This window comes from Colletes gigas, unplaced genomic scaffold, assembly GCF_013123115.1.
Source record: "Colletes gigas isolate AHSC1104 unplaced genomic scaffold, ASM1312311v1 Colletes_gigas_Sc00021, whole genome shotgun sequence".
NCBI classification, from domain to species: domain Eukaryota; kingdom Metazoa; phylum Arthropoda; class Insecta; order Hymenoptera; family Colletidae; genus Colletes; species Colletes gigas.
Genome location: NW_025106650.1, coordinates 2,727,238 through 3,015,595, shown reverse-complemented (window position 1 = coordinate 3,015,595; position 288,358 = coordinate 2,727,238). Strand labels below are relative to the sequence as shown.

At 40.1% G+C, this 288,358-nt stretch overlaps 14 protein-coding genes, 1 long non-coding RNA gene and 1 other non-coding gene across 23 annotated transcripts; 8 read left to right on the top strand and 8 right to left on the bottom strand.

Annotated features, from left to right (window-relative positions):
• Window positions 1–50,217: 50,217 nt before the first annotated feature.
• Window positions 50,218–54,152, bottom strand: LOC122400978 (dual serine/threonine and tyrosine protein kinase-like). Its single transcript, XM_043402794.1, has 5 exons — window positions 54,102–54,152; window positions 53,665–53,802; window positions 53,237–53,402; window positions 50,737–53,166; window positions 50,218–50,655 (listed from the first exon to the last, which is right to left on the bottom strand). The coding sequence occupies exons 3-5, from the start codon at window positions 53,358–53,360 to the stop codon at window positions 50,282–50,284; spliced, it is 2,928 nt and encodes a 975-aa protein (XP_043258729.1). The 5' UTR covers window positions 53,361–53,402; window positions 53,665–53,802; window positions 54,102–54,152; the 3' UTR covers window positions 50,218–50,281.
• Window positions 54,153–54,322: 170 nt separating this feature from the next.
• On the top strand, window positions 54,323–56,266 carry LOC122400977. 2 transcript variants are annotated; one of them, XM_043402793.1, is made up of 5 exons: window positions 54,323–54,456; window positions 55,303–55,701; window positions 55,776–55,911; window positions 55,986–56,042; window positions 56,111–56,266. In XM_043402793.1, exons 2-5 carry the CDS (start codon window positions 55,364–55,366, stop codon window positions 56,264–56,266), a joined length of 687 nt encoding a protein of 228 aa, XP_043258728.1. In that variant the 5' UTR covers window positions 54,323–54,456; window positions 55,303–55,363. The 2 variants fall into 2 exon arrangements, with proteins under 2 accessions (XP_043258728.1, XP_043258727.1); XM_043402792.1 differs by having other exon boundaries at window positions 54,420–54,550.
• A 55-nt stretch (window positions 56,267–56,321) lies between these two features.
• LOC122401115 (actin-related protein 8) lies at window positions 56,322–59,082 on the bottom strand. Of its 2 annotated transcripts, XM_043403062.1 has the most exons (8): window positions 58,699–59,082; window positions 58,457–58,624; window positions 57,904–58,395; window positions 57,485–57,829; window positions 57,255–57,401; window positions 56,974–57,193; window positions 56,690–56,818; window positions 56,322–56,617 (listed from the first exon to the last, which is right to left on the bottom strand). In XM_043403062.1, the coding sequence occupies exons 1-8, from the start codon at window positions 58,726–58,728 to the stop codon at window positions 56,445–56,447; spliced, it is 1,704 nt and encodes a 567-aa protein (XP_043258997.1). In that variant the 5' UTR covers window positions 58,729–59,082; the 3' UTR covers window positions 56,322–56,444. The 2 variants fall into 2 exon arrangements, with proteins under 2 accessions (XP_043258997.1, XP_043258998.1); XM_043403063.1 differs by lacking the exon at window positions 58,699–59,082 and having other exon boundaries at window positions 57,904–58,398; window positions 58,457–58,596.
• LOC122401116 (GTP-binding protein 128up) lies at window positions 58,995–61,353 on the top strand. Of its 3 annotated transcripts, none has more exons than XM_043403065.1 (9): window positions 58,995–59,035; window positions 59,496–59,720; window positions 59,818–59,983; window positions 60,061–60,191; window positions 60,266–60,505; window positions 60,581–60,749; window positions 60,824–60,953; window positions 61,020–61,142; window positions 61,219–61,353. In XM_043403065.1, the coding sequence occupies exons 2-9, from the start codon at window positions 59,679–59,681 to the stop codon at window positions 61,319–61,321; spliced, it is 1,104 nt and encodes a 367-aa protein (XP_043259000.1). In that variant the 5' UTR covers window positions 58,995–59,035; window positions 59,496–59,678; the 3' UTR covers window positions 61,322–61,353. The 3 variants fall into 3 exon arrangements, with proteins under 3 accessions (XP_043259000.1, XP_043259002.1, XP_043259001.1); XM_043403067.1 differs by lacking the exon at window positions 58,995–59,035 and having other exon boundaries at window positions 59,423–59,559; window positions 59,642–59,720; XM_043403066.1 differs by lacking the exon at window positions 58,995–59,035 and having other exon boundaries at window positions 59,424–59,720.
• Window positions 61,354–61,489: 136 nt separating this feature from the next.
• On the bottom strand, window positions 61,490–64,655 carry LOC122401114 (centrosomal protein of 131 kDa). The gene is given in 10 exon segments (XM_043403061.1): window positions 61,490–61,865; window positions 61,943–62,106; window positions 62,162–62,333; window positions 62,397–62,653; window positions 62,719–62,878; window positions 62,965–63,182; window positions 63,394–63,864; window positions 63,975–64,063; window positions 64,150–64,240; window positions 64,357–64,655. Coding segments are annotated over 10 exon segments (2,040 nt in total). The 5' UTR covers window positions 64,636–64,655; the 3' UTR covers window positions 61,490–61,726.
• Window positions 64,656–65,889: 1,234 nt separating this feature from the next.
• LOC122400983 (hybrid signal transduction histidine kinase B) lies at window positions 65,890–74,513 on the top strand. Its single transcript, XM_043402803.1, has 5 exons — window positions 65,890–66,608; window positions 68,704–68,800; window positions 69,334–69,507; window positions 72,913–73,271; window positions 73,523–74,513. The coding sequence occupies exons 1-5, from the start codon at window positions 66,597–66,599 to the stop codon at window positions 74,417–74,419; spliced, it is 1,539 nt and encodes a 512-aa protein (XP_043258738.1). The 5' UTR covers window positions 65,890–66,596; the 3' UTR covers window positions 74,420–74,513.
• A 38,210-nt stretch (window positions 74,514–112,723) lies between these two features.
• Window positions 112,724–238,252, top strand: LOC122401093 (disintegrin and metalloproteinase domain-containing protein unc-71). Its single transcript, XM_043403031.1, has 26 exons — window positions 112,724–113,578; window positions 185,422–185,472; window positions 196,667–196,815; window positions 197,696–197,752; window positions 197,847–197,926; window positions 198,334–198,403; window positions 198,481–198,627; window positions 201,344–201,547; window positions 202,091–202,165; window positions 202,258–202,430; window positions 202,680–202,849; window positions 202,938–203,101; window positions 204,492–204,659; window positions 205,099–205,403; window positions 205,637–205,750; window positions 205,820–205,901; window positions 206,193–206,288; window positions 206,388–206,550; window positions 211,616–211,754; window positions 213,986–214,141; window positions 218,676–218,747; window positions 224,466–224,619; window position 225,186; window positions 225,532–225,970; window positions 228,674–228,862; window positions 237,415–238,252. Exons 1-26 carry the CDS (start codon window positions 113,494–113,496, stop codon window positions 238,046–238,048), a joined length of 4,137 nt encoding a protein of 1,378 aa, XP_043258966.1. The 5' UTR covers window positions 112,724–113,493; the 3' UTR covers window positions 238,049–238,252.
• Window positions 238,253–244,170: 5,918 nt separating this feature from the next.
• On the top strand, window positions 244,171–246,715 carry LOC122401095. Its single transcript, XR_006259418.1, has 3 exons — window positions 244,171–244,815; window positions 244,980–245,173; window positions 246,529–246,715. It is a non-coding gene; the product is annotated as an uncharacterized LOC122401095 (long non-coding RNA).
• A 2,293-nt stretch (window positions 246,716–249,008) lies between these two features.
• Window positions 249,009–252,678, top strand: LOC122401096 (protein phosphatase PTC7 homolog). Its single transcript, XM_043403032.1, has 5 exons — window positions 249,009–249,522; window positions 249,814–249,993; window positions 250,078–250,276; window positions 251,661–251,917; window positions 252,400–252,678. Exons 1-5 carry the CDS (start codon window positions 249,297–249,299, stop codon window positions 252,447–252,449), a joined length of 912 nt encoding a protein of 303 aa, XP_043258967.1. The 5' UTR covers window positions 249,009–249,296; the 3' UTR covers window positions 252,450–252,678.
• LOC122401097 (derlin-2) lies at window positions 250,579–256,528 on the bottom strand. 3 transcript variants are annotated; one of them, XR_006259420.1, is made up of 7 exons: window positions 256,267–256,528; window positions 256,104–256,169; window positions 255,848–256,015; window positions 255,270–255,392; window positions 255,026–255,189; window positions 254,794–254,949; window positions 250,579–251,080 (listed from the first exon to the last, which is right to left on the bottom strand). XR_006259420.1 is itself a non-coding variant. In XM_043403033.1 (6 exons), the coding sequence occupies exons 1-6, from the start codon at window positions 256,357–256,359 to the stop codon at window positions 254,847–254,849; spliced, it is 717 nt and encodes a 238-aa protein (XP_043258968.1). In that variant the 5' UTR covers window positions 256,360–256,528; the 3' UTR covers window positions 254,491–254,846. The 3 variants fall into 3 exon arrangements, 1 of the variants encoding a protein (XP_043258968.1); XR_006259419.1 differs by lacking the exon at window positions 250,579–251,080 and adding an exon at window positions 252,802–253,698; XM_043403033.1 differs by lacking the exon at window positions 250,579–251,080 and having other exon boundaries at window positions 254,491–254,949.
• A 4,257-nt stretch (window positions 256,529–260,785) lies between these two features.
• On the top strand, window positions 260,786–260,970 carry LOC122401121. The gene has a single exon (XR_006259423.1). It is a non-coding gene; the product is annotated as a U2 spliceosomal RNA (small nuclear RNA).
• A 1,330-nt stretch (window positions 260,971–262,300) lies between these two features.
• Window positions 262,301–265,535, top strand: LOC122400997 (caspase-6-like). 2 transcript variants are annotated; one of them, XM_043402834.1, is made up of 6 exons: window positions 262,301–262,652; window positions 262,723–262,961; window positions 263,050–263,329; window positions 263,403–263,662; window positions 263,781–264,045; window positions 264,127–265,535. In XM_043402834.1, exons 1-6 carry the CDS (start codon window positions 262,515–262,517, stop codon window positions 264,244–264,246), a joined length of 1,302 nt encoding a protein of 433 aa, XP_043258769.1. In that variant the 5' UTR covers window positions 262,301–262,514; the 3' UTR covers window positions 264,247–265,535. The 2 variants fall into 2 exon arrangements, with proteins under 2 accessions (XP_043258769.1, XP_043258768.1); XM_043402833.1 differs by having other exon boundaries at window positions 262,720–262,961.
• A 122-nt stretch (window positions 265,536–265,657) lies between these two features.
• Window positions 265,658–268,053, bottom strand: LOC122400998 (proteasome activator complex subunit 3). The gene is made up of 5 exons (XM_043402836.1): window positions 267,930–268,053; window positions 267,317–267,349; window positions 266,907–267,227; window positions 266,626–266,762; window positions 265,658–266,541 (listed from the first exon to the last, which is right to left on the bottom strand). The coding sequence occupies exons 1-5, from the start codon at window positions 267,963–267,965 to the stop codon at window positions 266,319–266,321; spliced, it is 750 nt and encodes a 249-aa protein (XP_043258771.1). The 5' UTR covers window positions 267,966–268,053; the 3' UTR covers window positions 265,658–266,318.
• Window positions 268,054–268,789: 736 nt separating this feature from the next.
• Window positions 268,790–270,888, bottom strand: LOC122400996 (26S proteasome non-ATPase regulatory subunit 11). Its single transcript, XM_043402832.1, has 4 exons — window positions 270,285–270,888; window positions 269,817–270,211; window positions 269,406–269,730; window positions 268,790–269,303 (listed from the first exon to the last, which is right to left on the bottom strand). Exons 1-4 carry the CDS (start codon window positions 270,603–270,605, stop codon window positions 269,073–269,075), a joined length of 1,272 nt encoding a protein of 423 aa, XP_043258767.1. The 5' UTR covers window positions 270,606–270,888; the 3' UTR covers window positions 268,790–269,072.
• Window positions 270,889–273,135: 2,247 nt separating this feature from the next.
• On the bottom strand, window positions 273,136–274,726 carry LOC122401001 (glycolipid transfer protein A). The gene is made up of 6 exons (XM_043402847.1): window positions 274,427–274,726; window positions 274,195–274,349; window positions 274,045–274,100; window positions 273,861–273,982; window positions 273,650–273,800; window positions 273,136–273,572 (listed from the first exon to the last, which is right to left on the bottom strand). The coding sequence occupies exons 2-6, from the start codon at window positions 274,334–274,336 to the stop codon at window positions 273,396–273,398; spliced, it is 648 nt and encodes a 215-aa protein (XP_043258782.1). The 5' UTR covers window positions 274,337–274,349; window positions 274,427–274,726; the 3' UTR covers window positions 273,136–273,395.
• A 2,467-nt stretch (window positions 274,727–277,193) lies between these two features.
• Window positions 277,194–284,696, bottom strand: LOC122401026 (putative zinc metalloproteinase YIL108W). Its single transcript, XM_043402884.1, has 3 exons — window positions 284,588–284,696; window positions 280,646–282,147; window positions 277,194–280,246 (listed from the first exon to the last, which is right to left on the bottom strand). Exons 1-3 carry the CDS (start codon window positions 284,588–284,590, stop codon window positions 280,033–280,035), a joined length of 1,719 nt encoding a protein of 572 aa, XP_043258819.1. The 5' UTR covers window positions 284,591–284,696; the 3' UTR covers window positions 277,194–280,032.
• Window positions 284,697–288,358: the final 3,662 nt, after the last annotated feature.

The following is a 288,358-nucleotide window of genomic DNA, read 5'->3' as shown; positions in this document are numbered from 1 at the left end:
GAAGCGTTCGCCGCAGCCGCATGGCAGCAGGACGATTTACAAAGCTGGACGCGTGTCTTTTCGTGGAGAAGCCGACCGTGGATTCGGTCGCAGCCCATTGGGCAGACTGGAACGACGGTGCCCACGCAATGGGCATCCATCAAGGGCCCAAACGGCAAAGGACTTTGTCGAGTAATGGCGACTCTACAAAAAGTTCGAACGCGCTGGTCCGACCGGAGGGCGAAGGGAACACGTGGACGGTCACGATGGAAAGAGCGAGCAAGACCGACCGGCGGGGAGAAAGAGAGAGACGAACGGGGCTCTGGGACCATTCTTAAGGGCCTCATAAAACCAGCAAAGTGCCATGCCGCCACCCACGTGCCTTCTCGAGAAGCGAGAAAATACGTCCGAGGTACGGTAAAGACGAGGCAGCTGGTGTATCGACCGTACCAGTCTATTTGACTTTTTTAATTCCGCCGATCCGTATGCGGCTCTGGACGTACTGCCTGTCAAGGGGAGAAAGAAAGATTGTTCGTCAAGAGACGCGCCACACTGTGGCACAATGTACGACAGAGGGGTTGCACCGAGCAACGAGTGTTCTTGGACCCGAGGACAGCGAAATTAGCGGTTATCATGTTCAAAGATTCTTGGATCTTTAGCTTGATTAAATATCGTTGAAAATTTTGACACCAACGACCTGTTTGTTTGCGAGCTCTACCCTCTCTTGCAGACAGGATGCAACACTCGCTACGAAAATTATACACCACCGGACAAAATGATAGTGACTTGAGTTTATTTCTGAAAAATAATACGGAAACGCCACGATGCAGCAAAAAGAAATTTTTTGAAAAATTTGTAAACCTTCATGTATATTGATGTGCTTTTTCCTGTCTGCAGGAAGAAATAAAATACGTAAGCGAAGGTTAAAGGTTAAGAAATTTCGAATAAATGGGAGACATCCCCGAAGCCAAAATCTTTCTACTTCTCGTAAAACGGCGCTCCGTTGCTTCAGCCTCGAGAAATTTATTGTTTGCTGTTTTCTATTTGTCACTTAAAAGGGATCGTCCGAGTGCACCTACCGTCCAACTCTCTTAGGCAAGTGATCCTCGAGAAGCTGGCAAAGGAGCACCGGGGCGCGTCGAATCTTCAGAAAATAGTGAATGAATTGCCACTACAAAATCACTTGACAGAACCTCCAGGGTTTCACTCACGGCTCCCTTCAAAGTATCCCTCGCAAGGCCCATTGACATTTACCTATTTCAGGGTTTTTGAATGAATTTCGCGTTTTGCGGAGCTCAAAGTGGCACACTTTGTGCCCGCGCGAGAAAAGATGCTCGCGATCAGAATACAGAAGTTTCTACAATTTTACCCCGTGCAGAAAACTGGAAGTTTATTGAGAAGATTGCAAAGTAACTGGGGAAATTTATAAAATTCGAAACAAATTTTTATCGAATCTGCCACTGTCATAAATTTAAAGCAAAGTTAGAAACAAATAATTCTATTGAACGTTAATTCCAACAGAAAAATAGTACGAATAGAAAGGTTCCTATGGAATACAGTAACATTATACAAAAAAACGCAGCGAAAGAATTTGCGATCGTTCTCCTGGACGATTTCTAAGATCGCCAGTAGAACGCAGAAGTGGCTTTAGAAAAGAGGAACTCGACTTCCCAATAGCATTTTCAAAGGATGTCAATGAAAACAGCAATAACCTTTGCCCATTTCCCAAAAAGCCGCAAAATAGAAGGGGCCAATTCCCCGGGCACTAGGTTCGACAATTACTTAGCCAATAAAAGAACGATGGGAGTCGAATTCACTTCGAGTCGTCGTACAATGTGCCCGTCACGGATAAACGTTCTACTGGTTGCGACGAGAACGTAACAAAGTGACTCGGTGCAGATGGACCATCCGTCAGAAATGAACTTCGAGCATCAATGAACTTGAAAACCGGAGGCAGGTTCTATCCTGAACGACTTTCATTCAGAACGTTTCGCCTATTCGAACGAAAGCGATTCTCAATCGTTTCCCTGTTCGCTAAAAACGAAGTTTACTAGAATACGACACAAATTTCTCGTAACTAAATACATCGGTATCGAAATTAACGACGTTAGAAGATAATAATTTAATTACGAGGATAATTAATGAAAATTTATAGCAGGGGATCGGTTAATTTAATTTTAAAAAAGAGTAAAGGCTGATATTTTAAATGCTTTTAGTCATTGAAACGAATGTTTGGATTAAATTGTTGGATACGTAAATTAAAGAGAATGTGTTACAGAGTTTCTCGAAAGATTAGGGAGAGGCACCACTGCTTCCAAAAGACGCAGGGGGAAGATCGAGAACCATAATGTCGCTCGGAGCGGCGAGCAATTTGAAAGTACGACAATGGGAGGAACCGGAACGCCTTCGCGACTTCGCTGAAATTCGAGTGCACTCAACTTCGAGTTTCGTGACAATGCAAAGGCTATATGACCCTGTTGAAATCGTCATTTACCAAGCATACTGCACAGGATGCTACAGACCTATGGAGGCAAACGCTCGGAGCGGAATTTTCAATTTTTATTCTGCTTTTCAAATTCACTGTGCATTGTATGCGTATACAAACAAGTTTTGAATGAATTTCGAAACAAAATTCTGATCACCACTTTCTAGCGTTTGATATTTCTAATTTCGATCATCCTTTCGATCTTTTCGATTTCTAGAACAGATGGAAACGGAAAGTACGTACAGAGTGAGTCACCTAACGTTTGCACCTCAAATATCTTTGTTGTTTTTAAGGATATGTCAAATGTCTTGAGGACAAAATTGAATGGTACAGTGGGACTCACACGATGCCAAAAAAATTTTTATTTCTTTCATTTTTTTTAAAGAAATCAAGATCACCTTCATTTTTTAAAATGAGATCACCCTTTTTGAAACACCTATAATGATAGTTTATTTCATTAGGAATTCAGTGACTATAATTATTCAAGGTAATTGAAGGTCACGGTCGGAGAAAATGGTATAAAATGTCAAATGTGAAAGCAGAATAGGTTTATCCCAAGTGAGACTTATAGTAAACGTACTAAGATCCTGTGTGGTGTGGTATTTTAAACGATAAAGTAATCGGACCATACTTCATTACCGGAACAATGATAGGGCAAAAATATTTTCAATTTTTGCAAAAAGATCTGCCAATTTTGTTGGAAGATATCCCTCTACTGAACCGTTATGATATGTGGTACTAACATGATGGCTGTCCGGCCCATTATGCACGAGTAACAAGAGGAACATTGGATTCTAGATTTCCAAACCGATGGATTGAACGAGGTGGTACTGTTTCATGGCTAGCACATTCGCCTGACTTAAATCCACTGGATTTCTTTTTATCGGGTCTAAAAGAGACCGTATACGCGAATGCACCAACAACAGTTGAAGATATGCATCAGTGGATCATCACAGTATGTGCGAATATCACCTCGTATGTACTTGTCAGAGTTCAACATTCCTTCAGAGCCCGTTTACAGCAATGTATCGACGTAAATAACCATCATTTTGAACATTTATGAAATACAGGTATTCTGATTCCATATTTTAAATTTTATACCATTTTCAATAATTATAATCACTGAATTCCTAATGAAAGGGACTATCATTATAGGTGTTTCAAAAAGGGTGATCCCGTTTAAAAAAATGAAGGTGACCTCGATTTCTTTAAAAAAAAATAACATAGAAATAAAAATATTTTTGGCATCGTGTGAGTCCCATTGTACCATTCAATCTTGTCCTCAAGACATTTGACGTATCTTTAAAAAAAACAAAGATATTTCAGGTGCAAACGTTAGGTGGCTCACCCTGTATATTGAACTAGGCACCGACACGTCCCAGCGAAACTATAAAATTTCTAACTGCGTCCGTAAACCTTCCAGGGCAGACAAAAGCGATCGAAAGAGGTGGTTCGTGGCGAAGACAATGGCTCGATTTCTGCGAGCGGCATTCGGCGAGAAAAGGGAAAGAAAAAAAATTGTATTCTCTTGTACGGGTCTCCCCTAGCGAAGATGTTTGGCATATTTGTCACATTCGAGTAATTCCACGGTGGTGTGCACCTGCCGTGGCACAAAAACAAGAGGACACCGAGAGGATTCATGGTGAACGTAGAGAATAGTAGGTAGCCGGCCGCGCTTGTTCTTATTTGTTTGTTTCGGCCCCGTATCTTCGGGCCTAATCGCTCGGAACCAAAAACTTGCTGAATCTCGGTGGAATTTTTGGGGCAGAAGCGAATCCTGATAAAAATCATCCCACCGTGTCGGCCTCCCTCGCTCCGGCCACGTAGAAACGAAACGGGAACTGATGAAACCGCTCGTGGGAGATGAATGTTCACGATGCGATCGTCTGTTGAAAGCATTTAAGGGACACGCGAGTGAGTAATGGTCTGTCCCGTGAAGATACTCGAGTTCAATCGAACTAATTAGCGCATGGTCCGATTAGTAAAAGGTCTACGGTAACAAAATATCGAACGATCGTACTCGACGGTAACCGATAACGTTAATACCTCCTCGTGAAAGATGATTTTTGGTCTACGAGCTATGAAACGACCCGCTGATTCTCTCCTTCGCCGAGTCCATAAATTCGTCGCGTCTCCAACTTGAAAATTGCTCTCTCGGGAAAACCTTAAACGGCTCTCGCATAGTGAGCGACGAAAAAGAAGGTCTCCAAAATATTCAGCGACCATTTGGCCCCGGTCTCGACGCCGTTTCTTATCACAATTCACGCTCCACGGGTCGGAGACATTTTGCCTCGGTTTCTTTCGCGCGCGGCAGGAATTCGCAGGCACGCCATTTAAGGACGGCGATTAGTCTCGTTGTCCTAATAGGTCCTGACGTGCCCAGAAGTAAAATAATTGCCGGCTGATGAATGTGAGGCGAGCGCTCGGAATCCTTCGCCGCCAACCCCCTTTCCCGCGTCAATCCCGAGATTACTTCGGTTTTATCGCGACAAATGCCCCCGTGAAATTTCAACGGCCGGCTGCGGAGTCACCCGGTATTATAGGGCCTAAATCCTTGGCAACAACCGAAGCAAATTATTCGGAATTCCCCAAGCGGAGATGCCCGCGAAGATATGCGCCGCGACTCGCCGCGCTTCGGCGCTGCATTCGACCGGGCCGATAAATGCATTTGCAGTCGCATTGTGCGATAACATACTACGCATACGTGATGCGGCAGCTTTGGTAAAAAGAGCTCGTGATTCAACGCGAGGGGAGTCGACACGACCGAAGGAGAAAGTTTCGTGCATGACAACGCGATACAGCCTCCGGTGCCGCCGCGCGAGAAGCAAATTTTCGTGTTACACGAGGGAGCGAAATTTTGGTGTCACCGCGTGCCAAACGTTACAGGGGGTCGTAAAACACTGGGAAACGAAACGTCCCGGCGGTTAAACGTCGATTATCGGGGACGATATTAATCCTTTGCACTCGTATTCGTGTTTGAGAAGGCTACCAATCGACTCGGAATTTTTTTTCATATGCGACCGAAATGAAAACATTTTTATGGGAAAATATTGCAATTTATCGGTTTAGTAGGAAAAATTAGAAAAATATGCATTTAATCTGCATCTCACCCCCTCTGAAACAGTGAAAATTTATATAATATATGTATGTAGACTTTGATTTTCTAACTTCTAAATTGAAAGGAACACTAGGCTGAATGCTATACTACATAAAATATGAGGCTTCAGTATATTTTTTATTATCAACCTTTATGAATGTATGAAATATAGTTCCAATATTCCCCTCGAAAACACAATCTTGTATTACAATTGTATTTTTTATTTTTTTTTTAATTTTTTTTTATAAACAAAGACCTCGGAAACGAAACCAATTAGCCAAGACAAAAAAGGAAAAATCTTTTCACATTTAAGCAGATACTAACAGAAAATATTGTAACACGGGTCCCTAGAATGAAATACTAATGTAAATATATGTAATAATAAAATGTAGGATGGCGACTATATGGCGACATATAGAGAATTCAAAAGAGAATTTTTGCTAATAAAAAGCTCTAGTTGCGGGAAGTAAACAATTAACAAATATTGATTAACAGTATGTAACAAAATATACATTGTACGATAAATCAGATATGATTTGTATTAGCTACAAAACAGTATGGCATTTGTATTAGCCATCCGCGGAAAGTATGTTGCCAATAAGTAATTTTATAAAAAAATAAAATTTGAAATAACTGAAAGTATGGACTTAATATGAAGTTTGATATCCTCGATTGTTTATGACTTCCTGAAGTCTTCTTGGCATAGTTTCTATTAATTTATCAATTGTATGTTGGTCTATTTCAAACCACGCTGTTGATAATGCCCTCTGGAACAAGATTTTATCTGTCAACTTACTTTCCGCAAAGCACTAAAGAACGTTTTAATAATAAATACTTGTATTCCAAGTTAAGGACGAATATCAACTGTTTATACCATTTCACGAAACACTGGCAAAGCATTCTGAGGAATAGAAACCTTACATGTTTTGTTTACAACTGGGGAAAGTCCAAAACAAAAGATTTTGAAACGTGTCAACATACTTTCCGCGGCGAGTGTATGAGTGCAAAGGGTTAACTCTGTAAGACACTGGCCAAAGAATAAGAGCTACACTAATGATTCTCAAAATTAACGCTTTGGGGTTGGTACGTTCATCTTTCGTACAGCGGAGGCGAAATTTGTCACCAGCAGATAGATTTAAATGTCTTTCGCGTTTCACTGATTCCAAAGGAAAGCATTTAACTTACGAATCATTACTGTATTCGCCTATTGCGCTCGAAAAATGTGGAAACCCCCATAAAAATGTATCAATTTGTAAAAGAGAAAGCTGAATATCTTTGAAAGTCTTAAATACCTATGAAACTATTAGTTTATTCGCACCATGTATAGATTTACAGAGCTCAATTTAAAAGTCTGCATTCCTCGACATTCGAAAGTGTTGTTTCATCCCTTTCTCACAGGAGGGATTCTTTCCATTCTAAATCAAAAACGCACTGCTCACCTCCTACGGAGCCTCCTCTGAATCTCAAGTGTCAAAGGGAGCAAAACGACAGCGAGAGGATTCCCGAGGGCCGTTCGATCTCGTCGTCTACCCCGGTAGGTCCTTAATGACTTGTACAAATGAAGTTTCGGTAAAAAGGAAGACGAACAGTCCTGGCGCCCACAGTGCAAACGGCAGCCACTTATCACGGCCATGATGGAGCCTCGGGGGAGCCAAGAATGGAAGAGGACTGAAATCCAACATCGTTTTCATCTACGAGACTCCATTTCACGGTATAACGCCGTGCATCCTCGGTAAGATAAAAGCTTCCAACTGGCTAACGAGATGGCTTTGTTTATTTTTCCACTTATACCTTCGGTCAGTATAACCTGTCCGTATTGATACGGAAAAAATTGGACGAGCTCGCGATAAAGACCTTAACGTTCACCGGAGAGTAGATCTTTCGGATTCGATGAGGCCACGAACATAACGTTGGGAAAACCACGCGATGAAAATTTTTAATTTTATATAATCCAAGGAATAACAACAGAATTAATATCGAGAGTAAAAGCTTCGCTAAAATCTGAGCGATTATTGCGAATAGCGTTCGATCGTGTGATCCTCGCCGAATCCTGAAACCTGGACAGCCAGAATTCCATGAAAGTGTACAGAGACGAGGGAAGATTTTCGAACGAAAGAGCAAGAATCGACGCACCGTGACATGTGTCTACGAGTATCAGACGTCTTCATAAACTTCAATCTCTTCTTCGCGACTGGCCTCGTTTGCCGAAAAACTTACGGTCTCCCTGTCCGCGTTAATCCAATACTAGTTTTTACGAGGGCCAGCTTCCCAGCGACTTGGACGATCCGCTCATTGTAAATCGATAGGTTCCTTGCCGATGAATCGCGGCTGGGCGCAAAAACTGTATCAGGATCCGTTTGCCAAAGAAGCGGACCGACGGACGAATAAATATTTCCCAGGGTCCTCTGATATTACGGAATTCGGGAGGACATCATCATTCGAGCAGGTGCTCGATCTCCGAATCGAAACTAAGAACAAATTTTGCTTCGTGCGCAAGTAGCGATGGGATCGAGATCCCTGTGCACTCGCAAAAATCGAACAATCTCGCGTCTAACGACTTACTACGATCCATTGACGATGCATCAGCTAGTTTCATTCACAGAGAATATTTTGTCCTGTAATTATCGGTAACTGCGATCAAATTTTAATAAACGTTTCTACCGCGATAGGATCGATTTCACTTGTTACATTCTCGTATACGATTGAGAAATGTTGCACAAAGTTTGGACAGGACTCGCGACGGTCTCGATCCCATCGCTGTAGACGAGCGATCCGACTTTACCGTCTCGATTTATAGACGTTCCGCCAAATTTAACGACTGCCATGATGGATACAGCAGTGAGCCTCGATTATTATTGCTAACGATTACAGCCGAAGAGTATCCTCCGCTTTCTTTCGCGACTCCGTCATACGATCTCTGAGAAATTGGAACGATCTGTTTTGCGGCTCGGCCTCCCCTTTCTTTCGTTTCCGTTTCTGGTTAAAAACGACGTTCCTCGCTACTCGGTGTATCCCCCTTAGGCATGTCAAACTAAACGACGACATAATGTACTTCGAGCTTGAAAGATGGAGGGGGAGAGTCTCGATCCAGAACCGCAAGCGAGCAATTCGTATACAAATGCGATACTTAAGTGGCGACACTTCATTACAAGGCGATCCGAAAACTGGTCCGGACGCGAGCTCCCCTTCGTTATTCCGCCCCAAGTGCTGCACCGAGTGACAACGAGGGGACGTGGTGTCTTTTTGTTACCACCAGCAAGTGTAACGGACTCGAACTCCTAGGGGTTGGAAATCGGATTATTATCGAGTGAAATATATCCCTGTTCCAAAAGAAGAACCTGCAAATTCGAATCACAATTTCTAGTATTCTAATTCTCGTAAGCAGAAGATTCCTGAACAGAGGGTGATATGGTATAACATTACGAAAGAATAAACAAAGAAAAAAATTCTTGCATTCTTACAGTACTCGAGCGATAAAGAATATTTAAAATTACACGCCTTGACTCCCTCGTGTCAAAATTTAATTTCAAACCTTAATAAAAGATTAATGAAGAAAAATCAAAAAAGCATAAAATACTCGAACAAAATTATGAAGCACCTCCTTCGAAGGGACCAAACTCTGAATCCTGTATTTAATTATGCGCTGGTTGCGACACGTTTGCCGTGGTGTGAGAATTGTCACGTGCTCGGTGAAAGAAGAGTACCCCACTCGAAGAACAAGTTTCGTCCAGGTAATTTCACGTGTGATAAATGATTCGTGTATTCAAATAATTTCAACCCCAATTGAACCAGCTGGCTGCTGTTTACAGCCACTTCCTTTTCAGATTTTTTTTTTATAAATGTAACGGATGCGAATTCATTGACCGAGGCACTTTCTTTCGTAAAGGATATTGCGTACGCGCGAAGAAGTATCATTTCGAACGAACATTACTAATAATTAGTTCTGCTGAAATAATTATACAAGCCAGATTCGACGTTATACAAGAAGATTTCTCTGAATGCATTGGTTGTTTTGAAACTATCTATTTTCAATTTGTACCGTAGCCTGTCTAAACTATGATACTCGAAGAACTTTCACGATCCTATAGCTCTATATAAAAGAAATTCAGAGCTTTGTAAGTAGTTATTACAAATACCTCGGTGTCGAACGATAATTAAGCACACACATACAGATAAAAAAAAAAAGAAATATATCGTTTATTGGGACGCAATATTTTTTCAGTGCAGTCGAACAGTACAATTATAGAGATCGTTAAAAATATCGAATCGAACTGCAGCTGAAAAATGTGACGCGACCGCGTTTACGAGGCAGGCAGGCCGGAATATTAAATAAATAAACCCATCCCGTATATTAATCGTGACAGCGAAGCGAGCTCATTTGGTTGAGGACACCTTCCCTTCCTTTATGGCGAAACGCTGAAAAATGATCTTGCGGCGTCGGCGTCATTAAGCTTCATTTACAATCCACACCTCATTATAATACAGCCGCACGAACACTGGTGGGGATACCCCTTCGAGATTAGTTAGGAAAAAGCAGCTAACGACTGGCGGCGTCGACGACACCGAGAAAAAATTGCTTTGCAGCCAACAGCGGCGAAAGGAGCGAAGAGATGCGTGCTGCCGCTCAAGCTCTGAGCAATCGCTCATGATTTCGTTGGTTTTTGCTCATCAATTCAAGCCACGCCGCTCCTTTTCCAACCCATCTACCGTGTCCTCGAACGATAGTCGGTAACAACAGTCACGACGATTCGAAACTCGACTTTTTGCGAGCCGACAGGCCGCAACCGGCGTACGCAATCAATACCGCGTTTGCACAACGTCCCTCAAAACTCAACTGTGCCCGGCCAATTCGAACTTTGTCACCGTCGCGACGCACGAGTCCTTCGAGTCGACGATATCGTTCCCGAAAGATGAAGAATATTATTAATTCAGCCACGAACGTCGATCCCCATGGTCTTGGACTTTGAAGCGTGCCGAAACTTAAGTTTCGCCCATGGTCGATAAGATTTTATTCGAATAAATTTTTAGCGGAACGAATTCGTTTTGACATCCGTTTTGTTCGTTGCTTTGGAAAGATTTATTCGAATAATGTTCAACCCGACGCTCAATGCGCGTTTAGCCTAAAGGTGATTCGGCACTCGACGTTATTAACGTTATAATTACACGATATATGTCCCTGCCCGATGCCGAGCGACGAATATGAAGAGATTTATTGTATCGTATAGCGGGCTATTCTTTGTCGGTAACCTTTACGACGCGTCTGTTTAAAAATATTTATAAAATGATTTTGCATATATCCTGTCAGATAAACAACCCTCGAAGAGTTAACGTAATAGTAATATATGTATATTACATACACGTATACCGTTTAAGAAGAATATATTTTAAATTATTTAGAGATGCTATTATACATAAAATTCCGAGAAAGTCACTGTCTAATTACTGGAACATGATGCCCGCAGAGCCTCTTAATTCTTCTTAAAATCGAGTCTACATATTTTTTGAACGTGATCGACGAACGTATACCAAGCCAAGATCGATCGTATCGCGTAACAAATTTAATTTCGATTAAGAAGATGTTTTATCGCGCCAAACAGCTTTCTTCTCCAACACTTTCTCGAGCATCGAGAACATCGAAGATACATATATGGCAGAGTTTAAATGAATGGATCACTCTTTAAGGCACGTCAAGGATCAACATTTTGTATACCTACTGTTCCCCTATCTTAATATCAAAAGATCGTAATACTCGAGTCTCGATCAAAATTTGACAACCTTTCGCTTCGCGATCATCTGTCAGCGTTCACGAACACCTGATCGCGCGATCGCGCAGCCTTTTTACCGCAAAGAATGATGCGAATGCATTACGTAACAAGGAACGGACAGCAACCCCTCGTAGCCGACGATCCACCGAACTTGGGTGGCTGAAACGATTGTGGGACAGGGTATTCACACCCCAAAGGAACCTCCGAGGATATTCATAAGTCCTCTGGACACATGTCCTTTCTCACGACACCGTGAAGCAATCACCCTTCTTTCGTATCCTGATTTCTTATTCAGATATACTGTTGTCCCTGCATGCACCGGTTAAGGCCCCCCGTCGATTCGGATAAACCCGTTTAATTGAGATCATCCTTACGCGTCAAAGAGTCGATCCTGAGTCGAACTGAAAACCGGGAAAAGGGGGATGAAAAACGAACAAAACGTCAAACTCCTAACTCGATGCGTCAAGATGGCAACGAAGAATTTTTCTATACGTAAACTCGTTATTCCTTCGCTACTTCCAATTAACTTTTACAAAGGAATGTTACTTATAAGTGAAACCAACGCGTGCAGAAACCTCCGCATTTTCCTTTCTTTCCTTTTTGCGTTTCGTCGACTAGTCTCAAGTGCCAACTGTTTTCTTTTGCAATCCAGTAATGAGCATCGAAGCCTGTATCGATTTGCATAGCCTGCATTATTTTGAATAATGCCACAGAGCCTTCATTGAATAAGCAAGCGGCGATTCGGTCTGCAATTTCATCTATAACGAAACCGGAGCGAATTGCCCTGGGCTCCCATATCAAATTATGCGGACTGTCATTATTACTTCTAGTGTATCTTCCAATCGAGATCTTCATAAGCGGGTCTCATTGCCTCCAGAATCTCCGGTCGAAACGATTTATAATCGTGTTTACGTCCATGCTTGCCATTTCCCTTTGGCTTCTGCTAAGAACATCAAGAACCATGAGCCTGGAGAACATTTCTCATGTTGTGTGGTTGCTCGTCGTTTGAAAGATGGTGGTAGAACGTGGCCTAAATTGCATCTCCCATCTTTTCTACAGAATCACAATTCCTGCGATTCGCTAATCCATAATAAATGCTCGAGTTACGAACCTACGAAGCAACTCTATCGATTAAATTCGACGTACTTAGTAAGCAAAAACTGTAGGGGAAGGATACAATTACTTTAAGAGCTCGTTTCCCCGTACTTTGACGCGTCACTGAACACGAGACGAGGAATATTGCAGGCTCGAGTACGCATTGATACGTTGCGAGTTAATTCGCGAAATCGCACTCGCGCGATCATCCATATCGATCTTCCTCCTTTCACGAACCTGACAAGATGCGCACACAGGCATAAGCCGAAATAAACATATCGGAGCGTATGAACGGCACGTCACGTAGGATCGTATCATCCTTAAACGACGTAGTGAAAGAGCAAGCGAAATTGAAGATGTCAGCCACGTCTAGACGCTGTCTCGTCAAACTACCCGCGTCGACACTTTATCCAATTGGCAATAATAAGTGTCATTGCCGCTGTCAGCGACGGAAATGCATATTATCCTACAACAAACCCTTATATATTTAACGCGCAGAGGAAGCCACAGACTTGTCCGACTGTCGATGAATTTTTTCAATCTCTCGGTCCAATTGGAATATACGACGCTCCGAACAACGAGATTACTCGAATGAAACATTCGCGATAGGTGACACCGATGGCAGATGCAAGGGCTGCCATCGATATAAGTATATTTTGCACCAATAACGAGACGCACGAAGCATTTTATCGTCAACGAAGATCGTTCTAGAGACGATAAAACACAACGGGATAGCAAGAAGAAATAAAATACAAAAGTCGTCAACAACCTTAAACCGTTAAAACGCTGTACACGAGCACTGGGCAATAAAGGGATAAACACGACCGTGTGAATTTCGTTTAATTACGGTCCTCGAATCTCGCCGATTTTATTGACCTTAAACAAACTCTGGAATCCCGATGCTATATGATCTCGAAGAAGCTTTCGTCGAATCAGGTGGGCCGGAGCTCGTCCCTTGGAAGAATAATCAACGTTTGCTATAAAAATCCTCGTGTGATTCGTCAAGAAGCGAATAGCTTGTGTTTTATGTAAATTTAAATATGCGACGCTCGATTTTGATGGCCCTCTATATACAGTTTCTATTTTAATCGAATAAAAATGAACTCCTCGCACCGTTCGACTGTTCGTATACACGTGCTTCTTGGGGGAAAAAGGGAAGTTGCGGGAGACACCTCCCGGCTTGAATTACAGGGTTCTAAAGACGTAGGCACCTGTCGTGATTTACAGTCACGAAATTATGGTTACACGATCGGCAACGATACCGCTCGAACCCGCTCGCAGAGTCATTATCTGCTACGGTCCCCCACGAAACCGCGAGATATACGATCAGCGTGAGCTCGATCACGAGTTACCAACATGAATCTCGTGGTCGCGGAAGGGGATTTAAAGCGTGTCACGTCGCCGCTAGTAAGAGGAGAATTTGACAAACTCTGGTATAAAATAAACGATCGCAACACGCTCACCACCATCCGTGTTATAATCGTTTCCATTGCCACGCCTAGCGTTACCGTCTCGATTTATTATGGGTCTACGATCTGTCTAGCGAGAGCGTGACCCTCGTTATTTAATAACTACTCGTTGCAGCAACATGTAAAAATAATTGCTCAAATTTAATATTCATGGTTTCCGTCAGTCGAAAGAAAACTTTAAAGATTTCGTCCAAAAAAATTGCATCCCCCGTTTTCGCTGACTAGTCGACCATCAATTCTCGACGCGCGGAAAACCGTGTGATTACAAAATCATGTAACATTCTCCGACGAAACGATCAGCGTTCCCAAGACTTTTTCGATGGAGACATAATGGAAAAATAACGATTCCCTTCTATACTCGGACTCGCGCGTCGCGTAATTCCAGGTTTAATAAATAATGCTCGTAACAGGTTGCGCGGCGATCTTCCGCACGCGAGCCGGAATTTAACGCACCGCGAAACAACGTGTAACCCATGAAAAAAGAAGGAACCGAGAGGGGGGCGAAAGAGGAAGGAACCAAAACGCGGGGAACAAGAACGAAAACAAAAAAAAAAAGAAGGAAAAAGAGAAAAAGACCAACGATTTTATCGACGGTGTTTGGACCGCCGTGCGGTACGAATACTGACATTTTTTCAATGATATCTTCTTACTCCTCCCAATTTGTAATGCAAGTCTTAATAAATAAAGTCCTCCGACTTGGTCCTCCGACTTGTAAGCCGAGAAGATACGCGGAGTAAGATTAACAGAAGCAGAAGAGGGGCGCGCTGAAAGAGGAGAAGATATCCTGGTTCGAGGCAAGCGTGCAAGCCAAGAGGACCCCGCGAGACGAAGACGAAGATGGCAACGAGGAAGAGAAGAGTAAGGAGAACGGCCGCGTAATCTATGTTTCCATCTCGTGGCGCGCGCGTGTCCGTCGAGATTCTCATCCTCGCCAGGCCCACGGATGGGGGCCTCGTGAGACGAGGCCACCTGCCGGCTAAGGCCCCGTCACCCTTCTTGCTCTTCCCCACCCCCTACACCCCTTTTTTCCCTTCGCCATCTACCGCTCGCTCCTTTACCCGTGGTGGGGACAGTCGAGAGAGCCTCTCCGGGGAACCGCCTCAACCCCTTTTCGAGCCAACGAAACGCTACAGCATTCTCGCGTTATGCTTCTCGACCCTAGTGATCCTCGCAAATGATTACGCAGTCTGAATTTTTGCTAAACCGAGAGAGAATCTCGAAACGTCGCGGAGCCCGTGACTTCTGCAATCGTTTGCCCGTCGAACCCCGACGGGCACCATGAATCCCCACAATCGCGTCATCTTTCTTTCTTTATCCGTTTATGTATCGAACATTTGACCCATTATTTACTATTATACGACGAGAATAACACTGTCGACGCGAGTAATTTTATCTTTTCCTCCGATAGTTAATCAGCGTTAACCCTAAGCACACCGAGACGGAAGGTTGCACAGAGGTTATTCTAAGATTAATTTTATTAAAATAATTCGATTTGTCATTGAATGAAAAATCACCCGCTTCCCGATTGTACTGGTACATACTGCTTTATATGTAAGATCAGCGATAAGCCCCTATTCCAGACCACCGTGACAGGACGAATGTCGAGAGACAAGTTAGAAATATCATACAAGACACGTTCAACATAAATCAGACACCGAGTAGTGGTTATCAAAATCAAGATAAAAGTACTTAATATGCGAAGCAAGAGGAGGTGGAAGAATTTCTAGCTGCGATAGATAGTAAAATATAATGAACAACTCTTGAATAAGATGTTAAAGTCACCGTTCAAGCCCGATACCGAAAGACGAAATAAAAGACCATCGACAACGACTATCTCCTGTTTCGTTATTCCAATTTCCCGCCTATCAAGCGCGATGGGTTGGCTCTTCGTTCCGCCATTCAAGGTTTCGCGATCGCCCATCGTGCAGACAGTTCGAGGAAAACGAAGAAACCCCTTACAAATAAAGAGGTCTACGATCACGTTCGGTAGCGAGATTTCGCAGGAGTATCCCATCGAAATGCCAGCGAGTATCCTTTGGCAGATCGGCTCGGGAGTAACGATCAATTTACTAATACCGATGCACGGAAGACAGGCTCGGTAGACGGAGTCGAGGCAGTCGTTTCAGACCATCGATTATACCCCTCGGTAATACCCCGATAATTTGTGCCAGTAATTTCTTGGCACAGGTGATAATCTCCCACGGCGATAATCCGCGAACGTGACACGGCTTACACCGTCGCCCGTTTTATTCCACCGTTCCTCATCTTGGAAGCCGTTCGACTCGTTGGACTCTCGGTTTCGAAGGCTCGTTGAAAATAAGGGTAGAGGAAGGGAACCGAGCGGTTTGTGGCAGGGGAACCCCCGCTAGGATGACCTCGGGCACCCAACGCAGTAAATCCCTGTGGTGGTTCAAGAAACGCGAGACCCGTAAATTACGTACTTTTCTCATGCAGAAAGGATCGCGTTCAGGTGCAGAGGTCAGGAGAAATAATGACGGCATGCCCGTGGAGATGATCTATCCCGTAATATCTTCTGGCATAGCTTGCGGTCATCGCGTGGCGCGCTAGTGGCCATCCCGCGAGCTCCTTTAAATGAGCTTCCTGTCTTTGCTGGAACTCGGCTCGAACGAAGCCTCTTCCCCGAGGAATTTGTCAACTGACCAAACGATGAGACATTAAGTTTCTTAATCTTGGAAGATTAAGAAACCCTACGATGGAGGCTTGCCATTTCGACCATTTCCTGCAAGACCTTCCTATAAAGTTTATAACCACAAACAAACGCTGTCTTAGCCTGTGTACCAAAGTACCATGTCGAAAGTGGACTCTAAATAAACATCCGCTCGGCGATAGCCATCTATCGGTAGTACGCTTCCGTGATCCGCCACGGAGTATGAAACTTTTCTGCCTTAGGGCGTTTAGACGTTTATGGTCCAACGCACCCGTCAACCACCGAGAGCGAAGGTTTTCGTGACTCGAATGCGAAATCCGTCTATTTCTCCAGTTTTTCTCGACGAGACCAAGCGACCGGCACACGACGCTTACAAAACGACATTACTTCCCGTCGCGTGGGTCTGCAGCCGCTGCGATGCACCGCGGGAACCGAGTGCATTCACACGCGTGTCCCTCTTCGACGCGGCACGAATGAATGAAATCGCGTAAATATTTATAGAACGTCGAGACACGTCGAGAGCCGGTACGAGCGGATGCCGTACGAATAGCTCGTTTTGTCGTGTGTTTACAATTCGATTACGACCGTGTCGACGAGCCCTGCCGGGGCGCCATGAATTTGGCAACGGGTTTCCAAAGATTTTCGAGAGATTGGTAAATTTACACAGCAACTCTGCAAGCAACTCGTTCTACCCTATCCTATGCCGGCCTTCCTTGACTACGCTTTCAACTTACACATCCAATACACTTGGAATTCTAAGAATTTTCATTTAATTTAAGAAAAAATTACTGTCAATATACAGTATCGGCAGTATAAATAAATATTTTAAAGTTTGTCTATTAGTTACGATATTTCTATGTATAACACTCGTGTATATTAGTTAAACAAGAAGAAACTATTAATTTCGTAAGAAACTTTAAAATCTTTTACGAAAGGAATGAACGTTGCATTTTAGACGCATAACACGCAAGTATTAGTTTTTCGAAAATCTAGACTCGAATAAACTGTCCCCGATTCGTGCCACCTTAACCCGAAATGTCCTAATTAGGACTTCTCTGATAGAAAGTTATTACTTTCGAACTACAGCCGCGATAAAAAAGAATTAAATTACGGTCGTGCGCGAAAAAAAGGAAGAACGTAGCCTGTCGAGAGGTTTTTGCGGCAAAGGTATCGTCGCTCAACGCGTGACAATCACGCTTTCCACAGTTATGAAACTGGACGTTTAATAATGAGGCAAAAGTGAACTGGCAGTTTGAGGCCAGTTTCTTTCAACGCGTATCTTTCTGGTTACCGTACCGGCTAAGAGTTCGCTCGCGTGAACATTTTTTCCCTTCGCAGTGCCTCGTGCCTCATCCGATGACGTGACATCGCGATTACATGGGAAGAAGGGCACCGTAGGTGATCACGAAGGCTATTTCTCATGAAACGTGCACAACTATAAGTGAACCTCGGCATCGCGCGAACCGTAGAAAAATCGAGCTTTCGCATGACTAACACAGGCATCCAGCTGTTCGAAATCTGAATTCAGTGCAGCTCGTTTCCTCGAAACGAACCAGGACTCGATCGTTTTAGAAAATTCAAATTCTCGAATCGATTGATGAATTTAATTTGAGACTAGATAGTTGACCATTTTTAAAATTAACAATTGTACAATAATTTCGTGTAGTTGCAATCTGATCAACGAACGTTCATATATTCTGAACGATAACATTGCTGGATGTGTGTCTCTCGACTTAAAGAGATTCGCCAACCGATTCGAATCGATTAGAAGATACAAATAAAGGAGTTATCCCCATATCTTCTTCCCACGGTTCGTATAATATTGATAGATGAGCCGCAGCCTCCTCAGCGCTACGAAAAAGGGGGATCTAACGTTCGAATTTATCAAAATCATTTTGATACCTACGCGGCGCAGCATGACGTCACACGTCTCAGCGGCATTCCGGCTGATCCGTCATTAAGAAATTTGCATACGCCAATCAGTCAGTGGCGGAAGGATTAGGACGGCTGTCGTCTTTTTTTTCTGAAAAAGGATTTACATACATCCTTGCTATCCGGTCTTCCTTTACGAACAGCTTTTCATACGAAGTGTCAGGGGGTAAATATTTAAATGCAGAATCCTTTTCAACGCCAATACAAATATTGTTTTTTCGCCCCTCGCTAATGTAACGAGTTCTTGCCATCGTGCAGTTACTTTTTTTCCATTCTAAACCGCATCTTGCACAATTTCATTCCTGGTTAGCACCAACGTTCGTCGAATAATATTCCAATTGTTAAAATTCTTTTTGTACGTATTCTTCCATACTTCCATCCTTTTTAGAAAATCATGTATACTTTTGAAACAACGAAAAATAAAAGCCTCGTATAAGAGAAACTACAATCCGGACATCGTAAAAATCGAATCGAGGACGCTCTACGGTAGAATAAGCCGAGTATACGCGTCGGGGGCCACGGCGGGAGTGTCGGCAATTAATTCTCGAATTCTTACATTCCCCGATATCAGCGATCTCGCAACGACACCTAAATCGATCAAAGACAAATTCGTGCAACGCAGGGTCGGAGAACAGGATTAACAAGATCTACGGATCGACGGAGGAATCGGATCCGCTGAGAGGTCGGACAAACGGCAGGAATGTCGGGCGTCGAGCGTAGCCACGTGGACGGACGATTCGTCTCCCATTTTTATCCCCCGTAAAGAGTATAAATACCGCTCTCCTTTGCACGTGGAGCGTCGATCGTGAAAGATCGACGCGATATTCTAGGGACCCTCGTAGGTGACAGTGATTTACATTTGAATGAGACACGGTCGGTCTGCAGCCGATGTTGAAGGGCGCTCATAGAAGGAAAACGAGTAGAATGTAACAGGGAAATAAAGGGGTGGCAGAGGAGGGCGAAAGAGGAACGGAGAAGAACTAACCCACTGGTCGTTCGAAGTCATCGCAAACTAATAGACGTCTGATTGCGGTTACCGCAAGTTTTGACTCGTCAGTACAAATATTTATCTTCATCCCTGCGCGCATTCACGCACAGCGTGCAACGCTCTAAGGCGCCGATCGCGCTATCGATGCATATAAATGCATTAATCTTGATCGGTGAACCTTCGAGCGTGCGTTCTCTTGCATACGTGCGCATTCGTGCCTCGTAGTCTCGTACGCGGGGGGTTGAGTCAATATTTAAATCATTGGTATTGATCAGCGGTGATTAATGGACCAGCGTCGTCTCGGAAAAATCTACAACTTTCTACGAATAATAAACCGTCGATTTTCAAATTCAACGTAATTGTACGAACCCATGGAATTCGAAAGAGTCGGGTAATTCGAGACTTGCGAGCGAGCTTAGTATTCGTGTATCGAAAATCGCTAAAAGCAACGCCTCTGGCTTCGATCGTTTATCACTATCGCAATCATTCATCGAGCGCTTCGAATCTCGTTCGTTTAAACTGCGACGAATGCAAACTGCCGATTGAAACGTCTTTCGAGATAAAATTGTAGCGCCTGTATCTGGAAAAGGAAGAGTTTCCGGCGAAGAAGAATTCAATACCGAAGTTTCGCCACCTATTTCCGAAGCACCTTGTGTATCCATATACAGGGTGTTACCTCTAACTCGACACACGATTCTTCCACCCCTTTACATTTAAAATACTTTATTCGATTTATAGAACTGAAATTTTCGAAAACAGACGTTCGCGACACGCAAAAATGACCCAGAAACATCGATGCTGAAGAAAGAGGCGGGGAACATCGATTCTGAAAAACTGTCCTCGATTTTTGTTAACGTCCTCCGCGTCGTTCTCTACCTTTCTCCCTGCCGGCCAATAAAACGCCCGGTAATCAAAGTGCGCGTTTCAGATTACGGGTGCCAGTTACCGGGTCAGACCGAGGAAATATTTTCTATAAATGCGCCCACGCGGAATATTTCTCGCGAGTCGAGTATCACACGGGGCCTTAATGCGATCAGAGACAATCGTCGACGCGATATTCGATGTAATATTCCGGGAGAGAAGGTACGGTGACAAGGCTCGGAGCATTTCGTGCTCGTATATCTGCAACCGTTCCAGACGAAGCTCCACCGTTGAACACGGAACTTTATCGTGCCCGTGCAGGACCGCCCTCGCCAGTATGCTTATAGATGTATAGCAGGCAACTTTTTATTTTTTAACGGACCAGCACGAGCGTATTCGAGCCCACGTATGCATGCACGAACCATGTTACGCGGTAGCTACCAAGGGCCATGTCCGGGTCACTGTTGCATACGTGTAGGATGCACATCGATGCACATGTATGCACCGCCGCTTTGCCCTTGCATCTTGTTGCCTAGGAGAGAATCGCCTAGTCGCACGAACCACGGAAATTTGCCTGTTTATACGCTGGAAACCGCGATTATTACCTCTTGGATATCACCATTTTGCCTATCAGGGCGACGAATATATTCGTGAGTGTATTTCCTACGCGTGAGAAAGTTATTTGTTTCGAAAAAGCAAATATCACCATTAACATTTTGCCTATGAGGGAGGGAAATATATTCATTTGCAATGTATTTACGTAATTACGTTGCACCAGTTTGAGCAATCGATTTTCCAAGTTTTCTTCGAGCTTTGAGAATTCAGAATCTATCCCAGGCGCGAGGAAGTGATTTGTTTTGTATATCGCGATTAACAACTTTCCGATAATGAGATATTTGTATAATCGTATTGTTGCAGGCGATACAGCGATTCGTTTCCCTCGTTATGTATAGCGGTGGTCCCGGAGTGAAAGGTTTTCGGTGGCCGAGGTATTTCCCCGTGGAATAATTCGCAATTCCGAGCGCTGAGGGAGGCTACGGCCGTGCCGCTTATCGGGCACCGACATCGCGGAAATTCGCATTTCAAGCGAAAATTATGCGCTCTCGAAAATCCGGCGTCGACGCTGTCGGGCGTGTGTCGCCGTGGCGCGTTTGATCCGGGCGGCCCATTTGAAAGTTAAATTCCCGGCTGGAACGGGAATTTCTCGTCCGGTGTACATGGACTCGCGGCGCTTCGTACACGTACGCGGCCCGATCGCGCGTTGCATTCAAACACATCCGTTCGCATCGTCGCTACCTTTCGAACGTTTCCATCAATCCCGCCTTGACATGCAAATAATTCGTGGAAAAAATCGACCGTCCATGCCGGCCACGACGTTACAATTAATCACGTGACCGTGCCGCGGCCGCAACACCGCGTCCGGCTACCGAAGTCACAATTTGTTATGGCTGACAGGGTCCACGGTCCCGAGCGCATCGACAATGCACGCTTTTTCTGCGCCCCCGGCCGTTCGACGCTCTTCTTCGTTCCAAGCTGCGCCGCCGCGCCGTGTCGTCCTCGCGAGCTGATTTTCAAAGATCCCGTTCGATCCTCAAGGGACGCCGATCCACCGTCGTACACGCGCGCTCCTTGACTCTGCGGATAATCGTACGGACGCGGTCTCTTCCCTTTGATACGGCGCATAAATGTTTTCTGTTGCGTCGAGGACCTGTCCTTGTTAAGATACAATTCTCAGTGTATCGGAATACTGTTACTCGCGAGGGTTGTTCCGAAAGATTCCCGAACGACGACGCCGTTGGCGCGTTGACGCAATGTCCCTACACGGGAATATAAAGTATAATTCCTTTCGTTCGCCGAGATCAAAGGATAAATGCCAAGAGAACTGATCGAAAATGCGCTTCCATCGATTCGCGACACGATACGTCCGGTAGTACAAGAAGCAATTAACTCTCTATATACAAAATATCAATTTATAAATACAGACGAACAATGAATTCAGCAGTTTCAACAATTTTATTGCTACGAATACGTTCTGTAACTTTCAAGTAACAACAACCATTATAGTTCGTGCAACTTGAAAGTCACAAAGCTATATAGTATGAGAATAATAACAAAATGATTGTTGAAAGACACCAATGGAAGAATAAATAATAACAATTGCACAAGATGGTTCTTATGGCTTTTATCTACAGACAACTTGCCAAAGTATTTACTTTGATATTTCAGATTAGTAGCGATAACCGTTACCAAAAATGTTATTGGTTACTAAAAGGGCGTTATGTAAAAAGACATACACATCACCTTCTGTAGAAAAGATTAAACTACTTAATAAAATATCGATACATTAGTATATGACTTAAAAATTACACGAGCCCATAGAGAACTGAATGTTTTACCTAAGTTTAATTTTATATATAAAATACAAAAGAATTATGGTAATTTAACACGACGCGAAGTGAGACAACAGAAACAGAAACTCGCAGTTTAATAATAAGTATGCTAAGTGTCCCCTCGGTCGTATAAATATCGATAGTTTCCCTTCGCACGTATTCAAACTCACGTGCCAAGAGTCATCAGTGGGTGGCCCTCTCTACATCCGTTTCATCCGACATAGCACAATCATATTTCCTTTTGTACATACACGCGGTACATAGCCTATGTCGCAACAATATACGTGCAATTGTCTACGAAAAGCTGTATTCCATGATCCTGTGCTCAATACACGCACAATTATCTTCAACCCCTAACCGCAATTATGGATTTTCATCTTTTCTTGTACGAACGTGGATGTTTGCTCTATCGAAGGAAAAATTTAACGTATGCTTAATTTTTTTCTATGAGATTATTGTTGAAAAATCGATAAAGCAAGCCTAGCTCGTGAAAAAAAGAAACTACTAAACACATTGAACCAACGTTCCTCTTCAATTCTGACGAAACAAGATTTTACTTCAAAATAGAACTTATAAGGGAAAAATTAGTTGGCTTTCCTGTCAATGAGATAATAATCGTAATCGAGATCTCAGTGAAAGCGAAAAGTGTATAGGAAATGAAGAGTTATCGGAGCAGACGTCGAGGCAGGTCTGCGCGACTCCAAATAGAGAAAGAAGCACGCTGCCCTTCGATTTCTTGCGCTATTGGCGCACAGCCGAAGATTCGGGGCCCATAAAGAACGGCCGGAAGACAATGCAACGACACAACTCACAAAGAGACAAAGCCCCCAACTGGCGGTCGGCCACGAAGATGATATCACATGCTTTACGATCGTTCCACGGATACTTTATACCCCACTCCGCCCTCGAATGCTTCGACGTGTGTGCGTTTTCTTTGGTTTTCGAGTCGCCAGCACTTGATATAGGAATATGCAGATGTCGCGTGATGAAATATCTTCGCCGTTGGCCTTTCTTTCTTCCATCGCTGCCCTTGCCCTTACTTCGGGACCCGGTGTGTCCCTCTTGTTTTTCCTTCTCATCGAAGATCGAGAAGTTACGCGCCCCTATACTTACTTCGACTGTTCCAGCGCTCCCAACAGCCCTGACATTTCTATTTATAAAGGACGCTCGCAACCATTCAGCCTGCCGCGTACGAAACAATTCACGAATATGGTTATGCATTATGCAATTACATGTTTCAACGACGTCACGTCAGTTGAAAATGCAAGAGGAAGAAACTGAACAGCGTCCGGGCATCAAATTTATGAACATCTTGTAATGGCCTATGTCGGAGGTTGTCCGAACATGTTTGATCGAACACCGAAGATTACATCCATAGTAAGAGTAATTTTCTTTTCAGAAAGCTACGATTATAAAGCCCGACTGATTTATTCTCCCATGGTCGGCTTTAAAAACCGCTATCTTATTGCCGAACCACGCCCAGTACTCTATATAAAATTTCTTCGTGCCTGTAAAATTCCTGTATTTCCGTTCTAAGCCATCAATTAAATACAGTGACTAAATTTAATCTCAAATTGGTACGAATCTCACAATTTTTCCACTAAAATCTTAAACAAAAGTTGTTTAACAATTTTGGTCCAACGATACTTTGATTCTTTAAGCATGAATTGAAATTTCCCGTGTTTATACTCTTCATAAAATTAACAATTACAAGGTAGTATCGAAATCTAATTGACAACACACAATTTGCCCATTGATATTTGATTGCACCCAAACTATTTAGCTTTGAATACTCAAATGTTCAATAGATTCGATTAATTCAATTTTAAATTACCATAATGGTATAAGTGACAACTGTTTCTTTTGAATCGCTACGTAAACGGACTCCGTCAACTTTATTTACTCGATGAGTCTTTGAAAGATTTTGGACCGACAGTACTAACGAGTGAAATAAAATATGAATTACGACACAAGAAATTTCAAGTAGCATGAAATAAGAGAACCACTGGTCGCATGGATCCCATACATCCTTCCATCATTGTCTTCCCGATCAAACGTTTCGAACAATGACAGTCGCGATGAATTCCATCACGAAACTTATTCCCAGCGCTCCGTGTCTGGACAGCTTACAATAGACAGCAGCAGCAGCAGCAGCAGCAGCAGCAACCTCGAAAGGACGTTCGACATCTCGCCATAGTACTCGAGACGTATGACAATCACGTAACTCATTTCCTACACGATAACGTCACCGTGGAATTTCATTATTGAAGAATCGATTGAGGGATCGCGGAGCCGCGAATCTTTCTGTCGGAGAACGTGAACGGCGGCCATCAAAGAACCGATGATTCACATCGTACGTACGGTAGCGTGCAAATTAATGTGAATAAACCCGCTATAGCTACGTCAGTAGGTACTTTTTATTCTTTTATACTCGGCGCAAGGATACTCGCTTCCATTCAACGTATACACTCTGCTAATCGTAAACTGGAAACCACCCCCTCTGCAAATCGAAAACGGATGACAAGTTTTCTAAGATTCACTTTACAGGCTGTTCCATCTAAATATCTCCAACTGTATTGATATAATGACTACTCTATATTTATAATAATCGACGCTAAAATCTGTCGAAGTTGCGTCAAGAAAACATACTTTAACTCCTTTCTAAATTAGTTCAAATCAACAGCTGAGCACTGCCTGCGTCGATCCACACTACTCCGAAATAACTCACAGCCAGGCTGTCTACCAGTATCAAGCAGAATGTTCCGTTTAACCCTAATTACCACCCAGACATCTGCTCTAGCATAGCTTCTTCTTCGTCCATTAATTTAACATTGCACAGACGCGTTCCTAGTTGTACCACCCAAAAGGCATACGTTGAAAAGATCCGAGATATCGATCCATTTTTTGATTCTATACCGCTTTCATCCACGAAGTTATTAAAAGAAAGTGCATTCAACGTCGCTGTGTTGCATTTCGGTTTCGCTTCCGCGCAGATAACAAACATTCTCGTTTTGGCCAAAGCAACATCCACTTCAAAGGATCCATTTAACGTATAATCGAGACGACGCTTCTTTCTCTCAAGTGCAACGAAAGAGAGGCCTCACAAAAGTCTGACAACAATGGATCCTCATCGACCTCCCTTGTGCGGTTCGATATGCGTTTGATGGACGTGAAGATGGCCAGCCTTTCTTTAACCTTGGCCCCTCGCATCGAGAGCCCTTTTTTACGAACTATCAATAAGATATCACCTGCTGGTTGAAGAGCCAAGCTCGAAATATCGAGGCAGTGTGTCCGTTGGTGGTTCGTCGCGTATTCCGTGTCAAGGCTAGTGACTCCGAAAATACAATTTGGTAGACGATGTACAAAAACTGTAATTTAAATGCCTTAGACGATACTCTTCGATTCTGTGGATTCATCGAAACTAGCGTGTCGCTAAATAATTGATGTCTTAACATATTCCTCCCATAAATAGAAAGCGATATCCCGGGGACAAATAGTCGAGTACCTCCCTAACCGACACACCAATCAAAGATATTAAACCCGACAAACGCGATACTTTATTCGCCGTCCTCGGAACCGCGCGTGAAATCGTTTTACCGGCGTTCGATTAAGCCATAGTCGTTTCTCAAGTAGCGAGCTTCCGGTTAGAGAAACGAACCGAAATACGCTCGTAATTCACCCGAAGAGCACGGCCTGTCCCACGTCGTCCACTCGTGAATTTATTAAACTACTCTTAATGCAGTGCGCCTAGTAACGCGGAATAAACGACCGTGACCAGCTCCTCGATACTCGTTCGTACGCCCACGCGACTTCGACGCTGCTTACTCGACGAACGAACAAACGAACGAACGTTGGGTCAGCATCCTCGGCACCGTGACAAGGCGCGGCGAAGTGAGATATCTAAGATAGCTTGAACAAGATCGGGACGATCGGGCAGAATCATTATTCTTTATACCGTAAAAGGTGGGATGGAAGCTCGCCAGGAAATACAGAAGCTGTTGCCGCTAAGTACTCCGCCCACGCATCGCGAGCCTTAATTCAAATCTGTCCTCTATCCCGTCTAACGATCTCGCGAAGCCTCGATCAATTTCTTACGATATAACGAAGTCATTCAGATAGGAGAAACCGTGGGACTATCGTCTCGGGCGGAATCGATATCGTCTGAAGTAACATTATTTAACAAATAATATTGAAAGATGTAACCAAATCGATGCTACGTATACTGACTTCGAAGGCATTTCGAAATACCGTTCGGTTCAAATTAGTTGTAATCTGTGTTTTCGCTAGATAACGAAGAACCAGTTTAAAAATAAAAAAAACCTCGGACAAATACGCGAGCAATCGAGTAAGGAGTCGAAATGAAGCACAGGTGCAAAGCAGACCGTACTTTTTACAGCAAAAACGAGCATTCACTTTCCAGTCGGTTGGGAAATAATTATATGTAATTCCTCAAAATGACTTCCCAGTAACGCGTCCCCGGGAGGGAGAAATAAATTATAGATGCTTGTCCCCGCGATAGAAAGCATGATAAGACTGCGAGAATCCGAGTCCATTGTCACTGGCTCTGTACCCAAATACGATCTGGAAGCGAGAGAATCGAGACACGAGGCCCCAAATGTGAGGCCGATCGATAAGACCGCGTCAATATGCGAAGCGGAAGATCGAAAGTGTCCCTTTGTCCGGGCTCCGGTCGACTAAAAGGACTCGAATCGAGGACCGGGGCCGAAAGCGACTCGAAATATCGGTGAAAACGCCCGGAGGCCATTAAATCCAAAAGATATTATCTGCCTTACTGTTTCTTACGAGAAGTATTCTTTCACTGACCATTTCATCGATTCGTTCCGTTAGTTCTCCGGACAATGGACATCGAAACGAACAGAAATAACTGTAAGTTGTGAAACTACCCTCCACGATTTCTTTGTGGTCGGCGATATTAACCCTTAAGTGGATTATTAGGGCCTCCGCAAGTTTAAAAAAACTAATAATTGCTTAATATATGCCTCCATTAAGTAATCAACATCAAGTAAAATTCTTCAGTTGAGATGGGGAGCCCACTTAAAGGTTAAAAAACTCAACGCAAACTTTAAAATGTTCGAAAGTACAAACCACGCAACTTTCGTGCAAAGAGTTCCCTGCAACGCGTACTTTAGAATTCGTGGTGTGCAAAGTTGGATCACCCTGTACGTGTACAGAAGGGGCTGTTGGTTAGGAAATAATTACACATTGCTCGTTGAAGGAACAAACGAGCTTGGAAGTTCTTTGCAAGGTGCCCATCGCGACCGAGCTTTCACTCCGACTTGTCGGATGAACGAGAAACGAGCAAAACAGTGGGCGAGAAGGAAGCGCGTAAAAGAGAGCCTCGAGTGTCGCCGAAAGGGCATAAATCCCCGTTTACAATGCCGACCAGCAGTGCACACGTGTCCGGGCGAGTGAAGTTTGCCGCGCAGATGAATGAAACTCTTTGACGAACACGTTCTCTGGGCCGGTCGGCAGGAACCGATGCTCACAGCTTCCCGTTCTCTGTTATCGTCTCGTGCTGCCAGTTGTCGTGGTTGGTGTTCCCTCCCGTAGCGTCAGAAACAGCGGTACCGTCGTTGGACTTGCCACTAGATCCGATGGGTCCGGTTATTATGGCGGTCTATGCCGAGAAACACAACCGGCACCTTCGCGTCCCCCCCTTTTTTCATCCGGAGTAACCGGACCCCTGTCGGCGTTCAACTTTTCAACTTCGCTAGGCCATGTTTCACTGCCTGTCGCTGTACTCGTTAAAGCTAAACTTTATGTCATCCAAATGTTTCACTCCAAATTCCACGTCTCTAATCCAGCATCATATTCCGAAATAAATACCACAGAGAGATGACCTGCCCTCAAATGCATTGTTACTATTGGCTGAGTCGATCGCAACTACAATTCTATCGAGGCAGAGTAGGATGGAACCATATTAGAATAGAACAAAAGGCCAGTGAAGCTACTAAGAAGCTAGGAGTGAGTTTATCAGTGGTGTGAATTGTGCTGTTCAGTTTGCATATGCCTAGCTAACAAGTAACATTCGTGGAACGTTTACCATTTGCAAACGAACGAAGCGACTTTCCCGAATATGTAACGGCGAGTGAAACTAGAGCTTTCATTAGACTACGACTGCGTTAAAAGTGGTTGGTTCTAGGGGCCATGTTTGCCGGGGCAGGACACGATGAAATTATGCATTCGTATTATGTGCCGAAGCATCGAGTCGCCCACGCGTCTCCCCCTATTCGAGGTCTCTCACGTTACCGCTTAAATTCCAGCCCCTGCGAGGCCAGTGCAGCACGAACGTTAATGAGTAAGCGATGCTGCCGGCGCAGCATCTTTTATTCATTTCACGAGGAGAAGCGAAACATTGGCCGCCGCTTTTACGCTACGCCTGCTGCTGCTGTTGCTTCTGCCGCTGTTCCTGCGGTTGGTATCCACCGTATACGCGCCGCGTCTGCCCACGTGCGCCGGCCATATTGCATTTCCGGTTCGTGAAATGTTATAAAGTTGGCTGCTCGCTGGAATCCCCGCGGTCGCTATCGCGATTTCCTGTCTGTGATCTGTTGCTCATAGCCGGTGCTCCCTTCCAGAGGCAAAGTGAGCCGCTTCCCCTATCGCCTTCTAGTATCGTAAATTTTTACGAATCCCCCCATCGAGTAGCGATATAAGATCGAGTCGGCGACGCCGAAGCCACGCCGATACAGAACGCCGCGAGGAATTTCAATCACGGGATACCTCAAATACCGTAAATATTGGAATTTGATACCGCCCCGAGCTAAATTAGGAATCGCGGGACCGTCGAATAAACGTGTCGTCGCGTTACGAGCCAAGCATACTTGTTCTTTTCGGAAAGAAGTCATTTTTACCCCCTTCGATGAGAGTAGGTAGACCTCAATCCTCGGTAGTACGAACGTTAAAGGCGCTATTACAAGGGGTTAAATTTTACACTGAGCGAGAAAACGACGATGTCTTATGCGAACCTCCTTCATTTCCATCGCTTGAAATTAAATGATCCGATAGATTCGATTGCTCGAATCATACACCAATGCTTCCATCGAGTAGACCGACGGCATCCATTAGCCCAACTTATGCGGGATCATCGGTTTCTCCGCCTACTTATGCTTTCGCTTAGCTTTCGCTTAGTGCACATGGTCTTGGAAATTTTTGTCACGGGCTGCAAATCATTTCGAGTAACTTCCAAAGTGTTTAAAATGTAGTGAAGGGCCTAATCAAATATTATCTATGGACAGGATAATAACTTTACAAACAGCTCTTGAAAATAATTCTGGAACCATTGACCCACGTTATCGTTCATAAACATAAAAATCAAGCGTGTTGTTTATAATTATATGGAGCAGTATGTAATCGAAAGTTCTACGGTACCTACAATGATATTCCAATACTTTTCCCTGCATCAAACTTCGAGTACCCCTGATTTCGAGTTCCATAACACGCCTACACGATGTTTACGAATACGGTTACACCCCTAGCATTCATCTCGCGGGGAGTGATATTCAACGCAAACGCTGCTATAAAATCTAACCCCTTATAAAGTAACGCGCACGGGTAATAATAGCAGAAAGTATCCGATCTCCATTCGCGATCAACGTCTTTAGTCGAGTCGGTATCGTAAAACGGGGTACGTAGAAAAGGTGGAAAAAGATTTCGTTGAATGGCTCGCACGATGATTCTCTCGCACAAAAGGTTTAACCTCTTCACGAGTGTGTCCGATTTTCGGACGTTTTACGAGAAATCGGCGCACCGTATACTATATGGGGTCGTCGAGGAAAGAAAAAATTGTCCGGTTCAATCGAACGGATGGGATAAGTCCGGGCACAAAAGCCTCATTGTATCTCGAATTTTTATAAGGATCCTCGAGACGCTCCATTGTGCGAAAATTGGGGGTTTACGTTAGATGGGAATTGCGGAGGCGGAAAGGGATAGCGAAACGAGTCTCTTGTTCGTAAAAATGTAAAAAAAAGTCGATCTTTCGTCGATGTCGGATCATCGTCGATGAACTACGTGAAAATTCATTTTATGCAACATCAGAAAAAATTAAAATTTAAAGCGTAGCACCGTACTTTCGCAACGAACGAATAAATATCGTACGTTTTCAAATTAAAAGTTTGCCATAGAAAGAATAAAACGTTAAATGAGTAGTTTAACATTTTTCTTTGCAACTGTATTTTTTAACGCGGTAGAGAAATCTGACAAAATGAAAACTAAACAAAATTGTACGAAGCTTCGTTACGAACGCAGCTAATTACAGTGTGGACCAAAAATCCGATCAAAGACGATCAATATTTGGACCGGTAGGGATCAACCGGCGGATCAATATTTCCAAATAATCGGTTAACCGAGAAGGAAGCTCAACTTTCAACCCCGTTTCCCGGTGAACCGACTCAAGGAAGGGAGAAATCCTTTCGAGACTCGACAAAAGCTTGCCTGCAACCACGCGTGTCACTCCACGGCCGACAAAGCGGCATTGACGAGTCGGATAATATAGAATTTCCAGAAATCTGGATTCGCAGCGAGAAAGGAGGATCGAGATTGAGGTTTTTTAAGGGTTCACTGCTTTTCTCAATGAAATAAAGGGTCGGTTAGCTAGAGTTCACCCTACGCACCACCTGCGAGGAAGACGTTTCCCGTCAAGAAGACGGACGTTAACGTTCAACTTTCTCACGCGCCTGCGGGGAACCACCACCTGCTCTCCGAATCAACCCATATCAAAAATTAGGCGATCAAGGAAAATTCATGATCTCGTAAAACCAAAGAATAACATTACACAAGCATTATAAGCCTTTAATCGCGTATCGAAACCTTCCTACGAAGTTTGCGAAACGACGTCCCACGCGTCTGATTAAAAACCACCAGCACACCTTTGCATCTCGAAGCGGAAACAATAAAACGGAAGGTGAAGTTACAAATTATACTTTACGACCCTTCTGTTCATCGACGAGAGAGACAGCGCGTATATAATTTTAATTGTCGATCTTTATTTCGAGGAACGCTCGGACATTAACACACGTGGACCAATTACTTCCTTGATTCCGCGTTGCTGCTCGCTGTGAACGGGATCGTTACTGTGTCGTGGACGTTTATGCTTTCTTCATTCATTAGTCGATGCAAGGAAGACGTTTTATCGACACATTCTATGCCCTACCCGATCCAAAGCTGGTAGTAATTGTTTTACTGGGTTCCGTGTCGTGGAAGGATTTCACTCAACCGGTATACAGAGCCGTATATTTTGACAGTTACGGGCTGTTCTTAACGATCGAATTAATTTTTATCGCGCAGTCGCGAAATTAAACTCCCCAGCCTGTTCGCAGAAAGCGATTCAACCGGCTTTATGGTTCCCTCAAAGTGTCGTTCGCGTTTCAACTTTTTCTCCTCAGCCTCTGGTTTCGATTAACTACCCAACATACAGGACATACAGGATTATCTATCGGGCACACAGGATGTATCTGATTAAACTTTGTTTAAAGACAGAAACACAGGAAATGTCTATTTTTATGCTGCTTTAAAAAATGGGCATATTCTTTATTATCTAAGAATTGATGGTAAAAATAATCGTAGTTAGATTCTATTCACCACCATCTAAAATACAAAATTTGCCAAAATTTCTATAAAATAGAAAGCAGGGAAGAGTTCGTATAAGCATCGTAGGGATGAAAAAGATTCGCGCCATAAACTGAAGATATTTAGAGACATACTTGGACCACGCACAAAAGGTAGAAACTCAAAGAAATTGTATCCGGTTCGAAGCTACATATTTAACGATCTTCGAATTAAAAGAACATTTTACGACCAAAAGTTTCAATTAGACACGCGCAACCCTGTAGTCCTCGACATAAATCAGCCATTATCTTCCGCTACATAAACCTAAATCGACGAAGGACTTAACAAATTTAAACCATTCTTGCTACAAAATTGATACTTTGAAAGCCACCAGTTCCAAAAGACACTTCGAACGAGGACCTATAACTTTATGATTTATCGCAACCCCTCGACAAAAGGAGAACTTTTTGCCACGGCGCGTTTTAAGCTTCCATGGATCCGACGTCTCGTAAACCGGAGCCCGGTGACCTGACGTGAATCTCAATTCAGCCAGCTTGGATTAAATCGACTTAACTTCGACTGTTGGCATTGCACGACTCAAGGACAGAGCCATAAGAGCCGGGGACCACAAAGCCGTGGAATAATAATCCCCGCGTTTCGCGTTTGAACCCCGCGCGAGACGGTGGGTCCGATGAAGGCCTCACACGCGCCATAAACTACCCTCCGTGCAACGAATTTGTAACATTTTATTAGCGGAGTCGACATCAATGTCCGCGGAGAAAGAAGGTCTCCCGAGCCGAGCGGAGCTACTTTGCAAAGGAGAGAACGTTTTAATGACCGGACTTTGTTCTCGTGGGGGCCCTGTTAGGCGGTTATGCCCTACCAGTTGTATTCATCCACGGAGATTTATACCCTGTGCCCATACGAGAGGAACGATGCACGAGGACCGGCACTTTTATGATCGGTTCTGTTACAAAGTTGACTCTTTATGCCGACTCGGGGAGCCGCGACTCGCAAACACACGGTAAGAAAGAAGAGGATGCCTTTAAAGGAGCGACGATCTCGCGTTAACTAAATCCTTCTACGTACTTTCTCCATAAATTGTGTAGAAATTGAAGTAGAAAACTTGAAAGCGACCCGTGATCTGCGAGAAGAAACTGAAACGTTGTTGGTTATCTAAAGATAAATGATTCTTGATTATTCGAAAAAAGAAAATACTTTCGAAACAACATTATCTTCTCCTTCTATCGAATCTCCTCGTATCTTCGCCATTAAGCAAGTAGTCGGTTGAACGTATAGTTTCTGGCGGACCACCCTGCGTACTATATTAATTGACATTTCAGGAACTTGGATACGCGCTAATGAACCCCGATTAACGTCAAAACTCCTCGATTCCGCGTAGTTAGTGAAATTCATTTCCTACATAATACTTAAATTGCGCGATTCCAACCTTTAACGACGCACTGGAAAACCATCCAGACCCTCCGCGATTCCTCTTGGATCGACGCGTGCGCTAACTAGCACGATTCTACGATCGGTTACGCGCCATTGCTGATAATCTCGATTCCGGTGCGCCGTATATACTCATCGTTAAAAGTTACACGAGGGCGTGGAGCAGAGTTGTAAGGTAACGGCCGATTTACGTGCGATAAAGTCGTGCGGCGGAGAGTGCAACTCAATATATATTAATGCGCGATCCGTTTAGAGGCAATTACGGACTAATTCGCACCTTCGTAAATCAGACCGTGATTCGCGGGCCCTTACCGTCCCGAGACCAGCCCCGTTTTTAGTAACAATATACGATGACCGGCTTGATAGACTATTACGAAGGTACACTCTTGCTGTTTCCAGATCCTTATCTGATTAATGACGCGTTTTCATTCGCCGCTATGATGCTCGAGAGGTCGCCGCGATCCTTTGTAGCGATCGCAAAATTGTTTATCCTCTACTTCCTTTTTGCATCGACAAAATTGTAAATTCGTCCGCGATTTTTTAGGCGATTTCTACTTAAGTTCCACTTAACCCTTAAGTGGACTCTCAATCTTAGTTTGGTTGTTGAGCCGCGGCCTCACATGTGAATTCATAAAGCCATATTTCTCTTCCACTTACCATGCAACCACTTTCTAAGCATAAGTTTAGAAATATATGAAGATATTAAAAATTTGAAAACTAAAGTAGGTCAGATTATTTTATGACTAATGTTAACCACAGAGTATACAATGATTCTTTGGAGGATTACAGAAATTTTCAAGTAATGATGGCCTATCCCAGACCCTAATAATCCACTCAAGGGTTAGCTTATGCATTTTAAGAATTTTTATCCGTCTGTTCTCAAACTCAAACTATATTGAATACGTGTTCGTTAACGTCAAGAGTTACGTTGCTTTTGATAAATCTTCTAATACTTTATCTCTTACAACATCTAAAAGAACACTACGATCAGGTATTTTCGTTGATTGGGGAAACACCGGAGGTGGAGCCTTACTTTCGTTTCATCGCGCCCTCGATTCGTATCCGCGGTCTTAACTGCTCGCCAGAGGTCGAGCCAACGAACCTCCGAGGCACCTTATTAACTCCGGCTAACTTTCGACCGTCATAAATTAATATTTTATCCCGGTGCTTAATGCGCATCGGGTTTCAGCGCGAGAAACAAGCGTGAGATTATTTTAATGCCCGCTCGATTGAAATATACGTCGATACTTAATAACGTTTCGCCGGGAGGCTCGTAATGAAAGGAGGAACCTAATTAATCCGCCGTATCGCGAATATTCGGTCCTACGAGAGGTATAACCCCGGCATCTTCACCATTTACCAGCGAATACGTCCCGATTGTGGAAGCTCGGGCCGCGTTAACGCTTCGTACGTAATTACAATGGGCCGGTTAATCTGATGGAATTAATTTTTTCTCGAAGCCGACTCGAGCCAAGCCCTCGGACCTCTCGATTATCAGGCGCCCGGTGCTCACACCTGGTTAACGCGCTAATGAATTCCCAGCATCGCGTAATTATGGGGTAAAGCGCGCGAAATCTCGCGCGAGCGTGATCCTCTCGCCCTCGGTGCCTTCGCGTTCTCGCCTCGTTCATCCGTATTTTTTTCTTCCGTCTCGCTTCTTTGCGTTCACGTTGAAAAATAATTACACTGCACGGCAAGCCGATATCCGGTTACGACTTGACACGAGCTCGTTCCTCTCGCGAGCGGCCGGGTTATCATAAATTATTGCCCACGAAAAAGAATTCCCTTTCTGCGATCGAACTTTACGATCGCGAACGGACCGCGCGCGCTTATTGAGACGCTGCTTTGGCAAACGTTAACAAGGACGATGGCCGCGAGGTTGTAAAATACTTTTTTGTTCGATCTCGCGGGGCTAAAAACTGCGGTTAATTAAGGGTTTTTTCTCCAAACGGACCTTGGCAAATAATAAAGAGACGAGTCGCGGGGATGGGCGTTCTGCTATTGATTGCACCAGATACCCGAATCAACGGACCGATTATTCCCTATAATAATCAATACGAATTGTAAACACCATCGACGAGTCGTAAAAAATTTTTATTATCGCGAGACGCGTCCGGCTGGATCGTCTCGGGGGAATAATTATCTGGACGATTTCAAATAAAAATACGTCGTCGATGATACCGGGGACCACACGTTAATGGCCCTCGCGATGGCCCGACAGAGACCCTTCATCTCGCTGGCAGTCGGAACTCGGTTATTTAATAGAATCGACATATCAAACGACATCGATCGAGGGCCGGCAGCGACCGGACGCTGCCAGTAAGAAACTTTATATCGCAATACATATCTGGCCCGACGTGGCCGCGGCGAACAGCACCGACTCGTAAATTCGTATCTCCGTCGTTCGCGGTCGATCGTCTCTCCTCCTTCCGTCCCCGTTGAGCTTTCAGCGGCGGAATAAAGAGTTTAGCGATCGATTGGCTTTTTATCGTACGATTGGGAGAACGCGGCTGCGCCGCTCGTGCGAGCAGCGCGAGTCGCCCGGACCCGGCACGGAACGATTTATGCCCGGCGACTTATTTGGCAGCATTGTTTACGGGCCAGGAAGCAGTTTGTCCCGGACACTCGGCTCCTTTTTTGCGATATAATTGCAGATTCTGCGCGTCCGCGCAGCCGGGGCGGTCCTTTTTTGCGGCGGATCTTTCTGTCCCAACCGCGCCATAAGAAACTCGCACCGGCGCGACCGTGCTCGCCCGCCCCCTGTCCCCCGCTTCATCGCCCCCTTATGCGCCCTTTCTCCGTCGATCGTCTTGCCGCACTTTATCACAACGCCCTCCTTTTTCTACCCGACCACGATATTCCATCCCCACCCACCCACCCAACCCGCCAATCCTTCCTTCCGCGCTCGCTTTTACAGTAGCCCGATCCAACGTGTCCCGAATTTTTTTTTTTTTCCTTCCACTCCCTCTCCCGCCTAAGCCCTCTTTTACCTTGGCCAGAGATCTGCTCGCCGAGCGGTCCCGGGACAATGGTGGAGAAAGTATATATGGACGAAATCGCGGACGTTTTCGATCCTTAATAGCTGTTTCCCAAGGACGCGGTAATAAAGAAGCTGCCTCCTCCGACCGGTGATTGCGGGATTTAAAGGTTCGAATCTCTGTACCGACCCCTTCTACGATTCATTAAGTTCTCAATTCTGTGAATCAAGCCGTTCCCTTTTTGCTACCAGCCGCATGCGGCTCGAGAACGAGGATTGCTTGGCGTTGCTGAATTTCTCTATCGTTCGCGATCAGATTTTCTCTGTGGCAGGAGGAAAGAAAAGAAAAGGAGAGTACAGCAACCCTAGCAACCCTGGTTGGTCGAGTACTTGCGAGAGAGATGCAAGTTGAGCGTGTCCCTCTGCTGGCGAGTGCAGGAACCGTCTCCACATATGAGGGTTCGAGATACAGTAGTGACTCGCTACAATTCGCGGAATCATCCCCATCGATTCCTAAAGGGAGAGTTCTCTTAACGTACGAACGAATTATTTATATACCAGTGAGTAGTACGGTGTTAGAAGAGTGCAAAATAAATGTATTAAAACAGACTTCCTCGAAAATGTGAGAAACCAAGTTCAAGAATGAGAAAAAAGAAAAGAACCGGACTTGAACGCATCGAAAAGTATCAAACGAGTATAATACGACTTAAACTGTTATTATTTCATTCCTATATTTCGTTCTGATATCCTTCACGGTATTATAAAAAGAAACCCATACGATATCGCTTGAAAAATCTCAAAGTACCTATCTTTTTTAGAGGAAAGTGTCTTCGAAATTTCACTAGGCGCTATTTTAACTAGGCGCACGTTTTCTTGAAAATCGCGAACATTGGACTTTTGTACGATTGATTGCCGATATATGCATTGGTAAACTGAACTTCAAGCAAGAGATCATCGCGACGAAACAAATTTATGTGACCAGTTGTCAATGCGCTAACGAGGGTATCGTCGTTACAAAGCATGCCAAAATGACGTTATCTGATGTACACCTGGGATTCAAATCACGGCGGTCTAATATTACGTTAATTAAGGTCCGTATTCTGCGAAGATGACATATCTTCGCCGTGTAATTGGAGCAAGATGTATTTACATGACGGAGCCTATCATCTTCTCGCCGTTCACGAGGCCTGATCGAGTCGATGATAATTGATGTGCACTTAATAACGAACGACGCCCAAGGTAATTAAGAAGAAGCCCGCGAATTTATCAAGATCTTGTGGGACATGCTATTAACGTCAAGACGTCTGAAGTCGAGACATGTAAACTAGCTGTTTGCAACGATTATGAATACACAAGATCGACGATTAATGTCGAATTTAATTATATTAAATTGAAGATAGATTAAATCAGATCGAGTTGAATTACCGGTTTAAAAATGAAATACACGGTCTTAAAAAGTAGAGGAATGTCTCCTGAATATGGCATTATATGCGGCTATTAAGATTTTTGATTTTGGATCAAAGTTTGAAAAAGGAACATGTGTAATTATACATACAAAGGCAATATGTGACCTCTTCTTTAACGTTCACATTAAATAAATATAAGTTATGTTATTATATCCGTAATAAGTGATAAAAATGACTCTCTCAACCGACCCAGCTTCCTACCTTATTATTTAGTACCGAACAGATTAATCATCGGTTTCGTTACATTTCCAGATCCACATATACTAACATAAACCTGTGGACACTCGTCCAAATTAGGGAGCACCGTGTGCCTTCAAATTGTTTAACGTCGTTAATCGACCATCCTGTACGAGAAGCCAGAACTCGAACAACAGTTTGACTGGCAAGATAAAAAGAATCCCGGAGGTTTTCTCCGCGCGTACGGGTTAGTGGCCTCAAGAGGTGTTCTGGCTGCATGGGTACCACGAGGGAGGACAGATAATCGATGAGGGGAACCAAGTGTCTTGACCATAGCGAGGAATTGACAGACAAGGCGCTATCCTAAAGGGAATTCTCCTGGAGAGATCGTGCACTCCCGCCTCTGCGGAGAAGCGAGGCAATAAATTCGCAGATACGTCGCCGACAGAAGAATCTGATAGCGGCGAAACTTGCTCGCACAAAACCCTTTTTTTCGCCATTCGCCAAGTATGGAAACGCAAGATCCTTCGTTAAAGCGATTCGAATATTCGTACCCGCGGCAAGAATTTTATCGAACGGTGAAAACTAATGAAAAATCGGATATTCTGACAAATTTATTACTACCCTAAACGCGCGATCAACGGCATTGTGTCTGAATAACTTAGGTAACGATGTAAGTTGCGATCCATGCATTCGATATTTAGTAGGGAGTTAAGCAAAAAGAAAACTAATAACATTATTAGTGGTTCCGAAAAATACAACGCGTGATTTTAAAATATTGAACTGGTTTGATTTAAGACATTCTATTGCATTATCAACAATCGATAACTAAACTCAAACTATTCTGACATCTATTGCAACCGGTTTAAAAATACTAGTGAGTTTGATGACTCGATGATGTACCTCTCACCTTCAGTAGGTAAAGTTTTCTACTTTACCAGCCATGGTAACCATTACTGTCCCACATAAGAAGTTAAAATCACATACGAGGTATGTAAGCTCAGACGAGGTATATGAATAGACCTTTCACCAAATGTATTTTTCGGCCCGTTTCTCTGGGGTCCCGGGACCCCATTACCATTTTCGTGTCACTCGCAACGTTATCAACAGATTTAGAAATTAACACAAGAGGAAGTGAGACAGAAAATAAAATTACATAAATTTTATTATTTTTTAACGGAATGAAAGCTGTATGGTCCAGAATTGAGCATCGATCGATTAATTTCATTGAAATAACCAATCGATTGAGATTATTTAAAGATTTCAAAATTATTAAAATACGTAAGGATCTCATTGATAAATACACCGCAAATCCTCTATTTTTTATTTTAAATTGTAATATACTATTTATTTGAAAACTAACTCGGCAAAAACGTATTTGCGACTCGAAATCAGTGTTATTAGACCGCACACCAGGACGAAGAAGGTATATGGAACTATAAGAAGAACGCAGCCATTAGCTCATATTATTTGCTATGTAATTAATAATTATATTAATTACATAGTAAATAATAATCCCCAGGTCTCACCGCGTGGAGGTTGCTGCGAATGGAGACCCGCCCTAGCCTCGCCCCAACCACCCTTCCTTTGGCGAGGAATTCGAATACCTATCTAAGGGAGAAGCTATCGAAAAGTTAGAAACGAGCTAGAAAAGGAGCGTTCTTAAAAGAACTGCCCAATCAATAGATGAAGAACCTAACAAAATGTCAATATATGTGAGATGATACACATGTTTTCTAAAAACGAAATTGAAATGTACAACTGCATGCACGAACTCTGACCAATGAAGAGATCAAAAACCTAACAAAATATTGATACATGTGAAATAATCCATCACATGTTTTCTAGAAACGAAATTGGAATGTGCAACTGCACGTACGAATCCTGATTACTAAAGTACCAATATGTACTTTATTATTAATTGTTCCTTCTTAAATAACAAGACACTCGTACAAAACGAAGAAAGGATCCTGAAGATCCAACCAGAAATGTGCAACTGCACGTATGGACCTTGCATATTAGAATACCAATATGTATCTTAATATTAATCATTCCCACTTAAATTTACGCACACGTTTCGGTAATATTTAATAAACGGCAGGAGAACGCTTTTTTATCTTATAATCTATATACATTTGTACTTATATTCTAACGCAATCTGTAGAAACATGAAGAAATATGAGGAAATATTTTCTTCTTGGTGTCTTCATCGATCCCACGATGTTTTTCTAAAACATACACTCATATACAATAAATATAACCGACATGAAACAAAGAAATATGAGAAGATATTTTCTTCTTGGTGTCTTCGTCACTCCCACGATGTTTTCCTGAAACAAAAACTCATATCCAATAAAATATATAACTCATATAAAACAAATAAATATGAAAAAATATTTCTTCTTGGTGTCTTGATTAATCCCACGATGTTTCCCTGAAACATAAATCAGACAATAAATAAAATTGTATGAAATATTTCTCTAAGAGCGATCAAGATGGAATCCGTGTACCGTTTCCAATTCCAATCTTCAATGATTATACATATATTCTGTAACAAGAACTTGTTCAAAGGATTAAAAGCTGAAATGAAAGTGTATTAATGAACACAGAAAAAAATAATTATATACCGTCAAGATAGACTAATGGTAATCGATCATAGAAAAAGTGATATTATGAAATTAATATTTGAGCTTCCACGAGTAAAAATTGATATTAAAAAGTTTAACAACATAAATATTACGTGAAATTGAATGAAAATTCGCCTCAGTGTTAAGATAAATACGAAATGGATTGAAAATTTTATTCATTTGTTACCCGTAGATTTTATTTTTCGTTTCCTTTATGAAATAAACAATTTTTCAAGACGTATACATTGCAATAATTATATTTTACTGTATTCAAAACTAAATTAGGTTCATACAGAAAAAGCAATAGCGAACGAAAATGTCGATTCTACGCGGCAATTAACTCTCAATATGAAATATCGAATTGCAATTTGCATACCCTTTTGATGCAAGCATTCTATTTTCCATCAATTAAAACAATGACCGCGAACAAACTTTGATTAATGCAAAGAATACAGAATAGTTATAAAAAATTCGCTATTTATAAATAACAATTGGATCGCAAACGTTATTATATCCCGTAAAAATTACCAACTCTAAGAATGAATAATTAGTGATATAGATATCTATATAGCAATCATAAATTCAATCTACAATAAAATTAATCATAATATAGAATTTTTAAATGCAACACAAATCTGTGATTAAAATACATTCCCATATATTACAGATTTTAACACGTTATGAAGAATAAAACAATTGGTCTATTCACAACAGTACTTTCAAGCAGTATTTCTTTTGAGAATAAACTCATAATTGGAATAAACGTCCACTCGTCTTAAATTCAAACAACCCGTGAGTGGACCATTCTTTCTTTCGCAACGCTAATTTATAAAATAAAAAACTATACGCGAATGGTGCTTGTTATTCGTAAAATGAACCACGCAGGGTTCCTTTGTTAATTAAATCGCGTGCACCCATATTTAATCATGCGCAACACTAATTTTAATAATGATGTTGAGCCATTCGAGGCTTTGCAGAATCCCAGTTTGCTTCTTGATGATCCTGGTGCAGTGGCCAGCGTTTTGGCCAGCTTTTGGGCATTGAATCGCAACTCGTATTAATAAAAAACGCGACAAGATCGCAACACTAGTTTATAATAGAAAAATTCCAAACGCGATTTATAACAATCAAAGCAACCGCGAATGGTAATTATTCGCAACACTACCCTGAAAAGTAAACGCGAAAAATAGTAATTTGCAACGCTAAGAGCAAACCGATCAGTTAATTCGCAATGCTATTCTTAAATAACGATAAAAGCAATCGCGTATGGAATTCGCCACGCTACCCTGAAAAGGAAACGCGAAAAATAGGAATTCGCAACTCTACGAGTCAAACGCGATTATTGTATATTCGCAACTCTATCTTTAATGGAAATATATTTATGTTTCGCAACACTAATGCAAATCGCGTTTTGCCCAAAAACGCTGGATCAGGTGCTGGCGTCTTCGGTTGTAGCTATAAACATACATGCACAAAATAAACTAACTACATCAAGCTACTTCAAACTACAATAGAGTGGCACATATGGGAATGAAGTTAGACGTTTTAAATATCGCAACACTACGGGGCAACAACGCGATAAATCAACAATCGCAACGCTAATTTATAATAGGAAAAATTCCAAACGCGACTTGTAACAATAAAAGCAACCGCGAATGGTAATTATTCGCAACACTACCCTGAAAAGCAAACGTGAAAAATAGTGATTCGCAACTCTAACAGCAATCGCGTTTACTAATAATTCGCGACGCTATTTTTAAAGCAAACACCCGGTTCCTAGGTTTGCATAAAAACAATCGCGAATCGTGTTTATAAGCAACACTAACGCATCAACGCGATAAATATTTGTTCGCAACTCTACGAGCAAACGCGAACATTGTATATTATTCGCAACTCTAACTTTAATCAGGGGCTATTGGTACATGTACATAGACATGTACTGGCCACAAAATAAACTAACTACTACTAGTACTACAATTGGGGTAGAATTTGGGCATTGAAAATATCGCAACGCTAAATAAAAAATCGCACGATTAATCAAGATCGCAACGCTAATTTATAACATGAAAATTACAAACGCGGTTGACATCCATTATTATATATGTAAAAGAGTAAAAAAGCAACGCGAATCGTGATTGTTCGCAACACTACCCTGAAAAGCAAACGCGAAAAATAGTATTTCGCAACTCTACGAGCAATCACGTTTATCAATAATTCGCAACGCTATTTTTAAGCAAACATTCAGTACCTAAGTTTGCAAAAAACCAATCGCGTATCGTGTCAAGGCGCAACACTACCCTGAAAAGGAAACGCGAAAAACGGTGATTCGCAACTCTACAAGCAAACGCGATTATTGGATATTCGCAACTCTATGTATATCATAACCGCGAGTTATGGGGAGGGATGGCTGGCATGCATGGTGCAATCATGTACCATCAGGTACATGCATACGTGAGCCAGCCAGAAAAATAAACTAACTACAACTACAGACGAGTTAAGTGACAAAGTAGTAACAGGAATGACTTTCCATTCTCATCCGAGGATGAAGATGAAAAGACATTTGTTGCAGCCCACTCTTGAGACAGTTTGTCAGGGCCTCTTCGGCTCATCGAGAGCCTTTTCTTTCTTCGGCGGTCCTGCCGATGCCTGAAACTTACGAAAGACTGGGCTCGAGATTTTGTGCAATACGTAGTCTTCCAACAATATACGAATTGTTGCAAGAGCATACGTGGTGAATCTCGAGCGGGACGAACGTTTCGAAAGGGACCTAATCACGGCCGCGAGCGCGAGAGAGCGACTTTAAGAGTCGCGCGATTCGAGGAGTCGAAAATAAAGCCGAAACAAACAGCACAAGTGCACCGTTTAAATCAGCAAGACTTCTACTCTCGAAATCGTAACTACAGGAACAGAACTGCCACGCGAAAACGCGCCTACCCGATGTATAACTAATGTGGACAGTCCTGCCCTGACCCTACCTACTTAGGTTTAAACACACACACCAGAGAATAAGTTACCTACCTACCTAACCCTATATTTAAAAAAATGCAAAACTCAGTCTCTCAAACAAACACTCCACGGTTCTCATTCTGAATGTCCGGGCGCGACCTAAACTAGAGAGAACTCCCCGGGGTTCCTCCGACACCCGGACACAACCTCATTCATACTCTAATTGTGTACGTACCAGTTTTTGCAGTGGACTGACAAAGCTAGTGCCCATTGCGTACTTTTACTATTTATGTAAAACATTTTAATATATCTAATATAGTCTTTATTAAAATATACTCTATATATGATTATATGAGATTGAAAAGTTAATTCATTATGCATTTTACAATATTATTGACGCGTATGCAATACGAACAATTGCCAAGTAAATAATAACTATAAGTTTAATATTATTATTACGATTGTTATGAATCTAATGTTAAAGAATTCTGTATCTGAATTGTAATGAACTTTTGATACGATGCACTTCCACAACCTAACCACAAACACACATATGTGGACAGTACATCGTGCACGATACACTAGCATTGTCAGTCGCACGGATAAATTATTATTGTAAATGTTACAAACTAAGTCATCGTGCCCCGTTGCCTTCGCTCGTGCAAATAACACTTGGGCATGTGCATGAACTTAGGCAACGAACACGGGAAAGTATCCTGAAAATCCTGACTAGAACAACTGGTTATTAATAATTAACTAAACGGTATCTATTCCCAGTTAAAATGACTCGACTTGTTATATGTAATACATCAACAACAGAGTACGTTAATATTGAACGATATTATTATTCAAGAAAAACTTGTGACTGAAATTTAATTGTTCAAAATGTAAGACTTTAATCAAGATTTCATGATAAAATAATTTACTTTGCAAATTGAAATAAATTTGTTAAATTATTATTCAAAATATTGAATTAACCTTGGTCGATTCTGTCGTCAAAGTAAATTTTTTTAAAAATATAATCAATATGCATGTTCCTTTGAGTTGAAAATCGACCAGTCGCGAAACGCCTTCTTGCACGTAAAATACATCATATGATGTATTAATTAATAAAACGAATATTCAATAATTATATTAATAATGTAAGATATTTTACTGAATCGTATGATCAATATAATGTTTTCACATTATATTAATTCATATTCTACTCAATTATATAATTCATATAAAGTTAATAAACATATTTCATATATTTTATCAAAATTGTGTAATATTTATTGATAACATTAAAAAACGCGAGTGCAAGAAGACCCTAGCCTGCACTAAAAAAATATAATTCATGGGTATTTTTCATACCCGCGGTCACTTAACTCGTCAAAAATACCAAGTATACAACTGGTCACCCGTGTTGATTCGGATCTTTCTTTCATCCTACAACATGGTTGGGGACCAGAGGAACACAAATAGCATGCAACTCACGAATGATGAACTTGTGCCTCTGGGATGACTGCATAATAATGCTGCTGCTGCCCAGTGGAAGTCATCAAAGCCCCCTGCATGCTCCTGCTATAAAGAATAAGAAAGCAATTATAATCTATTGTTAAAATTATAGAGATTTTGAATTAACAAATTTCAAAGTATAAATTTATACTTACGTTGTTCGCTCGTGGTCCACCGCCCGATACCCCCCGGGTACTACTGCTGGTTCCCAGGATCATGTTCAGAAACTGTAAGAAAACTGTAAGAAAACAATTAGAATCTATTGTCAAAACTGTAGAGATTTTTAATTAAAAATTTCAAAGTATAAATTTATACTTACATTGTTTGCTCGTGGAGCATCGCCCAATAGTCCTCTTCGGTGATGCACTGACTCTAATTCCGGTAACGAGGAGTTTAAATTTCAAATTGAAAAAATAATTAATTTGATTAGAAACTATTAAATTAGATTACCGCGGCCGAAGATTGAAATCGGCGAACAAATGATTCTATTATCGCGATTCAGAAAACAGAAAGAGCCACGATGCTCTGGAAGTAATTTAATATTGCGTAGAAAACACTGCTTCTATTCTCGCGTTTGCCTAACACCGTGAACGACAACGTACTCGGGGTCACTTTGGCCCGAGAAACAAACTTGTTGCTACGCACGATCACTGAATCTACCGGCCGCATTGCGCGCGGCCAACAAATTTCCTGGAAAGAAAAGAGCTGAAAAGAAAGGTACAGGAGATAAGAAACACAACAAGCACATCTGTGCTTAGCCTACTGGTTTTCTTTTTTCATCTTCTTATAAGAGTTCGTCAACAGAAATACTGCTTTACTTAGCACTGCTGTATACATAGTTTGTCCCGTACAAGATCAATGCCACGAAGGCGAAATATTCTCAATCAATGAGAATTTCAACGATAAAATATTATCTACGAAAATAATTACGTACAAGTAATTATTCAATTTATAAATATTATATCACTAAATTTCATAGTTAGAGTTGTAAGCATGATTATGTTTACTTCATCGAATGTGAGAATATCCGATAATTTTTATAAATATTCCGAAATTTGCAAAAATTAAAGTTCGTTGGTTATTTGTGCTCGAATAGCAACTCCGCAGTTACTACATTTTCTTAAACTTGTATCGAAATATGTATGCAAATCGCAATTACAACAATTCATAAAGAAATATAAACAATCAATTAAATAAATAACACTCGGAAATATTCAATCGCGATCAGAATACAGTTAAATATAAACTATTCCAATTTATCGTCGATATCTACCGACGCCATTTCTGTATACTTCGATATACATATATCGAAGTGGATAAAAAGTTTGTCAAAGATTTTCATAATTTATCTTAACAATGGCCGATTATAAAATTATGGTCATGCTTGCAACGAATAACGTAATAAAGAAATAAAAATATATAAATATTGATATAGATGTTAATTTTTAATATAATTGTTTAGAAGTTACCAATATTCCCTCCAAAATTTGTCGACTCGTCTGCCATCTGTTATGGCGTCGTTTACGCGCCAATGAAACTTTCCATGGCCTCGAATTTCAATCAGAGACTGCAACAGAAATGAAATACAAATTAAATCATAATTAAACAATAATTGATAATAATGAAGAAATATTAAAAGGTTAGAAACACGTATGTACCCCGTTGGTCGTGAAACGCCGACACGTCTTAACAGGTTCCAACAAGTCTTATTATTTCTTAATTTCGAATTCCAATAAGAGACTGTAACAGAAACGAAATAACGATGCATTAAAGTACGCAAACGATTATTACAATTAAGTAATGATTAAATCGAAACCGTATTGCAAGAGATCGTAATTAAAACGCGAGTAGTAATAGTGGAAGGATAAACTTGACACGTCTTACCATGTTTATTTTCAAAGTATGAATGATAGCCGTCCGCTGTGCTCGGCAACGCTCGCGAATTAAGCGGCGGGGTGGGGGAAGCTCCGATGTCTCGCGAAGCTTGTATTACGAACCCGAGGAATGCCTCAGATAGAAACCGCGGATAGACTGATTTTAGCAAATTATTTACAACTTTAACTAGTCAAGGAAACGCGAATAATTCGTACTTTTCAGCTTGTATGCATTTACACGCAACTAGTCTGCTGCCTATCAACTATTCGAAAATCAGTAGTTTTATAACGCACTCTGTATTTAAGGGCAATGACTCTGAGAATCGTATTTAACCCAATCATCGACGTCGGTAACGTCAGGAAATTCACGAATATTGCTTCTGATACGATATCGACAAAAGTTTGGATGAAAAATTATTTACGTATTATACGGTTGTATAGTTCTGAAGTCAAGATACTTTGACATATTTTCAATAAATAATATATAAGAGATAATTTATAAATTGTTCATTTTTACATATACTTTTACAAGACATTGAATTGAATGTATCGCTCTTGAGGTATAATTTCGATTGCTTGCGAAATAATTAAATTCTCCCAATATTTGGTCTTAATTCCTAACACTGAGAGTACAAAATTAAAATTCCAGTTTAAACTGATAACGTTAGAAGTGACACGGAAATGATGACTCGCAAGCCCCCAATTTGTGTAACAAAAAAAGCATTGCATGTAATGTCTATTCTATATCTCGTCTATGACGATACTCGCATTACTGTAAAGTTACCCGTCAAAATTGTGGTTGATCCGTACTTTAACGAAATAGTTTGTAACACAAACATATATAAACTATTTAATTTACATGTTAAAGACTAATAATTAATGGTATAAAATGGTTAAAACTGTTAGCAAAATACTTGATGTTTCATGGAGATTCGGTGGTAAGGATGTATAACCTCAAAGAACAATATAAACAAGGGGTCGGCAAACTTATTCTGAAAATTATCGAATAATAAAGAATTTGGGCCTTGCTTGCCGTATAAATATAGCAAATGAAAACCAAATATGTTTACACATAAGTAGACTTTGAGAAATAAAAGAGAACCATTGAATTCTTTCCATAAAACATAATTACTTTTCATTGGACTTCAAAGTTAATATGGTCCATTATTAAAATTTGAACAATGTTTTTTGACAATGTTTTCAAAGAGATCTTACTGCAAATATTGAAATTAAACATGGTTGTATCACAGTCTATATTTTATAGACTTAAACAGTAATTTTGTTACCCTATTATAAAATTTATTTAAAAATCACCTTCAGTTCATAAGGTATACAATAATAAACAGTGAACCAAATCTGGTCTGTGGGTCATAGTTTGCCAACTTCTGATATAGACAAAAAGTTATTACTTTTCAACTAGATTCTATTTTTTACACAAATATTTTTTTCAAAATATCCTTCTATAAATTGTAAATTTTAAATATAAAAATAATTATTCTGCCATTAAATGCAGAAAACAGTTTCTGTAATTCTACAGCTGTATTAAACAGTTTATTAAAAACTACAAAAAAATGTACTATTGCATAGAGAAATCTTGATTAAACAATGTGAAACTTTGAATACTAAGAAAAATATATCACTGTTACAGTGACTGCAGCAAGCAATGAATCTGATACTGTGGGAAAATCATTTCTACAACTTAAATTAGAGTTAGAAGAAGGTGCCAAAACCAAGAATGTCTTTATAGAAATGACAATAAGTCAATTTTACAAATTCTTACATGATTTAGAAAAAGCAAAATCTAACCTTGACGTACTACTTTAAATAACTTGTACATTTAATTCCAAATCCATTCAATTATATTATGAATATGTTATTTGTTAGATATTTTTGTACATTATTTATGCATTTCAAACAAGATGTAAAGAAAATTATAATTATGTAATTATAGAACTTTATTAAACAGATTAATACAGTTATAGTAATTGACAATTGTATAGCAAACTATGAACAATGAATATTTATAATGGTATTATGACTAGTTATAGTGCATACTAGTAATACATATTTATAATTTAAGAGTAAATAAAATTTCTATAGAAATATATTCAAAAAAGAAATATTTCATACCTTAAGAAATTACTATGTCTCTTCTTTCATTTACAAATTTACAATTATTGAGATTCTTAATACTATGTGATAAAATCATAGAACTTTGTGTCAAATGATAAAAGCGTTTTAAAAACTGTTAACACCATTTCAAATTCCATTTTGGGATTCATATGTACTGAAGAACATGCCATCTGAAAACAATATAAATTTGTATACACAACAGATAGGATCTGTCATTAAATCATTTATTTTGTATCTCTAAAGATTCAAATGTTTAAGATATTAAGTGGACACTAAAAAAGAAAGTTAAAATAACGTTCAAATGACAAATAGAAAACTGGGAAACTTTATTTATTCTTCAATAGTTAATATACAATTTTTAATTTTGTTACTTTTTTTCTACTATCAATAATTTATTTATCACAATGAAATATGAACTAACATATGTAATTAGTGCAACGTCCAGGTATATTTTGTCGTATCTTATAAAAATTTGTAATATATCCCACTAATTACATATGTAAAATAATATCAAATATTGCAATTACTTATATTTCTAACATAAACAAACATTTATATAATGATCATAATTGCTTAATTATGCATTACGTTTACATGAATCAGTACATTTTGCTATTATGATTATTAGTACGCAAACAAATAAATGTAAAATGAAAAAAATTGATAAAAGAATAACTAATAAGAAGTTCGTCAAATTAATACTGCATTTGAAATACTATTGAAAAAAATGTCAAATGTGTGCAGTAGAAAATGAGAAATTGTCATAAATATCTTTTAAATATAATCGAATCTTTTTCAAGTTATAAATTAAAAACAAAGAGCGTGAAACATTTTTAGAATTCTCGCATTTGAACATATAAATTAGAGCATAGACTTGCTTGAAATAGATTAGTAATGTGAAACACAGGATGTTTTACTGTTCTTAATGGCTTGCGCTTTACAGGAAGTGGACTGATTACACAACCTCTCTGATTATAAGGTTCTGCTAATGCTAATGCAGGATTTTTCAAGTGTGATGAACTTTCTTGTAGCTTCACAGTGGTGAGCTGTTGTAAGGACTTGCCTCTTTCTGCTTTCTGCTGAATCGATTCTAAGACCGGTATAATTGCTCCGAGCAAAGGCCGTTTAGACGGTTCTCCGGACCAGCATTGTTCCATTAATTTCCAACATTCGTCGTAAAAATTAGATAATCGTTCAGGTCGTACACCTTGTTATTGTCAAAAAACAAACATTTAGGAAAGTATAAAACAGAAGAAATCGTATAAGATTTGAATGAAATTGAAATTACCTTTCTTTACACTAGTCCACAATTGTTCTTTATTATGAAACTGCTCAAAAGCATATGGTAACCTTACATGTCCTGCGCATATATACCAAAATAAAATTCCAAATGCGTATACATCGACGCTACTATCGTAATGACCAGAGAGAAGTTCTGGTGCCATATGGACAGGTGTTCCAACAATGCTCCCTGACATCATAGCTTCTGTGATACAGAACCCAAGATCAGTTAATTTTGCCCTGTTTTCTGTATCAAGAAGTACATTTTTCAACTTAATATCTCGATGAACAAGTCCTTGTGAATGAAGATAACGTATTCCTTCTAAAACATCTATTGCTATTTGTATACGTTCTAACCAAGATAAACCAGCACGTATTCCACAATATAAATCGCGACTTAAACGATCAGATATTAAAAGAACTGCAGATCCAAGACCATATCCTCCACCATAAGATAGATCTATAACTGATCCTCTGAGTTTTACTATTCTTTTGTGATCTGGAATAGATCTGGTATAGTAAAACTCCATTGCTAGATCATTCCAATGCCTTTCATCTGGTGGAACAACTGATTTAACTGCACAGGGACCTGGAGCACCACCCCATCCATCGCAAGCAAATACTACTCCATATTGACCACGCCCAATTTCTTTACCACAATGAGGGGTTCCATAACGAACAACATCTGTCATTGATGTTGATTCTAATGCTAATTTAGCCAATCTGGGAGCATGACACTTTCTGATAGCTATTCTTTGTTCTTCTGTTCTCTCTAATTTTCCAGAATAATAATTTTCTAAAGATCTGAGAGCTGCTTGAAACGAATCATGCGAGGCCTTAAGTTTATCTCTGAACTGAGTAGATATTGTTCTAGCTAGCTTTGCAGCTGATAATGAATTCAGTATGTCGATAGTAACTTTCCTTCTCCAAGCAGCGTCTAAAGTCGGCGTTGACGACCATGGCAAAGGTAAGGATTTAAAAAGTTGTCTTATTCTTTCCAAGAAAGAATGTATTAAAGATGGTGAAGAATTATGTAACTCGACATTATATGCGGCTGAAAGTATTTGCTTTAAAGCATCACTTGCTAGTAAACAAGAATCACGTTCGCATGTTTTTTCAAGACTTAGTAAACATCGTTGCAATGTACCAACAAATGTCTCACGCAAGCAATTGACTGAATTTATAAGTTGCTTGGCAACTTTTTCACCTAAGCGACCAAGCACCACTCGCTGAAGTTCAGAAATTGTAGCTCTAATAGTTGCAGACCATTCTGCCCTCTCTGTATCATTAAAAGGAATGCTCTGATATGAACATACATCATTGTCTAATAATAATACATCATCCTTCATCTCTTGCACAATAGCTTGTATTAATTCGGTTAATTCCTGTTGGTTTTCATTAACAAGTGTCATTAAACTAATATATAATTCACTTTCTTTCAACTGGGCATACTGTATTCTTCTTGGAGTTATTTGAATTTTACGTGCCATATCAAAAGTACTTAAAATAAACTTTCGTAGACTAGTTGTATGTACTTCATTTAAGGAAGTGCTAGCATTAATAAGATAGGTTTGCAAACATCCATGAACAAAATATAAAATTCTATCTGTCTTTTTGCATGAATCCAACAAGTCGCTAGAATTAACATATTGTCCACCACCCAACCAAGCCAGTTGATCAACTTCAACAGATTCTTCCATACCGAGAAAACCCAAGTTTGTCAACTGATCCAGCCATGTTATGCCAAGCGAATTCATTTTGTCAAAATCAATACTGTCATCATTTTTATTTGACACAGAATCATTAGGATTTAATCGATTTTGCAATCTATGCTGTTCAGATTCAGTCAATTCAGCATCAATACTAGCCAATGTAATATTTCCTAATGATGATATAAAAAGTACAGGATTAAAAGGATATGTTTCTTTCAAATCCCTTAATTCTTCAATATTTTCTTCTGTCAAAGGTTGGTCACCCAGAGCATAAAGAAATATTGGTAAAATAGATAATAGTCCTTTGGCAAGAACTTTTACTGCCCCATTATTTGGTGCAACAAATATTTGAACACCATCTTTTAGTATCGGTTGATCAAGTTTAACTTCAAGTACTGTTGGACAATTTATATCTTCACCCCCAGACCTTGTTAAGTCCTCAATTGGAAGGGTACTCCATGGTTTCTCATTAGCTTGTAAATTTTCAACTACTTCATACTCTAAGCCTAATGTGAGACTAACATGGTTTATTTGTCCATGAGTGAACTTAATCCATCGCCAAAGTCCATTAGATACCGGTAAAACATCATTAGAAATCAAACTGTTAACTAATGTTGCTTTTGATTTACTGTCCTGCCCAAAAATAACAATGGCAGGAGAATTTGATAAAATATTAGTAATTCTATCTAATGTTAATGGAGGCAATAACTCCTCAACAATATCTTCTGTAATAAATATTTTCAAGTAAAAATTAATCTTGAAAGTATTTAAGTTTCAAAAATTGTAAATATTTACCTCCAGGAAAAATGTTTTCAGTATTAATAACTCCTAATGCTCTTCGAGTTTCATCAAGAATAAGCCTTAAGTTATTTCGATTACGTTGGTACCTCCTAAACTCTTGAGGTAATTTACTTACCATTTTGTCAGTTTATTTTAAAATGTTTTCATAAATGTTCATACCCTAATAACAATATTTTAATTAGAAGTATTTTGTATAAATACACCAATTAAAATATCAATACAACTAACTTCTCAAAGCTGATGTAACAAATGAAGTTATTAAAATAGCTATAATAAAACTGAATATATGTTTCAAAATAATACTTTAACACAAAATACAAATTTTCAACAAGAAAAAGTAAACATGAAAATGCACAGATGTCACATGAATCATTCCTATAAATAATTCTTAATGTTATATTTCATACTAGCTAAATAAATACCTTTATAAATGAGTGTAACAACTTTGTCACTATTTAAAATACAATTTTAATAAAAATATCCTTTAACGATTAACCTTCTTCTTAATTGAAGACATAACGATGTCTTTTTTTCATTTGTAATCACCCAGTTAATAAATCCTGATCCATTAAAAAGAATATCAACAATCTTTCACCATAACATTCTCCTCATCAACGTATTCGCACTGATACGAATACAAATTAAGAATTTTAACAGTTAAACTGACGCTGGTACTATTCAAACAGTTCTTTATTTAAAAATGATAAACTCTACACAAATTGTACACATACGTTTTGACACATGATAGAAGTTAAGCGCGGCTATTTTAACTGGAACACAAGGTATTTATTGCATTTGCATACTGTTGTGGACTACTGTTAAAAAAAAATATTTAATTGTCTGATAAACTGTAACGCACCATTACCATTTAGTTAAGATGATATACTACTTTAACACTTGCATGTGTATCTCCACTCTATGCGATTAAAGAAATGCAGGCGAAGAATGTAGAATAAACAAGTTTCCCCCTACTTAGGAAGATAAAATTGTAAGATACGTATATACGAACATTAGTAAGACATTTATGATTATAATGAACTGCGTTGTGTGTAAATTTATATTGTAGTTTATTTAAAAGCAATTTATTCTAGATACATAACACAAAAATAATAATCTTTCTTTCGAATATACATACATAAGTGATTGTAATCATTCAAGCAGTAACTATTCATGATGTCTTAAAGTCATCCATTTTACGTCTGAACGTTTTAAAGGTGTTGTAAGTTATATGTTTATAATAATATCGATGTAATGTCTTTAAAACGACTGAGATAAAACTTTTGGACAACTGTGTAGGTACTTAAATATGTATGTACTTAATAATGGTTATACGAATTTGAATCCGGCAAAAGTCTTGAAACATCTAAGCTGTGAATTAGATTCGTTTCGAACATTATTTGAATTCAAGCATCTTTTAAACAACATTTGTTACAAACAAGAACTTTAAGAAATTTTTTTCACGATGTCTCGATTATGAACTTTAACGAATATTTACAAAACGTTTTAAAACGTTTCAAAATTAATAAAGGCACAGCCAACCCTAATACAAGCCATATTGAGAGGGGGCAATGTTATCAAACAGACCGGTGCCCAGCTTACTCTGTATCAAGTGCAAAATCAGACTCGTAATTTTCCTGTTTCACGACTAATACTGAAGTCGATTGAGGTAAAACGTCATAAAGACGTTGTGAACGTCTTGGTTGTGAACGATATTTATAAAACATTACCGACGTCTTGTAACAGTAAAGATATATTTTAATAGCATTAAAATTTGGGTCTTATCTTCAGATAGCACACATCTTTTGCCTAAACGTTTTGAAACGTAATTCGAACATTTCAAAAAAGTTGTAAGTTACGTTTTCATGGCAATATATCAAAGTACAGTAATTGCTTGTGAAATTGTTTGATAAATGTAAATTCACCTTAAGGCGAACAGATTGTATTAGAGACGTTCAAATGGAAATTTGTTTATTTAATTTGGCGCGATTTTGTAGGATGTAGTTGAGTTTGGTAGAATTTCTTTTGATCGTAAATATTTTTTATAAAATTTGCGAATACAGATATCGTAGTGTGTATATTTTTGTACATTCTTTAACAATAACGTAAGACGAAATACAGAAAATGGAATATACTTTAGATGATGCTTTTCAAACGTTAAAAGATATACAGTCGGAACGAACAAAAGAAATAGAAGATTTAATAGATACATTGTCAGAAAATAGTCCAGTATCTTTCAAGAGGAACAGCAATTTAGAGGAAATACGGAAGAAGCAACACAAATGTTGCAAACATTTATTAAATCAGGTTTTTGAAGAAAAACCTAAAGATTTTCCTATACTTAAGACATCTGATTTACATGTTGAAGTTTTGAAAGAACTAGAAGAGGAAGTCCAGACAGCAAAAAAGTTTCTGGAAAGCTTGCAAGAGTATCAATCATTTATCGAAGATGATATATCTTAGTATGTAAAAAAGAACAAGTATTTTGGAAACACTATAATGAAGGGTTACTTAAAGTCCATCGTTTTTATTGCAGTTTGGAAAACAAGAAAATAGGATTAGAAAAAATGAAACAAGCTTATTTAGAACACAGTGAAATGATAGACAATACATCATATACTAGAGAAAATGTTTTATTAAAACAGATATTTAATTCTGTAAAGAAGGATTTGGTATGTTGGAAGAAGTATTATTATAGTAGTACTTTATTTGTATTTAATTTTATACACTGTGTTTAAATTTTTAGCAGACTGTTGTAAGTACAATTTTTCCTGACAACAAGACAATAACAGATTTTTTAGCTGTAAGTATAAGCGTGTTTTAACATTATAAAAAATTGCTAGAATAAAAATTGAAACAAAAAATTTGCAGAAACTAACAACATCATATTTAAGTGGTGGAGATGATGTGTATGTAGACATTTTACCAGAACAGGAATTGCATTTCACAAATTTCTTAATTGAAGCTGACATCATCATGCATCATAGGAATGATAAAAATAAAGTTAGATTAATGGATATGTTATAAGAAATAATATATTTTTGTAATAAAAATTTGAAGTATAATAGGTCTACAATTAATTACATAAGTTCGAGAAGTAAAGCAGAAATCTTGTATAGTAATTACCATTATACTGTATATAAATATAGAAAATTAGACTTTTCTTAAATTACACATATAAACAATACTTTGACTCCTTGAAATTTCACCACATAAAGGGTGCTCTTTCTCTCAATACTCTAACACCAATGCGTTCCCATTCTTGCCGACCAATCCATAATTCTTGAGCAGATTCTAAACAACTCAAAATAGCGGCACCTTTCCATGCCGTCATGCCAGGATCCATCTCTTTAGGTTGTGTTATGATATCAAGTTGTTCTACAATAATATAGAAAATGAAAGATTGTTCATGTATATTTCTTGAAAAAGCTACAATTAGTAGAAACATACCAGCTCTGTACATATAAGGAATTTGAAGGGAGATTCGATTATGTAACCACATGCCTATACCCTGAAATTTCATGCCTGATCCCACAACAAGTACACAACTGTACATCTTTCTTTTCAGATCTTCAGTAGCTATAAGATATTAGCACAATAAGACTTTATTACATTTTTTACAAAAATAGATAATACTTTGCAGAAAGTACGTGATTATTGGTTCAGTTATGCAAGTAGGTGGTTTCTATATGTTAGGTTACATCCTGTATTATTGCAACTGATACAATACGTACGACATCGATCGATGCTTTGTAACACGGCATGATCGAGACCTAAGAGCTGCTGAGGACCGACCACAAAGTCACGCGGAGCGTCCAAATCTCGATTCGACAAAGTAATTGGTGCTGAATCTACAGCATCTACTACTACTTCTTCTTCTCCTCCTGCAGTTGGTACAGTCGCTTCCTCTTGCATTTCAGACGTTTGCTCTAGATTTTCTTTTATACCTCTTCTCTGAAGCAATGAATTTGATATTTGCTCGAACGAAAATAATGAACGCGTTTTTCGTACTTACGCTTGTTTCTCGTAAGTAATTTTCATCGTGCGGATCTTCCGGATCTCCCATTGATCTCCTTTGTATGTGTACACTATGTGTTCCAGTGACTTTAAATAATTCTGGTTGAAACAAACTAAGTGGTGCTACTAAACACTCGTCACCGACCTGGAAAGGGTACTTGTCGCTAATACAAGCATTTAAAATAATTTGATGTTTAAAGCACCACACTAAAAAAATATTATTTATACCTGAAGGGTGTATTTTTCTGTTTGTTGTTTGGGTTTTCTGACCACGAATGTCTTTTCCTGAGAGCCACATACATTTAGATCAACATGACAAAAATCCTTTTTAAGTTGATTTAAAAGTAATGCATCCAATTTGTTTGAAGGATCGCAAGTCTTATATGGAAATGCACATTTCTGTAGCAGCCAGAAAAACGTTTGCGTAATATCACCGCCTCCATAATCCATACGCACTCTTGTATTTCTGTGAGAAATTCCATCTTCTACACAAGAAACTGACGTTTTTTGATCTCCAACATCAACAACACATGCATATCCTAATCCTGCACCAAACGTGGCTGCTACATGATCCTTAAAAAAAAAAAAATCGTAATAATAATTTATGTCTCATCCACCCTCTACATTTATGCATGCTATATACCAACTTGTAGGAGAAAATATGCTCCAAATCCGATATCACAAAGCATTAAAGTTGTGAATTCCTTTAAGTATTGCCTGTTATAAATGTCTGGTATGATGAGAACAGCCCTGTAATGTTTTAAGTCTCGTAAAGGAATGTCCATTTTCTCTGTGAGAACATATTCCCAAATTGTTTTTAAGTCAGCCATAATAGCTCGTAAACTACCACCAGGCCCTGAATGTACATTAAGTTCTCCTCTTCTATATGGGAAATGAACATTAAAATTATCATCTGGATTTAAAGACAATACATCATCCCCAACCACTATATCTTTGTTTGTTTTTATCCATTCAACACTACATGGTGAGGATATTTCTGGATTTGATCTACGATTAAAAGCAGCTATCTGTTGCGGTGGTGTAGCGTATCTTCTTCTTCCATCAGATTGAAGACAAGATTGTAAAGTATGAGATACTTGAAGACGTGATTCTTCCATTGCTTGGGTCAATTCCTTTGTCTACTAAAAGCAATACAAGATAAGACACCTTTATAAAAATATTGTTCATAAGAAAACCTACTCGCGGTACAGCAGATGGTAATAAACTATCTTTATATTCAAATCCCCCAGGTAAACGTCTTCTTGCAACAGCATTTAATATAGTACAAGGGTTCAAATCAGATGCTCTGCCCATTCTAAGGTACATAGAGCCAGGATGTATTATAACAATTGTTTGTGCTTGAATTTGCTGAAATTAAACAAACAGGATTTTGTGTTTCAATTACATGCTACACATTAATAATATAGAATTAAAAATATTACCTCAGCACAAGACTCTTGGAAAACCGGCATGATTAAATATTGTAACTTTTTAAGCTAAGTTATAGATTGTAAAATTATGTATTTGTTTCATTAATCGAATTCTCGATTTCATCAATAAAGTCTTTATTTCAGTTTATAAATATGGTGCTCTTTCGTTTTAATGCAGCAATGCAAGGCTTGAAAGACATACATTAAGTGCATTGAGTGATTTATGAATTATTAGGGCTTAGGTTAATACATCTGTCATACAAAATAGCATATGCACGCATCATAAATGTATATGTGCATACACCACACGTGTGTTCGCGTAGATTGTGTATTTCTATATTGTATGGAGGTATCTACATATATTAATTTCATTTATGAATAGTATAGATTTAGTTAGATATTATTTAAGACATTATTTTCAATCATATGAAATTATATATTAATTTCATAAATACATACACTGTTTCATTATATAGTATAATTATTTTAATGAAATAGAGATTTTATTTATTATACATGATGTATATTTGTAGGGAGTAATACAATATTGATACTATCAATTTTGTTTGCACATTATTTAATCGAATTTTGCATTGTATCTTACAATCGATGTACTCTTAATTTAAAAACATTTTTGATGGTCGAATGAACGAAGATTCGTAGATTTATAAATTAATTAATTTATGTAAATCCGAACGAAGTTTTTTACGATAACACTAGTTGATGGTATAAATTGAAAATAATATTAAATCTCTATTTGAAAACTGGCTTAAAGTCTGGGACAAAAATTTTGCATTTTTTTTTTATAGCAAAGCTATGATATTTGGCCGCATTCAACTGTGTGTAACATGTGCATATAACTTGTCAGCACGTGTAAGTTTTTATAGCGAAGTATTCGCGCAAATTTGTAATGGAAGAAACTGAAAGATCATAAATAAGAACGTATTTTAAATAGAAATTAAAGAAAGCTCTGTATATCATATTATTCCAAGATGAGTACAATATTGGAAAAGATTGCTTCAATCGAAGCCGAGGTAACCTCTCTTCTGCGTTAAACTATTTTATATTTCATTTCTGGACACTTTTTCCTGAAAAAATGACTTTTTCCTGAAAAAATGACTTTTTCGACAGATGGCTCGTACTCAAAAAAATAAAGCTACATCTAGCCACTTAGGTTTACTAAAAGCAAAATTAGCTAAACTGAGAAGAGAACTCATAACTCCAAAAGGTGGCGGAGGTGGTGGTGAGCAAGGTTTTGAAGTGGCTAAAACTGGTGATGCTAGAATAGGTTTTGTTGGTGTGTATTGATTATAGGCTTTAAATAATATTTACAGCGAAGCACAGTCTTTACTTTTGTTTGTACAAACATTGCAGGCTTTCCATCTGTTGGTAAATCTACTCTTTTAAGCACTCTTGCTGGTGTATATTCAGAAGTTGCAGCATATGAGTTTACAACCCTGACGACTGTTCCAGGGTGTATAAAGTACAAGGGTGCAAAAATACAGGTTTTATGCTTGTTTCCCTAAAAACAGAAGTAACATATCCATTCTGTATTTGGAAATCATTAATTTTTTTTTAGTTATTGGATCTTCCCGGTATTATCGAAGGTGCCAAGGATGGCAAGGGACGTGGAAGGCAAGTTATAGCAGTAGCTAGAACTTGTAGTTTAATATTCATTGTTCTGGATGTACTGAAACCACTTGGACACAAAAGGCTAATTGAGCATGAATTAGAAGGCTTTGGGTTACGATTAAACAAACAGCCACCAAACATTACCTTCAGGAAAAAGGATAAAGGTGGCATCAACTTTCAGACTACGGTAATTGACTAACAAGAAGAACAATAAAAAAAATTGGGCATGATTCAATTGATTATGTTGTTTTGTAATTACCAGTGCGCACAATCGGAACTTGACTTAGACAACGTGAAAACTATTCTGTCAGAGTACAAAATTCATAATGCAGATATTACTTTGCGGTATGATGCTACGTCCGACGATCTGATCGACGTTATCGAGGGAAACCGTGTTTATGTACCTTGTATTTATTTGCTCAATAAAATAGGTAATCACTGGTCATGATCTGTCAGTTAACATTTGATTGAAACGTCGATCGCAATTCTCTGTATATAATTTTAGATCAAATCAGTATCGAAGAGTTAGACGTTATTTACAAAATTCCGCATTGTGTACCTATTTCTGCTCATCATAAATGGAACTTCGATGATTTGCTTGAAAAAATGTGGGATTATTTGCAGCTGGTTCGAATGTAAGTTCTCGAAGCGATTGATTTTATTTTTCCGCAAATAACTTATTTTATTTCGCCATTTTTTAGTTATACCAAACCTAAAGGTCAACTTCCGGATTATAATTCTCCTGTAGTATTAAATAGAGAGAAGCGAACTGTTGAAGATTTTTGTAACAAACTTCATCGATCTATCGCAAAAGAATTTAAGTAGTAAGTTTATTGTTTTGTTACATTTATACTAGAAACGAATCAAATCGATATTTGTTTTTTTTTTTGTTATTTGCAGTGCTCTTGTATGGGGTTCGTCTGTCAAACATCAACCGCAGAAAGTAGGTAAAGACCATGTATTGTGCGACGAGGATGTCGTACAGATTGTGAAAAAAGTATAATTCCACTTAAAGTTTTACGCGCAATTATAATAGAAAAAAAATCATTTAAATGACTTTTACAGTAATTTTGGTTTTTTATAATTGAGAATATTGAAGCTTTTAAATTGATATTTTCTCCGCTTCGTACGAATTTATGCGATATTTTTATTATAACAGAAAATAGGGTGCAGCGAAATAGATAATCAACGTATAAAATAACTTTTCACTGTATACATACAATCGAAGAGTATTTGTTAGGAGTGGTTGAAAATTAGTTTTCTATCAAATAAATGTATAAATTACTTGGAAGTTGTTTAAACGTTTAAAAATACTGTGTTTATTTCTGATGAAACGGAAGGTATCCGAGTGCACAAAAAAAATATAAAATAAAAATATAAGTAACCGATACATGTCAACAGTTGTCATTCATAAGCTTTTCAAAATGTATTCCCTCCTTTGTTGGTCCAATAATTTCTCGAAATGTTGGCACTTCGATTTAACGTCATTAAGTTGTTTGGTAAGATTTTTTATCGTTAGAACCTTTTGAGTCATTATTAGTTTAATTCTGGAATGTAAAACTGTAATAAATAAAACGAAAAAAGTACTATCTTTAACGGATCTGTTAAAAAATTAATATAAGACCTGCTGTGGAGTTGAGCCATTGATGCGTCCCTGTTTGTATTATTTCGAGTTATTTCTTGGTAAAGGGAAGTTATCTTATCTTCCAGTTCTCTTTTCTCTACTTCGATCTCTTGCCTCGCCAGTTTCTTGGCATTAGCCTTCTCCACACTTAATCGTTTTACCGCCTGAAAATGCTATCTCTTATTGTAAACTCACCAATAAAACCACGAAATATACTACCTCGTTTACGTTGTTCCAGTCAGACAAACACCCTTCCAATTTTTTCTCTGCCTTCTGCAATTCAACCTCAGTTCTGTCGAGTTTATCTTGAGTCTGCGCTAACTTGTTTTTGTGGAACTGTTCGTTATCTCTCGCAGTTTGCAGGTCCATTTCGAACTTCTCCCGCAAAGATCTGGAATAGTACAGGACTGTATTTGGAAGTCAGTCGAGTATCGCTCGGGGATGTTTCGACTACCGAAGTTTGCAATCAAAATTTCGCTGTAGGGCCAATTTCGTTTCTCGACAATCTTTTTCGAGGCGTCCGATAGCAATTTCGATATGTCGATCTCTTTCTTTATAGCAGTCGTCCCGTATTTTACTCTCAGCCTTTTCAAACTTCAAATTCTGTTGTCTCTTATAATCGGCGAGCCAAGTCTCCCACTCCGTCTTCAACGACTCCTGAAGAGCTTTCTTTTCGTTCGAATGTTGTTGCTTCAGTGTTTCTATTTCTTGCTAAACAAAATAACGAGTCTCTCAGATCGGTAACAGCAACCTTCGCTCGAAGCCTCCAATTTTACCTGACAGTGTAGACGAATTCGTTGCAACTCTGCCTCCATTTCAGCGTCGCGTTTTGCTTGTTCTCTGCTGAACTTATCCCTGTCGTACTGCAACTCTTCTATGAACTTCGTTTGTCGTTCTTTAAACTGGGCCTCTTGCTCCTCCAACTTATCCTTGTATCTGACGAAACAGAAGGAACGATTCGAACGTTAGAAACCATTTTGACCGATTCGAGCGGTACGCGTCTATGAAGATTTCTCTTGCACCTGGTCCACAAAATATTCTTTTCGTTAGTTAGTATCCTTTCATGGCTCTCGGTGAGCTCCAGTCGGAGCTGCTCCAACTGTTGATTCGATCTGCGTATTATCCGCAATTCCGCGTCCTGCAATTCTTTCATGTGCACGTTTCTCAGTCTCTGAATTTCTTCGGCGTGCTTCTCCATCATGTTTCGCAACTCGGGCTCCAGCCCTTTCACGGTCATCTCCTAAAAGCGTTATCGTTGCTTTTCAAATGTACTTGTTTTAACTCACTCATCCTTAAATCACTAACTCAGAGTTTTTGTTGAAAAAGGACTCGTTGAAAAATACATGGTGGTTCTGGCTATGAGTCTGTGTCCAGTAGAGACAGAGAGAAGAAGCGAACGATTTAACGAGAATAGGGTAAATCTGTAGTGGCCAAATCATTACGACGAATACCTTGATCTTCGTCGTTCTGGCCTCTATCCATCGCTCCCTTTTGATCTTTTCAGCCGCGGCGCAGTGCTCCCTCGCCCTTTGCAGTTCCACCTCGTGTCTGTCAGCGGCGCATTTCATATCTCGTTGCATCTTTATTTCGATTTCCTTGACCCTCTGCGCCAGCGAGTTGCATTTTTCGGTCAGATCGGTTTTCTCCGTGATGAGTTGCTCGACGAACTTTTGGTGTCTCTTCACGATTCCCTTGTATTTGTCCTCTTGCGCCTGTAGATTCGACGCGCTGCTCTTGCTCTGAGCTTCCAGTTTCTCGCAGGCCAACTTCCTCTCGGACTTTAGTTGCTCTCTTAGAAGCGTCACCGTAGCGGTTTTCTCCTCGAGCTGCAAATGCGCCGTGGTCAAATCTTCTTCGAACACGCGAGGGACGTGGTCCGCGTTCTTGGCTGTAACTGTGCTAGAGAAACGAACAGAATTTCACTGTCTTCAGAGAGAATAAACACCGATTAATTCAGCAGTGAAAAAAATTCATGCTCTTTGGACTGTAAAATGTCGTTTCTATTCGCGAATTCTCACCTGTCGCAGCTAACGCAAGGCAACGGTTGCGAATTGGCGAATATCTCTTGCAGCATGGCGGCGTCCACTTCCGGTACGCTCACTTTCGTCGCGTCCAGAGAACCTGTCGCGTTTTAAACTGTCAGTAAAATCGCGAGAAAACGATCAACGGAAATTCTAATACCAAGAAAATTAGTATCGGTCAGCTACCATCTTCGAGTTTCGCTAAAAAGGACATTATGTCGTCGTAAGTCTCGGTGGATCCGTGTCTGTCTCTCGAGTCGTCTTTCTCCGGTTCTAACTACAAAGGTACCATTAAATTCAACTTTTCGATGCACATTTACGGGCAAAAGAAACTTCAGACTTATTTAGCCCTCGAAACGAAAATATAAAGAAATATACAGGTGGGACGAGAACCTGGAGTCGATCCATTTCTGGAATTTCGCTAGCAATGTTCTTCTCCAGATCGTCGATCATGTTGCAGAGTTGTTCGAACGAGCACGACGTAGTCTCGATAATATTTTGGTTATAATCAGCTTTCTTCGTTTCCACATTTGCATTATCGTCAAACTCCCCTTTCTTGTAGACGACAGTCTCTTCCGTGATTTCTATCTGCTTCGAGACGATGCCATTCGTTGGGAGGGATCTCTTAACGGGTGGTTTCCCGTGAATGTTTGGATGGCTGATGTTTATCATACTTGCTCAGGGGACAATTGTTTTCGCGATTATGCACGGACCGTAGTAAACTGTACTGAACATTCAAGAGCTCTACGCACGCTAATATTTGTCGGTGCATTTATGGTTGTCTAGACAACACCATCGGCAATGGTCGCAAAACTTGCACCTGTTTTCGATCGCCACGCGATCACACTGGTTATTTCCGTCTTAACCCCCTTATGATACGCACGTCGATAATCGCTTGTTTAGAAAAGGGGAATTTTCTCAGTTTTCTATGTATTTAATATAAGGCTCGCCGCTGGACCGAAATCTATCATTATCACTTTGGGTGCAAGTAGAAAATTCATTAGTGGCCAGACGCGGCAGCCAAATGTACTTCGACAAATTTTCAAATTCAATTAATTTGAAAACGAAGGCTTGAACGAAAATATCCTACGCATTTTCGAGAAAAAAATTCAGGAAGATGGGCAAATTTTTCGACGAAAATAAAAAATTTCCAATCGTTCTAAAAAAATTACTTTTGATTGCGGGGGTCAATTACAATCATTTTTGGTGAACAGACATACCCTCGAAATCCTAACCAGTTTCGAGAAAAAAAATTCCTTACCGAAAATATAACGCGTGGCCCGGAATGTTTCTGTAATTTCATTTTCTGTCTCACTTCCTCTTTTGTTCATTTGTGTCACTCGCAACGTTACCAACAGATTTGGAAATGAATTTCAATCCCGTCCATAGTCAACTCACATGCATTTACGCACACACTGCAGCTGTCTGCCCATCAATACTAATTCAGTGAATAGTTTCTCAACTGACCGTCATCCATGAGAAGGGGACGCCAAAAACACCCTTGAATATTCAGGTCGGTATGGCAGTCAGATTGGGCCACGAAAGTCCGCAAGGTGAAAAGTCTACTCGTAAACCTCGTCTGTGGTTCAGCGTACCCGCGGGGGTAGGTTACCGGTCGAAACATTGGGTAGGTAGGGTGCGTTTGTTATCTTGCAGGGATTGTCGGAGGGGTTTGTCAGGGGTTGGCAGGCAGCACCGTCTGGAACGAACTCGGGAACTGGGTAGCTCTGGAAGAGATCGTGGGGGATACGAGGAGGCAGTGGTCGTCAGTCGGAAGAGAGTGGCGCGTGTGGGGCGAGGTTGTTGCGGGTGAACTCGTGGGGAGAAGGAGAGGCCGAGGGTGAGGGCGAGGGTGTCTGTACGTACACCGAGAGAGAATCGATCTAAAACTAGGAGTCGCCGCAGTAACCACTGGGAGGAAGCCACTGTTACAATTTGCCCCCATATGCGCTAGTGAAATCTTAGATCGGGTAATTGTACGGCGAGGGCAGCTAGAATGAGGTGTTCCCGCGAGGAGGTGGTCGGTCGCGTACGGCCCGCGCGTTGATACGAGGCTCCCCCGAGCGAAACGCCAACGCCGATACGGGCTCGGATAGACGGAGTGTGCTGGGATAATCCAGAGAACGACTCGGAGAACCGGAGAGAGCGAACGGACACGGACGAGGGAGAGAGACAGAGATAGGGGAAAAGATATACGTGGGTAGCGCGCGAGGAAAGGAGACCGCGGGAGAAGAGATATATCGGAGGGAGAATAGGGAGAACGGTAAAGAGAGTAAACGGTGTCGCATCGCGAGGTGTATCGGTGTACGGTGTGCACGGCACGGGGAGCAAACGTTCGCGTAGAGGATCGCCGATAGGAGTCGGACGTGAAGAAACGGTCAGAAACGGGAGGAGAACGAGGAAGAGGCGCACGGAACCGAGAGAAACGGAGAAAAACGGGCCGCGAAAGAGAGGGAAGCCAACGGGAGCAGGGGGGAGGGACACGGAAAGACTGAGAGCGCGAGCAAGGGTGGGCGGACAGTAGTGCACGAGAGTATCCCGTCGCCACGATAATGCGACGTGCAGCATCTTCGCTCGTTCCTTCTGAATAAGTGCTCGCTGGGACGGTCCCTTACCTGCAGGGATATGACGTAATGGCAAGAGAGGTACGCAATTTCTTTGCATTACAACGTTACGCGCGAGCTTGCTCAACGTACCGCTATCCCACCAATACCGTGTCAACCCCATCCACAGACGACCGTCCCTGGACGATTATCCTTGCGAACCGACCGTAAACGTTCGCGTTCCTCGGTCACCCCCTGTTCGACTCTCGTTTACTCGTCTCGCGTACGACACCGCGCACGCTTTGCCCGCGAGTGCATCATCCTCGTTGGCCAGTTACGCATCACCGCGACGCGGACTCACGCATCCGCACGCATATCGGGACCGCGGACGTGCCCCGTCGCCCCCAGAACACCCACGGAAAACGTCTTTCGGTTCCCCGGTGGCTTTGGACCATTCTCTTTCTCTCGCCAGATCCAGGCTGTGACCTAGACTGCGTTCAGCGCAGCCTTTTAGGTTATACGCCGCTCGTCCCGTTGGAACGACCGCTCCGGGGATCGACGTGGCCTCGATCCCCCCGGTGTCCAGGTTCGTCGTTGCGTTCTGCGGCATTGTTTACCAAGGCTGTCCTTACGGGAATGCCGCATCGAGTGGCGATCCTGTTCCTCGGTACACCGAGTGCAACGTACGCCGAACCCAGAGCCGCGCAGTTCTCGCGGTCTGCTCGCGTTTCCTACGGAATCGTCGCACCGTTCTTCTTTCGTCCTTGCGTTTTCACGCCTTCCTCCATCCTCCCGTTCATTTTGCCTATGATTTTTATTTTTTTTTTCTTGATCGGTTACCCGAGAATGATTGAATCAGGTCAGTGTTTTCGACCATAAGTTGCGCCCGCGTCTGCGCAACCCCTGCTCGCTTTTCGCCTCCCTGTTGAAAACTAGGGACAACCCAAACATAATAATTCCACTCTTTGGCTCGCGTTATTTTAATAACGTTCGCGAGTAACAGCGGCGTATCGTGTCTCGGTCGGCCGCTCCGGGGACCCGTTAACCTCGACGATCGACTGATCGCTGCCCTCTTGACCCGCGACCCTGGCTGCCAGCGCGCGGGTACATATTTCCTTTTCTCTTTTTCCTTTTTTTTTCTTTATGGGAGGCGGGCGGGATCGAATTCGCACCGGAGATTCCTTCCGAGGCTCGGTTTACTCCAAGTTTTCCTGAAACTCGAAAGATCACGGGCTCGACTTCGCTTTGACGACACCGAGAGCTGCTACCGAGGAGACACTCGATACCCGACACGGCAAACATCGCTCCAATATGCACGCTATCGGACGTAGGATATTGTTTTTGGCCCTGTACGTCCTACGTTTCTAGTACAGACTGCCCGTGAACTCGAAAAGTCTGGTACCCACGAACGACCGAGCCCGGTTAAGGGTGTGTGGAATACGTTTTACGAAAGTTTTCCTCGACGTCGGTCCTCGCCTTGGTACGAAGATAGCCGCGCGTCGCGGAAAATAGCAACGAAAATATTAAAAGAATAAAAACAAGAGGAAAAAATACAAGCCTCGCTGTTGCAAGGATATATGGGTATTCGATAATAATTTCTCACTCGAGGCGCGCGATAGGCTTTTGTTTATAGTCTGTTCTACTTGGTTATCGCGTATAAAACACCTAGGGTAAAATTACTTTCCTGTTGACCCGGCGCAGACACTTCGGTTCGCTTAACATCTAGGCGATAAGCATTTTCCACGGCGGCCCGACGGTTTTACGGTTTCTTTACACGCAATTACGTTCCGTTTCAAGCTATCCACTCCCATTGATAGACTTTTTTTCCGATACGCGGTGGCCTCGTGTCTGCCTTTGAGCGAGGCTTCTGTGCCCGCGTTCCTCGGATTCTGGCACGTACCGTCAGATATTTTCTACGGATGCTAATTTCTTCGACGGCGCGGAATAACGGGATTAATTTATCCGCGCGAATCGAAAATTCATTTATTCGATTACTCGTCTCGAATCCTCATCCTTACCCGAAACGGACAGAACAACGTTCACCATTGAAAAAAACGTACACCATAAGTCCCGCTTAATCTCCCCGCAAGCTATACACCGACAGGTATAAAGAAACGCAACGATCACGCGTTTTGCTGGCTGCGTGTCAAATCGTTCCCGGCGCAATCGAAATTTCCAACAGTTGATTTCTGTGCAGGAGTTACGGAGCAAGAGACCTTTTAAGATATGGGACAGCTGGCGTAACGTAAGAAAGGGACTGGTTGTTAGCAATTTCGAGGAACTGATACACCGGGGTAAGAAACGCGTCCATTGAAACCGCTAGCGAAACTAAATCGCCCTGCTGCTCGCTCTGGAAAGTATATGCACACATCGACGCTACTACCACGTGTTTTTGACAGTAATCGCCCTTTCGATCCCGAACCTGGACGCTCACGATGTTCACGAGGCTCGTACGAATTCGCGCGATCGGAAGTTTGAAATGTATCGTGAGTCCGCGAGAAGTTGGCTAGCGAAAGGCACGCGGCTCCGATTGGTCCCCCACTCTAGTTCTCTGACGCGTCGCAGTGGGGATGGGCGGAGCAAACGGATCACTCCCCTGTCCCCTGCGCCGTCCCGCTAGCCAACTTCTCGCGGACGCACAGTACACACGTTCGACGCTGATTTAATGTTAAATCCGTATCGAATCGCGATCGAGAAGGCGGCGCTCGTACGACGGAGAGAAACATAATTCGTCCCCGATCTGTATCTACCTTCTATTTTTAGCACTATCCACGAATCAACGTACGAGATAACTAATCGCTGTCTGGTGGTGTTGTTCCTATCGCAGGCAAGGAGAAGTTGGGCGTGCCACAGAACGAGAATGTCTCTTTAGTGTTGGAGTCGGACGGAACGCAAGTAGAGGACGGCGATTACTTCAAGACTCTAGCAAACAACACGATTCTGCTGTTACTGCGGCATGGTGAACGCTGGTGTCCAACAGGAGTCGACATCATACGCGCCGGTATCTATCCGTAAAACGAATTAACGATAGTTCCAGCGTAGAAACCTCGAAAGTTTCGCCGAAGTTACGGCCAGGCTGAACGCTACTTCGCGATGGATATTTGCGCGAAAGGTCGCCGTGATTTTCACGAAATCCTTCCAACTCGTCTAGAGTACGCAAAAATAGGGGGCACGTATTTTTATTACTGCGGTAACTCGAGTTTAACACGGTGACTGTCCGCTGACCCACATGTGGATCGGGTCGGTTTTGAATGCAGAACAAATATGGCCTCCACTGGTAATGTGAAAGAGTTCTTTAGAATAAAGAAAATGTACGCTACCGCTCGAAAGTTTGGGTACACCTTGTGTCGCGAGTAAGTTCTTGTTAAAGATAACCATAGAGGAATCAGGAATTTTTTTTCTTGCTATTAGTTCCTTGGATATCTTAAATGTGAGGTACATTTCGTAAAAGTACCAATCTCGCCATTTTTCTGTATGTTTTAAAATATTGGTTCTATTAAAAGGCAAAAGGTACATTTAAACTTTAATTTAATTATAAAATAAATTGAAAATAGCATTTGGGGAGTGCAGTTTTAGTCCTTAAACTTAGGTTATCGCAGTTAAATCATGTTTCCTTTATTTTGGGGCAATTTATAAACTTGCAAAGTTCGATCAAAATACTGAGAATAACACAAGAAGAATATAATGTAAATTATCATTGTATAGAAAAATTGTACTGTAATGTACCAACATTAACTAAAACACAATGACGACCTATTCAATAGTGATTTTGATTAATGCAAAAGACTTTGCAGCAGTGGTTTCCGTTAGATATTGCATAACCTTGAATTAAATAGGTGTTAGATCAAAAATTTGGCACTCGTCCAAGAATACTGGTGGATTCCTTGATAAGGGTAATCTAGAAATCCTTGCCTTAGATGAGACTCAGAAGAAATATTAGCTTATCTTAACTCCGTGAATCTGTTCAAACGCGATCTCGTTGTGCTAATTACAGTTTGAAGCCAACGAAATTTTAAATATAAAATTAATTTTTATAATTTAAACTGTAAACTGTAAACTTACTTATGTATTAACTATTTTAACTTAATTATTATTTGGTGTTTTGTCCCAAGATACTGGATTTTTGATACAACATTTATTAAATGAAAGATAACGCGATACGTAAAGGGAAAAGGCTATTGTGTCTTATATTAATTAAAATCACTGCTAGTAGATAATCCATTACTGTGTTTTAGTTAGTATTTTAATACACACAGCGACTAAAATTAATTTTGTATTTGTGCATCAATATTACTTGTATACTAATGCAACATGTCCAACTTGGATATCAGATTAAGTAGAAATAGCGAATATTGGTCAGACGAGCCAGGTAAATCGTACTCAGCGTAGTAATTTCGATGTTTTCACTTTCTACGGTCGTCATATTAGATAAATCATTCTAATTTTTGTAATTAGTACTGCATATACTATATACATATTCATTTTGCAACAGAAGAGTTTGAAAATTTAACGTTTGTGTCGATCACGTCCGCTATATCGGATCAGCTATTTTTATATAGAACTCGTAATCATCGACACCAAAAATCCAACACAATTTATTACAAATAATCATATTTGAACTATTTTCAATTATATCGAATTGAAAGATTTTGAGAAACGATTCGAGCAACGTATACTTAGACGTAACCCATAACTCAGGGGAGAGATAAAGCAAATCGATCGTTCTTTTTAAAAGATTTCGCCAATGTGTTGTAAATATTTGTAGCCACTATTTGCAACATCGACAGAAATCCGAGATTTATTATTAGCCGTACGATTGATTTTCTTTTTGCATACTTGATCGGATGTCCAAATCGCTTGAAAATTCGAGTGGTGTCGTAATTATGCATCACACTGTACCAGTTCGCTTCATCGCGGGTAAACAAGTCGCAAAAAAGAGCGAACAGATGGGAACGTGTAACGCGACGCTGTACTTTGTTACGAGGGATAACGCGGCTCTATGAGTTTTCTCTGGGCCGCCGTGTGGTATTTTTATAGCAAACGGGGGAGTCGTACCTTGGAAGTGAAGTATAGCGTGAAATTATAGGTCGGAGATGTCGCGCGTAAGGCCAGGCGCATATTGAGCGCACGCTGAGGCAGCGCAGCGCATGATTCTACAAATCAGGCACGATCGAACAAACATGCAAAATATTTAACAAAACGTTCGGTTTTGTAATGAGTCTAGGGTGAAACAGCGTTTTCTAAGATCACCGATTCTTAAGAAAATTACCTTCGTAATAGAATTATCTTCCGTTAAAGAATGACCCTTTCTAAATAATTGTTCACTTTTCATTGTTAAAAGAAACTGCGTACATAAATATATATTGCCAACCATCGACACGGTAGCAGCGTGCGAATGACAAATCTACCCACAATAAAATATAGAACAAATAAAAAGGTCAAGTGTGCTGCAAAGTCTAGTGAATCGAGCCGTGTGTTTGACACGTCAGCTATAAACAATGTAAAATAATTACGTCGTGCCCATTTGTCGTGCCACGCAGGGCTGACTAACGCAGAAGCTGTGGGGGTTGTATCGAATTGGACGAATTTTTGATTTTATTGAAATTTCGAGAGTGTTCAGAAGTTTTAAGCGGTCTTGCGTTCTCTTTGTTAAGTCAAAGAGTCAGAATAGGAAAGACGCGCTTTAGGAATGAAAGAATGACGTTCAACACGTGCCTGCCTAATATTTACGACGTCGACAGGGTGTCACGTGTCGGAGGAACTTTCGCGATGATAATAGAGGCGTCGGCACGGGACACCAGTCCTCCATGAATAGAAGACAGTATCGATTCCTAAGTACAATAAGACAAAAGTGCAGATTCGTTAAAGAGGGCTATCAGATAACGATTTTGTTCGTAGAGTGTCGCGGGTGTCTGTCGACCGATGCATTCTAACGACGATGTCAGAAAAAGATCGATACGCATGCTCTGTTGCTCGTAAATTTCGATCATTTTGAGAGATTGTTAGGCTGAAAGTTTCAGGAAATCGTACCTAGCGAGTTTTGGTTTCGATATGAGAGACTGTCAGTAAGTATGATAACTAAAGAAACTAATTCCGGTTGTTCACCTCTGCTTAAAAAGATTCTTGTAAATATGTCGTTTCTATAAGCGTTACGAAGGTATCGTCTCCCGTACTTGTCACCAGAGGGGCCGTTCCTCTCGCAAGTGCTCGACCTTCCGCTTGTATATGTGCGTTTCTCGACCGACTAGCCAATATCCTGGCGTGTAAGGTAGGGTCTCCTAGGATGCTCTCCTTTTCTTTTCCATCTCTCATCAACAGGACCCCACAGTATAATACCGCTACAAGTCCCCCTAACAACAATTGTGTCAATTTTCGTTTGATCTGACGTCGTGTTTGTGATTTGCAGCAATTTCAGCCATACCGAAAATAGTTTGCGAAACGATCCACGCCCTGGAGCTGCACGATGAGACGCCGTCGTGGAAAATCATGGACAATAAGGGACGAGTCACCGTGGTCCTGCACTGGGATCAGCGTTCGTCCACGTCGTCGCAGGTGCAGCAACAGCAGAAGGGTCCGGACGCGCAGAGCTCCAAGTATTCACCGACAAAGAAAACCGATCTGAGCGGTACGCAGCGGCCGTCGTTGGTCATACAGACCAGCCTGGACAAGCTCAACTACGGAGGGAAGCAGGGACACCTGGCGGCCGAGATCGGTCCCAGCCGCTACGCCAGCCCCCAAATCACTGTGATAAATCATGACGACATGGTACGATAATCCTGGCTCTCTTTATCCGTCTCGTATACGATTCTATTTGACTGATTAACGCGAGGTTTCCGGGTGTACAAGTCGGCTCCGATGGCGCCCGACGACGTCTCCGGTCCTATCTAGACGAAAAAATACGCCTTATAGGGGCGGAGAGACGACCCGCACCCGGAAGCCTCGGTGGTGTCTCGCATCTCGCGTTGTAGCCTCTCGAAAGCCATCGTTTAAAAATGTCGTCGTGGTAACGACAGCAGCAGCAGCCGCAGCCGCCGCAGCAGCAGCCGCACGGAATCTCGGGACGACTGGTGAAGCAGAGCACGAACTCGTTCGACAGCACGGCCATCCATATCCACACGCCCGAGTGCTCGAACCACATCCATCAGCCGGTGGTGAGGAACGGGAGTCCTGTGAACGGGGCGGACGGCGGCGCCAGCGGGGAATGCGATTTCCATTGCTGCGCCCTTCACGAGGAGGGACGTAGAATCGCGGTGCACAAGTCGGTGGCCACCTCGCCGATCCAGGACGCCCAGCACCAGCAGTACCAGCAACAGCAGCAGCAACAGCACCATCATCCGCACCAGCATCAGCAGCAGCAGCAGCAGACGCAGACGCAGACACCGTCGCCTCAGCCGCCGTCCTCGTTGTCGGATGGCACGAGACGGACCGGCCTGAGCAAGGGACACGTGCGTTTCTGCGACACCGCCGACGAGGAGTCGAGCCCGCGGCTCGCCGGCAACTCGGCCACCGGCTTTCACCTCCAGCATCATCACAATCATCATCAGGAGCACGACAGCTCCGAGTCGGAGACCGAGAACACGATCATGGAGGACGAGATCGTCACCTCGGAGAAGTTTTTACTGCTCATCGATCAGCTCACCGTAGACCAGAAGCATCTAAGCATCAAGGACATCGGTATCATCCTCGAACGGCTCAACTCCAAGATCCTCGACGTGGAGCGGCTCGATCGCGAGAGCGAGAGCGAGGAGTGTTACAACTGGACGATCAAGGCGATCATCAGGGGAGACGTGTTGAGGGAGCTCGGGATCATTTACAACGGGAACTACTACGCGATCTCCGAGCATCCGGGCTACAAGGAGGAATCCGAGGAGAATAACGAGGATAACGAGGAGGAGGAGGAGGATAGACTTTAATATGATGCTGTTTTATTAGATAGATAGTTAGATAGATAGATAGATAGATTATACACCTATTAATGATTATTATTAAATATAGTACGTATCGAGCTGCGGGGAGGGGGCTTCGAGATGATTCGAATAGCGGAAATGACGTGGGGGCGTACGGCGTACGGACAACCGGGGATGGGACATGCCGGGAATGTCGGATGACGAGCGGCGAAACGTGATTTTTTTCAAAATGTTTTCATAATAAAACAAAGGAACGCGTCATAATAAAAGGAAAAAAAAATCATACGATACCTTATAAACTTAGTTCTAAAGACGGTTGTTGAAATATGTACTTATTAAATAGTATGTATACTTGTAGGAAACGTTTTTGGGATTACGGACGTTGAGTCCGTAACCGTCCACAACACTGCCCTATCTAAAAATAACAAAAAAGAGAAAAAAAAGCAAAAAAAAAACAAATAAAGCAAAACGAGAGAGACGAAGAGGACAAGAGAGAATTCCATCGTGCGTTCTGCTCGCGTACTGGTCTCTAGATGCCGTTTCGCTTTGGAAACAGGAAAGCAATCCCGCGAGTCCTCGGTCCGAACGTCGCCGAGGATCGAGCGAAAGAAACTGCCGAAACGTCGTCCCCTAGGAGAAGAATCTGAATGGCAGACGATGACGAACGAAAATACGACCGAACCGGATACCGAAGGAACAGGAGAAATCTCTATTACAACCATCGTTGATCGTCGACGTAAATTCTCATAATGATTCGCGAGGGATCGCGCGTCCGCGTTACGAGGGTCGTTAGTCGGCAGAGTCGGGCATCTTTGCCTTCGCGTGCTTCTCGTTCTCTTCCAAAAACAGCTCCCAGTGACGAACTAGAAAAACAAATTTTCTTTCTACGGATCTAACCGAACGGATTTTTGCCCGACTCTCGTCGTGCGACATGCGTATGCTGTACTGTACCCTCGGTTATGGGAGTGCGCGCCAAATCGGGCGAGCGTGGTCGCTTTGAAGTTACCTCCTCTCCATCGCGCATGCCCGGACGCTCCGTGGCTGTGCGACAGAATCATTCTGCCACTGGCCGCGAGACGGGGTGGTTCGAAACTTCTGTTAGACGAGGTCAAAAGACGGGAAAAATTTTATACGAATATTATAATATAAGTACTTTACTTTTTCAACGTGAAACATGGTTCGATTGTATAATTCGGATTGTAATTTTTATCGAACGAATGACGGATCAATATTGTTTATCTTCTATTCGTTGCTCGAAATTTGTCTACGTGAGAATTTGACCAACCACTGGACGGGACTAGCTTCTTTATAACGAGTAACATGAATGCTTTGTCGACATCTCCGCGATATTTAACCCTCTATAAATTATTTTCGACTTCTGACAGAAATGGTATAATAGGACGTTGATACATTGCGATAAGGGCATAAGGTAAAAGGTAAATTTGTATAAAAGCAACCTTTTAGCTGTATCCATCTTGATGTAAAAGATTGTAACTAATGCTTGTTATAAACGTACACTGGTGAAGGAATGCAATCTTTGAAAATATATATAGATATGTGAGTTTAGAGTCATAGGGTTATAGGGGCTTAAATATTTGCCTTATATTACTGAGTCAGATTCGTGTTTTATACATTAAGAGTGTCGAAACACGACGCTTGTCTTTAAATTAACTATATTCTGTATCGTTGCTCAATATTTGATGCGTTTTGAAGGAATGAATTTTCATGGATCGATGAAGATGGATTAAATGCTCGGCCAGTGCCTGATTATATATAAAATTGTAAGGCGACGGGTTAAAGTTCATCCCTGGAGCATCACGCTTGTTTTTTTTTTCATTAATTCCTTTGTAGAGTCCAGCAGATCTCAGTGTTAGCTGTATTCCAAATGTTGATTATAATCATTATCTCTTGAAAGAAGAAAGTTCAAAGTCATAACTTTCGTTCAGCGTTGTTCTAAGCAATGCCCGCGATAAATGCTTTATTTTACGTTCGACAGTATTCAATGTTCGCGTCTAATATAATAATTATAGTATCTTGAAAAGTATATACAGTAGAATAGGAAATATTAAGCATTCTTGTTTGAAATTTTTTCTTACCTATAGGAAAAACGCAAGGATGCTTGATTAGCGAATGACAATTATTAAAAACATATGATAGGACAAAGGGAAAGAGTATTACCAGAGAACAGAGAAATATACATGTTGGATGAGTATCTGAAAAGAAATTCATGTTTGTTCTTGATATTACTGCAGAAACATTCTTAATGGGTGACTTTAAAATATATGTACAAGTTAGTTAATACTTCTTATTGCATTTACGAACTGTTTAAAATTTCTTAAAGGAAAATGATCAGTATTTGAACTTTACGTCTAATTCTTAGTTCCAAAAGGGTTAAACGTCGTGTAGTTATTGTATAGTAATTCATGCGATCCATCAAACTTGATTCGAAAAATCGTTTTTCTAGTTCCTAACTATATACTTTAAAATCTTTAGATTAGATAATCACATTTATAGTTAAATTACGAAGAAACAAAGTAACCAAAAGTTAAGTGATGAAGCAATCACAGTTTATTAGTCATTATATTCAGTGATGATAACTTTTAAAATAGTGAATCTTGCCTGCTTTCGAAAATTAGAATTTTCTCGAGGCGGACAATTGTCAGACACATACTAGCAATGGTGCTTAAAGAGGAGTAAATAATCTCATGTACCTTTTAGTAATTCTCTTTTTAATAAAGAAAAGATTCGTGTCAGAATTGAGCGCGAAAAAATGGGGTAAAGCTACCTCTTCTGCGATGGACAGGTTAAGAAATCGAAAATCTCCTCGGAAAGATCGATTTAGTATCGATTAGTCCCGTCTCCGTTTCATGGAGGCAAAGAAATTCTCATCTATATACAATTTTCGAGTAGCAAGTAAAAAATAAATAAATTTTGGCGTGTTCAATACAAATTATAATCTAAATTATACTATCAAATTATCCGAATAGCTCTTCGATCTAATTGAACGTTGAGAATAAATCGCTATTACAAGTGTTGGTAAATTTTATTCAGGAATAACGAATAAAAATGTTTGATTCATTCGTAAAATAGGTTTCGCGGGCTCGGTTTAAAAATCCATCAATGGACCGTAATTTACGAATGATTTTAAGCAAGTTAGTTCATCGATGATTTGAAAATTGCGTTGCTTGTTATTTGTGAACAAAATTTGCCCAATTTTATCGTTCGAATAAAATGCTGACCGTCTCTGTCTGTGTAGAGGTCCGTTTCGTCGTAAGGTCAGTGGCGAAATGATAGTGCGCATGCGTTGTGCATCGGTGGAGTGCCCACAGTGTATGAAACCGTGACATAGAATGAGAAGGAGAGGGGATAGCGTAAAACTGGCAATATTCCCCTAACTTGACACGGATTTCTGTAACCGCGTGTACAAATACTCGATGAACAACCGTGACACGCTGCGCGCGTTGATACACACACACACGCAAGCACGCACGCACGCGCGATTACACACAGTACAGAGACGTAGCCACTCGACGCGCTGTACGGTATTCTATACAGGAGTGCACAGGATTCTCGTTCAGGATTTATGTTAGCGGATACGCTACGATAAGTGATATCGATACATACATAAAAGAAACTTTGCAATTTTAATATATTTCTATTGTAAGTATATTTGACACTGCGAGACGAGAACACGACGAAAACTATTCGATAACGTACGTAGCGATAAAAACGTCGTGCGAATAAGAGAACACACTTTATACATAACGATATTAAATATATAAATATATAAATATATAAATATATACATAAAAAAAATATAAACTACGCTCCGTAGAGAACTCGGCGCTCGATAGAACGAGAACGGTTCTTCGGTTCGTTTCCTTTTTTCGGGCGAGAAAGACACAAGGGTGCTGTTTCGTTTGAACGGCGTTTCGCGTACCTCGTTCTGTCCTCGGTTTTACTCGCGCCTCGATGAATCGCTCGGCAAACGCGGGGATGAAAGAGAGAATAAAGGAGAGATCGAGTGCACGCGCGTGCGAATGCGTGATCGGGTGTGGCGAGTGCGTGACAAATAGAGAGAATGAAACGTAAAAACGCGCGTCCGTCTTTCGTTGCTATAAACGTCGCTTTACTCCTCGAGCCGACAAAATTTTGTTGGACAATATTTCTTCATTCTTTTGTTATTCTCGAACAATTCCAGCGGTACGGAGTGTGTTTACGCACGCTTTGACGAATTTAATCCGCTAGAACACGTCGACTTCCACTGTCCCGAGGGACGTTTCCAATCGTTGAGAAACCCGTTTACAGGTTTTTTCGTAATCGTAGTGCCACTTTAAAACACTAACAAAAAATGAATGAAATAATTAAAAGTGATTAAACAGAGGGATAAGGAATAAAATGAATGAATAAAATAAACAAAATAATAATAATAATAATAATAATATAAAAAAAGGAATAAAAGGATTGTTATAAGTTGTAACTGTTGTTTTTTGGTACATGCAGATACTATATACCCACATATATGAAAAGTATGGCCTCTGCCGTTCATTTATGTAGCCTTCTCCCAATCATCCTTTTTCGTGCGCGTGGACAGAGTCGAACGATCGTGATCGTTTCCTCGATCGTTCGGAGGCGGCACGTGGTCTGTCGAGCCTTTTCGAAGGATCGATCGACGCGAATGAGCGCGGTAAACTTTCGATTATCGAAATGGCACGAGAATGGGAGAGCACCGAAACACACACACACACACACACACACACAGAATTAAGTAACCTCGCATTACGATTACCTCTGTGTATCTGCATGGCCGCGTCGCGACGAGTCTCGATTCTGTGTTCGAGAGGCAAGCAATAGAGTGCGCGGGAGCGAATGAGAGAAAGAGCGTAAAAGAGAAAAAAAAAAAGAAAAAAAAATACGGAAAACAAACGATAAACGATGTAGCTGCCAAATCGAATATGTAGTTTTGTCGGTACACACACGCGCGCGCGTCTTTAACTCTGTACACTTTCGTCACTTAGCGTGGTTTTAGATCCTATCGATTCGCGTCCACCGGATCGATCGGTGGGCAAAAACGGCTTTATACGAGATAGCAAGGGGAGCGAATCAAAAGGAAGATTAAAAGAAAAAGAAAAGAAAAATAAAGAAAAAGAGAGAAAGAAATCGAAGGAGGAGCGTGCGATTCTTGTAAGATTTAGTATTACGAGTCTTCCCTCGCGCGAGACGAATCGCCCAGTGCGCGTGCACTTGCGCGCTTAATCGGCGCATACACGCGTGTACGTAATAGTACACGAGATACGATATGTAAGAACAAAAAAAAAATATATATATATAATATATATATATATATACACATAATCACAATTTGCAATCCTACTGTGCACTATCGAAACGAAACATAAAATGATGTAGCGTGCGAATTAAGGTTTTTTAAGCATTACGAACGATGTACTGACTTTTTTAACGACGTTTTGTCACGTTACGGAGTACTATATATATACATACGAAAAGAAATATTAAACAAATATATAAATACAAATATAAATAAATGAATATATATATATATATACATACACGCGTACACACACACACTCACACACACCGAAATACATATACTAACACACAAGTGTCAGCGAGCGAGTGTTTGAACAGTATTTGATGAATGATATGCCAAAAAGGAAGAATTTAAATAATAAAGAACCATATATATATATATACATGTACATTAATATCATTAAAGGGTACCTACGATCAGGGCCCCTCACTCTTCCATATCACTTGTCATTTAGGGAACCTCTCTCCCATTTAGTATATTAGAATATAGTAAAACGTCAGTTACAATTTTTTTCAATGCAATTTTATTTTTAATTTTAAATCTGGCCATAGAAATGGCGTACTATTTCAGGATTTTGAGAACAATTAGGTTAAACGTGCCAAACAGAGCCCTTTTCGACATTTTGGAGGCAGTAATCAAGCAAATGGTAGGTTCTAGTTCATTAAAAAATTAAAATACTTTCAAAGCAAGCTATTGCCTACAGAATTTGAACAAAAAACTTTTGATTACGACAGAGATTTAAGACATTGATTGCTATTCGCCCTGTTTCTCGTAAAGTATATTTTTGGGAAGAACAATTTTTACGGTAGTGTCAATGAACTCCACGGAAAACGCTTCGACCATCGATCGATGATAAAAATAAAATAAAAATATGGCATTTCAGTTGAAGTTAATCGATGCGATTCCACGGAGTATTGCAGTGGCTCCTTCTTAGAAGTTCCGCGAGTTTTTCCCGCGAAATCGCTGGTCGGAATTAAGGGGGGAGTAAAGCAGCTTACGCCCTTTTTCCCGGGGATTACGCGTTTTCCATCGATTCGTCGGTTGCCGCGGGAAGAAATTTTACGCTCGCGGAATACCATAACAACACGCGTGTCGCTTCAATTTTATCGATCTTCATCGAAGCTCGAAATAAAGTTCATTTCCTACTGGTGATCAAGAAACGAGACTGTTTAAGAGAGAGCTGCAGCTTAACAGCTCCAAAAACGCATAATTTTTATGAATTCTTAGAAATAATCTCTTCTAGTATGTAAAGTGGCAATCTTAAAATATAAAAGATATATATTTTTTATAATTTTGTTTATTATTTACTAAATAATGCATACTTGTGTCAATTGTTTCGTAGTTACTTCCGAAAACGAAAAATAATTTCATCGAAACACGAATAAGAAGCTTTTTGGAAATTCTTTTACTGCAATTTAACATATTACAATAAATAGTTTGTATATATTCCTGAGATTTCAGATGTCAGATTATACGTCGCTGGACGTATAGCTCTGCAGCTATTTCAAATGTATGGAACAATTGTCCATCTACCAATCATAATATTCTTTTGTTTACTACTGGCACGCAGACGAACTTTTAATACCCCTCGGGACGAAGGACTCATTCGACTACAATAGCTTCTGCGAATGTTATACTTGAAGCTGCCTCACTGGACTCGACCATGCGTATTAGAGTGCTAAGTTATAAATGATTCAAATTATTTTCATTCATTTTTTATCCTCGCTCCTCGGAATGGTTCCAATAAATAAATAATCTTAATAAAATTTTTAAATTACAGTATCAAATTTGACTCGGTCAGACATTGCGGGAATATTCTACAAGCCCTAAGGAATTGTAGAAATAGAATTATTTACTGAAAATTTGATAGGAAGAAGTAGGATAAGGAGTAAGTGAAACAGTACGATATGCAGTCAGACAAAAGGTTATCTTACGATTAATTTACATTTATAGATTAAAATTGTACATCCCCTATTTAATTTGTCATATATTAACACAGAAATCGTTGAATTTCTTTAATAATATTACCATTATTTACGAGTAAGAGATCGAAACGTTATAATAAACGCGAACGAAACACGATTCTACCGATATACAAGCTATTATTTTCCGCCTCATTCGTTTTAATTAAAGCTGTGGTTATAATTTTGTTCTCTTTATATTTACAATATACGGATCACGTCGAGTTATACAGAAATGTACAGAGTTTTTACTATCGAAAACTGAAGCTCGCTTAAAAAATTGGACCATCAGATTTCGTGAGTCTATTACGTTCGAGGGAAAAAATTATAAATTAGTATTTGAATATCATCTATTTCGTAGAATGAGCAGCAGAAATATTTGACGAGTACATAAACGGACTAATTAGTGATCGCGTTTAGTGAGGGAATGATATGGAATTAGTAATACTATCCGATACCAAGCCGTAAATTATAATCTGGTATCGAATACTATCAAACATGTGGGTACCGAGCAGAATCGATACATATTAGATATTTCATGAAAATATTGATACCCATTTAATCCCAAAGTATCGTCCAGTTTATGTACAATATCAAAACTCTGAGCCTCTAAAAACGGTGACATTACGTTGCAATGAATATTTTAACGATCTTTAAACAAGTCAACTCGACATTTCAATTCTCTCGACGCTTCTTTCGATTTCTATACATTAAACTGTGCCAATTAAGAGAGCTGTAAAGAGATAAAGAGATTAAAAGAGTTGACCTGATCTTTTTAAGCCTATTCAAATTGGCAAGATAATATAAACAACCATTGTGTGGCTAAACAGGGTTCATAAAATATTCCGAAGCGAAAAGTAATTTTATATCTGGGTTAGATTTAGATTAGATCCGAGGCTGGTGCTTCGATGCGTGAGTACTACAAGCCTTTGGTGTACCATATTTCAATGAAGTACAATCGGTTCGTCTGACTTTGTATATGGAATGACAGATGCACAAGGCTTTCGATTCGTAGAATGAGAGTGGTGTATGAATATGTTTCGCGTCTTAGATAATGTCGGTAGACAATATTATTTCGACCTTATTACGACCGAGATATATTATAATTACGGTAGAACTTCCATTATTCTCATTTAATAGGAGGAATTGAAACGACCCACGGAAAATTTTGAGTGACCCACAGTGGGTTTTAAATGTCCCACGCCAAATTTGAAGCGGCCCACGGTAAATTTCAAATGACCCATGATGGGTTTCTAATGCCCCACGGTGAATTTCTAGCGACCCACGATGAATTTTTTGTCCATTCGTCTGCTAAAAACCGTGACAGATGGTCTTTTTCGCAAAGTTTTATGTTTCTAACGCCGTTTCCTAGCACATCGAACGCGCGTTCGATGGGATTTAGGTCAGCTGATCGAGCCGACCACGGTAAAACTTGTACGTTTCTAGTATGTAACCAGTCTTTCGCCGCAATTGCTGTGTGCTTTGGGTCATTGTCACGTGGACAAAACCCGACCGGGTCGACATATTTTTCTTGGCATAGGACAACACGTTTCCTTGTGCTATATTTGCCGAAGTCAGCATTTGTCACGATACCGTCAATTAGTACGAACGGTCCAACTCCTTGAACGGAGAATGCACCCCGTACCGGTGACGTGCTCTCCGCCTTGCTGAACTATTGGAATTTGCTATCTACAATTGCATCTAGCAGTACCTGCAGATCGTCGAAAACATTGTTCCCCGATCGCTTCGAAACAAATTAAACTCTGTTTTGTCGTTAAACAAAACTTTTTTCCAATATTCCGCAGTCCGATGTTGACGTTTCCTCGTGAATTCGAATCTAACTTTCAGATACTCGCGCCGGTAAATGGTTTTTTAAACGCCCACGACGCTCTTAATATTGTAAGAAATATTACCGCGGATCGTCCCGAGCCTGAAGAGTCGGGCACAATGTAACCAATTACATACGATTATATGTAATCGCGCGTTGATTACGTGATAATTAAACAGTTGTTATACGCTTTAAACATTCACGATTATGATTGCTCTGCAATTAGACAGTATTTACCGATGCGAAGACAGAAGAATTACATTTTGTCTGGCCGACGAAACTCAAAATGAAGGAATAATACATTTTCTACGACACGTTCGTTCGTTCTAATCAACCCGTAAAAATTTTGGTAAGACGAGCAAACGTGCTTTTACCAAAAATAGAGACTTTGTCTAGACACAACATAGACACGGGACCGTAAAAGGTTAATCGAGCACGCGTCGTTTACGGTGTGCTTTTTGCTATGGCGCAACCTGTTACGTCGTTTTATAGCCTGATCCCGTTATGTTCGCGTGGCACGTCTCGTTGGTGCCCTGTTCCTTGATAATTTGCAATTTCTTTCCAATCGTGCGCGATCACGGCTCCCCCCGCCCATCATAGAATCTCGTCCTCGTATTCGATCCCCCGGAAGCTTTCATTAAATTGAAATCTTTCGGGCGGAGCGTGTATCTCGGCCGGAAGACGCGATATTTCGTTTGTATCGTTTCTAGCAGCCTTCCACGGCACGATTTTCCTCCTCTTTTAATCGCCCCGGATGAAGAAGAAATTAAGACGCCCGCGTCGGAACGGCGCTCAGCTACGATCTAAAGTTATTAGCAAAAAGCCCGTGTACTTATCTGCTTCTTCGCCGCTCGCAGCCAGCACGCGAAGAAAATATGTTCATCTCCTCTACCTGACGGCCGTAAAATACGGAAAGCAAAAGGTATAATCTCGCAACAGGCGACGAGAGAAGGTATTGATCCACGGTGTTCCATGGCAACGTGGTTTCTCTTTCTTCGGGAATCATCGTTTTATTTATCATCGGATTGCCAGCGTTTCTCGCGAACGGTTCCGCGCCGAATTCCGTACATACGCCGTCGATTCGCTCCGATTCCTCGCTCGGCTGACTCGTCGTTTATTAAGAAGTTCTACAGGCCGATTCCGGAAACTGGGACGAGCTGTAGCCCTTCCCAAGACAAAGATACTCGAATCGAACGAACCTAGATCGGGTCAAATTATATTATCAAAGACGATTTGGAAATCCCTCGCTAGAACAAACTCGTTACGTAATATTCGATCGGGTACAGTTTTATATAATTGCAAGTGGTACTTTTGTATTTATTAATATAATATAAGGATCCGCGTAAAGCTAGGAATTTTAAATAAGCCCTTAAGTAACGAGCTCTCATCTAGAGTTTCTTCATGTCAGAGCACAATGCACTACGGAGGAAATGAGTTCCCCTTCATCGGTTGACAGTGTGTTAAAATAGAATCCAGGCACTGTGCAGAGTAAGTTGCCACGAACTTTTCGAGCACATAAATCACCCACTCCGCCTAATCCCTCCCAAGAAATCCCCACCTTTAAATTATCACCGATTACACTGGCTCGATGTTTCTTCCTCGTCACGCGATATACTTGCGGATCGGCTAATTTGATTCGTCGACGATTTACGAGCTCTGCGCGGCACTCGCGAAGACCCAAACATTCTTTTATATTGTTCGTATCGATAAAAAATATGAGAAACGTGACTCTTTAATGTATCGAAGAGGCAGATCTCGTTTGTGAAAAATTTCGCGCAAGTCTGGGAAACAGACGCGATTTTTCCGCGAATAAACGGGCGTCCTGCGCGGTTCGGTCGGTCGGCGGTATTCCCGGAATGCTATGCCACGGCACGCTCCTATCATCGAAATGTATTTTAATTACGGAATGATTTGGCGGAGTACGAGCGCAATTCGAGCGAATTCCTTGCTTCTGACGTCACCGATGCATACAGTAACATCGATTGATTCGACACACCGTCCGAATATGATCCTCGCCCGCCGCGTTTCCCACCCAGGGAAATGAGTTTCTCTTCGGCCCGTCACGCGTCAAATTTAATGCTCCCGTATTTCATTGCTTTTTTAAGGCGACGACTTGCTCCGCGAATTGCCGTAACATTTTCGCGTTTTAAAGCGTATCCATTAACACATTCGCCGCTAGTCGCGTTATTTTACGCCATTTTTATATTTATAGCTGCTTCACGCGATTCTTAAATACAGTGAGTGTAAAAAGTATTCGTACACTAGTCAATTTGAACAAAAACTTTGCAGAACTTTGTTTATTACAAAAGTATGTTAACAAAAACATGCATACATATTCTTAGAAATCTCTGGAACAAATGTCATTAACAACAAATTATTTATTTATATTTATTATGAAAATATTAACAAATTTCCAGAAATTGACCTAAAATATACGCGTAATAAGTATTCGTACACTTCTAATTTTACGACAAAGCTATAAATTTTAGTACATAAACGTAACAAAAATCAGTCTATTTGCTATTTTAGTATCTAGTGGGATTTCCTTTAGATTGTATAATCGCTTTAAGCCTTTGCGGCAGTGAATTTACTTAATTTTTGGTTATAGTACTAGAAATTTTGTTCCATTCCTCTAAAAGTGCATTTTTTAAATCTTGTTTCGAAGAAATGTGATGGTCTCGAATTTTTTCTTCAAGATGACTCCATAATTGCTCTATCACATTTACGTTTGGAGAATGTGGAGGGATTTTTAATTGCTGCGGCACATTATATAGGATCCACTGACGTGTATTATAAGCATTATGCTTTGGATCATTATCTTGCAAAAATATATAATTGCCCTGTAACTGCATTTTATTTGCACTAACCTGAAGATGCTCTTTTAGAATATCGATGTACATTTTGTGATCCATGATACCATCGATAAAATGGAGGGATCCAACCCCGCTCGCACTCATAGAGCCCCAAACTGTGACTGATCATCCTCCATGCTTTACGGTCGGCTTCAAATTTCTTTTTTCGTACTCGGTATTTTTTTTCCGCCATACTGTACATCGTCCATCTAACCAAAATATGTTAAATTTACTCTCATCAGTAAATATAATACGATTCCAGTGCTCCATAGGAACATTAACGTACTCTTTCGCGAATTGCAATCGTTTCTTTCTATTAATTTCATTTACGAAATATTTCTTACGAGCTACTCTGCCGTGATATCCTCTATCTCGTAAAAAATTACGCACTATGCTACTGCATACATTAATGTCCAGATCATTTTTAAGTTCAGCTGTGATTTTCACCGCACTTATCTTTGGATTTTGCTTTATTTTTCGAATTATCCATCGGCCGGTATACTCATTTATTATTCGTTTACGTCCGTTTCTTGGATTAGTTTTTACAGTTTTTCGATCGCCATATCTGTCAATGACTCCTTGAATCGTGGACCTCGGTCTATTTAAAACTTTAGAAATTTCACTCAGTGTTTTACACTTATTATGTAAATTTATAACAATTTTCCTTTCTTCTTCAGAGGTTTCCTTGCGTTTTCGTCCCATTTTACTGATAATTTCGTTGATAATGTTTGAATTCAGGATACTACCTATACCGACAGCGTCTCCAGACGTGCTGATGCTAAGTATGTTTACATATCATGGATTATCTTGTAATCGTTCTATGTGGAATGTTACGAATCAAAGACTGTACGAATACTTATTACGCGTATATTTTAGGTCAATTTCTGGAAATTTGTTAATATTTTCATAATAAATATAAATAAATAATTTGTTGTTAATGACATTTGTTCCAGAGATTTCTAAGAATATGTATGCATGTTTTTGTTAACATACTTTTGTAATAAACAAAGTTCTGCAAAGTTTTTGTTCAAATTGACTAGTGTACGAATACTTTTTACACTCACTGTATATAGTCGGACGCCGCTGACGGAATTTCACGTCAGCGTTCAATCTACGTATAGCTGGCTCTCATTGAAAGTACTCCGTAATTTTAGGTCGTCTCCACAGTCTACAGCTGGCCAATCTCACGCGTGATTTTACGCCATTTTTTAATCGACGCGTGCTTTGATTAATCTTAATATTTGGCAACCTAAGACGAGAAAGCTCGCGAACGATTTCAACGTCCGGGAACACGAATTTTCCACTTGAATGAAGACTAATTATGCTTCAACAAAATATTCTATACTTCCCCGTTAATTTCCCCTGCCGGATTGTTTATACGCAATTAAAATCTGTATGCTGTTTTTCTTTTTAAACGACGTTGAATGTCGCATTAATCGAGGCCATTAGCGACTACAGAAATTTTAATACCGGTTTGACACACCTTTTACTATCGTTAAGAGTGTTGATGTTTCCGCGATATTTCATTCTACTGTAATGTCTCGATATTATTAAGTAGGTGTCAGGATATATCGTAACTTTGCTTCTTAATAAAATATTTTTGAATACGAAACGCAGGAAGTGAATGTCAATCTCGGAAAAGCAGTAATTTAATTAATAGGTCAATCGATAATATACAGGGTACGTTTAGAAGACGATTAAAATCTTTGCAGACTTTTAGTCAAAGTTAGATAGTTTCCGTTCGAATAACAAGCGATGAATAACGCATGGAGTATTTAATTATTTGAAATAATCTGTCGGCGACTGTATACAGTGATTCGATTAACGATTCATTTAAAATAATTAATTTTTAAATAACTAAATTTATGGTACAAATAATTCAGGAAACTAATTGTACAATTAATAACTGGTTGTAACGATACATTACATTGTTCTTAAACGGACCACTTAATATATATGAAAAGTAATAATTTCCAAAGGCAATTTATTGCTTTTACAAATTTCGATGAAATCGTGTTAAAAAAAAAAATTATTTTGGCGTGAAACGTTTCCATTTTAGGTTCCATTAAAAATATATCAACGTTTCGACCCTTACACCCATTATCCACTGGAAAGTTTTTGCTTTCGAGGGTTAAGGATTTTTATATACGGGCATTCGAGGGTCAATCTTGCTGCAGTCACGAGCGACGAGGAAACTCCCAGCGCGAAGTCTCTTCGTGGTGTCTGTGCGAAAAAACTGTAGACTCTCGAGTGCACAACCCTTCAGTAGATATCAGACGTTAATCTCGGGCCCTTTTCGAAAAACAAATTAACTTGTAGGTTGCAATTTTCATAGAACCATCGAAATATTATACTGGTATCCTTATAAGACGATTATGATAAGAATACAATTTGAGTATCATTATAAGAATTAATAAATTAATTTCACGATTAGAGGAAAGGGGATTGAAAAAGCATTGTCTCGAATTAGTTAGAAAGATGTATAATTATGATTACCGATGATATTACGTATATTCGTCCCGTGGCAAACTTAATCAGATTACAATTACGCCAAAGTTCGTTCGTAGACCACCGCGCAAACGAAACTTCTAAACGTTTGAAAGAGGAACGGCAACACAATTGGTCAAACTCGGCGTCTTGGCCGAGAGTCTAACCGTGCCGCCCTGCAATCGCGTTTCTAGGTCCCTTCGACGCGGAGTTGTAATTAACAACGTTATTATAACTTGGGTCACAGTTCGTGTGTCTTCTTACGCCAGTTGCCGCGAACCGTGCTCCGCCTCTCGAATAGAAGCGGTTCGGTATAGTCGGTAATCGGAAATTATAACTCGGGCCTAAAATAGCATTTACACGTTCCCTAACTAACGCAGTTATTGCCGACACGGTAATTATAATGCGGGAGTTTAGAGCGACGCGACCGATGACGAGGGACGCGAAAGGCTAAAACTTCAGTTTGATTGGCACCGCCGTCGGCGAAAACCCTTTGACCTGACCTAATTCGCGCACCAGCTTTCCCTTTGCCACTCGTCGGCCGTGGCTCGTGGGTTTCTTTCCTTCCGCGTGGGTGGACCTCGATCTCCAACATTTTTTCGCGCGTTGCAGCCACGTCTCTTTAAGCCCACATCTCATTTTTCGCGTCTCCTCGACTACCTAACGATATCGGCGATATTTCCATAACCGATAGCTAAGTATTTTATAAAATTAACCGTCTTAATATCAGCCAAGGTGTCCTCTAGTATTTCTAAAAAATTGTGGATGCATCGTATATCAACCCCTCTGGATAACTTTCAATAAATGTTCCATCGTAATGAATAATATTTCCAGAATTGATAGGAAAGTATTAGATAAAATTAACAGCTTGAATATCAGCCAAGGTGTCCTCTAGTATTTCTAAAAAATTGTGGATGCATTCGTATAATAACTCCTCTGGATAACTTTCAATAAATGTTCCATCGACATGAATAATATTTCGAGAATTGATAGCAATGTATTTTATAAAATTAACCGTCTGAATATCAGCCAAGGTGTCCTCTAGTATTTCTAAAAAATTGTGGATGCATTCGTATAATAACTTCTCTGGATAACTTTCAATAAATGTTCCATTGACATGAAAAATATTTTCAGAATTGATAGCAATGTATTTTATAAAATTAACCGTCTGAATATCAGCCAATGTATTCCCTAGTATTTCTAAAAAATTGTGGATGCATTCGTATATTAACTCCTCTGGATAACTTTCAATAAATGTTCCATTGGCATGAAAAATATTTTCAGAATTGATAGCAATGTATTTTATAAAATTAACCGTCTGAATATCAGCCAATGTATTCCCTAGTATTTCTAAAAAATTGTGGATGCATCGTATATCAACCCCTCTGGATAACTTTCAATAAATGTTCCATCGTAATGAATAATATTTCCAGAATTGATAGGAAAGTATTAGATAAAATTAACAGCTTGAATATCAGCCAAGGTGTTCCCTAGTATTTCTAAAAAATTGTGGATGCATTCGTATATTAACTCCTCTGGATAATTTTCAATAAATGTTCCATCGACATGAAAAATATTTTTAGAATTGATAGCAAAGTATTAGATAAAATTAACAGCCTGAATATCAACAAAGGTATTCCCTGAGTATTTATACAAAATTGTAGATACATTGTATTTGGACCCCTTTGAATAATTTTCACTAAATGGCTGTGCACTGGTGAACAGTTCCATCGACATGAATAATATTTCCGTAAGTGATAGTAAAGTATTAGATAAAATTAACAGCCTGAATATCAACAAAGGCATTCCCTGAATATTTCTAAAAAATTGTAGTCACATTGTATCTGGACCCCTTTGGATAATTTTCACTAAATGTCTGTGCACTGGTGAACAGTTCCATCGACATGAATAATATTTCCATAAGTGATAGTAAAGTATTAGATAAAATGAACAGTCTGAATATCAACAAAGGTGTTCCCTGAATATTTCTAAAAAATTGTAATCACATTGTATCTCGACTCTTCTAAATAATCTTCAATAAATCTTTAATCACTCACTCTTTTCCCTCCGATGGAAATCTAGCTCTATCGCTTCCATTTTTAAATCCGATATCAAATCTATCCTTGCTAATTACAGATGTATTCACCGAATGTAAATCAGAAAACGTTAAAAAAATTTTCAACGCGACAGACACGATTCAACATCGAGCGAAGATTTTTTAAGTAGTAGCGGTCAACGCGTGGTCGGACGTCGCCTGAAAAAATGCTCTCGGTTCGATCTGGCAAACGAGCCGGTGATTAAATCGAGGTAATTCGGTTTCTTTCGATCGTAGTTCACACAGAGAACGATCGGTCGAAAAAGTTTACGGCCTGTTAATTAACAACTTCCCTCCGCGGCGCTTTTATCGCGCGAAATTCGTGCTCGCGGACGCTTTAAACGCGGTCGTCGACTCGTTACTTACGGGGGAACGGTTAAAGCGTATTAATTTGCGGCCGGAACGCGAAATTCCGATGTCCCTGAGTCAGTCAGGTTGGCGCCCTTTTCCGTTCCGATCGCTTGCGCCCGTTTTCGGGTCGGTTTTGCGACCGGACACCAGAGAGGATTCGTACGTCGAAGCTCTGGGCTTTATTACACACGCCCTAAACTCGTTCCGTCCTTTAACTAAACTCGCCCCGTACGTGTCGGTAAATACGAATTTGCCGTCAGTAAACTATGGATTTCGGTTTCGGTAAACTTTGTCTCAATTTCGAGCGGGCTCCCCCGCGTCGAGCGTTTGTCCGTGGGAACGAGTCGAGTCGAGTCGAGTCTCGACGCGCCTGGTCAGTTTTAATTGCGTTGCCCGTACGGACGATTATTTGCGACTATCCGGCGAACAGTTCCGGGCCACCTCGCCTCCTTATGAACGACCGAAACACGCATACTCGCTACGCGTCGACTTCGATTATCGTCGGCTCCCGCGAACCCGTATTATTTGTCAAATTCTGATTTTTAGGCCAGACTGCATCGACCATCCTTTTACTCTTCTACATTTTTTCTAACTCTAATCCGTTTTTCGGTAGCTATTTTCGAGGCTGAGACTCATAGAACTGTGAGATCATTTCCAGTACTTTGGCATTTTATTTTTGTTTTATAAGTGTCAGAGACTCAAAATGTTCTTGGTGACGAGCAATGTTTTAAAAAGCTATGCCCACAAATATCTTCTTCCCCAAATTATTTAAGATGCGATTCTTCTGTTTGTAAGGACCGGAGATGGATATACAGAATTTTGAACGAGAGCTTAAATTACACTGTTTGGTCAATAACACCTAAAACGAGAAAAATATGTCATATTTAACGACTGAAATAGTATTTTATTAATGACACGAACGATACGTTTAAATATTGGAATAAAATGTCACGATTTCTGTAAAATAACGGACGAGTTTATAATATTCGAAAATTTTGCCTATTTTTAGACTCGTATGTGAAGTAGAGAAATACCGAAAGCAAATCTCTATTCAAGGAAAGTTATAGCGACCGTTCGACGGTTTGCATTCGGTACTGTTTACTATTCCTTCCTGCGATGGAGTGAAACCATAAATGTGGACAAACATTGTCATGAAATTCAAATTATGCATCAAGCAGCCTGCGTTAGTCAATCGATATGACGTAATACTGCTCCATGACAATGACTGGCCGCATGTTGCACATCTATCGGCCCGGTACATAAACTACCTCCGGTACGACATTATTCCACATCCACCTTATTCACTGAACCTGTCGCAAACTGATTATCGCTTTTTCGAACGCTCCGATCGATTTTTAAACTCGCAGAGATCACGATCCGACAAATTCATCAACGAATCATGGTGCATTTGAAAAATACAGTCATTTAAACCTCTGAACTACTATTCAGACGCCTTCTAATTACAGTAGAGCTTTCATTATTCTCATTAAATAGACAGAATCGCATCGTGACCCACGGTAAATTTCGAGTGACCCACAGTTCGAGTAGTCCACGGTAAATTTTGAGTGAATATCTTTTATTCATACTAAAAATACAGTGAAAAATACAGTAATTTAAAACCTCTGTAAATCTACGCTAAAAAAATCTGTACGAACGCACGACAATATTTAGTTTCATCAGAAACGAAAAGAAATATGGAAAGCAAAGAATTAACATAATAAAGGAAAAATTAAAGACTCGACTATGAAATCTGTTGGAGCTTCGAACGCAACAAAGTTTTAGATTTATACAAAATCGATCGTTTCGTTGTCGTAGCGGCGAGCTAATATTATTATTTTAATTTTGTTATATCTACGAGTTTACATCCTTGGGTAAATATTTGCCATGTAATCGCATCACAAAACATTTTAGGAAGTTTTACGTGGCAGTAAACTGGGATTCGTGGACAGCTAAACACTCGCGCGACCGGGCCCCGAGCACGGGTTGCTCCAACAATTAACGCGTCGTCTGCCAAGCCGATTATCATAAAAGCTTCCCCGGGCCACGGTTCTAAGTTTTTCCGTAATTTATATTTTCAACGCAGTACCTTCGTTTCGACCAGTTTGACCGAAAGTTCCATCGTGGGTCGCGCTGTATTTCCGTAATAAATAAACGTCCCCATTTTCGACGGTATAATTCAGCGACTGTAGAACCCGTGTTGAAATCATAATTAACGTTGTTAAAGTAGCTTATTTGCTTCAAGGAACACGTTCAAGACAATGTGTACATGAGATGTTCTGCATCTAAATAACAAATATATCAAATATCAGCTCCATTTCTGAAGCACCGAATTATCAAAAAAATATAATTGCATTCGAAGCAAAAAGGCATACCATATGTAATAACAAGCAGGTTGTTTACCTTCTTTAATGAGTCCAATCGCTCTCTGGTCCTTATAAATTTCATAGTCGAAATTTTTTAATGGATTTAGTAACTGTGTCTGCACAAAAGCGTGTGTTTTTTAAACTTGGTGTCCAGGAAGTACGGGAAGCGGGTAATTGCATCAGGCTGAGTTTCAAAAAATTCCTGGGGAAATGCACGCTGATGGCAAACCGAGAAACGTACCAATCACGTATAATCGCGTCTACCGGCAGTATGTAAAATACGCCAATAAAAAAGTTTTAATGCAAATCTCGAAACACATCTAATAACACGCTCGAGGCGGGCATAGCATTTATTTATTCGTAGGGCATGGTAGGGTATATTCGAGTTTTGTTACGACGCGTGTAAATCATGTGACATAACACGCAACCGAATCACGGACTCCTTGAAGTAGCTCTCACGACCATAATTTGACGCGGAAGCAACAGCACGCCAGCAAAGAAAATATCGCTCGCGACTCGTGCACGCGACTCATTCTTACAAAGCGTTGCTCGCCCGGATCGCAAAGCCTCGCTCCAACTTATTTATAAAAGATGCAACAGATACGGGTAAAATTTTGTTCTAACAATAGGTGACGAATAAAGGCACGGTATAGTGGTTTATTCGCGTTTTCGTTACTTTTATTGCTGATCTGCACGCTGCATTCTAATATATTTAAAGGGCTACAGGCTCGAGACTAAGTTGCAAACTTAAAACGATATTTCAACGATTATTAGATAATATTAACATAAAGAAATTTTTACGTTATCCACAATTTTTTATATTAAAGATTTCCTCTCGTGATTCATATTTTGAAAAATAGTAAACATCGACGAATTTCGGCAGAAACGTCAATTTCTGTGATCTTGCAGCGATACTAGGAGTAGTTAGGGGGTTCGAAAATTCAAAAAATTTCGAAATATCGTGCGCAAGTTGCAACAATTCGACGTAAAAACTATTTTACGCCGGCGCTATTATACGGGTTGAGGGAGCGAAATCGCCTCCTGAAAAAAATGGACATTTTCCATTTTCGCAGAATGGCCGTAGAACGGCGAGAGACATAAAAAAAAAAGTTCTCAACAAAAGTGCCATCCCCCTTTTTATATCTACAAAATTACCTACACGTGAAACTCGACGTTTTTTCGACTATTACGACCGTATGTTGGCACTTTGTAAATCTCTGCAAGAATATCTCCCCGCGGTTCGCCGATCAACGTGTACTTTCGTTTCTTTTATTAGCCCAAAGGAGCTTTCAAACAGAATTACGGTCTCATTTTTATAATGGTTCGAAAGTTGGTCCACGTTGTTCTAGGTGGACAGAGGTAAAGAAAGAGAGAGCAAACGAGTTTATCCGATACGAGCGAGGACTCTCGAAACGTCAAGGATCGACCAATATTTGTCGAATGTTTGCGCGACGTCAAAGCGACAAATGTTACCGGGCACGACGCGCGTCGGGTGGCCCGCGGAAAAGCACCAAGGGGGGTTCGTGGAACGCAGACGTCGACGTCGTTGGAGTCTTAATAATTTACGAGGGAAACTCCCGGACGATCTGATAATCCGCCGTCAGTCATTTTCAGAAAACTTAGCCTCGAAGGTGTGTAGGCCCTTCTATCCACGCTCTCGAGAAAGCGGCCTCGGCTCACAGAAGCGGCGGTTATCTCGCTGAATCGCGCACGTAGACCAGTTTCAAGTAAATTGATTGCAGCCTAAGATTTTACCAGGGCAAAATGAGCCCATTATCGTCCACGAGAAAGTGGCTGGATAAGGCTCAACGGGGCTTTCCCTACCCTTGCCGCACCCGTGGAGCCCCGGATCGCCCGGGACTTACGCGGATCGAGGCTGCGGAATATGCTCCGGGATCCATAAATATTTATTACGTATTATCGCGTCTACGATTCGAGTGCTAATTCGAATACGACTCGGCCGTTACGTTTCGGTCCACGCCTCGGCTAAATAAATGCCGTTCCATCAGACATTTTGGCCATTCTCCCGCTAGGGGCGGTTCCAGATTTTTCGAAATTTATCTCCTCGGTGTGGATCGTTCCTATTACACGCGAAGTATAACGGTGCCTTAAGATTCATAGTGTCTTCTTTTATCTTTTTATTCCACCATTTACTCTCTTTTCTTATTCATAAATAGTCAATGAGCACGTCATCGTACTTTTCCCTCGACTCCTCTTGGCAGAGTTTTTATTTTTTAAACTCAAAGAAACACTCCCTCGAGGTTCCGAACAAGAAGTTAAATTTTTCGTTATCCTTTAAGAGCTTCTCAGTGGCAAGAAACACTGTTTTATACTTGCTCCTCTTGCTTTAATAGGAGGATGTATTTCCTTTTTCCTTTTTCGTTTTTCAGGTATAAATATGTATGTAACGAACGAGATACTGTAATTTTCTGTTCATGTTTTCCCAGCAACTGCTTCGTAATTTTAGAACCGGATCTCCGGATTATATTCAGTTAGGAGAAACATTACTTTATTTTTAGAGCTCTTGAAAAATGTTAAACGTGTATGTTTCTTGTATCAACTACTTTTTATTATCGCGAGACAAATCCTTATAAAAATTGTAAAATTGAAATAAATATTTCTTGGACAATCTGCTTTTGCTGGCCGGATAATTGGTCGATAATCTGATAAAAATTGCACAATAAGTTTCGCGCAGCTATGAATGGAACTTTACGGTTTAATTTACAGAAAGTGATGTAGTTTGTGTTGAACAAGCTTCCATGACCCAGTTGACGAAATTCTTTAATTAAAGATTTAAATTGTCTTTCTTCCTTTTTCCATCTCCATTACTTTTTCGAAAATATCAGCAGCTATTTGATTTACAATTTTTAGGATGGTTTCCATCTCTTGGAATTTTTTTGCGTTCCATTTCTATGCAAAGTTTTACTAAAAATGGCATATTGCAGTTAATATTATCAACTGCTATTATTCACATTGTTGCAGAGTATCGATGTACTTATTGAAAAAATTCCCGAAACGATTCGAATCTCTAAATGTATTATACAATAACGACCCAAAGTTTTATTGATAGATTAATTTGTATTATCAACTTTCGCAGTACATTAACACTAGAACTACCAAAAAGACTCATTCATAAGTTCTTATAAAAATTGTAAAAGATTTACTAGACTGAATGTTTGCAAACCGTAGTTTTCTATAAGAGAATGAATAAACACTTATTACCATTGCATTATAAATTTCTGTGGTATAAATAAATACACTATAATTATTGGTAGTTCTAGTGTTAAATTTGTAATTTATTCGATAGATATTTCATTGTAGACGTTTGTAAAAATTGAAACACTGATTGAAATTGAAAACTGAAACGATATAATAATTATAAAAGTAGGGTGGAATCGCACCCTGGCGGACTGTCGCCTCTTAGGTGTGCCACTGACCTCGAGTATACTCGAGCGCAGCAGTTAAAAGGTTAAGTGTCTCCCACGTAGCAGGATCGAGGCGGTTCACGACGATCGAATAAGTCGATAAAACAAATCGGGGCTCGTTCGTCGGCTCGTCGAAGGCTGGGGTCCATCGCGGTGGCGCGTAATTTCGTACGTCACGGCGCGGTCTTGGTTCTTTGCTTCATCCCCTTCGTCCCGGTTCATGCCAGGGGACGAAAGTTTCGCACGGGCAACGAATCTTCGCGGCACTTCGTCATCCGTTCCGCGCCATTTCCTTTATTTGTTCTCTCGCGCTGCAGCCACGCGGAATCCGCGCCGGCAACTTTCGACGATTTAACTTTTTTCGGCCGAATAAACAGAGAGAACAACGGCCCCGGGAGGGTCGCGTATCGATAGCTCGCGCGAAAATAAACTGCATTATTAGCCAGCTGTGCCAAACACGATGCGCCCGTTCGGCGGACTTAACGCTTCGTCGCTCTTCTCTCTTCGAAAACTCGTCGCTCTCAACTTTCCGGGGGGCGAACTCGGGCCTTTCGTCCTCCGATTTCGGTCGTTCCGCCTCGAATCTCCTCCAACGTCACGCATCCGGTTTCTACACCCCACCCACCAACGGAATCTGGAAGAAAAGAACATAAAGTCCTGCGTCAAACAACATCGGCTCCTCCACTACGGTGAACGGATATTTTTCTAAAAATAATATATTTAAATAGCAATGGCAATTTGATGATAATTTAAGTTAATTTTAATTTTATTCGGCATACGAGAATTAGTGTACAAAGTAATACAAACTTCACTGTTGATATTAACCCCTTGACCCCTTTTGTAAACGTATACTATTTAATTTTGTTTAAATTTGTTCGTACAAGGAATGGTCACGAAAAAGCATAGATTTACCTCGCGAATGTAAAAATATGTTGATTTGAATACATAAGATTTGACAACGTGTATCCTCATGATTGCATAATTTGACATCAAGAACTTATAAAGAGGGACTCGACATTGTACAGCAAGAGATTAACAATGCTCGATAGAATAGGAGAAAAATAGCACAATAAAAATAGACAATAGAAATAGGCAATAAAAATAGAAACAACAACGTATGGAAAAGTTTGTATAAGAGCAATCGTTTAAATGTGTTTTGTATTTGCAATATTGTGAGAGCGTTTAACGCGTTCAAATAATATCGAAGCAAAGTGTTTGAACGCAGGTGAAAAAACTCAACAAGTAGGCTGCTCTCTAATATTGCGCGAAAATAGTTTGGCGCATTGACACTCGACGCTCCATCGATAACGCGTGTCAATGATTCGCGGCTGATCCCGTCGAAATTGCGCGAAAGCGAAACGGCCCGACGTTGCAAAATATACTTGACGCGTTCGTCGATGGGCTCCTGCGCTTCTATTTTTGTCGGATCGTAGGAAACAAACGCGATACACAAGTATCCGAAACGGGTAATAGCCTCGAGAGCGGCGCAATCTGCGCAGCGGCACGAGGATACGTAAAATTTCGATATCGGCGCGATCCAGCAGCACACGCGATATCGGTATCGGCATTGGCATTAATAAAATAGTATCGTGACAGGGGCGACGCTGCATCGATATCGGATGCGCATTAAATGTCAGATCGCTGATAGATCGAGCAACGCTTTGCTTTATTTATTTACGGCCTGTATTCTCGAACGTCGCGTACACCGACTTGAAATCTCCATGTCCATAAGTCACACCGGACGATCGTTTGTTCGGCTCGAAAAATGCAAATTAAGATACCGGTATCATTTTTCGAAACGATCGCTATCGTCTTACGTCGACATAAATCCTCGGTGAACGAGTCTATACGAACATTTTAATAAAACGTTTTTTACAGTTTGGTATCTTTTTTAGCGTAAATTAAATCTAAATATACATTATTTACGAAAATACAAACATTCAGACAGTTACACGTTGAGGGGGTATCTAGACTGTCATTTATTCTGCTCTTCTGTCATTTTTTTTTAAATGACAGGTACGCTGTTTTGTACTGAGATTTTACAGATATATTTATTCATCTTATAAGCATGCACAGTATTTTTTTCATAAAAAAATATTATAAATTATACGAGTTATAACTTCTTGTTTAAATGCGTTTTTTAAAAACTGACTTCAATGATATTTCAAGATCTAGCGGACCGATTGACTTCAAATTTGGAGAAAATATTCATGAGACACGCCTTCATCGTTGGGAATAGAGATTTTTAGAAATATTGAGATTTACTATCTTTGTTAATATGCTGAAGAAAACCGAGTCAATCTATTCTTTTTTTCATTGGCGAACGAAAAGACATTATTTACTGAAAACGTTTCTTATGTTACCTTTAACTGTGATAAAGATAACTATAAAGTTTGCGTTTTATTTTTCTCCTATATTCTTAGTAATAAATAATGATCTATACAAAACTTGTGATTACTCGTTCAGTTATGCTTCTCACTGTAGGTTCACACGAAACGAATAGGAAGTTATGGTTCGACTCGATCCAGGGACAGTTCGACCGGATCGAGGCGTTAGGCGATTCTTCGTCTTTAGTATTTTCACCTGAATCATGAGCGATCGGGGGAACAAATTTTTAAGCATCCGCACTGCGTCAGAAGACCGTTGACCGCGAAGATGCAACTGGGCTACTCGCGGTTTGCGAGCTTGCCGCTCGCATCGGCACTCTATGCCATAATTTGTAATAACGGACAGGGTGAGCGTGCAAGGCTGTAGCTACTTAAGGGGGGATCTCTATGTGGATGGGGCTAAAAATAACATTTTTTTTTATTGTTTAAAAAGTTAGTTTGTATCCTATAGAATGTGAAACGCATTGGTATTTGGAGTGGAGCACAAAACTATTGCTGTGAAAGTCTGCACCCGTGACCCACCACCTTCGCCTCAATCGCGATTCGAGTCGCACGTGTTGGTACAATGTCCGGGAAGCTGTTTCTTTATTATCCTTGGTTTAAGTGCTTCTATATCTGTAATAGGGTTTAGTCAGATGTTTCGAAAGAAGTATTTGCACCAAATTTTCAAAGGAATAATAGGTACGAAAACCGTTCAACCTTTCGTGCTGAAGTAAGCTCAAGACAGAGTTCCTGATTAGTTAATTAAACTGTTGGCATTTTTATTAGTCCCGTACACTTATTAAGATCTATTTACACATATCCGTAACGCGTCAGTTTCGTATCAGTGCCGTAACTTCAGTTCGTAATTTTGCGTCAGTATCAGTGACACCTTCACACACATCCATTTAAAAACAATAGAAGAATGTTCAAAATCACTGATCGTAAAATGACTATTTTGAGAAAGCAGAAGGATTATTGCACGGTACTAGAATAGCAGAATAACCAGTAAGCCACAAATTCATAGATTTTTCTCTTGCCGAAACATTAGACGCGATTTTCTCGAAACTTGTTTTTTCGCTAACAAGTTCAAAATCGGTATACACGATTACTCAAAAACTACTTAACTTATCCGACTGAAATATAATACACATTTTAATGGTAGTAATATCTCGTGGATGAACCTAATAGTAAGTTAAAATCACGGAAATAAACATTTTTTTTACTGCGAAAACGAATTCAATTTTTCTTTGGTCTGAGGTTTGCCATTTTTCCAATCTTTAACTTTCTTTCGATATCTTAAGTTCATCCATTTACTTTTGCTACACACTAATCATATTTCTTTGCTTAGCAGTTTCAGATAATAAGAACCGATACTAGAGTGTACACGACGCTTCTAGCACAATATGCTGTATCTCCGCCATTTTGCATTTTATTTCAACAAAAAAAATTGCAAAATGAAATTGAAGTATTTTCTAAATAGTGCTCAAAACCTTACAAATATTTATTCATTCCTTATCCTTCGAAATAATTCTTGAAAATCGGCTTGATTTCGGATTTCTACATAGAGGTCCCCCCTTAATGCGGAAGTTTGCTGGAATACAGCTGGCCGGGCGTTTCTTCTCTGATTTACACTTCATTAAACAGAGCGAAGAACCGCCAGCAGAGCGTTTCCCTCTGGAAATTAATTTCCTGCCCTTGAATTATATTTAGCGAAACGGTCGATCGTCGTCCCGTCGTGCACTCGTGTTGCTTCTTCGAGAAATGGACCAACGGGCGTCCCCGAATTACACGGTACTTCCGGTACTACACGTTGCTACATTTTTGCGTTGTTTGATTTCCTAAGAATTTTCACGCAATCATCGAGAATTTTTCAGGCATTCCTAAGACGCTTCGTTACGAAAGCAGAAGGTGTTTATCGAAAAGGAAGAGTTATGGACTCGAGGCACCGAGGAACGCAGTTAACCGGGAAGGTAGGCTAAATTTTGACCGATGACGATATTTCCCCCCTGTTATATTCAATAACAGTTGGTAAAGTAGAATTTATATACGGATTGAAAGTAAATTTAAAAAGTTATTACTTACTGAATAATGGGTCTAGTCACCTCCATTAGCTATAATGGCTTGGCAACGTCTTGGTGTACTTTTTATCAATTTGTTAGTATATGAGACGGATAACGACCATATTCTACGATCCATATTTTACGGGTACGTGATACGTTAGTGGTTTTAATGATAAACTACGTTCTCTTCGAAGCTGTTGCATCGAGATCGAGAATTGTCAATCCAACGTAGCCATTTTCACTTCCTCTTCTTAACAGTCGTTGGAAGACAAATTTCTTTATGTATTCAAATTGTCGATGAGGACGCATTAAACCAGAAATATTAGAACAGCTCAAAATATATGTATCTATGCTAGACGTTTTATAGGTCGTTGGAGAAGGTTAGGGACTCCAAGAATTTTATCGAGGTCGTGAATAAGACAAGGGACGAATAAATGTACATATTATAGTATTCGAGGCACGATCGATTTTAAACGCTCCTACAGCCAATATTCTTTGAAGTTGACGTTTTGTTAGATTTTGAGAAGCTTTCATAAAACATTAAAATATGCGTCTATTTGTTCCCTCGATGAGGGTATCGCGAACAAGGCAAAGTTAGGGCTCCGGAGTCGGCCATCCACGAATTTACGCGAATCATAATCTAACCGTACAACGTCCTCTCGTGTTCGTTACGTTACAAATAACTTGTAACCAGAGGTAGTTACATAATATCGCTCAAATATACATCGCCGCGTAGCGATGCGCGTTGCTTGCGGCCGTAATTTACGGGATCTATTTCGCTGTTTGCCGCAATATATATCCAATTGTTATTTCCTCCGGTGCCTATTAATCAACGAGCGAAACGACAGTGAAACGTGCCAATTCCCGTCCGTGTTTACGAACATTCTCCCGAGTCAAATGGTTTTTTCCTATTTTCGAATCGCGGCTACCTGGCCGCTACGTCTTGCGTCTTGCGTTCCACGTGGCATCAAACGGGGCAATTTCTAATAACAAATGAACGTCACGCGTGCCAATTTTCGCGTACGAGATCGCACTGGCGCGCAAACTATTTCATAATGAATTTTAATCTCGATAGATCTCGTCACAGGTTTCCATGGAAATCGCCCCGTGACATAATAATTATAAACTACGGTGAAATCACTTTATTAATTTCAGTATCAAGTTTTTGACTCGCAGAGTCACGCCTTGCAATCAGAATTAATGGATGTATTCTGTCAATTATCATCACGTTAATTTCTTTAGCGGAATTACGTAAAATTTTGATTATCATGCTCTACTACTTTGTATACTAATGGGGCCTCCCGTTTATTCAATCAATAAATAAATAAAAGGATGGGTATTCAGCTTGCTTTTGGTCGTGAAAATATCAAATATTGCACGTATTTGTACGATGTAGACGATATAAATAAAAACAGTAATTACTGTTTTCATCATATTTCCTCCATCGACTATATTGCTCGTATTTACTTGATTAATTAGTAATCGCGTGCTGCCTGGTTTTAAAAATTGCGAAAAAAATTGTCGATTCGTCGCCGCTGGAATAAGGTTGCTTTATTTAGACCGCTGTCTGAGTTGGACAGCGTTGACAAATGCACCAGTGTCTCTCAAGTTGTTACAAAGTTATCCTCACTATTTCCTGAGATTGCTAGCATCGAGCGTTCCTCGACGTTATCTCCCACGCGCGATCGACGGTGTCTCGGGATACAAATGAGTCGTCAAAGCAGAAAAGTAAGATTTTCATACCTTTTCCTTCGTTGCCAGAACATTGATTTAATCGAGCCCATAAGCTTCGTGCGATAAAAACGACAACAAACACGACCATGTTCGAATGATTCTGATTCGGTAATATGCAACTACCAAAGGGTTAATAAAATTGCCCAAACTGTCATGGTGGGTGTCCTCGAATTTTCACACAAATAAAACAGCAGTGGTTGTAGAGTTTAGGGAACGTAGAAAATTCAGGAAGACAGATATGTCGCGCCAGAGGATTGATCCAATCGATTAAAAATAAATTGATATTGGAAAACCAGATTTCAGTTGCAATTAACGATCGATTAATTGTCTTGGAATAACAACGACAATTACAGAATGAAACCTGTGAAACGAATAAATTATAGAATGGACGTATACATAGGTTTAAAAAAAATACTAGAACTTCCGATGAACTACTTTTGTTCAACGTGTGCACGATAATCAGGAGTAATCCATGTTATTAAACTCACGATTTTTAAGATGTTCTCTTTTTTCTGCCCCCCCCCCCACCCCCTCAGATATCCCTGTAATTAGTCGCGCCATCAGAGGCTCGCTAATTCCGCAGGTCGATGTTTTAATTTCCTCCCTGATCCCGATTCGACGTTCACGAAATGATAATTTGTCGAGAGGGTTGGTCATGCTCGAGCGGCTGCCATTTTTCATCAAAGTCAGACTTTTTGTGCGACCGAGCCACGTCCTGCAGGAAACGTTCATCCACTTGACCGGCCAGACGGAAACAAAAACTATTATTATAGCTTGACAAATGCATTTTTCGTCGTGTTTGGAAAATATTTTTGACGCGATCGACAAACGATCTGGCTCCTCCAGGACGCGATCGAAAATATCACTTAATTACTGGTCTTACTTGGTCGGTGGTACATTTCGAAAGGGCGATTCTACAGAATGTAGAAAATAAAGAATAATATTTTTTTATACGAAGCTTCGTTTCGAGAAAATTAATATTTAATACGACTTGGGCTTCAGTGCAAGTAAAATAAGTGGGTAGCGGATTGATATATTACTTACAAATTTTCAAATTCAATTACCTCGAAAAGGAGGCCAGAAAATAATTTTGATTACTTGTCGAAAACGATATCAGAACACATCAAAGTAAACCGAAATAGTACGGAAGTCCACTAAATTTAATTACTATTAAATTAGTAAATTTCATATCTCTAAAAAGTTTGAAGCACGTTTGTGACTTGCAAATAACAATTATCTAGTTCTACCAGTTTCGGTACTGTTTTATGAAAAAGTTATAACAGACTTCCGTTATTAAGCAACAATCGATACGATTAAATTTTCACTCTTTTGAAGAACCTGTCAGGGAACAGATCGCCAAAACTTCATAGCGATGAAGCGTTTAAATTTAAATACAACAATAATTCTCGTTTCAAATTATATCGAAATAATATCAAATTAATACGCGGGAATAATATATTCTTTTATGAGGGAACATTTATTCAATTAATTTTACAATACCTTTCGATATCGTAGCTAGATATTATTGTTTGAGGATCGTCAATAATAGCTTCAATTTCCAGCTTGTGAAAATATTATAGCTTTAAATTAAAATACACTTGTATTGAATTATTGACGTTCCGAAACTTCGGAAATGTTTTGTCGTTCATGATAATTTAACAAATTGGAATAAATGGTCGTGGGAGGATGAAAAATGTTCTAATTCGATCTCCCGTGTTTTTTCAACGTTATTGAACTAATATGGGGCCGAGCGTTGTTTTAAAGAAAGAGAACTCTTTTCCTATTGACGATTTGCGGGGCGTTTTCATTGAAAGCATTCGTTTACCCGTTCTAAAAGCTAACAGTAAACATCGGAATTGATGGTTCGGTCCGGTCAGAGAAGCCTGTAATGAATTATTTCTCGTACGTCTCACCAGACACAAGTCATTATTTTTTTTCGAGTGCATAGGTTCTTTCATGCAGGTTTCCGCAGCCTTTCTTGCCGCGCGCCATTGTTGCTTTCAAACAAGGCCATCATAAAATGTTTATCGGACGCTGTAAAACCTCTGCAAAAAACGAGCGTCGTTCTGTTTCTTCTAAAAATAAAATTAACAAGCGAATTTCGCCGCGCGATATTATTTTGCCACAATGATCGCGTGAAACAATAAACAACGAATATTTGCGGATCGGGATACACAACGGTCTCGAAAATACACGCACGGGGAGGCCCCCCGGGCCATCGAATTAAGGGAAAAATTCGTCCGCGAAAACATGTTGTCCAGACAAAAACGTATCGGGGGTTGTTTCTTTCAATGAATATCGGGATCATCGAAATGTCGGGATCATTCGAATGATGGAAAAATTCGAGCAGAAGTCACCAAGCCCCTGGAATCGACCGATGTTACCGCGGTTATAAATAGAGGGACGAAGAAGCGGTATCGCGAGCCGCATCGTCCGAAGAATGAGCGCTCGCGACAATCTAAATACGTAGAGGCACGCGTGAATGACTCTTTCACGAGCCTTGAATGTGATCCGCATACCTGGCGATCCGCGGCCTCGGGGCACGTCTCTCTTTCGTTTTGCCCCTCCGCGCCTCGTTTCGCAAATACCTCGAGAAGCTCGGTACTACCCTGCCAGCCCCCAGACAGGTGTACGCGCCTCGCCTATCGATACGCTCCCCGACATCCAGGATATAGTTCTCGGTCTCTACTTCGTGTTCCGTCTTCGAACAGAATAATTTCTCAACATCCGCGGAGAAAGCTTGCCCGCCCACGCGATCTCTTCCGCCTCGTCGCGAATAAAACTTCTGCGATCTCGAATGCCTCGCGATACGACGCTTTCTGCGAAAAAGACCACCCTTATTCATTTTATATTAATACTCTATTCAACTCTCGACGATCCACGACTCCTCTTTAGTACCGGATTTAAGAGGATAGAACGCCCCTTGATTCGATGTTTTCATAACGAAAAAAATACCCTTATTTGTTTTAAAATACTGTATTTAACCTTCGACAATCAACAATTTCTCTTTAGTATGGGATTTAAGATGATACAATGTTTCTTGATTCGACGTTTTCATAGTGAAAAACTACCCTTAATTGTTTTAAATTAATACTCTGTATCATCCTCGACGATTTGTTTTTAATATGGGAACTACGACACGATAGAGTGTTGAATTAACAGACCTCAAATGTTCCACGATACGACAATTTTATATCGAAAAGACACCCTTACTTGTTTGAAATTAATAATCGATTTAACCCTCGACGATCAACGATTTTTCTTTAATATTGAATTTAAGACGATAGAATGTCTCTCAATTCCATGTTTTCATAGCAAAGAACTACCTTTATTCATTTTAAATTAATACTCTGTATCATCCTCGACGATTTGTTTTTAATATGGGAACTACGAGACGATAGTGTATTGAATTAATGGAGGTAGAATGTTTGACGATACGACGATTTTATATCGAAATAATACTCTTATATGTTTTAAATTAATATTCTATTTAACCGTCGACGATCAACGATTTGTTTTTAATATGGGAACTACAAAATGATACAACGTTTTTATATCGAAAAATTATTCTTATTTATTTTTAATTAATACTCTATTTAACCCTCGACGATCGACAATTTCTCTGTAGCATAGCTACGAAGACGATAGAATGTCTCTCGATTCCATGTATTCATAGTGAAAAACTACCCTTATTTGTTTTAAATTAATACTCTATTTAACCCTCGACGATCAATGATTTGATTTTATGATAGGAACTGGAAGACGATATGACGTTTTTATATCGAGAAACTACCCTTATTTGCTCAAAATTATTTCCCTACTTAAACCTTGACGATCGACGATTTGTTCTTAGTACGAGAACTACAAGACAGAGTGTTGAATTAGTAGAGCTAAAATGCCTCACGATACGATGTTTTTATATCCAGACACTACCCTTATTTATTTAAAATTGATACTTCATGTAAACCTCGACGATTTGCTTTTAGTATGGAAACCACAAGACAATGGAATGTTGAATTACCTGAACTAAAATGTCTTATGATTCGACGTTTTTATATAGAGAAACTGTCCTTATTCATTTTAATTTAATACAGTATTTATCCCTCGCCGAACGACGATTTGTTTTTAGTATGGGAATTACAATTTTCAATAGACATGGATGTTGACGACGAATAAAAATGAGAGCAACGTTCACATACTAGTTTGTTTTCAAAAAATATAAATTATTTTGCGTAGAAGCTGAACGATAAACAATAAATACACGTATGTGAGGAAATTAATGGATACGAATAATTCCTGTCATTTAAAACTTTAAAGCCATTCAGTTTTCAAAAAACATTGACAGGTGTTTTTGAAAGCCCGTAATACTATGGAATTGTGTTTATTTCGCTAGATTATATGCTCCTTTTACGTCACTGGTTGTTATTGAATTTCACGCAGTGGAAGTATTAATATCGATGAAAATTTCTCAATATTTTCGGGCGCCCTTAGCCTCAAAAAATTTATTATTTAAATTTTATTCGGTGACAAACATTGGAGGATCATTAATACTAGAACTACCAAAGCATTCAAAATGACCCATTCGTAATTTCAATAAGAGAATGAATAAACATTTATTACCATTGCATTATACACTTCTTCACGTATCTATCTTTGGTACAAATAAATGCATTATAATTGTCGGTACTTCTAGCGCTAACACTTTATTATTTTTCCATTCCTATTTATAATTTCCCCCTTTTCGAGACCTCCTAAATCCGTCACTGGTCTTGGAAGTTTAAAAGAGTCGTCACCTTCCAATGAAAACTTTCCTCGAACACGAAGGTTGAAAATCTAAATTTTGGTCACGAATTATCGCTTCCCGAGATCGCTATGCGACAGTGGAACGAAGATTTCTCTTCGATCATTGTCGCCAGGTCAGCTCGCGAAGCACCCAACCTGGCTCGTTTGTCCATTTGCCGTACCTATTTTATATCGGCCAAATGAACAGATACCGCTGATTTTGAAACACCAAGGTTACCTGCAAGGTCTCGAGCAGTTTGCTTTGGATCCGGTCCAACTTCAGCCTTTGACAACTCATTGTCGACCTTAGCTTCCCAGCCGCAATTTTAAGAGTTGTATCTCTCGACCGAAATTTCACGAACCGATCTTGCGCTCTCCGCACTTCCATGGTGTCCTTGTTCCGGCGCTTCGTTAATATTTCGACTTCCAGTTGACGCATTACGATCGAGTTCAAGCGAAAAAGTAAGTCGAAAATTGCGGAATACATGGAGTACGACTTGGACATCAGTAGCAAAGTAGGTTACGGTCAGACGCGTTAACGAGATTAACAAAAACTTGATATACTGTCGATAAATTTCTAAAATTTTGAAAATCGTTACACCACAAGGACGAGTAAAAATTCGCGACTCGGCTGGAGAGCACCCAATTTTTAAATGACTTAATTCTTGCATCGTCTGTCTCTAATATAAATTCTTGGCTTCCGGTTACATAAGTCCGGCGTAAGAATCGTTACCAAGAAGGTTCCACGCACGGTAAAATATCGGTTTGGAGCGAATTCGAGCGTTCGTCGGTTCATTTTTAAGCGCGCAGAATGCAGTTATTTCGGGTACAATATAATAGAGCCATTCAAGGCGGACGTAATTTATTTTTTTCTCATAACCCAGTCTGTTGGCCCCCAGCCGCTAAATTCGTTCCCTCGGCAAGAGTATCGAGCCAATTACCGTACGCACTTCCCGTGAAAGCGTGCAGAGACCTCGTTTCAGAAGTTTTCAACGACGTTCGACGGTATAGATTTGTTTTTCTGGTCGGCGCGCGTCGACACGCTTTTGAAGATTCGAAAAGTTGTGTATTTCGTTTAATTGGCCGGCTTCGCGCCGCGACAAAGTATTTTCAGCTTCGATCGCGTCGCGCTTCGGCCTCCTCGGCGAGATATGCTCGCTAGCCCGCGGCCCACAGTTAATTGCAAAATAAAATTTCTCGCGACAAGGCTTCTGATCGTTTTTAATATCAAGAATCGACCGGAATGGTCATACCCCCACTCTGCACCGTCGTTTCTGGTCGGCGTAAATTTAGAAACGAGATGTCGCGCGGGCCTCTGGACCGCTAAGAAGCAACGAAATTTCGTTAGCCAGAGGCAAGCTGAATAGCCACTCGATCTTGTATGGCGGCCGTGTGTGCACCTAAAAAGCATGAATAAACCCGCCTTCCCTTCAGCCATCGCGGAACACTACTTTCTCGCCGGCGATCTTTTGTCCACGCTGGAGAGCACATTTTTTTTCTCTTTTTTAAATCGATGTATCGGTACTTGGCCCTACGCTCGCACTGTGTTACCGCGTATATAATCAAATCTCTTCCCTTTTCGCGCAAAACCGGTAGATCAAATGCGAGACCGGATGTTTTTCATTTTTTTCAAACTCGTACCATCGACAGGAATTCCATAAAAGCTTTGCTAATAACATCACTAGGATGGATCTAGTTTTTAATCACGATAATTGTTTAATCTAAATTCCACGCTCGGATTGTTATCTTTTTTCATAAATCTTTGACGCGCAATATTCCTCATTCCTTCGAATTATTTACGAGTAGCGTTCCCTTTTCACGATTTTAACTACGGGAGCGTCGCGTTAAAAATGTTCTAATAAAACTTGGTTTGTACCGTGGTTGACTGGAAACACGGAGTCGTAAAGGTTGTATGATAAAACGCTTCGAGCCGATTAATCTCGCAAGAAATTTTTTAATAGCATCTCTATCATAAAAACGCATTCTAGGAGCGAAAAGACGGATTTCTCTCGCATCGTGAACATCGCTCAGGGGCATTCTTTATAGCTCGTTGCAGTACAATAGGTTTGAGGGTTAACGAGGTTAGTAGCGACACGGTTTAAGAAACCAAGAGTTTTTTCATAAAATTGTTAACAGTTTTAGCGACGTGCCGCGACCGCTTCGCACCAAACTAATTCCGCTGTTTTTGAGTTCTGGGCCACGTATGAAAATCAGGCCGCTCTTTATTGGACCGTATTTAAACTATAGTGAAAGAAATATACGCTGTAATTTAAATAATATCTAAATAAGAAGCATAAAACGTTAAATCAATTCATTTGTCGTAATAGTAAAAGGTAAATGTTGGAGGTATCATAAAGACAGGAATATCGGTTCGTTACCAAGTGAGTCGTGACTGAATTGCATTACATAACATAGATAACACTGACAAGTAATAATAGGGATCATAAATTATAAATAAATTACATCACGTAATAATTAAGTACTGAGTTAAAAGTACAATCAGTTACCTGACAGAAAAACATGCTAGCATTAGTCACAGAAAGAGATAATAAATTGAAAAAAAAGAAATTATTGGATAATTGAGGTGTTGTTTTTAATTGTACATATACATAGACGCAAAGATGAGATTATTTTAGCTGTAGAATAAAATGTTTCTTAGTGAAAAGGATCACAAAAATCGTAAATTTGAAGAACATGTTTAAAACGATATTTCTGGACATCGATTTTCCATGAACAATCCAAGCTATTAAAGCAAAGTTAGTTCTGTTTATAATTTCGGCAAAATTGACTGTACACGAGGCACGCGGGCTTATGAGAAATACGGAAAGTGACGTGTGGCTTTCCCAGTAGCAAAAGCTTCCCCACCTCTGTGTTAAACCTATTACCAAGAACAAATTAATTCGTTGGAAGTCATTTTATAGCGTGGCCCAAAAGATACGATTTATAAGGTCGGTTCGTTTAAGGGAGTAAATTTGTTTAACGGTGAGTAAATAAACTAACCTAATCGCAAGCAATCCCATCGAAACCAAAAACGAACTTGTTTACGGTGATAGGAATTTTGGCGGGATCTCTTGATTATCTCTCAGCTTTCGATCCGGGTTATTTTCTTCTTGGGAACGAATTCTGGTATAATAGCAGTCGAGTTGCTATCTGAATTTTCAATTAAGGAAACTGGCCTTCTTACGACATTCGCTCGAGCGTTAAAATTAGCATAAGGAGTAATTGGTAGATTCTTGATATTATGAACTTATGATAACGACTACAGGTGAAGTTAATATTTCTGGTAAACATATTAGACAAAAAGATTACATTTGACTAGTATAATTTACAAACAATTAATTTAAAAATTGGAAACAATAGCTCTCATCGTTTTTATAAATTTCCAACCCGCTCCCGTTATTCTTTTCACAAAGTGACAAATGACCTGTGCATCGTAACATTGCACAAAATTCTTTACCCTTGAAAAGGGGTTGCATCATTACCTATGAAGCAAGTTTTTAAACGTTATCGGCGGAAAAAAGCAGCGATAGTTTTTCTTACGGACCGGGCCGTGTAGCTAGAATTGCGAACGTGTAACTTATCACCTGTATCCAACCACCCCTTCCGTTACGATACAATCCAATAACAGCGTTCATCCGCTATCACAGTATCGTCAACAGTTACGGTACACAAAAAAAAAAACTGGAGATGGGTCGTGCGTGGGAGGGGGGGGGTTGAAAAACATTCTCTATCGCGATATTCAAAGCATTCGAACAATAGAGTACGGGGCGTTACAGCCCGAATTCCCTTACGAGGGTCGTTGCGTCGTAAATATACCCCGACCTCTTCTCGTATTCGTTGCATGACAAAGACGTTATTATTATTATTCTCACGTGGAAGGGACTGGAGTCGGTCCGGCGTTACGCGACTTGGCGAGGCTGAGAGGCCGGGGTCTGAAAATTTCGTGGGGGTTGGAAGAGAGCGGAGCAGAGCAGAGAGCCAGAGGAGAGCAAGCACACGGGGCAACGTCCGGGCGACGAGGTCCGGCAGAGGCAGCCAAGCAGGGATGCAGGGATGCAGGTGAGGCGGCCAGTGTCCCATCTTTCGGGCGGTGGTGGTTCGTGATCGTGGCGGTGGAAAATGGTGGTCCAGCTAGGCAGCAGCAGCAACACCAGCAGCAGCAGCAGGGATAGAGAAACGTGGTTGGTCGCGATCGGCTGGGGATTTCGCATCTCTGTATCGGCGCCTGATCCGTGGCGAAGAAGGAGCCACGGTGGCCGCCGCCACCGCCACCGGCACCATCGCCGCCGCCACCACCGCGTTATTGATTTGACAGGAATGACGGGAAATGGCGCAGGAATCGATAAGAGGTGGTCCCAAGCTGGTGGTGGCTCTGCGCGGGTGTACGGTGCGCGCGGGTGAACGAAGCGGGTGTAGGAGCCGGGCGGTAGGGGTGGGAAAACGGGACGAGAGAGAGAAGGACCGGCGTAGGTGGAAGCGAGAGAGAGAGAGAAAGGAAGATCGCGTCGAAGGGAAGGGGTTTAGGTGGAAAGCTCCTCTCTCTGTTTCGGGGTGGGGTGGAGAGAACGGGGAGGCGGAGAAGGGGGCGCCGGAGCGGAGGCAGCAGAGAGTATATTTTCATACTCCAGACTCCCGGCGTAGGTAGAAGATGGCAGCCGAGGCGTGATTCGAGACCGGGACCTTCACTCTCTCTCTGGGCGCGCGCGAGTAGGGGGTCGATCCTTCGACGTACGGACCAGAGATCGCGGAAGTAGTGCGCTAGCGTGGTGCATTATCGCGTGTCGTCCAGTGTACCAGCGGATCCGCGATGTTCTAGGAGGACCCGTCGTTCGTCTGTACCGTCGGTGCCGGGTTTGTCCTCCTATATCGCCGCGAGCCTTTTCACCTACACTCCTCTTAGCGAAATTCTTCGCTCTTTTCGCTCCGCGTCATCATCCCGCTCACTCGCCCGTTTCTTTTCTCTCGTGTTCTCTCTCTCTCTCACACACACACATACATACACACTCTCTGTCTTTGTGTGCCACCGTGTCTCTCTCGTTTCCCTCGTCCGCTCTCCACGGGTCCCGACTACTTCGGTTCTCGCTTCCGTGACAAATTCTTTTCGTTGCTCGTCCGCAACCGACACCACATACACACACACACACACACGCATACACACAGATCGTATACGTTCTTCCCACCGTTCCCACTTTTCCCCGTTCTCTTTTCGGTTTGTGCCTACTGTTCGTACACCTCTGTTCGGTTTCTCGGCTCCGCTAACCACACACGCTCCTACGACCCGAGACCCGCCGTTAACCCAGTCAGTCAGTCGTGTACTCATGATCCGACCGGCGACCAGGTAGTATCGCTGATTATGCGCGACATGATCACCAACGCCATCGTAGTAGTGTTTCACGAGCGTCACGTAAAATGGAATTAAACAATGTTGTTAAGACGTAAACATGTTTTGGCTACACTGTGGACTCTTTGTTCTCGTGATTGCCGTACCTGGATTTATTAGCAGCGCCGACAGCACGTCCAAGCGAGGTAACGCCTGCCTGTCTGCCTACTTGCCTGCCTAACCTGCTTGCTCGCCTGCCTGTCTATCTGTTTGTCTAACCGTTTCCACCCCCTCTCCCCACCTGCCCCCCTCAACCCCCTAACGATTACCTGCCTGTCTGTCTATTCGCAGCCCTGCCACGCCGGTTTATCTTTCCATCTTCACGCACCCGCCCGATACATACGTGTGTTTGCTCGACGTTCGTGTTTTTCGTGGTTACGGTTATTTCGATGCGTTTCGGTGTTCTCTGGCCGACAGGGAACATCCACCAGCCCTCCTCTGAATCCCCAAGGGGAAACCGCGAGAAATTTCCTGCGCGACGAGGGTGGCCGTCGGCGTGGCCATGCCTCCTCCGTCAGGCGGTTACTCTCTCTCGATGTCCTGGGAACGCGCGCGGTCTCGCCTCGGGTTTCAGCTTCCTTCCTGATTTACGCTCGTCGTCCACGCGATCCTGTAATTTCGTGCATCGCCCCGGTTCGCGTCTCGAAGGCCCGTTTCAGCCGCCTCCCATCGCACGGGCGTCTTTTCGCCTCCCCGGTTCTCGTAAATTTTCTCCACTGACATCTCTCTCTCTCTCTCTCTCTCTCTCTCTCTCTCTCTCTGTCTCCGTCTCTCTCTTTGGCACTCCTCCCTCTGTCCGTTTCCCTGTCCCGCGGTCGTTAATCGTTCGCAGGCTGGCATGGCGTGTTCCGGTTACACACGATTGCCTGTTGCAGACGCGCCCGAGAATTTTCGGCCCCGCGATTGTTATCCGGCCTCCAAGCACGGATCCGCCTCTCTCTCTCTCTCTCTCTCTCCCTTTCTCTCTCTCTTTTTCACTCTCTATTTCTCTCTCTCTTCTTTTCTCCGCGTGCGTTTTACGGCCACGCGAAGACGAGTCGCTACACGCTCGCGCCGACACGTTTACTCCTCGGTCCCCCGTCGATCGGATTCGAATTTTCGAAATTCTCAGGAAAAATCGTGTACTTCGCGAATGATACGAGACGATCTCGATGGAACTTTGCGCGACTGTTTGCTGGCCCGACCTAGGAACGTCGTGTACCGTTGCTGATATCTTTGTACTTCGAGGGAGAAACCACCCTTTTTATCCGACTCGCCCCTTTTACAAGCACGCATGTAAATCGTAACTTACGATGGGTTCTCGAGAATCCTTAATCGGGGATAGAGGTGGCATCGTCTCCCTGCTTGTTGATATTTTTGGGAAATCAAAGCTTTTGAAACGACGCGTATAGGATGATTTATCGCACGACGCTTCTGTTCTTCCGAGATTCATAATCAACAACGCTGGTCCACAGCGAATATATATTCTTCGTTTAAATAGACAATTCTGAAACCTACTATGACCACAATTTAAAAAATGAATATTAAATTGTACTGAGGGGTATTTTTGCTTTTATATTTTACCTGATCTGCAGTGTAAGAAGTCTATGTTAGAAGTAAAAAACTGATCATAAACAATATTAAATAGACTCAAACATATATAAATATAATAAATGATCAGTGACAAAGATAAATTACAAGCAAATATCTCAATTTTAGGCCACTTCAATTAATATCGTGCTCTATTATTTTATGTATAAATATACTGCAATTTACATGTACTTTTGCAAAGCCTTACTGTTCAAAAATGTCAACAAAGGATTCGATATCTTCTTTGTCTCTAATTAAGAATTTTTATTCGTTCGGCTTTGAGGCACGAAAATAAGAAATTTCTGATACCCGTAAAGAGCAATTTTTCTAACGAAAAATGAGTTCCTCCACCCTGTTTTTCCAGAAATCTTTACTTCTTACGAATGAATAAAGGCTTCTTTTTACTGTATATTCGACGATAATAATGTATACCTACTGCAATTGCTGTGTGTGAAATTGTTGCTCAACTTTTGTGAATCTCTGTACTAAATGATATAAGTGTTTTCTCTTTGCTTGAAAATTCTCGAACAATTAGTAAATAAAACTAAGAATAATTGCGATAAAGGCTTTCTTCACGAACAGTATACAACGATAATTATATAAAAATGCAAAAAAATAGAAAATGCAATTTAATTTACGCTTACAGAAACTCAATTTCATTTATCCAAAACAGACACGGACTACTTTCGTAATTAATCAAACAGAATGCCCCTGTTTCAACAACACCAAAAGCAAATTTTGAACACGACGCAGCCGGAAAATTGCTTTATAGACAAAATCAATGCGTTCCTTAAACATCGCTGGCAGAAACTCGATCTCATTTATTCAAAACAAACGCGGACTACTTTCGCAATTAATTAAATAGAGTTTGCCCGTCTTAGCGACACCAAAAGCAAATTATGTGCCCGACGCCACTGAAATTGCTTCATAGACAAAATCAACGCGTTCCTTGAACGTTGCTAGCCGAAACTCAATTTTATTTATCTGAAATAGACTCAAGACTTCTTTCATAATGAACGTCTCGGAGCGTTTCCGAGGCCGAAATAGAACGAAAGCGGGAAAGAGAGAAATGGTTTTCTCGGAGGAGGAAGGGGGGGGGGGCGAACGAAGGCCGAGGAACGACGATTCCGCGATAGAATAGAGCGTATCCTGAATAGACAGGGCGTGATATGTAATGATTACCGTGCATTTCCGCGGCGTTCAATCCGGGGAATGGCATTATTCATAATCTGATTGCGTAAAGTTGCCCACGCACTTTGCATGCCGCGATCAGCCGGGTCTGCGCGTAAAACAGCACGCGAATCCGTGTCCCGCGCGGACATTATTGCTCGTTGTTATCGATTCTTCTCGTCGATGTGTGCAGCGCGCATATACGCGCGAGATCGCGAAACGCGTACACGCGATCCTCGCGCACACGCTCTCTCTCCCGACAGTAAATAAACGATATTTCGATCGTTGACCACCGTTTCCACACAGGTGAAACGTTGCGCGACGCGAATAACATCGTCGTGCTCGCGAATGCATTTTTTTTTTTTTCGTCGCGCGACGTGCACGCCATTAACGACCGAGGACGGTAATTAATGCTAATTTCGGGCAAAGGAATTTTAATTTGTATTTCCTTAGCCATTATTGTTTAAAATTTCGAGGTATTTCTAAATATAAACACTCAAAAGAGAATAATATTCGAAGAGCTATGCGTTAAATGCATAACTATGTACTGTTTAGAGTTGAAAAGATGACGAGTCGTCTGAGGACGATGATAAATGCTAATTTCATGCAACGAAATTTTTATTCGTACTTCCATAGCCATTATTGTTTAAAATTTTGAGGTATTTCTAAATATAAACACTCAAAAGAGAATAATATTCGAAGAGCTATGCGTTAAATGCATAACTATGTACTGTTTAGAGTTGAAAAGATGACGAGTCGTCTGAGGACAATGATAAATGCTAATTTCATGCAACGAAATTTTTATTCGTATTTCCTTAGCCATTATTGTTTAAAATTTCGAGGTATTTCTAAATATAAACACTCAAAAGAGAATAATATTCGAAGAGCTATGCGTTAAATGCATAACTATGTACTGTTTAGAGTTGAAAAGATGACGAGTCGTCTGAGGACGATGATAAATGCTAATTTCATGCAACGAAATTTTTATTCGTATTTCCTTAGCCATTATTGTTTAAAATTTCGAGGTATTTCTAAATATAAACACTCAAAAGAGAATAATATTCGAAGAGCTATGCGTTAAATGCATAACTATGTACTGTTTAGAGTTGAAAAGATGACGAGTCGTCTGAGGACGATGATAAATGCTAATTTCATGCAACGAAATTTTTATTCGTATTTCCTTAGCCATTATTGTTTAAAATTTCGAGGTATTTCTAAATATAAACACTCAAAAGAGAATAATATTCGAAGAGCTATGCGTTAAATGCATAACTATGTACTGTTTAGAGTTGAAAAGATGACGAGTCGTCTGAGGACAATGATAAATGCTAATTTCATGCAACGAAATTTTTATTCGTATTTCCTTAGCCATTATTGTTTAAAATTTTGAGGTATTTCTAAATATAAACACTCAAAAGAGAATAATATTCGTAGAGCTATGCGTTAAATGCATACTATGTAATGTGTACATTTGAAAAGATGACGAGTCGATGGAATCTGGATACGATTAGTTTCTTTGGGCTGTCGTGTATTATTGGTCGAAGCCAATAGTAGTCACATTTATCTGACCCAGACCTACTTCTATGTCACAGCATGCCACCAAGGGTCGAACGGTGGTGGCTAGAGGAGCGTCGAAGGTGGGGGTCGTGTGGAGTATGTAGGGTACCCCTCTTACCCTTGTGCCCCATCCCCCCTAATCATCTTTCCAGCTCTGCATAGTACTTTTAACCAGCTGTTTCGCGTGATCTCTGTACGCGTGGAGGTCGTTTCATAAGCTTAGTCGTGTCTCGTGTATTGCAAAGTATGGAACAAATAGCTTTTGGATTTAATTTTCAATAAATTATGTACTTAAACTCTTTTGCCGTGAAAGCGAGTATCATCTATTTTATGATATTATTTAGCTGGACACTATAAATTCATCGTGACCCCTTGAAACGTTTTCTAGATACAATTAAATTTTAATTATAATTGTCAGTGCCCCGTTGAGTGCAATAATAAGTAGCTTATATTGTTTACTAATGTATACCAAACAGAATAGTGGTGGTTTAATAAAAATAAATTCGGTGGATTTTAGAAAATTAAATGATTTGTTCGAACTGAAATGATTTATGCGGTAATGCAACTTGCAAAGTGCAACGACACCCATCTTCTTAAATAGATATAGTTTTTCTTGCATAAATCGATCCCCTGGGTTGCTCTGCATGTACAAGCGTTATGGTAATATGATCGTAAACTAAACGGTTCACGAGATATTCCAAGTTTCTTACTACTACTTACGTGCACATGCATGTTATGATACTAATCAAGCGTGAAAAAGATCGTCGGGACAAGAAAACTGTTTAGTTTACAATCTTATTATTACAATATTATGGTACGTGTTCTAAGCAAAATTATATACATCCATTGAAAGAAAGTATTTTGCACTTTGTAAAAATGGAACATTTAGTTTTGTACCGTGAAATTTTATTCATATTTCTAATGTGAAACACTCTGTGTACACGATATACTCTCAAGTTTTGAACTGAGAAAACGAAATTAGTAACCGCGAATAAAATAAATATGCACGATTAGATAATTAACATCGTTTGCTATAGAGTATATCCTCCTATCGGGGAACAATTATGCACGTTGCGGGAAGATAAAGGTAATGCGAAAAATAATTAGGGAACTCGTCGTACGGGGAAATAAAAGTGAACGTAAATCAGTTAAAGTAGCCGAGAGAAAAATTATTACACGAACAAATGATAAACATCTCAAACGTTCTTGTAATTAATTTACGGTCACAGTACGGACATTCGTTACCAGCCTGGTAAGGCCACGTTGCGCACTAATTGCGACATGTTCTTTGAATCAAAAGAAAACGCAACAGAAGGTTTCACGTGATAATAAACATGAAGTGCATCGCGAACCATAATAGAAAATGATGCTAATTATGTCTCTGCACAATACATATTTCTACGTACAAATTTATTTCGCTGTTTAATTTGCCTATTTCACGTATATATAATATTTACAAATTTTTATTTCGTTGCTCTGAACCCAACAGCGAGTAGATATTCATGGGAAACCTTAGTGCATTGTTATGGTTTTTCCTTTCTTATAATACTTTCTAAAATATTGTGCCGTTCTTTATTAGACATTAATAATAATTCCATACAAAGACTCGTGGTTTAACTCACGAGCAGGGGAAAAATTGTGACAATTCAAGGCAACTATTAAATATAACTGTATTGAATTTTAGTTTTCGGATCGAGGATTGTTGGATATTGCGTTCTTTATTAGACATTAATAATAATTCCATACAAAGTTCTCGTGGTTTAACTCACGAGCAGGGGAAAAATTGTGATAATACAAGGCAACTATTAAATATAACTGTATTGAATCTCAGTTTTCGGATCGAGGGTTATTGGATATTGCACACCAATAGTAAAATTTTTTAAAATCTCGTTCAAATTTTGAACTGTTGATGTATTTACGAGGCTGTATATTGTTTTACTTCTCTTTTAGTAAAAAATTTAGCCCCGCAAAAAAATATTGTTTCGCCTCGTTTGGCCCAGTAACGAAGATTGCGCGTCGCCGCCTTAAACGAACAATATCGGGTCACGAGATACCTCGCCCATGATTACGAGGGGGTTAAGATTCTACCCTCAGCCTTCTCATCCCTGTCTTTCTTCCCAGAGGCGAACGATTCCTGCCGCGAGCGATTAATTTTTCCGCGCTCGCGAGGCGACGTTCTGTCGCCACCGTTATGTATAATTAAGTTTTCATCGCCAGATACGATCGTTCGTAATAAACATGCACGCGAATACGCCGATCCATATATTCCCCGGGCGCGGACTGAATCAAGATTCGATTGATTAATCGGGATGATTAATTGGCCTGTCTATGCACCGGTGCAGTTCGCGCGAAACGTTCCCGGGAGTTTCGGAGTTCGCTCGAAAATTCTGAAGATAGACTCGAGCGACGAGGACGGGGGGAGGCGGGGACGGAAATTATTTCACGGGTATTTTCCGTCGGACCTAATCGAATCCGAAAAATACGAGCTTCGATGATGTATGGCTCGAGTCCGTGGCACGAAGGGCCACCGAAAACTTTCCTGGAAAGGAAATACGATACCATATATAAATATTCGAAGGGTATTTTCTGATAGCAGGAAAAATATGGAAATGTAAGGTACGAATCGACCGTGTACGGTAAAGAAGTCTTACAAGAAAATCCGATAACTGTCTCGCGGGAAATTTTTACCATACTCGGGGGCTGACTAATAACGTTCTGCTGAACGTATCATTTTAATGGGCTGGTTTTGTAAAGAATTGAAAAACAGAAAGCTAGCGGTTTATTTAACGAGTGGTTCTAGAAACTGGCGCCATCAGCATCTGTGTTTTCTAACGACGATATAAAAAGAATTGGTGCATAAAATGTGTTCAATTTTATAATATTATGCATATGTGTATATTACACTAATTTTTAGAGAAGCTTGTTACATGTCACGATGAAAGCAGGAATATACGAACCTTCGTTTCGGACAATTAAATGTCCCACATTTTATTTTATTCTTGAGAAGGGGTGATTGTACGTGAAAAAACAAGCCTGAAATGAAGAATAAAATTTTTTTGTTCGGGGGTTCGTGTTCGAGAAAATCGATAAGACACATGCGCAAGTAGCAAGAGCGATAATGGTCAGACACGCCAGCCAAATTCTATACACTTTCAATTATCTCGAACAGGAAGCATCGTACGGGAAAGTTTCATACCACCATTTCGACTTATTTTCACACGTAGAATAAAGTAGGCGAACGGAAAATAGAATCGTTCAACGTACAAAAATGATACAACGCAGCAACGTTTCAATGTTGAACAAGTTTTGACGAGGCGAATTTATATTGCACGTTATCATCGGTAATACTTAAATATTCGAACGTATCGACGAATATTGTTCGAATATTCGAACACCAAAAGCCTGTACGAGCAGCCCCAGCTTCATAGTCGTGGCTTTGGATCGGCCAATATTTCCCGCGATCGAACCGAACGGCGAACGTTGGAATTTTTCTCTCTGTGACTTTCGACCGTTCTCGCCCCGATCATTCTGGCTGGCTATCGTTGAAATCGGATTTGTTTCGTCGGCTTTACAGCGTCGAGCGCGCGCCCCTTTCAATTACCGAACGTTACTCTTTTTTTTTTTTGCACGGAACACAGATTTTCAACCCGATCTCCTTAAAAACTACGATTGACGCGAACCGGTTCGAAACGTCCCCATTCTGCGCGAGTATCCGACGAGGTCGTTCGACACATTGTAAAGGTTCATCAATGCCAATTTACTAAATCAGAAAACAACGTTTATTCTTTAGAACGCCTTGGCGAAGCTTGCATTAAAATATAGATACACCTGAATGCGTTTTAAACCTTTTAACTTTGCCCTACGACATTTTGCAAACATTTTAACCCTTTATGTGCTGTGAATGACTATATGTTAATTTTATATTTGTGCTAAATTTTATTATTTCAGTTAAGGTATGATTCAAATTTTGACGTATGCAATCAAATAATTCACTAAGAGAATTATATTTACAACAATAGATTAACGTACAGTATACTGTTTCCAATTAGCATTTCCGCCCAGGAGTATTCAGTTCTCATAGGGTTAAAAATACACTATTATATTTAAATCAAGCAATTGAACCACATTAACTTAATCAGAAAACAATATTTATTTCTTAGACGCCTTGGGGGAGCTTCCATTGAAATATAGATGCACATGAATGCGTTTTAAACCTGTTAATTTTGCTTTACATTTCACAAATGTTTTAACCCTTTGTATTCTATGGATGCATATTTGCATTTGACAAATTTTTCGCTAACTCACTTATTGCAATTATTAGTATTTTAAAAATAAATTTTATTATTAAAGTTAAGGTATGTTTGAAATTCCTGAGTATGCAATAAAATAATCCAATAAGAGAATTACATTTGCATCAAGAGATTAACGTACAGTATTCTATTTCGAACGAGCATTTCGACCCAGAAGTATTCAGCTTTCGAAGGGTTAAAAATACACGTATTATATTTATATTGAGCGATTGAATCGGTGTGTGAATAATTTCGAGCCGGTTGTACGACCATTCAGCCATTGATCCTCGGTGTTTCGGGTCATCGTCGCCGTAAAACAGGAAATGGATCCACCAACCCTAACTTTCGCGCGCTGTCTTTTAACCGACAAAATGTATCCATATTTCCCTAAATGAATTTCAAATCTTCTATTCGCATCGATGAAACACAGCTTGTCTCCACGAAGTCGAGACGCGGTCGTTGTTGTTAAATCTAAGCCCCGAATACAATCGAACGTAAAACGGAACGAGTTCATCGTAGGTTTTCGTCGACCGAAAAATCCGGTTTATCCGCGAGGAAAATAAATACGGTGGCTGAAGGGTCGAAGGATCGCCCAGCCACTCCCGTTTCCCCCGGAGAACGCCATATTCGTCATACGTTTACGCCAGCTAGCAATGACGTCATCGAAGAACGAGATGGGTCACGAGTGCACTGACACGCATACCTACGTGCCGCGAGACCCGATTTCAACGTATCAACGAAAACGCGAATCAAAATCGATCGGCCGGGGCGAGCCGCGGCTAAAAGCGATTCGCTCTTCGTACCAAGAAAGAGCTCCTCCACCCTCGTCGTCGTCATCGTCGTCGTCTCTCCCTCCCTCTCTCTCTCTCTTTCTCTCTCTATAATTAAACTGAAATTACGCGAAAGAGACGCCTAGAGAAAAATCTCGATATTAATTTCCCGGCGACGATAAAGAAAGGAAAATATAACGAGCTCGAGACCCACTTTCGCCGATTCCAATTAATTCCCCGCGATATTAGTAAGCATTAGAGAAACAGATTTACCGCGGAGAAACTCGTACCTCTCCCCGCGTCTGTCCGTGATTCATCGACGGCCGTTTCTATTATAATCGAGCCGGAGACCGAAGTCGACGATCGAGGGCGTACGTCAACCGGCGAGAAAAATCGCTGGATCACCGCGGACCTATATCCCTCTCTGTCGCGCGCCATTCCTATTCCCGCGATCGTCCCTAATGGAATTTTTTCCCTCGCCGATTGTTATCCCACACGGTTCGGATGCGTCGTCGTTTTTCCTCCGTAGATACCAATCGTGCGTTTCGCGAGCTCGTTTGTATCCTCGATCCGTCGCCATCGCTGGAAACCACGTCTCCCCAGGACGAACGTCGATAGAAACTCCTTTTTCAATTCGCGTGGGAAATATAACTATTTTAATGTACCAGTTGCTATAGTCTCACCTTAGAACTCTATCTGCAACGTTCAAGAGGGAAAACAATTTCTCTTCTTCTCTTCTTTTTATAACATTAGTGCTAGATCATGCAAAGAACCCTTAAGGGGGGAAACCACTGTAACGGCTGAAAATGAAGGCAATTTTCAAGAATTTTTCGGGCGTAACTATGAAACTTTTTCTGATAAATGGTTAGTGTTTTAGAAAGTACATTTCTTGTACTACTTCTTGTAAAAATTTTGTGTAAAAATATTGATTATTATAGCCGTAATAGGAACCAGTGTGAGGGGCCTCCAAAAATTTTTTAGAAACGGGCGAACGTGTAATTTTTCACTGTAAGTTGTGAAATCATGCAATTTTCTTAAACTATAATACAGTAGCTTCAGTCGCGCGTACGGATTTTAAAAAATAATTATTTGGTCACAGTGGTTTCCTCCCTTCACACTAGAACAAAACACTCTAACAAAACTTTGCTCGATTTTTATGAATAAACACTCATTTCTCTGGTACAAATAAATAAATTATAATTATCTGTAGTTCTACTGTTAAATAATTATGTTTTACAATTACTAAAGGACCTATTTTATTAATTTCTGGCGTCACCGAGGAATAATAGTATCACCTTTCCCGTTTTAAGGTTGCAATAGTAGCAATATTTAATCGACAAAAGATACATTCTTGATAAATAAGAGGCCGTAAATATTTCATTTGAAAGAAAATTCGATTTTTAATGTCTCGAAAAATCAAAATGACCACCAGAGTCCAACGGGACGTTACGCAAAACTGGATGAAGGGAAGCAGAGATTGTTTCCGCGGAGGGCGAGAAAGGGAGGGCGACGCGAACGGACAAGAATATGAATAGCGGGTATAATTTGAAGTAGGCCCCGAACGAACCCTTGCCACGACGTCCTTGGCACTCTCCGAGAACGTTCGTCGTAGAGTTGGGGTTTCAGAGCGGCAATTTTAGTGGAACGCAACCGAGCGGCAGTTGTGCAACGCCACACTTACCTAATATGTGCAATTCACGGTGCGGCGTAATGCTGGAATAAAACCGGGACAAAGCTCGCCTTTAAGCCTTCTTTTCTGATTCGAATGCCTTCGTAAGGTATTAAGTTGGCCGCGCGCGAAATGTCGTTTTCTTTCGGCGCTACATCAAAGGATCCCGACGCAACCCATTTATTTCCACGACAATTTTCTAATTGAGAGCTTATCGTTCGCGTTGCCCCGTCGTCGGGCTCCAAACACCGGAAGAACATTGATTTTTTACGCGTCAATAGTGAACACTATTCACTATGTTTACCTGGTTGCAAATTTCGAACGACGAGCAAAAGTTGGATACAAATTTAAATTGCGATGGTTGTTCCGGGACGGGTGGTTCGGGGAGGAAATAATTCTACGCGCAAAAATGAGTCGAAAAGGTGGAATAAAATTTTTTCGTAGAGTGCTTTCTTTTCGAAATAACCGAGTCTGAAAATTGAATTGGCGCGTCTGACCAATACGCACTATTTCTACTTGCACCGATGGACGTGAGTCATAAAATGTACGATATCTCGTTTACCGTCATTTTTACGAGAACTATGTATATAACAAAAGTTGTTGTAAATAAAAATTGGAAGCATTGTTGTCTCTTAGAAATTTTCTATAGACTCGATATTAACCGAGATAATCGTAATTACTTTCCGATAGTGCATCAGTAAATATGTCTACATCGAAGTATATTTATACAGTAAACCAATTCAATATTTAAACACACATGATTTCTAAAGGGAATATTGTGGATCGTAAATTGTACAATACTTGGTTTGCAGGTATGTTTACGGCAACGATGTATACAATGAAGCTTGTTCAAAATTAAACTTGAAAACTGTGTTTGTTTTGTATGAACTTTTTTGACAGGTTGTTTGTCTATGTTACATTATTTAATATTTCATGTTGGTAATTTTATCCGTTATCATGGTGGCTCGGTGTTTTATTTACGTTACTATCAATTTGCTTCCATTTCATTTTCATTCGTACGTTGGCTTGTTCTCGTTTATTATTTATCTCTATTATTTCTATTTCAGTTTTCGTTCTATTGTTGGTTGCCATGCGGTTACTATTGTTACTAATTCTACGATATAATGTAATTTATAATTAAGCGCATCTTTTCTTCCTCCTCGGTTAATTAGCTGTACTTGTAGTTACTTCTTTCCTGGATCAACCTTTAGTTTATTATTACGATCTTCTTTACAATTACTGTTGCACGTCTTTTCAAATAACGAAGACCGAGTAATTTTTTTTCACGAAGGCTGAGTTTAACGTCCGACCCGATACGATCTGCGACTCTTTCCAAGACTGATCTTTCTGTCTCCCTAGAATACATTCCGTGTACAATCTTAATTGCGACAGTTTATTCAAGTTAAACAGATCAATATGCACTCCTTCATGAAAAGAAAAATTGAATAGATGGGAAAAAGAGAAAACTAATGGGCAAACGTATAATTAAGCGAAGTAAAGCTACTGTTACTGACTTAACCTCAAAAATAATACGAAGGAAAGCAATAAAAAATTACTGGATAAGGAAAAGAAACTTACGTGCGTTTATAGAAAAATTCCCACGAGGGTTTTAATGAATATTAAATATTCCATGAGTTATAAACGTATTTATATTTTCATTATTTAGATAATTCATTTTTAAAATGTTTGACGCATATTAATATAACAGGTTTGGTTAACCTTGTCGCTAAAGGAATATAATTCATCGTGGTGCGCCGTTTATCGTGGTACGGATATATATAAAGCATGAGACATTGCATTACAGAAATATCCGATTTCCACTTCCAATGTATAAATAAGTATGCCAATGTACCGCGAACATTTTCGTGTCATTGAAACCTACGACCATTGGCAAACGAATAAATTCCTCTGTGATGCATAGATATTGCGTAACAAAAATTTCTACAGTATGAAATTAAAATTAATAATGTATGTATATCGACGAGCCAATTCTTATATATTTTTCTTTCTCGGAAAATAAAAATTGAAGGACGATAGCAAAAAGATAGGAATAGAGAAAATCGAACTCGTGCTAAAACGTCTGAGTACGACGTGCTTGTAAGAATAATTAACGGTATCGGCGTAATCTACTACCGGGGATGATCAATGGCGTCGCAACGAGGATAAAACGACGAGGCGTAGAACGAGAGAATTATATAAATATTCGCGTTTGACGAGCTTGCGCGAAAATTAGTTTCGATTAACGGGTCTCGGGGCTGCGTTCGACGCTTTTCGAAAAGAAAAAGAATTTCCTTTGGAAACGCGGCGCGTATTAACCCCTCGAGCGTCCGTGTTCCCTACAAAGGGTATTGATTTTCTGACGTTTACTTCTTTCCTGTCGCAGCAGCTCCCTCGCGATGATTTACAGATCGGCAAATACCTTTTGGACGCGTTTATCGATTGTATCTTCCCCCTCCCCCCCCCCCCTTCGTGCAAACGAAACGAAAACATTTCGAAAACGAGCCGTCTGTCCCAGAAATTCGTAAAAAAAAGAAAAAGAAAAAAGAAGTATTCGTACGCCGAATCAATCGATTCGTTGCGCCGCAATTAATCAAGTCGGCTCTGCCGACAAAATGATGGCTCGCGGAGAAGAGTTTTCAGCGTTCTTGTCTCGAGCAAGATCCGCGAGATTGAAATGGCAGAGCGCCAGTTCTAATTTATTGGCCTTGTAGGTACTTTTAATACATGAACTTTTGGCCGATTTTTGGCCCCAGGAAAAGGGGACGAAGGGTCTGCTTTCTGTCGTGAACACGCTGAGCTCGTCTCGTTCTGTGTCGATTCCATCGATATTAGGCGAGCCCGGTACACGATGGCTACGAACGACAAAAAAGCGATAGGAAATTGCGGATACCGTCGAATACGCTTCGAATTATGCGAAGCTTTAACTAAAAGCGGGATCTTCAAAGGGTTACGTAATAGAGAATATTCTCCCCTTAAATTGTATCAAAATTAACTGAAACGAACACGTCATATTGCTTCAATATAATCTGTCTGTATTTCGCAACTGCCAACTGCAGCGTGCAGATAGAGTAAATATTCATTTGGCACAAAAGATGAGATAACGAGAAAATGAAGTATGCAGAGGGGCGGGATTCAGCTGAAATTCTGTTTCTAAAGCTAACCTCGCTCATGGTATGCGTTATTAACGCGTTCGCTGTCATGTATCACGTATGTGTGTCAATTGTCTATTTTATATGAGCATTTAGTTGGATTATTTATTGTATTTAATCCGTACATATTTGAAAACGGAAATTCCATTAATTAATATTACTATAAATATGTCTGTGGTTGAAAGTTCTTCGAACTAAAAAATTTAATTTATTTATTCAAATTTTTGCAGTAGAATGTAACTTTCTCCAATATTTCTCCAAAACCTTTTACACAATTTTTACAAAATTTTCACAAATAACTATTATTAATATAGAATACAAAATCTGTGCGTTTGTGATTCCCGCATAGCCTCTACTACTTTCGTCTAATCCAGATGGAATATTATTCAGTTTCTCTTTATATTTCGATGGAAATATAGGCAGTGGCAGAGCCAAAATTTTACAGACCCCGTCATTTTTCTATAAGATTTTGCGCAGGAGAGTTTCAAAGTTCGCTGGCTCAATTTCCTTTACATTTGAAATCCAATCGGGGATCGTACCGAGCAGTGGCGTAAGCACAATTGTACAGAACCGTAGATCAGATGTCGCTGACTCTATTCGTAATGGATTTGAAATCTGTTGGCGAATCTTATTTGGCAAGTTGCGTGGCGAATATTTTATAGAACTGTCATCTTTGTATAGAGGGGTTACAAAGTTCCCTGATTTAATTTTCTATGCATTTGAAAGCTACTGGCGCACAATGGGTCGGATCGGAGATTGTACTGACAATTTTGTACAACTTTCGGAGCATGAGAGATACCGGTATTGAGTAGAAAGTATCAACGAAAAGAAAGCTATATCCCTCCTTTAAAACTGTTCGACAATATCAAAGAAATATTCAACCTCGAGTGTTCGTTGTAATTAGAGTTTTTATTAAATTTTATTACTCGTTTTTAATTCTTAATGGTCTAAATTGTAAAAAATCGTTAAAACGTCGTCAAGGAATGTTAAAACCTGCTTTTCTGTAAAAGATGAGTCTCGAAATAATACTTTCCCTCGACACAAAATGGAAAATAAAAATTTGTGGCGACGCGAAATGTAATTTGGTTTTTAGTTTCAAAATCGTGAGTCACTCATTGCAATGTATATAATTCGCGATTCGCGGAGGGGGCTGAAGAATGGGTTCGCGTCCGGGCAAAAATGGCGATAAAACGGTGACGAACGGCCGTCGTTTGCATTATTAAACGGGAATGAAAACGCGCTCTCCGATTTTTATTAATAATTCCGCAGAACGGGGGATGTTAACTTTTATTTTAATCGAGAAAACGACGTGTTTCGGGTTTATTTATTCGAAATGGTCACCGCCTTCCGACATCGATATGAAATACGCGACGCGCTAGTTATCGCGCGCCGGAGATCGTGAAACAAATGTTCCCCCGAGTGCGGCGCAATTTTACACGCGTTCGTAGCTTGAAAATTACAACAACGGCTGCACGGGGCGTATAGTATCACGTGGGACCCGCTTCAGGGGTGGATCGGGGACGTAAAAACAATGGAGAAAGTTCATATAAACGCGTGGCCTAGTTCAGAGATTATCAAAGGGAACCATATGGGGGCCCCCCAGTGGGCCAAGGACGCATTTCTTGGAAGGTTCGCCAGTTAAAGACGCGAAAAAGGAAAACCACGAACTCTAGGTCTCGACAAATATTACACTTGTGGTGTCACCTTTCATGCTCGCCACCAGAGGGATCGCACTCTCACAAGCGCTCGACCGACCCCTCGGTTGCTATACAGGGTGGTCCACGCAATTGTTACAAGTCATAACTCCGTTATTATTGCATTTCCGAAAAAATGCCAAAGGAAAAAGATAAATGGTTCAAAGAGCACTACATCTGTAGGCCTTTAAATTTTTTCTAGATGCAGCAGTGCATGTGCAATTATCAATTGCATCATTTCTTTAAATAGAAATGCATATTTTTTTTTCACAGATCGATTCTTTTGTTTATTCTACGTAAAAAATGATTAGGGTACCATGGCCAAAAAATTATTGGATCTCGAGACATTTTCAAAAAATGTCTTTATTGAAGAAGATACTCAAACACTTCATGACTATGTTGTAAAGGTAAACACCCTTTCAATATTGTTATCATAACAGAAACTTTCTAAAAAATAAGTTTTGCAATAACGTTATCGCAACAAATACATCAATACGTTAGCCAGCCCGTTCACCTGATTTAAGTCCCCTTGACTTTTTTCTGCGGGATTATTTGAAAGATAGAATTTATTCAAATCCCATAGATTCTGTAGAATAACTGAATCTGAGAATAACTGCAGATAATTTAAACGCAGTTATGCAAACAATTAAAAAAACGTTATCAGAAATGTTTCGAATGTAATGGAGAAACGTTTGAGCATCTTCTTCAATAAAGACATTTTTTGAAAATATCACGAGATCTAATAATTTTTTGGCCATGGTACCCTAATCATTTTTTACGTAGAATGAACAAAAGAATCGATCTGTGTAAAAAAAAATATGCATTTCTATTTAAAGAAATGATGCAATACATTCCTCGAACGACTTCCCAATATCCCAGTCGTCTAAGGCGGTGGATTTAACGTTAGAACTACCAAAGTGGTCAAAATGACCCATTCATAATTTCTAATACAAATCGTGAAAAAATTTGCTCGACTCGATTTTTGAAAATTTACCCTGATTTTCTATAAAGGCATAAATAAACATGTATTTCTACTGCATTATACCTTTCTTCCAATATCTATCGTTTTAATGTCTCTGATACAAATAAATACATCATAACTGTCGGTAGTTCTAGTGTTAAACAGCAACACTCAAATATCTCTATTACTTACAGATGTATGAAAAAACATATGCAAGGATAGACTAATTTTCTTTTCAGTATAATTCTATAAAAAGTTGTCTCTGGAAACTTGTAAATTAGGGGGGAAATAGATAAAAATATTTTCCTATTAGTTTACAGATTTTCAAAAATAAATCCACTATTATTTAGGTGAGAATAAGATGGGTGACTTCGACATAAGGGGGTGGGTTTCTCCCTCGGAGTGAAAATGTAACAGCAACGAAATACGTCACGGTTCCTAGATCGAACCAACGTACATTGGCCTTAGTTTTATCGAAATTGACATCTGACAGTCGGCGAATTTAAACTGCAATTGAATAAAACGAAACGGAATTGAATATATTAAACGAAGCACGTTCGAAATCTTATATTTTACGAACTGTAATCCTCTATTTTCCAAAGGGGTCGTTCCTGCCTTTCTTAGAAAACTCAATCTCTCCTGGAATAATTCAGGACGTCGCGAGTTAATGCAATTTCCGTCAATGGCAACCCTCGACATAGAATTGCAAGACTAAAACCTTTGTATGCAGGTGTATGCAAAAGTTTTAGTCTTTCTTTACATTTTTCAAGGTTCCATAGTCCAGTCGGTGAAACGTTAAACATGATTTAATTAGAAACGTAACCCAGTGCAAACTCATTTAAATTTTCAGAAAATCTCATAATTAAGTTCTCTATTAAGATTTACATACGTAAAACAATCTGATAGTTTCGTTTTAAAACAGTACAATTGCATTTTTCAAGCATATCGATGAAACAATGATCGTTGAACCATAGAAAATCTTTCTCTATGATTTTGTTGTATCTTCGCTGAGTATAGAGCACTATATCCTGGCCCAGTTACTAGAATCACCTTGTACGCGCCGTTCATAGACGTACGAGTGGTAACTTCTCGATTCGTCGGGCCTGGGCGACAACAGCTTGCGCGTGCTCGTTTCCTGTAATTTGCGAATCCGTTGAGCACCGCCGCAGCGAAAAGAGGCTAAGCACGCACACTGTTCCCTCCCCCTCTCTCTCTCTCTTTCCGCCTAATACTAATTCCGCGGAAAATTATACCGTCGGCGATTTACCGCCGCGCCGAGTAAATTCATATCGCGGTGGCGTTTGTCCCGCGTTTATCTGCGCGCGACAAACGTGCCCTGCGCCGCGTGACTAATTTTCACGAGAGGAAAAGGGAAATGGGCGACTTGATTAACATTCGTTGCATCGACGTATCGCTGTTGCATCTGCGAGCAAAGACAAACTACTCAACCAATAAACCAACAAATAAATTATTATAGTAATAATAATTTATTAAGAAAGCGAAGATTATGATCGAATACTATTTGGGTATTTAAGAGATCTTCGAACGGAATAAAATTGGGATATCGCTATTCAAATATTCGTATTCGAATATTACTATTTGAATATTGCTATTTACATATTACTATCTAGATATTACTATTCAAATATTACTGTCCGTATGTTATTACTCGAATATTATTATTGGAATATCACTGCTCGAATGTGACCATTTCAATATTACCAATCGAATGTTATTATTCAAATAAGTATGTATCCGTACGTTTGACGGTATGGGTGGTAGCACACGGTTATTTTGCATAAAAAAATTGATCGAAAACGTAGAGTAAATAATTACGATAGGACGCTTCGTTCTGGAGAAAATTGGTTTTGAATATTTGTCAGGTACGTGTGACTGGTGCGGCTGGCTATATCTCGTTATTTCTACTTGTTATGATAATAAATTCAAGTTTGAACCGAATTTATGACTAAAATTGATTCCCGTGATGCTTTGTTTCTGAGAAAATACATTTTCAAAATACATCCAAGAACGCGTGCGTGATAAAATGCGACTCACAAGTAGTAATAATGAACATTGGTCAGACGCACTAGTAAAATCGTATACATTTTCAAATTCAATTATCTCGGAAACGAAGCAGCGTATGGAAAAACATTACTCAACGTATTCGACTTATTTTTTCACGTAGAATAGAGTGTATGAATGAAAAATCGAATTGTTCGATGTACAAATATGAAATTATATAATATGAAGTCAGAGGCAGTAAATTATACTTTAAATCGAATTCAGGATTAAAATTGACACAGCGATCCTTTGGTTTCGAGAAAATAAATTTTAGAAACCCATTAGGAGCGTGCGTTTAACGGAGCGCGATTTCCAAATCAGCGCATGTGGAAATATCGAACATTGGTCGGACGCACCAACCAAATCGCATACATTTTTAAATTCAATTATTTCGGAAACGAAGCATCGCGCGGAGAAGTTTCATTCTACGTTTGCACGTAGAATCCAGTGGTTTTCAATATTTCTGAAATCTGAATTGAATTTTGATAATGGACAAGGATTAACGAATCCGTTTCCTCGGTGGTCTTTCACTGTTTGTTTAAAAGTTCCGTTCGATAGATTTCGAGTATACCGGGTAAAGTTTCGGAGACAACGTCGCCAGCTTTTTCTCCCCCCGGTGGGTCGCGAGCACCGGTGTCCCGCGAGCGGCAGAATCAACCATAACTTTCGCGAGGACAGTTTTAGCGAAAGAAACGTGCTCACGCGATATATCGGTTAATGGAGCGACACGCCTTCGGGGAAGAAGCTAGATATTATCGTCGCTTCGACCCCGTTGGATTTATTTCCACGCGTCGCCCTTTTCAAGCAGAATAAGCACATTTACCCTCCGTCGAGCAGCCTGGATTTCAGAATACACCCTCTCTTTCTGTCTCTACCCCTGGTATCTACCCTCAGACTCGTCGACTCTAATCGTGCAAATAACGTTACCGTGGCCTCGTACCTCTTGGCCCGTACAAATCGATTCCAGCTACCGATCGCTGATTCCCTCTTCCCTGTTCTTCGTTCGTTTCCGATACCTAGATCCGACATAGCCAGCCCTTACGTCGAAATTGCGCGACAGCTGATGTCCTGTCGGTACCTCGAATCGATAGGGGAACTCGGGGGTAATAACGGGCACGGTTAAGCTAATTTCGCGAGCCGAACGACAAGCCAGTGACAAGAAAACAAAGCAGCGTTTATACGTTGTCGTTGCGCTGTCAATACTTACGGTGACGCGGCCAGGAAACTCATCAAAGCGAGTGCAATTGAAAATTAACCGTGTAAACGCGCCGCGAGACTCGGAAGATTAAAAAGATAAAGAAACGTATTTAAATTCCGCAAAATAGAATCCAATTAATGATGCATAGCCTCGTGTCAACGACGTGTCGACTACTGTAACTTCTTGCTCGCGCAGCCACGATTAATAACCACGAAGAAATCGCTGAGTCGCTCATTTATTATTCTTAAACGTGTTAATTAACTGCCACGTTTTTAGGCCAATGTTTAATTTTGAACAGTTCTCGATTCTCCGAGAATAAATATAATTCGTTCGGCGGAATTCACGCGACAGAGTTTGGATGGTCGATCGTGTAAAGTTGAAAATCGTATCGTGACCGAAGGGTTAATGGGTGCCTCGAAATTTCTCTGTTATACCAACGACCGGCTAATAATGTAGGAAGGAACCACTTTCTATCGATCGTTGGAGCTCGTTTGTCAGCCGTCTGGCGAGAACGACTCGTCGCTGGAAAGAGCGGACGCGACGAGTTAACCGGTCGTCAAAGTTTCATAATTACGGTTGTTCGAAAGGGGTTGAGATGCTTCGTGACAGCGGCGCGCAGTTCAGTTTCCGTCTCGATCACTTTTAATCGCGAATATGCACGGGGGACGGGACGCGGCCCCCCCAGATGGTTCGCTCGCGTTCGTTCGCGTTTGGTTAAAATTCCTGGGGAGGACGTGGGTGCTCGTGCGTGTCGCGTTCGACGATCGATTCTCAAACTGTTCGCGGACCAGCGCGTTGATGGGCCACCCCGTAATATTTAAAGTGGACGTCGTGTGCGTACGCCGATGCGTTTTCAGTTCCGGCGCGTCGATCGATCGCCGGATTAGAAAATCCAATTTGTCCGGACGCCGGAACTTTCCCATTTATTTACACTCGAACAACCCTATCTCTCCTGGAAGACGTTAGAATTTTAACTCGAAATTATTTTCATGTACACCGTTTTGTCTTGAGAATTGCTCCTTGGCACTTCTCGTAATTTTAAACGTCGTTGCTCGGTTCCTATCTTGCTTCAAAGAAGCATTTCGAAATACTTATAGGGGTCAGTGTCCTACTTGCGATCATTATTTTTGAGTACATGGATAATATATTAATTTTGAAGAAAGAGTACTAATTTGGTACTTGATATCTTGCTTCAAAGAAGCATTATGAAACGCTTCTAGGTATCAGCGTTCTCTTTGTGATCATTCCTGGCTAATAGAATGTTTTTGAATGCATGGAAAATATATTAATTTCGAAAAAAGAGAATTTGAAACTTGATAGATTGAAGTAAAGCAAATGAAGCCCAATGCAAACGTGGATATTAAAGTCGATCACATTTTCTCTGCACGTTTCTTCAATGTACATTTAATTAAACGAAATCGTTGGAAGGTTAGAAAGATTCTTGGAACAAAGAATGGAAAGGGGATTTTATTTCAATTATCCGGGCAACGGTGCATCTCGTTTTTGCGGTCCCGCGTCGAAGATTGGTCGTCGAGGATACGCGTTTTGCGGTCCGGGAAACGAATTATTATTCGACGATCGGGGGAGTGGAAATTTCACGGCTGTCGCGTACGTCGTTCGGCGTAATTTCGAAACGCGTTGTATATAGAGTTTTCCGATAACAGATCGATACTGATTGCAGGCTGTAAAATTTTCACGGGGAAACAAAAGGCGGGGGGCGCACGACGCACCGCTTTTTTAATTAAACTGCTTTAATAAGCGATTCATTTTGATCGACGCGTACGCGGATAAAAACGAATCGATGACGAATTCGTTCGGCGACGAGAGAAAAGAATCGACTTCCTTCGTCGAACGTGAGAACGTCGTCTTTTTTTGAAAAAATTCTGCATACAAATTTTCATTTAGCACAAAATCGTACGAAAAGCTGTTCTTCGATTTATTAATATAACTCGGGGGTGTTTCGTGAAAGCGTCGTGACGCAGGTGAGGTTCAAAATGGGGTGCATTGCGCCGTGTGAAAAAAAATGTTTGTCGATAACTCAAAACCACCCCTGGTGTCCCCGGTTCTACGGGGGATATATCGTGAATATCAGGGACACGGGTCGCAGTAAACGAAAACAGCGAAGCGGTATTCGTCATTCGTCGGCGTGCATGACTGAAACGCAATATCGAGTTAGCGCGTGCCGGCAACTTCCAGCAAATGGAAACGAATGAGGGATCAAAGAAAGAGTTATTGCAACCCGACGCGCAAACCGGGCGTTTAGCGGTGCCACGAGCACGCAATTTCCCAAACGGAAACTTTCCATTCCACGCGACAGAGTTTCCAGAGATGGGAGGAACATTTTTCCTTGTTCCTTTTCCGACCCATCTGAAGTAGACGACGCGTATACATATCGGGAACGGAATGCAGGATTATTTGGAACTTCAAACAAATACGAACACAGATACAACAGGACTCGATTATCCAGCGTTTTCTATAACTTTATAAGCGTATTATTATTTTTCTTCGTCCGTTCCTACTTCCCCACAAGCATATGAAACGTTCTAATCAAGAATATTATGGCTAAAAGTACGCGTCAAGATAACCTGACAGATTTAGAGTAATGATTCTTAAAATGAACTCCAGGCGTGATTCGTAAATAGAACATTTTTCGTTTATTCTCATTCCGTTGGTGTAAGGTCTGGGTTAGGTTTAGGGACTAAAGGGTTTAGAGTCGTCTTCGTTGCACGAAAAATGAGCACACCAACCCCCGGAGCGACGTTCATTTTACGAATCATTGGGAATTTCTTGAGTTTCAATGGTCGAATTGCTTAGGTTTGACGGTGTGTGGATGCGCCACGGGTGATACGCGACCCAATGTCACAGTCTGATGGGATTAGGGTTAAAAGTTCGAAAGAGGACAAGCGGTTGGGCGTTCCGGGTGCACATGCTCGAGCATTTAATGAGCCTCGGGATTTCTCAAAGGGGCCACGGCTAAAGTTCTACCGCGGCCGTCCGTTGGAAATTAATGAATTTACAAGGGGCTAACAAGGCGACACTCGTTTGATAATTGAACGACGCGTATCGAAGATCGTCAAGGATATTCGCGTTCGGGTTTTGAAGCACGTACGAGCAAGCGAACAGTCTTGGTGGGAAAACGAGATTTTATCGACCGGGCAGGCAGTGCAACGCGCGGAATTAATATTCTCGCGATGTACCGCGGAAACGGGATTAGAAAACGTTCCCGGATACCTGGTCGTCGCGTGTTCAAAGAGAAAAAGTCTACCGGCGGTCCGACCGGTTTTTTTTTATTTCTTTCTTTTTTTTTTATCAAACAGAATCCAAAAATTTCGCCCCTTTGAGGCAGTCACGCGTCGACCGGGCCACGCGGCGAACTCGACGTACCGCCCTAAATTAAATTCCGCCCATGGAGACCGTGAAATACCTGGCGTTAACGCGAATAAGCGAAGTAATTTCGAAGCTTTTTAAACCTACGGGCGGGAATAGTTGCGAAAATTCTGGCGGTTCCGCCGGGTTCGCGGAAAATTAAAGGGCTGCAGGAATCCGCGAGAGAAACACGGTATTCTTTCGACCCTCGCGTTGGCAACTAAAATGGCCACTGTTGGGCGATGAGAGCGCCTGGGTGTATCCTGCAAATACCTAGATTGGGATGCTCTTAATTCTCCTTTCGTATAACACACCAAGTAATTGATTTTAGACTAGTTGACGTAGGTCGAGATAATCATAACGCACGCGATTAATATCGTTTCCTATCCTTTAGTAAACGTATATTTGTATTTACAATTAAAAACACGCGAACAGGATTGTTTGAACAAACTTGAGTGAGACAATTTCTTCCACGCTAACAGAAATTCACGGGCACAAGAATATTTTTATTTTTCGAGCCCCTCCTTAACGCAGTCGGAGAAATTTTTCTCGACGAAAAAGTAAAGGGATAGGAATGGGCGAGGAGGGAGTTTGGAAACAGAATCAACGGCTTTTTCTTCGCCTTTGACAGCGTCACGGAGCGTGGCCGGCCTTTTCTTTGCGGCGCTCGCCATTATCGAGTCTGAAGATCGCACGTAGCCGGCGGAAAATCAGAAATTTCGTCACGTAGCGATAAAAATGCGCGGTCTACGGATCCAGGGCTTGGCGCAGAGGGGAAATTAAATTTCGCACGGGAAGAACCGGAAGAGTCGGCGGCAGAGGCGAGGGCGAGAAAAGGATCTCCAATTTTCGCCGCGAGTATCTGGGACGCCACAGCGCGCGCGCGCACGCCCTCTATTCGTGCGTCGGGACGTCGAGCGTCTCCCGACGTTACAGCGTATCCACATATTGTCTATTTTACCACCTTTACGGCGTATAATAATTCATGGTACGATCAACATACCATGATAGAGCTGTCCAAGTAACTCAAAAATACGCTCCGAATCAAGCTTACTGTGGATTTAAAAATTTTAATTTGGATACACAGTGGATTGATGTTATTGTTTGCGTAGTTTTCATTGTCTAAAAGAAGTTAGAATATGTTTGAATAAACATAAAATAATTGTGAGTATTCTGGAAATTTGTGCAACATTCAGTAAAACGCGATGATTTAATTTCGAAGCCACTAAGTTTCAGATTTCGGTTCAGATTGCTAAGTCTGAATTGCGTTTAGGGATATTTTCTGCGCCCGTACAACAACGCGCGCGAAAAAAAGGAGTGCACGGAACAGATTGAGCTCCCTTGGCAGATCGTCGAGACGCCAAGCCTCGGTTTTTCCGTTACCCGGACGAGATTAATGTTTATTCGCTTAAATCTCGCGTTACCGTCGAAATTATTCGTCGAACGAGCGCGCAACGAGAAGAAAAAAAGAGGAGGAAAAAAAAAAAGGTGGAGGGTAGGCCGGCCGAGGGACGGCTTAAACACGATGAACGGATCAGAGGATTAAGGGATTAAATTATGATCTTCCGGTTGGAAACTTTGCTAGGTGAAAAAGAGTGGAGACTACCGAGCGCGGGACGAGTTCCCGTTTCTCTCCGCGGGCGGAAACGCGGACTCGATTATCAGGAACCAATTAGAAATAATTTTCCTTGGAGCGTACACTCGCTGACACGCCCCGACATCCGGAAAGGAGAGGAAAGGACGGGAAACGCGCCACTCACGGAGGAAGTTTCGTGTTAGCAACTATCGATAAAGCGTGTCCCTTGTAGAATGGAAGATCCGTGTCGTGACGAAGGTTAACGACGTCCACTCTTTTCTTTTCGGGACACTTTTCCGGAGCGTATCGTTTAGCCGTCCCGTGTAAACACGTCCTGGTATCGGGAGGGCAGCAAATTGTACTCCGATGGCAGCTCATTTTTCCTCGTCGTTCCACCCCCCCGAAATTCTTACAACCACTCGAAAAATTCTATCGGATTCTCCGATAGTAGCGGAACTTTCAATCGCCACAGACGCCATATTGGTTCTTCATTCATTCGAATCATAAATACGATGCAAGACAATTATTACTTTCTCGATTCAGAAATTGTGAATATTTCCTAACCTGATGACTTCTGGACTTAAATATGTTGATATATATTTTGTTTCAAATTATCACGATCAACAATCGACTGTATATGAAATAATAACAAGGTTTTCCGAGGACTACCAGAATTTTCAATCGCCACAGACGCCATATTGGTTCTTCCTTCGTTCGAGTCATAAATACGATGCAAGACAATTATTACTTTCTCGATTCAGAAATTGTGAATATTTCCTAACCTGATGACTTCTGGACTGAAATATGTTGATATATATTAGTTTTCAAACTATCAGTATCAACATTCGATTCTGTATGAAATAATAACCGGGTTCTCCGAGGACTACCAGAATTTTCAATCGCCACAGATGCTATATTGGTTCTTCCTTCGTTCGAGTTATAAATACGATGCAAAACAATTATTACTTTCTCGATTCAGAAATTGTGAATATTTCCTAACCTGATGACTTCTGGACTTAAATATGTTGATATATATTTTGTTTCAAATTATCACGATCAACAATCGACTGTATATGAAATAATAACAAGGTTTTCCGAGGACTACCAGAATTTTCAATCGCCACAGACGCCATATTGGTTCTTCCTTCGTTCGAGTCATAAATACGATGCAAGACAATTATTACTTTCTCGATTCAGAAATTGTGAATATTTCCTAACCTGATGACTTCTGGACTGAAATATGTTGATATATATTAGTTTTCAAATTATCACGATCAACATTCGACTCTATATGAAATAATAACAGGGTTCTCCGAGGACTACCAGAATTTTCAATCGCCACAGATGCTATATTGGTTCTTCCTTCGTTCGAGTTATAAATACGATGCAAAACAATTATTACTTTCCCGATTCAAAAATTGTGAATATTTCCTAACCTGATGACTTCTGGATATAAATATGTTAATATATCTATTTTTTCAAACTATCAGGATCAACATTCGACTCTGTATGAAATAATAACCGGGTTCTCCGAGGACCACCAGAATTTTCAATCGCCACGGACGCTATATTGGTTCTTCCTTCGTTCGAGTCATATATACGATGACAAGCAAATATTATTTTCTCGATTCAAAAATTGTGAATATTTCCTAACCTGATGACCTCTGGACTTAAATATGTTGATATATATTTTGTTTCAAACTATCAGGATCAACATTCGACTCTGTATGAAGTAATAACCGGGTTCTCCGGCAACCACCAGAATTTGCATTGGCCACGGGCGCCATATTGGTTCTTCCTTCGTTCGAGTCATAAATACGATGCAAAACAATTATTACTTTCTCGATTCAGAAATTGTGAATATTTCCTAACCTGATGACTTCTGGACTTAAATATGTTGATATTGTTGCGCCGGGACGGGGTGTTTCTCGCGCAACTCATTTTATCGCAGAACAGATTAACATAAAACTAGGAACACGAACTAACAAACATGAACAAGCTTTATTTAAACAGAGCACAATTCGGTACGTCAGTTCTCTATGAGGTCTCACGTAGTTCTCTACTTTTAAATCGTTGCCGGTTCCTCTGGCAACCGGAAGGAACGGGCTCTCGCTTCCGCTCGTTCGAAGAAGCAGCTTCACATCGTTGCGGAACAGCCTTCACGTTGCCGCAACGATGCATCTTCAGTCCGTCGCAACAATATATATTTTTTTTCAAACTATCAGGATCAACATTCGACTCTATATGAAATAATAATCGGGTTCTCTGACGACCATCAGAAATTTCAATCTCTACAGACGCCATATTGGTTCTCCCTTCATTCGAATCATAAATACGATGCAAGACAATTATTACTTTCTCCATTCAAAATTCGTGTATATTTCCTAAATTAATGACTTCGGGAGTCAAATATGTTGATATATATTCTTTTCAAACTATCAGGATACTATATGAAATAATAATAATAATGGGGTGAACATTAATATCTATTTCTCTATATCTATCTATCTGCGTTTATACATTTGTCTGTAGATCGTGCTCCGTGGTTTTTCCACCAAATTGCGCCAGCATATTTTACGACCGGAAATAAGAAAGAAACGTTGCACAAAGGGCAGCTATAGCCTAGCCACAAGCAAATATTGAACGGGACACGAAATGCGTAACAACGGATTTTCCATTTCAAAACGTCGAGGAACAATTGTTTTTATCTCATCCGTGCATTTGCACGATGCTGTAAATTATGCCCGGACACAAAGCGGAAAACGACAAGAGCAGTTGCGTATTACCGATATAAAAGGAAAGATTTTTATAAATTATCGAACGGCTACAGCGGTAGCGGATCGTTCGAATCGCCCAAAGAAATTTGTATATTTTTCATTATATATTCATGAGAATGTTATCAACGCGATCGGGGTGGTTTTTTTCGAAGAAAATTAGTCCAAGCACGACCTCGTTCCGACTGTTTTTAATTATCCGTTGTACGAGTCATTTCTGAAAAACTTTCAATTTCGTATAATTGAAGACAGTCGGAATTGGGTCGTGTTTCGGCGTACCGTTATCGAGAAACACCGTCTAATCGATCGATAACGCTAGCGCCAAGACACAACGAAAGACTCTAAATGAAAATAAATTCCGGAAAAAAAAGGGAGAAAAGAAAAATGGAAGATATTTATGAGCAAGTTCAATAGATCGAGTTCTGAGCGATCATCACCGAGGGCAAACGGCGAAACACACGAGCGAGTTTTTTCCACGATCTCTACGACGCCGTTGCGAAGAATAATAGGGTCGAAGGAGCTGGAATAATGTTTTCAGAGTGCTCGAATCAGTTTTGACCGAATGCCAACCGAGTTAAGCGATGGGATGGAAGCCAATAAATACTGCACTCTCCCGTATTCCGTCTGCGTGGCGGAGGAAATTTTCAACGAGCTAAAATTGCCACGTTTCCCAGGCCTTTTCAGAAATATACTCCGCCCCTTTTTTTTCTTCTGCTTTTTATTTATTTTTTCATTTTATTACGCGAAACTTCAGCGAGACTCCAACGGCGTCGATTATTACCGTGGACAATCCCTCCCGATAAATGCAAACTAAGTTCGCTTTTCTCGGGCAAACTTTCAGCGGAATACTGACCGAAGAAAGGGCGGGCCGGGCACAAAGAACGGGCAAAAATAATGCAGAAGAGCGAGCAGAAGCTGGGTTCGAGGTAACGACCCTTATCGAAAATTATCCCATTTGCCTGAATGCGAAGTATCGAACGCGATTGTATCCTTTGACGAAAGTTTTGACACGAACGACTCTTCTACCGATCGAGCATCGAGAACGCCGATGAAAAGCGTCGAAAACCGGTCAGCGGGCCGTGAAAGAACTTGCATAAAATAGTTTATGCGTGGCCTCGTGTTTTTATCCCAGTGAAAACGTTCGACGAATTTTGAGTAAGGCAAAGCCTCGCGTTATAACTAAATGGAAACTATGGTCGAAATCTTGTAACACGCAATTTTCTGTAAAATCGTTGACTCCAACGCAATCAAACTCTAATGTCTCTAATTACTAACGAGATTTCGGTTCGAGCTAAATCGTACACCAATTTGTAAATAAAATCTGATTAAATTTTATATTCCACGAGCAAAAGTAGTAATCGCGATGAACAGATTGGGCTGAAAATAGGTGCAAAAAGAATCCTGGTTAACAATAAATATGCATCCTCGTGTTCGGTTTACGAGTTAATATTAATCGATAAACAGCAGCGATTCAGAGTTACAAACTATTGGTAAATTGTCGTAACTGAAATTACGGTGCTCGAGTTGGAATAAATTGTCGAACAAACCAGAATCGATAAATTGATAAATATCTACACGATGAACGCGTTACTTACGAACTGTATATTTCTCGTACATATTTGCATATTTTCCGTGTATATTCGCGGACGCTTTTCGCGTGTTTTACGCGCCCAAGCATCCCCCGCGATCTAATTATCGCAATAATAGTTATCTGAATGTATGTAAAGCGTATACAAGCGAGACTTTTGTTCGCCGTTCTCTCGAAATTTTCGGGACGATGTGCAGCGAAAGTGAGGATGATTGAATCGACAACGAAGATTACGATCGTCGTTCGTGGCAGGAGAATCCATCGACGGTCCGTGTGAAAGCGTGGTATTTGTTTTAGAATTCCTACGCTTTACCGATGTTCGAAGTGGCAAAGCGTTTGAAATCTGAAACGAATGCGCATAAACCTTCATCGGTTGACAACTGGACGGGAAATGTCCGCCTGGATCGGGCACAATTTCTCCAACTAACGCAGGAAAGGGAAAGCGAACCCCTGAGTGTCATTAATCAGTGTCCACACCCCTAAGGATTGTTCAAGGTTAGCGTCAGCCAGCCGTATCTTTGCGTCAACGATGCATAACCTTGTTACTGACGCCATTTCGGAATTTGGAACTCGAAATTGGGATCGAGGTAGATCGTTAAATCTACTCTAGGGAGGGAAAATGGTTCTCCATTTTTGCTTTCTCGATCGTAAACGAACGCAACCGAGTAGAAAGCACTATCGTTCAATATTTGACCCCTCTAAAATAATTCTTTGAAAATAACAACATTCTGTATGCATGAATATTGGTTTCTAGTTTGCTTTATATGTATGTAACAGGTTTATTAGAAAATCGTAATATCCGGTAGAGTTGATTAAATTTTGTACGATTTACGAGTCATCGCTTATTGCAGAAAGTAACGGAAGATCAAGTCTCGAAAGGAATAGCGATCCGTATTGCGTCAGACGTTTTAGTCAGCCATTGTAAAGCCTGTAACTAATCAAAAGTTACGCGACATTGTCCCCATTCTACTCACTCACGGTATCACATTCCCTTAACTCGGAACTAATCTTTCTTTATCCCTGCAATGCGTCTAACAAAGGCGAAACTCAACTTGTCTCGCTCCGATATTAATCTACTTCCCCAGAATGGCGCGTTACACGTTCTCGTCTGCAACCTGTTAAGCATCGGATGTAACAACTCGGCTATTCTAGAGCCTCAGGGAATTTCGACGAAGTCACAAAAATAATTCATTAACATCCAGTCGTTTAAAAATAAAACGTCTTAAATATTAGTTAAATCCAACGTTGAAAATTCTGACTCGCTCCAAGCAGAATTACATCATTCTACGAGCTTGCAAGTAGTTTCTATTTTAGCAAATTTTCGGTTCCTTGGCTGGGTCTGCATCTACGAATTTATAGAATGTGTCGTAGATCGTCGTTGAATTATAATCGTTGAAAGTGTTCTCTGACGTATCCAGGTGGAAAACTTCGTGTTAGTAAAGACCTGTATCAGAATTTGGAAGTCTTCAAAGTAGCATCAGTTTCTTATTATAGCTTCTGATTTTAAATAGAAAGATTTATTTTAGTCTACCAGCTGATATTTTTATTTCCAGACGCAACGTACGTAAGAATAGATATTGAAAATAAAGTATGCACGCGTCTAACAGCAAGTTCGAAATTAAAAGGATGGAAAGTCCAGGTTCGAAAATTGGGGGAACTGGAAGTCGTTCGATGGCCGCGAGAAACGTTCCTCGGGGCGCGATTCCGTGGAATTGAATTTGGTCGTCGGGGCCAGCGACATGTTTCCGCGGCAACTTTTCTCCCCGCGAGTCGATCTAAAACGAATTACCCTCGAAAGTTCGAACGTCGTTCGGAATTCCGTTTCGATCTGAAAATATCGCGGTAATTGACGTTCGACCGTTCGCTCGAGAAAAGTCGTAGTCCCGCTCGTCGACGTGGCACAACGAGCCCCATTAACTTCGTTATCAATTTTTACGAGCTCTCTGTCTATCCAGCCGGCCCTCAAGGATTTTTATCACGCCGGATAGTCCCGCGTTGAAGCTCGAACACCGTGGTATCCGGTCTGGCGCGGCTCGTTTCCGATCTAATCGCGTTTTAAGGCGGCCAGATACACCGTGAAATATACAACGCAATTACCGCGAGCAGCCATAGCAGCAACGCCGACCGGCCAATGTAAATTTTTCGCCAATTTCTTTCCCTGGCCTTTCCCGAGCTGGCGGCAGAGCTTTGTTAGGACGTTCCAAGGGTTAAATCCCAGGTCGTTTGCCGTTCCATTACCGTTTCGCAGACAGTGCAGCCTACTTCCACCGCCCGAGCTGAATGTATATCGTTGACATGGCTGGCTGACTGCATAGTAGATCATCTGCGGCACGGTCCGCCATGCCCCCTATTCAGAACTTGCTTACAGAGCGCTGACAGTCGTAAGTAATCTCGTTAACTAATCTCCTCGAGATCCCCGGATGCTTTTTCCCGGGCCTCTGTTCCCTTTCTTCCGCCCTCCACTTCAGCGGATATTTATTTATTTTATTATACGATCGGACGCGCCGAGAACATCTACGGGGCAAAAATCAGGGAGGATTCCACGCCTATTCGATCGGTGAAGATCGCAAAATTAACGTTCTTCTAACTCTTTTGACCCGAAATTTCGTTACGATCCCCATTCTGTTCGTCGAGAGAAATCATGATTTTTAACATTATTTATAATACGGGGGAGCAACTGAAAAGCTGTATTTCGAAACAATATAGAAAATATCTCAATTCCTTGTTAGAACGACGGCGAAAGTTTGTCGAAATCTCGGCGTTGAACGCGAAAATAGGGTAAACTTTCCCGTCGTTCGTCTTGATTCGCAGCTCGTCCGTGCGTCGGGGGAGCGTGGAATCAAATAAATATACAATCGGGAATAAAACACGGGCCAGAAGACGTTCCCCTTTGAGCCTCCACCGTTGGCAGAATTTATCCGCTCCCCGTGTTTGCCGTGACTATTTATTTTCCCCATTTATGAAATACCTGAACGTCAAGCTGCAGCCCCGGTAAACGACGAGTCTACAAGCGCGCACTTACAAATAAACCGTAAAAACGTCGAAACGCATCGAAATCACGACGTTCCTACGCTATTCCGTCGTGCTTTCCTTTCGTTTGCGCTTCTAATTAGCAATTAAATCGGTCTTGTTCTCAACACTGCTCGAACAGTAAATTATCACATAATATTATCATTTTTTAAAAGAGAAAATTCGCTTTCCAGCAAATATAAGAAAAATTTTACTATGGGTCAGAAGTGACCCGCCATCAGGAGGGTCGTGCACAGTTGCTGAATTTTTATTATATTTTCTAGCTTATCGTTTAGGAAATCGTAACGTGGGAAAATTCTGTTTATACATTTTATAATTATAATTATTGCAAAATATTATATAGTAGTTTGTATATTGCAGGAAAACTGAAACCAATGTCCACATAGTGGAATAACGTGTAAATTTCTGTATGTCCACTAATGATAGGTATGATAATTTATTACAGCGTCCGGAGGGAATTTTGTTTTGCGCGTGAAACGTATCTAAGCTCGAAAATTCGGAACAATGCGCCGGCACGAGTGCCACTGAGCAACAATTAATCGCGAGGGATAATCGGTTGGCAGAAGGACTTGTAATCGTTGCACGCGGTAGGGATACAAAAGATTTTCTCGCAGAATCCTCCAAACAGTTGAGTAGGAAACATCTTGTATCCCTACTGCAATCTGTCTCGTGTCGAGTTCTTGATTTTCTTCGTCTCGTCTAACTACTTGTTCTTCAATTGCGAGTGTTTGAATCTGTCTGTTTCGGGTTCCAATTAATTCTATCGAGCAACGACGCTCCAATCTTTCTATAACTCAAACTAAACACAATTTCAGGACGCGGTTCCACCATTTACATTCAAATTTAGAAAGTTTTATGTAATCTGCCCTTTCAGGAGACTATTAATCAGAGCGTAACGGAGATATTTATTTACAATAGCATAATTTGAATTTTATAGTTTGAAAATTTAAATTTTATAGCGGAAAGGGGGGAACCGAAGTTTATCTGCCCTTGAATATTCAAAAGGAACGAAGGTCCGCCAGACGAGCGTGGAAAAATATTTAACTACGTGACGCCTCCCATAAAAATTGCGACGTTTCGTTCAATGTTTCGCTAGTCGTTATTTTCATAGCAGTTGCAAAAACCGGGCGTAAAATTATAAACGACGCGAATATTCGAACGCTTTGCACGCGCTTTCAACTACGTACAACGTTAATAAAACTTGACCCACTTTGTTACTAATACGAGAAAATATAGAGCCATGGAATTATATCGAAATACACGTTTTTGCCTTCAAGCATGAAATGAATTCTTATTTTGAAATTCGTAGAATTTTATACAAATTTTAGAAAATGTTGAACGAATGCTCAACGCTTCGATCAAATTTATGAAAGAATCTGCCTGGCATGTCCGACCATTCATCGATTTTTCTACTTGGCCCAAACACTGTCCAGAGATGACAAGCTTCCTAGTGTTTATTTACTTATTTATGTATTTAAAATACTACAGTAGATATTAGTTTATCTTTAAAAAAGGGGGGCATCTTTCATATGAGGCATGGTATTCAAAATGATTAAATTTAAATATTTGTGAAAGGATCTGTCAGGCATGTCTGACCATTCGTCGATTTTTCTACTTGGTTCGAGCACTGACAAGCTGACTAATTAGTCTGATTATTTGTAGAATAATCTAAATCCTACAGAACCATCTTCCTAATATATGTGTACTTATGTATATAGTTACAATACTATAATATACATTATTTTATATTTAAAAAAGGAGAACATCTTTCATATGAGGCCCAGCATTCCAAATAATTAAATTTAAAAATTTGTGAAAGAATGTGTCAGGCATGTCTGACCTTTCATCGATTTTTCTACTTGTTCCAAGCACTGTCCAGAGATGACAAGCTTCCTAGTGTGTATTTACTTATTTATGTATTTAAAATACTATAGTAGATATAAGTTTATGTTTAAAAAAGGGGGGCATCTTTCATATGAGGCATAGTATTCAAAATAATTCAATTTAAAAATTTGTGAAAGGATGTGTCAGACCTGTCTGACCATTTGTTCATTTTTCTACTTGGTTCAAGCACTGTCCAGAGGTGACAAGCTTCCTAGTGTGTATTTACTTATTTATGTATTTAAAATACTATAGTAGATATTAGTTTATGTTTAAAAAAGGGGGGCATCTTTCATATGAGGCATAGTATTCAAAAGAATTCAATTTAAAAATTTGTGAAAGGATCTGTCAGGCATGTCTGACCATTTGTCGATTTTTCTACTTGGTTCAAACACTGACAAGCTGACTAATTAGTCTGATTATTTGTAGAATAATCTAAATCCTACAGACCCATCTTCCTAATATATGTGTACTTATGTATATAGTTACAATACTATAATACACATTAGTTTATATTTAAAAAAGGAGAACATCTTTCATACGGGGCCTAACATTCCAAATAACTAAATTTTTAAATTTATTGAAGTATGTCTTAGGTATGTCTGACCATTCACCGACTTTTCTACTTGTTCCAAGCACTGTCCAGAGATGACAAACTGACTGATTATAAATCGTTGAACAAATGGTCAACGCTTCGACGAAGCCTATTTGCCATAGATATTCGAAATTTGCGTCGGGACGAGCATTTTTGACATCTTTGTCGAGCGAAACAGGGAAAATGTAATCCTCGAACGATCGTGGAAAAAAATTGGACGAATACCTCGAAGGTTAACTGCCTTTGCCTCGAGGCCTCTTAACTTTATTACCCGCGTAAGCGGTAGCTGTCGATTCCTTCGCGGGCTAAAACTCCTTCTCGGTTATTGATTTCTTTTCTTTTTTTTCTTACGGTCGCGCGAGCTATCGACTAGGGTGGGAGGATGGAAACCTCTCTCGGTGGAAACGAAATGCATAAGGATCGCAGCGCGAGAAACGACCGATCCCGTTTTCCACGAATCGCCGTAATGTGAAAATATTATTTTACGAGGAGATCCCGATGATAATTTCACGGACTCGTCCCTGCGAATATTTCCCCGGAGAACCAACGAACATTTTATATACGTACTTTTTAATTCCGTTTCGTTCCGCTTGAAATTACGTAATTGTAGTTTAATAATTTCTCGCGATCCAAAAAGTTGACCGGTTTATACGAGTAGCTATTGCTGACGCAATCGACGAGGCCGGAACACCGGACGTAAGATACGATCCACGGTAACAAAGGAATGCCAACGGTTTTGCTCTGTTTCGTCGAACAGGAAGGTAGCGTATATTTAATATCATCTGTTTTCCCCCGTTTCCACGACAACGAGAGAGATTGCGGGCGGGGAATGCTCCTTGTATAAAGCTGCCACTTATCTCCAGCATAAAAATACGCGGAGAGAGAGAGAGAGAGAGAGAGAGAGAGAGAATCGAGAGCGATAATTCCTTTCACGGTGACTGGCCTCGTCTTCCGTAGAATGGCGGAGGCCAAGTTTCACGGGACGCGTGCAGGACAACGTCAGCGTTATCTAGGATGCGGAGGGTAGGCGTACTCTTTCATTTGGTTGGACGGACTGCAGGCCCGATAGCTGTTCACGCAGCTGCTCTCATCGAGCGTATCAGGCCGAGCGGGAACAAAACGCAGCCTCGAGTTCTTTGGAAAATACCAGCGAAGCCAGGCCAATGGCGTTCCGTAATTTCGTCGAGAGAAAAAGCCACGCAGCGACAGCGTTCCCCGGGAACAAAGGGTGCATCGATCTGCGGGGGATGGGTCAATTAGGAGAATGCTGGGAAACGTGCGGTTTAAGAATGAAACGACACGACCGTTCGCGTACTGCGCGACGCGTTCCCTCCTGCAATACCCTTTAACCCCTTGCACCACGCTGACACACATAATATCCACCGGTAACCCCTTTCGAATATTTACATACAATACCCTTGCAACGCGCTACTACGAAATCACGATGTCCACCTGCAATCACGATATTCTTCTTTCTTTTAACACGTTCGCTGTGTCGCACAGTGGAATATTTGCACCCGAAAAGCCGGACATGAGACGGTTTTAAAAATTTGACGTAAACTACAATATTTTGAGGTAGTTGAATATCCGAGGAACATTGCATCAGCATTCTTTCTTTCATTACTTATCGTGTGTTAATGTGAATGTATATTTAGTGTATGTGTTATATAGCGATATATAAGTATATTATGAACATTATTATATATTATGTACATTATTAACTTCACTGAAACTAGGATTCGATGATTAAAACATTAGAAAAACACTGAAAGAATCATGATTTTTTCGGCAAGCTTGCACTGAAAGCTATTATTAAAACTATCTTAAAAGATAATAATTATATCTTTCTATGGTATATATTCATAAAAATTGCAAAATATATTGTTCACACTCATCTGTGCTTGATAAATATCAAGAAATTTGTACAATTCGACACACTCATTTTTAAGGGCGGATTTTATCTCCTGAGCACCTGTTTCGATAAAATTGGTGTAAAGTACCCAAAACTAGAAAGTTCAAACTTTAACAAATAAAGAGATTGTCACAAAACACAAAGGTCACGACAGTCACGATTGACCTGAATCCGCGTCAACCGCAGCGAACGTGTTAAGCTAGATTAATATTACACTGTTTTGGTTGACGATCTTGTGGTATCTTCAACGGTTCAACGACAGTTTTACCAGAAAAATGAGAAGGAGAAACAAAAATTTGTTCCGGAGGTACCCAGAGCCCTTCAAGAAAGGTGAAACATTGCCAGCCGACGGATCCAATAATTACAGGCGGTCTCCGGTTGCGCTCGCGCGCACGTGCAATTGCTAGATGATTGATTAAAAAGAACCCACCGCCGGTGCGTAACCTTAGTAGTTGCAGCAAGAAAGCTTCTCGCGTTTCACGGGGAAAAATTAATGCCTCGCCGGTTGGGTTCACGGCGGACTGATTCCGCGAGAAATTACTCGAATTTCGTGAGTCTACACGTCGTCGGGTATCGTCGGGCACTCGGAAGCGGTAAAGTATTAGATTCCATCTGCATAAAATTGCCGTTTTTGCGAGTCGACGACGAGAATACTTTATTTTCGAAAAATCTAATTCGATTACGTGTTCGACGTTTCCTTTCTCTTTTCAATCGTTTCATTGTTTTATAAATTACAAAACAGTTTGTACAATTTCCTTACGATTGTAAACGATGTAGCTGGCGCGTCTGACCATTTACTGATTTTTCTACTTGGACCAAGCACTGCCCAGAGATGACAAACAACCTAGTGTATATTTACTCATTTATGCACTTAAAATACTATAGTACATATTAGTTTATGTTTAAAAAAGGAGAATACCTTTCATATGAGAACTAGTATTCAAAATAATTCAATTTGAAAATTTGTGAAAGGATCTGTCAGGCTTGTCTGACCATTCACCGATTGTTCTACTTGATTCAACCAGAGATGACAAGCTGAGTAGTTAGTTTGATTATTTACAGAATAATCTAAATGCTATAGACCCATCTTCCTAATACATATATACTTATTTATACAGTTAAAATAAAATATTATAGTACATATTAGTTTATACTTATAAATTGAAGGATAACATTCTTTCATATGAGACTCAGTATCCTAAATAATCAAATTTGAAAATTTGTGAAAGTTCAGTGTTATTGAATAGAATCTATCTGGTGCGGCTGACCATTCACTGATTTTTCGACTTGTTCCACGTTCTGTCTAGAGATGACAGACTAATTGGTCTGATTATTTACACAACAGTCTAAATCGTATATATTCTCCTCAAAAATAGGACAAAAGTCAAGAATACCAATTTGTTGATGGAGGCTTCGTTAAAAAGTTATTAACGTTTAAAGTTCCTCCCGTACTGAATTTTTTTCTCGAAAATGAGCAGGATTTCGGGGGTATGTCTATTCACCAAAAATGATTGTAATAGACCCCCGCAACCAAAACTAATTTTTTCAGAATGATTTGAAATTTTTTAATAACTTTTTAACGAAGCCTGATTTTCGTTTTATTTTGGCTTCTAGAATTTTCCATTAAAATTTTTCCCAAGGGTGGCCAAACACCCTGTACATACAATTAAAATACTACATATAGTACATATTGGTTTATGTCAAGTTAAGAATAATTACATTTCTCAAACGGTATCCAAAAAGGAACCCTTTACAAAAAGTAGGTTTATTACAACTTAATTCTGTTCCCTTTTTGTATGAACACCAACCACTGTTTCACTTTCATTTGCCCCAGAGATGAAATATTTGAATTCCCTTTAAAAAATTGCATTTCATATTAATTTCTTTATGAATAAATTAGTTTATCGGGAATAATATGCAATTTTCTTTCTTGAGGAAGTTCATGGAAAACAGTGGTGTGGAATAAAGACCCTTTTACAAAAAAGTTATTCCTGTACGTATTTGGCCCACCGGTGGACTTCGGACGATTCTATCCCGTAACCAGGAATCAACGATCGACGTTGCATCGAAATTTGTACTAAAGTCCGTTAACCGAATTAGGATTAACGAGAAAATCGGTCGGCCATTGTAGAGTTTTTCGTGCTGGCCGTTTCCCCATGCGGTTACACGATTAGATTATCGTTTGCTGCTTCCATAGCCTCGCGAGGCTATGAAAGCGAATTTTATGAAAGCGTAAATGCGCACGCGGCTCTGAATAGGTCCGGTTTTTTGTAACGTAATATTTTTCACAGCCGGATTGGCTGGCTGTTCCATAGAAATGCTGACAAGCTTTGTGCATTCGGTAGGCAGAGTGACCGACGCTGAATAACTGTAATTCTTCCCTTAAAGATAGAATTTTAGCGCCGTAGCAAGGAAACTGAATCATCCCCACCCCTGTTTCTGTACTTTTTCGAACCCCAACAATACCTGGGAAATTAACAAACTCTGAATCGCATATAATATAATAGAACCATCCCACTAATAAATTAAAACATATTTTCTCGCTCTCGACTTTCGATCTAAATTTTCATTTCTATAGATTAACGTAGTAGGTACTTGTCTGTCGTTTAAATTAGCTAGATGCTCTATTGTTCGACTTTGAAGATCCGCAAAAAAATCGACTTCTAAGTAAACTCGGCGCAGAGAATCGACGCGGGAAAGGATCGCTGTTTCCATTTGCGATTTAGCGATGTAAACCCGAACGCGATATCGTCGCGTCTGGAAGAGATTAAGGTTAAAAGGCGAGCAGAGTAATCGTGGGCGGTGGCTACGAGAAGAATCTATCCTCGACACCGTCCTCGCTCCCCTGGTCCACGGTTCCATTAGAAAACGTTCTCGTGCCGGTGTTCAGGATAAATAGTTTGCGCGAGAGAAAAGGTTCTCCGCGGCTGCAATTTATCTCGAACGTTACGCAGCTCCATTAAGGAGGAGAGATAGAGGCGGCGCGGCGACGGGGAGGAACTCTTTCAATCTGCAAAAGGTTGCCCGTCGGTTCGTTCGGGATTACGTACCCACGCGTCTGGATATAAATACATTACGGTATATCGTCGCACGGCAGCGAAAACACGGCGAGACCAGCCCCTCTGTCGCGCGGAAATCATTTTCCTTCGAAAGATACGAACCCCGGGGCCTCGTAATCGCGCGGGGGCACTCGTCTCTCCCGGAATTTCGTTTCCCGCGGTTGATTTAGCGTCGTTTTACGCGTTACTCCGCCCTTTTGAGATAGGAAACTTCAGCCGCTCGGCCGTAGGCAAATACCTACCCTTAGAAATTAAGGTTTACCGCGAGAGATCTCGAAACACTCGTCTGCACGGGCTCCTGCGTCGCGGCAATATCTCCCCTTTTGCCGTCTCAAACGTTGCGAAAAATACAGGCTGTTATCGAAAACGTCGAGAAACTGTTACTCGATGCTTGGAAAAACTCGGCGAACCGAGGGAAATAAATTTTACCGTTCCTTTCAAACGTTTCAAAACGTTCTGGAATACGGCTCCGAGTAAAGTGGAAGTAAAAATGACGATGTAAAATTCCTACTTTCAACTAATGGTCGGGGTTATATTGTTTACGCGCCATTATACGAGAAAATGTACTGTGCGTATTCGAGAAGGTGGCTAGTGGGACGGCAAAGGGGAGCTTGCTCCGCCCATCGACGTTTCGACCAATAGCGACATGCTCTAAACTAGAGTGCTAAGCATTACTTTCACTAGCCAACATCTCACTGACGTTCGTATATTTTTTAATTTAATTTAATAACAATAATAATCGATTTCTATCGTTCATAGTTTAAATTTCATTTAAATTCAAAGTTTTGTGACTCGTATTGGAAAACCCTGATTCGTTTGTATTCCGTGTACTCATCATTTTCAGCGCGTTTAGAATGCTCTCGAACGAATTATTAGCAGCGAAAGCCGAGGGTGAGCCCCGCGTAAATTCGAGGTCCGCAAAGGTTGGATCGGAGTATCGAAAGCTGCAGGCCCCGATCGTTTCCAACGACCAAGAAAACATTCGTTCGCGTGGAATTAACCGATAACGAGCGGCCGCCTTCTATCGGGTAGAAATTTAATAACGGGCGCCGTGCTCGATTATAGTTGCGAAACTATGGTGCGCGGGCGCGCGTTCCTGCATTTTTTGCAAAGGTTAATTGTTCGCTGCAACCTATTTCCCTGGCAGCGACACTAACGGGCGAGGGACGTGTGCTGTTTGTGCCCCGGCCAGCGACAGCAATTAAAGTTACTCTAATTGCGATGCCCGTAAACAGCAACGCGTTTCCCCTGTGCCTGTCGTGACACGGCCCGGAGAATATTTCTGTCGAAATCTTTGGCTCGCGCAAACAGTCCTCCAAGGACTGATTCCGGGGACCGTTATCGACTCCAGCCTCCCTTAACGCCATTCACTGTCGCGACAGTCACCGGTGACCGGCACTTTTAACTCACGACGTGTTGATTTAATCGTCTATCATTTCCATAAAATACTACAAAATATTCAAGCTTCCTTCGTTGAGACAATTAATGATCAAATTTTACTGATATTTTATGTAAGAAAATATTCGAGCAACGAACTACGCTCCATTTACTGACCTGAATAGTACAAGATTGGTAGAGAAGATTTTTGAGTTTACAGTAACTAAAAATGCCCTTTAGCTTTGTAATGTTAGAGAGATACATACTAGTTAGGTTTGCAGCCTGCGGATCTTCCGAGTCACGACTCTCGTTTCTTATAGGGGCCACGAATGTAACGATTTATCGAACCATAAGTTACATAACTGCGGTCTATATGACTATTCGAACAATAATTATAAAGTACATGGGGATTGTTGCCCAACCTGTCTTAGCTGGCGCAAAACTGTAGTGTAAATTTGACGAACTTATGCTAGAATCATATACTAAAATAATCTATTAGTATCTGTCAATCGCGTCAAAATGGTGTCTCTGAAAGTGTCCGAACTGTATCGAACATTCCTGATGTGCCAAAAGGATCTTAAATTATGCTTACGACCTCCTTATATTTCAAAAAAACATTTCTATATCTTGTCAATACAATTTAAAAATTAAATTAACAGAGCATCTGATGCTAAAATGTTTTCGACAAGTGGAGAAGGGACTAAATTTTTGTAAATAAGTTGAGTGTATTAAATATCGCGAAAAAATGTAAAAAAATTGACTAACTCGCGATGCAGACAGTTTCTGAAACTTGTGTTTTTAGAAGTGCACTAATTTTCGATAAAATTCGTGGAACGACAGGTTATTACATCCGTGGGAAAATGGCTGCACGTCGAGTTGTTGCACCTATCGTTACACTTTGGCGTACCTACTCGTCGTACGCGGAACCATTACGTCTGTGGCCTTATTACGCTGCAGCTTCGTGTTTATTATTATAGGATACGCTCGTTTTCCTTGCGTCGGAATGGTTCTTGACAAGAGAACCTGATATTGTGATACTCGTTCTAACGAATACAAATTGTACGCGCGGAAGGAAGTTTATTTTTCAAAGATTTCGTGGACTACGTTTCCATTATTGCACAAGATAATAAAATACTACCAAATTGTCAAAGTAACGAGACAAATTTTATTCTACATTTTCACTATGATCACCGAGACGCCATTGTAGAAATAGAAAGCAGAGAGATACATAAAAGGATTTATCTTACTCCGAAAGACATAAGTAACCTTCTTATTTCTGAATAACAAGCGTTCGACTAGCCAGAATATAATCGAAATAGACTTCGATGATATTCTTCTCGATAACATTGAAAGTTTCTTCCATAGTATCTATAGGTAGCAGCCCCATCATATCGTATTCGCCATTACTAAGTTTTTCTCGAATAACGAAAGTGGATCTGTGTGGATTTCCTTCGACCGGATTTAATTTTAACTAAAACAACGCCATCGAACTTTATATTTTCCGACCTAACTTTCGTATAGTCTACTTCGATCAACACAAAATGAAATTCTATAAGTAAGGAAAGAAGTTATTTGCAGTTGAAATGGCGCCCGAGAATAATAAATAGTAATCGAAGTCAATCATAGAAGCTATCAGTGTCGCCTCAGATAATAGTTTCACTTATAGAAACATAACCAGGCGTTTTTAAAATAAACAAAGATTATTAAATTGCGAACAGAGCCACTGTAAAACGCAAAATATACATTTTCGAGTAAAAAAAGAAATAATTGAAATTGAGTATCTATCTTTTAAGCCTCCACGGAAATATTGTGTAAATAATAACTCGATTTACGATTCGACAAGATGGTAGAAAAAAGGGGATGAAAAACTCCGGATATATTAAAATCAATCCCACAAAGAATGACGTTTCTAACGTTTGAAAAATGAAAACTTTTCGTTATCGTTTTCGGGATCGTTAGGAACAGAACCCTCTGTGTTCTCTGAAAGGTTTCGATCGATATCGATCGCAAATGGCGACCGTGCAGCGTAACTCGACTCGTTAGCGTCGGAGAAATCCACTCGGGGTTGCCTGAATTATATATTCGAACGGAATCTACTAATTTATCTGAAACTACAGCTTTTCGATAACCGATCGACATTGTACGATAACTTTGTGAACGCCTAAAGAAGGATGGCATGTCAAAAACTGAAACGTCGACACAAGTATTACTCGATGATTAAGTATACACCTAAAAGGTACAAAATGAAATACGTGATATTGTGTACGATGCTGTCATTATTTTTAAAAATTTCGATAGCTTACTCGTGACACGAATTTATTCCATAATTGGGTCTACGTTTCGAAAGTTCAAAGCGAAGATTATAAAAATAATAATTGACGTTTTGTCCAGGTGATGGACTCGACACGATGGCTGACCTGGGAAGGTTTACTATTCCAGCTAGAGGCTGGAATATGAACCTAGCAAGCCTATATTCGTTTGAATAATGAACTAGCATGGTCTGCTGGGTCAGCTTCACCGACAAGCCCAACCAGCGTTACACAAACGAAACGCCAATTTTTTTATTTTTCCAACCTTTTATTCGAGGCTCCGGAGAAATGAAATTAATTTCATACACGTAATCGTGTTTGTAATATAAACCGTTCTTGTATCCGTAACTTTTAACGTTTTCGTTTCCCACAGAAGCGCGCAGGGAAGTTAGTTATTGAAAAATCGATCGTTGTAACCATTCGGCTGTTTTGTGAAACCTAATTAATTTCTCTGTCGCTGTTTGACATCCCATTTAAGTGAAATTCGTACCCGGCGAACAAAAACGTGTTGTTTTATCGCGACAATGCACACATCAGAAGTTGGGGGGTGGTTAAAATTCATGAAATTGGTTTTCAATTGGTGCCACGTGCGCCATATTTGCCCGAAGTTGGTCCGTCGGACCTCTCGCTATTCCCTAAACTAAAAAACTTCTTGGCTAGACGTGAATTTGCATCGAATGAAGAAGTGGTTACCCAACCTAACTCGAGTTTAAGGGGTAAAACTACCCTTCGAAGTTTTAATCCCCTCGTGTTATTTATCTCTGGAACTATCGAACGTACACGGAAGCCTTCTAAACAAATTTTGTACAATTTTTTATGGGACGTAGTATATCCATTGGTAAAGAAATTAACAGAAAAAAACAAAATAACTATTTTTGTGAAAAAGTCGTTAGTTATTCTGTGGCAATATTTACACAACATCTGTACAAAATAAATGAACTTGCAGCCGTGGATTCGAAAGAAAAATAGTCCACTATAGCAATTTTAAAAAAATGTGACAAGTAAAATTTTTAGTCTATAAAAAATCGACTCTACATTTAAAAAATTCGATATTTTACCGGATCTCGATCGGAGACGTGTTTTCGAAGAATATTAAATAAATTGGTAGTGTCCGGGGATATTAATCGCGTATTTTTATCGCGCAGTGGGGGAGGTGGGTTCTGGGAACATTTGAAAGAGCCCTCTCGCGTGTTCCATAAAAATTTTACGTCGACCAGCGAGGTCCGAGATTGGCTATTTTCTACCATTGTCCTTTCTACGCAATTATCCGGGGGATAGTCGAACGGGAACGCGCGACGTTGGAAATTCGAAGAGCGCATCAATAGAAAGGGTGGGGGGGGGGGGGCAGATAGGAGGAGCCAGGTCGTTACGAGAACGGCGCAGAATATAATACAGCTGTAAAGTGGTACGTTTCTGTCAGTCGCACAGACTCATCGATCCTCGTTCGGTGGCGCGCGCGGTCTGTTCGATTAATAATTTCATGCCACGCAGACGACGCGCGTGCAGTTCAATTACACTCGGGCGAGTTTCACTCGTTGATCATAGAATAATATCGGGCCGGATGCAAATGTGCGACTATTAATTACACGACCGCGGAAACTGCGGCTATATACTGGCTGCACTCGTGTCCAACTTTTACCCGGGATCATCCATCATACTGCCGGCTCGTGAGCTCGTGCCGCGGATTAAGCGAAAAGGTATAGCACGGGCCACGCTATAGCGAACTCGTAAACTAAACTCTTAAGAATCGGCACCGATTGATGCTACAGAATTGAGAGCCACCCATGGCATTATATTCTAGGATTTCAATAAATTTAAGAACACACAATAAATATTAAAAATTCCACGAGTCACTGAATTAATCGAGACACAAATAAATAATATTCAACCACATAATTTGGGGAAAAAATAACAAAGTAAATAAAAAACGAAGAAGGAAATAATAAATAAAAAGAGCAAATTGAAGAACGAGAAAAGAAAATTATAATGGATGTTGAATTTTTCAATATATTGTATAAGGAACATTTACACTGGGTTAATGATTTCTTAGTCTTGACCATAAGTTCATGCACTAATCTGCTCATATATTTTGATAATCGAAACATGTTTACTTTAACTTGAACCGCGCTATATCGTGGCCCGTGCTATACATCCTCGCGGAACCAGCACATTTTCCAATAACGCTTCCAAATCCAACCACTTACGATTGATTCCCTGTATGTGGACGGACCTTGTCTTCCGTCTTCAAGGGGAAAATCCGTTTCCCGCGAAAACCGTGGAAAAATTACCATGTCGCGCGCAGAGATTAACCGCTTAACGCTCTGACCAGAGTACGCTCGAGTGCATACATATTGCATCGTTCCGCCGAACCGAGTTAAGCCGGGCATTTGAAAGTATAAGCAACGGAAAAACTACCAAAAACGAATCGAAAGTATCGGGAAGAGTAGAGTGGACAGCGTTACGGGCGCGAAGACCATCAATTCGATTTCTTTGTTATTTATTTATGAAGATTAATTGGCAATACTTTTCATTTTGGTTTATTTTATTTGTGTTTGAGGTAGTTTGGGGATGATTCAAGTCTCATGAGATTATTTACGTAATGGATAATAGTATATTTTTAATGATTCGTCTTTTATAGTAAGTGAATGTTAGCGCTTAAGGAGAGACTTAGCTGTTTCTCTCTGTCTTCGGAGGTTGCTGTAATCTCCTAGGTAACTACAATTAAGCCATGAACACAGTCAAAATCGGGGTCAACCCGTGTTAGAGGCAGAAGCGTCTTTGGTCGCACTAAATCGCCAGATTTTCAAATTCTTTTTATTCTTAAATAGAGTTAATTTCTTTTGTCTTGATTTGAATGCACTTTTCCAGCTCTATATTTCAAGAGCATCCACAATTTCTTTAATCGAAAAATATTAAAAATTACAGAGGTTACAGAAAATTCAACAAAGACCTAAAAAAGATGTCTGTACCGTGTCCACGATTCCATCGTATTTGGGATCCATCATTCATTTATGCAAGCACGTACTCCGAATCGAACGTTTACCAATCTGGCTCTCGTCGTGTAATATAATTGGAAATGAATTATTGAATTATCGCATTATTTCAAATAATAATGAAAGCCTGAGCAGTATGATTTGGGAAATTGCACCGATGTCATTAACGCGCGGCTTTAAAATAGCAGAGATAGCATAGTTTATGGATTCCTGCATGTTTAATAATGTGCATGATAGCGTCATGCGATTAATGGAAAATATCAATTCACGAATTGACTCGAATGCTATGAATATATACTGCCCTCCAAAAGTTCAGAGCACAAGCTAACATTTTATCCTTGCAGTTCTTAAAATTCTTGTATATTTTATAAAGCTGAGGGTAGTTGACAATTATACGAATTCTTATGAAAAGTGGTCACGAACGAACGAAAGTTTGAGAAACGCTAACATATCGTGCTTGCAGGCTGACAGTTCTGAAAAGGTTAATAGCTCGTCTTCGTAGCCTCTCGAGAAAGCACATATTTTTAGCCCGTTAACTATACTCATATTTCTTTAAGAAACTACGTCCACCAGAGACAGGGATATTCCGAAATATTTTCATAGCAATCATCGACACTCTCGAATCAAATAGATTTCAATATGAGAACACAAACCGTGAAAGTTCTGGCTCGAATGTCGTGAGTCCACCCCAATCAGTCGAATTCATACAAGCGGACGTCTATCGGCGGAGTTCGAACTTTAATTGGTCACGTGATATAGACGCCATATGGCACACATCGCCTAGTCGTTTGACAAAGCGTTAAACTCACCGAACTTTGCTAAACCGGTTACGAAAAATGATCAATTGTAAAAAAAGTAACAAGCCATCGATTCAGATCCTCCACACTGACTCTGGTTACTGTTAGATAATTGCAAATAAAAAGAGTTCGAATCTTATACGTTCGAATTACACGCTCGGAAGTATTTCAGCAAATTTTTACAGAAATCGCGTGAAATCTTAAAATCCCCTTTCCGACGAAAGTTAGGGTGTTTCAGGGTTAATGTGATAATTATTTCAAGCGTATCGTTGTTCTATTATAGTAATTCCTGTTCGCAGCACGCGAAGAAGGATCGAACCATCGGTCTCGAAAGTAATTTTTCACTATCCCGGTGCCCGCGTCGACTAACTCCTTTCCGAGGGATAAATATTTGTGAATCCCCGGTCACGGAAGCGCCTCCGCTCTCGGGCTTCCGCTTTCTCTGATTAAAAACCAGTAAGCGTGCACTCGCGGTACGTGCGCAACGAGAAATCTGCCCACCAGGGAGATCGTCTCGCGATGCCTTCTACGCTCTCTGTCCGTGCTCGACTGCAACTTACAATTACTAATGCGATCTGCGTCCCGATTGCTACGAGATTACGTACGAATTAACCCCGGCGACCTCGACGCGACTACTTTTTTTAATATCGCGCGTCCAGAAATTACTGGGTCGCGCGTGACGCGCGGATCGCGGCTTTGTCCGACCCGCGTCGCTCGAGTTTCGAAGTTTCGAAGCAATCGCGGGGGCGTGAAAGGGTTCGCCCCGCGTGTCATTCCGCGGAGGCGCCCGTTTCCCAGATTAAAATCCAGCGAACGTGTAAAGGGTAACGCGAGCAGATTGCAACCAGCTTCGAATCAAAAGAGATTTTCGTGCGTGAGACCAACGACTGTCGACTAACCGTCGAATCCTTTCGTCCAGTTTAGGGGACCTCCACTAATTTTTAAAGTTGACGCTCAACATACGGCCCAAAATCCTTGGACTATTATTATTCGACTGCGTATCTTAATAGAATTAATGAAATGGTAGCTCTGTAGAGCTTCGTTTCTTATATTTTTGCGTATTAAGTGCATTCTGCAGTTTTTGGAGAATTAAAATTTTCCATAAATGCATAAACATCCGCATAAACATGAGAACACGTATCTCTAGCGTATGGGTTGGACAGATAATTATTTGGCTGCCTCACCTAAGGAGAATCAGAGTTCAGGTTCGTAGCTGCAGAAAATCCCTAGCACTTGGAAACAGCAATTATAAATCTGATTTACGTAAAATAGTCAAAAGTTTGTCTCGACATCGAAACTCGCGTTGAATTTTAAATAAACGCTTGAATAGACTTAGACTTCAAGTTTTAATATTTGCATTACTACATTACGAAGTAACGTAACATAACCTCAAGAAGGATTTGAGCATGGCTGCCTCGAGCAATAAAATTACTAGATTCCAACGTTACAAAATGAGAACTGAGACGAATGTTAGATCAAACAGTTCGAAAACAAAACGACGATTCGATGGACGCGTTAATGGGGTTTCCGCGTTTGCTGAAAGGGATGAATAAATAAAAACAAGGGCAAGAAGGGCGCGTTAAACGGCAAGGAACGTTTCGTGGGGCATCGATCTTCTTGCGCAACGGGACGTAGCGTCTTCGTGGCAGCGTGTTCGGTAACCGCGTCTCGTAATCCGCACGAGATTCACGTAACGCGACTTTAAGGAGCCTCGTCGTTGGATTTAATGGGCGACGGGAACCGATCGGCTCGCAATTTCTCTACGAAACGCGTTACCAGACGCGTCTCCGTGCGCCGCGCCGCCGCGGGTAACGCGGGAGCAACGTTGCGTAATAAATCCGTCGACGTCGTTCCCGATCCGTCGATCGATCCACGATGATAGGTAGACGGATCGTGAACGACGGGAGACGGTTGCACGACGTTTAAACGCTCCGATCGATCAAGCGGTCAGCCGTGCCGCGTTTAAGCGGCGTTTCAGCAAACTGCTAAAGTTCAATAAAACGCCAAAGTGGCGCGAGTATTCGGGGGCAAACGAGGGTGGTCGGTACTGGGACAAAATATACGCCACTCGACGATCACGGAACCTCGAACGCGGGCCTTTCCTTTTTCGCCCCCTCGGGCTCTTTCTTTCCCAGACGGAACGAGCGAAGATCGATCCGCGTGTGGAAAACGACGACGATTACCACGCGCCGTTGTTTGCCCTTCTTTCGAGTTACGGAACAGCCGCGATAGAGACGGTGTACAGGGAACACAAAGTGATTCCGCATCGAGAACTACAATGCCTGTTCGCAAAGTCAACCGACGCTTGCACGGCCGGTTTGGAAAACGCGAGTCAAGAACCAGACACAATTTTCTCTGCCGATATTGCTGTTCGACTTCCAACGAACAGGCATTTTCTATTTATTCCTTACGTTCAGGACGTCCAATCTCCTAACGCAGCCGCGTCAAGCTTGGTTCCAAACGAAAACCGAACCGCTGCGTCACAGACCACGGAGTTGGCCAAATGTTTCGTTCGCGAAATCACTCGTAAATTGTTAACAGACCTTTTCGAGCCGACTCTCGGACGAGCTAAATGGCGGGAAAAAGGTGGTTCGTCGTGAATAATATTTGCACGATTCTGGTGAGAGATGTATTTGCTTTTGTTTTAATGATATTACATGAACTCGTAAAACAACCCAAAAAAGAGATCTCGAAAACGAAGTCTCGAATAAAATTTATTATGCATTTTTTACATAAAATCATTACATATAGTAAGTTGTGTAATAATTCTATGTAGATAGATGTGATATTTTCTGTCATCTCTTGGATAATTTAAATATTTCTTTACAATAAACCCCCACGTTTGATTTATGTGATCTTCGAGGAAATTCAAATTTATTGAAGATTATTAGACGTCCAATTTACGAACGAACGTATAAATAAAATGAATTTTGTCGTTACGCATTAGGTAATGGATTATTTTAGTTGCACGCTGGATCTTCCCGGTTGGCGTATCTATTTTACGAGTAACACCCAGTATTTAGCCAGAGTCCACTCGGTTCATCCAACTGTTTTACTCCGCGAAACGCGGACAATGACGCGTACGCTTCGATCGATCGATACAGGGGAGGATGCGTTCCCTGGTCCAACGGGATAAAAGTTACCAATGCAAGCATATTGGAAACGCGACATAAAAATAACACAAATAATAATAATCAACTTCTTTAATGCAAATGTTTATATTCATCGTGTACGCCAAAACGAATAAAACGCAATCTAGTGGCTTTGTGTACGGTGATGTATTTTTTCCTTTGTAGAAAAATAACGTTTTGATCACTGTTTTCAGAAAACACGCACATACACACACTGATAAAGTGAAACAGTAGAAAAATGTTCTCTGCGTGCTACAAGACAATATGAATTTCCTTAGTATAATTCTACATTGAATTAAATATCTAAAGAGGACCACAAAAGTCAGTGGTCGAAACGTTATCATTTTCTTCGAAGAAAAATATATATGATCCAGCACGAAAGTATTTTTTTTAATATATAGAATAACGATAATAATATTGGATCCACGGGCTTGTAAAAATAAATGATAATATAAATAAAGAATTTATAAATAAAATAATGCAGATTCAGGTCAAAATGAACTTCGAAACAAAACAGATTATCTTGAAAAGATATTTCATATTTTGGAGCAAGAGAAATGCTTCCCATATTCCATATTTTTATCAAAGATACCTCTGGACCGAAAATACGAAAAAATCGGCGTTTCTGCGCGAATTTCTTGTTCAAATTTTACTAATGATAGCTGTTTTAAAAATCTAGTGCTTATCTACATGCGCTTCGCGAACACATTTTTTATCATAAAAAAAAAAAAATACCGATCCATTCAAGAAATATCTCAACCAAAGGGCTTTGATGAAAAAACACACACGCTTTTAGTGTCATTGATTTTCCAATTCCTGTTGATGGGAATGAAAAACTAAAAGAGTTTCGTGCTTAGTATGACTACCTACCCCTACTTCCGAGAATCAGAATCATCCATCTCATTAAATCTAGGTTTATAGAATCGTTTTCATAATTCATGCTTCAGTGAAAAATAATAAAAAGTCAGATTTGCATGAAAATCAAGAATGAAAAATTTTGTAAATATGATTCCATGAAAAGAAATTGATTATTGTGCAGTTTAATTAAAATTTCAAGAATGCCCTCAGCTAATTAGTTTCGTATTTATTTTGCAAAGAGTTCGTGTTAAACAATACAAAACTATTTAAATTTAATAAATGCTTTTGAAAACATGAATATATTTGTTTGAAAAAGAAGTTTCATATTTAAAATGAAATAAAAATTTAATTGTAATTTGTGGAGAAACGAAAAAGAAACACTTAGTTACTCCTTACTGGAACGATGTACGGATTAAAGAGCCAATAGATTAAATTGATCCAAGAGAAGTGCTCATATTCGACAGTGGTTCGTTGTTCGTTTTGTATAGCATCTGCCATTTTATGCTAAAACAATCGACGAAACATCCATCGTGTCGTTTCCAACAAGCTCCGAGCTTTAATAACGAGTGTCGTCCGGCTGGGCTCTTTGGTCATGAAATTGCCAAAGTTTGACGTGTTTTCAAAATCGGCCATTTTACATGCAACCACCCAATAATCGTCTGCAACTATTTCGAATTTATCCATCGAATTCTCAACCGTAAACAAATAAACGTAATTAACAGGCCGTAAGGTTTTTCACCGATGAACTAAAAATTAATCTTCAAGCTGAAACATGAAAATGGAGAAACGTGTGGCGAAAGGTTGAATTTAGTGCGGAGTAATAGACGCGATAAAAAATTAATATACTCCATAAGTTATGGTTATGGTCAAACAGATGGTCGAAACGAGTAACATCAATAAAACGTCTGCAAACCCCTATTAAAATTATTATTACACTTACATAAACTTATAAACTGCGTCTAAATACATTTCCATAAGGCAATTCTACAACAATCTCATACAAAATTGAGATCAGCTATTTTCATAGCTTGTGCAAATAGTTAAAAAAATGTGTCACGAGTTCAAAAGACTAGAAATCTGTTGCTTCGTGTGAGTATTAATTAAATCAAGGACATACGAACAACCAAAAACATTTTCTTTCTGCAAGTTCCGAAGGCTAGAATAAAAATTCAGACGATTGTGAATTAAAACTGTGCCGCGTGGTGGAAAAGGTTAAGAACCACTGAACTAAATTGAAGCTTTTGATTTAACCAAATAATGTTAGCGATTGAACAGAGTATACATCTTACTCCAATTGCCACGCTGTACAATTTCGCAAATTAAACAATCACGATTCAACTCAAACACTCGATGAACACACCACGAAAGATGACACATATCGTTATTTACTCGGAATGCTGAGTCAGTATTTATTTACATTAATTGTAAATCTTAATTGCGTAGAGCTGAAACGTCGATACAATGTAAAATTGTAATTAGGACTGAATCACTCTTCCAATTCTAGAATTGTATACTCTGAAGAGTGTGGAAGCTAAAAATGTTTATTTAAATAAATGTGCGGAGGGTATAAATATGAATTACACTTCACAAATATTTAATATCCACAGAATGTTAATGCTGCTATAATTCGAGACGATTTGTGTATTGAAGGATACGATCAACAAACGGCCATTAATAATCATTAGTTTTAGGTGACCACGTTATAAACGATTCGTCATAATTAGACTGCAGATTATAGATTTATGGGAAATTTTAATTCTCAAAAAACTACAGAATTATTTAGGGATTGACACAACCCTCTACAAAGCTTCCATTTCATTAATTTTATTATCAAAAATATGAATTTGCATAAAAATCCGCAGTCTAATCATAATCGAGTTTGTAGACGTACTATGCCTCATTTTAAGACAACCTGCACCTACGCCATTGTTTAATTACATCCTCCGTTTCTACTCTAACAAAAGTTATGAAGAAAAGAAGAGAAAAATATTTTGATAAACGTCCTACGAGACTGATTTACTTTCCACTAAAAAATTTCCCCCAATTCCGGAAGTTCTTACCCCGTCGCAGCTCGGGGGTAAAAAAAAATTTCATAATCGCAGAATTTGGCCAGGTTTCGGGGGTGGATTTAGTACCGGCGCGCGCGCGACTCGCGGAAATTGGAAAAGAAAATCGAGCCGATAGCGGATCAATGGGGATGATCGGAGTGCAGCGATCCCGTTAGAATCGAGGGGTTCGTGGAGAAGGGTATCGTGAAAACGAGTGGCACTCCATCGTTCCTCGGTTCGCGAAGTTTTCAAAGGGGAAGGATTCAAAGATCCGGTCTGCGAGTAAATTCAAGCAGCGTATCCAGAAGCGAGTGGGTAGCCTGTCCCGAGTGGCGATAAAAATTGTGGGTCGAGTATCGACTCGGACTCGCGGCCAGAAACTGCAAAGGGGAGCGAAAGAAAGCAGGGAAGAAACAAGGGAGGAAAGAAACGGACCCTTGGATGCGGCTGCAGAACCGGTCGGCGTCCTGTTTCACCTCGTCGAGTTGTTTCACGTGCTGCAGGGCGCAGGGGGTGGCGAAAACCGCTAAGCTCGTTTACGAAAAGGAGAGGGATATATACGATATACCCAGGAAAAGCTTTTTCCAGGCTCTTTGAAAAATTACAGAAACAATTCCCGCTTTAAAATTAATTCGTCGAGTATGGACGATATTTTATAACTTTCAACGATTCGATAATTTATCAATGCCAGTTCGAGTAAAATCTTTTGTTCTAAAAGTTTCGCCCTTCTTGCGGATCACTTTCATTGTTGGAGTGTTTCTTACGTGGGTATTCAGACCGAGGTAAAAGGGGAAATCTGTTGGTGAAGGGTTCGAGGAATATGGCGGAATAATTTCCTATTCAAATCCCGCTATCTTGCCGCGTACTTCCGGTCAGCCGTATCAAGTGGATAATAAAATATGAATTCGGTGCCTCCAGAGGGTGTATCTTAGAGTTATGTATCGTGCACACAAGTTTTCGATCGTACAGGTTTCGCACTACGAATCCAACGTTTCGTAAATCGAACTCACACATTTGCAAATCGTGTTCATCCCTTGGTTTTCAAGTTTCTTCAAAAATCGAATTATGAAACCTTCAAACTTTTCTTTCGATAAGTCCAAAGTTTCGCGAGGCGTGTGGCGCGTAGCACCATCTTGTAAACCATTTAAGAGTACTGTCTAACCCGAGCCATGAAAACTCGATTATCATTGTTCGATGACAGTGAGTACACCTTTTTTGAGAGAAGAATGCCAATATCTACACCAAACGGTGACTCTTTCGATCAGCTATTTCGATCGAATTGACGATTAAATAAAATTTCGCAAAATATTTAGAAAGACGGTTGGAATCTACCCCTATCTACTACCCCTATCGAGAGACGCTTTGGAGCGGATAGACACGCCAAGGAAGCGATCTAACTCTAGGATGGTGTGCAGCATCGAGAGCATCCCTTGCCCTCTGCCCTTGGGACACGCACTGGGGCCACACACTCACCGGGATAGACGCGGGCACGGAGCACACGGAACAGGGAGAGACGGCCGTGATCGCAGACGGCGCAAACCGTAAATTCGAGCGCGTCCGTCGGTGTTGGAGGATAGGCCGCGGACTCGGGGCGCTGGAGGGAAAAGCAATCAATCTTTGAGAGGCAGATGAGTGCAGGAACCTAAAATATAGGGCAACACAAATTTAGTCTGGCTGCCGGTCCACGTCCACGTGTCGACGTGAATGCGCAACCGCCCGGGTTTGTAATCGATATTGCCGACAAGGCACCACGCCCTGCACCTGCGAGATGTGCGGGATATGCAATGGTACCGAACGCTCCCGGATCCGCGTCCATCTCAACCTCTCGCGCCCCCACTCCCTCTCACTCTCTCTTTCACACTTGCTACGTTTCAACCCCCTCCTCCCACTCCATCCCCCTCCCTCTCTCTACTCTTCAACTTCGCTCTCTGCCCTCCTGTGTCTACACGCTACTCTCTCTCGCTCGCTCTCGACTCTCTCTCTCTCTCTCTCTCTCTCTCTCTCTCTCTCTCTCTCTCTCTCCCTCTGGCCCCCCCGTTTTCTTTCCACCACCCCCAAACTCCTCCACCCTCTGCCTCTTCGTCGCCGTGTGTCTCTCCCTCGGCCCGCTCTCGGCCTAGTTATCCGCCTCTCCTTCGCCATCTCCGTCCATCTACTTATCTATTTATCTATCTTTGTCGCGGAGCAACTCCGATTATCTGGTCGGTTCTGCGCGGAACGGAGCGTGGCGGAGGCCCGCTCGCTCGTCTGGAGAGTTCGCAGCCACCGCTGTTGGCAGCACTGCGGGAGGACGCGCACGGGTTCCACGCGCTACCAACGATCGACGCGTCCCATTGGCCGAAACGTCCCCGCGACCGGCGAAACGGACGTTAAGATTTACGGAATCCCGTCGATTTGACGGATTGTCAGATTTCATGCTCGCCGCGACGCCGGTTCGCGGTTTTTTTTTTAAAGAATATCCCCGACACTGTGCCAACGATATATCGGTCGACGCGCGAGAGAGAGATTTTAAAAATTTTAATACACTATACACGCTTGTTATTGATATATACGGGCTGAAAAATAATCCGAATTAAATGGAGAACGTTGAAATTGTCAACTGTTATCCGGATTACGTTTCGTCAATATATCCCTGGCACTCGACGTATTAAAGTTACGGAAATCGTAAATATTATTTTTCAGCAATTTATATATTTCTAATTGAAAGAAAGAGTGTATTTTAATGTACCCGAAGATAGAATGGTTTTTGATAGAAATAGGTACGTAAATCTCGTGTTGGAACATAGAAAACCGGGGAAAGACGACGTCGAGGAATGGCCAGTTTCGGCGCCTGCGGGCAAAGAAAAGTCCCTACGCAGCATGCATCTGTACACCCTAAGGAATCAGAAAACGATAATTGAGGAGCTCTCTGACTTGCCTTTGCATAGAATGGGCGACGTCGTCGGAAAATACCCTTGGAATTACCGGAGGTTGAATAACTTTCCAAGCCTCATTGATAGCTATTAAAAAAAAGCATTACGCTTAGTACTGAGCCCCGCGGTTCTCCGTTTCCAATTATAGTTCTCAGGGAAAGAGCACTGTTACGAGAAACGCAAATATTCAGGGTTTGGATAAAGTTCTTGATAAATCAAACATACTTCTATCGATGCATATTTAAGTTTGATCTTTTTGGGGAACGTATACTATTTAAACATCAATATTTTTAATATTACAAATTTTTACTATGGAATAAGTAAATGTATTTTAAAACACGTGTCGATATAAATGCCTACAATTAATTTCTTTTAATAAAACTAACAAAGTCAATAATTGCAAGTAACCCAGTAAATTGATTTAAGCAATATTTTGGTGCAGAGAAATTAAATACATAATTATGTTATTACATATATTGAAAAACATGGCTTTTAGTTTCAATTTCTATTAATTGAGATTAGAACAATATTTATTGTTGAATCTTGTAAAGGTTCAACTGGAAACAGACGAGCGATTATTTATTGTTGCACGGATAGCGAGCTCGCGATGTCGCCGTCCATGCTCACGAAGCGTGTATTGTTTCATAGAAATGCAAGCCAAAAAATATACTCCAATTGTTGGTAGAAAAACCACCACACAAAAAATGTTTAACTAAAGAAAATCAGGAATATAAAGTTAAAGAGTACAATATTCAAGAAGCATAGATGCACTAATGAGAATATGCGCAAGCCATTTTTTTTAAATTTATATTTTTGGGTTGAAAATTATTAATGCAAAATAAGTTTCACGTAAGTGTACTTTATCAAAGCGTCGCGGAATGGTACTTTTTCACCAGGAAGTCTGTTGTTAAGAGCATTGTCACTTAGTTGGTAACATAAACAGTTTCATCGCGATGTGCAATATTGTTCCAAAGTTGGATATTCGATGACCGAGCCTTAGTCATGCCAGAGTTAACAGAGTTCTCTGCTTTATTCAAATCAGGCCGCGGGCCACGTTAAATCATTCGCCCGGACCGTATGCTGCGCATCTCTAATCTAGGCGGAAGGCCTTCGAACTAGATTCCTGCTATAATTAACGAAATATTGACGCTCCAATATGGGTCTGAAACTTCTTTCAATTTCACCGGCGATCATATTCATTTGGCCCCGGTCTACATTATACGTACATCCTAGTTAAGGTACACACGCTTGAATTTTCTCCAATTTTCTGAAGCGTTCCTTTCAGGAGTGGTTGCGTCCAATCGAGTCCTTCAGCCATACTCTCGTCAGTTAAAAAAGAATCTCACAGATTATTTTGAACTTGATCTTTTTTTGAGACTTATGCATTTTGTATTACTTTCGCTTTGCCTACAATTGCATTTCTGTTACATCAACTGCATCAGATATCTATATCAATCTTTATCTTACTAATAAGGGTGGACAAAACAATCGACAGTGGTGGATGGTCGCTTCTGAGAATAAAATTTTGCAGATTTTTATCTTTGTATTAAAATACGCGTGTTCGTGAAATATGTATCCAGGGAATTATAGCATTTTCTTACAAAGTGTTTGCAAAAGTGCAGATTAATACAATCTTGTTAAGATTCGTAAAGCGATGAAATGAATTTCCCGATTTCCGTCAAAACTACACGTTGAGAAACATGTTTTGTTTTAGTTATTTTATAGTTCTTGTTTGAAACATCGTTTGTTGATTCCGTAGAATACTTTGGAGGAGCGTTCTGGACTGTCGAGAGCATTCGAGCGTCGTACCATGTCACCGACGTCTCGACAAACATTGACTGTTTCCGTTTCTTAAATAAACAGGGCTCCAGCTTACTTCGGTATCGTATCGAGAAATGCTACATCTTAGCGTGGGACGAAGAACGTCGCGTTGTGTTTCGTTTTAAGAGGGTATTATATTCTAGCTAGCTATTTTCTCATAGCTCGGGGTCTGGGAAATTTGCTCTTAAAAGATTTTATTACAATTCGTAAAAATAACGGAGCTATAAATTTTTTACGACGGGGGTGTCAAGTGCGAAAATAGTATCTACTTACGAAAATGGTAAGATTTCTCAAACTTCCTTGAAAGTAAAACCATTCGAAGACATGGATGAGATGAATTAAAAATAGCAAGATCAGTCTTCGTTAAAAATATTGCGCTGCGTTGAAGTTTTTCTCGACTAGGGAATTTGAAGAAGAAAGATGGTGTCGTGCCGCCATTAAACGCAGCTACGCGGCGTAATAAGTCGGACAACACCCCCGCACAGGTTACAATTAACGTTTCAAAGGATCGTATCGACGATTGTTGCGCAAATTATCGTACGAAAAATCATTCCCGGATGGTCCTCGTTCCACGATTTCGCAGTTTTCCGGGCGCGCAATCGAATTACACGTTCGAGCTATTTTCGGCTAATGGAAATAAATTATAGACTTCCGACCGCTTCATAATGCACCGATTTCGGCCTACTCCCGATTACTCCCGCCCTTCGATGTAAATAGCGACAGCGGGCTCTCTCCAAAAGTCGATAAAATTAAATCGAATAAAAAACTCAGACCGACGGTGAACGTTTCCATTCGATCCCCGGGGCGATTGAAACTTTTTCGAATTTCTACGTCTGCGCGCATCGGGCGTTTCAAACGTTCCAATAGGGTGAATACTTTGCATGCCTGCACGCATAAAAGGTCGGAAAGCTCGTAACTCCATGATATTTTTGAACAATTTTTACTCTTCGAGAGATGAAAGAAATTACTAGATAAAAGTTTCAAAGAGAGGTACACGTTCTAGCAAAGGCATTAAAATTAATAGTTCGATACAGTACCTAGAAAAGATAGTAGAATATTTGCGGCCACAAAAATTTTATCGTTGTATTTTACGTGCATCATCGAACATGAATCCTGTACTTTTATGTTTACGGTGTCAAACTTTATCGTCTTGAAACCGTTTGGTAGATAAATCTATCTATTTCAAAGTCATAACGAACTCTATATCTCGTCTAAGGGGTTAATTCTCGTATTTACATGTTCTTGATAGATCCAGTATTTCGAATAAGACGTTAAATACGGTTTATTTGCTCGACGCGACTACGGTTTTCCAATATTCTTTTTCTTTCTTTCGCCCAAAGAAACAAATTCAGGACCGAAGAAGTATTTGTTCGTTCTCGCGGGAATCTTTCGTCGTCCCACAGCTTGGAGCAATACACACATCGTTTCAGGAACAACCTGTACGTTGTTCGTTCCAGTTTCTTCGGCGACGGTTAAAGTTTTCCAGCCCCGGAAACCGGCTACGCCCTTGCTTGAAACGGACAGTGAATGGGTCGGAGGGGGTGTGAGAGTTACGTCATTGGCGATGTACGCTGAAAAATATCCGATGTCTCAACCACTCTGCGACTACGAAATGGATTGGATTGATCTCTGCTCGTCTCGTAAATCAACCCTCCAATTCCCTTACACGCCCATGCATTATTATTTCCAAACTACCCCGTTCTCCTCAAAATCCTTTATAATCCGTTTTAACCCTAAACACACTCGATACAATATTATAAAATGATAGGGGGTGAGTTTGATAACGGAACTGGACTTGTAATTTTATTTTTATTAAAACATAATAGCTTCGGAAGGTATTTAAGCACTTCTAAGTTCCAAGAACTTTTTAAATTTCAAAATTTTCCTTTAAATCCTTACGCTACCGAAGAATCGATGAACAGAGCAAAAAGAAGATTTTTAAATCTTTAGAGATTATTTACTACTTAAAAGGAAACGAAGTTTGAAGAATGTCTGAAGTAACGAGCGCTTAAACAGAAGTGTCGAATATATCGGGAAACAATTTTTTAACGAAAAGAATAAAGAGTATACGGATGGTCCAAGGTTCGAAGAACACGGAGGGTGAGTTCGAACATTCCAATCAAATTGGAGCAACTTGTTTAGAACGACTAAAGATACGTGCAGCCTAGTCGCGGTGAAAAACAACGCCTCGCCTGTTTGCCAATTCCAAGCGTTTTATGGCGATTGCCGTCTCAAGTTCGTTCGGCTACAAACGGTGCATCGCGGAGTTAATCGTTTCTCCGCGTGGAAGTAGCTCATAATAAATAACGCCTTTCCAATCTCGTCGAATGGATAGCAAAACTTTCTTCCGGTGAACTTCGGCTCTAGCGATAGAGTGGGTCCTTATTTCGAGTGGACCGGGATCGTTTGCGTTCCACGTTATCGCGGGGAATCCAATTTTTATCCCCTGTGACTAACTCCTTCGAAAAGGAATCCCTCTCGTTACCTTCGGAGAAGCGAATCGCAAATGGAAACTCATGTTTCAGAAAGTCAGCTGGTTTGGCGTGCAATTTTAAAGGTACCCAATGACTCCCTTGTCAAAAACATCCCCAAATACCTTATCTCAAAATAATAAAGTACATCACTGAACACAGAATTGATTTAATCCATACGTTGGTCGAGTTTATATTACATACGGTATTATTTGCGAATATTTTTTCATTTCCTGGGTGCAACTGCTGGGAATTCCTATTGTTGGAACAGCATGCGACACAAAGGGGAGAGACCAAAAAACGAGTCTCTTTGATTTAAAATCAAACATTGCACATGGTTTATTGAGATGCGGCAAATCAAAGGAAAAAGAAAGAGATTCTGACAAAGAGAACGAGACTCGTTATGATTCTATGGCAGTCTATCTAGTCATTGATCCCTATGACAATGTAGGGCATTCTCCAAAGCGCGTACAGAAACAAGAGGGTGAAAATTCTAAAAAAATTCTCCTTTTTTTTTTAGAACAAAAGTGGACGAAGCGCAGCGTGGAATTATGCTCGGAGGAAAGACGTACACTCGACGACACAAACGTCTCTGCGAATAAGTTAGCCAAACGTGTACTTTCCACGTAGCTCTTCTTGCAAAACGTTCGAGCCAAATTGTATTTCATTGTTGAGCGAGCATTTTCTCCATACTTTGCGGATCGCTGGGTGGAAAATTCAATTAAGTTCAAAATCTTACTTAACTATATTAAGATCCGTTGATTTCCAATGTTGCCAAACGAGAACAAACGAAAAAAGAGACTCTCGAAACCCCGGAAGGCTTGTTATTTTGCGAGTCGTTTAATCGTTCCTCTAAACAAAATATAACATTTGTATACCTTATCCGTAACTAGTGCCTTAGTGTACGTTGTTTCGCCATTTGAAAAAGAGTACGGTTGATAATCCTATCCGATATGCACAAAAAGACAGAAAGAGATATTTCCCTCGTAGCCTTTTAAATAATTTAGGAAATGAAAAGGGGTTAATTCTAAAAGGACGCTCTGAACGAGCGCGCTGCTTGCATAAGCATCTTACGACTCGTAACAATGCGAGCAGCAAGAAAAGCTGTTCCGCAAGGAAAGCTCTCGGCTCGCCGTAACGGGCGAAGAACACCGGGACAAAAAATGTCGTCGAAGATCCGTCGTTGTCGTTTAATTCGATTACAAGATGGCGGCTCGCGGCGTCTCCGTTGCGATCGTTACAACCAGCTCCGCCGTTGTTAAACGAGTATTTCTTTCAATCCGATAATAGAAACATACCTCTACTCTGGCAAATAAACACTCTCAGGCGGACGCGTATTTTTACAGAGCACAGAAGAAAACTGGGACTCTGATTGAAATTGAACGAATCTGTCGTCGCTCCAGGAGCTTCAGAAACGTGTTTTCTATTCTCCATATTCTCCAAATGTATATGTACACCCGAGTTAAACGACAGGAATATATTGCATGTTTCGCGAGCACGTGATTTATTTCTCTCCTGAGATTACATGCGATAGTTTTGAAGGGTGAAGTAGATCGAAATTCGATAGAATTCATTAAAAGTGTGTAAACTATTGGTCCCCGGAGACCGGCATGGCGTTGAACGTGTTAATTAATCTAAACTATAGCGTTATAGTTGAAAGGGAACGGTGGTTTGGCACGAACCAATCGAGCAACACCGTTTTCTGTTTTCCGAATCTCTGCGGTTAGACGACGACTCCGTTCACCGTTTTTGCGTCGCATTAAAGTTGTCCTCCGTCGCGGGCAAACCAGAGTCGTCGGTTAAGCCGCTTTAAGCCCCGACAGGATGGGTCTAGTTAGGACAACAAAGCGGTATAAATACGTAGCGGCGTAAGCGTGGTTTACGAGGCACGCGATTCCGATGTTTTACCCGATAGCGTCGAGAATTTAATATAGCCGGGAGAATCGATGCCACCCGCGGAAAACTCGACAACAAACACACCGCATCCAATCGGCGTTGATTCCGCTCTATCGCGTTCGTCAAAATCGAAAACCAACATTATACACCGATGCTGCATCGTTGAACATCGCACCGTAGCCCGCGACCTAACACGATTCAATTGTTAAATCACTTAGGACGTGGAATGTAATCTCCTATCGTAGGAAAAGTTAAATAGCTGTCGACTGAAATTGCAATTCATATTTTCGTATTCAAAATGTCTCGAAGTAAAAGGAAATTATTCGAGTTTGATACGAAATAGATTAAAATCCAATCTGGTGTACACAAGAGATTTGTGTATGTACGAGTTGACCAAGATACTTTAACGTGTGGTTTTGTTAATCATTGCTATAATAGATAAAAATAATCATCTAATAGGGGCCTAGAAAAAGTTAAATCGCTCTCAACTGAAATTACAATTATATAAAGTGCGTCGAAGTAAAAAGGAAATATTCGAGTTTGATATGAAATAGGTTAAAATCCAATATGGCGTACCCAAGAGATACCGATTGATTCGTGCATTTACGAGATACCAAAGGTATTTTAACGTAGTCTTTTATTATTTATCGCTATAATAGATATAAAAAAATCGTGCAGTGCGAACGTAGTGTGAGAATTTGAAGCGGGACCGGCTCGATATCTCACGCGTAATGTCTCGCGGGGCGGAAAGGCGCTCGCGGCCCGATGAAAATGGCGCCGTGGGGCCGACAAACGCTTTCAGAAAATGGTGCGTGCCGACGCGGGGCGATTAACTCGACAAAAAATTGGCCCCGCCGCGGAAGAAAAAGCGAGGAAGCCTCGTCGCCAGCCGATGAACTCGGCTCGTTTCTCTTCGCCCCGAGGCCTTTTAACGATTTCGCGCCGTGACTCTGGGCTCTAAGCTCGCGAATATAACCAGACCGGGTTCGCGGCGCGGCTCTCCCCGGGCTTTCTGGCAGACAGTGCACGCGGAACACAACAATCGAGGGCGTAATATTCGCACGGTGGAATTAACCGGCTCTGGGACTCCCATAATCCGCTGTACAAACCGTTGAAGCAGCTAGGGCAACAGGAAATAGCAGCGGAAGATAGACGTAACGAGGATCCGGATTTCGCGCGGAACAGACTGTCTGGTAGCTCGCGGAACAAGTGATCGGGGCGATACTGTGTCTAATAGGCGTCACTGGCGTAACGATTTATCGTACTGTTTGCTCTCACAGTGCCCGTGGAGTCGATTATAGAGCAAACAATAAATCTTATTCGCAACGATGGCGCTAGATTTTCGCTACTACCGAAAGTTGGTCTTGAATTAAATATAAACTAGCTCGAAGAGTTCCATTAAGATGATAAAATGAAGTTAACGTTTGTAGGATATCGATAACATAACTATAATATTTTATAAAGGAATGAATTTGACATATGGAGCTAGTATTTGATATACAGACGAATAAATATTGCCAAGATGCATTTTATCCGCTATCCAACATGCGTGGCATTGGAGTTAGACTGGGGGCTTGCAACCTCTTGATCCAAAGATTACTGTTGTTTCTATATCTTGGAAACATCGCCTCCAGGGGATTACTAAGTTCAGAACAACCATCCTTTCATCCGTTCCGAATCATGAAAGATCAGGTGCTCGAGGACATTTCTTGACCTAAGTATATTTGATTGCAAGGACGGTTTCTCTTTGGAGAAGGCCTTTTTGTCCAGTGGCAATATTGTCTTCGCAACTCTCCCAGGGATAAAACAAATAGAGAACTCGTAAAAATAGAAAATGAGAAGAATTGTCTAAAGGGTGTTAAAAATGTTATCACTGTCTTAAGATTTCGTATCGACATTTTAATTCTATGATATTTCTAATATATTCTTCGAGGCCTAGATGGTACATCAGTTGCATCCGAGAGTGGTTTTCGAAGCGTGCATCACCTACAGGCTTGATACCCCCACTTCTGCGCGCAGACTTTGCAGGGTCGTTGTACGCGAGTCCCTTATCTTGAAGGAACTTGTCGATATATGCTTTAACTCTAATCGCCTAGGGGTAGGTAGTAAAACAGCTGTTGCTGAACCTCGCCCATTCGCTGTGGCGTAACCACTGTGACATATATTTTGCATTCTTTCTTTCTTAATTCTTGGAATTATAAAAGAGAATCAGTCGGGACTTATTCCTCGTAGTTACAGCAATGTTCAAAACGAGCAACAAAAATTCATCTATTAAACGTCTAGAATCCTCAGAATTCTATGCAAATTTCATAGAAAATATTAGCAGTTAACGAACGACGGTGGTTCCACGCACAAAAAATGAATTCGAACCCGTTCGAACGATGCCGAACTCCGCTCGCAAAGTCGATTTTTTCGTCGTGCGTGCGCTGGTTCGACGTCGAAAATAAATTTCGACAAAGAGTCGACCTCCCTTGCGTGTTTGAGAGTAATTAAATTTTTTGCCCGGCAACCGTTCCGGCTTTGGTTTGTTTCCCCTCCCGCGATCCACCCACGCCTCCCACAAAAATCATCAAATATCGTGGTATTCCCGATGGACAGGCAACTTTTCAAAATAAACGGGAGCCGTCTGGGAGATCAAAGTCCCTTACGATGCCCGGCACTCGAAATATCTCGTAATTAGTCGATACCTTTGATGCCCTCGCGACGGAATATTCGGATCAAAAGTGGAAATTATCAAGTTCTATTCGATGCTAATTGCGTCCGTTCCGTATCACTGTTATTGGGGTCAGAGGCAGAATTATTAACTCTCTATTGCAGGGGTCGGCAAACTATCATGCTGCTTCGAGAAGAATGCATCTGGAAGTTATGCGGGTCGAGACACTAGCGCCGCCTTCGCAACGCCTGCGGCTAAACGGTATCTACGCTGCTGGGTTCACCATCTTGTCCCACAGACACACAACTAACCCCTTATTCGAAACTTCAGCAATTCCACATCCAGAATTGGGCAAATTTTATTCGCGAATAACGAAAATCGTGAATTTATTTCTCCTAAATATATTGCAATTAAATTGACTACTCTTCCGACGTCTCTGATTCAGAATACAGAGATCTAAATACCAAATACAAAATGGCGGATGGAATAGTGAAACAAATAAGGGTAACGGGTTCCAAAGAAATATACAGCGAGGAGCAAAACACATCACACACATTTTAACATAAATAATATGTTACACTAGCGTTACATCGCATAATAATAATTTCTTTCGTGGAATCGCTTTTAGTTCAAATATACAAACGTCGCTATAGACCGATTCAGTCGCAACCGTTTCTTTTTTCGTAATTAGGGAGGGAAGACGAAGCAAAATGCGTCTCTGTTTAAATTATTTCCGCGAGCAAATACTCAAAGACGACCGACGAAAGACGGTCGAAGTGTAATGATTGTAATGTAGTTTCTAGGCAGAAAGATGCATCGCCGTTGTCATAGCCATTATTATGTTACTTTGATGCAATACACCGTGGAGAAGAACAAACAAATGTGTGGAAAAATCCGCGAATCGTGCGGCATATTTATATCCACGTTGCGTATAAACGAAACGATATTATATCTCGTCTCGAACGAATGCGAAAAGACTGCGCAAGAGGTACCTCGCGATTCAGAATTACGTTATACTTCGCGGATCTGCGAGCTACGCTTTATGCGGTTTCTGAAATATTCACTTATTTACATGCATATTCCATGAAGCGCTTTGACGTGGCACGGCTAGCATTATACTCGCATACTCGCGTGCATGCACGACATTTACATACTCGAACCATCTGTTTGTAGGGGGGAAGGATATTCGTCCTGGAAACGATGGTTCCTCGAACTGGAGGAACGTTTGAGTCACAAATTAGACGACTTTACTCGTTGCTTCTCTTTTTTTTTTTGAATCCCGTGAAAAACGATATTTCGTTCCATGTTCGTACAATAATATATGTAATATAAGTAAAGCAATAACTTATAACGTATGCTTTACCATTATTTATACTTTATAAGTTGAACGTACAGCCCATAATACCTTGAACTATACTCACGATCAAGTTTTTCTTCTAAATATGAAAGAATTAATATTATCACAAATCCACTAATCTTGTGTTAATTATATTATATCGAAAGATCGTGGTATCACGAGAAAATAGATATAACAGTAGTGAACAGAATCAAAAAATAGCGTAAAATTTTCAAGACGAAAAAAAAAACAGGATCCGACTGCAACTGACAAAGTTTTATTTATTTTTGCCTGAATATGTGATTAATCGCGAGTGATCAGCTTTCCCCAACGTTCCAAAAAGAGACAAATAGTAACTAATTGAGGTGTCGTGAGCCAAGAGGTGAAATCCAGGATAGCATACTCTCCGACACTTCATTACTCACAGCTGACACACACGCGTATTTTTGTAAAAACATAACGCCGCATTAAGTTCTTTATTCCGGACCAATGCTGGGTAAAATGTAATCTAATTAACGATTAACGATTATCGTTACCGTGCAATTAAACCAGTGACTAATGATTGTGATCGCCGTGTAATTATGATTAATGAATAATACCAGTAATGGAAGCAACGTAGCAATCGGACGCGATTAACTCATTAGACGTTAATCGCAAAATGGTTATATTTTTTTAACTTTGAATTGATAAATTAACAAGGGAATATTAATAACGACATTCAATAGTATATTTGTAATTTAAGTTAATTCGATTTTTACTAGTCGAGGGTTCTAATCATTTAATTCCAATTTTTAACTCGCTGAACCTTGTTCCGTAGTCTTTCTTTGGCAAATAAAATCGTAACAAAGTAAATGAATAAAAAGGAAATATTTTCTGTGTTTCTCAGAAAACATTTTAAACAAATTTTTATAAACAGGCACGAAATACATACAGATGGTCTGCCCGAGACCTAATGCGATTTTAATTACTCTCGCCGAAGTAACGTAGACGTGGTAACTATAGTACTCGCTCTTCTCTCGTGGAGCAAGGATGGTAACCTTAAAACCGTAGTTTACCGATCCCGAGTGTAAATCCTGCGGCGGGGGTAAAAAAAATAAATCGCGATTAAAGAACGATACGACGGTTAACTATCCACCCCCTCGGATGTAGATCGATTTCAATCGATAAAAACTAATTAAATTTTTCCAGCGTTAACAACCGACGCCTATCCTCAGCGCCGCGAGCATCGACTTGTTTCAACCGTAGCAAACCAAATTCACTCGGCGTAAATCTTTCCCCGTTCCCATTAACTCCGCCACCACCGACGACGACGGTTTACGTAGCAGATTATAGGAGTTCCTGAACCGTTTAATTTCACCGTGCGAACATTATGCCGCCGCCCCTGTTAGTCGACGATATACCACCGTCTAAACGCGATTCGTAAACAGCTGTGCTTTCGTCAATTGCGCCCAGGCAATCGTTAACCGAGTACTCCGCCTTAACAGCTCCGAAAACAGATGATTTTCTCCATTTTTTGGGAAAGGAAATTATTAACGATGCCGAAATAAATCTTTTTAGGGTACAAACTGGTATACATTTTCAATTAACAACATTACAACGAGCAATCGAAATACAATTTCTGATAAAAATGTCTCGATCGCTTACAACCGTTATTTGTAATCCAAAACATTTTAGTCGAGGAAATCAGCTGCCATTTTCATTCTGGTTGTAACGATTATGGTTCCTGGTACGATATGTAGGAGTAGCAAAAGCTTTAGAAAAGTCGAGAGAAACGATAATGGGAAAGCGAATATCAGCCGATAAATGAAAAGTACGCGAGCAATATTTTTCGTTGTCCCGTCTGCGATAAAACTTTCGTAAAAATCGGACGCCGGTGATTGCGAGCGAAACGTTCGAACGGTTGTAAGCGTTCACGCGTCGACGGGGATGTTTAAAAGCCAGTTTCGCGAGCAAGTAGTGTTTGCCCGTGTCTGCATTAACTCGCGATTGTCGTGCTCAATAGGATTAAAACTTAAATTGCCCGACGAGAGAGAACGTGTGTGAGAGACATAGACACAACTGGTAGAGGCTTAACAGGAATCACTGCATTTACGTGGGCTGTCCAGCGTCTTTGAGACTTTTCCCGTTTATGTTCGATCGTACCGTGCAACGAAATCACCCAGAATCTTGAAATGTTTAATTATTATAGAAATTAATAATGACGAAACTAAATATTTGAGTTCTCGTTCGTACTCGTTTATAGTATGATCTTCCATGTTACGAACTAAGATTGTCGGGGGTGGCACGAAGATGATGTCTGACAGGGGGATGAAACAATTAATATCAATTAGAGCTTATAATTATAGTTACATTAATATCAATCGGGTCTCGCAATTACTGCCACAAGACGGCCAAACTGTGTCTAGAAGATTATTCTCCCACCCCCTCTCCATTGTTTATGTTATTTAGCGCGAATGATTCGTCGACTGGCGCAGTCGACGGAACACTAACAATATCACGGCACATCGTACATACAAATTTAGTTTCAAATTCAATAGAATAATGCTTCAATGTGCATTCTTTTCTTTCAACTGCCTGGGTCGGGAAGAAATCTTTCTTTTCTCTTTGTTTGCGTAGAAGCTCACGTACACAAAGGCGACAACCAAATTCCAGCTTGCAAGTAAATACACTCGAGTCATGAATCCAGCAATGCTTTTACTTTTGCATTCAAGATTTGACTGTAACGAATCGAGACAAAGATGAGCACAAAGTGGAGAGGAGGGCTAACAAAAATTCGAGAACTCGATGGTTCGAGGATCCCACCCCTGAAAATTATTAACAGAAATAGGGATATTAAAGTTTCAATGCATTTTCAACATTTGTCGATCAAGAAATAGATTCTTCCCTCCCGTATTTGCCTCATTTTCTATCAAATTTCTATCGGTGTCTTAACGAAAAATTTAATTACAAACTCCGCGTCTTATAGACACTAAACTTACAAGTTACATACAAAACAAACGACATTTCAAGACAGGTAAACAGAAATTAAACAGTATCACAATCAATGAGCAACAAACTTTTCAAAAGGCCCTCGTTTGTTTGATGGTGTTTTGATTTATTTTGTTCCTAGTTCGAGCTGAACAGAGGTTGCGATCGGAACCAAAATGGCGAGATTCACGTTGTGGTCGCCGACGGTGGCGCGTATTTAGCTCGAACGGACGGTTCCGTGGGAGGAACGTACGATAACTCGACGATTACTTATTAAAGAAGGGCGATGACGGGAAACAGAAGTAATTTCGAGCGTGTCGATTACCCCTGGCGGAATTCTTCCGCTTGTGCCTGCGTGAAAGTCTCCCCACGGGCGAGCCCCTATAGAAACACCGTCATTGACTATCATCCATTCGAGGCCCTCTTCGCCTCGGGGTTATTTTTCGTATACTACGGAGAGAGGAGGAACTAGGCCACTGGAAACCGAGTTCTTTTTAACCGCGGCCCGTCCATTTTATGAATTTTATGAAACCCCGGGACGGTTTGTACGGAGATGAAAAAGTTTCGCGGGCTTTAATGAAACTTCGGAGAAAAGTTCTACGCCCCCGCCGCTGCCCCCACGCTACGTAGATCTTTCCACCGGATACACGTGTATTCGCCGCGATTTCTTCGCGACTTTTCCACCTTTCTCCCTCTCCATCTTTCTTGTCTATTCATGTAAGAATCTTTCGAATCTATTTGTTTGCCCCAGAAACACCCCGAGCGGGGGGTGTCGTCCGGCCTAACGGACAGAAATTCTTAAAAATATCCTGTTTGTAAAATACAGGGGCTACTTTTCAGAACTCTCGGAGAATTACAATAAATTCATAATTTAAAAATTGAAGGTACCTTAATGACACTTGCGTCGAGACATCCAAATAAAACCATCGCCTTTGGTGAGGGGTTCACGAGGCTGCCCGAGAATTGGCAAAAATATATAGATGCTAATCGAGAATGTAGACACAAGAACGGGGAAGAATACCGTCGATAATCGGGGTTAGAGGAGCATCGAAGGAATCTATGTGCCCGTTCGCCAAGCTCGTTTATCGTTGGGGTCGCAGAGGACGGTTTCGCAGACACTGCATCTTCCCCGACGATGAGCCGAATGCGCTAAACGCGTTCCACGGCGGAAAATCGTCGAAGCGTGACGGTCACTGATTGGTAGGTGCAGCGAGACGTGACGGTTTACGAGAAGTGGGAACGGCAACTTGGAAAACGGTTGCGCCGGATTTGCGATGCCGCCGCGGCGTTCGGCATCGCCTCTCGCAATCCTGTCGTGATTTAGGTCGGGACCGGGTGTTTCCCGATTTCGATCGACCCGGCCAAATGTCTTTAGGAAAGAATATTGCTCTCCTTCCGACCTTCTCAAAGCCAGCCAGTGTATTCTCTGTTGCCTTTCGCTCCACTTTGATCGTGGCTGAGTAAAAATTCGCTGGAGCGGTTTTGCGTTTGCCCTACCAGACCCGGGAACACGAATACTATTTGACTGCGGGAGATTGTTTGGACTAGGGGTCGACGAACGAAAAGGGCCGAATAAGAAAATATTGGGTTTCGTGACCCACGAGCTTGGGGGGATCGAGGAAATTATCAACGAAGTTACACGGTGGTTCGTGCGATCCTTTCGGGTCGTTACAAAATAAATATCTAAGAAGCATGTGCCATTAACTAATATTTATTTATTTAATCCTTGCCTAGTAGGCTTAGGGTGACTCTAGTTTCCATCTAGTGAGCTGTAATTGTCCCTGCTTTCTCAACCCTGTCCATTAGTAACAAATGTTTAGTAACTCCCCATACAGTTTCCAGATTCTTAACTTAAAAGACCCTTGGGATAATCTTGACCACAGATTGACAGCCATCGTTCCAGATCGTTTATACGCTTTTATCGTTTTTCCACCTGTCGCGTTCTCGTGAAAACGTTATTAAATCAACTTTATCTCGCGAAACTGTGACCCCGATGGATATCGGGAGCATGAATTTTTGGACGAACTGGCCGTTAGGCCCGTTTCGCGTCGTTGGTTTTCGTCGAAAACGCCATTGTCGCGACGCGGTTCATAGCAACGGGAATAGACGCGAGCGTTATTTTTACGGAGGACTCTATAAAATTTTAAGAGGGAACTCGTTAAAATTGAAACATTAAGGCCGAGAGCGCACGACGTCGACAGTTTATCGTTTTTCGATAACACGGAACATACGTAGTACGTAGTCTCCAAACTTTCGAAGAACTTTCCATCCCCGTGGAAAATTCCCATGTAACCCATCCGAAATTCCTTCGGGACACAACTTGGTTTCGTCGCGGAACGAGTGCTTCCCATAGGAATTTTCGTCGCGAACTCGAGAATTTCCAACTAGAAGGTCGAACACTCTCGAGTGTGCAACGATTGGAATCTCGTTCTCCCGTCCTCCGCGCCTGTCCTATAAATGTTTGCACCCCGACACCTTGTAGCGTAGCTGAACGACAGCACGGCAGACGTCTGTACGCTAATCGCATATTTTCTTTTCTTTTCTCGTTGCAGAAGCCGATTACACTTTAGATGATTCCTTTTGGAACGAGGAGACTCCTGTTGGTGAGTGAATGGAAAACAGAACCGAATTCGTTGGAACGACGTCGACAGGCTCGCCCGATTACCAAATTATCATCTAACACGATCTAGTACTCTTTAGTTTGCACGACAAATAGGTTTAAAAGGATATATACTGCTTATTGGAAAACGGATAACAAGTTTGTAATAAATCGCGAGAATGGAAGTTCATGCGAAAAGTCAAATGTATAAGTTTAGCCGTTATCGATTCTGTTTTGCTATATAAAGCTGCGGTTATGGGGGAGGCAAAGAACTTATCGTCTAGAAAAATAGCCTCCATAGAATGTCTTCTTAATGAGAAAACTTGTCGAGGAAAGTTTGAATGAAGCGTTGTTTGCAAACAAACTCTTTTCGCTTTAAATTTTATAACTCGAGTCCAATAGTTTGCACACCTCTGTGTATCGTGAGATACTTTCTGAATCTCAATGCGTCCCGAAGCTCCCTTTGTTGTATGAAGAAACCCTATTGTTACAAATGTATCAGAAAGCTAAAAAAAAAAACAAATATTTATTCGTTCACGAAAATAATTTGACATTTAGAAGACGTTCAGTGATTTTTATCATATTAGTCTTATTGAGAATACGTATGGCAATTTGGCATACCTCCAGTGATCGGACACTTAGCAAAGTTTTTATTTAATATGAGATTGACGAAATTTCGGATTCTATATTTAAAGTCAGAAAACCCATGAATATTATTTATTAGCAATTTATATCGAATTTCTTTCTACCCAAGATATGATTTTTTCCCACATAACAAATTTTTATCGTTATTTATGGCAACAGAAGAGTCGTATTTTGACTATTCACTCGTAATACCACAGACGATGTATACGAGTAGACCTTACACCTTATGGACTTTCGGAGCCCAACCTGATTGCGATACTGACTTCAAAATTCGGAGCTGCAGAAATTTTTCGGCGAAATTGAAAAATTTCAAATCATTCTGAAAAAATTATTTTTGACTGCAGGGATCAATTACAATTATTTTTTATTAATACACATACCCCTGAAATCCTACACACTTTTGAGAAAAAAATTCATTACTGAAAATATAATGTCCGACCATCCATTGATATGTTTCACTGAAATTTCATGTGCATGTTTAAACATCGTAACTTCTGAATGGATTGGAAGATTTTAAAGTTTCGAAATGCAAACAACGCATATTTTGGTATAGAATATGCAGAAATTCTAATAAATTTCGAGAAGTTGTTCCTTAACCCCGTAAAGTGAAAAAAAGCTGATAGAAATGGTCAAAAATTCAAACGATCATAGCTCCTACAATAATGAATGAATTTCATTGAAATTTAGTAGGGAAGTAGAGTTCATGGGTACCTACAAAAAAGTATTAAACAACATTTCCGTACAGCGTCAAACAAATTAATTAAAAATGCAAAACGAATTTTTAAGAAAAATCAACAAGGCCTAAATCTTTCGGCGAAATTGAAAAATTTCAAATCATTCTGAAAAAATTATTTTTGACTGCAGGGATCAATCACAATTATTTTTGGTCAATACACATATCCTCGAAATCCTACACACTTTCGAGAAATAAATTCATTACTGAAGACCTAATGTCCGACCATACCATTGATATGTTTCACTGAAATTTCATGTGCATGTTTAAACATCGTAACTTCTGAAAGGATTGGAGGATTTTAAAGTTTCAAAATGCAAACAACGTGTATTTTGGTGAAGAATATTTAGAAATTCTAATAGAAATCTCGTAATACCACGTTTCCCTCAACCCTTTCGTAATTTCCATCGTTCCTTCGTTTTACTAACGGTGTTCGTGATTTTCTCGCGCGCAACTAATTTTCATCGTTTTGGCCGGCCAGTAGGCGTCGCAGGAATCATTTCTTGAAAACCATCAGTCCGTAGAGACGCTTCCGCGAAAAATCTTGCCTCTAATTGCGACGAAACGAGTATCTTCCAGTCCCTTTGACGCGAGGACAAAGAGCACGCGAATGTAAAGTTACGAAACGATCGCATAAATAGACAATGCGTACGGAACTTCTTGTCAAAGTCTGGTTTCCCTTTGAAGCACGCTGCACGCCTCGGCGGCGCAGAAAATTCAACGCGCTTCGAACAAGAGTCGAGATACTAATCGCACATTGAAGAGGATACTCGAATCAATGTTATCGCGCGAAAGAGAGCTCGCGGACGTATCTGGCCCGCGTTCTCGTTAACGCTTAGACGGCGACCGTCAATATGCTCTTGCAACGACTTACGGGCAAACGAAACATACTTCTGCTTCAACCTAACGGCAATTGAAAATGGTTATAAACTGATATTGCAATCACTATTGTTAGCTAATCTTCGATCGTCTGCTTTCGAACAGTTCTTTTATTCGTCCAAGCTTTGACTAATCTTAGATTTTCATCCCCCTATTTTACTAGGTTGCCTTACTTGTCCTATTTTAATCCATTTGTGTTTGTTTGTGTGACGAATTATATATAAAATGTACGTGTACCTATGTGCAGAATAAAGTTTACTAATAACAGTATTGACCTAATAGATAGAACTAATAAAAAACAGCCATCGTTATTAAATATCCGGTTCCATATTTGTGAGTAATTAGCAATAAGTCGTAGCGTAAATACTGTGAAAAAAAATATACGGTTAAAATATATTTTTGAATATATACAGAACTGTAAATTCGATATGACGAAATTGAATAAGCTTAAAGAGTATTACGGTTGGCGATGGTTCGAAGCATAAATGTGGCGTATCGAAAGGAATTTCACAGAAAATAATGAAATTGGGTAATGTAGCACCATTGATTACTCACTGGATTATTCATCAACAGGCTTTGTGCGTGGATATTGTCAGTGAATTCAATTTTATCATGGACGCTATAGCGCCAACAATAAATTGTATAAAATAACACGGCAAAGGTAGACACTTTTGTAGGGGATATTGGATTATTACGAAATGAGTGTTATATTCGTAAAAATAAAAGTTGTCCGCGAGATATTTGATGTTCATAGAGACGGAAATTATAATTTCCGAGTACTGGGGGTTGTTTTACCCTCCAGTATTTATAGTACTTAACGATAAATTAAAAAGGAAGACAATTACTAAACACTTCGATATTTTCAAGCCAGTATCAGAGAGTGGAACTTCGAAGGGATGTTCTCTTTAAATTTAAGAAAGAAAACACGTGTCCCTTATCTTGGTATGCACCGGGAGCATCCAAGGTTACATGAAAATCTCGAGAGAAAACGCTGTTTGAACGTTCCTCGTAAGTGTTAACTTTATCTCTGGACCGAGTATCCACGAAAAATTCCATTTTCTTTGTTCGGCGGGAGGGTGGGAGGGGAGGAAAAAAGGAAGGAGGATAGGAATGTAGCCGCGAAACAGGGTCTTTCGTCGGTTTCCAAGGCCGTCTGGCTGGCGGGATCCGTCGACGCACAAATTTCCTTGCAATTCGCGACGAAATGTACGCAAAGGAACCAACCGGGGGGTAGAGCAGACCGCATTGCAGCACTTCCCGGCTGGGGAAACTCGATCTGCGGTTACATCTAGTTCTCGGACGCGGAGAATGGTTTATTGTTAAGTCAACAGAGCGGTGATTGGCTGGAAACGCGAAACTTAAATTGGGTTAAATTTTAGACGAGAGGACAATGCGTCCGAGTATAAAACGGACAGAGGGTAAACCCGAGACAGGGCGGGAGAATCGTCGCCGCTTCTTCGATCGCGCAACCGTGAAATCCCATCGACTCGCCCTGACGAGAAACCGACGGGATTTTCTTTCGTTCGACGAGGCCGACCAGCATTTTCTTCCCGTCCCGCGGGACTATTTTCCCCGACTCCGACAGGCGGAGGGGAGGGAACGAAAATTTGAATTGCAAACGAGACGGCCGGTCGCTTCGCGGCGTTTCCCAAAGAATTAATATTCATACTCGTATTTAATTACACGCGTTCTCCCCGCTGACCGCCTATAGGCGAACAGATGTTCTGGCTTGAAAAGTATCGGGTCCCGCTGAAACTTCCAGCGTTTCTTCGGGAGGGGATAATGCGGCGAAGGAGACGCGGCAAAATCAGAATAACGTTGGCTGTTTGAAATATCCAAGTGTCTGAACAACTACTGTCACCGACTAATTTCTCACGCCAGAAACAATAGGGGAGATTATTCAATTGAGAAGAACTTTTACTGGAATTATTTTCATTTACATTTTCTTGTCAAAACTCCTAGTTTCTTCCGTATTTTTTTAGTCTACCAAAGTAATATAGAAACACTTTCAACGCGTTGTTCCTGCTTTCCATATCTCGAAATGAAGAGAAACTTTAACGAAATTACTTTACCAAGACGTTCGATAATGGGCTACGGTAACAGAAAATGAACATTGAACTTTGAAACGCTCGGTACAGAAAAAGGAACAGAACTTTCTTCGCGGTACCCGATGAACCCGCCCTATGAATTCCAGTCGCAGGGCGCGAAACGTAATAACCTGCCGCTTCGGTTAAATTAATCGCAATTCCGCGCGTCTCGAGTACTAACGACGTTTCTCCAGAAACGACAATAAACGGCCTGCCAACGGTGACACGCGTGGCAACCCCACGGACGGCCAACTTAATCGGTTGGTAATCTCAGGTGCGCACCGACTCTGGAAATTCAATCTACAAATCGGGTTTCATCGTATAAAGCCGCGTTCGCGCTCAACGACGCCATTATGCCGTCCCACGCAGGTTACGGAAGGATAAAGAAGGTGATTTCTGATTTTCAGAGTGAAAAGCAATATTTTTTTCTGTGCGTTCTCTTCATGTCTGGACCTTAGAAATTACGCGTGCAAAGCCATTGACGACGTTGCAGACGTTATGGGGACTACAGTGGAACAACCCTGTTGAAATTATGACTCGATGTGATAGTGGTGTACGATTCATCCATTTGAGTTTTTTTAGAGACATTCATGAATTTATTAAAATTGTTCTATGAATTGAAAAGGCACTTAACGAACTGCACCATGATTCCAAATCAATAATGACTAAAAAAAAAGACTAAAAGTAAAATTTCCCCAATAACTCATTAATGCGTAAAATAAATATTTAGTCAATTTTATAAAAAGTCTGCAAAAGAAAATTTCAAATTTATCCAGTGTAATTAATTCATCATTTATTTGTGCATAGTTTTCATAGTCTACTTCCACTATTTAGTTTGCAGCCATTTTAGAAACACGTCGTTTAGAAGCTACCGATTTTACAAAGTGGACTTTTTCGATCAAACTCAGAGAACAACTTTGTGATTTATTTTCAGACTATCGTGCTCATCTATAAAAGTTGGTGATACGTAATACAGTCTAATGCAGCCAAAGTTTTAAAGCTGTTGTAGATAGGAAAACATGTGTATATTTTCTGTTTCCATCAGAACAATACTCTCTATCTACCAATTTTCTTCTTCTTCGTATCGAAGTTTAGGGTTAGCAATATTTTTTTAAACGCGAGTCTGTACATAATTTCCGATTAATTTAGAGCTGTTGTACCGAAACTAAATAAGCATAATAATAATGATTACGATCGTGATTATAATATACTATTGCAATAGCTCACATTACTCTGAAATAATATAGGCAAATATATAAATTGTTATGCTCACAGTAATAGTATAAATCAATCGCTTCTCGAATAAAAAACTTAGTTTAAAACACAATTTCGTCATACTTGATTGTCTTATTTTGATACATAGAATCAACCCTTAAAGTTTCGAACACCTGTTGCCGAACACCCTCTGTACTATGAATATCAATCTCTGTCATCGAAGTGGCCGTGACGCAGATGGTGTAAGTGGGCGTTCATTTGTTCGAGGTCGCGGGTCAATTCCCTACTCTTTTTCGTTAATTCTTTACCCGAATACTTTTTCCTCGAATATTGTTTTTTAATGTACAAAAATCCGAATTAAACACAATTTAAATTGTTTCTGCAATTAAAACGTCCTATCTCGTTTTCTTTACGAAGTTAAAATGTTCCGTCCGAGCATTTAATTGTCCGTTACGTTGGTCCTGTTAGGTTGTGTAATGAGTTCGTTCTCATTAATAGCGAAGGATTCTGTTCGCGATCGGATAAATTAAAAGCAAACGTACAAAAAAAATGACCGTCACTCGTATTCACAAAAGGAGTCGTTTTCCACCGCGACAGCCTACGAACGATACGTTTAACGACGAGAGAAAAATTATTCTCCAGGCTTTGCGTCGTCTGATTTTTATTTATTTCGCAAAAATATCAAAAAGGGTCTGTAGGTTCGGATTTGGGAAAATTTTATTCGCCATCGACGAATAAAAATTTCAGATTCGTTCGTAAACATTGGGTCGAGGCTAGCTTTGGAACGAATCTAAAATTTCTATTCGTTAATCGCGAATAAAATTTGCCAAACTTCGAATTTCCCCCAGTAGCTCGTTCGAGGGAAACACTCCAGACCACGCCAGCGACTTCGAAAGATTCTGAAGGAAAAATCCATTCGAGATACGTTGTTGGTTCGTGTGCGCAGATCGACCAACAATGTTGAAAGTCTGAAAGTCTTTCGACGAGTCTTCCCCTCTTGGAGGTGGTCGTGAATTGTTATCGCATCGGAGATTGCATCGAGGATTCACGCTCGTAAATACTAATTCCGAGTGAAAGAGATAGAAAGAGAGTAAAAAAAAAGGGGAACACCACGACTCTTGCACCTAACCCCCTTAATCAGACTTTACAATGGAAGTCGAACCGCAGAATTTTCTCGTTCGAACGATTCCAGATGGAAATTACTACCCTCGCGGTCTCGTTCGCACGAACAACGAAATTTTCCGTGTATAAACCCCCGCTGCTTTCCCGGGGAACTTTGCATTGTTATTCCGTGCGGAGTGCACGGGAACTGGATAAAGTTACGTTATTCCAGGATCGATTGTACCTTGCCCGAGACATTTCGCGTCGTATCTTTTCAGCCGTACGACTTCTTCGGTTATTTGTTCTCTCGGTCGTGTTGCGTAATCGTTACGAAACGGGGAGAAACCGTGTTCGATAGAGGCGACAGTAGCATTTCTGGTACCGGGCAAAACAGAAAAATTCGGAGCTATTTATTTATTGATTGTGGGTCTTTCTGGATCCAGGATCCGAAATCCCGTATTTAAAGTTACAGAACTCACCCACGTTATTTGTTTGCTATTTGTATTGATGTATGTTACTATAATTGTTCGATCGATTAGCTACCATGATCCCCGTTTGAAACTTATTTTGATCAAATTGTTTTGCAAAGGTTTCAAAAGGTTCGATATACGTCACAATTAAAAAAAAATCCTCTAATTTATACGTTCTCTTGTGGATGTTAAGCGGGTTTAAAATTACGATTAAATTGCTTATCGTTGCACGCACGTTATTCATCGAGAGAGCAGGGAAACTCGTTGGCCACCAACGACCTTGCATTTCCGAGACGGAAAATAATCAGCGGCGCAATATGGTCGACCCTTTCATCCATATTCATTTAATAAGTTTAATTGAATTTTATCGCCGACCACGAGGCACCAGGTTGCTGCATTTGCAAGAGGGCATTACGCGGGGTAACGGGTCAACCCACGGCTGATTAGCATAACCGCTATCGCCACCGTTGCCACGGCTAAACGACGTCCATTCCGAGCGCGACGTCTCGGCTAAATGCGACACAATTCTTCAACAGGTGTTACACATCAGCATTAAACATTTTCTTTTTTCCTCCCCCCTCCCCCAACCTTTTAAAGCTTGGCTATCCTGTACCGGGCAAAGAAGTTAGTTGCAAAATGGCCACGCCGTCGTGACCGAGCTTCCGAGCTAAGTGGCCATCTTGTCGCGGAACGCTATGGGCGCGTTACGGTTTCGTAAACTTGAACGCTCGAGAGAATAATCGCCATAATCGTCTGACCGTGAGCAACGATAATATCCGAAAGTACTAACTACTCGAGCATCGTTATAGTCCTCGAATGGAAATGCGACGATTAGAGTAAACGCGTCGGTAATCGACAGTGACCCAGCGAACGAGGCTCCTCGAAATTTTGGCTAAACAAGCTACAAGGTTTATTTCGTTGTTTTAACCGAAATAAAGAAAAGTTATAGGCAATTATTTTTGTTAACCAGTGTTTTTAGTTACGAATAACAATTATTTATGTCCGCGATACAAGACAGATAAATTGATATAATCTTTATATCAGTTTCATTAATTCCTCTTATAGAGAGTGAGCCCCGTAGAATAGCCAAAAATTAAGGATCAACGAGAACGTCGAAGAGTTTAGAATAAAATATTGAGAAGGGTGTTCTTGGTACCCTGGTTATTGACACGAGGGTCAATTGATCGGGTCGCGTGTTTGACCTGGGAGCTGTATAGACACGAAAAGTGCCCATTCTGCCAACGAACCATAAACGGGCCAACTTAATTAGCAAGACCCCCACGCGGAGCTGTGTGTAAGTTTTCTTTCGCTCTCTTTTCTCGACGTGGTAAACTGTTGCTGGCTGCGAGCTACGATTGAGTCGAGATAATCAGTGAAGGGCCTTCTCGAAGCGTGTAGTGTCTACTAGTTTACCCTCTTATCGACTGTCCGGGCTTTGCCCGATTTAACCCGACCCATTCAAAATGAAGTGTGTGGATAATTACCTGCCACGCTTCTGCATCATCCCCCCTCCCCCCCTCCCCACCTTTAACACCGCCCACGACCTACCCAACCAGCGAGTGTGTCGCCCTTTTCAACGCGCTGCGATGTAGTTGGCGCGTTTCAGGTCACGCGTAATGAATTATTACGAGGCTCTTGCAACATTACCGAGGAACTATTGGACGAGGACGTACACTCTTGGTATACAAGAGCATAACGTCGATAAATTTTGAGAAACGCAAGTGAAATGTTCACCCCGGTTCTGAATGCGTACGATCGCCGCAACGTGACTCGATCGCGAATCTTAACACGTTATTAAAAGTCAAATATTTTAGTGTATCTTTTAAAAATATTGTAAAATGTATTAGAATGTATTAGAATTGTAATCGACTGGTCAGAATCTTCAAATAGTAGAGTACTCTAATTAATTCCAACAAAATCTGAAGTTTCTATATTTTTGCAACCGTAGAAAAAGTGTAAATAAATGATGATGTTTTTTAAAATTTTAAACGTCTTGCAGTTTTATCGCGGAATGTACGCGTATTTTTTAAAAATAGTTCCTTCGGCTTCAATTAGCAGAAAATAGTCGGGTTTAAGTGACTTTTACTCAGCTAAAAGTGTGCAGAAAATGGAAGGTAATAAAAGTGCATTCACGACATTTAATGCGTTTCTATTATCGTAAAGGTGAAACTGTCACAGGAGCGCAAAGAAAGATTTATGCAGCACATAGAAATGATGCTGGGAACGAAAATATCGCAAATGGTTTTCTCAATTTAAAGACGCAAAGCGATACCTTCATTGGCATTGAAATAAAAGTATCGACTGAAAATAATTCACAACAAGCGAGACAGATCGTTGATAAATTAAAGATCTCGAATAATATGTTTGTTAATTAACCTCCTAGAGCTTCAATATTTTTCCTTGAACAAAAACAAATATTATAATCTCAATTATATTAAAGAATTGAATAATTACAAAATTTGCTAATTACGTACGATAATATTTACTGACTCATTTTTAGCGTAAAAGTTTTGTGTAAAGAATAAATATAAACTCTGCGCGACATTTTGAAACAGGCGCGTTCAATGTGACAACGAATACGGTTCGAGCATTGTATTCCGTACAAATACCAACAGGAGGTAATGTTCTTCAAGATAATATTGTGTCTTGCGTGTAGAAATATGGATGGCGAGCCAGATGTCATACAAAAGTAAATCGGTAGTTTATTATATAATTAAATGTTTAACCTCTTCTTCTATGTCCTATCTCTGTCAAACGCACTTCTTTCTCGAACACTTCCGTATCCCGTGCTATCGTTTCCGAATCGCTTCAATCTTACCATAATTGTGCCCAAAATACCCTCCCACGAGAAACTCCCTAACATTAATAAAAATTCATGTTTCTACTCTTTTCTTCGTACACGCCTTATTCGTGGTGTCTCTGTATTTCTACATGTGCGCTCTTCTTCCCTTTCACGCCTCCCAATCGATGCCACTTACCGAGCTTACCGCTAATTTACATACCTAAGACTCTCACGGACTAATTAAATAAAGGAACTTACAGATTCAGTAGCGCAATTAGCAATTCTGGAAACCGATCATTGGTCTCCTTTATCTCAAAACTTTACTTCCATTCGTAAAATTGTATTAACGATAACATTTCCATTTTGATAGAGAAATCTTACTGCGTTTCTATTTTTCGGCTGAAAATAACCTTAGCAAAATAGTCTTTCGGTAAGAGAAAGTAACAGCAGCGGTGTTTCAAAAAAAATTTTTGCTAATTTTCACCATTTTATGGGATCCTCGTTGTGCTGAATTGTCAAAATAGAAATATATATTTAAAAAATGACATTCCATTACCCAAATATTCAAAGCTAATTTGTGATACACGAATAATCCAAACCCTATTAAACAGAATCGTTTCGATCAAGTGTTCAGGCAAATCGATAAATTGACAGAAAAATTTTACGAAAACGCTACAAATATCTAACTAAAATATAGAACTGTGATAATTTGGTACTCGGTTAAAATAAGCAGTAATACAACCGTTAACACTATTTTTACCGCGGTTTTACGCATACCTATTTCGACCAAAAGGTGGCATTTGGATACAAATAACTGTAGAAATAATTCTTAAAAAAAAATATATTTTATGGGAGTGAAAGAAAATCGTAAAGAAACGATTGAATTTTAGATAATAATTTGAAGTTGAAATTTTAAAGGACGTCTCTCGATTTCTTATTTTACCTTCTTTTTATTTCTTTCGATAGAAATAGTGTTAACGACTGGATACAAACACACCCGAGACTAGAGCAGCTCGAACACGTTTTACGGAACCTTCCTCGACGAAAAACGTGAAAGTTTCGCGCAGTCTTGGAAGTCTTGAAAGCCCGGTTAACGAGCCACGTTTATTCGAACGAACGTAGAATATCGTAAACAGGAAAACGGGCGAAGATTGGTCGATACCGCGGCGACAGCGACAAGCTACGTTGTTCCAAGGTTTTCAAAAGTTTCAAGACTCGCGCGTGATGAAATTAGAGATACGAGGAGTAAATTGGAACGTTCGATTGAGCCGGGAAATTGATTTCAGGTGAGGTCGAACGACTACTGCGAGAGTATCGACAAAACCAAGAGCTAGTACGAAATATCGGGGCCCATTACTATCAGATCATCTATCCGGTACAGTTACGGCATCACGAGAAAATGGGGATATCCACGAGAGAAGTCGGCGTACCGAAGGTAATTACCTTGTCCTCCACGTTCGATTTATAGGGAGCATCGCGCGAGAATTCACCAACGAAGTGTATTGTAAGGAGAAAGAAAGATCGGTTAACCAACAGACAATGCAGTATTTATGTTCTCAATGGCTAGCAATGCGCTCGAGGAGTCATCGAACCGTGTTTCTGTATTTTTCTTTTTCTATTATCTTCGATGCTTCTGAAATGGCTCGATGGACATTCCCGCAGGGTTCCGTCAAATTCGATTTTAACCCCTTGGCGTACCATTTAACTACTGGTCGTTTTTCAAATGTATACTATTCAATTTTATTTAAAAGAAGAGTAACGATGAGTCGAAATGTTTCTTTTCTCCTTTAAATGTATCTTGTGTAGTCTGGTCAACGAGACATCGATTTAATTGAATAAAAAGTATAAGTAGGAATATTTTGAAATTTTTGCAGAGATATTTATCGAGGTGTTTGATCGAATACATAAAAAATCCGACAGGTAGCTGTCGAATAATTTTCTACTTGCTATCCAAGACTGATCTTTCTTTCTTCCATCTGTACAGTGGGCGAACACATTATTAGTGATACATGTTAGACGTACATTCGATCGATTTAAAGCTCTGGTATTAAAATAATAAATATATAAACTATCGTGTATATTTTCATGTAAAATAAGAAAACTTGTTAAATTTTAATTTATGTCCCTTTCGTTTGTGACATTATATCGCGTGTTATTTTGCCATACTACCGTGATTAATAATTTGGACAACCATTGTATCCCGCGTGTTGTTTTGCGTCTCATCGAGAGAAAAGAAGACTGAACGCGCACCGCTATCACCGACATATTACGAACCTTGAGTTCGAGTATAATCCGAAACTTTATCACGTTTACAGTTTCCTCAAAGAGGTTTCGGCGAGGGTGGATATCAAAATTCTAGAAGCAGAATGAGAGTAAGTGCGCGGAAGTTTCTTACGTAGCGATTTAACGAGGCAAGTTTCGCGACGAGCTGTTCTCACTGATCGTGCGTTGTTCTTCGATTTTCAGACGGGGAGACACTTTCATCGGACGTCCCTTTTGATCAAGGCCTTTAATCACAAATTTCGCCTAGATTTAGAATTAAATACGTAAGTGATTACGGGACGCATCGATCTCGGCTTAGCTCGTAGATTGCACATCGAATATAAAATAAATTAATTTCAGAATCTAAATTGGTTTTCACGTGAAATGAAATTTTAATCTCTCGTAAATGAGAGACATAACGTATAAGTTCTCTTTTTTTTGTTTTGGTTTAAATGGTTCGCTGTACGAATACTTTTTTCCACTGGCCGTATGACAAGCAATTCATATTATCCGTTCAACTTTCTTTCGCTCGAGAGCCGAGGCCCCCGCCGTCCATAGTCTTTCGTCACGACAAAGCGAGGAAATAACAATAGAAAAGCAATTTACGCGAAACCGAATCGATGCGAGTTTCCCCGCCTCGCGAACACTCGCGGAAACGCATTCATGGTTACGAGGAGATTCTGTGTTGCAGGCAACTTTTAGCTCCGAATCTTATGCAAAGAAACTTTTTAGCCAACGGCGCCGAACAATCTTCGAAACAGGTAACGTGATGTCGATTCTCTTCCACGAATAGATCCCTGGCTCTCGTCGAGTGTCTCGTTACGAAAAATCTTTCCAGGAGATAGAGCACTGCTACTATCACGGCACCGTCAGGGATTATCCAGGAGCCAGCGCTGCTTTTCACACATGTAACGGTGTCAGCGGTATTATTCATTTAGGCAACGAGACCTTCGTCATTCATCCATTTTACGGCGGCGATCTGTCGGTCAGTGTACCTAATGCTGAATCTACTGAACCACCTAATCACCAACGAGCACCTCGATTCGTTCGCGAAACGTTTTCAAACTATATCACTAACTTACACAAGGCCCTTTTCAACAAATATAAAATAATTTCTTTTGTTACGAATTAAACATTTATTAAACAGTTATTCGAGGATATAATACGACACTATAGAACAAAATGTTAAAAATATTTGTGATCTATGTATGTAAAATGAAATACGTGAGTTTGATATACGAAAAATTAAATATATCAAACGCTAATTACGTGAGTTTCGTACAGTATCGAGTGAACCGAAGTAGCTGGCCGGCACCGAAGAGGTAGAACACTTTTCAAAGTGTAAATGGCACTATTAAAACTGCTACGAGACCTGCTGACTTCGTTTGTAGACTCCAATCAAATTACACAGCGTGAAAGCAGCATAATCAAACGAGAGCAAGGGTCGTTTACCTGATACTGGTTGTACCGCGACTGCTAACAGCTCATTACGCTCTCAATTACAAAACTTTGTCAATTTTCTGTTATCGCCGTCAACGCGTAGCTACGTTTTCGAAACATCCGTCGATTAAATGAATATTAAGAATCTCTCGTGTTACTTTGTACCTTCTCAATTACAACGAAACAGCAGATATTGCAAAACTGAATCGAGAGACGATTCCCGGGGACAGTTGCCCTATCGCTTCGTTGTGCAAAGCTATTTCGAGTAAAGTAAGTCTGTCAATAGCTTTTAACCCCCCATCATATTTCAATTTCGCCAAAATCCCCGAGATCGAGTAGAAAAAGTGATCGATTTTACGTGGAAACGCTCGGCTGGAAATCGTAACAGAGAGATAACAGTGTGGATAGAAGATTCGGGGGGCGGGGGACAAGCGCGTAAAGCATTCTGTCGGTTCGCGACGTTTGAAACGGATCCTGTGAACTCGACGTAGCTGTTCAGGACACGGCAAACACGCCTTGCCGCTTTAGATACAGTTTCGCGTGCACGGCAGACGAAGCGAGAGGATCGAGTTAAGCCGCCATCGAGCTGGCTCGACTCGTAAACGAGTAATCGGCAAGATGGCGGACTGAATTCTGAATTTGCTCGCTGTCGAGTCGCTCGTTGTTCGGCGCAGCTGTGTTCCCGCGCGTTTACCTAAGCGCGGCTACCATCGAGGAGGCTCGCCAGACCGGAAGTTTCCGTCGGACTCACCGAGACGCGGCTAATCTTCCGCGACGCGTTTCCTCCGGTTCCCCGTGAAAGACGACGCGGAGGAAACGGGACCATCGAGCCGTTCGTGCGTTTTTCAAAATATCGGAATCGTACAACCAGCAGAAACGGATGGGCTCTACGCTGCTATTCAACATTATTATATATATGTATAGTTAAGGAGAATAGGAAACTTAGGTGGAGTTCAAATAAAGCAAATAAGTACAAAGTAACACGAATTTCCACCAATTTTTAAAAAAGAAAATCTTGCCTCGGTTCTTTTTTATTTTTTAACACTTTCTTCTTAAATTTTTGCTTTTGTTCCTTCTAGTAATATGTACCCTGGTGGGTTGAAATCTATACCTATTACCAATCTGATGTGCATTTTCTTTTTGATCGTCTCTGGTTTGGTCACGAAATGGGAAAGGTAAAACGGGCTACCAAAATTGGAACCGCCTATTTTGGTACCACCCTGTATACGCAACTACGGAGAACGAAAGCGTGGCTCGCGTGCTCGAGCGCGTCAAGTGGAGAAAGACGTTGTTCTTATATGCATGAGCTACGCCGTCGTTATTATTCATGAAGACATCTCCAAGTAACAACGCGACGGAATGAAGGGAAAAAAATATAATTTCGCGCAACGTGTCACGGAGAAAATCACCGGTGGGTCCTCACTTTCCCGCGGCACTCGACCTACCTATCAAATTTCACGAGCTTGATTTTACGACTCGGTTCTTCGTCGATGCTTGTAAGAGCCTCGACGATCGTTCGTTCTAGAGAAAAGGACGAATCCAGGACGAGTTGGTGTTGAGTGGTTCTTTAACATCGTTGAGCAGGCATGTTCGAGCAAATCTATCGCGAACAAAGGCAAACGGTGGTGAAAATGTATGCATCTGATATATCTATAAGACAAAATTAAATTATTTTACTAACAATTTTAATTTACCAAAAAAATTATGACTTTTTATGCGTGTTTGTAATATGACGTTATATCTAGCATTTGCGTACTTAAAAGATGGTCTCTAAAATATTTTTAACTGGGTTAGAATACACCCAACGATCCCCGACATAATAGCATAGTGCAAATTGGCCCGAGGGCCAAACTGAATTTGACGTGCCCGCAATACGGCAATATGATCTACGCACACATTCATAAAATACACACAACCCTCGTTCCTTTACCTGCAAGAGACATGGTTTAAGCTCCCGAGGCGCTGGTGTAATTTATTACCCCATGAAATTCTTGCAAATATGTTCCGAAGTCGAGGCATTATATCGTTAAAAAAAATAATACCAATTGGCTCTTGACACACATATTTATCGATAAAATTGTTTGATGTTGTCGTTTTTACGAACATGCCTGACTCAAAGTAACGATTAATCGTGGTGAAAATGTTTGTCGCGCATAAGTAGGTCGTAATGGGGAATAAAAATCGGCAGAAGCCGTAATCGAATCGAAGGGGGGCAGCGAACCACCCGGAGAATGATAACTATATGCGGACCTCTCTTTTAGCAGAAACATCCTCACGTTATATTTGAGGCTCGAACGAAGGCTAATAAAGGCTGTGCCATCACGGGAACATTCAACGGGCATATAAAGAATCGCTGGCAGAAGCCTATTATGGAACTATCGGAGTCCACTTCCCATCGATACAAGAGAGACGTCCGTGACACAATCAAATACATCGAAACTGCCATCATTATCGATAAGGCTATGGTATAAGGATTTTTCGTTTCACTGCGTCGAATCGCGTAAAGGCGAAGCTAGACATTGCATTTCGGATGCGCATGATTCATCCGCAGTGAAAAGCGTAAACATTCTTTTCATTTGCATTTGAAAAGATGGAAAAATATGCTGAAACTATAAGTGTTTGTGGAACGCTCGTAATTTTTAAAGCTACTGAAATAAATTCGACCATCGAATGATCTGAATACTCCGGTTTTTATCGTTCGCGTTCGCTAGGAATTTTGCAGCCCGAGTGCAAAGTCTAGATTCGCTTTTGGAATCGTTGCGAGTCGAGAACCGGTACGATGATCGACATAATCGTTAAAAGGATGCTCGACAATGTCGTTCGTCGAGTTTCGCGGGGGCAGTAATTCAACGGTAATTGTTATGGGGAGCCGTTCGGGAACGATAAAACGAATCGATACGATCGGCATAACGATCCCGGGCGAAAATAAACGCGTAAAATGAATCGCGAGGCAGCGATTTTCTGAAAAATACGCGCTCCTGACAAAAAACGTTCTTCACCCTGTTCAGTTCGAGATGAGAAACGGTAGCAGCAGAGCGGAGGTTGTTCACGATGCCATCCAAGTCGCTAATATCGCGGATTTGGTGAGTGTCGAACATCGAAACGCGAAACATCCGATTCTCACGTACTAGGTTTTTTGATTAATCCCTTTTGCGATACTTTCGCGCCCTTGCAGTATTTCTATCCGTTAAAAACTAGAGTCTCCGTCGTATACATCGAAACCTGGCAGGGCAAGAACCAGGCAGCGATCGATAAAGGCATGAACATCGGTCTCGCTTTGCAATCGTTAAACGATTACATGATGCGAAGCGTGTACCATGCCACTCACGACACGATCCAGTTACTCACGTGAGTATCGGTATTGGCCACTTACAGTGGCTACCATATACTTACGAACAGTTCTTAACGTTAGACTCTCTTGTTGGTATAACTAAATTCCAGTCGCGATTTTTTAATGGCATGCATATAACACGTTAAAATAACTACAACTTTTCCAAAGCACCCGTATATATCGATAGAGATTAGCAAAATCACCCATACTGGATCACAATTCGAGCTACGAGAGTCGAAGAGATTCGAGATATGGTCGATTTGCAGGGGCGAAACGTTCTCCGGTGGGGAATCTGGAGTGGCCGCGCTATCGACGATCTGCAAACAACAGTCCGTCGGGATCAGCGTCGATCTGAACTCTTACGAGCCTCATCTACTAGCCGGTACCATGGCCCACATGATTGGCCACAATATCGGCATGGTCCACGACGACAAAAGTTAGTCTCGTTTCGTGGATTCGACCGAAACCAGCGAACAAAATAGCCCCCGTTTCGCTCGGACTGATCGGTGACAAATTGTTCGCAGGAAAGGAGTGTGACTGCAGAGACTGGCACGGATGCATCATGTCTCAATCGATCGTCGGCTTGGACAACATTCAACCGTACAAGTTTTCCAACTGTAGCAAAAACGATTACGTAGAGTTTTTAAAAGGGGGCAACGGCTTCTGTCTTTATAACAAACCAAACGAGGTAAGAACAGAGATTTCTTAACTCGGCCAAGTTTTTAATCACGAACGATCGCAGCGAGAACTTTTAGAATCGGAGTAGTAATTCGTAACCAAACGACAATACGAAGGGGAGATATTGGATTCGCTGGAAAGTAACAATAAAATTTTCAATAAGAAACTTTGTCAAACAACGTATAGACTATTTTGATCCACGATCTTTTACAACATTTCCATTTGTTTGATGATAAATCTTGAATCGACTCTTAAATTATTAGGTTTAATTACCTTTTGTAGAAATTAGAAAACAGTATCGAATGGTCCAATTAAAATTATAGAGCTCCATTTTAAAAGAGGATGTTCGATTATACAGGGTGTTCGGCCAACCCTAGGAAAAATTTTAATGAGAGATTCTAGAGGCCAAAATAAGACGAAAATCAAGAATACCAATTTGTTGATTGAGGCTTCGTTAAAAAGTTATTAACGTTAAAATTATTAATAAAATTTGTCCACCTTCACGAATTTTTTTCTCACAAGTGCATAGGATTTTGGGGGTATGTCTATTTATCAAGAATTCTTGTAATTGATCCCTAAAACTAAAAATAATTCTTCGAAGACGATTCGAAATTCTTTTTTTTTAACCAAAACTTTCAGCACCTACTCGAATTTTTTTCTCGAAACTGCGTAGGAATTTGAGGGAATTTCTATTAACCAAAAATGCTTGTAATTGACCCCTGCAACTGAAAATATTTTTTCCAGAATGATTTCAAATCTTTTAATTTCGTCGAAAAAGTTTCTGGTCGGTATGGAACTTTAAACGTCAATAAGTTTTTAAGGAAGCCTGTATCAAAAATTTGGTGTTCTTGATTTTCGTCTTATTTTGGTCTCTAGAATCTCCCATTACAATTTTTCCCATGGGTAGCCGAACACCCTGTATAGAGATATACGACTTCTTCCGGTTAAGAAGCAATTATTTATCGGCGAACCCAGTATTTATCGAACAACGAGCGATGAAACGAATCAAGCAAATAGCACGGGTACCAAAAGTATCTAGCCAGGTCGCGATATCACCCATATTAGCCCGAACTCCCTTATCTTTCGGCGCGAGCCGCCCCCGCCATCGGATTCGACGTTCTCGTTGGTTGCAAACGAAAGTCTCGGGGCGTCTCGTCTGAAAGAGTTCAAAGCGGATCGGTTCCCACGAAGGTAGACGTACGAAACGAACCGGCGACTCCTTTTCACGCAAAGGTGAATTAGCAAAGGGCGAAGTTTGAAGAAGACTTTGCCACGCCTTTCAGCGTGCACGGAAGTTCCTTATCTCGGTTCGTTGCGTCGCAACCTAATTTTCTATGGCAGAGCATTAAGCGGAAATGTAAACGGTCGGTTCTCTATTTTCGTGGCCCGGCCGACAACAGATAAATGTGCAGAGCACTTGCGGAAACAGGGTAATCGACGAGGGGGAACAATGCGATTGCGGATCGGTCGACGATTGCAAGAAAGTCGATCCTTGCTGCGAATCGGTCACCTGCAAGCTCACCTCGGAATCGGAATGCGCGAGCGGGCCGTGCTGCAACGACTGCAAGGTAACAATATTTTTCTCGTTGGTATCGCCTTTTGCTCGGGTTCCTTTTTATCAACAACGGATCTCGTCGATAACGCGTCAAACATTTGGCACGCGATTCCGGGCCAGAGGAGATGTACGTGCTCGATAGCGACGGACGCATTAGACGCGTCGCTAAACAGAGGCGGAAGACGGACAACAAAATAAATAGAGTAAATACAGGGTGTATTCTCCATCCCCCGCCCCCCATATACGCTTTCTAAATTTTCTTATTAGTACAATTAAAATATCGATTTTCCAATTGCTGTAGCTCCGTTAAAAATGATTTCGATTTTCGATTGATGTTCCTAAGCGGAATAATTAAAAATTAACACGTTTTGAAAATTCCTATTCGCTTACTGATTTTTCCCGAACACACGTTGAGAATAACTGTTATCTTGGACGTATGTTTGAAACTATAGCTGCTCAAGCAAGGCATTGTCTGCCGGGAGGCCACGAACGAGTGCGACTTGCCGGAAGTCTGCTCCGGAACGTCAGGCCAATGTCCGCCGGATGTTTACAAGAAGAACGGCAATCTCTGCGCGAACAACTCTACCTACTGTTACAACGGTGTTTGCCCGACGTTGGACTTCCAGTGCAAGGAAATTTGGGGATACGGTGGTACGGGCGCGGACAAAGAGTGCTTCGAACAATTTAATTCCAAGGGTTCGCTCAGCGGACACTGCGGTACCGACACATCCGACCACTACGTTAAATGCGATCCCATGTAAGTGAACCTGGAAACACGAAGTTACAGACGCGAACAAATTGATCCTATATAAACCAAATTACATTTCCGTCGACAAACCAAAATTCAGTTTTATAGGATAACGATTACTTGCGTGTTTCAAATGTATGGGAACCGTCGAAGGTGGTTTTTCCAAGAAAAAATCGAAAAGAACGTTCGATATCGAGGCAGAATTCTATCTAAACGTTTCCGTTCGTCGCTTCTTGTCGCAGAAACGTCCGTTGCGGATCGCTGCAATGCCAACGAGGCAGCAAGCAGCCAGTGATCAGCGGTATGGATCACTCGAGGACTATCGTGTCGATGAAGGGCCAGGAATACGAGTGCAAGTAAGTCGAATCGCGTAATTTTCCACGTTGAACAGGACGTGTAACGTTGTACGACTGCTCTTTGCTAAGGTCTACGACTGGTAGGGTGGAAGGTTCCGAGATACCGAAGATGGGATTGGTTTACGACGGGACATCCTGCGGAGATAATTTGGTAAGTTTCGTAATCCTTTCGTAAACTGGAATCTCCGTATATTGTAACCCGGTAAATTAAATGAGACTCTAGGTTCAACGGCCGGTTTTCGGCATTGCATTAATGATCCTAGTTGGTCGTTGCTGAAACCGGATTATGCAAACTCGATAGCCACAGTATGGGGCTACGTAGCGCCGTCGTAGACAAACAAAACTGTTTGCTTTCAATCTAGATAGATTCGGTTGAAACGACGACGAGACGACGGTTAAGAGGAAACCGCGGGAATACATCGTTTGATTTTCCACGTTTCAGATTTGCGTGAATCAAACTTGCATGAACATCTTCCCGCTACTGGACACCGAGATGTGCCCCAGCAATCGCGACAACAACGAATGCTCGGGTAAAGGCGTAAGTAAACGTTTCGCGAGCAACCAGTAGAACGTTTTCGTTCAATATTACGTCGAAGTCGTGTTTGTTGATCATCGAGAGACAAATTTGAAATTGCAGGTATGCACGAATATGAACAATTGCTACTGCGACTTAGGATGGACCGGACCAGACTGCTCCGTCAAATATGCTATTCCGACAGTGCCGCCAACGACTACGCGCACCGACGCAGCTGGTAAAAATGGTTCAGATCCTAGATTGGTGAAGAAAGAGACCCCCTACGGTAAGTTTGCGACTCGTAAACGATTAAACTAATTTCGTTAGTAAATCGGTCGTTTTTCAATCTCTCGGTTCGTATTCCGATTTCCAAATCGCGCAAACGAAATCGTTGACAAGTCCTAGCGACGAGAACTCGTACCGATCACCGGGTACGGTAGACAATTTCGGTTTCCACGTGTAAAATTTGTTCGAGGCCGTGAAATTTCACGGTACCGCGATCTCTCGTCGGATAACAATGTCTTTGGACCGTGGAACGGAGAACGATAGGCTTTGTAACGGCGATAACGTTCGCCTCGATCGAAGATAAGGCCGCTCCGTTGGAACTCGAGGCTGATCGACCCATTCGAAGAAAAGATTTCGTCGGACGGTGAAATGCAACGGGCGCGATAAGCGAAATTCTACCGTAGCCTGCGATCGCGAAACGCAGACAATTCTCCGATCGTCTTCGTGCGTTTAATTCACGATAAGACGAAGAAGACTCGTCCCTTTTCTCGTCGGGAAACCCGTTTTAGTCGTCTGATTATTTGGGGCCATACCATCAGCTGTGCACATAAAATTCGATGCGTTCTCCATATATACATACACACATATATACATATAACACGAGACGACAAATTCATTTGATTACACTCATCCATTTTCGACTCACGTACCCATCCCGCGAAAAGAACAATCGCATATTACGAGTAAACGGCGATTTTTACCCCCACGCGAGAGTCCAGCGTGCCTTTGTCGAGAACTATTTACTAGACGGAAGAATTAACCCTTTCGCTGTTTAACAAAATTATAGGTTGACTGCGGATTTTTATACATTTGTGGGAAATTTTAATTTTCAAAAAATATAAGAAATCCTTAAAGTAAAACATGAATTATTATATTTAGATTCACAGTCTAATTATAAGACACGATTTAATAGCGAAAGGATTAACCGATTAAAAATTAGTACAGTTTCGCTCGATCCCTGTTCTCGACCAGGTTCGCGTGGATCCAGCAGGAAAATCGAAATTAATGACAAAGGCACCCGTACGTCCGATCTTGGAATAGATGTTTCTTTCGTAGGGGCTGCTTGTCCATAACGCTTGATCTCTTCAAGGGATATTCGCGAGAACAGATCCTCGCCCAACGTAATATCTTTTCCACGGAACGAACCCGCGATGTGGTTCGTCCTTGGAACGATTACGATGGGGGGGAGGATCCGCGACAGTGATTCAAACACGCTTCGCCGATTGTTCTGACACGTGTAGGATACAAAGTGATTGGTCGTTTCAGACGCAACTAACAACACCCTTAACACCGTGGAGATGGTAGCAATCATGTTGGGTGTGGCCACAGGAGTCTTCGTTTGTTTTGCACTAGTGGCTGTTTGCTACAGGTACAGTAGCAAAATAAAATTACTTGGAAACTAAGAGCCCACTGAGCCGAGGCTTCAGCTGAGTGGGTTCGACCCAACGCCTGTCGTTGTCAAGTAATTTGTGGCTAGCTGGATGATGGGGCATCGCACGCGGCCATCAATGCTCTCATAATATTGATTCATCTTAGCCTACTGACTCGATGTTTCAATTACCTCTATGTATTATATATATATATATAAACATGAATATGCGTACGCCTCACAAATATATACAGTGGAGACTACTTAAAACCGCTGGATAGATAGATAAACGGTACCTATATATTTAATAAATTAAACTTTCGTACATAGCAATATGAAGCATATTCCATCAAAATATTAAAATAATTTTAGTTGCAACATTACGATAATTTTTAAGATTCTTGTAGACGTCGTCGTAATAATAGCAGACATCTGCTTGAGGCCTAGTCGAATTGAATACTATGAAGGTAACTAGAATTAATAAAATTGAGAAAAATTTATTCTGAAGAATACTGAACTTTATAAAGTTATATTGTCAAGATAAAAAATTATTATCACAAATGGTAAAGCTATTATGAACGAATAAAGCAAGTATGAGCGACTGTTTACTGAAAAGGGATAGGAAATATAGAAATACCTTGTCTCTAATAACTCTGTGTTCTCGGTCATTGGCAAATGTATGGGATTAAGTATCCCACAAACTCAGACAATTCAGGTTCCATTCAACAACACCCTACATACGTTGAAAATTGAAAGTACACGCCAAATATATAACGAGTAGGAGGACTGATTATTTCCCTAACTATCAAACGGTCTTAAGTAGCTAGCCGCCGCTGTACACACAAAATATTCCGTAGCATATGGAAACCGATTCAGCAATGGATTCTCCACATGAAAACCATAAAAACCGTATAAACATATATTTCGCCTGATCTTCTTTTCGAATTACAGCAAAGTTTTATGCTGGAATAATTTTTTCGGAGGATGGGAATAGTCGAATCAGTTCCACCCGACTATTTAAAAACAGAACTCAATACCAAACGTTGGAACTTACATTCTAATTATATAAACACTTCTTCTTAGTATACCACGTGTCAGATTATTGAAATACGTCGTGTGAAAATTTTTTTAATTCGGAAATGGCGGAAACTCGTACCTAATTTATAATCTTGCCCAATGTGATAGTGTTAAACCGAGGTAGTCGATGGTAAAAGTTGCAGGCTTGCGTTCAGATACAATATCGTGCTTTAAAGAAGAAACGTATGTTTACACGAACTTTCTTTTATCGTTTTCATGTGGAGAATTCATTGCTGAAAGGGTTCCCACGTGCTACAGAATACTCTGTATATACATATACTACCTGTTTTCTCGATGGTATGCTCTGAATGTGCTCGTGCTCGCATAGCGCGCGTTTGAATGATCACGACAATCATGACTATGCTGCACGAGCGAGGGATCTACATCTTTACGGTTGTCGCACTCCAACGGCCGCTCTGCATTTGCGCGATCATTGTTCCTAAACGTTCACGGTTTTAGGTGGATCCTGAGCCAAAGATGGGCAAAATTTTATTCGAACAAACAGACAGTGTACTCGCAAAGGTCGGAGATCTTTCATTTACAGATCATATTCACCGTTTTGTTGATTAAATTCACCTTGCGAATTATTCAAAAATAAAGCAAAACAATGCCATTTCGTAATTAGCGAGCCAGCTCTCAAATTACACTTTTAGTATTAACTAAATATTTTATATTAATTTTATATTTACTACAATGGCTTAAGAAAACAAATTTGTAGAAAAGCTCGATCCTCAATAGGGTAAATTCGATATGTAATTCGATATATAAAGGTTGGATTAGATTTACAGACGGGTTAATTTGGAGTGCAAAATCTGTATCTCTATCTACAGAAAAGCTGTCAAACGACTTGTCTGCTTCGTCGAACAGTCCCCGTCAAACCTAACTGACTTGTACACTGATGCAACAAGTCAGAGCAGACGAATAGAGGGCCGCATATGTGAATTCACAAATAGGAACGCAGTCGTACGAGTCGAAGGAGAATTCGGAATGGTGGATGTGGCTAAATAGTTACTGGAAGAACTGACCAACGAGTGGGAAATATGTTCGACGATTCTAGTGTGCAGTATGAGTCACGACATCGCTGGTTCACCACCTACGCTACTCTTCCCCACTATCGTCCATCTTGTTTGTTTCTTTTTATTCGTTAGATAAGAATTTTGTCCATCTTTGGCCCGAACCACCCAGTGTACCGACAGGGCGCAAACGTTCTTACGATTAGATTTACCTGATCCGTGCGATCAACCGGTGTAATACTGTTATACAAACATAAATGCGCGAAACGCGAGCCTCTTTGTTGTTTCCGAGCCAACCCTGAATGCCAGTTCGTCCCTTAGAGTACGATATCTAACACACGATCCACCATAAACGTAACGCCAATGTGCCAGCTGCTTGTATGCCCTATGAAAGCATGAATAAGGCTGATTAGCAAAGAAATGAACATCGTCCCCTCGAATCCGTCCGAGAAAAAGAAAGAATCGCTAACGATAGAGGCTAACCGTTTCGCTTCATTATTTAACGAGTCTCTTTGATCGCGATCGATCTGTAACCGTGCGAAGCGATGAGACCGATCCGAAAACATCGTGTCACTGATATTAATAAATAAAAAATAACAGTTATACATGTCACAGTGCTGAAATTTAATTTACAACCTAATGATAGGTGGTTGTTAGTCGATCTAAAATGTATAACGTTGCGTCTGTGACCCCTATGGAAATAGTTCGATACAAGAATAACAAATTGGTACGTTAAATGGTTGTCGATGGCATTTAAAAGTGTCTAGTAAAGGGAGGGATGCGGGAAATCGATGTTTAATCGACGCGAAGCAAGCATTGCGGTATGCACCTAGTATAAGAAAACCCTAAAAGACTTTAGATATAATTGTTCCAAACTTTCATACGTATTTATTTGTTTTTCCTTTGCATTTGTAAATCATCGTTTTGTTTTCTAGATCTATTCGATCCTTCTGCGGTTTTCTTATACCGTGTACTACGTTTGCTTAACGTCGATTAGAAATCGATTCTCCAGGTCTCTAACGTCTGTCAGTCTCATCGTTGATCGCGATGGTCTTTGCGAAGATTGTTGGTCAGTGGCGATTTCTTCGCCTCGAACGGTGTCCAGATCGAACGGTTGAAACGAGAACGGGATGTTCGAGTCACGACGATGATTTTTGCAAAACACACGACGGATATACATGACGATCAGCCGTCCAACGGATACTAATCGGGGAAGCTTTGACGAAGAGTCAAAGAGTATAGAGAAAGAAGAATGGCTCGCGCGTTATTGTCTATTGGCGACATTTCGCGCGCTCGACGAGTTGATAAGAGTCCGATAGACGAATGTATCGCGTTGGTACGATCGATAGTGTGTACCGTACGACGAACAACATCTATGTATATGTATATGTGCTGATTCTGGCTTCTCTGTTTCTTGTCTGTTTCTGTCTGTCACTGGCATCTCTGTCTGTCTGCATGCTGTGGGACGCTCGGATACCAAAAATAAATCTCGCCCTCCGTAAACAATGGTACTCGATCATGATATCGCGCCGGAATTGCCGGCGACAATTGATACCGTGACGACGACAACACGATGCGACCTAAAACAACGCGTCCGATCGTCACAGATAACTACCACGGCTCTAACACTATATTTTTAGTTGGTGTGCTCATGGCGGTGGTAGGGGGTGTTTTCCTAGTATTTACTCTGATGGCTCTATGCTACAGGTCAGTCGTAGTACATAAAAACTACTCCCTCTGTCTCAGGTTAGTGTGCAGAAACATACACGTAGAAACTTTTTTGTATGCGTATCTATCTATCTCTATATATATATATATGCACATATATATGTATGTCTTTCTCTTACGAATCACAACGTCGTGCATATATATTTACATGTATATCTTTAGAGTCCGTATTGTTATTGTCTTTTTTCTCTTCGCTTACTGTTCTTTTCGTATACTGTTTTCGTTTATCTTTCGTTTTTCTTTCTCTCACTGTCATTGTTCATCGGTGTACCGATAAGTAAAACGCTCGAAATGTATTTGCATCGCTGCGCTGCATTTTATTATAATTCGTCAATGATTATCGCCAACGAACGCCGCCGAATAATGGCTTATAAAGAAAAAAGCGTCGCGGGAAAGTTGATATTCGTCGCAACGAACAGCCCGGCAACGATCGACAATGATTACCGTCTCGACCGCGTCGAATATTATCACATACTCGTAACCTGATCGTTGCTACGACTATGTATCCCCAAGCAGCTTCAGCAATCGCCGGCAAATTTGGCTATCGAACCAAGTATATAGGTTCATGTACGATTGCTTCCGCAGAATTGGCTACTTAAACGTATATACCTGTCTATTGCAAGTAAAGATGAGCTTCCAGTAATTCCGTAACCGTTCACCGATCCATCCCCAACGAAACGAGAATAATTTCATACGCGGTCAAGTATAATCGCGAACGCACCATCTCATCTAAATGTATGGTATCCGGTTAAAGGTTGCTGCGTTACAGCAGGGTGATCGATTACATGGATCACGATCGATGCGTTCGCAGGACGCTCGAAATATTGATTCCGTGGACCACTCTACGAACGTTGCGTCGACTAGTTCGACAATATCGAGGACAAATATCTTCACCCCCATGGAACGCACGCTCACAGGGAGGAAAGAAAATATTTCTCTCGGCTTTCGGGGACCGATTGGCCATTATACATTGAACTACCAATCGATTGACTACTACCAGTGAATTATAATATTTTTGCCGGAATCAGTGACTTTCCACTTGTTTCACACCTTTAACTCCTAACCCACAAGAAATAGAGCATAGTCCACAGAACCCTCGTACGTCTACTTAATGGTTAATCAAATGTATAGTTCGAGAAATGACAACAGATTGTTTAGAGATAGCTTTAATCGAGCAGAGCTCAAACTTAAAGTAAACTGGTACTGACGATGCAACGATCGAAGAACATTATCGTAGAAATACGTAGTAATAAATATTCGCAGTCCGTTGTCGTTTATCGTACGATAAAGAACTTTATCGTAATATTTGCGGGAATGCGCGACGCAGCGTTTGCAAGCGAGAAGTCACGCGTAAATTAGGGTGGGTGCAACCCCCTCGCGCGGTTCCCTTTGAACTGGTCGTCGTCTGTTCGAGTGGAATACCTGGGGATCGATAAGGAAATTTCACCTTCGAGTTCGAGGGGTAAAACGGAATTTTACGGGGTGGTTCTTCTTTCGAACGAACCGCGCGGACTCGTCCCCGAAAGACGCGGTAAACGTCTTCTTTTACACCCTGCACTTATTACAGAGCTTCACTTGATTCTCAACGAACTTTGTCTGTTCACATTATCGTTTGGTTTTGAGTATTCGGTTGATGGGTACTGCAGTGGAGGGCGATCCCACACGGGTGGCTGTAAGGCCAGATACCATTCGACTGGTTATCTGTTTCTGTTTTAATGCATGCCTCAACACGGCTCCCCGTTGAACCCCGTAGACACCCCAGCTTCGCTAGAACTGACCATAAGATGCAACGATCCAACAAGAAAAAAAGAAACAAAATATCCACGCAGTGTGTTTCGTTGAGACGTTCACCGTGACTGGAACCTTCATCTTCCTAGATCCATAGGAAGGAGGTTATAATTTGTAATCTCTGAAGGCTCTACTGTATCATCGAACCGAACACACTGTGTGCACGCTTGCCGCAGAGTATCGCGCACGCATGTTTTCGCTCAATTATACTTTGAAGGCTGCTCGTGGACAGCACACGCATCATTCCCACGGGGGACGTTTGTTTCTCACACCCCCGTCGGTGATGATCGAACTGCGTACGCTGTCGACGAACGTTTTTTTCTTTTTTAACGAAAAGAACAATGGACTCTGGTTTGGAAGTTCTCACTCGCTCCTGTAGTATGCACGTGCTTTTTAACGATATTTATCTGGTCGCCCTAATCGCGGTGCCTACACCTTCGTAACGGGCGAATTTCTCGCAGAAGGAAGAGCACCGTCCAGAAGATCGGTCAACCGTACGAAAAGAAGACCCTGCAGAAGACTAACAGCGGCGCAGCGAAGAACCACCATCCAGAGCACGCGGTACTGGACAACGTGAACACCACGATCCTAAACTTCCACAGAATGCCTAATTACAGGTACGACTGTTATATATAGTTGCTTAACCAGCGATCGACATCAGGCTAGACACACTTTAGGTAACATTCCTGGCCGCGTTAATTAGATCTGTCCAACAATTTAGAGACATTCTCGCGTCGTTTAGCTTGAAAGCTCTCGGTCCAAACTTTCGACGTGGGCGTAGGTTTAACCTTCGATCGATGAAAACGACACGCGAGACGCCGAACCTCGCTTCGCCCGTGGTGAATAATACCGTGAACACCATCGACGAAAGTTTGGAGATGACGAAGGGTCTTGGATATATACTGTAAATGCTTTTAAGAGACATACTAGGGAAGACCCCTGCAACTAGTGTTGAAAAGGATCCATCAACGATCGCCAAAGACACATCTCGCTTCTACTTATCTATTGGTTTTTTCCATTAATGTTTTGCGTCACACGAATTTCACGTCACACGTCATTCGACATCTACAAAGCCATTCGACGATCCTGTTCGCCGACAAAGACGGAATTTTCTTGTTCAAGGATTTTCAGCAGCCACCGTGATTCGTACGCGACCTTTGCTATCGAGGATCGATTACAGTGACTTGAAAAAGTATTCGAGAATCGGTACAACTTCGACTCGTACGCTTTCGTATCTTCGGTCAATACAGCAACAATGGAAAAATTGCTGACGCGCTAATAAAAGACGATCCCCAAACCGGAAATTAAAAATATTCTAAAACTTTGGGGATACGTTGATACGTTGCTTGTTGCGGAAATTTACTTTAAGGGGTGGACATTAATCCTTAAATATTCGGCTATTTTTTATTCTCTTAATCGTAAACTGCCCGAGAGAGGACAGAATTTATTAAAAAGAAAAATTCAGACACCGAAGAGGTTAAAGAAAGCTTTCAGCTAAATTAAACGATTGCAGAACTATCGCTAATAATTAAATTATTTTTATTACACTATACAGAATTGGTCACCGAACGTGATTAGTTTAGATTATTGTGTTGCTTTTTTTCTGTCGACACGAACCTCGATTAAAATATTTTGCAGTAAATTTCCGAGCTGCTTGAATATTTTTCTGACCAGGGAATTGTTCTATGAATACTTAAACAACCGTACACAGGAAACAAACTACTGTAACGTATCATAGAAAGGTTCTTTTATTTTTTTTAATATTCACCGAAGGTACGAAGTGTAAAAGTCGAAAATACAGGGTATTTTGGTGAAATGTAGTACTGACAATTGTTTTTTCGTAAAAAGATATATTGAAAATGTAAAAAACAATTTGTTTTGCGAGATTTCGTTCTAACAAAACACGTGCGAAATAATGGATTTCGTTGATGTTTAAAAACATTAACGATGGTATGGTATTATCAATTTTCCATCAATCTTACTGTCACCTAACTAGTTTGGAATTGAACCAATGAGTATTGGACAGAATATAATGTGCCTAATGATTAACGATGATGATTACCATGCAATGAAGCGTATGATTAATGATTACACGTACTGAATACATAATCAATAATTATGGTTAGATTGCTCATTTTGTGCATTCATGACGTATGCTAATATAGTAAACACGCGTAATATGTTCTTAATTATATTTCATAAATCAATATAATAATATTATATTTTATTTTGGAAAAATGCATAAAATCCAAAGTTTAATTATGATTGCCGAACGCCACGAATAATCAAAGCGAATGTAACCCTATGACATTATTAATTACTTCGTTAATAACGATTTTAGTTATACGGTAAACACGTATTCTCTAAAAAAACGTTTAATATCATTATTACCGTCCCCTAATTTATGAATTTAATCGCAATCAAAGACACGTTCATTTCGTGGTTAATGAGTTGATTAATCGTGTCTGATGATAACATTCCTTTTCATTGTACGTACGCATAAATTAATTATAAAGTGAAAGCTAATGAATTATGAAACGGATACAGAAGTATAATTTGCTTTTAGTATAATTTTCGTTTTAATTTATGTCACTTCTGTACGTTTATCGTCGTTGCATAAGAGGGCAAAATTATCATCTTTCCACGAGAGTTGACAATGATAATGACTAAACGCGATGATAAGAACTATTTATATAGTATAAGCCTAACATTATTATCCTGTATAGATACAGGGTGTCTCAGTGTATGTGATACCTACATTGCTACAGGTGACATCAAAACAATGAAAAACATATCAAACTAATGAGAAATAGACGCGAGCGTTTTTTTCAAAATTAAATTTCTTCAAAAACGAAACTACGTGGAAACAAATTTTACTTTACATTTTCTTAGTTTTTTAATGGTGATCATCCCCACCATTGTTACTATTTATCCAATACAAGAAACCTATCGATTAATTCGTAGCGTAAAACAAAAATTTCACTTCATTACGAGATTAGTATCGCATGTTTACACTTTTGCTAACCACTGTAAATATTACTCAGATTACTTGTGACAAATTGTCACTGAATATGTACTCTGGACCTATTCCACAATATTGATGTAATATAGTCTACTTATCTCATCATTGCGGTAGACATTTTCAACTAAAGACTTTGTCCTTTTTGGTAATTGACTGTGCTTGTCTTATCATAAGATACGAAACATTCTTTACAAACGTCTCGAATATTACCACGATTTTAGAACGACTGCGAGAAAACCGATTTTCTCGACGTTATCCGATTCTATGCTAAATTCATTCTTGAACTATTTAAAAAGTTTATATTTTACTCAAATCATCACTCTAATGCAATAACAGCAGCGACTATAAGTAATAGGTAGTGTAAAAGTCAACTTTTTGTACAAAATTAGAATCGAAATAAAAAAATTGCTGGTTGCAGATATTAAAATTATCATCTTCTGTCGAAGTCAAACGTTCGAGCCAAATAAACACAAACAGTGGTGGAGGGTAATGCTCTCATTCATTGATAAATAATCGTTCGCCAATGAATAAAAGAAAGGCCGTCAGACCGTGGAAAGTTTCAATATTTTATGAGTCTTCGAACTAAACTTTTGGGATTTAATTTATCCTATATGTAAAATGTATACTAATACCAGTTCGACGACAATTGAGTCACCGTACTACATATTGCAAGAGACTCTGTGTACCGATCTCGAAACACCTTCGCCACTCATCGTAGCAAGCCAGTCCCCAAAAATTTGAAAAATGCAACAATTACGAGCAGACATTTTATTAATGGGCGTATTCGATGGTGAATGTAATGTATTTTCGATATAAAAAAAAATCTCATCTTACAAAACTCTACCAGAAATGGTTTCGTTTCATAAATCTAGTGTTAGATAATGCATTTACCCGGTCAGATTTTTCAGAAAAGAAAAATTATTTCACTTCTTGTACAGAGTTTTGGATATACGAATTCGTTTCGAAATATATTTTATTTCCGTCCGAATACGCCCGCTAATAAAACGAAGCGTCCACTTCTGATTGTTTCATTTTTCGATCGACCTTTTCTCACCCGGTGCGTACAGGTATTTCGACGCGTCTTTTCTCCGTCGTTCGATAAAATTTCTCGCGGAATCTCGCTCGGTGTGTTTCCCCCGTACTCGCAAAGGTACGAGAAAGCATTCCTTCGATATCGAGCAACTCCGTCGCGAAATTCGCTCAGGAGACGTTCGCTTCCCGCGAGGAGAACTTTCATTTTACCATAGAAATAAGTTTCGAACACGGTCGCGAACGTTACGCAATGTAATTCCGATCGGATACGCCGACGAGCGCCCGGTGAAAATTCTCGAGCTGCAGCCCGATTGAGAAGTCGCGAGAAACGAATTCTTATCGAGTCATTTTTCTCGCCTCTCGCGATGCTCGAGCAGAGATCAAAGGGAACACGAATGACGGAAAACGGAGACGCGCGTTGTCGTGGACAGGAAGAGCCCGACGTTTCTCGCGAAAGCGAGAACATCCGACACCGTCCGGCGCGCAGTTTCCTAGACAGCTTTAACCCTTTGTGGTCGGCGTACGTTTTCTGTCTTGGAGCCCTCGTCTTCCCAGAGAACCCCACTTCCCGCAGATATGGGCACAATTTTATTCCAATAATATCATACACTGCACAACGAATGAAAATACATTTTTTCGACGTCCCCCGTTCGTCGCGAAGCACGATTAAAAACTGTAGTTTTACAGTGGATAAACGAGGTATTAAACTGGTGCAGAATCCAAGTAAAGCAACGAATGAATTTAAAATTTCTGCTCGCGAATGAAATTTGCCCTTTGATCCCCCATAAATTCGACCCTGTCGAACGAAACTCGGTACATCGATTCTTGATTAAAATGAAATATTCAACGTTCGATTGTCCTTTTCTTGCCTGGATTAAATTCACAGAAGTCGCCTCTCCGAATGAGCAGGTTATTTGGTAGCTTTTTATCTAGAATTTGTTATATGGATGAAAGTTTTGCCCATTTCTGTGTCCTTGCTATCGCGATAGTCTAGCGTTTCGCTCCCCTTCGAGGATGTCTCGAAGGGGCGAGGCCGACCGCAAAGGGTTGAACGATCGTGAAATACCCGCGGCATGCCTATATTAGTATATTTCTAGCCGCTGTGAGACCCAGCGCGTGCTGTTTCGACCCCCGAATAACGTCACCACCGCAGACGGGCCAAGACTCAAGTAAGTCTCATGTGTCTCGCCGTTATGTCACCATAGTTGATCGATGATCTAAAGACTCGAACACACCCAAGAGCCAACGAAGCAGGTCGGCAGGGGTTACCCGTGACACTAGTCGGAAAGTAAAAGTTGGGCAACATTCGATCCGATCGCGTTTGACGCGATAAAATTACACGCGATCGCGCGATTCTTTGATAGTTTTTTCATCGAAGACTTACAATCACGGTGAGTAATTACCGCGCGATTTATCGTACCGCGGCAAACGCGATCGCGTTACATTTTGCCCGACCTCGTCGAAAGTGGATGGGATCTATTCCAGGACGAGTTTATTGGACCATGTATCGCGACATGTTTGACAAAAGGTAAATTCGTCCACGCTGTCCTGCCTCGTTTTACTCGCGTAAAGCGACCAGAAACGGTCCCGTTCGTCGAGTAAACCGCTGCATTCGCGCGAAGAAAGATATTTTCCGTGCCGCGGTTTCCTCTCTCACCGATGGGTGAGAATATCTTTCGCGCGCGAACCATAAACCACATGCACACCGTACACAAACACATCGCACACTGTGATAAAACACGATAATGGAGAGTCAAGCTGCGAACGTGACCATGTTTAAGAGCACCCGACTCAGGAATGCAACAGTAGCGATATTCTGTGCTCGAGATCCACGTTTTGTGTGTGTATTTAAACTATCCGTTTACTGTTTAATACGGGTACGCGTGTATTTGAAATACAAAAACAGACGGGCGCCCGAGAATTTCAGAACTTGCTAACAAATTTCACAATTATTTTGACCTGCAGACTAGCAACTCGTGCATGCCTTGCATATTGTTCGCGTAAAAGGAATATTGTGCGTACATAGGGACACGAATTGGAATATAGATATGGTATGTACACGTGAACCCTATGTATTAAGAAATACACGGATTAAAATACGGATATGTTGGTTAAATGTTTCCAGTACACGTTAAAAACCGTGATATCTACCTTGTACGATCGAGAACCGCGAATGCATACAACGAAACGATTACTTTTCCGTTCGCCAGAAGTCCACGCATTTTTGTTTCTTTCATTTGAGCCAACGACGCGTTTGTATTTTGAGATCGTATAAAATCACGACGCGTCTGACCAAAATTTCACGTTTCGTGCAACGTCCAAGATGGGCACAGTTTCGTTCCTACTAGTGGATCCTCGATAATTGCTGTATAGCAAGACTGAAAATTACTGCAGATACCGAGACTCGTATAAAATATTAAACAAACATTATAGTCGACCTTGCTAAAGCTGAATTACATTCTATTTACTAATAATAGAGCACTGCCTCCCTTCTTGCAATCGAATAGGGATCACCGGATGACATGTAGGGAGGTTTGGATCAGTCTTTGTTCTCTGAACACTATTAACACTATTTTCTAAGTTTAATCATATATCTAAAATTAAAAATCTCCTGATAATACTACATTTCTTTCATAGAAAATTAATTTTTGCACTGTTAACACTAAACGTACCGGCACTTCATGTATACCCATTCCTACCATAACCGGTCAAATAATCAGTCTTTCTTTCTCTCTTTTACGAGGCAACGTACTCATAATTTATGCATTCTATGTATAGAAACTTGTGTTTTGATGTTTATTCGTAAGATATTCTCATTTATGTTAAAAAAATTTTTTAGTTTTCATCGGATAGTAGATAAAACGCCCTTGAAAACGAATTTTGTTCCAAGTCGATACCGTAGTTAGTTCTCGAGAAAACAATTAATTAAGATAAAGTACTGGCTAGTAATTACGCAAACATCCTGTATTTAAATTTAAATTAATTTTCAATTAAATAAATAATTTATAATCCAGTTTTATCGTACACTAGTCGTACGATCAGTAGGAATTGCTGAAACTTCTTTGGGTATGTATTTTCAAGAATTTACTACGCACTGTTTACCATTTTTGCGCGCGCGCGTTCATTGATCTGAATGAAACGTAAACAAACCCTTCGAACTATTCTATCTCCGAAACTAGCCACCGCATGAGTTGACACTAAAATCGCTATATCTCCGGAACTAATTACGCTATCGGCTTGTTCGAACGCTCGTTTTAAAGGGCATTTCATCCTCTATCCAATGACTATACCAGCTACTATAATTTTTGCTATCTTCTATGTTTATTTTGAAATTTACTTTAACGCTATACAGGGTGTTCGGCCACCTCTAGCAAAAATTTTAATGAGCGATAGTAGAGGCCAAAATAAGACGAAAATCAAGAATACTAATTTGTTGGTGGAAGCTTCGTTAAAAAGTTATTAACGTTTAAAGTGCCGCTCTTACTGAATTTTTTTCTCGAAAATGTGCAAGATTTCGGGGGTATGTCTATTCACCAAAAATGACTGTAATTGAACCCTACAACCGAAAATAATTTTTCCACAACGATTTGCAATTTTTTAATTTTCTCGAATAATTTCACACCTTCTCTATTTTTTTTCTCGAAAGTGGGCAGGATTTCGTGGGTATGTCTAATGACAAAAACTGATTGTAATTGACCCCCGCAACCGAAAATAATTTTTCCACAACGATTTGCAATTTTTTTTCTCCGTTGAAAAATTTAGGCACCTAATTGGATTTTCAGTAAGGAATTTTTTTCTCGAAAGTGCGTACGATTTCGGAGGTATGTGTAATGATAAAAAATGATTGTAATTGACCCCCGCAACCGAAAATAATTTTTTTAAAACGATTTGAAAAATTTTTTTTCGCCGAAAAATTTCAGCATCTACTCGATTTTATTTCTCGAAAGTAGATAGGATTTCGGAGGTATGTGTACTCACAAAAAATGATTGTAGTTGACCCCCGCAACCGAAAATAATTTTTCCAGCACGATTTGAAATTTTTGAATTTAATTGTTAATAACTTTTTAACGAAGCTTCCATCAACAAATTAGTATTCTTGATTTTCGTCTTATTTTGGCCTCTACTATCGCTCATTAAAATTTTTGCTAGAGGTGGCCGAACACCCTGTATACATACGGCTTCCTGGTCACGTGACTTCTTCGATTCACGCGCGAGAAAGAGGTACGACGCGACGCGTCAGACGGAGACAGAGATAGTCAAATTAAGAAAAATACCCTTTTACATAATTTACGATATCTCGAAAATGGAAAGTCGGATCGCCAAAAACCAAAAAACCATTTCAAAGAGGAAGTAGTTTCGAAATTACACGCGTCCAAAGTTTAACTATTTTTAATACGCATTGTTAGACTGTTCTAAGACAGTGGAAACTGAAGATTCTCTCCTTTCGTCTTTGCTATACATATAGTTCCTATTTACATCGAAAATTAACCAGAATTTGGTACCAAATTTTGTCCAGTTCTTTACAAAAAAATATAAATCATATGACCGGTCGTGGTAGGCAAGACAGACTACATATTTTTCTCAGGAAACAAACAATAAGGATAGAAGTGAATATTGTAGCGCCAAAATAATATTAAGTGTTGAAATTCTAAACAAAATTTTAAAAACGGTCACTTGACCGGTCTCGGTAGGTTTAGTGTTAAACTGTCCAACGCATCGAACATAATTTCTACGCAATTATCGAGGTTCTACCGAACGTGGCTGAAGCCCATCTTTGCGCTATGTTCGTGTATTTGTTTTTTCGGAATTTTTATTCATCACGTATGTATGTACACGCTTGAACAATAAAATAACGCACGCGTATTATATTGACTTTGTCAATAATACGAATAATATTTTTTATTTACATCGAATAATGTGCAAGTATTACTTTTAGAAGAAATACTATGATACACTAGGTCCTAATGCACAAAGAAACAAGCTGTCAAATCAAAATAGTAACCATTAGGAAATTAAAGATAACACGCGCGTGATATCTTTTCGATCGAGTGTGTACATCGACATTTTTGGACGCAGGACTCTCGATTTCGGATTAATCTGAAACAGTGGCATCGTACATACACATCATCACGTTTCCAACACACACGCTGTGGTCAATCCAAGCAGAAGAATGTGAAGTGCATGCGTAGGAGTTGCTCGGCTTGTCTTTTCACCCTGGCACCGCATGATTTTTCTTTTGAATGCAACGCACAAATCATCGAGTTCCATCGGTAGAACCGAACATCGTTCGCGACAATCTACACTGGCACCATGGCACTCAAAAAGCATGCTCTTCATTCGTTACTTTCCTCGAACACGACCGTACCCTTCGAAGAGAAAAAAACCGTACGAACAAATGGGTCATTCCGCGCGAAACCACATAAAAATTAAAATCAATATATATTCGCTTTAACACTATTTTTACCAGACGCTGCCATTTAAAATTTCAACCGATTTTCTATGTTCGATCATTTTTCCTCGATAACACGATATTAAAAATAACATAAATCGCATTAGCAACTATTTATTTCATCAAAATCTCCGTCATCCCGGTGGGAAATGTGATCGATTCAACGTGGAATGACCCAAATGCTACTCGTTTGCACAAGTTGCACTCGGCGAATCGTTGAACGAAACCGAGGGGAGCGAAAGAAACGCTCGTACGGGTACTTCTCTGGGATACGTACATAGATTCGTCGTGTTCAATCGACCAAAAGAACCACAGAAAAGACGCTGAACGTCTGACGCGTTCGTGCTCGTGTCGCGTTTTAATTGGTAGCTCGATTAAAAGTGTGGCGCGAACACGAATGCGTCGATGGCGTCGGCACGTGACCGTAACTACGAGGCTTCGCCGATTTAAAGCGAGTCTTTTCACGCAAACGAGTTTCTGCAAGTTCCAAAATGGCCCCGTACATGCGCAGAGAATTTCTTGAACGTTTACCGGCAGGTCGTGTTCGTGGAAAAAATACTTTGACCGTGTACGGGCCATTTAACCCTTCGACTAGTAACAACACTTATTGGTCTGTTTAAATTAAATATTTAAAAATATATCGTGCACACTTGCACAAGTTCTTATTTATGACTTCAACGATTCTGAGAAAATTGTATTTCAAAATCGAATTGTCGCTTTCGACACCTGGTCTACCAAATAGTGGTTCGCAGTCAAAGGATTAACTGAGGGAAAGATGGGTTTGCGTTCGAGTCTTGACGTTCACAGGTGTGACGCGGATAAATGAAAAATAAATAAAATAACTCACTGCTCGAAACTCATACCGGGATTGAAAATTGCAGTGGTCAACAGCAAATATGTATTCTTCGTTTAAGTGGACAATTCCGGTCTCCACTGCGATCCTAACTACAAAAAATAATATTAAATTAAAACATTGGCTACACAGATACTGAAAGTTTAAATTTTGTAACATTTTTGTAATAATTTTGTGACAAGCACAACGTAAACAATATTCTCAGCTACATTATTTTAGTAGTAAATGTATGATTTTATAATCCGAGATGAAGCTATCGAAATCCAAATAATTTTATTAGTTTAGTGTTATGAAAACTATGTGTGACAAATTAAAAAGAAAATATGTTTCGTTTTAACGTACACATACTTTAATTTACTGCATTCGAATTATGTATATCCAAATAAGTGAGAAAAAATATTAATAGAAATTACTATTAAAAATTTGTTGACCAATGTTATCAATATCCAATCTCGAAATTCCAATAATTTAATTCTAAGAGCAGAACTAACGCCTATGATCGTCGAGCGGGTGCGATAATCTTTGAAATATTTTCGTCGTTGTGTCGACGGGAGATGAACTGTTCTTTTACGTGGGCATTTTCAGGGATTACAAATTGCACCTGAAGAGGTACAGGATAAACGAGGGAGAAGGAGGTACGGGCTCAGAGGACGCTGTCTCTTTCATTGATCTCCAACCAAACAATCTGACAAAGTTGCCTGAGAAGGGAATTTTAAAGAAACACGATGGTTACGGTATTGTAATGACTGATAGTCGTACAAACACGTGGGCAGATTACTCACGGGCCCATGAAGGGGAGGTGCAAGAAGCTCGAGCTTCCGATAACTCCGGTAGATCTCGTATGATCTCCCGTAGATCATTCTACCGTTCGAACTACCCTCGACAGACGGGCGGAAACAAATTTGAAAACGAAACTTTACCAAATACTTGAGCTTCTAGATTATCAACAAAAGCTAAACTCAAACACTAGACAAAGTAGTATTCTTTAGCGCCAAAATTGTTTCGAGTAATATTTTGAAAACGAGTACATTTTTGAATACGAACATTAACGAAACGCAAGAACAATTACTTTATCTGAGATGTTAAGACCACCATAACGTGATTCTACACTTTTGGGGTTTATGCATTACGCTCCAAAATTAAGAACCGAAAAATGATCGATGTTTAAACTACTGAAATTTCGTGAAGTCCTAATCCTCCATTAGTTCATTATTTTTTAAATGCTTTAAAGGAAAGTTGATTTCCATTTCCATTAAAATCAACATTAATTAAAACAATTCAGTTGAGATCGAGAGTCCACTTAAGGGTTAAACTTGGGTTACCATGAACGACAAGGTCCAGCGAAGTACAAGGGTTAATTTTGTTGTGTAGTGCATCTCCAACGCAAATGCATTGATTTCAACATTCTTAATCGACGGATTCTTTCAAGATCTAGAAGACGGTGCAAGGTGGACGGTAATAATATTTAGTATACTAGACATTCGTTAATAGGAAATTGTTAATAGCAGAATCGGCTGCTTCCGGTCCGGATAATCGGCTGAAGAGATCAAGCCCTTTGCACCGACCCTCCATGCATGATTATGCTATCTATTCGCGCTGTGGGAGACGCGACGCTGAATGTTAATCGAATGCACAATTGTCCCGAGCACAGGTGGAGGAGCCGTGGTCGAGCTGGAGCGTACCCTGGATCGGCTGAACGGGTACCACGACGACATTCTAGAGGCTGTGAGGAACGCTAAGATGCATCGGGAGATGTCGGGAACACCCTCGGTCAGCGGGAACCTGATGGACGAGGAGGCGTTGCACAAACCACTGACGGAATGCGATTATCCGGACTCGCGCCACAAGGACATCGACGAACAGGATCATATCGACAACCAGGACGTCGACATCGGCGAGGAAATGGAGCTGGTGGACGACAGGCGCCGTCCGATTCTCATCCGTAATCTGGAGGACATCATCAAGCAGCTGGAGCATCACACGGCGTCGCGCATAAGTCCCTACAGCTCCGAGGAGATCCGGATGTCCGAGAACGAGGCCGATCGCAACTACAGAATAGATTCGTCCGTTTGTAGCGAGTCCTCTCAAGGGTAAGAACTGACAAGCGAAATACTCGCGCTTGGCCATGCTTTAACGTTCTTTTCTCGACGTTCTCATCGCTTCTAACGTTCGAACCGTCGTTCTTTGCCATCGAATGCTTCGATCGCGGCCGAGTTGGACCGGACGATCGCTTCTACTTCTTCTCTTTTCCTTTATTCTTTCGTTTTTATACTTCTTACTTTCTAGAGAACTCGGCCGTGCTGTGTTTCAGGATTTCAAAGAAACTTTTAAAGTAGAGCTGGCGCGACGTTCGCGATCGATCTCGGTTTGGAAACGTTAACGGGGAACACCAATTCGAGAAACGATCAAACATTCCCGGGGATTCTCTTACTCTTACGTCACGATCTCGATTCCAGTGACTTTTACGCGCGTCGAAGGGGAAAGGTAGGCCGAATGGTTCGATGCGAGCTACCCATTCTTAGTTTTCACGATATAGTCGACCCGGACCTCGCTCACACTTGATACTTTTCGAGGTAATTATTTACCATCGTCGATTTCGATGATTTCGATATACACTTCCCGTCCACGAGTTACCGGAGACTCAACGAGTGCGGAGTAAACGCGAATTAACACTGTGTAGTGATGTAAATTGTAAAATGAAACTAACACTTATTTATTAATTACATATAAAGGAAATATAACTCGTATTGTATGTCATAGATTTTATCGAAATGTTTGGAACCCTAATGGAATTCTCTTTGAAAAGAAACTTGACCTTTGTGTGTCCTCGGCGCGTCCACCTACAAAAGCCCAAATGCACTAAATTATCTTCCCCCTCCCTGGCCCGAAACCATGTAACTTTTTGACTAGCCACTTATCGTTATCGAAACAGCATTTACAACTATGTAATTGCTTATTTATTTATACAAGATATACTCATCAGTAGGTTCACACCATGCGTTATTACAAAGTATGCTTGATCAAACTTCAAAATAGTTTTGATCCTCCAAAAGAATCGATTACAATGTCAATTGTTTTGTCAAGTTACCGATTCTGTTAATTGGCTCTGTTTCTATTCTTGGAAGCAAATAGGTTAGACGCGAAAAGTGGAAATTTGGTACAATAGTATCAAATCTGGTATCTTTTATACTACGATTAGTGGCGGACCTCGAGTTGTATAGCTGGTGTTTCCCGTTAACGATACAGAAGAGTGTCATTGTTAGAGATGGGATCAAATTCGAAGTATTAGAGTTAGAAAGGACTACCAGATATTAGATCAGAAATTATAGACAAACTTCGTAGGGTTTCAGAAACAGATATAATACCTAAAAATATTTAACACGTATTTTTTTAGAATCGGAAATTCGCATTTAAAAGACGCAATTGCCTTTCAAACTCGAAAACTCTGGGCTAGCGCTCTAACAAAATAAGAAACGGTAAAGTTGCATGGTTTTTTACAATCTGACTCAGGCACTTGTTTGCCTGGGCTAATGTAAAGTGTCGTAAGTCACCTGCCCATAAGTCTCCGGTTAAATTAACACTGCGGAACACATTGTACGTCATGGATTTTAGTATCAACCAAACGATCGTTCAAATTAATGGTGGATTTCTGTGGATAATTGTTTATTAGTATTCTGTCGATAATTGAAAATTCTTTCCATGAGACGTTCTCTGATTTGAAACGCGTTTATTTTAAAAATTTGCTTCCTTGTACATGTACGAACGAATGTAAAATTATTCTTTAATAAAATTTGCCTAACTCTGGTTCTACCCAGAACCGATCTCTCCAGTTCCGGAGAATTCGCAGAATACGTACGCAAATGATCAAAACGTTCGAATGTTTGTGTACAAAAAACTTTAAAGAAACGGTCCCAAAGTGTTTTCTTGCAACGTGCTTGATCCCATCGCTAATCGTCGTACTATTTAACTGTTTAGGACCACTAGCGGGCTACACGTGACCACTTCGTTCAATTTCGAATCCTTTAATTCGTAGTTTGTTCTACTTTGCATATTCGATGAAACCTCTTACACGCTGGCACAACTCATTGTTGTTTACATTCTACTGTTACCGATGCGTCGTTGCTTATCTTTTTTCTTCTCTCGCCACTTTGTTTTCTTTTTTCTATCTTATGCTTCCTTAACTTGCGCATATAATACAGCTATCAGACCTGTAAACGCGTGTCTGAATACAGTAGCGTTAGCGTAGTTACGTTGAAACGAAATCTATCCACCCGTACAGGCGATGGAACCGCCCGCGAACACACGCGACGATCGTGTTTCCTAATCAACGGCAACATGACTTGCATCCTAGGCTCACGTAGCTTTTGATCAAATACACAATGCAGAGTCTGTTTATACCGTGTCTCTACGAGTTTACGACGCGCTGAAATGAAATTTAGTCCACAAATCCAGTCCTCGATTAAGACCACCATACAACGACTCAATACGTTTTGATAGCCCCAAGAATCGCAACATTCAATGTCCCGTGTTGTTTAAAAAAAAATTTTAAACCAGCTGAAACGATGACTTGAACCAGCCCTAATTTCACGCGCAATTACATTGCACTTCGATTTCACCGAGATCCCTGCCATCGATCGCGAAGTGCGATCGATTTAGCGCGGAACCGACCCTCTCGCGGAATTCTCGTTTGTCGAAGAGCCGAGAAGCCACGGCTCCCGAAAAAAAGAAAAGATTCGCGATACCACCGCGACAGATGTACACTTTTAAACGGACTGATTCGATTTCCTACGTAGAAGCAGAAGGTGTAGCCGCGGCCGTGACGATACCTACGGTAGATATCGTCAGCCATCGTCTCGAAGTGCTTACGGCACCCATCAACTCGCTCAATACCCCCATCAAATGCACGAGGAGGAGGGTATCTATGAAACTGCCGATCCTGACAGAGACTCAAATGGTAGGGGTGAAACGCCCGATAGTGAAAGGTATCGCAGATTCTTTCAAATACGAAAACGGGCTTAACCGTAGATAAAGAGACGCCGTATCGTAGCGAATCGTCGTTGATCGACGCTGAATAAAAGCCCTCTGTGTAAGTCCCCTCGCAAGTCCTACGAGTCCACGCGCGCCGCGATTAGTGCTGGGAATCCGGGATTCGAGCTAAACGTTTCGCGAGCCAACTTCCGATCGACGTTCCTTCAACGCTCGAGACCGTCTGAACCAGGTATGGGCAAACCTCGAATGATTTCTCTAATTCGAACACACCTAAACGCAGTGCTCTCCAATCCAGGAAGCGAGTTTTGGGGTTCAAGAACTTCTTGGTGTTGTCAGGACATGAAACGTGACTATTCTCTAAGTAGAGCTGCTGTAACATTATAACAACTCATAGTATAGCAATAGATGTCCATTCTGACCGTTTTAGCTGCTTCAGTACCTTAAAGAAACGATTATTTAAGTGATAATAACGTTTCTTTGGTGAAGGTTAACTAACACCTTACGAAAAACATTGTAATATCGTCTGCAATAACACACAGAATCGCCTATATTCAAACGATATACAGGGTATATTTGGACGGATGGTACAATTGGGTAAAAAGAAATTCTACATTAAAATAAGTAAAAGAAAAGGAATAACAAGCATGTAGAAGAAACAATGGTGGTGTGAACGTTTCTGCCAATAATAAATTCATATGCGTGACTCGTCATCTTTTCAAATCTGCACACTACTATTTTTGACAACGTAGGTTTAACTGTGTCGGGAAAGAAGCGATTGGAAAAGGAATATACTGGAGAGCACTGATCCAAAGTACTGAATACATTCAGGATATATTCTGTGGTGTTCGAAAATCGACGTTCCCTTGTATTTTATAGACGTCCGAATATTAAATATTACTATAATTTGTATTGGATGCATCGTCGAATACCGAGTACTTTGTATTTTCTAGTATACAATTATAAATATTGCACGAAGCTGACCCTCATACTACTACAAAGTTACTTGTTAATATAAAATTTAAGGAGCAAACTATCAAACATGTGTATACATGACACATAATATTTAATTTTTTCGATAAAAATTTATAAGATTTGTATAACGTGTATTTGTTATCCATTTACTCGATTAATATATACTACATTCAGTGGTCTGGAAATTGCAAGATATACAAGTATTCTTCAGTCGCACAACAACCGAATATAATCGTTCGATGAACATTTTCTGAACTACGTTTTGCCCATCCCTGGTCTGAACGCGCTAGGTTCTCGAGGAAAGATTCGAACCGATTAATTCCCATCACTATAGTGAACGCGCAATTCAGATAAGGATTGGTGCATGCCCGTGAGAAAAACAGCAAACGATTGGGAAACGAGTACGCGCCTCGGGTTCGCGAAAAACTGGAGGGAAACCCGGTCACGGGAAAGCTGCGAATTTCGTTCGAACTGGAATATTATCCCGAATGTCGACGTGTAAACGGAATATAAATAGACTCGGCATACTCCTCGTCTTTTATATTCGATGCAATTTGCAAAAGTCGGTTTCTTAGTCGGCTCTGAGGACACGAGAAAAATATGAGAAACGACCAACAAACGATCGTAATATAAAGGTGTCGTAATGTTGTTGTGAACAAAAAAACTTGCCGTACGAGATCCGACGAACTTCAACACACTTTCGCATGCTACTCTATTGTTTTAGTTGCTTGTGCAATTGCGCTGTGAATGTGCTGCGAACTGTTAGGGTGTCTCAGAAAATATTGCGCGTTTCGATACCCTGTTTTATTAAGCGATCACCACGATGAAACACTACATTTCGAGCACGACGATCCACGATCCTCTGCAATACCAAACTAGTCGTCTCGATCAGAGTTTTAAAATATTTGAGACTCTCGTGCCGAGACTTCCGAGTGTTGAAAAGTGTTCCGACAAATGTTGTACAAGATTATTGGAATACTCTCTGCGACGATTACTTGATCGATGATTTCAAGAAATCCTTTTATACTTGCTGAAACGAATAATAATTGTTCAATTATCGTGCAACGATTTCATCTAATCGCTTTGTAGCGAACGTAGTCAGACTCTGTGTCCCTCTTCTAGTTTAGAGTCTAACAATTCTACTATTGGCCAAAACGGTGATCGATCGCGCAACGTGTGCTAGCAAATACTATGCGAAGATCGTAAGTCATCCACGCCGTCTAATTCCCTCCAGAAACCTCCACCTTTAGATTCTTAACTATTACAGAGGCTCGAGGTTTTTTCTTTTCAACCTTCGTCGCGAGATGTAGCTTTAAATGTGGCAATTTACGATCTTTGCATAGTAGTTCCCAACGATGGAGACACTCGAATAATTCTCTGGGTAAAGGGCGTATGTTAAAAATGTTCAAACTTCATTTTATTGTGCTATAGTGGTCAGTAAGTGTAGTATACTTCATGAATACTTTTACTTAAAATAGAAAAAGGGCATATGGCACAGTGAACAGTTAATCGATTTTCCGTTACCTTCTAACATTTATAAAATGTAACATACGCTCTTTTTCTAGAGAACTATTCGCTCGTGCATGGCTAAACGCCCACGTTGTACTCTTCGCCTGGAACGGAATGGATCCTATAGTGTTCGTGATATCTTTTGCTCAGAATGACCTGCTGAACACGTGGACGAAGTCTGTCGAACACAGAGTCGGACAAATTTGACTTATAAGCGACGAATAAAAATATTTAATTAAGTCGTAAGCTAGCATTTGCCCCCCTCTAATTTACAAACGAATCGTGAATTTGGAAGTTGGTTTAAGAACGAATCTAACAATTTTATCCATATTCGTTATTAAAATTTGCCTTTGTCTGGTCGGACTGTTTAAAATGCGCAATATTGTCTGGGACACCCTGATGCATCGAGATCATCTATGGGCTCTTCTCGAACGCGCGTATGGCCTGAAAACGTTGCTGCAAGCATCCGTAGCCGTGTTCCGTGGCTGACGCGATTAACGAGATAACTTTGCCAGTGACTTTTGGTCGCGATACATCCAAAGCTCGTCGATCGAGTCGCAAAAATGAAGGGGTTGGAAACGATTCCTTGCTAGGAACGAGCTTCCACGCGAAAATGAATCCGTACTCGACGCGTTATTATCTGCGATTTACAACGCACTTATCCTTATCTGAAGGTTTCCTTCCTCGTTGATCACAGCTTTAGCCTAATCGGGAAAGTACAGAGTGTGACGATGATACGTTCGATGGGCAATTGTTCGTAGCCGCGATTGCAACGCTTCGCACGCGCGCTATCGCTAGAAGGCTTTCTGTGTACGTAACGCAACTACGTATATGTATGCGTTATCTCATCGATTTGTATGCAGGCTGCGCGGGATCTCTTGCAGAAAACTCGAATATGATAATTCCCACTTTCTATCAACAATATCGTTATCGCCAGATCGCTTCGAAGCGGGGCAGATGGCGATTTTATTTTCTTTCGATGTAAAAGAACACGAGTAGGTAAATGAAACCTTAGGTACTCTTATATCAAACGATGAATCCTATGATGCAGGTGCAAAATGCACAAATTTCTTAGATACGACGTTTAGACCGATTAGTCAGGTTTATCGTATAAATATCTGATAGGCTTGAACGAAAAGGTCGTGCAATTTTTGTTGATTTGAAAATGTATGTTTTCATTCGTCTTACGCTGGTCCCATTCGAAGTAGCTTTTACTATACTACCATGCAACTTTCATTGAAAACTTAACAACCTTGGAACAAATTTTATTTCCATGTATGCATTCTATATGATACATAATTCTGTAGTTTTAGATATTGTACTTGGTTATTTTAATCTTCTGTGTTATGCCATAACATAGGATTATACCGTTTTATACATTTTTCTTGAGAATAATATACATTATAAGAAGCTCATGAATCCGATGAAAGGAGTCAACTATTCAATTGTCACTAGAAATTGGGAATTATTGTACTTTATATATAGTGGCTGAATAAATTGCTGCCAAAGTATTTCCAATTCAGTGTAATAATAACCCATACATATACGGGCCATCTGTACAGAATGGGCCGCATTAAGTGAAACGCTTTACGCGATCCAGCCTGTATACAAATACGCATAGAACAGTCCTGTTCCACGAGTGGAGCCCTTCACAAAGTTTCTACCCTATTCAGCGTATACTTGGTGGAAAAAATATGACACACAGCGCGTATCGAACGGTGTGCGCTTAATTTTAGGGATGAATTCGATACCCAACGTTACTGATCAAATCAATCATCTAACGTTTAAAGGATAGTTAAATAAGCACGAGCTAAACTGTTTCGTTTGAACGTTTTGTCCATTACTTAGTTTTGGTCCTCTTCGATAATATAAAAGTTCCTCCTTTTGTATGTCCATCGTCGATTCACCAGCACTATTCACATCCATAATTCATAAGTTCACTTAATCCTCCACACAATACACCGAGATACGTAAATAATCTAAAGGTCCTTTCGAATATTTCACACGTCTTTCCACTATCCTTGCTTAGACAAGACTGATTTCACTCTTCTGAAAAACACTTCCAAGACCCTGACTACGTTCAATAAGGCCCCACCACCTGCCATCCCTACCTGTGCCTCTTGGAAACATTCCGAACGTAAACTATTTCGTCGTCCTTCAACATTTCAGTAAATGTACAAACAAAACTCTTCACGCCTAAGAATTTTATAACTTAATCCTAAACAAATGCTTCTTACAAACCATCCTTACAAATAACTTCCCCAAAAGCTCTGTCAACCAAAAATTATACAACAGTCATGGTCGATGATTCATAGAATGCACTGAATAAACTGAATAAATTAACTCCTTTGTGAGGGCGAAATTGTATAGACAAAGTTCTGTCGAAACATTGAAATAAAATAATTTAAAATGTGCTTGTTTAACTGTTTTTCACGTTGATTGATTTGTTTCGTACCAACAAGCAATATTTACCATTGAGTTACTGATAAATGTTCGTGTAAACGATTGCCCTTTATCTCCATAATTTTTGTAACAAATCGAATTACTCTTCCTGTGATACGATAACAAACAAATCAGACGATGTTTTATTTATGCCTTACCGTCGACTTTACAGGGAAACGTGCGTTCTACTTATGTACAGTATTTATTCGTTAACCCTTATGCCAACAAGCGAGTATCAAGGCGATCCTTTTCTATATTTAATCCAAAAATTTATAATATTTTTTTCGTAATATAGCAAAATCACTTTGGATCCTTGTTCTTTGGACAATTCTGCATTGATTTGCGGTTTTACAATAAAAATTTATGCAGAAACTATCGAGTACATACGCTTCAAATATGCTTATACTTATCTTCAATAACTGGAGTACTGGGCACACGCATACACTATAACGAAAGTTGTAGTTAGGTCTATTATAAACAGTGGGACCTTTTCGTACGATCGATCGATTATACCAGTACAAATCAAAAAGTCCTTTGTCATTTTGCAGTCTGGGGTCCCGTTATCGAAATACAGGGGGTTGATATTTACAGGTACGACTTCCGGCCCGCGCTGTTTGAATCCCAGTCGGCTGAGCGCGCGACCGCACATGGACGCGCTTACACACCAGAAACACTCATCGGCACACGATCACGCGCGTCGTACCACAGACGACATTGCTACGAATTCACCTCCGTGAACTTTAATACATTTTTCAATTAGATTTAATAATTATTCGTACACTGAAATCACGCGATCGAAACTTATTGTGCGAATTTCTCTCATCACCCCCCTTCCAAGATGGTTCTAATTTAAAAAAATGAATAAAATAGTCCCTGTAAATATTTACTTCGATTGGATACTGAGGAAACGCTCAAATTTTACCTAACGTATCCACCCACGTTGCTAATTTATTGTTTCTATAACCGGTATTTACTGATCAGAGGAGCGAAGGTATACAATTTTTCTAACTGATATCTTCACATTCACGTCGACGTATTGAATCTACCGGAACCCTTCATAATATTTTTAGGCAAAATCCATGTTCCGTCACAAGCGCTATCAGTCAGTGCTAATAATAAAATAGACTCGATGAACTCCGTATCTCGTGTGGAGAACTTTAAACGAGACTCTATTCTCTGGACTGCTCGAACTCAAATATGTAGGCCATTCAAATGGGTTTCCATTGTACTTAATTACACAGCTGCTGGCCACTTGAGTCGACAGTTACTCGAACGAAAGGAACATGAAAAGTAGTAAGGATGATTCCGTCGCAAGTACCCTTAATGCAAATTGATGCAAAAAGAAAGGCAATGCTGTATCTTGATAGTGATACGCTGGAGAAGGAAGAAGGTGACTCGTGTTCATAATCTTCGAATCAAGGAGACACAGACAAAAATATTCCTAAGAGCTACGAAACAAAAGTACAAATAAATATATTTTTTCCACCGAGTATAGATATAACGCGACAGCTATAGCTTTGAACAGGACTGTGCCATAGAAAAAGGCGTGTGCGTACGTGGCACTGGTCGCTAAAAAGTAGAGCCTGCGATAGGGTACGTGTTCTTGTAATTCGTCATGAAGAACACGAACCCCTCATTTCACTTGTATTTAATACGTAAATGTGTTTCGAATAAAGCCACTTAGGTCGCGTGTATAGAATGCGTGTCTTAGATATGCTTAAATGAAATCTTATTTGTTTTTATATTATTAGCCCCAGTATTTCGTCAACTCTGCTAACTTCAACCGCGCAAACGAATCAATCAATGCCAAATCGATCAATTTCTTTTCAATTTAATCCATTCTTGAAAATATGTGAACAATGTTATTAACGTTAACCATTAATTGGTATCGTGTATTTTCAATACTAAAATATCAGTGACCAAGTAATAGATTTGGCATTGAATGATCCGTGTGTTAGATGAAACTGGCAAACTTGGCAAAAAATTTCAGCTAATAATATAAATAAGATATTTGCGCGTATTTTAAAAGACACTGCATAAATCACGTGTACACATGAGATAAATGGATCTACTTAACGATATACAAGCGCACTAAATACGCGTGAAATAGCATCGCATGTTTTACTGTGCGTTACCTTAAATTCACGTGTACCCATGGACTTAAAGGACGGTGCATAAGCTAAGTATATAGACACGAGGTGTGAAGCACTTAGACAAGAGCAGGGAATGAGTGTTTCGCCCATCTTTGTATGGTAAACTAATACTACTATCTACTTTATGCCACGACAAATTTTAAAAGTGCATTACTAAACTCGTGTATTTCAAGATAAACTATTAATTATAGACTGATTTTCTTCTGTTTTCAGTTTTAAATTTACAAGTGTTTGTACAGATAACACGATGATCGAAGTTTAATGTGTCGGATCAATAAAAAATACGCTATATATGACCATTTCTAAAAGCAATTTTTCTAACTAAATATGAGAACTACATTATGTGTATCCATTTAAAAAAAAAAACTACATTGACCTTCCTAACTTGTTACCATCATTTTATATGGAAAGTAATTGTTCTTACACCTTGTAGTTGCTCCTGTCTCGAATTCTTCGCAATAGATTTATTCCTAGAATCTTTACTAAAACACATAAGCATTTTTCTGTGACAATTATGAGACCTTTACACCACTCGTTTACAACTTACAAACGGAAGATGGTTTGGTAAAGTATAAAAATGAATATATCGACAAAAACTTACTCATCAAACCGTCTTAGTCCAAATAATAATAAAAATATAAACGAATGACAAATGATTACAAACTACACCAATGCTAATAATTAAACTCGTCTGTACATCAGGGTGTATCATCGGTTATGCGTGTCGGTCCCCCTAAACTAGGCACCATCCTTTAGGTCCATGCGTGTATAGTCGACGTTCTAAATATAGAAACTCTCCTAAAATCAGTATAGCGATAACCTTTCTGTTGATCGTTGAATAAAGTTTACAGGCCTAGAGTCTTAAAATTCCAGCGCCCAAACAAGAATACCGTCGAACCGATTCTGAATCTTTGACACCCTAGTCTTCTTTAAAAAAAATTATATTTTGGCCGTCGACTGTATCCGTGTACCCATGAAACGAAGAGGGGACGGGGGCTCTATGTATAGAAAGGAAGCAGGATTACCAGAGAAAACCTGACCACAGCCTCTCTGCTCTACATACATCCCGCAATCCACGACAATCTTCGTGTTCCCCTCTCGTTAAGCTAGTAGAGAGGGAATGATAGACATTTGGAGGGAACGTGTCGCTTAGTTACCTTAACAACATGATGCGTTCCCTTTTTTGGTACCCCCTAGTAGTTGTAGGAAGTATATTGACGTGATCGTAGGAGAATAAAGAATTCAAAGACGATTGCAGGGATGTGGAAGAAACGGGAAGACAGCGATCAAGTATTTTCTGGTAACCCTGGAAGGAAGCGACCAAAAGAACGGTCGATGATTAGGAGCTTGTAAAAGGCGAGTGCGAGCGCGTGTCCGCGGCCTGAACACACGTACCGCGGGCGTGCGTATGCAGCATTAGTGGTCGTGGACTAGATCCAATGGGCTCGTGTAATCTTGTTATTTTCTAGTGATGCATTTATTCAAGCTCAACAAATAGCCCAATGGACTAGTGAGGACGGAGTGCAGCACCGACCACCGCAGCAGCCGCCGCCGCCGCCACCGCTGCCGCCTGCAATGACTGATGGTGCGATGCCGTTGCTGCAACAGCGTCATCACGTTCAATGCGAGCTGCATCGTCAACAATCGCAGCAGCGGCAGCAGCATCAGCAGCAGCTGCAGCAACATCATCATCATCATCATCATCATCACGCGCAGCAGTTGCAGTCGCAGCCTCAGCAGCAGCCGCAGCCGTCGTCGCAGCATCAACATCAACGTCAACAACATCAACTGCCGGTGGAACAACAACTGCCAATACAGCAGCGCGGTTATTATCCATCCCCGCCCCACACTGACAACAACGGTCTCGACAACGACGAGACTGAAAATGCTCAATCCCATCAACAACAAAAGCTCCTCCCCGACGTTCGTGGAATCGATGTTAATCAATTGCCTAATATTAACAAATGCCCTCTAGACGATACATTTAGTCTAGATTGTAACATAAATAATGGATCCCCAAAAGAATTCAATACCAACAACACTAGTGATAACGAAAATACTGCCCTACTGCCCCCTTCGCATTTTCCTGAGTACAAGCATTGATAATTATTAATCGATGACAGATAGTGTCCATAAAACATAGTGGTGTGATTTAATCTTGAACTCGCATTTTATACTGAATAGTGTAAATATAACGATAAACTTATTGATTGCGACATCAAGAACAACAACATCAGACAGGTATTAAATTATAATGAATTAAAATAATCTATATGAAATGTTTATTAATAAACATTAGTAAAGCGATTTACTCAAAGAAACGTATCGCTGTTATTCTTACGTACCTTCGTGTTCTTATATTTATTCCTCGATTAATACTAGTTCTCCAAGGATGCACCATCACATGCACCATCAGTTTCATGGTTGAGTACAGTCTGAGTTAGGTACAGTCTGGAGGTTCAATGTAACTCTGCGTTGCACTTCCTCCACACCAATATCCTTTTGACTTAAAAATATTAAATTTTCTTTCATTAAAAAATAAAACATTTCAAGGTTCATAATATACAGGGTATTTCACCTAACTTGACCACCTTAAATATATCGCTTATTTTGTATGATAGAAAAAAATGTCAAGGGGAGAAAGTATTCTGTTCGAAGGCGCCAATACGGTGATGGATATAATTTTTTTTTCAAGGTCATTTTTTTCGAGATTTCAAGGTCATCGTATTTTTTTTAAATGGGACCACATATTTTCGCTACAACAGTCTTATAGCTTATAAAAAGACGAATCCAACGATGTGCGATATGTTGACCTTCACGTGACCTTTAGCGAAGGAATTATGAAATGTTTGTCAGTAACTTCAGTACGCGTTCGGAGACGGTAAATGAAGGAATTTCAATTTCATTGAAACAGTGTACCGTGTAATTGTTTCTGGTGCTTATAAATAGATATTCATATTCTCCTTTCAACGGTTGAAGTATGTTTACAAGCATTATTATTGTAAGAGGGGAATGACCGAAGCGGGTCAATAGCGCGTTGTCAAAAAGCCGCGACGTACACAACAAGTTGCGGTATCGATAGCAGTGTAATAAGATTCTCCATCATGTACACTACAGCAGAAAAAGTGGAAATGATTTTATGATCGCCGGATCTTACGCCACTTGATTTCTTTCTGTGGGGGGCACCTAAAAAATACAGTTTACAATGATATTCCCACAACAGCAGAAAACATGCGACAAAGGATTCTACATGCATGTAGATCAATTACTGTAGAACAACTGAAAAATGTTCAGCAAGAATTTATTTACCGCCTCCAAAAATGTATCCAGGTTCATGGTGCACATTTTGAACACCTTCTAAAATAAACATTTAATTTAAGACTGTTTCAATGAAATTGAAATTCCTTCATTTACCGTCTCCGAACGCGTACTGAAGTTACTGACAAACATTTCATAATTCCTTCGCTAAAGGTCACGTGAAGGTCAACATATCGCACATCGTTGGATTCGTCTTTTTATAAGCTATAAGACTGTTGTAGCGAAAATATGTGGTTCCATTTAAAAAAAATACGATGACCTTGAAATCTCGAAAAAAATGACCTTGAAAAAAAAATTCGATCCATCACCGTATTGGCGCCTTCGAACAGAATACTTTCTCCCCTTGACTTTTTTTTTATCATACAAAATAAGCGATATATTTAAGGTGGTCAAGTTAGGTGAAATACCCTGTATAGTCAAATAACTATAGACGATTTTTCCTAATGATTCTGCTAATATACAACTGTTTTTCAAACAACACTTGCAAAGTATCTGTCATCTACAAAGACCCTATTTTTTTACTTATTTTTTTTTATTGCATTCTTCTGCAACTATTGCCGCAATCTCTGACAAAGTTTGCAAATTCTTTTTGACTCTATTATTTTTATTTTTCCTAGCCTGATAATTTAGGTAGCCAACTGCTTTGTAAGTTATTATAAATTATTCTACATGTTTGTAAATCTTTCAAAAATACTTCTAATTGGAAAACAGCTTCTGTGCTCTGTTTCATTACCTTCTGCATAAGATTTATTTTACCCCTACAATATAATTCTCCTTCCTCTAGTGTGGTTTCTTTTCCCTTTCTTAACATTTTTAAATTATTTACTAAATCAATCGTTAAACCGGTACAAAAACGGCTAAAATGACTATTGGGATCCTTTGCTTGTTTCAACAAACGAAAACCAATATATTTCTAAATTAATATACGTAAATAGAAATTTTCAAACATATGCCAATACGTTCGTCCATTCACTCGATAGTTTTAAAACACGTTTTTATTACTCGTACGCTCACTCTGTTACTAATAAACTAATAAACCAATTTTGTTTCGTTTTTATATATAGATGAGAAAAGCATTCTAAATAAAGATGTATACAAAAAGCAAGTGGTATAAACAATTTTCTCAATAGTTATAAATATTCGTATACGGAATTACGTACTATGTCGATATGTCCAACGCTATGTGTGAAATTCTTCGAAGCGTAACGTCTGTAAAACAACAAAATATTCATGGATTGCTATTAAATTGAGATCCTACCAGCATTTTCCTCGCAAATCAGCACAATTCCAAATTATAAAACGAATAAAAAATGGCAATGAAACGAACATTTTGAATGCTCGTTCGAGAATCGCAAGCAGCGTTCAAAAAGTTCCACCGCTAACTTCACGTCTTTCAATAATCTAATTTCTATATTGATCACGATCTCAATTAAATACTTTATATTGTAACAATGTCAACGTTATATTTTAAAATAATAATAGTAGAAATAAATTTCTTTCTACGAACCTATAAATTTCATCAATAAACAAATATCGAAAACCCTGAAAATGTTCCTTCTTTGCAACGAATAACGTTTCTAACAGTACAAGTATAAGTCCAAATATTTCATCTAGCTTGATTTGTCGATTCTTACAAAACACAATACAGCTTTAATTCGTTCGCAGAATTGTTTTTACATAACATAATTAATTAATATTTACTTAAAATTTCACTTTTATTCTACCGTAGAATCTGAGTACGTAGGTACGTTCAATGCCTGTCGATCGCAACGCATTCTGTCGAATGTTGTACTAAGTATTAATTCGCCATTTTGTCGCAAAATATAAAGCGCGCATTAATTTAAACCAGTGTTTCTCAAATGTTACACTCCATGGCCCCTCGATGAAGGAAAACATTTCAAGTGCCCCTTCAAGTTTAATTAATTTATTATTTGACCAAATTTTTCTTTTTCTTTGTTCCTGTTAGTGTACAAAATAAATTATTTGGTTTTATCATGCTGTCGCGTATTTTAGCGGGGAATTTGAGATAAGAACGCGGGTTGGTGCCCGTGGAGCGCAGAACCGCTCTGCTTGTCGGAGTGTGGGAATTTAATAAAACTAGACAAGAGAACTCTTTCGTTAGGTAACTTCGTACTTTATTCTACTGGTCCGAAGGCCGGTTAGAGACGCAATAATATAAGAAAAATCGTAGCGTTTCGAAGTCACCTCCGAGGTCCTCGCCGAAGTCGTTGGCCAAATCCTCCTAGTCCTCCCATAGATCCTCGTAGTCCAATCAGGGTGAAGGACGCATCAGATCCAAGCGGTAGGCCGTCCTTCCGATGCACGCACGCCCCCGCGAATCGGCGTCTAACTTTCCCTCCGTCTTCGGGTGGTGGTGGGAACTCGGTGGAGTCGCGCTTTTCCGTTACACAGCGGGGTGCCTACGTGGGAAGAGAAAATAGGCTCTGCTCCGAGGATCGAGAGAACAACCCTTGAAGGAAATTTATGACTTCCTTAGCGTTGCCAACATTTCTGGAGTCGATCGACGCTCCTAAGACTAACAAAAGGACAAGGCCTTTTCAAGAGGTTACGTGACTTACAAGAAACTCGCGATTCGTTTCGGGGTCTGCTAATTGGTGTCCTCTTCCTGTTTTCGAGCTCTACCCAAGATCTTTCCCACGCGTGCCACCAGCATCGCGCATCCTTAACAATATTCTCTCAATCACGCATAACCATCCGCTTTTGAATTTCGCTCCTAATTTACCTATCGATTATTATATTTCTGGGGCTACGTTCGCGTGGTCACGCAACACCTCCCTCCATATAGAAAAGGTGTTTCCAATGGAAACATCTTTTAAAAGGAAAACAATATATAATAATACTTAAGTATATGAAAATGGAATGAATACATATTTCACTTATGTGATTATAACTACGCCTCCTCTTCCCGCACCAGCCCCGCGGTAAACGAGCTACTCGGTCCACCCATTGTCCCGCAGGAAGCACGAGTCGAAGAATGATAGTTATACCACAGCATTACAGTAGCAAGATATATTCTATTACTAGGTAATATTAAATCGATTATAATGTAACGCATAGCTAGTGTCCAGTATTAATAGAGCTCCCTAACTAAACTTGACTAAATATTTATCCAAAAACGTTATAATTCTTATCCGATCTAAAATAAACATAACCCATAACATAATAACCACACTTATAAAATGAAACTTAGATTACACATACATAATATTAACATTAATCTCCAGAATCAGTAATATCTAGTCTTGTACATGCTAGTTTAAGCTTGTTCGCATGAACTATCTTAGATTTATTCGCTGATATTGCTATTTCTATCGTTAAATCATCGTACATTTGAATAATCTTATAAGGACCCGTCCAGCTCGAGTCGAATTTGGAGGTTTTGGGTTCCTTAAGTAAATATACATCATCGTTTACACAGAATTGGCGAGGATTAACATTCTTATCATAATACTGCTTACTCCTTTCTTTTGCTTTTTCAAGGTTATTTGCCGCTGTGGCTTGGGTGGTAGTGAGTTTCATGAAAAGCTGATCTAAATATTCAATGAAAGTTCGTGGAACTTCCCGTTTGGCAAATTCAGTGGGAATAATGGCCTTTACGCCGAAACCAAGCTCATGGGGAGTGAAACCGGTGGCTTCATGCACAGAGGTGTTATAGGAAAATATCCCGAATCTGATCCAATCATCCCAATCTGATTTTGTGCAATAATGTTTTAGATAATCAATGAAAACACGGTGGGCGCGCTCTAAAGACCCCAATGATTGAGGATGAAAAGCGGTGGAGGTAATCCTACGAATTTTAAAAATCCTGCAAAACTTCTCATTACTTTACTAATGAAATTACTACCCTGATCCGTATGAATGGCTCTAGGACAACCAAACCTGCTAATAAACTGTTCGGCGAGAGCGACTGCTACAGATACAGAATCAATATTAGATAAAGGAATGGCATCCGAATACTTGGTCAGATTATCCTGGAGGGTTAAAAGGTATCGATGGAAAACCTATTTCTTAATAGCAAATCCTTGCTAACTTGTGAATCTATACTACAATCAAGAGGTAGGAAGTGAATGATATTGTCTCTGCGCATGAACAGATAATCTTTGGTGGTAAGGATAGTGGGAAATAGAGAGAGGTGTGTCGTCTGTCCATGTAAAATATCAGTAATTAATATTCTATCTTCTTTCTGCATATTATCGCAATCGTCGTCAAGCTCTGATTCATTTCCCTTAGATTTTATTGAGGTCATTCTACCGAGGGTCCTCCGTGCGGTCTTGGTCGCAATTTTACCAGGCTCAACAGCCTCTGCCACGACATAAGTCGAGAAATTATCAGGCTCGTCAGCCTCTGCCACGACATTAGTCGAGAAAATATCCGGCATCAAAGCCTCTCCCACAGCATAAGCTGGGAAACTAACAGACTCCCCACGTCTCTGCCACGATTCAAGATACCGCAGGCCCTGCGATGTCTCCTCAAGGGCCGGACAGAGCGCAGGCACCTTTACTGAACATAGGCCACTTCCAACGGAATGTGAAGCGGCTGCCGGGGGTTCGGTCTCGCCGTCCAACCCATGTCCGAATGGAAGCTGGTCCACAATGTCCAGCTGGAGTGATCCCTCAAAATCCGTATTATCTTTGTTGACATTAAAATTTCTCAAAATTTCGCCCTTGACCTCATTCCGTCCAACCTCTGCCTTCCCGCGCGCCAGGAAAACAGAAGCTACCATTACTTCATTATTATACTCGCGAAATCTGTCGTTCTTCTCGTTCACGTCGGAATCTGCAATCGATGGCTCGTCTGCGCAGACGAGTATCTCTTCCAGACGCCTCGAACAAGAATTAGGAGTTTCGTCTGTCTCAGAGGAATTCAATTGGGAATTGGAAGCATGACTGGAATTTATGTCGGCGACGACGGAATTACGATAGGCAAATCAGACAATATCAGGTTTCATTCCTCCGCGAGTAGTCTTATGACTTAAATATGCACTTTTCTTTTGCAGGAAACGACATTTTTCTGCTTGAAGAGCCAGTCCGGCGTTTTGCTTCCTCGGAGGAAAAGATATCAATGATAGGGTTTTAGCACCTCGCCAAAGTGCCTCTCTCTTTTCATTTGTTCGATGCGAAACGCTCGCTAGGCGTAACCGGCTGATATCTTAACGTCCTACCGTCGCTTTTCAAAATTGAAGAACTGCGTTTATAATAGAACTACCCGATCCGATTTTCGTTAATTCTTGATAGTCTACTATTCTCGCAAATTCTACAAATAAATTCGAAAGAAAGGCATTCGTGGACCGGATGATCGGCTAAACGCGCGGTTTCGCAATCAATCTACACATATAACGGAGAGAGACATGGGGCGACCAACTTTTCAGAGTATATCTCTTCTTTCGGGTTCCGTTCCTATCGCGCCTCTCGTTCGTTTCGAGCCTCTTCATAGAGGATGATCGTCCGATTCTGTTGATAAATTATCATTTTTCCCTGGGGCCGTACGAACAGAGGAAGACGTCGATCGACGGTTACCGCAAATTTCACGTGGTAAGATATATTTTATAAATATTTATCAAAGTTTAGTCAGCATTTTTTTTCCCAGCGTCCCTTTTGGTATGTTCCAAAACTACTTTACTTCCTTTTCCTCCTTTTGCATAAATTACTTTAATATTAGTCAGTGGGTCTGATTTTAATTCTTTCTGTTTAATTAGGTTAAGTTGGGAGCCGGTGTCGACCAGAAATTCAGCGGAGCCGCGGTGGAAGTGATTGTGGGTCAAGGAGATGGTTGGTAATTGCGCGACACGATTCAAACCTGTTTCGTAACAAATGCAGTGGACTCGGCGCGAGGAATCAGGGGTTCCCTCCATATCGCGCCCGTTGACGGGATCCCCTTGGAGTTTAAAGGGTTAGCCCCTAGGTTCGCGGAGAGTAAGGGAGCCGGGGGACGCGTATCCTTAGGGACATGATCGAAGCTGTTCCGACGGCACTGTCTTTCCGTGTGTCCCGTTTTCCTGCAATTACTACACCTGATTTCCTGGTGAGGTGGTACATTAAACCGAGTGTTTCTCATATTCAAACTCTCTCTCTATCCCAGACGCAATATCAATGGCTTTCCTTAAATTATCCTCCCTCTCCCTTATCATTAATGTCCTAATATTACTATCACGCAGCCCTCTCCTAAAACCCATTAAAGCTGCCCGATTCAATAGAACCCTGACACCTATAAACTGCTCCGTATCGAATTTTTCCTTAGCTGCTTCCGTACCTCTATTTAAAATCTCGTTTACCCTACCCCCATAAACATCAATGCTCTCATTATCCTTTTGACGTGGACTCCTTAACTCATCATAAACGCGATCAATATCGAAAGACCGGGCAAAAGCAGATTTCAACGAGCTGATCAATTCATCCAACGTAGTTGGCTCATCGCTGTTAGATATCAGCTGATCCGCATGCCCCTCGATTTTATTACGGATCAAAGCGAGTAAGTTAATCCTATTTCCGGGCTTAACTCGTGAGTCTGCGAGCTTGCACTGGTTAACAAATTTAATTATTGAGCAGGACTTCCCATCAAAGCGCGGAACCAAAGCATTGGCTAAAGTCAATGGCATAAATATAGTCTCCGTGGCATCAGAAGGTAACTCGGTAATTTCCACGGCATCTGAATCCTCTGAAGAAGTTGACTCATTACCGAGGAGAGATAAATTAGCTCTGCGAGTAGGGGTTCGCGTGGATATTGCGCTCAATTCATTCGACTGTAAAGAAGTTGAAGAAGACCCCGGTGCATGTAACTCTATCGCTAAATCTCCCATCTCACACGCACTACTACCACTCAAGCCAGCCCTATGGTTTTGTCTAGCTTTTACGAATCCGGTCTTGTACGGCGGCATTTTGAAAGAATCTAATCTATGCTTACCACGTAAGATATAGTTCCTTATAATTATAAACTCTTAAAATCAAAACTTACGAACAAGGTGATGTATAAAAGTCAGCTAATATTCCGGAAATACACTAAGGTTACGCCTCTAGGATGTCTTCCATAGTTCATACATCCGCACTCGATGTGTAGGTGTCCCAATGTCAATCCTCAGGTGAGCCCTCACCGGTCCTTTGCCTGGAAGATGATTCCTCTGATTCACCGAATGCGCTGGCTCCTTGGCTCCTTGGAAGATTCCTCCTCTCGTCCGTCGAAAGTATGGATACGAACTCGTAATCGTCAGCAATACGTACTTAAATACCAACAGGTGCTTGTGATTTCAGGGTTAGCGAGCACGGCCGCTGAAACCACCCGTCTCCGGCATCCACCCTTGCCCTCAGGGAAACCGTGCAAAACCCAAGGGGGAGAGGTTGCACTTTCGCGTTGGTTACACTATTATAAACTGCTGTTTATCAACGTCAGCTCACGAGTCTACGAAAATCACAGTTCTACAAGTGCAGACTGTATATACCACACACACTCACAAGCCGGCAAGGTTAATCACTCAAAACATTTGTGAAATTAATGCGTATATTTTCAAATAATCCCACCGCTGTCACCAATTTTGTCGCGTATTTTAGCGGGGAATTTAAGATAAGAACGCGGGTTGGTGCCCGTGGAGCGCAGAACCGCTCTGCTTGTCGGAGTGTGGGAATTTAATAAAACTAGACAAGAGAACTCTTTCGTTAGGTAACTTCGTACTCTATTCTACTGGTCCGAAGGCCGGTTAGAGACGCAATGACATAAGAAAAATCGTAGCGTTTCGAAGTCTCCTCCGAGGTCCTCGCCGAAGTCGTTGGCCAAATCCTCCTAGTCCTCCCATAGATCCTCGTAGTCCAATCAGGGTGAAGGACGCATCAGATCCAAGCGGTAGGCCGTCCTTCCGATGCACGCACGCCCCCGCGAATCGGCGTCTAACTTTCCCTCCGTCTTCGGGTGGTGGTGGGAACTCGGTGGAGTCGCGCTTTTCCGTTACACAGCGGGGTGCCTACGTGGGAAGAGAAAATAGGCTCTGCTCCGAGGATCGAGAGAACAACCCTTGAAGGAAATTTATGACTTCCTTAGCGTTGCCAACATTTCTGGAGTCGATCGACGCTCCTAAGACTAACAAAAGGACAAGGCCTTTTCAAGAGGTTACGTGACTTACAAGAAACTCGCGATTCGTTTCGGGGTCTGCTAATTGGTGTCCTCTTCCTGTTTTCGAGCTCTACCCAAGATCTTTCCCACGCGTGCCACCAGCATCGCGCATCCTTAACAATATTCTCTCAATCACGCATAACCATCCGCTTTTGAATTTCGCTCCTAATTTACCTATCGATTATTATATTTCTGGGGCTACGTTCGCGTGGTCACGCAACAATGCCAATAGCAGATCCAGTAGCACTGCTTACCTGTCCGATAGTAACCTAAATAATTCGATTCGCGTAAATTACATATTTATATATGAGCATATTCGAAAATGTTTATCGAATATAATATTAAATGAGCAAGGAGCCTATTAACGCGACGTATCGACCACAAGGTATAGTCCCTTTCACGTGTAATACTTCAGAAAAAACTATAAAACAAAAATAGTATCGAAGGAAAAAAACATTGTTAAATTACAAATTGAGTTGGCCCACAGTTTGAGAAACACTGGCTTAAACAAAGACGGTAGATTAATTTAAAATATCTAGTAACTTTATTCCAGTAAGTTCTTTCTTGCCACCTATCGGTTTAAAGTTAAAGATAAGACGTATAGTTGTATAGATAGGTAGAATACTACCGTAGTCCGTAGTACCGTACAATACTGAAGACAGTTCAGGTTAGTTTCAGAGATGCCAGAAGTGCACCGAAGGCACTCTCTCACACTATGCCAGATCATGCGTACGTGAGCTCGTAAGTTTCGGAAAGTCGACAAAGGCAAACTGACGCATGGCTCTCTTTCTCGATTCTCCGAAGCTGCCCGAAGTAATTTCGGACCGCCTCGTGGGAGTCGAGAGAGAAAGGCTCACATTTGCCTCCTTGCTCTTGAACAACTGAAATCCGACCTCTAATGTAATGTATAAGATTTCATTTAATTTTTTCTTTTCTAGAGAAGATAGAGAAAAAGTTTATTTAATTTTTTTTACATAAAATTGAACTCTTCCTAAGATTTATATGAAACATTTAAAAGATTTTTTATAAATTATGTCTATGTATCGGAACAACTATAAAACAAGAGGTATAATTATTATTATCCATGGGCTGATTATAGTAAAAGTCTAACTGGACTTTGAAATGAGCCATTTATACTTAATCGTATTAATAATATACATATGTACGCTCATACGTAGGAATAATAAAAAAAATTTCTTTTTTTTCAATAATTAAAATATGATCAAGGGGTCTTAAGACGTGTATTTCCGTAAAATAAATTTTACAAAATTTTATTTTCATTATGGGTACTTTGTTTATGTGCGTCTACATACATAGGTCGGAAAGTAAAAGTGCCTGGACAGTCGAGAGTCTCAACTCGAGATTCCAAATCATATGCCATTGACGGGAAGTCGGATTTCAGTTGTTCCAGAGCAAGGAGGCAAATGTAAGCCTTTCTCTCTCGACTCCCATGAGGCGGCCCGAAATTACTTCGAGCAGCTTCGGAGAATCGAGAAAGAGAGCATGCACCAGTTTGCCTTTGTCGACTTTCCGAAACTCCACGAGCTCACGTACACGTGATCTAGCATGTGTGAGTAGTGCACCCGGTGCTGAATCTGGCATCTCTGGTTAGTTTGCGAACAGAGAGCTGGTAGGGCAGTTAGTTTGTCAGTTTGCATCCTAGGAAGAAGATAATTTCAGTCGGAATCGCGGTCACCGATCTTCGAGCGTGGATCGGAAGTTGTGAACAGTGCGACCGATGTTGAGCGCAGCGTGGAAAACCGACGACAGGTTCGATTAACGCTGCACGCATCTGATGACGGAATTACCTAGAAACATGCCTCCAATACGCTTATGAATCGACTGCACGATTCATGCAGATTCGTCGTTTAGTTGTTAAAGATGTGCGCCGCGAAAGTTTGAGCCTCGCTGTACGATGCAGTCCATTTATTGGACCGGGAGGCTGTTGTCTCGAGCGATATGGAACGGCATATCAAATTACACAGCATGCGCCGATCCTAACGTGAATAAACATCGCGAAGCATCTTTCATTTCGGGAGTGTGTGGTTTTCCCAAAGACTTCACACGGGGACGTATTCGCAAGGGTCAGTTCGGTGATGACGCTTGGTTCAGTGCCAAATTCAAGGCTGCCGAAGTGATAGGTAATGTCAATCCATTGGGTCATCCCTAGTGTTGGGATACAGTCAGTATGTACTTACAAATATCAACCGATCCAATACTCACAGTTCGTTTTGTTAGAATCGGGTCTTAATCGTTCAAACAAATACTTAGTACGGTACAACTGGATTCGATGTATACAGTGAGTACATACAAGGTTATCCTCGTGTATTTGCATAATAACTGGACTCTTTTTTCCGGAACAAATCGCGTCGCGAAACTTGTTTAAGGAATTCTATTTTTTGTGTTATTCAACGTTTCTTTTAATTCTTCAGGGGTAGCAGATGGTGTAGGTGGATGGAGACTATATGGAATCGACCCAGGAGAATTTTCTAGCTTTTTAATGAGAACTTGCGAAAGACTAGTCTCTATGGGCAGGTTCACACCCTCTGAACCGGCTGGTTTATTAGCACGTAGTTACTATGAATTATTTGAAAATAAACAACCCATATTAGGTATGGCATACAATGTTTTTTTTATCAGAATCTTTTTTATAAAACCTTTACAATTATCGAGATACTGAGAAAAAATTATTTTAGGTAGCAGCACTGCATGTGTTATAGTCCTTAATAAAGACACAAGCAGCATTTATGCAGCTAATATCGGCGATAGTGGTTTTGTAGTTGTAAGGAAAGGGGAAGTTGTTCACCGTTCTTCTGAACAACAACATTACTTCAATACTCCATTTCAGTTGTCTCTTCCACCTCCTGGACATTCTGGTCTAGTACTTAGTGACAGGTATTAAATTTTATGTATACAAATACAACCAAGAATCTACAGTAGAATATTGATTGTAGGAACACAAAATAAGTAATATGCCCGTAATATCTCAAGTTCTACTTTATCAGTATTTATTAGGGTCGAACATGACTTGAATCAGCCCGATTTAGTACGGCAAAAATATCCCCGCAATACAAGATTGAGGTACCCGAACATTACAAATTTTCGGATTCTCGACTCGGCCCGACTTCAATACCCGAGCCTTGGATCTGGTCGGATTTCGAAAATTATAGAGTGAATCGTAATATATGGTATAAATTATTTCAGAAAAATTCTATGGTTCGAAATAAGGCGAAAATTAAGAATAATGAAGCTTCCCGCGCAATTTCTTTGTCTTTCTTCTTTTTGAATTAATACAATCTCATATCACGTATATACAGTACGAAAGTATATCCAAATCTGAAAGAGTAAGGTGAAAGTCCCATTGAAAAGTCATTAAAAAAATCATCATATTTATGTTTCTATAACCGTTTGAGACCCCGCCCGATCCGAATCCGAAATATCTGATACCCGACCATCCTTACTATTTACACTTTCAAGCCTGTATCTATCGCACGTATGATACGATTGAATACGATTTAGCTAGTGCGTTTAACCATTAATCTTTTTTTTTTACTTGTGCTGAAGTCCAAGTCGTATTCTATTGCACACATATTTCATAAATTTGCAACGCCAATTTTCTCGAAAACGAGGCCTTTTCTACGTGTTTTTACATACACAATCACTCTTTGCCCGGTTGTGGCACTTGTTCCACTCCACCTTCTATAAATTTCATTCACATTATAAATAACAAAAGTAAAAGAGAATTTGCTGAAATTGGAAGGAAAACAAAATATTATTGCTTCCGAAAGACCAAACGATTAGGAAAAATATGATAAATTATACCAAGTAATACGAGAAAATGGATATCGTAAATGCAAAGCGTTAATATGCCGAAATGCGCGTTTCATATTTCATTAGTACTGTAACATAGTTGTACCTATTAAATTTATCGTTTTTTCGCGCAATAAGCATGCAACTTTCAAGATTACCGTATCTCCTGACATTTTATTAGGTTGTTGCAATTTTGATTTTGAGATTTGTCTTCCTTTTAATTCATGTAATCGACATTCTACTGTATTGTGAATTATATTGTATTACAATACTTTAACCTCTTCAGGGACGAATTTTTTTTTTCTGGTCTATTTATTATTGACAGTAACTATAATTATAAAAAAAAAAAAAAAAACTAAACGTCCACATATGTGGCCAAGGGCGTGAAGAGGTCAAAGAATCAAGAAATACTTGCAGATGGATTTCTAGGTAAGACCACCAATATATATATTATATGTTTTTGCTTTAGTCCAGAATCTGCAGATACTTCGAATTTTGGAGTCGAAGATGGCGATGTGATTCTTTTGGCGACGGACGGGGTGTTCGATAATGTCCCTGACCAATTGCTTATCACTGAAATGCGGAAAGTTCAAGGGGAACGAGATCCTATTAAAATACAAGGAGTTGCCAATTCAATAGCCTGGATGGCTCGTAGATTAGCTTTCGACAGCGCATTTATGTCTCCATTCGCACAAAGTGCTAGAGAGAATGGAATTGACACTGTAGGTATGTAAAAACTATCGATGCTCGTAATATTACACTAAACGGCTTGATACAATTTTTGGCAATGTTTATCAATACATTACAACAATAATCGTGAATTGGTCCAATGATCTTCGATTACTTACAATACGCATAATTTTTAATAAAAAATATAATCAATTTATTTATAAGATACATTTCACAATTTCTTATATATTATGCATGTACGTATCTCTTATACTTTGGTGATGGCTTTGTATTAACGTTGATTTCCTTCTATGATATCTTAACTATGTTTTAATTCTTATAACTAGAATGAACAAATTGTACAAATGTATTATTTGATTTGAAATTTCTGATAAAAGCAATGTCTCGAACGAAATATTCTAATTCTATTTACTTCTACTGTTAGTTAATTTTAGACTTAATTATTTACATTTACTCTAGGATAACTTAAATGAATTGAAAAATACGTTTTTATCCCCAGTGTGTTTTGTATTTTTTAGGTGGTAAACCAGATGACATTACAGTGCTTTTAGCAACGGTGGCAATATAATAAAATATGTACAATAGAGTCTTGATCATTGTATTATAGTCCATGTCATTGCGTATATGTACCTAGTTATACATCATTATATCTTGTTATAATAATCATTTATTATTTAAATCTAAATAAATGGTTTTTGTAAATCATTTTCTGTTTTGTAATTCTTCTTCATAGACACTATGAGAAATACCAAAAATTTGCGGGCAAATTCAATATTCTTTAAATATACAACAGAAAACATCAAAAGTTTAAAAAATTTTTTTCTTTTTTATAGAGAATGAAATTATAACTATTCACTATATGGCACAACAACAACATATAACCATGCAACACTGTAATGCGTTACAGATAAATGCTTGTTATCTTCATTTGTACAATAAGTATTCAAAAAATTATAAGAAAACCCAAAAAGAACTATCATAAAAATGAAATGTATTTAAAATTTAAATCGAAAATTAACTAAATGCGTTAAATCTTTTACGTAAAAAGATTCAATACACATTAATGATATACAATGTATACAGCAGTAATGTCAAACTAAATTCAACTATTTATTTACTTGCAATGATCATATAAATAACATTTTTATCTAGTATTTACAGAACGATTACTATCCGGTAAGTCATAAATAACCATCCAATGGAAATTCATTGCAATGCTTTGGCTTTTTACCGTCGTACATTTTGTCGCAACAAGTTTAATCAATTTACCGTTCTACATTATGTCAGAATGTATTCATTTGATTGAGAATATGAGTACATCACAGTATAACATGCGATATGACATTTTAAAACAAGCAAATAACCGCCACGGTAAACCCCATTACGTAAAACACTGTGAATGATATTTATCGCATCATAATATCAACAGTGGAAAGAAAAAAAAAAATATTAGTTCCCTGATTAACAACTACATTTATCTAGACGTAATACATATAACCCGATGTACCTAAACAAATGTATTCATTTATATCGAAGTATATACATATAATATCCTTCGTAACTCGTTACACTTCGTTTCTCATTCATGCGCACAAGTTACAAACACCAACAGCAAAGGGAATGCTATTTTACATTTCATTAAACATTCTCTGGTCTTCTTGAAATTATAACTTATATATACCTTTTAATATTATTTTTTATCAAATGCCCATAAAAAAAACTGATGTATTTTATTGTTAGTAAGTTCTGTGCATTCTGTTATCGAATGTAGTACCAAATGTACTGTTATGTAATTGATACAAAGTCCAGGGACTCGTCTAAAATAGCAGAATAAATAAAAATATTTACATCTCTCATTTGCAAATAGATTTACAATAGAATTTTTTGGAATCAGGGGTTTCAATTTCATAGTTTTGTAAAGAGTAAAAACAGTACTTCGTATTTTATGATATTAAAGGAGTCTTCTACTTTGAACAGTAAAAAAAATTTACGAAAATCGATATTTTAAGTTTTACCATTTTCTTAAATTTTAAGCTACTCGAATTCGTTTAATACGGACATTGCTGCATCCTTACTAAACAAAATGCTATTTGATTTTTACTTTTTTTAAATCAGCTTGTATAACTTTATAACCTACATTTTTTTTTTTTTTTTAAATGAAAAAATTTGTGCGTATAGTCAAAGCATGAATAAACACGCGAGCGAAATTCCCATCTCAAAAAGTTTTATGGTTTTCTCGAAAAAAATTCTCGGGAATGACCTTTTTTCGACTCGGAAAATAGAAGACCCCTTTAAAATGTTTTCTAAACAAAATGCGTAAAAAAAAAAAGGATAAGTTTTCTATGTTTCATTAAAATGGGATATTATGTCAGACACAAGATTGTAATTAAAATTTATACTACATATTAATCAGGGAAACAGCATTAAAACGAAGTTACCGATACATTAAATACATTTATCAAGACTAATTTCGCACAATAATATAAAATAATCAAATTTAAATTACTTTTGCTTACGTATTTAAAATTTTGTACTTTTTAGACATTTCAAAAATTATGTCCATCATAATCTCTATAAATAAATGGAAATGTATATCTCAGAATGTCTTTTTTAACAAATTCACCGCCCGTATGAAATTAATTTTGTGTATACTATATTCGTTTCTGAAAATCGTGAATATTATAAATATATCCCAATAATCAATTATTTGAGAAATACTGTTTCTATTTACAATTACAATTTATCTGTTGCATGAAAAATTGTAACCCCTGTAAAAAATTGGAAGTCTTATAATTATTATAAGTTTCTCATTACATTTCATATGGTATTATAGATAATAATTACATATTCTTGTTAGCAACTGGGAAAAATCAACGAACAATGTTGTATATGTAATAATATAAAAAATTTACTTGATATGCCAATTGGTAAGAGACGATTTGGAAGCAGGACTTCAAATTTAGAATCACTGCACATTGGCTTCTTGACCCCAATTGAATCCACCCGGACGATCTTCGGGCGGTGGCGTATAGTCTGGATCTTCTGGATGTGCGTCAAATAAAGTCTTACTACAAACAAACGGTACATGCGGCAGTATTTTCATCAAACTGTATCATTCATCGCGTTGTGATCGAAATAACTTACAGTATTTGCGGAGTCTTAAGAACACGAAAACCTCCTCTTGAACGTGGAAATACATCCTCCGCGAAGTAGTACATGTGTCCTACAGCCATTCCAACTAGATCTACCCATATTGTATTACCAAGAAGTATAGAAAACCCGAGAAGCACCCACGGCAAATACGGCGCCTATCATAACGAGTATAAACTGTACTTAATAACGATCCGTTTATTTGCATACAACATAAAAATAACAAATTTATACTTACTTGAAAGTTTATAAGTCCAAAGAAGTTTAACCTAACGAAAGGGTTTCGCCTTGACCAAACATAGACTAACATAATTGTAAACGCATGGCCCAGGAACATTACATTAACAAAAAACGCAAACATCTATGACTAGTTCAGGAATTTTTCAATTTAATACATTGTATAGTCTTTATAATTAATGTAATACGCAGTAATGATTCTTAAAATAAAACCTAGACATAATTTGTAAGTTGAATATTTTTATCCCTTCTAACTGGGGAGATCTTCCTTGGAGCCAGTGAAGGCAATGATTTTTTTTGTTCAATTGCTCTCACTCTGTTCTTTTTTTTGGTTGTCTTCAGTTTAAGACTCATTACTGTACGGTGGATCACAGAAATATTTGTATTCCTTCAATTGCTGATTTCAAACAGTCGATATCTTTTCGGAATAAATATTATTGGATCCTTATAGACAATTAAGTTTGGGCCAGATATTGCTAGATCTTTTTTTAAATATCGATTGTCTAAAGTCAGTGGTTGAAGGTATATTAATAATTCTGTAACTATTTGTAAATGACAAAAGAAGCATTAAAAGGATACAATCATGCATATGGCTCCAAAAATGAACATCATTACAAAGTCGGCTGTCCTTCTGCGGAATGATCCTTCTTCCAACATTCGACAATAACGATACGTGAAGATCATGTTAAAAAAGAAATTGAAACCCATATTTCCAAAAAATAAAAATGTTGTTATTAATCTCCATAGCTGAAAGAACATTTGGATGGGTAACAATAATTGCTAATTGTTTAGCGATTGTTTGTCGGACGAACATTACTCTACACTGTTTGTTTACCTGATATTGTTCGATTATTAGTGTAGGATTGAAATACAACCGAAACGGTGACATCAAGTCTAGTTGCTAAAATAAGAAAAGTAAGATAACCTTATGGTTATTTTTCAGAAATATGTATTCTATACACGTGGAGGAATTCCTCGAGGAAAGCTATTTTACAAACCACAGCAACAGTCGTGATGACACAAGCTGTTGTGTAAGCTCGTGTCACCACAGGCATTTGCATGTACTCCTGCCGAAACATTTGATAGGCCATTAGTGGATTATTACGATCTTTTGTACACCCAGAGACCAATATTGTTTCTAAACTCTTCCTCTTTACAGCTTATCATCACATGTTGCTCGTCACTGTGCGTTACCTAAATTTAATCGTTACCCACATCACGACAAATTTGTTATGTTCAGTTTTGTACACGTAATACGTGAAACTCGTCAGAATCGAATAACGCTAATCTCTCGATTTCGCTTCGCTATCGATAACGATTTCGTGGTCAATTTTCTAGTCGCAAACATTTAACGACGATTCGTTTATTTTCCCAGCAAAATTATAACGCGAGACAGAAAAATAGACAAAATAAATACATAACACAGCATTTCGATAATTCTGAAGAGAATACAGGCGCCATGAAAGTATGTAAATGGTAAAACCCGAATAGTGACGATTCGTCTTGAAAAAAGAAGAAAAGTCTAAACTATGAAATAAAGTTTGTTCAATTTGTTTTTTTTTCAAGTCGAATCCCATTATTTCAAGTTGAACTCATATTTTAGTTATTTTACTTCATGCAAATGTGGAAGTATTTAAATATTGATGCTCATCACTTAAGTTTATTACGGTAATGTACATTATATAAACTTGTTTAGAAACTAAGGATAATCGCTACAATAATATACGTTTCATTGTTAGTAATATCGTAGTGAATATTAAATGTGTTGTACATATTTTATCCTTTCAAAAAATTTATCTGTTTAGTATTGTGCTGCTCTCTATATACATTTGGAATGCATGAATTCCAGTACAGTTAGATTGCGATTCCTGTGAATCTTTACTTTCTGCGTTTATTGCACAAATCCCTGATCTTTTCTTCTTTTCGGCGGATCGCTACACGTGCTGGTTTTTGTCCCGCCGCTCGAACGCCAACTGCGCGGCTCCCCAGTCCCCGCAGGGCACCAGCCGTTGTTTTTCTAGGGCGGCGTGGCGATCGCCTCCCTAGATCCGCATGTGGCAACGCCATCACCGCCCAATCGGATAACCGCGCCGCACTCTGCCGACACTGCAACGCCACACATTTAGTATTGTGCTGCTCTCTATACTGGGTGTCCCGTAAATAGTGTAAGAACCGGAAATGGGGGGTAGGTGAAACGATTCTAAACAACAATTTCCTTTGCAAAAATGTCGGATGGGGCTTCGTTTTTGAATTATTAACGAAAAACACTGACCAACCACGGCGCTCGCCTTCCGCGCGCTCAGGGCCGTCCGACCTCGGAGAGCCACCGCGCCGGGTAGGTAGCAAGATGCGCGTTGAAGATACATCGAGGAACGAATACAAATAATTAAAAATACTACCACTACAACTGCTACCTAATTCGTTAATTACTACGTAATTAGTACGTAAATTACTAAATGGAATTTATTAATTATTTGTATTTACTGTTTCCGAGAAAGAAGGAATAAAATCTCGGAATTTTTAGGAAATTAACCCTTCGCAACCGAGTGACGCTTCTCGCCAGAGTGTTTTAAAATTAAAAGAAAAATTATTATCAGAAAATTAAAATAAATACGGTAAGAACCATTTGTAACCGTTTGTTATTAAAAACTGTACTGAAAAAGCAGACTGCGTACCGAAACATTCCTCGAATGCAAAGGGTTAATAGAGAAATAATTGAAATTCGATTGCACGACGAGGGTCCGTACCGCCGAAGGATTCACCGATAGGATCCCCATGCGGTCGGGAGTAAGACAGGGTTGTCCCCTGAGCCCAATACTCTTTAACCTGGCGATCGAACCCGTGGTCCGTCAGGCCACGGAGTCGGGAGCCGGGTACGAGATGGCGGGCTTCAGGGTAGCAGCCCTGGCCTACGCGGACGATATCGCGTTGATCGCGACGTCCCCCGAAAGCATGAGAGGGCTATTGGTTGCAGCGGAGGCCACGGCTCGGGGTCTGGGTATCGCGTTTAACCCGGGGAAGTGCGCTACGCTGCACGTACTCGGGAGCGGCGCGGTGGCTCGGACCGAGTTTGGCCTCAACGAGGGACTCGTTCCAGCGCTCGGAGACGGGGACGTCTACGAACACCTGGGCGTACCCATCGGGGTTCGGATCGACCAGACGCCCTACTCCGCGATCCGGGACGTGCTGAGGGACCTGGGGGCGGTGGATCGCTCCCTGCTGGCTCCGTGGCAGAAGGTGGAAACCTTAAGATCGGTAATAATTCCACGGTTGGATTTCCTGCTACGGGGCGCCAGTTTGAGGAAGTCCGCACTGGCGGAGGTGGACAAGGCAGTCTGGCGCGCGGTCAAGGGGTGGCTCAATTTGCCACAGCGGGCCAGCGCGGAGGTGGTCTACATCTCTCCCTCGCGGGGTGGATGTGGGCTCCTCCCGCTGGCAGACCTGGCCGATGTGACGACCGTGGCCCACGCGTTCAGACTCTTGAACGCGGGGGACCCGGTCGTTGCGTCGGTGGCAAGAGCATCCCTTGACACAGCGGCGCAGGACAAGCTGCGTCGGCCGCCGACAGAGGGGGACCTCGCGGAGTACCTGTCGGGTCGCTTGACCGGGGACTTCGCGTTGCCAACCAGCGGATGTTCCTCATTCTGGTCGCGGGTGCGGTCCGCCGCGCTCAGGTCTGCGGCGCGTTTCGGGTTCCGATGTAGATGGGACGATGGTCGGGCCGAGCTCTCGGTGGAGACTGCTTCGCGGGGCGAGCCGGTCGTGGTGTCACCAGGAGCGAAGGCCGAGATAATCCGCCGCATGAGGGCGGCAGTGACCGGGCACTACATGGAGACACTGGTCCGAAAACCTGACCAGGGGAAGGTCTTCGGGGTGACCTCCCGCCATGCGGTGAGCAATCACTTCATGCGTGGGGGGTCGTTCACTCGCTTCGCCGACTGGCGCTTCATCCACCGTGCGCGCCTTGACGTCCTCCCGCTCAACGGAGCAATCCGTTGGGGGGGAGGCGACAAGCGCTGTCGGTGATGCGGGTACAAACTCGAGAGCCTTCCCCATGTGCTCGGTCACTGCGGCGTTCATTCGGCGGCTCGCCAGCTCCGGCACCACGGCCTGGTTCGCAGGCTTGCGACGGCGACCCGTCTCCCGGGCGACATCCGGGTGGACCGGCGTGTCCCGGGTGTCCCTGACGAACTGGCGGCCTTGCGTCCCGACATAGTTGTGACGCACGAGCCGTCGCGGACCGTCCACCTGGTCGATGTGGCCGTGCCTTTCGAGAACACCTCGGTGGCCTTTGAAGAGGCCAAGGCGGAGAAGCTGCGGAAATACGCGCCTCTGGCGTGTGCTCTCCGCCGGCGCGGCTACACCGTCCACGTGGACGCGTTTGTGATACCACCCGCATTCGTCAGTACAAACAACCGCGTCAGCACTCCTCGCCAAAAACATTTGAATCACCATCCATATCTTCACCACGCAGCAATAACATCTGAGTCACCATCCACATCACCACCTAGTAGCAACAACAGCTGAGTCAGACATCAGGCCCAAAACCAAGCACCCCTACTCTACGGCCATACCGACCTTTATAAACCCTTCGCCAAAATAAAGCACAGACCAGTATTTCGAAAGTCAAGACTCGCGTAACGTTACTCTGTCCGTCCCTTATCTTCAGCTACGGCATAAGTCACGACAGAAGGTAACAGTGTACGCACGTTACCTTAAAGTTTCGCGAGTTCGTGTTTGTTCCAAGTGACGCGTAAAGTCCCGTCACACGTTCATCGTCGGGGCCCTGGGCGCCTGGTGCCCGGAGAACGAGGCCCTCTTGAAGACGCTGCGCGTCTCATGGTTCTACGCGAGGATCATGAGACGACTCATGGTATCTGAGACCATAGCCTGGTCCAGGGACATGTACGTGGAGCATGTCTCCGGGATTCGGCAGTACCCCGCCCCGACCTCGGCGCCCGATGTCAACGAGAACGCGGCGGCGCAGAGAAGATGGAATACTATAAATGACGACCGTGGGGGTCGAGGGGCCGAAGATATTGGCACCATCGGACTGCCCCGTGCTCAAGAAGACGAGTAGCGGGCGTCCACGAAACATGTCGGGCTTCGTACCTTACCCTATTTTGTTTTGTTTTTTTTAGTTGGTTGCACCAGATTCTATTTATTCTATTTTACACTTGACAAGTAGTCCGGCCCTATACACCGGCTACATGGCTTATTGATTGTTTGTTGTTGTTGTTGTGTTTGTCTATATATATGTATTTATTTATTTATTTATTTATTTATTGATCTATTATCTATTACTATTGACTGGTAACACCAACGCCCGAAGGAAGAGCGATACCTTTATTAGATGGACGCCCAGAGCGATGTATGAATGTGATAATATGCGACTACAAGGGCGCAGGGGGATTGTCCCTGCGCCCTTTTGAAATTATATAATTAAGGAAAAAAAAAAAAAAGAAAATACAAAAATTGTATCATGTACCTAATCCCCGGGGCCTCGGCTCCGGGGAAACATTTATTGAAAAATAAAGAGCCATTTATCTGTTCTTATCAGCTTAATATCTGGTACACTCCCCATCGGGGAGTTCAGAATGTTAAACTGATTTTTGAAATTAAGACGGAGGGAACGGAGCTTGCTCCACCTCTGTCGCGAGTCAACCTGGCATTGCATTACCGTCAGGAGTGGCTCAATTATTTATTACAAACATAAAGTTTACAAGCAACTTGTCTTGCTCCTTCTTCTGCTCTTTTATTTGGTTTGCTAATAATAGGAAATGTTTTTCAATTTCTTTCCGGACCAAATAATTATTTTTACAGTATCCGAAAATATGATTTTTGGATACAAAACTTTTGTAGAACTAAAGTGGAGATTTTCATTGATTCTTTTATTTTGTGCTACGTACGAAAATTTAAATTGGAAATAGCCGCTTTTTTAATTTCAAAATCTGGCATCGAGAGTTATAGTTTGTAATATTCTTAATGTCAATAACATTGTTCAAAATTTACAAGTTGTTCGTTTATTGTTAAGCATTTTAAAGACACGTACTCGTTTGTTAAGAAGATAATTACTATAATAACATAAATGTTATGCATAATATTTATAATATACCGCCGTGGTATCTTAAGGGGCCATTCTACCTTGTAGGCATGAAAAATACGTGTTTCTTTGTGATTTTTTTTTGCGGGTTATTAAAGAGCGATTAATTCCGGATTTTGTAGATACATTTATTATATATTTAGCTATATTTACGAATTTTTGCAACGCATAATATCTATTGATTACGCTGTTTTTGTTGATCATCAAACAACAGTTTTTACGAACGGCACCCGACTGCGTACGTGATATCTTGCGAACAAGTTATTCGAAATCCTAAAACCAACGATATTCTTAATATAGATGAGTGTGGTTATAGCATGAACTAGGATCTTTTCAAAAAAACAAAAAATGGCAAAATGGCAGCTATTTTACGAAAAAATATTGAATATTTTCATATATTTGGTTGCTTTTTTGTTAATAAAAGAAAAAGTATTGCATATATCGCAATTATCCTAGTTCATGCTATAGGGAGACCAATTCTGAAGATACTGTATAAATTTGATGTTGATATCTTGAATAGTTTTTTAGTTATCACGCACGCAGTGCCGAAAAATGTAGTTTCGAGAAAAACAGCTTTAAAGTTTCACGTCCAGTTGTTATACCTGCGCGCGGTACATTTCAGCAGGCTATAACTTCGTTAGTTTTTCAAATTTCAATTCAATATTTGGTAGACATATTTTCGAGACTACATACTAAAGGAAAATGCAAAAAAAAAAATATCGATTTTTTAATCCCACAAGGTAGAAAGGCCCCTTATGCTGGCTAGTAATTGATAATTTACCGTAAACCTTCGATAATCCTCCATGTATAGGCGCGAGTGCCATTTAAGTTCCAATTCTAGAACAATCCGGATTGGTAAAACGTGCGTCATCTTGTTCTACCAATCGAAAACCTTGGATTTTCTGTGTGCTGTATAGGTTTAGTATCAATGACTCATTTCAACATGCCAAGGTTTAATGAACGCTAGTAATTGTTAAATTAGTTTTAGCTTACTCGTAATCGTAGTATCAATTTAACACGGAAAAAGTTTGCTGAATTAAGGAATGCAACTTCTACAACTGCATAAGACATATTGTGACTACATTGAGAGAGGAAAACGTTAATTTCCTTCGAAGGAATGTAAATTTTATATTAATACTTGACATGAATCAAACGCATCGAGACATAATAGATTCATGTTACGAATCTATCGTACCTAAAATAGATTTATTCAAGTTATGGCCAAAGTTATTGGAAAATAAAGTTTTTAATAGAGACGATGTAAATATTCTACGTTGGAAGGTAAGAAGACTTTCTTTATTATGTTTAATAAGTGTACGAAACGAATTGTATAACTAGACTACTTTAGAAGAATTTCGCGGACGAAGCAACTGTGGGAGACGTATATTTAACTGTAAAAACACGGGGACCGTTTGCATTTGACGGTCTTGTTACAAGTCTCCGGCAAAGTAATCATGGCAATTTAGCTGATACTTTAGAACAGAAGAATACCACGTTCCTTAACAATGAAATCCAAACGAACGATAATGAAGAGACTGTAATAAATTATAGTACCACTAAGGAAACAAATTTTATTCCAACTATAGAAGGGTAATGTTAAAAATATTTTTAATTATCCCTATGTATTGTGAGGTTATGTTTTACCAAATGTTATTGTACTTTGTTCTTTAAAAAACAGACAAGACAACTTCTATCACAATATGCAAATGTCGGATAAACCCTTACAAATTCAAGTACGAAAAGCTACAAAGTTTTTAGACGGACCTGTGTACGAGCATGTTCAAAGATATCCAATGCGTAGTAAACCTCGTGGATTAGTTTTAATAATTACAAATATACAATACAAATATTCGAATGAAAAACCTAGAAATTCGGCCGCGCATGATGAAGTGAATCTAAGAAATTTGTTTACACAAATGGGTTTTATTGTTATTTCTCATTTTGATCTAACAGGGGAGGTAAATGACTAGAATTTCTAATAATCTGAAGAGATTAGAAATCTTTATACACGATAATTTGTATTATTTTAAGGAATTACTGAAGAAGGTAAAAGAATTTTCTCAACATCAAGATTTACGAAAAGTTGATTCATGCTTTGTCATTGTGAGCAGTCATGGTAGCGTAAGTGCCCATACTGAAATCACAGAAATAGAAGGCGTGGATTATAATCCTGAGAGTAAAGTAGAGAATTCTAAACGTGTTTTATGCGTGGATATTTTGGACTATTTTACTGCACAAGTTTGTCCCCATCTTGCAGGGAAACCAAAGATTTTTATCTTTCAATTATGTAGGTAGGTACCAATATTCTTCAAGTATTATTTCTTCCTAAAGCAAATTAAAAATGTGTATGTTTTAAAATCTGTTCATTGAAACTGATAAAATTATTAGTAATGAATCTGTTGCTGTCAGGGGAGAAAAATCGCAAAATTCAATAAAAATACCGAGACACACGACGGATACAAATAATTTTAATTCGTCTGAGGAAATGGTCCATCTCAAGGCAAATAGTAACGATACGATTAGAAATTACGCGGACATGTTTGTCGCACACGCTACTCTTCCAGGATACGTTGCTTTTCGAGATACAATAACCGGCAGTTGGTTTATACAAATTTTGTGCGAAGTATTTATGAACTATGCGTGTATAACTCATCTTCAGGATTTACTAAACATGGTGAACAACTTTTATTTAAATGTATTATTGTTATTATTTGTAATTTAATTAAAATGCATACAGCTAATTAATGTTTTGTAGGTCGATGAACGATTAAATAAACAACGAACTACGAAGGAGGAATGTCAAACTTTAGCGGTAACATCGATAGGATTTAATAAACATTGTTACCTCAACCCCGGTCTTTTCGAAGAAACATAGTCAAAACAATTTACGATAAAGCAACCTTTAACACGTTGAATGCAATTGTAGGTACCGATACTTTGTCATAAACAAATCCTAATATTTGTAAACTTTTATATGAAATTACTATTGTTAGGAATACTATAATAGAATAAGCATACACGCCATTAAATTATTAAATGTTCCTAGTTATATACTGAGAATAATTCAGTATAAATGGGAAGACAGAAAAAACTCATTCAGCATTCAATGTGTTAAAATATTTATCAAAGTTGTTATTTTTATATTAACTTGTCATGAATTATCGAAGGAATCTGATGAAGTTTATCCATCAGACGAGTTCGGATTGTTTTATACTTTTTATTACATTTTATAAAATTGATTAAGAAATATATAAATTTATACGTAATCTACATATAATTTATTTCTGTGCAAAAAGTTTCTTAGCTTTTCGAAATCGTTAGCCCTGCGTGCTCCAGTAATACTATTAGCGAAAAGCAACGGTTATACGTAAAAATTTATGTAATGAAAGTTTTGCTGCAGTCGGAAACTAAGAATAGGTTAGGTAAGTAGCATATTATAACGGAAGTTAACCCACATTTAATTATGTATATTAAATTATTTTAGTACGATTCACCATATAGTTTTCCAGATATTCAAAATTCATGTTTGCCTCGTTATGTCCAAACTGATACTCTATCAGTAACTGAGATTGCAGCTAAAGTTTAGGCAAAATGAATCGAAGTTTCAATTTTAGTGAAATTGGCCATAAGACGTCGAAATATGATTGATCTAAAAATTTGATTTGTGGCTTTCTTTACGCCTATGCAGCCATTGATTACGGTGCTTGATAAATATGGCGACGTTGCTCTTATTCGATATCACATAGTGAGATATCTACACTAAAAAAAGCGGAAAAGTTATTTTTATAAAGATATCTTGTAATAAAAAATTTGTTCGAAATTTTTAAATGTAAAAACGTTTTCAAATAGTAAATCTACGATACGATTCACAGGGGTACAGTTTTCCAATAGAAGTAGGGTTATGTCATATAGTTTGTTTTTTAATTAAATTTTCTTTGCGTATTTTTTTATGTTCTAACACATTTTTTGTATGAAACTTCTTTTACATTACAAACGATTTTTTATGACGCTTCCGCTTGTAAGAAATTATAATCGATTGCAACCATGCGATGTTATTATGACCTACAACTTGAACACTACGCAACTCAAGAATACTGTTTCTTGTTTAGCAATTCTTATTAATTTTGTCGATATTTTCATATTCTAACCGAAGCAATTGTTGAAGTATCAATTTAAAGAGTCACAGATAAAATATTGACAATTTTAAACTAGACCAATTTTGACTAACATTGTCGGGAAACGGCTACTATAAAGAAAAGGCGCTTTAAGTTAATACCACCTACGAAAACTGTTTGTTGTATCTTGATTTATGTTCTAACGATCATTACAGCAGTATATTAAAATTACAGATTACATGCTTAGCTATATTCTAAATTCAATTAGATGAAAGGATGATATCCCAACACTTTTACATCTATTAAAGTTTTCTGTAAGTACGTCACACGTACAGTTCGTGTAATCGAACAATTGAATTTTCGAAAGTAAGAATAATGAGAATTAGTTCAAGAAAAAAATGAGCAGAGACATGCTTTTGACAAACTTTAATTATAAGTGTACGAGTTCCGTTTGAAGATTCTGAAACGACGTAAGAATTAAATCGATACAATTCAGAATAGACTCAAGTTTTTGATACAAAAGGAAAACTATATGTTTTTATTGTCTTCCGCAAACGAATAAATCAAATGTATTTTTTCCAGTGTGTCTAATATTGTTTTTGAAAAAGTCGAGTATAAATATTAATTTAATTTTTTAGCGCCGCTTTGAATACCACCCAAGCGAACGAGTCATCGCCAAGATTATCGGATCAAAAATGAAAAAAAGGTAATTCTCGGTTTCCATCGAAAACGTCGAGAATAACGCTCTTCTTGATGCGCATGTTTTTTTTTTTTAGGTTTTCCTTTCGTTATCGTCCTGTACATTACCAAGTATAAGTAGTATATATAGCATTTAATACAAAGATTGCGCGTTGGAAGAGCGTGGTCTTTTGATTTTCTCCAAATTCTTGATTACCAAATCGTGTAGAGAACAATAGCGGTTACGGACTTCGCACATAACCAACCATAAACTCACATACTCTTTTTCGTCTAATTCTTCGACCGCTCTTCTATAATCACTGATGTGTGGATACTTCGCAACTTTACTAACGATCTTTCCTCTACAGATAAAATACCTTTAAAAAAAATAAATATTCTTACTTAATATATATGTTTTATTTTATAGAGAAACGATCATAAGATATTTGCTCACGCGTTACCTAGATATTTGATCAAAAAATGCACCAGCCTCGCTTTCGACTGTTTGTATTTCGGCAAGCGTATCTTCTTGAACCGATACGCCGAAATTATTTCCATCTTCGATTTTTGGAATTAAAAATGAGATCCACATTTTTAACTACAAATAGAAAATTTAACATAAGCATTAGAAATTTAAATTCGTATATTACACGCGGACGACGCCTTACAAGAATTTCTATTACTCGTTAGAAAATTTTTTTAGATTTGGAGCTTCTGTCTTGTTATGTTCTGAAATACATACCAAGTTAGAATCCTCCATCAGCTCACGAATATATGGTTTAACTATGCGAATAAATTCACATAGAGTCTTGTTACAAGGTACTGGTCCATTGGGTAGTACCATTACTTTGGTTCCACTAGTATTGTCTACGCTATTGTCTACTTTCTGTTTCTTTATAATGGGTGTTTCATCGGAATGATTAAGAATTATTGGATCTGGAATGGGCACATTTAGCTCTTGATGAACATCCGACAGTTTTCTATTACAGAATCTACATGACTCCAATAACTCGTTTAACTGGACGATTTTCTCTGGGAATCCTTTCAACAATAGTTGTTCAGCCTGAACAATTATATAAATATGTATTATATATTGTTAATGACTAATAAACAGAAATATACATTGGAATAAAACAGCATTTAAATAATTACTTTAGTTTTAAGGGAATCCTTGTATTCTTGTACCTGTAAGACAAATTTTAAAGATAAATATATTAAGTAGCATGATCACAAGGAATTGGAGCAATATTTTAATTCGATTATGAAATCAATACAAATATATCTTGAATCTATAAACCAAACAGAATTGAGTACAAAATAATTTATTATTAAATGATAAGCCACAACAAATGACGGTAGATAAATTTGCAGGCTTTATCCGTAAAGGTATAACACTAGCTAGAACAAGAAATGATCATAAAAAATCGTATAATAGTTGGAAAAAGGCCATTATAACACCTATACAACAATATTATTTCGACGTGTGGGTTTCGCTACAGAGATAAGATCACCAACAACTATAAGGATTCAAAATACGGAGTAATTAACAAATGATACGTCTAAATATTAACTGTACGATTAAAATATCTTTTGAAAATATCGTTGAGGAAAAAACAATCATTATCTCGGGCATAATGATGCCGGTCTGGGTCAAACGTTACATTGACCAACGAATCCTGTCTATAATTTGTGAATCGGACAACGTAACCACCTAGCCTGCCATTTCAAGTGATTACAATTAAAATCGTAATACAAATTATTTTACCTTCTGTGCTGTGATATCCGCCATTATACACTTCATAAAAAAAAAACTTTATAAAATATAACCACACTGTCTCTTTATTGTAACGTACAACTTCAAACAGGAAGTCGCGATGCATATTCCTACTACGCCATCAAATCAGAATCTGTAACTTTAACCCAGTTAACGATAATTTTGCCATAATTTCAATTTTGTTGTTAATCTCAACAACTTTTTCTCCCTTTTTTTCTTCCAAATCAAATTAAAATTTATGGACTTATAAGTTTCAAAAATATTTTCTAACAGACAACAACAATACCAAACGTCGTGTCAATTTCATTTTTTGTACATCAAACAACATATGCACTATACAGAACTACTTCCTTACAAAAAATCTTTTATTACAAATTAATTATGTACAATTGAAATTCTAGGTAACGTAAAATTATGGGATTCAACAAATTATAATTATACTCGTGATAGCCTAGGTCGGTGGAATATCTGTTCAAAATGATATTTTACTTTCAATCGATCATACGAATAAAAATCGATTTTCACGCTCGTAGTAATCGGCGATGTTTTTTATTATGAAAAATAAAAATAAAAGTCAAATTCTTTTAAGAAAAGAAGGGTAAAATTTTGCGATATTTCAGATTTTTCTAGTACTTCGAACAGGATAAATAAGTAAGTAAAATTAATCATTTCGCATCATAGCACTGTATTTCGTATTTTGCACATCACGACGTCATCATTCCAATCTGTTTCCGAAGAAAAAGTTGACCAACAAAAGTACTACTGTGTATAAGATTTACCACCGTGTGTATATATATATATATATATATATATATATATATATATGTATGTGTAATCAAAAGAAAGAAAATACACGGGCGTACGCATACGTGGGTACAATGTAACATACAAAAGAAAACATATATTAATATATTCAATCGAATCGTAGGAATTTCACATTTTGAAACAAATAATATTGTCAAATTGGCACCTATTATAAAGAAAATAGAATTGTAAAAGGCAGGAAAGTGTTTTAAATTATCTAACGAACATCGGAAAAAGTGATTTAATTTGATTCGTAACGACACGAAATGATAGTTAATGGTAATAATAATTATAACAAATTTTGCTGGTAGAAATATATATTAAATACGGCTAAGTGAGTTTTTTCGCTTTTTGATAAAGTGTGTCGACGACCTTCCCCATGCTGTGTATCGTATCCAACGCAAGTTCGTAAGTCTTGTCGCGCGGAGTATCTTCGAAAACGATTAGAACACCTTCACCCTGATCGAGAACACCTCTTAGCTTCTTATCCAATATCATTTGCGAGAGCTTCTTTTCCACTTGAACGAGCGGCAATGATATACAGGTCGCAATATGACTAACCTACATCGAAAGGCAAAAGAACGAGTTTAATGGATATGTAGGAATCTGATTATTGGATCGATCGGATTGAATCGAACCATATCAAGATAGACAATCGTGTACCTGTACGCGTGAATAAGGTTCGACTAAACGACACAAGTTTTGTTCGAGCATCGCGTCGTAAAGAGAACCGAGATGAGCGCGTACGATCACATCATCTTCTAGTTCTTCTCGATACTTTTTTACAGCAGTCTGAAAATCTGCCAGCGAACGTCGATGACTCGCTTCGGCAACTGCTCGCATTGCATCCAAATCCCGTCCAGCATATTTAACGGCTAACTTTCCGGACATTATTGATTGAACGTCTTCGGGTGTACGTAACATAATCTTCGATAGTAACATATATTTCAAAGCCGTTAAAGCTTTCGGGCTCTCGACGCTGTCGTATCTGTTAACAATTATAGACCGATGTAAACTACGAGCAAGATTTATACAACACCGATCAATATACCATTTAATGAGATAATAATTTACCCTTCGAATGCTTCGTAAAAATATGAATACGCCGTTTTAAAATCTCGTTCGTCGGCAGCGTGTAAAATCCCTGATTGTAAATCTAAAGCAGCCTGCATTTTGGGCGGACAATAAACTGCATTGGCAGTTGTTCGAGCACTTGTAAGGGCTGCTCTCGCTTTGGCCAAATTGCTCAATGCATGATAAGTTTTGCTCTCTAACAACTGGACCTCTATCAACAGTTGTTTGTCATCTAATTTCTTGAGCTCCTTGAGCAATGCTGATCCTAATTGCAACGCTTCGCTATACATGCTGGTATCGAAATATAAAGCTATCAAACGTGCTTCCAGTGATTGCCTTAAAAATGTTCTACGTTCTTCCTTTGCCCAATCTATACATTCTTTACACAACTGAACCTACAAGGAGAACAAATTAAAATAAATTATAATCTACTGGTCAGGATCGAATGATAAGCATTCGTGTTAATACCTCGATACCAATACCAGCTTCAAGGTCCAAGAAAAAGTCCACTAATGATCGTACGAGCTTAGCAGCTTTAGCTTTACTAATTAAACTAAGAAAAGGCCTGGTAGCTTTTATCAGTTCGGCCAATTCTTTTGCCTTCCCTTCTTTTTTGTAAAGTTCACCAAGATGTAGAATACCTTGTTCCTTTACCCGAATGTTATCTTCGTCATCTTCGGTAACACCGATACTCGGATCGGAGACAATTTCGTTAAGAAGCGAAATACCTTCGCTACGATTTGTCATCGAAACTGCTTGTGCCCGTTCGAACAACATTGCACCGGCCATTTGAACAATTTTCACCGTTTCGAAAAGACGAAAATCAGAAGACGGATAACCTCTTTTCTCTCCCTAAGACTGTGAAGATTATTCTCGGAGTTAATAATCCAATTTTTTTTTAACACTTCAACGTTCAATCTTGTGTCGAAAAGAATCTACTAATGCGTTAAATGACGCATGTGCTTCTACACACAGCTAGAATTAAACTTTACGAACGTTTTCTGTGTTGTCACTTTCTTCGCTGACCGCTTGATCGTCGAAATCACAAAACTCATGTCACGCTGCTACGCGAGTCAATGCAATCACCAACTCTTAAAAATTTTCAAACTAATGTATTCTGTTTCCAATATAATTTTTGTTATTATTCTTAATTTTTAATCGCGTGACTATACGCTGTATATTTATACATTGCCAAACATGAAATTGTATTTTTTCGATATACTTGAAATTTTTGCTTTCATTTCTTTGGTAATTTCATTATGAGTAAGCAAATAAGGGAGTAAGAGGGCATAAGAAAAGAAAAGAAGAAAAGACTGACAAATTATTTTCGAAAATTCGAAGTATAGTGTAAAAGACTCAATTATTGCCATCTAATCGACTAATTCTAATAATATTGCATTTTTGTCGTATTTATCTATTAAAAAGTATAGGTTCCTTCTTTTATTCATTATTATTTGATATTTTTAATTAAAAAAAAAAATTATTACAACTTTCATAATCCTTTATTTCTAAATTCAATAATTTGAGACGAACGTTTTGGGATCTATTACCGTCACTCCTAAAATGTAACCGAATTACTATCCACTAGTCAAATACCCTCTTACCTAACATTTAAATTTACGTATTAATGAAGTTCGACAATATTTTGTCTTGCATGTTTCTATACATAAAAACTTATAACATACTGCAATACTATAAACAAGAGTTGGTCTATTTTTATTCACGAATAATGAATACAAATTTTAGATTGATTCGAGAACTAACTTCCATGTATATTTCATACAAAATTACTAACAACATAAATTAAGTGCTGTCTTTTTTATGATATTAAATGCATTTAGTAGGTATGTTAGATTTTTGTGTATACAGGGTGTTCGACCACCCCTGGGAAAAATTTTAATGGGAGATTGTAGAAGCCAAAATAAGACGAAAATCAAGAATATCAATTTTTCGTTTGAGGCATCGTTAAAAAGTTATTAACAATTAAATTAAAAAATTTCAAATCTTTCTGGAAAAATTATTTTCGATTACGGGGATCAATTACAATCATTTTTGGCGAATAGACATACCCTCGAAATTCTGCGTATTCTCGAGAAAAAAATTCAGTACGGGCGGAACTTCAAACGTTATTAACTTTTTAACGAAGCCTCCATCAACAAATTAGTATTCTTGATTTTCTTATTTTGGCCTCTAGAATCCCCAATTAAAATTCTTCCCAGGGGTGACCGAACACCCTGTATACCTGTATAAGGAGTATTCGGTATTTCAAGTAAAACAGTTTAGACTTGTAGTAAATGGGTTAGGTTTGGGTCTTTTATCCTAGGTTACATCGACAACTAAGTAATGTGGTTTTTACCACTACTTACTTTTGCTATTTATCCTTTTTTTATTAAATAATCGTAATGTTTACGATAATTTGAGTTGAATGGCGTGAGTAAATTTTAATTCAATATACTGACAAGGGGAAAGTGATTTTAATTTTTTTGGTTATACTTAATAGTGTTATTTAGTGTAATTAAATTAATTTCGAATATTTTTAATATTTGAGAGTATTAATTGCAGAAAAATGTGAAAATACTGAATAATAAATATCTTTAATCGTACGTTTTTTAGATCGGTTTACTGTGATCAGGAATTGCTGTTTATAAATTATCTTCGCACGATTAAGAAATGAAAGCATTTCCAGGAAACAAACCAAGGTCCAATTTGCCCTTTCAAGTGGCTTTATACATTAATTTGTGGCTTTTTCCAATTTGGCTGTTGATTGCCATTGTAAACATAGATGCTAAAGTAAATACAATGTTGCCTTTTACTATAACTAATCTTTAATTGTACATAAATATCACAAAATTATTTTCTCGTCTTACAGTACAATAATTTAACGAACATTTATAAATTAATAATATTAGCGGTATTTCTAATACTTTCGGTATCTGAAATTTTAAAGCTGTATTTGGGATATCTTGGAAATCTTGGTGGCAAGGTAATCATATCCTACATATATTATAACTTTTTACCTATTTGTTGTGCAAAAAGGTTATTGTTAGATTCCAGAATTGACTAGTTGTTGGTTGATCTTGATGCTAATACAATTTCCTCTGATGTTGTTTCTTCTTTTTGATCGAGCAACATTACTGGGAGATAGCGAAGTATTTATGAATTCTTTTATGGCTTGCCTTCTCTTCATCGAAATTGTCACAGGTACAATTGCTCTGAAGAATTTGGCAGATCAACGTGCCAAAACATTTTACTTGTCACAACTATGCAATTCCTATTATAAATATTAATTCAATTATAGATGTCCAATATTATGTATATCTTTTATTTATATTATATTACATTAACAAAATTTTGTTTCCAAATTGTATTTATATGTTTGGATTAATGCAAAAATTGCAAATCTTATATGCTTTCTTATCGTTTTTGTAATACATACGTATCCTGCTATGCATTTACGTTAAATTCTTGATTGATATTATGTCCTAAGTATTATTACATAATTGTACATCTTCAAATAATTTATTATAATAAATTGTAATCTGTATGTTCAATGATATTAATATTAACAATTAAGGTATTTTACGTTGGGATCTCAAGATTGTGGGTTTTATAAAATAGCTGTATCGCTGAAACGTTTTTTCGCAAATTTATCAAGTAGATTTCCAAGTCGTTTATAATAATATCGTTATTGTCGGCTTGCCCGTCGTTTAATGCTTGTAAAAGTTTAGAGCGTGTGGGTACCATACGTGAAAGAAGCTGTTGATAAAATTAAAAAACTTATAGAATGTACCATTTTTTGTGTATACCCGGCCGATAAATAAATACGCGCTTACGTCGAAAAGCTGTTTTGCCATCCAACCATGATAGCATTCTAAAGCTTCTTCGTAAGACCTTTTGAGAAAAGCTACTAGATCTTCCGTTGGTGTACTCGTTTTAGAGTCCTCAACGATTTTCTCAAAAAACAATAAGATCATATGCAATCCTCTGTAATCAAGGAAATTGTTAACGAGCGAAGAGGTGATGGCAAGCATACATTACGCATACCTAGTTAACCACATCAAAGCATCTAAAGCGATTAATTTGGGGTCTGTGTTTTTTTCAATTAAAATCATGTCCTGTAGAGTCGCATTTGCTTGCCTGTTTGTTTCATATTTGGTAGAGAGTTTCTGCAATTAGACTCTAATGAATAAATCAAGACGGACTTAAACGAGCTTCTTGAAAAACTTACATTAATATTGAATTGTATGTCGTATTTAACCGGACTAAAAACTTTGCCGAGTTTATCTGAAACATCGATTGACGGTTCGTGGATTCGGTGTAAACAATTCGCGCTTTATGTAGGTTATGTTTCATATTAAACGCGAATGTACCTACGTACCCACAAGCCGCACAATGTCACGCGCTGCAGTTAGAAATTCTTCGGTATATATTTTTCCTTCGACGATTTCTGGAAATAGAATTCTAATTTCACTTTTGAGCTCATCCTTGTTCTTTTCTCTGTTCGAAGTGGCAGACAGCATAGTTAATTCAGCGCTTGGAAACAAAAGTAATATCAATTAAATCTAAGAACCGATATATAACAAAATATATTCTGATTTTTTAATACTTACAAATACGAATGACTGTTCTAATTGCGATCGCATAGGCGAAATTACAACCGTCTCCTGTACTAGCCATGCTGAACGAGAAACAGTAAAATCGCGAGAGTCTGATTTTGTACTAGATAAAAAGAGTACATAGTATTTGTGCGTCTTTGTCTATTCAGTGCAAAATCAGACTCTCTGTCAGCATTGTTAGTACTAGAGTCGGCTGTGACGAGGTATCTTATGGAGGTTGTGACACACGAACCACTGATAAGATAAAACAACGATTTGTTTTCGAGCTACGTTTTCGTTTAAAGAACGGTGATCTTGACAACTATAGTTAATTGAACTATTGAAATCGGTAAAACGAGCACACGCAGAAAACCTTTCTCTTTACGGCGCGTATAGGATTGTTATTTTTTACAAATGCAACCGTTTATTTGTTACGAGCCGATACTTCAGTTTGGGCAACACCAAATTCCATAAGAACTTCGATAAGATTGACTTATTATCTTTATCAAACTGTTCAACTCGTATTTCGAATATCTAAATATTTTAATACACTTTATCAGTGTATTTTATGTGTATATTGTGAACTTTAGGATTAATTTTTGAACGATGTAGTGTTTAACTCTTGTGTTTCAAAAATATTCGGACATTAAATAAATAATAAATTTACAATAAATATACAAATATATTTACGGAACTGTAGTGTATACAGGGTGTCCGGCCACCCCTGGGGAAAATTTTAATGGGGGATTCTAGAGGCCAAAATAAGACGAAAATCAAGAATACCAATTTGTTGATGGAGGTTTTGTTAAAAAATTATTAACGTTTAAAGTTCCGCCCGTACTGAATTTTTTTCTCGAGAATACGCAGGATTTCGGGGGTATGTCTATTCACCAAAAATGATTATAATGAAATTCTTTTTTTTTCGTCGAAATATTTAAGCACCTAATTAGATTTTCGGTAAGGAATTTTTTACTCGAAAGTGCGTAGGATTTCGGGGGTATGTGTAATGACCAAAAATGATTGTAATTGACCCTTGCAACCGAAAATAATTTTTTCAAAACGATTTGAAAAATTTTTTTTCGCCGAAAAATTTCAGCACCTACCCGATTTTTTTTCTCGAAAGTGGATAGGATTTCGGAGGTATGTGTATTCGCCAAAGATGATTGTAATTGACCCCCGCAACCGAAAATAATTTTTCCAGAGCGATTTGAAATTTTTGAATTTAATTGTTAATAACTTTTTAACGAAGCCTCCATCAACAAATTGATATTCTTGATTTTCGTCTTATTTTGACCTCTAGAATCCGTCATTAAAATTTTTCCCAGGGGTGGCCGAACACCCTGTATATGTATATTAAAAATTAATGTTTGTTTAATGTTCGAATATTTTTGCAAAACAAGAATTAAGCATTATTTAATTTACTTGTATTATGTTCATGACATGTTTCTTAAGTTGTGATTTATTATTAGAAGCGAATTAGAGAATTATCATTTAGATGTAGATGTTCTTTAAAAAAGAATAAAAGATATATAAATATTTAAATGTGATTATTCTGGTACATGATTTGAATAAAATTTAACATGGTTAAGGGAATAATAACCTTGTATGAATTTCTTTGATTGCCATCCGATTGAAATATAACAAGATAAATTTTAAAGAAGAATAAACAAATAAATTTCGAAATAGATACCTGTCCTGCGTGTCCGGGTCAGTTTAAAGCCGCTCCTGAGATCTAATTTTAATTGTTTCCGAAATAATTAAATTCTTCCAATATTTAGTCTGAATTCTAAATGCTAAGAGTGCTAAATTCGAATTCTAGTATGAACCGATAACGTTGGAAGTGACACGGAAATAGCAGAAAAAAGAACCCGAAAACAAAAAAACAGAAAAGAGCATTGCGTGCGTCTATTCTATACCTCGTGTATGACGAATAAGTGAACATTGAGCTTTTATATATTTGTGAAGTAATATTGATTACTAGGATACTAAGCGGCGATATCTTTTTAACTAATATTTTCACTAATCTTTCGATAAAAATGATAGCCAAAATTTTGTGTAACGACCGATAATCTCCAAACATATTTACCTTTTCTTGAATGAATCATCTATTACGATATGATGTATATGTATTCAGGGGCCATTCTACTTTGTAGGCAAGAAAAATATATGTTTCTTTGTAATTTTTTTTGCGGGCTATTAAATAGCGATTAATTCCGGATTTTGTGGATATATTTATTATATATTTAACTATATTTACGAATTTTTGCAACGCATAATATCTATTGATTACGCATTGATTACGTAATATTTTGCGATAAGTTATCCGAAATCCAAAAACCAAAGATATTCTTAATATAGATGTTTGGTTATCGCATGAACTAGGACCTTTTAAAAAAAAAACGAAAAATGGCACAATGGCAGTTATTTTACGGAAAGATGCTGAGTATTTTCATATATTCGGCTGCTTTTTTGTTAATAAAAGAAAAAATATTGCATATATCGCTTTTATCCTAGTTTATGCGATAGAGAGACCAGTTTTAAAGATACTGCATAAATTTGATATTGATATCTTGAATAGTTTTCATGTTATTGTCTACGCAGTGCCGAAAAATGTAATTTCGAGAAAAACAGCTTTAAAGTTTTACGTCCAGTTGTTATACCTGCGCGTTTTCTGAATATCAATTTAATATTTAGTAGATATATTTTCGAGACTACATACTAAAAGAAAAGGCAAAAAAAAAAAAATTCGATTTTTTTAATCCCACAAAGTAGAAAGGCCCCTTAAAAGTCAGTGATAGTGGCAATGATGAAAATCGTAACAACAATCGTGATATGTTTATACGTATAACGTGGTGTGTATGTATTTCAGTAAGAGCATTTAACGTCGCTTCAAATGCACGGTTTTCTTTTGAGTAGTGGTACATCAGAAGTTTTCACGTTTATTAGTTAACTTGTACTTTTTACTATGCCTACATGTTATTATCACCGATAAGGCATTCTAGTTAGTTCGAGTCCTTGTCTTTATAGGCGTAAATTATTTAATAAATAGTATATTTGTCGATTAGAAATATTTACCAAAGTAAATCCTATGATACCTACACTGTACATACACGTGTATCTGGAAGTTGCATTGTTCTGTAATTTTGTCGCATTTTTACAAAGTCGTTGACAACAGATTACAATGCTAGAGCTACAGCGTTTCTTCTTTTGTTAGATGATTATTATCTACGCTCATACATGCGTCCGTCACACGTACAAATTCAGTCGATATACAGTAGTGCCCACATAAATGACCAAGCTCGGGACCGGCCCCGGTCACTTATGTGGGCATGGTTGGTTCTCAGAATTCAACGGAGATAAGGAAAGAGAATAAGTGCGAGTGAGATACAATAGCTGGCGCCCGAAACCATATACAATGTATCGATAACGAAGCCGCTTCGCTTTTAAGAATTGGTGGTGATAACTCTGGTCACTTATATGGGCAAAATTCCGGTCGCTTATGTGGGCACTACTGTATCTAGGTTTTCCACGGAAAGCTACGATTGGGATAATATTTACAAAAGATATTATAATAATAATAATAATCTCTGAGATGTAGGGTTCTTCGTAAGATTGTATAAAACTCTGATTGGTTTGCGAGGTTCTGCAATGCGTCTCTCTTTTTAACACACGCATACATATGCACACACGCACGCATAAAATGTCATCAATATTGTATAATGACTGAATTGATAAACTGGCTAATGGAAGCTGATCCATCGGGTAGCTGGGCGAAAGACTATGCAATGAAATCGGCAGATCACCAGAAAGACATAACTGAACAGTCGGGGGGCGACAAGTATCCCTTCTGTGAGCGAGCTAGAACGGGCTAACATGCAGCGGGAGATTGAACTTTGCCGAGGAGAGAAAAAATTTAAAGAAGACGAACTTGACCTGGCACACAGAGAGATTGAGTTTTTGAAAAGCGTGCAACAATTAACAATTGGCGGCAATAATCAGGCGATTAATGCACCTCGTTCGATGCAATACGAGACTGCACCGATGGTGGCGGATATGCTAAACTATTTTGATGGCAACAGCGAGACGTATGAAACGTGGGGAAAACAAGTGCGGTTACTGAGAGTAACGTATCAAGTGACGGACGAAATAGTAAAACTTGCCATTTCGTCACGGTTAAAAGGGGAAAGCGTTTGAGTGGTTCCACTAAAAACCCGAGTGTATCGTAATGACGGTCAAAGAACTCCCGGGAGGTTTACGAGAAATGTTTTATCACAAGCAAGATTCATTTGCAGCAAGAATTCGAACGGCGTATTTGGAAACGGGAGGAAGCGTTTAGCCAGTATATGCACGAAAAAGTGATTATGGCGATTGACGATGCGTAAGAGAGATTTGTGCGTTCGAGTTGCAAGATGGGGTCTTTTATTAGAGGAGTTTAACTATAAAATAGAGCACCGTTCGGGAAATAGTTTAAGACATGTAGACATGTAGATGCCGGAATCCGTTTCCAGAGTGTATGTTAGTAGACAAAGGTGAGGATAGTATGATTGTGAGTTTACGTGAAGCGCAGTGTGAGGATGAGAGTTTGAAACCGATTGTCGGAACAGTGAATGAAAAACAGTCAAGTGGATTTGTAGCGCAGAATGGTCTTTTATTTAAAGAAATTGAGAGTGCCGCGTATTAAGCAATCACAAGTCATTCGACGTGTACACGAGAACGGTCATATCGGGAGTGCGAAAACGGAGACACTAGTTAGGAAAGACTATTGGTTCGCAGACTTAAAATCAAAAGTAGAAAAAGTGGTGCGTAATTGTGTTCCGTGTATTCTTGCTGAAAGGAAGTATGGGAGACAGGAAGGTATTTTTACATTCCATTGGCAAGGGAAATGTTCCATTAGACACTTCCATCTATGCAAAAGAGTTAGAAGCATATTTTTATAGTTATGGACGCATTTTCAAAGTTTGTGTGGCTGTATGCTACGAAGACCACAGCTACCTCCGAAGTAATGGAAAGTTTGAAGAAGAATTATCTCTGTTCAGGGTACAGCTTTCGCTTCTCATGATTTTCGGCAATATTGTAGAAGCAATAGAACACATTTCAATAACTATGGGAATGCTAAGAGCTAATGGACAAGTGGAGCGCGTGAATAGAACACTTATATCAACAGTGACAAAGTTGTCGGCACCAAAACCGGAGGAGTGGTATCGCTATTTGGATTGTTGTATGCCTAACTTATAAGTCAACATAGATACCATTAGAATCATCCTTACACAAACATCCTAGTTATAGCTTCCAAATTCCAGCCTTTCTAACATCCTATACCCGCTTACTCATCCTCTATTCGGTTACTCGTTCCGTCCGCCGACCATTGCACTAATATCTCTCACCCTCAAATATATAAACGACGCGCATTTTTTGCCTCAGGTAAGATCTCTGAAGTTTGTACTAACGCGCGTAACTTGCCGTAGCATATAGTTTTACGAAGTATCGACAATTTACGAGGCAAATATATACTGGATTCCGAGTTTGGCTTCGTTCGGATTGAAGCGTTTACCAATCGCGCACGTTTGCGTGTATTCGTCCGAATGTTCATAACCGTGCGAAAATACAGCAAGCACGAAACTTCAGAATGCCGTCGGAAGAGGGTATTTGAGCACGTTGCCGGCTGAATCCTCGGCGAAGAGAGTCAGGGCGGCAAGACAATGTTGTGGAGCTGGCGGAACTAGCGCTTCCAAGGGTGGTCGTGACCCCGGAAATTGCCGGGATCCAACCACCATCTCCCCCGACGTTTCTCTAAGCTCTATCACCCGTACTCCGAAACGTGATCGTACAACGTTCCTGTCGTAAAAATAAGTATTATTGTCTTACGAGTAACGTGAAACGAGAGCAAGTAAATGTAAAAGAACAAACCAGGAAGATTTCCAGTCATAGCCCGGACTTACGTAATTAATTTCAGAATAGCTGACGCAAGTCAAGATAATCATTAGATTAAAAGATGATTTTTTCATTCTTTAGCAATTGTCTGAAGTCTCGAGTCACATACTTATTATCTACATGTTTAAAGTCTGATTTAATCCTACTATCAATATGTATCAATTGTAGTTTTAAAGTAACAGTATAGTTCATAAACGGGCAGTGTACAGCAACTATTTTACAATACCTCACACTAGGGTGGGTGCAGTTGGAATTGGAATTTACCTTTCAATTTATATTTTATAGGGGAGAGTATTATTTTACCTTTTGCCATCGTATTCGATATGATAGTGCGGAGCGGGAAAGTAGTCCATCTCGCTGTTGAACCACCGATGATAAGCGAGGAACGCCGCGCACGAAGGCGACCAAAATGTCCGGTCTGTCTGGGAATTAGAGGCAGTTTGTTCCGACGCGGATTGTAGGAGGGTCTTGGTGAAGGATCTGTTAAGTTTCGGACTACCGGGTGCGGATATTCTACCGTGTAATCGCGGAGGGCTTTGAGAGGGCGAGGGTCGTGATGTTTCGGAGAGCGAACGATTCCTTCGGGGGCTATTCAACAGAGGAAACGGTTCTTGCACAGTGACCGTCACGCTGAGCGGTCTGCTCAACGCGACGGTCGTGTGCTGGGGATCTCTTCGTAGAACGGGATTACGATTCAAGTCGACACCAGACGCGCTGACGAAGACCCGATCGACGTAGTCGACATCCCGACCCATTATTCCCTCGTGAGCGTGACCGAGATCGAACGTGTGACCTAATTCGTGGAGGACCGAACCGAGACCGGTGGCTAGACAGCCGCCGTACGTGCCGCGGTAATTGCTGTCGTCCATCAGCTGTTCCGTATCGACGACCGTCGTGTCGAGGAATCTCGGCAACACTTGTGCCATGCAGGTGGGCCACGTGTGCAGGCAAGCCGAGCCGTACAACGCCAAACCGCCGCCGCCGAGAGCCGCGTGACCTTGCGTCCTCGCGAGAGTGTCCTCGTAAGTGAATGGAATTGGCGCGCCCCGATACCTCGTGCAAGAGAGAATCGCTAGATACTTTCGATCCTTCGACCACAAAGGGCCGGTCAACAATTCCACCGCGATCACTTCCCAGAGTTCCAGCTGATTCATCGTGCGCGCCCTGTCGACGTCGAGCGTGCTGTACATGATCAAGCATTCCGGACCGTCCAAGTCTCGTTCCAACTGAAACGTTTTTCTACCGTAACCCGCCTCCCTTAATTTCTCCGCGGTAAGGGCCTGCAGGAGACGGGCACCGAGCCCTATCCTGGTCGCGGCGCTCTCCGGCGAACAATCCTCCCCGCGCGGACCTTGGAAGTATCCGTCGTGGCCGGAGCAAATCACGTAGACCGGCGTCACGCGTAATCTGGTGGTTCTCGGCTCGTGGACGAGATGCAGCGTTTTCCTTTGCCCGGCAGCCTCCAATTCCAATTTGTTCGGGCCCCGCGACAATTCCACCACGGCGCGAAATTCACCGGCCACGATCGGCCATTCGAAACTCTGGTTCTTCTGGTTCCGTACGGTGATGAAGCCGCACGGCGTCGGCGTACGGCCGCGTATCAACGCTAAACTGTAGCTCAAACTCTCCCCGTCCACTAAATTCAACACCGATATCTCTTCCGGATTTCCGTTTCGCGCGGATCTGCATTGCCGATTCTCACGCTCCTGCGAGAATTGTCTGCCACTGCTGTATCGGTACCTACGTTGCTGCTGCTGTTGCTGCTGCTCGCAACGAAGATTCGGCAGATTCGTGTCTGCAAGTACCTGCGGAATTTTTTAGTTTTACATACGGTTTCAGTGATCTTTTTCTTTTTTTTTGCGAAATCACGTGACGTGGTTGATGAAGGTGCAACGGGCACCTTCTTCCTTAATAGATAACAAACCAGACACAACAATGATGAATCGACTGGCTGCTTCCTAAAGGAACCACGCATTACCATCCACAGACCTTACCAAAACTTTTACCTTGACAACTGACGCAAGTAACGACGGAATAGGAGCAATATTATCTCAAGACGATCATCCGTGCTGTTATATTTCAAGAACTCTTAACGCACCCGAGAAAAATTATAGTACGACAGAAAAGGAATTTTTAGCAATAGTTTGGGCAATCAAAAGACTTAGACAGTATTTGCTTGATAGAAAATTCATAATTCAAACAGATCATCAAGTTTTAAATTGGTTAAATAGTTGCAAAGACCCCTTGTCAAGACTTATGCGACAGAGACTTAGGTTAGAGGAGTACGAATACGAAATGGAATACAAAAGAGGCAAAGAAAATAAAGCAGCCGATTATCCAGACTTTACCCAATAGAAACTGACCAACAATTGTTACGAAACTTGGCAGATAACGGATCATTAGACGAATATAGTAATTGGAAAGAATCACCTTCAATAGCACCCTTCACTACAAAAGTCAATCGAGAAATATTTGTACAGTTAGCTAAGGAAATATTAGAAGACTGACGAACCCAAATGGTTACATTTATTATATGATTTATGTTCGGCATGCTCTAAGAAAGAAATCAATATAGGTATAAATGATGAATTACTAAGCAACTATGAAAAAGTACATATACAACTAATGTTACGATTCTTAGCCACCAAATTTCCACAACTAAAAATTACCTATTCACCTGACCCGCCTAAAAAATATAGTTCAGAAGAAAAGGAAACAATATTAAAAGAAAATCATAATGCCATAGTGGGGCATCTAGGTACACACGAAACTCTTAAAAGAATTCAAGAAAACCATCAATGGCCTTGGATGCAAAAGGATGTGGAACAATTTATTCAAAATTGTACTATATATCAACAAGAAAAATTAGGATAAAAAAATACATATTGGAAACAATACAGATCCAACGCTCTTGCTTGAAAATCTTGAGCAAGCTCCTAGACTAACATGTAATTTCAATCAGTTCAAAACAACGCTAAATAATATTGATCAACAAATTGGATAACTACAATATGAACATAGAATTAAAACATTAACCTCGTATGGATGGACAGCTTAAATGTAATGTATTCCAAATATTCACAAAATGTATACCTCGTAAACTCTGTATCAACATATTATGTTCAAAATCTTCTATTGAACATCACCAGAATATAACGCCAACAGCCCCAAATATTCATGAAGAATTACAACTTCAAGAATTGGCAACCAATCAATCTGTGGTAACACCGATACGTCGGAAGAAAGTACGTTTTGAGGGTCCAAGACGAATCTAAACAGAGGGGAATGTGACCAGCACCTTCTTCCTTAATAGATAACAAACCAGACACAACAATGATGAATCGACTGGCTGCTTCCTAAAGGGACCACGCAATCCCATCCGAAGCTCCACCTTTCCTTTCCCTCCCGGATGATACTATAAAAACCCAGTTCCCTCCAGCACTGGAGCTTCTTTAACAATCTTAACCTTGTACTTAAAGCTTACATTTAAAACGTGTCAAATAAACATATACATATATATATCTATAATTTGAAACATCTTATATGTTGTGCGACGTGACAAAGGCGACGAAGATGGCGACGAAGATGGCGACGAAGACGGTGACGATGACGATGACGATGACCACGTTAAACGCACGATCGGTTCGCATCGGTGAGTAACGTTGACATCGATGTACCGAACTATGCGTAAAAAAGTAACGAACGATTCTCGCGCCGCGACCGTGACCGCGTCGATCGAACGACGATTCCAAGAGGTGCTGCGATCTTGTGGTGATTTACAATAACTCCAAACCGAGTGAAGTCTTCGAAGTTTTGCTTCCTTTCCGTCGTGTTTTTTTTCGTCGTTTCAGTCGCGCGGATATACAAAATGTCGCAAGGGACGGGACGAGTCCGATAACTCTGAGCGATTCGTCGATCCACCTTGAATCAGCAATGGAAAGTCGCGCGGTATTTCGGACGTACATCGGAATAAATTGATCGCGGCCGGGAAAATGCGTACAATGATTATCGTGACCGATTGCGTGACGAGAAACGGAAGTAGTAAAATAGCGAAGCAACGAACAACAATCGTACGAACTCCGAGAACAGAGGGATATTTCGCGGTAGACGTTAGAAGCGAAACAAAGAATTTGAAGCGACGTGACGTTTATGACAGACGATTTTAAATTCGAGTCGTATTATCAATGATGTACTTGCGCGTGATTGGTACAGATTGAATGGTAGATGCTTCGGTTGTCGACTTACCATTTTATAGAAGCGTGTCGAATCGGTAGGCGAACACGTTAGGAGGAAAAAGAAGAAAGGAAAGAGCTAAACGATGCTTCAGCCGGCTCCGTACACGCGGAGAGAGAGACTGTGGCGCCGAGACGACGACGAACAGTGGACGGCGGGTTGCGGTACTACGGCGTCGCTGCAGCGGCGCATGCAGTCGCGCACCCGCATTCGGGCTTTTCTTGCTTCTCTCTTTCTCCTGTTCCCTTTGTCTCACCCTTTATATAAAAGGGTGTTTTCCACACCCCTGCCTACCCCATCCCTGTACTTTTTCGCCTACCGGTTAACGCGTTAGCTACATAAGTACCATCGATGGTGCAAGATGCATTTCATTCTACGCTTTTCGTCGAGTAAATCGTCGTTTACAACCCTTAAGGGAGTAATTCTGGTCTGGAAGGTCAATTGTTAAGCCTTCTTCAAGAATTTTTTGCGAGAAAACCGTATGACCTTTTTATGCGATTTTTAAAACACATATTCATTATCACTTTATGCATGCACCCCATTTTTTTTCAATGGAAAATAATGAGAATTGCGTATGCTAGTGGTCCGACGGCATGCAAAATTCCAACCGTTTCGTTAGTCTAAAATAAAAATGAGATCTCGATTAACATGAATATAGCTATCACGAATCACAGTAAATACAAAATCTGGATAATTAAAAAAATGTCGATATAGCTTTTGTCATATATTTGGGGTATAAATAGTGTTAGCGTAGGGTCAGGGATGTCTTACTACGGCCTTGTCTTTCCCTCGATACCCTAAGCACGTGCTTATTCTGATTAATGATTGATGCACTGACGTACGGTGATGCATGTGTTGAACATACCACGCTTGGAGATTAAATAATTTTTCTCAAACGATAATCATTCATTACTCTGTAAAAAAAGAAACTAAAGACTAAATATTATGATTTAATTTTATTGTTAAGTACTCCCGACTATCGACCTCACAAAAAGTGAACGGTTACTCGATTACGATTATCGTTTAATGGGAGAAACCACCTTTGAAGATGGGAAAAATAATAGAATTATAGAATATTTTATTTATTCAACGATATCATAAAATCAAAATAAGGAAATTGTACGATATAACTATACCATGCAGGGCGAAATGGCGAGGTTCATAGAATAAAGTTACTTTGCAACTTAACCCAAATTTGTTCAAGTAGATACGTGTCATAACTCGAGCACATCACTCAGGAAAATTGGCCACATTTTTGTTCATATAAGAAACACCGAGCAACTTAGTCTAGATAAACATTCATTTGAATATTACAGATGGAATAAAAAGCTTGACTTACAATTTTATTATTTCTTTCGAGTTTCCAAATAAATCCTCAAGAATGTATTTTTATATAGTCCAATCGTCTAAACACGCAAACAAAGAATTATTTATGTAATCAGCGACGATCGATCTTTTTTTCAACAGAGGCAAGCGGTGTCTGACTCGTTCGCTGCAATCTACTTATTATGACGTATGGCAACTTGCCGAATCTGAATTACTCGACGTAGGCACAAATCAAACATTCGTGGCACGTTGGGTCGATTTATTCGCGAGAATCCGAAAAAAGGCTCGAAACGTTCGTGGAAAGGGGTTGAGAAATGGGAATGAGTTTTCGATTCGATCTTCGAATTGGATTCTACGACCCATCCAATTGTGTCTCGTCGCGGGACGCAAATTTACTATTTACGGGTGTGGGTTCGTCACTGAATGGGAAAACCGTCACCAACAGACCCAGTGACCTACTTCTTTCCGAAGGTTACACGAGAAATGGTTTGCATGTTTATAAGTTTGTAATGCGATATGACGATTTGCGTTCCGCAGTTAGCGTTAGCTTCGCCGCCAACGATTCCATGCGAACTATTCGAATGGAACACGACTCGCAGGAGGCTAGAGAGAAAGGAGAAGAGGGTGAAAGATGAACCGCCAGAACCTTTTTATCAAGAAGTAGGCGTAATCGCTTTCGAAAGATTTCATATAGATTCATCGTTTTGCTTCGAATCGCGTGGCTAACAGTATCACTTGCCCAAGGTAGCCATACTCGACCATTTTCTTTTTCTCAAACTAAAAGTGAAAATTTTGTAATATCTACAAAAATACAGCACTAAATGTGTGATTTTATAATCAGTATTATTTACAATATGTCAATAATGAGTGGGAGTGCTTCGGGCAGCAGGTAGAGTATGCCTTAACTTTGAAATGAAAGGAATCGATCGGTGGTTTTGAACGAGAATATCGTTTGAGTTTCCGCATCGTTGTTCGAGCAGCAACCTTCTCTCTATTATATACGTCACATGTGTCACGCATACTAAATAGATAGTAAAGTTTATTTCATATTGTTTTCAATGAAACACGACTAAATACCGTCTATAACACAGTGAGAAGTCTTTTACACGCCACTCCGTTTTTTCCTCGTGGCTGCTGCGATAGCGAATGAAATAATACGAAAACGGATAAAATGTTTCGTTTTCATTTTAAAATGTAAATCTACTTCAAAAACTTAAATAAATTCTCAATTGCAATTTCATTTCAATGCCGTTCAAAAGTCACTGCACTCATACCACGGAGAACATTTTACACAGAGACAGTTTTAATTTTTTGATCGTTAATTGCAACTTGATCCGTTAATTGCTATCGTTACAGGCACTCGATCATTGCAATTGAAAAAAAACTACTTATAAATCGCAATTAACAATCAACGATTTCAATGGCGATTATAAATCTAATTACATTTTGCCTGACAGCGGTGTCGTTGTTGTTGTCGCCGCTTCGATCGAGCATAATTACCTTTGTCAAAGTTGCATGTATCGCGAATACGAAGACACCGTGACGCGAGACTATTTCAGTCGATATTGTAACGTCTCCGTTGCGAGAGTATTAGAGCGATGGCATTCGATCGACTAATCGCATACGTGCGTGTAGCGAGAAAAGTAAATTCGTAAACCGTGTCAAGGTTGGGTAACAACGATACTTCAATGTTTTCCTGAGACACATGCGGTGATTCTAATATCGTTTCTAGATGCTTCGCGGCCGAACGTTCGTCTCTCATCGAATCACCGAACTGCTGGGAAAGTAAAGGAATTAGAAACCGGAAACGGGCAACTCCGGAACGCCGTACATTCCTTTGCGAAACGCCATTTTAAAGATCGGAGACGCGATCGAACTTTGGCATTTTTCTTTACCTGGGCCTAAAATGTCTTTCGCCGAAGCGTTAAAAGCTAAAAACAGGATTTAAATTTTTAAAACAACGAATCCTTTTTCATGTTAATCGACCATTATCTAAATACGATCAGAGATGAAAATAATAATTGTGCTCGATTTTAGATATTTTGTAATTGTGAATTCTTAACGCCCTCTTGTAATTCAAAGTAAAAGAACATTATTCGAGTTTCCTGCAGAATAGACTCGTGGTTGAAATCACTTAAGGGTTAATTTAGATAGTTTCACCCTATCTGGCATGAAAGCGAGGCGTAGGAAAAACCGCGGAAACGTTGAGGATGGGCAAATGGTGTTGTTGTTTCGGAACAAGGCAATATTTCGTAGGAAAGGAGGATCGATCCGAGAGGAGAGCAAGGGCAATCGCGGCGGTTACAATGGTTGCGTTTGCGGAGAGAAAAGGTGATAGCCGTGACCGGTACGACGCATTGCTCCCTCTTTTCTCCCTTTCTCCTTCCTCGTGCGCACTAGTGAGAAAGTCACGGAACGAGAGACACGATCGCGAGGCACAGCACAAATCAAGGAAAT

Bases quoted from the DNA above. Each gene is read 5' to 3' on its own strand.
- LOC122401096 (XM_043403032.1), top strand. From the start codon at position 249,297: ATGCAGTCCATTTATTGGACCGGGAGGCTGTTGTCTCGAGCGATATGG. The intron at 249,523-249,813 runs GTAATGTCAATC...TTAATTCTTCAG, and splicing joins CAAGGCTGCCGAAGTGATAG to GGGTAGCAGATGGTGTAGGT. The intron at 250,277-251,660 runs GTATTAAATTTT...TTTTTGCTTTAG, and splicing joins GGTCTAGTACTTAGTGACAG to TCCAGAATCTGCAGATACTT.
- LOC122401116 (XM_043403065.1), top strand. From the start codon at position 59,679: ATGAGTACAATATTGGAAAAGATTGCTTCAATCGAAGCCGAG. The intron at 59,984-60,060 runs GTGTGTATTGAT...CAAACATTGCAG, and splicing joins TGCTAGAATAGGTTTTGTTG to GCTTTCCATCTGTTGGTAAA. The intron at 60,954-61,019 runs GTAAGTTCTCGA...GCCATTTTTTAG, and splicing joins TATTTGCAGCTGGTTCGAAT to TTATACCAAACCTAAAGGTC.
- LOC122400978 (XM_043402794.1), bottom strand. From the start codon at position 53,360: ATGGTAAGTAAATTACCTCAAGAGTTTAGGAGGTACCAACGTAATCGA. The intron at 53,167-53,236 runs GTAAATATTTAC...TATTTATTACAG, and splicing joins TGAAAACATTTTTCCTGGAG to AAGATATTGTTGAGGAGTTA. The intron at 50,656-50,736 runs GTAATTTCAATT...GACAATAACAAG, and splicing joins GTGGACTAGTGTAAAGAAAG to GTGTACGACCTGAACGATTA.
- LOC122400998 (XM_043402836.1), bottom strand. From the start codon at position 267,965: ATGAAGTGTATAATGGCGGATATCACAGCACAGAAG. The intron at 267,350-267,929 runs GTAAAATAATTT...TTTGTCTTACAG, and splicing joins CGGATATCACAGCACAGAAG to GTACAAGAATACAAGGATTC. The intron at 266,763-266,906 runs GTATGTATTTCA...TTCTATTTGTAG, and splicing joins TGATGGAGGATTCTAACTTG to TTAAAAATGTGGATCTCATT.
- LOC122401093 (XM_043403031.1), top strand. From the start codon at position 113,494: ATGTTTTGGCTACACTGTGGACTCTTTGTTCTCGTGATTGCCGTACCT. The intron at 198,628-201,343 runs GTCAGTGTACCT...CCTCTCTTTTAG, and splicing joins TTTACGGCGGCGATCTGTCG to CAGAAACATCCTCACGTTAT. The intron at 228,863-237,414 runs GTATCGCAGATT...GTTATTTTCTAG, and splicing joins GAAACGCCCGATAGTGAAAG to TGATGCATTTATTCAAGCTC.
- LOC122400983 (XM_043402803.1), top strand. The intron at 69,508-72,912 runs GTATCTATCCGT...TGTGATTTGCAG, and splicing joins AGTCGACATCATACGCGCCG to CAATTTCAGCCATACCGAAA. The intron at 73,272-73,522 runs GTACGATAATCC...TAACGACAGCAG, and splicing joins TGATAAATCATGACGACATG to CAGCAGCCGCAGCCGCCGCA.
- LOC122400996 (XM_043402832.1), bottom strand. From the start codon at position 270,605: ATGGCCGGTGCAATGTTGTTCGAACGGGCACAAGCAGTTTCGATGACA. The intron at 270,212-270,284 runs GTATTAACACGA...TTCTCCTTGTAG, and splicing joins AAGCTGGTATTGGTATCGAG to GTTCAGTTGTGTAAAGAATG. The intron at 269,731-269,816 runs GTAAATTATTAT...AATTGTTAACAG, and splicing joins TTTTACGAAGCATTCGAAGG to ATACGACAGCGTCGAGAGCC.
- LOC122400977 (XM_043402793.1), top strand. From the start codon at position 55,364: ATGGAATATACTTTAGATGATGCTTTTCAAACGTTAAAAGATATACAG. The intron at 55,702-55,775 runs GTATGTAAAAAA...TTTTTATTGCAG, and splicing joins ATCGAAGATGATATATCTTA to TTTGGAAAACAAGAAAATAG. The intron at 55,912-55,985 runs GTATGTTGGAAG...TTAAATTTTTAG, and splicing joins ATTCTGTAAAGAAGGATTTG to CAGACTGTTGTAAGTACAAT.
- LOC122401001 (XM_043402847.1), bottom strand. From the start codon at position 274,336: ATGCTGTCTGCCACTTCGAACAGAGAAAAGAACAAGGATGAGCTCAAA. The intron at 273,983-274,044 runs GTAAGTTTTTCA...GTCTAATTGCAG, and splicing joins ACATACAATTCAATATTAAT to AAACTCTCTACCAAATATGA. The intron at 273,801-273,860 runs GTATGCGTAATG...CCTTGATTACAG, and splicing joins GCTTTGATGTGGTTAACTAG to AGGATTGCATATGATCTTAT.
- LOC122400997 (XM_043402833.1), top strand. From the start codon at position 262,515: ATGAATCAAACGCATCGAGACATAATAGATTCATGTTACGAATCTATC. The intron at 262,962-263,049 runs GTAATGTTAAAA...TTTAAAAAACAG, and splicing joins TTTATTCCAACTATAGAAGG to ACAAGACAACTTCTATCACA. The intron at 264,046-264,126 runs GTGAACAACTTT...AATGTTTTGTAG, and splicing joins TTCAGGATTTACTAAACATG to GTCGATGAACGATTAAATAA.
- LOC122401026 (XM_043402884.1), bottom strand. The intron at 280,247-280,645 runs GTAAAATAATAC...TTTTTACGACAG, and splicing joins ATCGAATACGATGGCAAAAG to GAACGTTGTACGATCACGTT.
- LOC122401115 (XM_043403062.1), bottom strand. From the start codon at position 58,728: ATGCCGGTTTTCCAAGAGTCTTGTGCTGAG. The intron at 56,819-56,973 runs GTACGTATTGTA...AATATCTTATAG, and splicing joins ACAAAGCATCGATCGATGTC to CTACTGAAGATCTGAAAAGA. The intron at 56,618-56,689 runs GTATGTTTCTAC...ATATTATTGTAG, and splicing joins TCCTTATATGTACAGAGCTG to AACAACTTGATATCATAACA.
- LOC122401097 (XM_043403033.1), bottom strand. From the start codon at position 256,359: ATGGCCTATCAAATGTTTCGGCAGGAGTACATGCAAATGCCTGTGGTG. The intron at 256,016-256,103 runs GTAAACAAACAG...ATGTTCTTTCAG, and splicing joins TAATAATCGAACAATATCAG to CTATGGAGATTAATAACAAC. The intron at 254,950-255,025 runs GTAAGTTATTTC...GTTTGTTTGTAG, and splicing joins CTTAAGACTCCGCAAATACT to TAAGACTTTATTTGACGCAC.